Genomic DNA, 202,357 nt, shown 5'->3' with positions numbered 1-202,357 from the left:
AACGCTGCAGAAGCTACGGACTGAAATATCGGTCATATGCTGTTTAGATTATGGAAATAAACTTCAAAATATAGCACAAATATTGTAGTTTGTAGTGTTTCTCAACAGAAACCATGACTATGCCATGCAAAAATACAACCCCGTCTATATCTCAGGGGTTGTGACCCACGGTTAAGAACAAAAGCTTTAAGCATTCAGCATTGCAGGTATCATGTGCAAGAAAGTGGATGTGAATGAGGACTGGAGTAGAGTCCTGGAAGATTTACTGAAATATATGTGAGCCTATGTGACCTCAGTATGCAGGCATGCATTAATGTAAGAGAAAAAGCATACTATACACCCACTGGCCACTTCATTAGAAACACTTCATGCAGTTATCCAATCGGATAATCACATGGCAGTGACACGATGCACAAAAACGCACAGATACAGGTCAAGAGCTTCAGTTATTGTTCACATCGACCATCAGTATGGGAAAAATGTGATCTCAGTGACTTTGAACATGGCATGATGGAGCCAGACAGGCTGGTTTGAGTATTTAAGAAACTGCTGATCTCCTGGGATTTTCACACAGAGCGGACTTGACAGTTTATATTGATTGTTCGGAAAAACAAATGAACAAAAAACATCCAATAAGCGCCCTTGATCAGAGCAGAACTGCCAGAATGGTTCAAGCTGACAGGAAGGTTACAGTAACTCACCACTGTTTACAAAGGTGGGACGCAGAAAAGCATCTCAGGACACACAACATTTGAGGTTGATGGACTACAATGGCAGAAGACCGCATCAGGTTTTGCTCCTGTCAGCCAGGAACAAGAATCTGAGGCTATGTCTGTGAAAGTTCTCAGTCATCCAGGTCATAGTAAACCGTAGGTGCTAAAGAAGGCAACTGGACTTGCTTGAAATTCTTGAAGATGTTTCATCTCTCATCTGAAAGGCTTCTTCAGTTCTGTCTGACTAGTGGGGAGTTCTAGGTATTTACCCTCTAGTGGACCAAAAGAAACCCAAAGGAGAGTTGTTGAGGTCACCTGGGTCATTGAGTCATTCTGTAGGTGTAGGTCACTGGGGGCCGGGTGTGAATGGTGTTAGCAGTCTAGAGAGTTGTTTGGGTGATCTGTGGGCTAGTAGTCTAGAGAGTCATTAGGGTGATTTGTGGCGATCTCCACAGATCACCCTAATGAGATTCTAGGCTGCTAACACCGTTCACATCCGGCCCCCAGTGGCCTACACCTACAGGATGACTCAGTGACCCATGTGACCTCAACGACTCTTCTTAGGGTAGTATCTCACTGGGCTGCGACAGCCTGCGACTAGTTGGAGACACAACAATTGCGATAAAATATGCGAATTAGCGACAATTTTCACTTGGAATCACACTGAATTGATATTCGCATATTTTATCCCAATTGTTGTGTCTCCAACTAGTCACAGGCTGTCGCAGCCCAGTGAGATACTACCCATACACTCGCACTCCCTGTCTCAAGGAAACTGACTTGAGAAGGGTTCGTGACGGCTTTGCGACGCATTTGTGGCTATTTTGAGGGAAATTTTGTCGCACTAATTTTTTGAACATGTTCAAAATTTCAGCGACGACAGAGCGACACTTTGCGACTCATGTGAGGAAATTGAGAAGCCCCGCGAATGTTTCAAAACACTTTTGAAACTCTCTCGCAAATGACGTTCGCAATTTGTCGCAAGCTGTCGCAGCCCAGTGAGATACTGGCTTTAGGGTTGCTTTTGGTCCACAAGAAGATAAATACATGGAACTCCTCACGAGTCAGACAGAACCGAAGAAGTCTTTCGGTTGAGAGGTGAAACGTCTTCAAGAATTTCAAGCAAGTCCAGTTGCCTTTTTTAGCACCTATGGTGTACAATCTGAGGCTACAGCAGGCACAGACTCACCAAATCATTGCTGATATTTTTTTATTTTTCCAATATTGGACAATTGGATGAATAAGAAGCTGTGCAGGTATTCCTAATAAAGTGGCCAGTGAATGTATTTCATCTGCTAGCTGCTACCTGAGCAGGCTGAGAGTGATGAGTGAGCCTTGACTGCAACACAGGCCTGGAATCATACCCCTTTTCCACCAAATCAGTTCCAGGGCTGGTTCGGGGCCAGTGCTGGTTCACAACTCGTTCAACTTGCGAGCCAGCTGAGAACCAGTTTGCTTTTCCATAGCTCAGGGTGCTAAGGGGAGCCACGTCAGTTACGTCGCTGTGTATGTCAGTTACGTCGCTGTATACGTCAGTTACGTCGCTGCATTTGCATAAACTTTGGCGCGAACATCGAAGCAACAACACGGAGAAGAAGAAGCAGCAGCAACAACAACAATAATAATGGATGACTTCACGTTTGTACAGCTGCTGCTTCTCGTCGCTTAAAAATGGCGACCTTTCGCGGTCTTGCGATTGTTGTTGGTCTTAACAACTCCGCCCCCGCTGACGTAAGTGGTTCTTTCCTCTGGCCCAGCAGAGAGTTGGTGCTAGCCTGGAACCGGTTTTTCTGGCCCCAGAGCCAGTTCTTTGTCAGTGGAAACAGAAAACCCGGTTCCAAACTAAGCACTGGCCCCGAACCAGCCCTGGAACTGCTTTGGTGGAAAAGGGGCATCAGTGAAGCTTCTTTTCAACACTCAGCTGAAGCTAAGAAGGAATCGCTCTTAATTGAAATCCCATCTGAGATGCCACACATCACACAGTGGAAGTCTGGTCATGAGGAATGATATACAGCAGCTATGCTGAATTTTTCAAAGAGACTGATTAAACTTTTTGTAAATGTGCAATGAATTATTGCTGTTTTTAACCTCATTCATTCAGCAGATTCTGTATAAATCTCTATACATCTCTTCTTCCTACAAGACTTTCTTTTTCCCCCCTGATATTTAATGGGCAGGAAAAAGCCACAAATCGAACTCAATGGAAATGTTATGCTGTAAAATTAGGACCTTGCTCTTCAAAACGATGTGGGTTTTTATTTGGTATAATTTCTGAGAGGGTCCTTTCTTACCATTGCTGGAAAGTTACAAGGTTAATAAAGTATGCAGAGACGTCTCACTGGTCCCACTCGGCACAGCTGGATGTGAATAAGGGATGAATAGAAAATTCATTAGGGACCACCTCACCAAAATCCCTTCTGTGCCATTTTGTGGATTAGGTTAGACGAAATATGAATTAACTCCAAGAAAAATTGGAAGGGCACTGGTTGATTGACTGCAAATTTGCACATTGGTTACAGTTGAGGGCAAAAAATTGGCCAAAAGCAAGCAGACAAACTGTCATTTGTTCCATTTATGTTATAGTAAGAACCAAAATAATATCAGTCCAAACGTTTGTGTAGCTTTTCTCAAAATACTGTGGCCTGATGCAAAGTGGAGTACTGATACCATTCCAAAGTTTATTATTTACGTATAAGAGCACATTTTGAAGTGTTTTATTCCTTTTATATGACATCAATAATGTTTACATGTTTATTCATTAAAGAACATGGCAGACTTTTATCAGTTTATAGTATTCTTGTGGAACGTCCACATTATCGGCTACATTATCAGAGCTATAAACAGCTATTCCCTCACCAGCAGCTCTTTTTTTCCTTTCTCTTGATGGTTATAAGACAAAAAAAAAGGCAAATTGTTACTGAGAATCTGTAAAGCACAACATCCTCCATCCTAAAGACGTTCCAGCAGTTTGGGCTTGGGCACAGGTCTGGATATGAGAGGTTTTCTGTCTTGACTTGGACTTTTTGGAGTTTGTCATTTATACTTGGACTTGGCCTTGTCTTGGAAGTTGGTCTGATTTAAATGTGGTCTTGGTCTTGACTGAGAGTTTGTAGAAAGAATGTTGATATTCTCTTTTCACATGCACAAAGTTTAACATGAAGTCATTTCATGTTCTAGAAAGCACTCTAATCATTGGCACAATGCACAAACTAGTTGAAGTAAAGCCTTGGCCTTGAAAATGATTTGAATTTGGACTTATCTGGGACTCCACAATGGTGGTCTTGGCTACAGCGCAAGTCTCCAGTGGAAAACGTCAAGTTACAGTTTTACCTCAGACTGACAAAAAACACTGACACTGGAGACTCCTTCCAAAAATGATAAATAAAAATGTCACCTTACAGAAAACTTCACCATCCAGCCATTAGCTATGTAGTTTAAACTGGAGCTAATCCCACTTCAGGCAAGAGGTGAGGTTCACCCTGGGCAGGTCACCAATCTGTCGCAGGGGTAACACAGAGACAAACAACCATTCACACTCACATTCACACTTGTGGGCAGTTTAGAGTAGCCAGCTGAACTAATCTGCATGTATTTGGACTGTGGGAGGAAACTGGAGCACCTGGAGGAAACCCACACAGACATGAGGCGAACATGCAAACTCCAGACAGAAAGGCCCCAGTCAGCTGTGAGGTTCGAACCCAGAACTGTCTTGCTGTGAGGCGACAGTGCCAACTGTACCTGATTTACCTTGCACCTGAACTACTGTCAATTTATAGATAAAATGGTACATAAAATCTTTTTTTTTCTATTCAAAACCTGTGAGGTGTCAATTTATAGATAAAGTTTTGCACTTAAGTGTAGAAATGCATCTCTCTTTTACATATGCATCCAGTGAGCACTGAGTGTGTCCTTGATGGTGCAGTGTTGAAAGAAATCTGAGAAGCGTTTTGTTTTTCCGTGGCATACACATGAAGATCTATATTTAGTTGTGGTTTTTCCTTTTATGGGTTCTTTGTGTGATAAATTATAGAAGACATGCTTTCCAATCTACTGCTTTTATCAGACTACTCAAAGTAAGAATGTTGATGTAGGATCAGGGTTTGCCTTTCATCTTTAAAAATACTATTACATATGTGCTGGGAGCAGATCCTGTATCAGCACTCTTCATGTGCTCCTTATGGACTCAGAAGAGCCCTGCTGTTCCCTGCTGTTTTCTGTTGTTCTCTGCTGTTCCCTGCCTTTTCCTGATGTTCCCTGCTGCTCTCTAATGTTCCCTGATGTTGTCTGCTGTTCCTTGATGTTCTCCATTGTTCTCTGTTGTTCCCTGCTTTTCTTTGATGTTCCCTGCTGTTCCCTGTTGTTCTCCGCTGTTCCCTGCTGTTCCTTGCTGTTCTCTGCTGTTCCCTGCCTTTTCCTGATGTTCCCTGCTGCTCTCTGCTGTTCTCCATTGTTCTCTGCTGTTCCCTGCTGTTTTCTGTTGTTCTCTGCTGTTCCCTGCCTTTCCCTACTGCTCTCTGCTATTATCTGCTGTTCTCTGCTGTTCCCTGCTGTTCTCTGCTGTTCCCTGCCTTTCCCTACTGCTCTCTGCTATTATCTGCTGTTCTCTGCTGTTCCCTGCTGTTCTCTGCTGTTCCCTGCCTTTCCCTACTGCTCTCTGCTATTATCTGATGTTCTCTGCTGTTCCCTGCTGTTCCCTGCCTTTCCCTACTGCTCTCTGCTATTATCTGCTGTTCTCTGCTGTTCCCTGCTGTTCTCTGTCCCCTGCTGGTCCATGCTGTTCTCTGTTGTTCCCTGCCTTTTCCTGCTGTTCCCTGGTGTTCTCCCCTGTTCCCTGCTGTCATGTTCTGTGAGATTTAATAAATATTATATGAATGATGTGTTACTGTGTTGTTCTACATACATTATGCATGTCTTGTTGTGTTGAATTCATTGTTGAAGCACAGATTGTGGGATTAGTGCAGTGGCAGAACTTTGACACAACGGGCTCCTGTTCAGGTATTGCTAGGTCCATTGAAAGTACCAAATTATTCGCCTTTGCTAAGCTAATTATGATAGTTTACCATGTACCAGCCAGAGTTCATTGTTAAAGTGAGATGCAAAGTATGTGATAGATCTGAAGAACCTGATGTAAAGAACTGTATCTATTTCATTCAACAACATGTCAGATTTTTAAAACCAGTTTATGGTTTTATATGGTTGTATGGTTTTATATATTTATATGTTGTGGAACGTCCATGAAACAAGTTCCTGTGATCGTCTAAATTCTAAGTGCTATAAACGGACGTTCTCTCACCAGCAGCACTTTTTTTCTCTCTCTTGAAGATAAGACAAAAACAACAACAACAACAAGGATTGTTTCCAGTAGGGTTGTGGGACTCAAGTCTGATCTTGGACACAGGCCTGCTGGATATGAGATGTTTTATGTACTGACTTGGACTTATCTCAGACTAATTACCATTTGTACTTGGACTTGTCCTTGTCTTGGATGTTGGTCTGATTAAATATGGTCTCGGTCTCGACTGAGAGTTTGTAAAAAGACTGTTCATATCGTCTTTTCTTTTTGCATACGCAAAGTTTAACATGACGTCATTTCTCCATGTTCAACTTCCTCTAGAAAACATCCTGATCATTGGTGCAATGCATGGACTACCTGACATAAAGTCCTGGCCTTGAAAATGATTTGATTTCAGACTTCTCTTGGACTTCACAATAGTAGTCTTGGCTACAGTCCAACTGTCCAGTACTATCTAATAATGATAGTGTACCATGAGCCAGAGTTAATTCTGAAGGAGGGATAACAAGTACCTGATAGACCTGAAGGGCATGATGTAAAGAACTGTATCTGTATTTGACCTTTACCCTGTCCAATTCTTTTCTTTTCCTCTCTCTTCACTTTGGCATGCTGCTGAGCCGTTAGAAAGGAGCGACTTCAAATAAAGTAAAACAATGTAAATGGACAAAACATGAATGACTTTTAAGTCACCTGATGATATTAGACGTGATGTAAGTTTTTCACAATAGTAGAACAAAATGATATAATATTTAATCAGGAATAGTTGAATGTAAAGTCGAAGGTCAAGTTTTAATGTACTAGGTGTAATAAAAAAAAGTTAATTATAACTGTGATGCAGATTTATTTGGCTTTCACTGTCTACTTCTGAAAGGTATATTGAACAAGCTAGAGAGGTTCAGTTGAGTAATTTTACTGTTGGACAGTACAGTTATCAATGCTTACAGCAGGGGTGGGCAATTATTTTTTCCATGGGGCCACATGAGAAACAGAACATTTTGTGGCGGGCCGGACCAAAAGGCTGAACTAAATTCTGCGTAATATCAGGGCTTAATTTGAGCCGGAACATGACGAAACAAGATCCGTAACCTCCGTCGTCGGATCCAGCAGCTATTTTCATTTCATTCGGTGTTCCGGCAGCTATTTAAATGGATCAGATCACCTCCATAACCATCACAAAGGGGAAAAAAAAATCAAACAATAAATTAAATAAATAAGTAAATAAAAATTTGTTTAGTGTTCGGTTTTTATTTTGATATCTGTTGTTGATTTCTCTCCTATGACATCCACAAAATCCATGCGAAAGGGGAAGGGGGGGGGACATGGGGTGTATACTTCAGCTCAATAGAACACCGGTTTTTTTGTAGCCGTTAGCTTGCGCTGTGGAAAAAATGGCAAAAAACCAAGAAAGCTTACTAAAATTTTTCAAAGTCCCAGGACAGCCGGATCCCAAACGACCTAAAATGGACGACGTTGGACACAGTGACACTGCACCAGCACCTGCTGCAAGTGTACCAGTCCGCGGGAACGATCAAAAAGAAGATGAGAAGAATGATGATGGCGGTGAAGCTAGAAGTGTTAGCGCACCAACCGCAAAGCAAAGCCTTTTGACAAAGAACATGGCGAAAAGGGAAAAAAGGTGACTGGTAGGCTACTGTACATTTCAACAGGAATGGACAGAGGAATTCACCTTTGTGGGGTGAGAGGGTTCTGCTTTGTGTCCAATAGGCCTATACAATGACAAGATTGCATCGATGAAACAATGAAATAAAGCGGCACTTCGAAACACGCCAAGCTACGTTTGCGTCAAAATATTCAGCGGGGGACAGGAGGAAGACGGCATGCCAAGAGCCTCTTCATTATGAAAAAGAATATATTACACTCAAATTGTTGGTCATACGTAAAAATGCATTTTAGTTGTATTCAGCGTCACTTTTTATATATGGCTCTCACGAAAATGTATTTGAAAATATGTGGCTTTCATGGCTCTCTCAGCCAAAAAGGTTCCCGACCCCTGCCTTAACGTATGTGTGGAGAGCGAGGGTGAACTTGAGTGCCTGTTTGGAGAACATTCTGAGCGTTGTCCATTGTTGTCCAGGATTTGATAACTGGTGCTGTTGCAATACGTCATGTAATAGGCGTGTGTGCGTAAAGTTATAGTAAACCGCCCCCCGCCTTTTTTTTTTTGAGTCGCCGGACCCACCCACCTCCTGCGTTCTGGGACCTCCCACTTCACAAATTAAGCACTGCATAATATTAATTGTATTTCTTTATATAAAGCAATAAATATCATTGTTTTTACAAGCTGCTAAGACTGGTAAGAGTATGGAAAAAACGAGGTTGCCTTACAAAAAATGTCATTTATTCAATCAAATTTCCCAAAACAATGGTTAACAAAATATGAACGTTTGTACCATTTTTTTTTCAGTCACATTCACCCCAAAATACAATAAAGACATCACAATATTGTCTTTCTACTCCAAATATCAAGCAAGATACATTATATTATAATATTGATGCCCACATTTGTAGTCTAATCACCTCATTTGGTGTTTTTCAGTTTTTCAGATCTGCTCTCCGCAAACTAAACACACGGCTTTATCTCTGACTTCAGTAAATAAATACAGTACTTAGCAGTCCATGTTTTGTTGAAAGCCCTGCATTCGGCATCTACCTTTCTTCTTTTTGCGGACATTTTGGGGGCTAAAGTCTTCTTGTGACCTGCTCACAACAACGTCGATTCGGCATAGGTATCAGATCTACAGATCGGCTCGGGCTCTGGCGCCTGCTGGTGACGTCACACTATGTGATTGGCTGGACCGTTTGAAGGATGACATACAAGTTTGTGGTTGGGCCGGACAAATTACGGAAGTAGTTATCGCGGGATTAGGTTTCGTGGGATTTCATGTCATGTTCATGTCGCGTGCATTGCGTTTTTGTTGAACACAACTTCAAAATAAAAGCAATGCACATTCAGTCCATGCATGAGGTAAAATTAGAAAATACGTTTATTTTGTAATTTCTAATTAACCTTACGTGGACCAGTCAGAATGAACCAAAGGGCCGGATGCAGCCCGCGGGCCGTAAAATGCCCAGGTCTGGCTTACAGGATATCAATGTAACCATTGGTGGAAGCCATGACTTAATGGTTAGAGAAGCAGCTTTGGGGCCAAAAAGTCACTGGTTCGATTCCCTGGACCAACAGAAATGACTGAAGTGCTCTTGAGCAAGGCACCTAACCCCAACTGCCCCCCCAGGCTGTTCTGAGTATGCTGTACGTCGCTCTGGATAAAAGCATCTGTTAAATGCCTGTAATATAATGTAAACAGTTAGCCACACAGTGGTATTAGCTCCTGGGCCCTCTTACTGGTAGCTCAACCTCTGTGTCGGTGCACCCTCACAGCCTGTAATTATAACTATACTACAAGTTAAATATGTCCCCCTAACCCCTAGTCAACTTGAATATGTTTCCTTTATGCTAATGTACACTCATCTCATTCATCTCATTATCTCTAGCCGCTTTATCCTGTTCTACAGGGTCGCAGGCAAGCTGAAGCCTATCCCAGCTGACTACGGGTGAAAGGCGGGGTACAACCTGGACAAGTCGCCAGGTCATCACAGGGCTGACACATAGGCCCTGTCCACACGGCAACAGATTTAGGTGAATCTGATAAAATTGTTTATCGTTTCGGCCTGGCATCCACACGGCACCGGCGTTTTGGGTGCCCCAAAACGAAATCTTTTGAGAACGGGTTCCAGAGTGGAAAAATCTGGCAACGGCGCCGTTGCGAAGTCGTCTGGATGAGTAGAATGGATTTATGATGAAGTCACAACCACATGACAATCCCGCCAGCAAAAATAGGGGAAAAAAAGGAGCGATCTCACCTCTTCAGATGTTGGTTTAAGTCCGACAATACATTCCTCAAAAAGGGCGTAGAAGAACAAAGTAATCCATCAACGTGTAGCATTCAATTTATTCCAGACCATTAAAGAATTCTGGAGGATCTCAGAATGTTGGCGTACCGGCTTCCATCTACCCCCGTTCATTCCTCTTTCCGCGTCTCCATTCAAAAAACGAGCACGTGATTTAAAGGGACTGTAGCCATAGGACAGGGAGTGAGAAGGTGTGCGCGTGTGACAGTGACAGGGAAGAACCTCGGCTCATGCTCGCCCTGAATTTCTCTTAAAGTGAAGGCAGAAGAACGTTCAGCGCCTGGCCAGGCTTTCTATGTATTAATTTACATAGATGTTTTAATATGAAATATAAATAAGTGTCTTAGACAATAGATACTATTTTACGCTACTGACTAATAATCAAAACTTTATGTGGCTAATGCTACAGAAGAAGGGGTTTATGCGCATGTGTCTACTTCTTCTATTGTTCTGGTGTCTCCAGTGGGACCGTCTTACAGCGCACGTAGAGGTGTGGCATGTGTATTGCATTGTTTTCAGCAAGCGTTGCGTTGCCATATGAACCTGATATTTTACTGATCCGTTGCCCATGTGGACGCGATATTTAAAAAAAAATCTCATTGCCGTGTGGATGTAACCATAGACACAGACAACCATTCACACTCACATTCACACCTACGGTCAATTTAGAGTCACCAGTTAACCTAACCTGCATGTCTTTGGACTGTGGGGGAAACCGGCGCACCCGGAGGAAACCCACGTGGACACGGGGAGAACATGCAAACTCCACAAAGAAAGGGCTTCGTCGGTCACGGGGCTCGAGCCCGGACCTTCTTGCTGTGAGGCGACAGCGCTAACCACTACACCACCGTGCCGCCTGCTAATGTACACCATTGGAGTAAAATCCTCAAGGGTTCTTCAGGTCATCCCTCTGACAACTGTATATAGAACCCTATAATTCAGCTTTTCCATATTGGAGAGGGTTCCAAGCAGAACTGCTTTAGCAATCTAACAACCCGTAACTATCCAAAGTGAAGAACTCTATGGTTTAATATTGTTGCTGATGACTGCTTGTTGGTTGCATTTTTCACAGAGGAAGTGGAACAACATTTGAATCCTTTCACCCAAAAAGTGGACTTACTGAAGCTCCTGTCCGGTCTCGTGCCACAGAGTAACAATGTGTCTCTGTTTGAGGATAACGAGGGATGCTCAGTACTGAACACCGGACTCTACTCAACCCTGACTCTGCCGACGAGACAAGCTTTTGGTTCGAGGTCTGTCCTTAAATCCTGCACCCTACTGCACTGCTGATTAATGGTTAAAAGTAGACGGCCTTTCGATTTCATAAAACCGGTGAAATTTAGTTCCCTCTGAAATTTGGTCATTGTGATATATGTTTATTTCTGTAATAACTAAAAACGAGAACAAAAAAACAGGCCATTCTGTGGCTGGGAAGTTATTTAATTTGAGGGGATTCCTGAGCAAATAATGTGCATAAAATCACTTGCTTCAAGCAGACAGAGGAAGTCCAGTGTGCGCATGTGCAAGTTTACTTTTCGGCATTGCCTTCTTCTTTTTCTTCTTCTTCTCTTGGGTTTTACAGCAGCTGGCATTCAGTATTGTATTACTGCCATCTACAGGTTTACTTTGACCGTGCACTGACAGTTCCATCATTCTGCCGCTAAACGAACAGCTGATCACACCTAGATGCTCGCTGACCGCCAATATTTATTAGTTTGGCCCTGCGTTTCCTTTCCTTCGCAACATAACATCTTTTCTTCTCGCTTTCCGTTACTGTGGTCAGTCTTTCACGTTTCATTCACGCCCTCCGTTTTCCTTTCCTGTTTCAAATTTGTATCCCATAATGCCTTGTGCAAATGGGGAAAGCCCACCACGTGATGCATGATGTAGTATCTTGGATTGCGTCACGGTGAAGGAAGAAATAATAGCAGAAAATTAGGGCCACGTGGCCCTAAATTCATTAATTGTTCTATTTACTATTTGTTCTATTTAGTGGTTAGAGCGCTTAGCCGCTAAGCGAACGGTCCCCGGTTCGAGCCTCGTCTCGGACGGTGATCTGGGGCTCGCCTCCTGTCCACCCAGCAGTGAATGGGGACCTGGTGGAAACACTGGGGAAGTTAAGGCGGCAAGGAAAGGAACTGGCCACCCTACCTCACCATGCCGGTGGCCCAGGACAAGTGTGCTCTCTAACAGGCACTCCCCGACATATGTACGAAAACGTATATGGGACTCTTTGACTTTTTGAAAAAAATTGGAAGTCTGTGATTCGAATTCGGTAGCTTTCGATCCACTAAAGAAAAATAATCAAGTGTCGGGGAAAATTATTTTTATGACCTAAACCTGAAAAATCTGAAAGTCAGTCTACCTTTAATATGTTGATTCCTGGTTTTGTCAAATAATAGAAATAGTCGATTTATAATATTAATGGGCTTAGTTTATCTTAAATCCCTGTTTTCGAACCTAACAAAATGATCGACACCACCATGAAGATGGAGCAGATGGCGTGATTTCAGTACTGAATAGAATAAATCATATCTACGTATAATTTAACGCATCATCCTTCAGCTCTGATGTTCTGATGTGTACGTGTGTGTACACAGCTTTACAGATGAGTTCAGTGTACTCCTTCAGCTGCGCAGCTCTCAGGATGTGGACCGCAGCGTCCTCACCATTTTGGACTTCTACAATCAGGTGACACTTCAGATTCGCCTCAGTCCCTCAGGTTTCACCTTCATCACTGCCCATCAGCACGGCTACGAGTGAGTCTGAGAGTCAAACATTTTGTTTACACTCGGCATTATGAATGAATTATTGGCAGTCAAATTAAACCAAAGTCATTATTTTCTATGGGTTTGCGATTGTAAAACCATGCAACCTAATACGATATAACCTGCAAAAACATACAAGCCGAATTATTACCAGGGTCTACATCACAAATGCACAATTACTACCATTTACAAACCGAATGCACTTTAAATCTAAGGGGCGTTTCATTCTATGTAATCATTTGACAACTATCAGTGATAGACTTGGTGAATCTACAGACTGGGCTAGAAAGAAATCGGCCGTAGGCTCTACTTCATACCATCCTGTTTATTTTTTACTGATGACTATTGGTAATGCTGTGGCCCTCTGTTCCACAAAAGACAAAAATAACCATTTTAAGCCATTTGCTCACAGTATACAAGATGATATGGATGCTGAAAATTGAACTTTATTTTCTTTTAAGGTTTACTTAAAAAAGAAGGAGAGCTTATCACTGTTCGTTTGCCCAGTGTGTGTTTTTGTTTCCGCAGGTTTTTAGTGTCAGGCCTGTCTGATTCTCGGTGGCACTGGGTCTCAGTGGGTGCCTCGTTGGAACATCTGGCTGTTTATGTGAACTGTGTGCTGGTGGAGAAAGTCAGATGGACCTTCCCATACTTGGGCATCCCTACAGACGGTCTGTTGATGGTCGGGGGCATCGTACAGGGCTTCGAGACGCCGTTTGAGGTAGATTTACTTTGTTTTTTTGTCTTCAACCTCTGAACCCTGTGGCCATGTAATGTTTATGTCATGCATTGGCCATTTATATAGACGTATAGTAAGAGGAAAAGCTGTTCCAACATGTGAAAGTCTTCAGGACGCGGTTTTTCAGTAACATGACCAAGCTGCTCTTTTGTCTGAGTAACTAAGGGAAAGGCTGTTTATAGTACAACACTGTAAAAAAAGAATAGTCGAGAATACTTGAAATTTCAAGGCAACAGTCTGCATTAAGAATTTTATGTTTTGCCAACGATGTATGCCCATGATAATCCAAACTATGATAACACTGTTATCTTTATTAAGAATTCTTAATTAAGTCAATTTTCAATTCCTCATTCTGCCAACATAGATTTCTCTTTTTGCTGAACAGTGGCATTCACAGTAGTACAAAAAGGCAATTGAGGTTATCACAATTTTGGGGGGGGCTTTTTTTTTACCTTTATTTGGATAGGACAGTGTAGAGACAGGAAATGAGCGGGAGAGAGAGAGACAGGGAGGGATCGGGAAATGACCTCAGGTCGGAATCGAACCCAGGTCCCTGGATTTATGGTATGGCGCCTTATCCACCTGAGCCACGACAACATGATCTTCAACTGGAGAGAGAACCACATTGCCCAGCCCTTGCATTTGGGAGAGGAAACCCCGTGTCTTGGTCATTAAGAGCATGCGCTGAATAAACACCTGTGGCAATTATGTATTTTCAATTCAGATTATTCACTATTGCATATTTACACATCATTGAGGTGCACCCTATCAGTTTGATGTGGATTTTTCTGTTCGTTAATAATTATTCATATTTTCTTGTCCATTCAATTGTGAATATGGAATTACTTGAACAAAGCGTAATTCTATTTTTTAGAATTATCCACATCAAGAAAAATCCACATCAAACTGATAGGGTGCACCTCAATGATGTGCAAATATACAATAGTGAATAATCTGAATTGAAAATACATAATTGCCACAGGTGTTTATTCAGCGCATGCTCTGAATGACCAAGACACGTGGTTTCCTCTCCCAAATGCAAGGGCTGGGCAATGTGGTTCTCTCTCCGGTTGAAGTTCATGTTGTCGTGGCTCAGGTGGATAAGGCGCCATACCATAAATCCGGGGGCCTGGGTTTGATTCCGACCTGAGGTCATTTCCTGATCTCTCTCCTGCTCATTTCCTGTCTCTACACTGTCCTATCCAAATAAAGGTGAAAAAAGCCCCCCCAAAAAATTGTGATAACCTCAATTGCCTTTTTGTACTACTGTGAATGCCACTGTTCAGCAAAAAGAGAAATCTATGTTGGCAGAATGAGGAATTGAAAATTGACTTAATTAAGAATTCTTAATAAAGATAACAGTGTTATCATAGTTTGGATTATCATGGGCACATCGTTGGCAAAACATAAAATTCTTAATGCAGACTGTTGCCTTGAAATTTCAAGTATTCTCAACTATTCTTTTTTACAGTGAAGAGAAACTCATTAAAATGGAATAATGATGATTAAAAGTCGATTATGATATGCCAAATTCGAATTACATTTAAAAAAATAATAATAAAAGTGGTAAAAGTAAAGCAAAATAGTTTCCTGCTGTCTATTAAATTCAGCACCAGATCATCTGGCTCTTTTATTAAAACCTGAAAGCTTTGAGATGCTGCACTTTAATCGCTGTATTAGTGGCGATGGGTCAAGCAGCTGGCTGAGCATGTGTGTGCTAAACCATGCATATATTCCTGCTAGTTTTAAGGCTGTTCCTCATATTATAGCATCACATTACATGAGAAACCTAATGACAGTGTGTTTGCAGTCCAAACAGATACACAGACGAGAGCTGTGGTTGGTGCTTCTACTTGTTTCTCGTGGAGAGTAGTGATGGATGGCTACAACTTTCCCGAATGGTGCTGATTTTGTGTTTATAGGGAGGTATCAGGCAGATGATGTTCATCATGGGTGATGGCAGAGCTGCTAAAAATCATTGTCGACTCCATCAGCCGGTGTGTGGAGCCTCGATGGACTCATGGTCCTCCAAAACATCTCGCAACATACAGGTACAAAAGAATTGCGCCACATTCGACTCTCATGTCTTATGACTCCGTTAGCATAATGAATCAGATGCCACCATTTATGACATGGTTATGTCAGTTCTATGGAACACTATATTTCCTGTAATTGAACTAAAAAATAAATAAATAAATAAAACTTTTCCTTAATACTCCTCCAGACTTTATCGCTGTCCTCAACCAGCCTGATGGAAGACCCAGTAATTTCTGCAGAGTCTTTCAGTGGCAGAATAGATCCTTTTATTACAACCACACTTCAAAATCCCAAGTTGCAAACGGAGGAAGCAGACATGCTGGTAAGTCAGTTTCTGAATCACAGCACATCCAGATACATTAACCACGCTTGCTCGAGCATTTCATAGGCTTGTTCTACTGGTACAAATGAATGCAGCCCTTATGCATGATGTGTGAATGAGCTTCACGGTGGACAACTGGAAGTCTGGAAACGTTAGAGTGATGACCCTGACTTCAAATTTGTCCCCATTAAACTGTCACTGTGCTCGCCTGGTGGAAGGGGATGAGATTAATGATGGTCATGGGAGCACTAGCGATAAATGCTCCATCTGGGAGGACAAGAAGGCGTTCTCTTTGAGCCGCTGTGCAGGAACTACTCCAGAGTTAGTAAATGGCCTGGAAAGCTTCCTCTGGGTTTTTGTAGTTTGAGCCAAAGAAATGCAATTTAAAGCAACATGTTTGTGTTAGTAGTCAATCAGAATAGGGACATTTTATTTATATTGTATATTATCATCTTTTATACCACAATGCAATTTAATTCTCAATTCTGATTGGTCAGAAGGTGTTGATTAATTTTCTATAACAGCAGCTCTAACAATAATGCTGCCTGCACATAATCCAAGATGAATGTAAGATAATAATAATAATAATAATAATAATAATAATAATAACTTGCACGCTTATGGGGAGTGGTTATGGGAACTCTCGGTCTGGTCAAGAAAGCGATGGAGAAATACACCAACAAAATCCCTGATAAAATCAAGATACAAGAAGTGCAGAAGATCATCCTCCTCAGAACTGCTCACATACTCAGAAGGACTTTATCCATCAAATAAATCCATCACACCGTCATGGTAGCCCCAAGTCCAAGGGGTGGATTCAGCTTCAAGAGAGGTTAGAGCAGGAAACTTAATAATAATAATAATAATAATAATCCATTATCTGTAGCCACTTATCCTGTGCAGGGTCGTGGGCAAGCTGGAGCCTATCCCAGCTGACTACGGGCGAAAGGCGGGGTACACCCTGGACAAGTCGCCAGGTCATCACAGGGCTGACACATAGACACAGACAACCATTCACACTCACATTCACACCTACGCTCAATTTAGAGTCACCAGTTAACCTAACCTGCATGTCTTTGGACTGTGGGGGAAACCGGAGCACCCGGAGGAAACCCACGCGGACACGGGGAGAACATGCAAACTCCACACAGAAAGGCCCTCGCCGGCCACGGGACTCGAACCCGGACCTTCTTGCTGTGAGGTGACAGCGCTAACCACTACACCACCGTGCCGCCCCAGATTGGTAAAATGGGTTAGAAAAAAATCCACTCCAAAAACAAATCCCTCTTCATGAAATAATTGTTTTCAACAAAAACACGTGCTATAAAATTTATATCTGAATAATTAACCAGGGTGTTTAAAGGGTTAAGCATGAGTCACTTCCTAACTTGGGTGCCATAGCATGTAAAGGTTTCCCTTTGGAGAAAAGCCATAAAACCTGAAAAGGAGATCAAATTAATTCAATTGCATTGTAAATTGCCTCCTTAAGCAGAGAATCCTTCAGTGTGTCATTCTTGTGACTGAAGTCTTTTGGTATAAACTTTTTGACGTTTATTTAACACATTTCATGTTTCTCTAAGCTGAAAAAAGTATTGTGTTGAGTTGACAGCCATTTTATTGGAGTCATTATGTGTAAGTGAAAGCTGTGTGCGTGGGGGGGTATTTTGGGGGGGTGTAGTTGAACTTTGGGGTGAAGGCTTGTGAAGTTTTACAGTTATGACTTTATAGTTTTCCACAAAAAGCCCTCATTACGTGGCGTGCCGTTGCTGTCTGTATGGAGTGGAGTTATAGATGTTTGCTTTTCTAACCTCTTTATAGTCCACATATGTGTTTATTGAATGGTCTAAAACAGTGTTGTAGCAAGTGGAGCAAGTTTGCGTCAGCTTCAATGGAATCGTATGCTCAACGACTGGTCATAAAGTTTTTGGGGGGGTTTCAAATTGTTATACACCTGTTCCCAGTTTAAACAGCAACATCAGATTGGAAACAGTCCTTCTGAACATCTGGGAATTCCAACTAATTTTGGAGAGCACTGTTGACATCATGACACAAACACCTATACAGTAAAGTGTTTGAAACCAGTCCAAATCTGCAAGTCCTGGTTATACACCAGGGGGTTATAATTATATTGTGCCCACAGTCATACACTTTATAATGAAAATATGGTGAGTGGTGCTTAATAGGTCATGTACAGAAATAATTAAGGATCGAGCAGAGAATGGCTGAAAAGCTCTGTGTGTTACAGTGGGTTTATACCATAGTGTTGTTGTATTCTCGATTCTGATTGGTCAGAGTGTGTTGATTATACAACTCTTACAGTAGTTCTGGCTCCAGTGATTTATATTAATGTGCTCATCTAGAATGTGTAAACTATTGATTCTGTATTATACAACAGTTAGTTCAGATCCTCTAATCTGATATTTAGTATAACTGCAGTGGGTAGCGTATACGTTACTATTAGAGCTGGGACTTGAGCTCAGCCCAAACGTAGCCAGACAAACCAAAAAAGTAACAGGGCAAAGGATTTTGCAAGGGATTAGCGGCAGGCTGCCAGGTCACTCCGTTGTCAATGTTGATTTTAAAAGTAACTAAGTAAATTACATCGAGAAACAAATACTTAAGTCTGAGTGAAAAATACTGCAGCGAGCGTGCGTGGAAGAAGAGTCTGGAGAAAGAAATCTTAGGTGGTGTTTACATTAGACCGTATCAGCGGATCATCAGATTAACGTTTTTAAAATGATTCGCGTGCACACAGCAACACCAATACATGATTAGCATGCACACAGCAATGCCAATACACGGATACGCTCGGCTCCGCAGGCATCCTGCGCTCCAAATCACTCCGCCCTGAACAGCGAGTGCCCTCTGGAGGGTGCGCACTCCGGCCCTGCGCAGCTCACAGAGCGCGCGAGTGAAGCGCATGAGCAGTGATTCGGGACAAATAGCAGGAAGTGAAAGTCCGCGCCGTTTTTCAGCAGTCGCGTCACATGACCAACGTGGCATGACCAACGCCAGCGAATCAGGAAGGTGGATGTCACAGTGACGTTGTCCAATGACGACGTCAGCTAGAGCTCAGCACAGCGTATCATCGTTCCTCAATATTTACACAGCACCGGATCAGATACGTAATGGATTGAATACGTGGGCCCTGGCGGATTCAAGTTGTTCCGCCTGTGGAGTCGTTTCCCGGCGTTTTAATGTGAACGGACAGTGCATCCGCGACGAAAACGAGACGGATACGGTCTAATGTAAGCACTACCTCAGGTGGGGTTTACATTAGACGGTATCAGCGGATCATCAGATTAACGTTTTTAAAACGATTAGCGTGCACACAGCAACGCCAATACACGATTCGCGTGCACACAGCAACGCCAATACATGGATACGCTCGGCTCCGCAGGCATCCTGCGCTCCAAATCACTCCGCCCTGAACAGCGAGTGCCCTCTGGAGGGTGGGCACTCCGGCCCTGTGCAGCTCACAGAGCGCGCGAGTGAAGTGCACGAGCAGTGATTCGGGACTGAGCCGCTGTGTGTGTGATCTCAGTGCATATCGGGCATGCGCGTCACTTACCACTTGCAAGTGGAAGGATGGCAAGCCTAAAGACAATCATAACTACACAATGGGCAGTATTTGCATCAGTATTTGCAGTATTTTCATACTTTTATACTCTTTAATGAAAGGTGATACAAGGCGGAAGTCCGCGCCATTTTTCAGCAGTCGCGTCACATGACCAACGCCAGCGAATCAGGAAGGTGGATGTCACAGTGACATTGTCCAATGACGACGCCAGCTAGAGCTCAGCACAGCGTATCCGCGTATTCTCAATGTTTACACAGCACCGGACCAGACACGATCTGGATTGAATACATGGACCCTGGCGGATTCCCGTTTCCCGGCGTTTTAATGTAAACGGACAGTGCATCCGTGAAGAAAACGAGACAGATACGGTGTAATGTAAACTTGGCCTTAGTTTCTCTGTCATTAGCCTGTGCTACTTGCTCTCGATAGCACTGGCTTGACTGCTTTATTAGCATAACGAGGTTAACAAATCCAGCATAAGCCCAGGCAGATAACTTGTCCGTTGAAAAAAACAGGCAACTCCAGCAATACAGCCTGTAAGTTTTTTTTTTTTTACAGCCAGTCATCCATGGGTAATGTTAATAACTGTTGACTTTCAAATGCCCTTCAACAGTTTTCCCCTTTTCTGTTAGGTCCAATCTTGGAGTTGGTCTTCCCTTTTGTATTATAAATTGTTTCTCCACAAAAGCCTGCTTTGAAAAAGGCAAAGCTATTACGCTAGCCATGTCGATCTCCTCTGCCATAGCTGCAGACATAATAATCTTATTCACTGCTGCACTGATGGCACCGACTCACAGTTAAGCTAGTGTTGGCCTTCGAGAAGGTCTAGGGTGATAAGTTTTTGGTCCTGCCCACTATAAATCAAAATCTGAATGGTTAATTTATCGGTCACTTCTTACATAAACATACACTGCCATGGCCTTCTGTCCCGGCAATGAAGTCCTAACCAGTGAGTGAGCCACACTTACCCCTTTTCCACCAAATCAGTTCCAGGGCTGGTTCGGGGCCAGTGCTGGTGCTGGTTCACAACTCGTTCAACTTGCGAGCCAGCTGAGTACCAGTTTGCTTTTCCATAGCTTGTGGTGCTAAGGGGAGCCACGTCAGTTACGTCGCTGTATACGTCAGTTACGTTGCTGTATACGTCAGTTACGTCGTTGCGTTTGCATAAACCTTGGCACGAATATCGAAGCAACAACAACAATAACAATAATGGATGACTTCGCGTTTGTACAGCTACTGCTTCTCGTCGCTTAAAAATGGTGATCTTTCGTGGTCTTGCAATTGTTGTTGGTCTTAGCAACTCCACCCCTGCTGACATAAGCGGTTCTTTCCTCTGGCCCAGCAAAGAGTTTGTGCTAGCCTGGAACCGGTTTTTCTGGCCCCAGAGCCAGTTCTTTGTCAGTGGAAACAGAAAACCCAGTTCCAAACTAAGCACTGGCCCTGAACCAGCCCTGGAACTGCTTTGGTGGAAAAGGGGCAACTGAGCTCTTTATAAAATCTGGAGAGCTCAGAGCCTATTCCCCACTGTAGAGATGAGTGACGCCATCTGGCCGCCATCTTACCACTCCCATTGTGTGTATTTGGCTTGTGTGTTAAACCATGGTATTCGATCAAATTTTTCTCACCAACTACATAAATAACTTGTCCAATTTTGTGTAGCTTCCAGTAATCTAAATGACGGTTCTGCTCTGCAATATGAGCTCTCCAGATTTTATATAGGCTCAGTGGTGAGCCAGCTCTAAACTCTTCTCAGCCTAGAGACAACAGACAAAAAAATCTCATTGGATAACTCGATTTTCATGTTTTCAGGTGAGTAACCCTTTCATTCCTGAAGCAAATTTGATAGAAAACGAGGCCGAATTAGAAGAGAATAATTATAATGAAATTATGAAAGAATGAAATAAATTAAATATAACATTTGAAATGCTTCTCTGAAGGCCTAGAAGACCCTCATGGTTCTCCTCTGAGTGTTACACATTTTACTGTTTGTCTCACTCTGCTTGTTTGTGTTCACAACATAAAATTCCAGTTCTAGCTATAATGCATGACATTGAAACCAAAGATCTTGGAATATACCGTACCAAGATAGAGCAACATAGATCATCTCTATGGGAGCATAAGTGGAACAGTTCCAGTCGCTTTATATCACACAGGAAATTTTGCTGAGAAGGTTGAGAAGCCATATACTGTAGCTGCATGTTCTGACACAAAGGCAGTTTTCCTGAAACAGTTTCCTGCAGAAATACCATTGTGGTCTCACAGTGAACATAAGTACCTGGGAATATGTTGTAAATTCCTCCAAATACCCTTTAACTCTCCCTAAGAGAGAGAACTAATGGCCAATGTTTTGGTGAAATGTTTTCCATGGACCTCCTCACTGACCAGAATGGAGCACTGGGTCGTTCTGGTCTGTATAGAGATCTTGCAGTCACGTGACCGGAAAGTACACAACCGCCATCTTGTCGGTCAAAAACACCGCTGAACACTGCTGCACTCGTGTACAGAATGGATCAATTTCAACCGACGGACTACACGGCTCATTTTTCTAATGAACAGATAACTAGATATATGTCTAAAATAAACGATCTACAGATTTGTGACCCTTATGGCTTACCGGATGGAGTTTTCACGACCGGATTTTGAACTGTCAGCGGAATACCCGGACGTGTATAATTACCTCATTAACTTTCCCTCGCTGTTCAGTGGTGAAGCACTGCATGCCTATAAATCTCTGGACAGTTATCTCTACAGAAATTCAGGATTTGTCAGCGACTCAGATGTGGCATCTTGTAAACAAGAATCCTCATTGGATGAGTAAGTCACTTAAGTATTGAGTATAGCACTGACCAGCCGATTATAGAATAGAATAAGGTATTTCCAAATCGTCCATCTTGTTTACATGGATCTGGCGTTGGAGAGGTAGAGGCTTGGCAGTGGAGATTTGAGTAGCTGTTTTCTGAGCTTAGTCAACAGGCCGGCTCTGTCTGCAGCCTCGCTTTTGCTTCCGCTCCCGGCACCGCCTCCTTCGCTTTGCTTCCGATAGCAATCCATGGAGATCCCGCTGGTCTCGCTATCTCGTCCGGAATGTTTTTTTTTTTTCTCATCCGGAATGTTGTGCATGCGATGGAAATCGCTACAAACCATCATTTTCTGCTGGAAACCAATGTCCAGTAAGTCCATACGGTTGTAGTGGATATTGAAGTTCGGTACAGACGAACAACATGCAAAAATACACACAAAAAACATAAAAAACGTGCACAGGTAGGGAGAGCTTGTAGCTGCAGCCGTTGTAGTAAAATTGTATATAGTAGGGTTTTCCAGAAGAAAAGGTAGAAGTAAAAGCAGAAGTAGAAGGCGGAATATGGCGTTTGACCGACAAGATGGTGTCTGTCACAATCTGGATCGGCTGTGACGTCACATGCAAGTGCTCCATAAAGGAGCATCAGTCCCCCTTCTCCTTCCAAAAGTCGAACAAGGAAGCGGTTATACATCTGTGGCTCTCACTCCACCTCAATCTTCTCTGTAGAAACCGTTACAACACTTACTATGGGCTGTCAGTCAGTCTGTGCATTGGCATTGCAACACAATGCTCAATTTAGCTGTGGCTTCTTTGGTAACTACTTTTTCTTTTTTTTTTGATGGAGCAAAAATAAACACAATATTTATAATATGATGTGTCTGAAATTTCAGCTACTCAATATGAATTTCTTGTTTATAGAAGTTATATAAAAGCAATATCACTCTCGCAATCATGCGGTTATACTGAACATCAGGATGAATATTCAGCATAACAGCACCCTTTCTTGTGCAATATTGCTTAATTAATTAATTACTTACACTGGGACTTGTACACTGGGACTTGTACAGCAGACTGTCCACACAGATGGATGAAGAAAATGTGTATAAATCCTTGATATGGTGAAGGTGTTTATTTAGCATGTTGGGCACGTGTCTCCAGTGTCAGTGCTTTGTTAGAGATAAAAAAGATAAAACTTTGTGTTTTAATGACATTCCAAAATATTACATATCACGAAAATGGATACAAATATTCCATGATGTTTCTTTTTTTTTTTCTTCGTTGCGGTCAGGCACCACCTGAACATCATCAGCTTTTTTTTGGCTAGTCAGACACAAGGTATGCCACCACTCTTGCCAGAGCAGTTGGTTAGGTGCCTTGCAGAAGGAAACTTCAGCCAGTCCAGCTGGTCGAGGGAATCAAACCAGCAACCTTCTGGCCCAAAGCTGCTCCTCTAACCATTAGGCCATGGCTTCCCCCTTGATATAAGAAGAATAAAACAGAATCTGCTGTTATTTTAAAAAAAAAAACCTACAGGGAGGCTACAGTAATTCTGCTTCGTGCCAGGTCACATCACCCCCCATTGTTGATTATTTTCCGATAAGAACCCATCCCCATATGTTTTTTTTTTGTATTAATGTAATAACATGGAGCACAACCTGCTTAAAACTCTTTCTAAAATTATTTAACCTATGATGTACATAATCCATCCATCTATTATCTGTAGCTGCTTATCCTGTACAGCAGGGGTGTCCAAACTGATCCATAAAGGGCCGTGTGGCTGCAGGTTTTCATTCCAGCCATGCAGCAGCACACCTGACTTGGCTTATTCAATCAACTGAACTGTCTTCACACAGTCAAATACTTGCAGCCACACCCACCCTTGATTAAAGGGTGGGTGTGTCAGTTGATTGAATAAGCCAAATGAGGTGTGCTGCTGCATGGCTGGAATGAAAACCTGCAGCCACACAGCCCTTTATGGATCAGTTTGGACACCCCTGCTGTACAGGGTCGCGGGCAAACTGGAGCCTATCCCAGCTGACTATGGGCAAGAGGCGGGGTACACCCTGGGCAAGTCGCCAGGTCATCGCAGGGCTGACACATAGAGACAAACAACCATTCACACTCACATTCACACCTACGGTCAATTTAGAGTCACCAGCTAACCTAACCTGCATGTCTTTGGACTGTGGAGGAAACCGGAGGAAACCCATGCAGACACGGGGAGAACATGCAAACTCCACACAGAAAGGCCCTTGCCAGCTGCTGGGCTCAAACCCAGAACCTTCTTGCTGTGAGATGACAGTGCTAACCACTACACCACCTTGCCGCCAATGTACATAGTCAGTGGTCGAAATACTTTTTTCCCCCCAGTGTTCTGCAATATTGCAGAATGTCAAAATTTTGTTCTGCAATTTGGAAATATTTTCTGCAAATACACAAGCCTCCATACTGCACCCTTCTCAACCTAATAATGCCTATATTTACATCATATCTAGCTTTACAACTCATAGCATTACTGTAATTCCTTATTCTCTCACTCCATTTTTAATTTCAGTCTTCACAGATCCTTCTCTGCAGCAAAGTTATCATTCCATGATCCCTCCACAGGTCTTTCATCTCCCTCGCCCTGACACTACGGGCTACTACAACTTGAAGTATACCAACTAATTCATAAATGTACTAGTTATCACACCCACACATTATCCTTCCACACAACATACTAATAAAGGTATCACCACAATAAAAAATAGAACACAACTGTTCTTCAAGAAACAAAACATTCATTTTCATGTTACACGGCATGTTACATTTTGTCAAGATTAAGTTTCTAGCTTGAACAATAGATTGTTACCCAAAATGTACTTCATTCACAGTGTTCGCATCTGCAACCTGTAGTTTTAAATTGAAAGCAAGGTTTCAATTCTACACTCTGTTACATCTTACGATGATGCAAAGAATTGATGCCATTAAGGAATAAAACCCAACTGGCAAATGGAAAGACGTTTGGGTTCATTGTGTTCGCCTGGCTTCTGAAGTGCAAGGTCATGAACTGAACTGAGAACTACTGCAGGGGCTTCACTGCTCTAAACTAACAGAGAACTGGGTACAAACTAATCATGGCAGAACTGAGAGCGACAGAACTACTGAGAGCTACAGAACTGAACCTATGAGCTTTGTCTTACAGGGCAACTGTTTTACTTTGTGCTAGTCTGCACCACAGGCAAGACAGCACTAGTAAAAACAATAGAACATGTACACAAAACATGTATTAGTGTAGCTTGGTATCAGAAAACAAAATATTCAAAAGTATCTATGAATAAAGGTAAAATACTGTTGCTGTCTTCAAAACGGATATAATATCAGTATAATTTTGCATGATTCAACAATACAATATATACAAACCTATACAATTTACCAATGTATGCAAGATAAGAACTAGTCAGCAGCGACCGTATTCATTTTTGTCCCCCTCGCGGACGCGCGATCTGTCGCTGTTGTTGTTGGAGTCACGCTGGCTGCCAGTTTTGCCGAGATACGACAAAATCGTCCTTGTTTTCTTGGCGTTTTTGTCGGACTCTTGCCCCGAAGAAACAATCCTCTTCTTGGGAGCCATGTTTGTTGTGCCGCATTGAATTCTGGGAGATGCATGGCGGAAACTGCCGAACACTGCCGAGGTAGTTGTCGGGTCCTCCCGGCGGGTATTAAAAGTGACGAAATCTTACATCGGAAAATGGCAACTGCCCTTATTTGGTTGTCGTCGCCTTTCATCGGTATTACGTAAACATTGCTCAACTTTGACCTGGAAAACGCCGTCAGGTTTGCGCGGCGCAGGTTTCAGTTTATTTACAGCGCCACTAGTTTGCTAAATTGAGAACCATTGAATCCCGAGCCTGATTTTTTCATTCTGCAAAATTGCAGGTTGTTTAATTTTTCTTCTACAATCTTGAAAATCATTCTGCAAAATGCAGACTGCAGACGGGTATTTCGAACACTGATAGTGAACTAATTTATTAAAGACATTTTGTATGCAGGCGGTGCGATGGTGTAGTAGTGATTAGCACTGTCACCTCACAGCAAGAAGGTCCGGGTTCGAGCCCCGTGGCCGGCGAGGGCCTTTCTGTATGGAGTTTGCATGTTCTCCCCGTGTCCGCGTGGGTTTCCTCCGGGTGCTCCGGTTTCCCCCACAGTCCAAAGACATGCGGTTAGGTTAACTGGTGGCTCTAAATTGACCGCAGGTGTGAATGTGAGTGTGAATGGTTGTGTGTCTCTATGTGTCAGCCATGCAATGACCTGGTGACTTGTCCAGGGTGTACCCCGCCTCTCACCTATAGTCAGCTGGGATTGCCTGCGACCCTGCACAAGATAAGCGGTTACAGATAATGGATGGATGGATTTTGTCTGTATAAGAGCATTTTCCTGTCAATTTGTAGTTGCATAAATCTCAGTTTAATCCATATCTATTCATACAAACCTTGTGTTAAGACCCCTGGTTACTTTGGTCAATTTCTTGAAAATATGTCTTAAGTTCCTGAAAAGATTTCTGCAGTAGAATGATGTTTTCTGTTTGGGCATGAGTCATTTTTTGTTCATGTACAGGAAGTGCTTTACTCTCGTCAGGGTCACGGTTGATCCAAAAAACAGTGGGTGTGAGAATACACTCTGGATTGGGTGCTAGTCCATCACAGGGTAAAATGCACACACAATCACACACTCATTCACACCTAGGGTCAATTCATTGTCACTGATTTTCCTACCAGCATATTTTTGGGAGGAAACTGGAGGAAAACCACACAGACAAGCTGGAGAGACCATGCAAAACTCCATTCGAGCTCAGAATTGAACTGGAGACCCTGGAGCTATGATTGGTAACATGGCATACTGTATAAAAATGGGTGTCCGGTGATGGACAGGGTAAAGGACTGTATAAGAGGGACACTGGATCGGGTATACAGCAAGCTACACAGGCTGTCCGGTTAGAACAGGAATTAATGGATGTCCACTCACGAGAAACCGTGTAAACCGTGGTTTTACTAGAAAACAGAATAAAATACAAATACAACAAGACATGAGCAATAATATACACACAAGCAATAATGTAAATAATGACAATGATATAAATACAAATACACATCGCATTAAATATATATTAACGCAAATGAATAATAACTATATACAATGTAATACAAATGTAAAACACACAAATGAATACTATATAAGTAAAACAATGTAAAGCCCAATGAATGCTATTTACACCCCATAATAAATAACACAACACACTAGATACTGATTATATACACGATATGTACACAATATGTACAATGTGTACAACGTACATGGCGGATGAGGATAGCTGCCTACAGCAGCTATCATTACCAAGGTGCGTGGTGCAACTGCTTACAGCGAGTCACACCCGCATGAAGACACAGAGTGTGTCGGCTGAATGAAGGGGAGCGTGGCTCCTTTAAGCGCTGCCCCGCGCTGTATTGCGCATAGAAGGTTAGAATATGTGGCGCGGTTATGAACTGTACATACCACCACTACACTCCCAACACGGCAATGGCTAATAATGAAATGTGCTCCCGTAACAAACCGTGGTCGAGAAAACAAGCGCTATCATTACATGGCTACTGAACAGAACAGAACAAACACGTAAGAAAATAGACAGACACAGGATGAGAGAAAAGGAGAAGAAATACTCGCTAGCCTTACCGCCACATGTAACAGTTACAGATAACGAGTACACACACAACACAGTAGCTACGCAACAATAAACAACTTACATTCAAGGACGCATGGAATGCTCACACGGCACAAATGATGGACGTTGGATCCTGACACGTCCGCGATAGAAAGACAGAAAGCAAGAAAGAAATGAAACCGAGAAAGAAAGAGAGAAACGGATCCAAATATTCACTGATGAGAAGCAGGTGTTGCATGGAGTCCCCGTCTGATGTGTGCTGTGTTTTCTTCGATGTTTGTGCGCATCTTATATAGTCCACGCAGCACAGTGTGATGGACAGTGGCGCCAGGGTGTCTGAAGTTGGCGTGTGATGGACAGTGGCGCCAGGGTGTCTGAAGTTGGCATGTTGTAACATGCCCTGACAACTAACGAGTTGGGAGCCACTATGTCTGACAAGGGTGCCTGTTTACTACTTTTAAAGGTCAAAATAATTAAGACCTGGCACCGCAATTCTGAACAGCCGCCCCCAACTTTGTAGAACAAAGTTGTGTCCATGATGTCAGGCAGAGGTGTCCTGAGGGAGTGAAGGGAGTCTCACCAGGCGTGAGACTGGGCGTGTGTAGGTCCGGTCCTTGACCTGCACCTGTGCAGTACGTACCCTGCCATCTGCTCCAGGGATGACAGCAGTGACCTTGCCCACAGGCCACAGGGCACGTGGGAGTTGAGGGTCGACAATCATCACGATGCTGTCAACGATGAGGTCCTCCCGGTCTCGTTGCCACTTGGAGCGGGTTTGAAGAGAGGGCAGGTAGTTCCTGATGAACTTAGCCCAGAATTGGTCCTCAAGGGCCTGGCACTGTCTCCACCTGCACCTGCTCAGGATGTCGGAGTCGGTGTAGACCACTTGTGGTATGGAGGGGTCGTGCCGCCCCATCAGCAGCATGTTTGGAGTGATGGGATCTGGATCTGCGATGTCTGACGAGGTGTAACCCAAGGGCTTGGAGTTGATGATGCTTTCCACCTCGATCAGCACTGTCCTCAACACCTCCTCAGTGACTGTCTGTGCATCGAGTGTAGTGTGTAGGGCAGCTTTGATGGAACGGATCTCCCGTTCCCAGGAACCACCGAAGTGCGGGGCATGTGGAGGATTGAACTTGAAGTCAATCTGTTGACTGGCTAAGTGGGACTGTAGCTCTGGGCTGAGGGCTTTGAACGTCTCCTGCAGTTCAGACTGACCCCCTCTGAAATTGGTGCCTTGGTCGGAGAGCAGCTCATGTGGCTTCCCTCGGCGTGCGATGAAGCGCCGCAGGGCCATCAAGAAAGCATCAGTGTCCATGCTGGTGAGGAGGTCTAGATGCACTGCATGGATTGTCAGGCACTTGAAAACGATGCCCCACCGTTTCTCAGTGCGTCGGCCGATTTTGATGAGGTACGGCCCGAAACAATCCATTCCAGTGGAATAGAAGGCTGGCTTGTGCAAGCGCAGACTTGATGGTGGCAAGTCAGCCATTCTGGGGATCACTGGTGTGCCTCGCCACTTCTGACACTCTGGACAGCTGTGCTGATGTTTCTTGACAGCCGCTCTCCCACACACGATCCAGTACCGCCGGCGCAGCTCAGCAAACACTCGCTCTGGTCCTGAGTGCGCCAGGTGGCTGTCGAAGTCTCGGATGATGAGCTGTGTGATGGGGTGCTGAGGGTCAAGCAGGATGGGGTGTAGAGTCTCCTCCTCAACCGTGTCACACCTGCGCAGACGACCTCCGACCCGGATCAGCTGTGTCTCAGCGTCGTACTCCGGGGACAATGTGAGGATCCTGCTGTCAGTGGAGACTGGCTTCCCCGCTGAGAGCAGGGTGAGGTCTTCGGGGAAGGAGTCACTCTGTGCCTTCCTGAGGAGTGCCATCTCCGCTTGCCTGTAGTCCTCAGCTGTGATGGCGGGTGTGGCCGCCCCGTGACGCGCTCTGACTGTGGCCTCCAGCAGCTCTGGATATTGACTGAAGTTCCCTGCATCAGGCAACGCAGGGTCAGAGGTCACGGTGATGTGGCCGCAGAACTGGGACTTCTGCAGCTCGGTGGCATCCTGCAGCAGCTCCACTGATGGTGACGGTGCACTGATGAACAGGCACGCTGGGGTGGAAGACCGACGCTTGACAGCCTTGGCGGGGCCTTGAAGTGTCCACCCAAGGCGTGTCTTCAGGGCAATGGGTCCACCTAGTGGGCCTATGTGCACAGGCTCGATGGGGATGAGAAGGTCTGGGTAGTCAGACCCAATGAGGAGCAGCGGACGGGCCTGAGTAACGGAGTGAAGAGGCAGCCCTCTGAGGTGGCGGTAGGTCTTTTGGAGAGCCTCAACTGGGTGTGAATGAGGGGACAGTCCCAGTTCGGGTGATGTGAAGGCCCGCTGTATCTTGTACCGCTGCTGCGGTTGACTGAGGGATGACACAGAGAAGGACACTGACCTCCCCGGCACCGTTCTGATGTCATGACGGATGGTGCGGAGGGCCAGATTCTCACTCTGTCCTTTGAGGCCAAGCTGCTGCGCTGCTTGGGGGAGGAGCATGGTGCGCTCTGACCCGTCATCGAGGATGGCGTAGGTCTCCATCTTCTTGCCCCCGTGATGAAGGAGGACCTTCACCATCTTCAGCAGCACACAACTACCTCTCCGTGCTGGGTCGAGGTAGTAGGTGGATGGCTGGCTGGGTGAAGACAGTGTCGCAGTCTCCGGCCTGCTTTGTGCATTCACCTCATGCAGTACCTCGAGGTGCCGGTGATTGCACTTCGGGCACCGTGCCTTGAGGTAGCACTGAGCTGCTTGATGGTCGCGTCCACACCTCCAGCACTTCTTCCCGGTCTTGATCCACTGGAGCCTTGGTTCCAGTGACATACTCTTGAACGCAGTGCACTGGTTGAAGTAGTGCTCCGTGCTGTTGCAGAAGGGGCAGTACTTCTTTGGAGGCTCCACCTTGGCGGGTGTACATGGAGCTGACTTTGATGGCTGCTGAGCTGACTTGGCTGGGGGGTCTACCAGCAGGACCGTGGTGGAGCGTGTGGCTGCCGGCTGCTTGCCTCTGGTGCGCCGCTGCCGCTCTGCCTGGCTCGCTGTTGCCTTTGGCGGGTCGTTGGTCTCGTCCAGCTGCACACCAACCTCGTGCTGTAACCATGCGGCGAAGTCCAGGAGTGTGGGGACAGGCACACGGTCTGGGTCGATGTACCGCCTGAAGGCAGTACGCAGCTCGTGAGGCAGCTTGGGCAGCAACCGAGACACATGCGAACCGCACCGTAGCTCAAGCTGTTCCTGGGTCTCCATCTTATCCAGCATCCCCACCAAGGACTGCACCTTCAGGGCGAAGTTCCTGAAGCCTCTCTGGTCACCGCTCCTGACAGGGGGCTCAGCCAGGACCTGGTTGATCTGCCTGAGTGCCAGTTTGCGGGGCTGCCCAAAGAGCTTCGTGAGGGCTGCCATCGTATCACTGTAGGGATAGCTGCTGTGGCAGTAAGCATCCGCTACCAGGACAGCATCCTCTAGCTTCAGGTGGTCCAGCAGGATCTGATATTTGAAGCGCTCTGTCGCGTCGGGTGGTAGGACGTTGTCGAGCGCCAGCTGCATCCTGTTGAACTGCCGTGGGTCGTCCTCGGTGAACGCTGGGATTCTCATCTTGGGCCCGCGGTAGGTCAGCTCCTGAGGGGGAAGAGATGTCAGTCGCTGTGGGACAGGTGACAGCCTGTGATGATTTGGTGCCACTGCCCTCTGACCGGCCGACACCGGTGATGACGTCCGCTGTCTCTGAGCAGACGAAGGGCGCCGTGGGCTGAATGGCGCTGAGTACTGTGGGGTGGCAGGAAAGGGTGAGGATGACGTGAATGAGTGACCCTGTGGCAGATTCATGCTCCTCAGGTGCTCTGTCAGCTCTGCCGTCTGTGGTGTTGGCAGATGGGGAGCTCCTCCGTGTGGCGGTGTGGACGTCGCTGCCTCAGCTCCTGCGATGTGTGGCCGAGGTAGAGGTGATGACTGCTCTGCCACCGGGGCGCGGCGATGTCCACTGGTTGAGTCAGCAGGGCTGTATGTTCTGTCATGCTGCAGTGGTGATGATAGGACTGCTGGGGGGGTTCCAGGCGTGACGGCTGGAACCTGGATGTCCCTCGCTGGAGTGCGTGGAGGTGATGCATAGTGTTGTTGTTGCAACAGGTACTGCACATCCCGCTGCAGCTGCCGATTGTCCTCCCGTATCTGCTGAAGGGCGAGGAGGATAGCTGCTGACGTGTCCAGGGGAGTCTGCCCAGCAGGGGGAGTGTGTGATGGCTCCCGGGGCCTGCTGTCTCCCACATGGGAAGAATCATCCTGGGTGTGTGCGCCGTCCTGTGGCAGCCGTCGCTGAGCCTGGGTCACCACGTAGTCATCCAGGTGCCTGGGGTGGTGGTGCTCACGGCGAGGACGGGCACTGCCATCATGAGTGGACATCCTGACTGTGTAGAATGCTGTATCCGGCTCGAAGGACCATATAAAAATGGGTGTCCGGTGATGGACAGGGTAAAGGACTGTATAAGAGGGACACTGGATCGGGTATACAGCAAGCTACACAGGCTGTCCGGTTAGAACAGGAATTAATGGATGTCCACTCACGAGAAACCGTGTAAACCGTGGTTTTACTAGAAAACAGAATAAAATACAAATACAACAAGACATGAGCAATAATATACACACAAGCAATAATGTAAATAATGACAATGATATAAATACAAATACACATCGCATTAAATATATATTAACGCAAATGAATAATAACTATATACAATGTAATACAAATGTAAAACACACAAATGAATACTATATAAGTAAAACAATGTAAAGCCCAATGAATGCTATTTACACCCCATAATAAATAACACAACACACTAGATACTGATTATATACACGATATGTACACAATATGTACAATGTGTACAACGTACATGGCGGATGAGGATAGCTGCCTACAGCAGCTATCATTACCAAGGTGCGTGGTGCAACTGCTTACAGCGAGTCACACCCGCATGAAGACACAGAGTGTGTCGGCTGAATGAAGGGGAGCGTGGCTCCTTTAAGCGCTGCCCCGCGCTGTATTGCGCATAGAAGGTTAGAATATGTGGCGCGGTTATGAACTGTACATACCACCACTACACTCCCAACACGGCAATGGCTAATAATGAAATGTGCTCCCGTAACAAACCGTGGTCGAGAAAACAAGCGCTATCATTACATGGCTACTGAACAGAACAGAACAAACACGTAAGAAAATAGACAGACACAGGATGAGAGAAAAGGAGAAGAAATACTCGCTAGCCTTACCGCCACATGTAACAGTTACAGATAACGAGTACACACACAACACAGTAGCTACGCAACAATAAACAACTTACATTCAAGGACGCACGGAATGCTCACACGGCACAAATGATGGACGTTGGATCCTGACACGTCCGCGATAGAAAGACAGAAAGCAAGAAAGAAATGAAACCGAGAAAGAAAGAGAGAAACGGATCCAAATATTCACTGATGAGAAGCAGGTGTTGCATGGAGTCCCCGTCTGATGTGTGCTGTGTTTTCTTCGATGTTTGTGCGCATCTTATATAGTCCACACAGCACAGTGTGATGGACAGTGGCGCCAGGGTGTCTGAAGTTGGCGTGTGATGGACAGTGGCGCCAGGGTGTCTGAAGTTGGCATGTTGTAACATGCCCTGACAACTAACGAGTTGGGAGCCACTATGTCTGACAAGGGTGCCTGTTTACTACTTTTAAAGGTCAAAATAATTAAGACCTGGCACCGCAATTCTGAACATACTGGTTCCCAGATTCAGATTTTGTAAAATTGAAATGTAATCCATATAAACCTTTTATAAAAACTTTTATAACATAAGGGTACTTGGTAGAGTGCATACCTTCACCAAGCCACATGTTATCAGCATCAGAATCAAATCACTTGAACCTAGGATAATATTAAAGCTGGACACCAAATTTCGTCAAAATCCATTCACTACTTTTTGAGTTAAGGCCCAGTCCCACAATACCAATAACTATAACTATAATGATAACTAAATACATTGGTCCCCTGCAGTTTATGTGGTCGATGCTCACACCAGACCGATAATGATACTTATAGTCCAGGCCTGGGTTTATCCGTATTGGTGAGATTGCTTCTGGAATAATTTTTCCAGGCCTGGACCTGATCCGATAAAACATCTGACCAATCAGGTAATCATTTACAAGTGACGTTGTCTGAGCACGTGCTATTTTTCCCCGGGCATCTTTATACATCCTTGTTGCATCATGAAGTCACGGAATACAGATTCACAGAGAATTTAAAAAAAAAAAACAACAACGCACGGATCTTTTATTCACGGATATGTGATTTTCCAGGAAATATCAATGGTACATTAATAAAGTAAATGTATAAATGCAGGCAAGATATTTTAATTATGAACTTTGGCAGTCCAAACATTTAATTGTTTTAGACTTCTTAACTTTTAATCCATAATATAGCATCCGTATGAAATCAGTAACCAATCTGTAATATACTGAAATGTCCATGACCCATCCGTATTAAAATCTGTAATCACTCCGTATTTTGTATCCTTTTTTTTTGTGATATTTCCATAGTGTGTGACTTATGCATATTTTGTCAACCACTGGAATGTGTGTATGGGTTGTTTTGAAGTCCAAGCTGTACAGTATGACCCAGAATAATGTGCTACTACTTGTAAAAAACTTCCATGACTATTCCTAAGTTGCATGCATTTATTTCCCTGAGTGTCAGGACCTAGCGATATTATAGTCGGGATTATAGTTGTAGTGTGACTGCTCCAGACTGGAACTAAATTCAGCCAGAGGTATTGTCATGTTGTACTTATAGGTATAGTTATAGTTATGGGTGTTGTGGGATCGAGCACGTTGGGAATTGGGAACAGACAAAAAATTGCTAGATCTGCATACATATCTAGATTTACATCAAACTCTAATCAGTTATTCCTTGGCCCACGGTCCACCTTTCCTCCAAATTTCATCAAAATCCGTTCACGAGTTTTTGAGTTATGTTGGGAACAAACAAACGGAAGCAAAAACATAACCTTCTCCAACAATGTTGGCGGAGGTAATAAAGAACCCTGTTTCAAGGAGAGTAGTTCCACGTTTGGGCATCGTGTTATGTATAATCTCATGGAAATTATCATAAGCTTAACAATGCTGTAAGGGCAGTCTGAGGGCTCTATACCTCAGGTTCAGCTCTTTCTTATTCTCTTGTTCCCTTTTTTTTTTGCATTTCCACCTTTAAAGCTAGACAGCCTTTCAATTTCATAAAATCGGTGAAATTTTGGCTACATCCACACGACAACGGCAACGAGATTTTATTAAAAAAAAATATCGCGTCCACATGGGCAACGGATCAGTAAAATATCAGGTACATATGGCAACGCAACGCTTGCTGAAAACGATGCAATACACATGCCACACCTCTACGTGCGCTGTAAGACGGTCCCATCGGAGACACCAGAACAATAGAAGTAGGATGCATGCGCATAAACCCCTTCTTCTACCCGGCGTGAAGCACTCTCAGGAACAAACACACAACAACAACAACAAGAAGATGGCTGCGACTGCGCGAGGAAATCGTGCCTTCTGTGTGTACAAATTAGTTTTATTAGTGTGCATAGTTTTATATAACTTAATTTTCTTATTGTGTGTGAACATTTTGAAAAGCATTTTTATATAATTTATATAACTTTTTATATTGTGTGTGAGCATTTTGAAAAGCAGTCTTATCCAATAAAAAAAAATAAATTCAAGAAATGGTTCAGTTACTTGTTTATTTAAAAGAAAAGCTGTATACAAAAGTGAATGCAATGCAGTGGTTCATATAAAACAGCGAGAGTGCTGCTTGTTCTAGTCATGTGGTTGTGACATCATCGTAAACAAATCCGTTCTACTCATCCAGACGACTTCGCAACGGCGCCGTTGCCAGATTTTTCCACTCTGGAACCCGTTCTCAAAAAAAATCGTTTTGGGGCACCCAAAACGCCGGTGCCATGTGGACGCCAGGCCGAAACGATAAACAATTTTATCAGATTCACCTGAATCCGTTGCCGTGTGGACAGCCTCTTAGTTCCCTCTGAAATCTGGTCATTGTGAGATATGTTTCTTTCTGTAATAGCTCAAAAAAAATAGACCATTCTGTGGCTGGGAAGTTATTTAATTTGAGGGGATTAAAGCAATAATGTGCATGAAATCGCTCGCTTCATGCAGTCAAGCAGACAGAGGAAGTCCATGTGTGCATGCGCAGGTTTACCTTCTTCTTCTTTTGGGTTTTACGGCAACTGGCATCCACAGTGTTGCATTACTGCCATCTACAGGTTTACCTTTGAGCGTGCACTGACAGTTCCATCATCTCATCTCATCTCATCTCATTATCTCTAGCCGCTTTATCCTTCTACAGGGTCGCAGGCAAGCTGGAGCCTATCCCAGCTGACTATGGGCGAAAGGCGGGGTACACCCTGGACAAGTCGCCAGGTCATCACAGGGCTGACACATAGACACAGACAACCATTCACACTCACATTCACGGTCAATTTAGAGTCACCAGTTAACCTAACCTGCATGTCTTTGGACTGTGGGGGAAACCGGAGCACCCGGAGGAAACCCACGCGGACACGGGGAGAACATGCAAACTCCGCACAGAAAGGCCCTCGCCGGCCCCGGGGCTCGAACCCAGGACCTTCTTGCTGTGAGGCGACAGCGCTAACCACTACACCACCGTGCCGCCCCAGTTCCATCATTCTGTCGCTAAATGAACAGCTGATCACACCGAGGTGCTCGCTGAGTGCCGATATTTATTAGTTTGGTCCTGCGTTTCCTTTCCTTCGTATATAACATAACGTCTTTTCTTCTCGCTTTCCGTTACTGTAGTCAGTCTTTCACATTTCATTCGCACACTCACGTCCTCCATTTTTCTCTCCTGTTTCAAATTTTTATCCCACAATGCCTTGCATGAATGGGGAAAGTCCACCACATGATGCATGACGTAGTATCTTGTATTGGGTCATGGTGAAGCAGGAAAAAATAGTGGAGAATTTAGGGCCACGTGGCTTTAAATTCATTAATTGTTCTATTTAAAAAAAAAACACTAATAAAATTGGAAGTCTGTGATTTGAATTCAGTAGCTTTCGGTCCACTAAACAAAAATAATTGGGTGTCGGGGAAAATTCTTTTTACGACCTACACTTGAAAAATCTGAAAGGCAGTCTAGCTTTAAGAAAGATGAAGTGTGACTCCGAGTTTTCTCAGGCAGTGTAAGTATAGCAGAGTGAAGGGAACTGTGGGATTTTTGCCCTGCTCCAGTTTCATATCAGACTTCTCCAAGTCAGTGTGCCTTGGCAGTGCTTGTCTATCATCAGTGTACTCTGCTTTAACAGACTGGAGTCCTGTAATTATGATCTCTCAGCTGTAATTTAATGCTCGAAAATAAACCAGGTAACATAAATGTGGAATCGAAAGAAAAAAAAAGTGTCAGGTTTTATGGAAACCAGTCTTTTCGACCAACACACACATTCACATACATGCCTGGTTAAGTTCTCAGTCACTGCTGTAATGGATCCAAAGGCAGCTCTGAAGCATTGTAGCTTCCTAGTGAAGAGAAGTGTGTGTGTGTGTGTATGGAAAGTGGAACTCTTAATAAAGATGGAAGTGTTTCATTATTATTATTATTATTATTATTTTTTTTTTTTTGCCCTTCCTGCACACCATAAAGAGCCATGAAACCTCAGAGCCAGAACTCCACAGAGCTCTCAGGCAACAAAACCTCTCTCTGTAATGCATCTCCCAGAGTTGGCTCTGTTACTGAGTCAGACCTCACTGTTAATCGTTCCTGTTTGAACAAACTCATGGTCAGGATGTGCCACAGATTTTTGCTTCTCAATTTTGGAGAATTTGTGAGGAAATGAATAAAACCACTTATTTGTGAATCATTGCTCTGATGATTTCTGATGTGCTAACATTTTTCTACGTGCCTGTGCCAGTCAGTCAATCAAGTCTTCCAAATATCTTCAAAAATTTTTATTTTTCTCCATCTTCTTCCCAATTTGGCTTCCCACTTACCAGCCGCCTCTTCCTTTTTGAACAGCTGCTCATTTTGCATCATACAGGAGCCTAAAACACTTGGAGGTCAACACTATCTGCCCTCTTCCACATACTTGAGCTCACAGACGCCCATGATTTGCTAGTGTTGTTATAACTGACGGGGAGACAGCACACATTCCATCCCAAGCAAATAGTACGGCAGTTTTGTTCCCAGCCACATACTTCTTCTTCTTCATGGGTCAGGTCTGGAGCAGACATCAATGATCATGGCCCTCCAGTCCTCTCTGTTATCAGCTAGGCTTATGAACTCTGTGTTCTTGAGGTGGTTGTTTATGTATTTTCTCAAACTGGTGGTGAATATTATTCGCTGTCTTCCTTGGCTTTTCTTACCCTCAATCTTGCCCCACGGTATCAATTTTTCTAAGCCGTCTTTCCTAATGACATGGCCGAAGAATTTCAATTGTCGCTCCCTAACTGTCTTGATACAGTAAGTGTTCTTTGGATTTGTGCCATGCTTGATACATCCACATTCGATTTATTTTCTGTCCATGATATTTGCTGAATTCTTCTCAGGAACCACATCTCAACAGCTTCTAATTTCTGAAGACTTGTGAACCATGATTTTCTTTGCAAAAATACTTATAGTAGGTTGCAATTACTTTCTATAAGCCACATACTGTACAGCTGTGGCAATGTCAGGATTCAAATTCAGGGGTTACAATGGTATGGTGAACACTTTTGATGTTGATATATCACTGGGGTTCATTTTGTTTGTAATTTATTGACCACCAGATGCTATGGTGAGACACTGGATTAACCAGTCAAGATCGCACATTTTCCCCATTTCTATTTGAAAGCTTCTAGCCACCTAGCTTCACTCTGAACTCAGAGATATCGAGGTGACAGCTCATGAAGTGCAAAAGGAGAAAAGGAACTGTAGATATGGTTTTATACAATCATTCGCTTGTTATTTTAGTCATGTTTAGTGTAATGAGTATTATCAAGGTACTTGATTTCATACTCCGCTTCAAGACCAACGTTCAGCATTTACCAGCTCATACTGACCCGGTACAGTATGTGCACTGACAACCATACACAGTGGTGATTTACCGTACTTCCCAGCATCTCTCTGATCTTTCCTTCATGGCTCGTCTCCTAGCCGTGTGTGACCCACCTGTATGGGGGTGCTGTGAGTTAAGCCTTGATTTCCTGAAGCCTGGCTGTCTGGGTGTGTTGGGTTTGGGCCGAGTCTTGGTGTGGGTGTATATGGGAGGTTCCAGCCCTGAGAGAGAGTACGAGAGCAGGAGAGAGCACTGCACTCCTTTATGAACTGATGAAGCGTGTGTTCACTGTCACCATGTGTTTCCATGTTTGGGTTGGATTCTGCCTTATTCTGGGAATATTTCAAAAGGGACAGCATGTCAATGGACAATGGAAAGCTGCGGTAGGCCTTTTAAAAATGTTCAATCCTTTCAAAGCTGTAAGCATGTATGATTGGTGATTTGGTGGATGCTTTGCTTTAATTTTTGGCCCTCTGAATCTGGATGAGTTCTGTATGACTTACCTGTTTTGTGTTAATCAGTTTGAGAGTTTGTTGTTTTTGAGCACAGTCCATGATTTCTAGTGCTTGAAACCACAAGTTCATATTTGTGTACCCTACTACTTAATGTATATTAAATGGCTACACAAGTATACTCTAGGCCCCTGGAACGTGTGGTCCATAGCCTACAGGGCTCTTCTTCTATGCACTTAATCAACGGCAGAAAGACAGTCACAAAATGTGTCTCTATTTCAAACATTGGTTGTGTTTTATATCACTTTTTCATCTCTTGATGAATGACCAAACTTATAATTAGTCTTGGGACTGAATAACAAATGTATGATTTGGTTAAAAAGATAAGTTTGAAAGCTATGGGCTTGTTGATAATAATTAAAAAAAAACAACACAGATATTCGATTGTGAAAAAAAAGTACTACCACAGCAGTCTACCTCATGAATTTTCACATGGGCCTGGGCAAAACGTTTATTTTTGCAGGGTGGCTGGGGAAATCTCATTAATATTCATGAGCAAATTGCTACCTGATTGCCTGGTGAATGAGGAAAGTGCTACCTGATTGGTTAGGGTTATTGCATCACATCACATCACAGCTTGTTCAGAGCATTGAATGTCTGTTCTATATACCATAACTTAATTATTTTATTTGTTTAATTTGTAATCTGTAGGTATGTAGCACTTTTAAAATATGTGTTTATGTTGAAATAAATTTACCTATTCATGTATTTATGTCTCTCGCTGTATTGGTTTACCATCTTATGGACACAATGCGCAAAAATAGATATTCGATTGGTTCGAACCTTTTTTTTTTTAACAAAGAATTGTCAAATGTCATTTTTGGCTAATTTTTTTCACAGTGCAAGCCTGTTGTTTATTTTAACTATAACTTCTGCCTTTAAACTTGAACCAGGCATAAATAAAACTGCAAAATGATTGCAGAGCACTGCTTTGTGCACCAATTAAAATAGCAACAAAAAAAAAACTACACGTTTTTACAGTTTGCAATTACTTTCCCATTAAAATACAGCTCTCAGTGACCATATGCAATTCAGAGTAGTTCTCCAAATGATAAATTATTATGCGATATATAAGACATGATCTTTCATAGCGTCGGCATGATGGTAAATCTGTAATCCAAATCATAAGCCTGCAAACTGGTATTGTAACCTAAGGTATTAGGTTATTCTTATAATCCAGCTACGAACCTCATTTAATGTATTTATAACTTTTTTTCTTACAGTTTTGTCACGCTTGCTATCTGGTATTTATGCTTAGAACCTACCAGGATCGAAACAAATTTGTCCAGGTGCCTTCTTAAACACATGACTATTGAAGATTTACATACCTATGTCTTGGTGAGAATTAATCAAGTGGATCCGTCCTCGCTGTCAGGTCAGCCATGCAGAATGCAAATAATATCCGGCCCTGGGATATGAGCACTGGGCTTCTCGGATGGTCATCTATCATTGGTCAGTTCCATTACGCCATGGCTGGGATGTACTAACATCCTTGAGTAAGGGAGGACCATATGACCTGGTCATTCAGGTGATCTTCTCCTGGAACAATGTATTTCCTTTGTATTGGCATTTTTCTCTTACAATACGTCTTTTGATCCAGAACAGATCAGATACCTGAGAACCCTGACCCTGTCATCCAATCCCAGTCTATTGTGTGCTTGAGAAAATACTATTATTGTTTAATCCACAAAGGCATCATCTTCTCACTAAATTCTTGTTCGTATCCAAATGTCCCACTAAGATCTGATCAGCTGAATTTTATTAAAAGGTGCTAGTCTTGCTGCACTTCTGTATGAGCCAACTACAATTCCAACTTTCTTGTATCAGCAGCCAGAAATCTGACTCATAGCTCAAATGAGGTGAGGCAGTAAATTGGACTAACCATGTCACTTCTGAGAAAAGTGTTTCATCTAAAGATGTTGCTTTGTAGAGTGATGTGCTTGATTGCTTACTCCATAGTCTGAGGCCTGTTGTTTAATGGAGGACAGATACCTGAGTTAATGGAGCTTGGAGTCATGCATATACCACCAACCAGAGTGTTGGAGATCGGCATCACTACGGAACCAAAAGTCAAGGGTGGTTGAGCCGGACCACATGCAACTCCTCCTTTAAGACCGAGTCTAACCCTAACCCATAATCACTGAGCCAGGCATGGAGCAATGCAATATGCAGCAACTAACACACTAATTCAGAAACACTAGAGTTGGCTCCACCTCCTAAACTTTTGGTTCTGCAGCAAAGGGCACTTGGAGTGTAGATCTTTTTATTTACTTATTAAATTATTGACTTATGTACTGATTTTTTTTTTTAGATCTTTTTAGCTCATCTGGCTGTAGGCCAGGCCGGATGAGCTTATGTGATCATGCGTCGTCCATCCATCATCGTCCGTCCACAATTTACAAAAGTTGTTACTCTTCCTACAGGATTGCTTGAATTTCGCTCAAACTCATGTACAACGTTCCCCAGGTGGGTGTGCATAAAAGTTGTCAATACGGTGGCACCACCTGTCATATTTACAATTTTATGGGGGTCTAAAATTTTTAGGTGACTCGTCACATTAAACGCTACTCTTCGTAAACTGCTAGGACGTTTTCACCGAAACTCATCCAGAAGACTCTAAAGACATTATCCCAACAAGAATTGTTCACCAGGTGGCGCCACCTACCATGGATGAAGTTACAGAGGGGTCACGTGCAATTTCACAAAATCGCTACTCCTCCTACGGGAGTGATCAGATTTTGATCAAACTCATATGGAATGTTCCCCAGGTTGGTTTGTATAAAAGTTGTCAAGATGGTAGCACCACCTGTCATATTTAACATTTTATGGTCATTTGAAAATTTTGGGTGACTCGTCACACCAAACACTACTGTCCGTAAACTGCTTGGATGTTTTCACTGAAACTCACCCAGAAGACTCTAAAGGCACATTCCTACAAGAATTGTTCACCAGGTGACGCTACCTGCCATGGATGTGGCTACACAGGGGTCATATTCTCATCTCATCTCATTATCTCTAGCCGCTTTATCCTGTTCTACAGGGTCGCAGGCAAGCTGGAGCCTATCCCAGCTGACTACGGGCAAAAGGCGGAGTACACTCTGGACAAGTCGCCAGGTCATCACAGGGCTAGGGGTCATATTCAATTTCACAAAAATTGCTACTCCACCCACAGGATTGAGCAGATTTCAAACTCTCACACAACAGCAGTGGCCGGTATGAGCTACAGCCTCATTGAGGCTATTTTTTTTCTTAACATCCACCAAAAAGTTGTCATGTCCTGGGTTGGTAATTAATACGTGAAAACGTACACTGCCAGTCAAATGCTTGAACGACCTATATTAACATTTTTAACTTCAACACTAAGAATCAAATGTGGTTTAAATACTCTAGAATTTGAAAATCCAAGTAAGAAATAGTTATCAATAAACTGAGGAATGTTTGTGACTTTATTGTATTGGGAAAAAAACTGATCTCAATCAGACCAGTTAGGCCATTGCCTTACAGTTGATACTATATCAAATATCAACTGTACGACAAATCTAGAAATATAGCAACTTACAATCTTACAGTAAGATCTTCACAAAACAAGTGCATTCATCTTCAATAAAGCATCATTTAGAGTCTTCGTAGCATCTGAGAGTGGAAAACAAAGTCCTTAAATATAAAGTTTGAGGGATTTGATCCAACATTTGCTTAATTTTTCCATATTGAATTGCCAATAGTGGGTGAACATCCATCCATTTCCATGCATTTTCTATACCGCTTATCTACAGAAGGTTGCGGGGGAGCTGGAGCTAATCCCAGCTAACACTGGGCGAGAAGCAGGGTACACCCTAGACAGTCTATCACAGGGCTAACACAGACAGCCATTCACGCTCACATTCACACCGATTGGCAGTAGCCAGTTGACTTAAACGAAAAACCATATGTCTTTCTAATTTAAAATTGTTGTAATGGTACACAAGCTCAACAGTGCCACTTCATCTATTAAAAGTAAAGTTTGGGTGGATAACAGTAAGTGCTAATGCTAAGTCTCATCTCATTATCTCTAGCCGCTTTATCCTTCTACAGGGTCGCAGGCAAGCTGGAGCCTATCCCAGCTGACTACGGGCGAAAGGCGGGGTACACCCTGGACAAGTCGCCAGGTCATCACAGGGCTGACACATAGACACAGACAACCATTCACACTCTCATTCACACCTACAGTCAATTTAGAGTCACCAGTTAACCTAACCTGCATGTCTTTGGACTGTGGGGGAAACCGGAGCACCCGGAGGAAACCCACGCAGACACGGGGAGAACATGCAAACTCCGCAAAGAAAGGCCCTCGCTGGCCACGGGGCTCGAACCCGGACCTTCTTATTGTGAGGCAACAGCGCTAACCACTACACCACCGTGCCGCCGCTAATGCTAAGTATCCTTCAAAAAAAACACACTCGAATGAAGGGAAAATCAATTATAACTTCTGGTTTGGTTACAAAAATATGACTGCACCACAACCCTAACCTGCTAGCAAGAGATTAAGATGCATCATTCCACCTTGTAGCTAGGATCCAGCTCACTAACTATCAAAGAGTTATTATGGCTAATAAAAGGGACACTACTGGGGTGGGTTTCCCAAAAGTTTCTTAACGCTAAGAGCATCTTAACTAGGAGAGAGAGAGAGAGAGAGAGAGAGAGAGAGAGAGCATTCATTGTGCTGCTTGCTCTACCATTTAACAATGATCTTTGTGCTACGATGCTTTTGGGAAACTCAGGCCAGATCATTTGAAAGCTAAACATTTTTAGTTGATAAACAATAATTTTATAGCATTTGTTTAAATGGTTACCATGCATTATACTTTCCATTTTTTTGTGATACAATACTACAAAAGTAGTTTTATACAAGTCACTTGATTTCCTATGCAACCATTAGACTACATTTAAAAACTTTTTACAAACTATAGACCAATAAAATTGTCATGACTTTTACTGAGTAGATTTGCCTGCATCTCATAGCATCGCTAATATACTGTAGGTTTTTCTTTACGTTTACAGTGATGATATTTTAATCGATGCGCTTATCCAGAAGGACTTACAGAAGTGCTTTGTAGTCTCCATTAAAATATCCTCATTCTAGGACAAATAGACCAGTGTCTAAGAATGTCAACAATCTCCAAACTATGTTGGAGAGGATTCAGTGACTGAGCTGTTCTGGTAGCTGTACGCATTGGAATGAACTTCCTCTGCAGTATCAGAAATAAAGATATCAAGTGCATTTCCTTGTTGTTGGAATAGTACCATAAAGGACATCCATTTCCAAGATTGCATTTTCTTTAATTACATCACAGGTAGTTAGAGTTAGATGTCTTGCTCAAGGGTACTTCAGCCACTCCTTCTGGTCCAGGGAATCAAACCGGCAACCTTTTGAGCTTAAAGCTGCTTCTCTAACCATTAGGTCATGGCTTCCCCAATGGGTCCCTGATGTAACTTTAAGGTTCTACTCTATCAGCGAATTAATGGTACACCACATATACCTACCCAAGTAATAGATACATATTCAAGATACAAAAGATGTACAGTGCCAACCTTTAAATGTACCAACTCAGTGACAGTACGGTATCTTTATTTCTGAGAGTGAAGTTCATTTCACCACCTGGGTACCAGTACAGAGAAGATTCTTCCGAGTACCTTGATGGATGGTGGGTCAAGTCAAGCCATGCTCGAGGCTTGAGAGGAACATGGTGCAGAGTGGGATTTGATAACCTTTTGTGTTTATTTACAGGATCCTCTTAATTTCAGTCCTACTGATGAGCTGTATCCTACTTCCCAAAGGGGTGACTTCAAGCCAGCCAATGGTTTCCAAGTGCTGGAGGAATCCAAAAGGCAGAAATCCCCTCATGTCACATCATACACTGAGAACCAGGCTCAGTCCACCACTGCTAAATCCACAATGGAAGATTCACACTCGCAAAAACGACAAACAGATCGGGTGGATGTAGCTCCTTCAAACCACTCAGAGGACATTGTCGACCTGGATTCCTCGATTGATACTAGACACGTAAATAAGAACCATGTACATCCACAGTTCCTTGACCTAAACCTGGCAGAAGAGGACCTGTTACCTTCAGGGACATACATCACTTCTGGATCTGTCACTCAGGGCCAAGGCTCCACAGACTTCAACAGCCAGAAAGGCCAGGAAAAACTTAAGACCCATCATGAGAGATTGACACACCAAAGCATGACAAGGCGTTCACCTAAACATGGGGACCTGATCACAGGATCTGATGGCAAGAAGTATCGATTGTTGAGAGGACCTTCAGGACCTGCTGGGCATCCAGGGAAAAGAGTGAGTCATACTATAGCATCAAACTTGCACAGAGTTGATGATAAATGGAAAGAACCATACTGTTATTGCTCATGTTTTGTGGTACTTTTGTTATAAAGCTCAAGGGGGACTCCTCTGCTAGCTATAGGTAAAAGATTGAGTTAAAAATATTACTGTGTAGAGTTACAGCTTTAGCTGTTCTGTACAGTACAGCCAGGTTAAAACAATTATCTCTATGTGGAATATATATTCAGCTAATATCCTTAAATAATATTGGCTGGTGTTGAGTGGCATATCAGATATTTTCCATTCAGCTAGCGTGATATTGAATGAGCCAAAGACGAGTTCAGTATCAGGCTAGCTGATTGGAATATACTATATCTGATAGACCACAAAAAAAGACAGCCAATATTATTATTATACATACATACATACATACATACATACATACATACATACACCATTCCTTTAGGGTGTTCAACGCGTTTTTCTCTTTCAAAATTCTCTCAAAATCTTCAATATTTCATGAAGTAAACCTTTCTGCCATGTTTGTTTACAAATTGTCATAGTTGGTCGCTAGTGCAGAAGTTTTACGTCTCCGACGTGTCTCTTTTCCAGTTTTTCGATGTCCGTTGGTATGTTTTTCTCTTGTAAATATGCATGAAGAATATCTAATGAAGTTTTGGTAGCCTTTTGGGTGTTCAGTGCATCTTTCTCTTTCCCGGGGAACAAAGAAATGTTTCTGCGCATGCGCAGCAGAAAACTCTCTCATTGGATATTCACATCAGCTCCGACGTGTGACGTCATGTTGTCTTGACAACTATGCAATATCATTAACCATATTCAACGCTCATTCTCCATTGGGCACAGTGACGTAATACACGTAGGATAAGCAATATGATAATACTGCATGCTATCGAACCAAATGAATGGAACCCGCTAGAAGGGAATGGAATACATATTTTTATTCCATCGAAAAAGTGTCCTGTACGTATAATAATTCCCGATATTGCCTGTCTGTCAGTGAACCACACAATCATTCAAATCAGGTAGAAAATGAACTAAATAGAACGTCCTTCATTTGTCATCATATTTCATACAGAAGGTAATTATGGTCATGTTTAATCCCTATTCTCTTACGGATTTTTCAAGAATCTGTTGGCTAGCTAAGGCGTCCTAGCATGCTAAAGACTTTCTACTTGCAACCCTCTCTGATAAGAAAAAAAAAAACTTTCTCTTGTCAGTTCCACATAGGTTTTCCCAAAAGGAAAGCGTGTAGCCTGGCATGTTTTGACTTGATTCAACATGCTTTGACTCGTTCAAGCCCTTTTTTTTATCTTCATTATTATTTTAGACTCCAGTGGGTGTTTTTTCAACCTTAGTTGTTTTTTTCTTAATATTTTAAATGGGGAAAGACATTCAGCGCCAGTGCTGGGGCACTAGCCAAAAAATACAACCATAGGTGATTACATTTGCCATTTAGCAAATTACAGACCTTAGAGTATTCCTTAAATATGTGACTCATCTTATCTTGCCTCTAGTCCAAAAATAGAGAAACTTTTTTTGAAAGGTTTATAGCTCTAAAAACATTACTAATGCTCATTTCTGAGATTGTGTAATAAGAATAGTGATTTTCTGGTGTTTTATATGTGACTTTTGGTGAATTTACCTTATTTAGCTTTGGTTTTCATTTGAGTTCATAGACTTTTAGAACAAAAGGTTCAATCTTGCTGTGACGGCGTGCCCGTCACTACAGCGGAGTATGTGCTCTGACTGTCATACTAATGAGCCTGGCTCTTTGGTGTTGTGGTCAGGGTGCAGGTTTGGTACCCTGTAGACCTGGGTTCAAGGCAGGATAAGGTGACCGATCTCTTGCTTTGCTACAGATGGTGTCAGAAGTGGGATGGCTTGCCAGGAAGCCATCAGAGGTGTGAGCTGCATGAGGGACCCCCAGGATAGGTGGCCCCTGTGTGAGGGACCCCAGAGATGGGTGACGCATGAGTGTATGGGACACCCTGGTATGGGAGAAGTATGGCTGGGGGGGGGATAATAAGAATTATGTGTGTGAAATGCATGGGTGCACCTCCCAAAGGGGAGGGCAGTGTGATGGAGTGCCCATCACTACAGTTGAGTATGTGCTTTTGGGACTGCCATCCCAGCGAGCCTGGCTCTTTGGTGTTGTGGTCAGGATGCAGGTTTGGCACCCTGTAGACCTGGGTCCAAGGCAGGATAAGGTGACTGATCTCTTGCTTTGCTACACTTGCACCAATAAAGGTTGTTGTTTGTCCCTTTGGAAAACCCATAAAGTGTTTATGTGGAATCCTATAACACAGGTTTCCCTTTCAGAAAAGTATCCCGTGAGAAAGCTAGAACTTTTAACCATCAGGGGGAAAAAAACTCTCTTGTAGAACTGTGTAGCAGGTTAATGCACATCATTTATGTCTTTGTTTTAGGGTTGTGCCGGGACCAGGGGATACATTGGATTTAAGGGGGACAAGGTGAGAAGGAACGTCTATGAGGTGAAATTGTATACATGAAACAAAGCGTGACTCTAAAATCTCGATGTATAATTGTACATTACTGACACATTACTGTGAATCTAAAATCTCGACGTATAATTGTACATTACTGACACGTTACTGTGAATCTTAGATCATTGTATTTCCACCACAGTGATGTTAAAGTCTCAATCTGATTGTTCAGGTGTTGATTCATTCTCTATAATAACCGCTCTGACAATAGTGCATCTGCCAATCACAGGCTTATATTAATGCATTTGTGCAGTTCATTAAGTTTAACCTTTTTAACTAACATTTACGACAGGAGTCTCAAGTGTCAACACTTAAGTTTTCAGACAAGGAAGAGGACTTTTCACATTCTGTATTGAAGTGGAAACAAAGAGGGAATGTTTATACACATTCCACAATAATAAATGTAGCTATAAATGGATAAAAAGTGTGATACTTTAATTAATAAATCATTAATCAGTATAAATTGCTGTGGTATACGGGTCATTCTAGAATTCGGGGTACATTTCGCATCTTCGAGATAAACCTTTTGTTATTTTCCACAAAAGAAATCTTTATTGAATCAGTTTTGAGCAATAATGCAAATTATGACACACTTTCACCAATAGCAATGCTTGATGTATATTTTAGACCCAATTTATCCATAAAACATTCACTAAATGACTCCCACCCCTCCCCCCACATTATTGGCTGTCTTTGACTACTGATTTATACATTCAACTTGAATAAATATGAAGTGATTCAGTCTAAAATCTGTTTTTTTTGGGGGGGGGGGGGGTTATTCTATTAACTGTTATGAAATCAATTGCATAAAAAGTCTATTTTCTCTATTATGTGAAATTTCAGTCATAAAAAAATTAATTTTTTTATCCGTCCCAATGTTCTTGTCAACTCTGTTATAAAACCATATAAAATCCACAAAGACTTTTAATAATACGCATGACACCTGCACCGAGTGACATCACTTCCTCTGGCGGGAAACTTCAGAAAGGCAGTGACGTATGTTATGTTCCTTCTCTCATTAATTTTAACAAAATGTTGACGATACACCAACAGTAGATTAATTATTCGTCGAATCTGTTATTGTGATATTGAAGCGAATGTCAGTCATTTAAAAAAAAAAACCCAAAAACAATAATATGATCAAAATCCATAAAATTCTGTTTTTATAAATGCCGTGTGGTAGCTAGTTTAAGGTTAGCACGTGGAGTTAAGACACAAAATGGTGGAAAATGTCAACTCTGTTATCACCAGTTCTGTTAATGGGTTGCCCAGTTTGATGATAACAGAGTTGACGATGGCTGACAGAGTCAACACTTGAAATGTACCTGCAATTATAGAATGGGCCATAAGAGGAATACAATGCTTCAGGACAATAAAAATAAACTTCAGGGTAGAAACACCACTGTCACATTCATTATTTTCCTGTAGTAGCATGCCACCAAGTGTTTTATTGTTTGTGTTGGGTCTAAATTCACCTCTTTACATCCAAGTCTGAAAATTCTGTATTTAAAATAAGCAGTAGAAAACATGCCTGTTGAAATTCAGCAGCATGAAACTGTTGACCTCGGAGACTGAGTCCAATTACATACAGTCTTGTTTGCTCTCTCTGAGAATCCCACATGTTTGTCTTGGAATTACACACCCTGAATTTCTCCAGCATGAATTTTCACATAATCAAGCACTGAATTGTCTACTGTGTGAATTCTTTGAAGAATTTAGTGAATTCAGACCCAATATATATACACAGATTTTTAATAAATCATTTTGAAAGCATTGAATTGTTTGTTATTGTTAACATTTAATACATATTAATGATGAATAAATGCAGTGATTTATGGATCGCCACTGTTACATTTCCAAAGGGATCTCGAGGACAAAGAGGGAAAGATGGTCCAAGGGGTAACCCAGGTCCTCCAGGACCGGCGGGATTACCTACGCTCTACTTATGGCGCAATACTCGGGAGGAATGGGCTGCATTCATGGTATGCCACCATTCTTTCATTCTCTCATTGTCTCTCCGTAACCTGTGAAACGTTATAGCGTTGGAGAACGATGGCTGCAAGCCAAATCCAGTGTAAGACAGTGACACCAACTCCAAAAAGTCCCAGTCCCACTTTAGCTATAAAGACACTGCCCTGTGCACACTATGACAGAGTGACCGAGTCATGGCTGGATCCCTGCTAGGCTCTATTTCTGACTGTAAAATTCGAACTTTTGCCCAGACCACAAGTCTGACTTCCAGATAGATGCCTGTAATTGGAAACGGTTGTGCAGCTTTGGGATTGTGTTTATCTTGTGTCAGATCTGGTTGGTTCTTGGTGGAGCAGGAGCTCAGTGGGAAAGGACTAACAAAAGAATTTCACCAATCATCCATTAATCAGCTTATGATGGTGGTTGATTCCATGATTGTGGTGTCTTGTAACTCTTAAAAATGCTATAGAAGAAAACTTTTTTTTTTCCTTTTCTCATTTTCAGTGTTGATGTTACAGGTCAGAATTGTAGGTCAGGTGGAATTTTTCAATCTAGGTTAGAATTTTTAACCCAGTTCATAATATGCTACTTGTATTAGGGAGACTTACTATATCTAGGGTTGGGTTTAGGGTTTGGGAAAACTTTGTATTTTAAACTACAACCCCAATTCCAAAAAAGTTGGGACACTGTAAAACATCAGTAAAATCAGAATGCAATAATTTGCAAACTTATGAAAACCTTATATTGCATTGAAAATAGTACAAAGACAACATATCAAATGTTGAAACTGAAAGATTTTATTGTTTTTTGAAAAATATATGCTCATTTTGAATTTGATGTCAGCAACACGTTTCAGAAAACTTGGGACAGGGACAACAAAAGACTAAAAAAGTTGTGTAATGCTAAAAAAAAAGTAATTTGGTTAATTGGCAACAGGTCAGTAAAATGATTGGGTATAAAAAGAGCATCCCAGAGAGGCGGAGTCTCTCAGAAGTAAAGATGGGGAGGGGTTCACCGCTCTGTAAAAGACTGCTTGGGCAAACAGTACAACAATTTAAGAATAACGTTCCTCAATGTAAAATTGCAAAGAATTTGGGGATCACATCATCTATGGTACATAATATCATTAAAAGATTCAGAGAATCTGGAGAAATCTCTGTATGCAAGAGACAAGGCTGAAAACTGACAATGAATGCCTGTGATCTTCAGGCCCTCAGGCGACACTGCATTAAAAGCAGACACGTGTCTGTAGTGGAAATCACTGGATGGGCTCAGGAACACTTCAGAAAACCATCGTCTGTGAAAACAGTTAATTTCTGCATCCACAAATGCAAGTTAAAACTAGATATAAACAATATCCAGAAACACAGCTACCTTCTCTGGGCCCGAGCTCTTTTACGATGGACTGAGGTGAAGTGGAAAATTGTCCCAAGGTCTGACGAATCGAAATCTGAAATTCTTTTTAGAAATCTTGGACATCACGTCCTCCAGGCCAAAAAGGAGAGGGACCATCCGGCTTATCAGTGCACAGTTCAAAAGCGAGCGTCTGTGATGGTATGAGGGTGCATTAATGTACGTGACATTGGGTAGCTTGCACATCTTGGAAGGCATCATGAATGCTGAATGATACATGTTTCAGAGCAACATGCTGCCATCCAGACAAAATATTTTTCAGGGAAGGCCTTCCTTCTTTCAGCAAGACAATGCCAAACTGCTTTCTGCACATATTAAAACTGCATGGTTCTGTAGTAAAAGAGTCCGGGTGCTAAACTGGCCTGCCTGCAATCCAGCCCTGTCTCCCATTTAAAACATTTGGTGCATTATGAAGCTCAAAATATAACAAAGGAGACCCGAACTGTCGAGCAACTGAAATTGTGCATCGTGCAAAAATGGGACAACATTTCTCTTTCAAAACTACAACAGTTGCTCTCCTCAGTCCCCAAACGTTTACAGAGTGTTGTTAAAAGTAGAGGTGATGCAACACAGTGGTAGACATACCCTTGTTCCAACTTTTTTGAAACGTGTTGCTGACATCAAATTCAAAATGAGCACATATTTTTCAAAAAACAATAAAATTTCTCAGTTTCAACATGTGATCTGCTGTCTTTGTACTATTTTCAAAGAAATATAGGGTTTCCCTGATTTGCAAATTATCACATTTTTGTTTTTATTTACAGTTTACACAGTGTCCCAACTTTTTTTGGAATTGGGGTTGTACTTGATGATGGAATAGCGGCATGGTGGTGTACTGGTTAGCACTGTTGCCTCACAGCAAGAAGGTTCTGGGTTTGAGCCTAGAGGCTGATGGGGGCGTTTCTGTGTGGAGTTTGCATGTTGTCTGCATGGGGTTTCTCCCACAGTCCAAAGACATGCAGGTTAGGCTAATTGGTGGCTCTAAAATTGTCCATAGGTGTGAGTGTAAATGGTTGAGAGGAGAAAACCTCTGTAATAATCCAGTAGAAGTCAATGGGAAACCACTAGTGTAATGTTCCCTCCACACTTTGATGGCTGAGGTCAGAGTGGCCACATTACTGTAGTGATATGCCAAAATGGATGGATGATGGAATAAGACTGGACTCATTAATAAATTAAAAATATAGATCATTCTTTCCATTGTTGTGGTCTAGTGGTTAAAGTGTTGGGTTAAAAATCAAAAGGTTTTGAGTTTGAATCCTGGTTAAGTATGAAAAAAGATATGTTGTTAAAACGCTGATTAGGTAGACAGACAGACACAAGTGGAAATACTAGGTAGGGGTAGATAGAGAGGAAGCAGCTGGAAGAAAGAGAGACAAAAGAAGTGATGGAAAATCCCTTCTAAGAATCTTAGATAAGCCAAAACTTTACCTCGGTTGGAAATTATGAACTAGGTTAAATTTTTTAACCCAGGTCAAGAAAAAAAAATCGCCTAAGTTTTTGATGTAACATTGACTAAGAACTCATGCATTTAGTCATTCAAAAAATGTTAAAACATCTTCGGCAAAAATCTCTCAAATATTATAAGGTCCCTGATCACAATGGCTGCATTTTGCTGTTAAATAAATAAGATTTAAGGACATCAAGGACATTCAAAGATTTGCATAAAGAAGATTAATTTCACTTTTTAAAGTTAATTGATTCACTTAAGGGCGGCACGGTGGTGTAGTGGTTAGCGCTGTCGCCTCACAGCAAGAAGGTCCTGGGTTCGAGCCCCGGGGCCGGCGAGGGCCTTTCTGTGTGGAGTTTGCATGTTCTCCCCGTGTCCGCGTGGGTTTCCTCCGGGTGCTCCGGTTTCCCCCACAGTCCAAAGACATGCAGGTTAGGTTAACTGGTGACTCTAAATTGACCGTAGGTGTGAATGTGAGTGTGAATGGTTGTCTGTGTCTATGTGTCAGCCCTGTGATGACCTGGCGACTTGTCCAGGGTGTACCCCGCCTTTCGCCCGTAGTCAGCTGGGATAGGCTCCAGCTTGCCTGCGACCCTGTAGAAGGATAAAGCGGCTAGAGATAATGAGATGAGATGAGATGATCTTCAGGAATTTTGGATGATGCAACTTCCTGTCAAGCATGTGACTTGTGAGAAATATTCCACATATTTCATTATCTCAGAGGGGTGAATATATTTAGGTAACCTTGCTGAGTGAAGTTAAAATGTATATTTTCCATAACCTTTAATGGATGACTCTTTTAAAAAGGTGTTTCATGCATTAGATAATAACTGTATTTACACTTTCATGCAAAAAATAATCTGAATTTTGAAATACACTAGTTGGCCAAAAGCATGTGAACACCTGATCATTGGACATCCCAAAACAAAACGATGCATTAAGAATATTAATATACTGTTATAATACCCTCTGCTCTTCTGGAAAAGTAGATTTTTCCACTACATTTTGGAGTGTGGTTGTGGGGATTTGTGTTCATTCAGCCACAAGAGCATTCGTGAGGTCAGGTATTGATGTTGGGTGAGGAGGTCTGGGGTGCAGTCAGTGTTCCAGTTCATCCCAAAGGTGTTCAGTGGGGTTGAGGTCAGGGTTCCATGCAGGACACTTGAGTTTTTCCATTCCACCTTTGGCAAAGCATGTCTTCATAGACCTCACTTTGTGCACAGAGACATTATAATGCCTAGAACAGGTTTGGTCTCTGAGTTTCACTGAAAGAAAATCTATAGCATACAAAGGCATTCTAGCCAATTGTGTGTGTCCATCTTTGTGGCAAAAGTTTTGGGAAGACCCGAATATCATTTTGATAGGCTGGTGTCCACAAAGTTTTGGTCATATATTATATTATATTATATTTTAAGGATTAGATTTCATGCCGGGCGGCACAGTGGTGTAGTGGTTAGCGCTGCTGCCTCACAGCAAGAAGGTCCGGGTTCGAGCCCCGTGGCCGGCGAGGGCCTTTCTGTGCGGAGTTTGCATGTTCTCCCCGTGTCCGCGTGGGTTTCCTCCAGGTGCTCCGGTTTCCCCCACAGTCCAAAGACATGCAGGTTAGGTTAACTGGTGGCTCTAAATTGACCGTGAGTGTGAATGGTTGTCTGTGTCTATGTGTCAGCCCTGTGATGACCTGGCGACTTGTCCAGGGTGTATCCCGCCTTTCGCCCGTAGTCATCTGGGATAGGCTCCAGCTTGCCTGCGACCCTGTAGAACAGGATAAAGCGGCTAGAGATGATGAGATGAGATGAGATGAGATGAGATATCATGCCCTGTGTCCGAAGTCACTCCCTACTCACTATATAGGGCACTATATAGTGAGGACGCCATTTTGTAGTGCTGTCTGAATGTATAGTGAGCATTATCACACCCTATATAGTACACTCAAAGTATCCCACAATGCATCACGAAAAGCAGTGTACAACCGATGGCCACTAACCAAGCAGTATATCCCATCATGCATTGTGGTCGCACTGAAAGAAATCAAAAGTCTCAAATTTGATTTAATAAAAGACAGCAGGAAAGAAGAAAGTATTCAGCCTTGATTTAAAAGAACTGAAAGATGCAGCAGATAAAAAGTACTTTGTATTTATTAATGTGGGAAATACGCTCAGTATAATATGTACAGGGTGTCCTAAAAATGTACTCACTCTTTAATTTACAATAAATGCATTGAGTGGGTAAATTTTTTGGGGACACCCTGCCTGTATTTATCACAAAAATACATGCATGTATTTATTATTTTAAAACCCACCAGCCGACTGATCCGGCACATTTTAATTGTGTGACAGTAATGACGTAAATACCAGCACGACGGAGTAGTCTCATCTCATCTCATTATCTGTAGCCGCTTTATCCTGTTCTACAGGGTCACAGGCAAGCTGGAGCCTATCCCAGCTGACTACGGGCGAAAGGCGGGGTACACCCTGGACAAGTCGCCAGGTCATCACAGGGCTGACACATAGACACAGGCAACCATTCACACTCACATTCACACCTACGGTCAATTTAGAGTCACCAGTTAACCTAACCTGCATGTCTTTGGACTGTGGGGGAAACCAGAGCACTCAGAGGAAACCCACACGGACACGGGGAGAACATGCAAACTCCACACAGAAAGGCCCTCGGTGGCTGCTGGGCTCGAACCCGGACCTTCTTGCTGTGAGGTGACAGTGCTAACCACTACACCACCGTGCCGCCCCAACCATTAAGCAGTTATGTGGAAAAAAGGTTTATAGTGATGAACAGGATTTGTGCTCGCATGAATAGCACGTGACATTTTTGTTTTTCTCTACACTCACTTTTGTATCTTTCTTTTCCCACTGGTCGAATTTGATTTGATTATTTATATGAAGAGTTGATTACTTAAGAATTTTAAAGGCTTCAGTATGCAGCATTGGGGCAAATTTGAAGTACTGTATATTCGTGCAGTTATATAGAAAATATCAAAAGTCAGGATTGTTATGGTAATGAGACGTCCGCTTGTTGTTTTCAAACATGCTTTTGGCAAAGATGATGTGTGTAAATGCCTGTGTATTGCTTCTTTCCTGCATGAAGGCATCTTCATATCATGCAGCCTTCAAAAAATGCATTATAAAAAGCCTGTGCAGTTTAGATTCAGGGCGGCATGGTGGTGTAGTGGTTAGCGCTGTCGCCTCACAGCAAGAAGGTCCTGGGTTCGAGCCCCGTGGCCGGCGAGGGCCTTTCTGTGTGGAGTTTGCATGTTCTCCCCATGTCCGCGTGGGTTTCCTCCGGGTGCTCCGGTTTCCCCCACAGTCCAAAGACATGCAGGTTAGGTTAACTGGTGACTCTAAATTGACCGTAGGTGTGAGTGTAAATGGTTGTCTGGTGTCTATGTGTCAGCCCTGTGATGACCTGGCGACTTGTCCAGGGTGTACCCCGCCTTTCGCCCATAGTCAGCTGGGATAGGCTCCAGCTTGCCTGCGACCCTGTAGAAGGATAAAGCGGCTAGAGATAATGAGATGAGATGAGTTTAGATTCAGATTTGTGAGGGATTACTGTACATCCACAGTTGTTTTATTGTCTGGGATCTGTTTCTGGCATCTCATGTCCTTTTGTGCACGTGTGTAGCCTTAACACGGCCATAGTCCACTGCTATTGCGGCAGATCTGTGCACTGAATGCTCTGCTATTAGCAGTTAAAGCTGATTTGTCATTGGAGCGTAGTCCACCCACAAGCCTGGAGTCCAGAGTGTGGAGTTTACCCAGATTTCTCTTTCTGAAAGGCCACAGTGTTGCAACGCAGAAAGATTTTGACAGACATGTAGATCATCTCTCAGCCCCTCTGAGTGAGCTAACAGCAGGGTTCAGCCCTCCTGGCAGGTCTGAAGCTCACCTTCACCAGGTCGAGCTTAACCCGAGCCAAAACAAACGTTGTAGAGAGCAGAGGCAGCCTGGGTGGTTTAACATGTTTAATGTGTCTCTGTGTGGACTGTGTGTGTCTCAGTGGATGTGCCCTCACTGTCTTCTGTCTGATATTTAGTCTGGTGTGGGGTTCTTGTACACTTGAGATTTAATCACAGATGGTGGTACGGCTGAGATACCTTAGTGTGACAAGAACATCCGGTGCGCACCATGTGAATTTAACAAGATCTTAAAACCATACTTTACTCCAAAACACTTTGTTACATGGGTTTTGTCTGTTTTGCAGAGAACTTCATATTACCATTTGCTGATGTCAAGATGGCCTGTAAGTAACCATAAGCACTGAGTCCTTCATTTATTTCTCTTTTGGGAAGTCAGTCATTGTGTGCTTTTTTTAAAATGTAAATAATCATCCTCTGTAGAGAGAGATCGGGCCTCCTGGACCAGTGGGGGAAATGGGAAGTCCAGGACCACCTGTGAGTGCGCACACACCATGAACCACACCATTAATAAAGTGTGTTGATCGTGCAAATAACCTGCACTGAGACAACTGCATTCGAAGGCTGTTTGTAACATGGTTTAACCCAGTGTTTCTCAACCACTAATGGGCCGCGAAGCACCCTCTAGTGGGCCGCAATTTTTTTTTTTCCAAGTTGAAACTAATTTTCCTCAGAGGCTACATCCACATGACAACGGCAACGAGATTTTTTTTTTTTTAAACATCGCGTCCACATGGGCAATGGATCAATAAAATATCAGGTCCATATGGCAACGCAATGCTTGCTGAAAATGATGCAATACACATGCCACACCTCTAAGGGCGCTGTAAGACGGTCCCATCGGAGACACCAGAACAATAGAAGTAGACGCATGCGCATAAACCCCTTCTTCTGTAGCATCAGCCACATAAAGTTTTGATTATTAATCAGTAGCGTAAAACGAAAGACGCGGAAAGAGGAATGAATGGGGGTAGATGGAAGCCGGTACGCTAACATTCTGATATCCTCCAGAATTCTTTAATGGTCCGGAATAAATTGAATGCTACACGTTGATGGATTACTTTGTTCTTCTACGCCCTTTTTGAGGAATGTATTGTCGGACTTAAACCAACATCTGAAGAGGTGAGATCGCTCCTTTTTTTCCCCCTATTTTTGCTGGCGGGATTGTTTTTGTTTTTGGAAAGTAGTGAAAATATTTTGTAAGCGCGTTTCATGAACCAAGTTATAGGATTTGTTGACAACTCGCATCGAGTTCGTTACACTTCTACCCGGCGTGAAGCACTGACAGTCATGTGGTTGTGACGTCATCGTAAACAAATCCGTTCTACTCATCCAGATGACTTCGCAACGGCGCCGTTGCCAGATTTTTCCACTCTGGAACCCGTTCTCAAAAGATTTCGTTTTGGAGCACCCAAAACGCCGGTGCCGTGTGGACGCCAGGCCGAAACGATAAACAATTTTATCAGATTCACCTGAATCCGTTGCCGTGTGGACAGGGCCATAGTAGGATATAATTGCTGGGTTGCATCCGACGTCACATCCACCTCATTAACTTACGGTCACACTCCAGCTCCTGATGCTTTGCAATGACTTATCGATGAAAATGAGGCATTTTGGCACCGATGCTTGGTGAGCTAAAAGTTGTGGTCACACAGCACGCAAACACTTGACTGTCACGCTTTCGCTGACTTGAGTCTAGCGCAGCTCAAGTGGCTGCGCTTGCTCACAGAGCATGTTGTGCGCGCTTGGGACCCGGTCGTTATGGGAAACACTTGATACTGATTTGAGCGCAACTAGCATGCGCAGATACAGATGCCCAGCCACATATAAAAAGTTGCATGCCTCCATGCTCTTCCAGGTTTTCATCTGTATGTCTGTGTAGAATGACGTCTGCAGCACCAGGTAGTTTGAGTCGTCGGGGAACTCAACGGATGGATAATTTTCCAACTCATGAGAAAAATCCTTCTTTGTTAATGTGTAAGGATCTATCCCATTGAGTGGTTTCTATATCCACTTCTTTTGAGTGTACTTCTTGGTTTTAATAACTTGTTTGTTTGTGGGACACAAACATAGGAATAAGTTCTTGTGTTAATGGACCAGACTCCACCTTTGGATCATTAATCCCTTAATTCCTGGGCTCCTGTCTGTAACAGGGAGTGATGTTGCATCCCATTAATACACTTTACAATACATTATTAGATTATAATAGAATAGATGAGCCAAAATAATTGGGGATCCTTTTTAATGGACCTCGACTTGTTACAAGTGTGAATACGCGGGCTTCAAAGTAGAAAAGGTTGAGAACCCCTGGTTTAACCCACTTCCTCTCACTACATCCTCTGTGTTGCCATCTTAACACCTGAAGCACAACTTCACACTAGAGGTTCACATTTTAACCTGGTGTCACCCAGAAGAGGATGGGTTCCCTTTTGAGTCTGATTTCTCTCTCATGTTGTATCCAAGAGTTTCTCCTTGCAACTGTCTATTCTGGCTTGTTCATTAGGGATCCAAGTATACATCCAGATTTCTCTAACACTCCTTTATGGGAATGTTCTATTAGTAAAAGCACTGTACAAATAAAATTGAATTGAATTAATTGTTCTGCATCTGCATCAACCTGTCTTGAAGGGGATGCCAGGAGAGCCAGGAGAGAGGGGACCTCCGGGTCGACAAGGGGATATGGTAACCAATCGCATTCTCTCACCTCCATATTCATCCATCACCTGATTTGTATCGATCACAATTTTTTAAAAGGGTTAATCCAGCTTGTATTTATGCATAATAATGGCGATATTCTATTTCCGTGTCTTTTTTTTTTTGCTCCGCCTCTTTCTGACAGGGCGACTTGGGGCCAAAGGGTGTGCGTGGCCGGGCAGGGACTTCAGGAAGAGATGGAGAGAGTGGGCGGGATGGAGAACCAGGTCTTCCAGGAATATGTGGTCTGCAGGTGAGGGGAATCAAACTCATACCATTCCTATAAAAGCACATAGACCAGAATATAACTACCTGTAGTGTAGTTTCATATTAAACTGCTAAACCCAATCTGAATACTGAATCATTCCAGTTACATGTTTCCTGTCTGATTCTGATATAAGGGGCTTCGGGGGTATAAAGGAGAATCAGCGCCCCTTGGAGATAAAGGAGAGATGGTACATGTTCACATATACTACTGTATTATATTGCATGTTGTGTTCTCTTGCCAAATTTCGTTTGTGACATGCCTTCTTTTGTGTGAACTTTAGGGCTTCCCAGGAGCTCCAGGGCCCAGGGGGGACAGAGGAGAGACGGGATTAAAGGTGAGACAATGGCACACTACTGTAGGCATTTATAAAACAACAGAATGCAAGTTTAATTTTATAAAATACAAAATATTTTTAATGCAAATGACAGTTATATCAGATCTGAGATTCCCTTCTGATTAAATCTGACAGGATCATAGACGTTGATGGAATTTTGGCATTTTACTGATAAAAACAAGAGAACTGGCAGTCATTATAGGCCACTGGTGTAATCTATGCTCAAACAATATGCTAGTGTGTAGCTACAAACTGCATTCTATACATAAATTCCCAGTCAGGGAAAAGACTTGGCAGTGGTGGCTCAATGGTTACTGATCTGAAGGTCAGGGGTTCTAGCCCCAGTACCGCCAAGTTGCCACTGTTGGGCCCTTGAGCAAGGCCTTTAGAGGAGTAAAAGAAGCCATCTTTGTCAACCTGGAATGACCATTGCTGAACAGAGGAGGTGGTCTGAGACACCACCGTTACCCCTTTTCCACCAAATCAGTTCGAGGGCTGGTTCGGGGCCGGTGCTGGTTCACAACTCATTCAACTTGCGAGCCAGCTGAGAACCAGTTTGCTTTTCCATAGCTCGCGGTGCTAAGGGAAGACACATCATTACGTCGCTGTATACGTCAGTTACGTCGTTGTATACGTCATTACGTCGCTGTATACGTCAGTTACGTCGCTACGTTTGCATAAACCTTGGCGCAAATATCGACGCAAAAACAACACGGAAGAAGCAGCAGCAGCAGCAACAACAATAATAATAATGGATGACTTCGCATTTGGACAGCTGCTGCTTCTCGTCGCTTAAAAATGGCGATCTTTCGCGGTCTTGTTATTGTTGTTGATCTTAACAACTCCGCCCCCCCCACTGACGTAAGCGGTTCTTTCCTCTGGCCCAGCAGAGAGTTGGTGCTAGCCTGGAACCGTTTTTTCTGGCCCCAGAGCTAGTTCTTTGTCAGTGGAAACAGAAAACCCGGTTCCAAACTAAGCACTGGCCCCGAATCAGCCCTGGAACTGCTTTGGTGGAAAAGAGGCATAAATCAACCACCTACAGTGCAATCCTTGGCACACTTCCCAGAAAACTGAATACACATCCACACCAAGACTCAGGCTACGTTTACATTAGACCGTATCTGTCTCGTTTTCTTCGCGGATGCACTGTCCGTTTACATTAAACCACCTGGAAACGCCGGGAAACGGGAATCCGCCAGCGTCCACGTATTCAATTCAGATCGTGTCAGCTCCGGTGCTGTGTAAACATTCGGAATACGCGGATACGCTGTGCTGAGCTCTAGCTGGCGCCGTCATTGGACAACGTCACTGTGACATCCACCTTCCTGATTCGCTGGCGTTGGTTATGTGACGCGACTGCTGAAAAACGGCGCGGACTTCCGCCTTGTATCACCTTTCATTAAAGAGTATAAAAGTATGAAAATACTGCAAATACTGATGCAAATACTGCCCATTGTGTAGTTATGATTGTCTTTAGGCTTGCCATCCTTCCACTTGCAAGTGGTAAGTGATATGCGCTGGGATCACACACACAGCGGCTCAGTCCCGAATCACAGCTTGTTCACTTCACTCGCGTGCTCTGTGAGCTGCGCAAGGCCGGAGTGCGCACCCTCCAGAGGGCACTCGCTGTTCAGGGCGGAGTGATTTGGAGCACAGGATGCCTGCGGAGCCGAGTGTATCCGTGTATTGGTATTGCTGTGTGCACGCAAATCGTGTATTGGTGTTACTGTGTGCACACTAATCGTTTTAAAAACGTTAATCTGATGATCCGCTGATATGGTCTAATGTAAACATGGGCTCAGCTGACTTCAATGACTCACATGATGGCAGAGAGAGCCAATAATCCACAGATCACCCTAATGACCCTCTAGGCTGCTAACACCGTTAAGTTCCTCCAGTGACCCTAACAACCTACAGGATGTCTGAGAGCGTCAATGACCCATGTGACCTCAACGACTCTCCTTAGGGTTGCTTTTGGTCCACTAGAGGATAAATACCTAGAACTCCCCACTAGTCAGACAGAACTGAAGAAGCCTTTCAGATGAGAGGTAAAACATTTTCAAGGATTTCAAGCAAGTCTACTTGTCTTCTTTAGCACCAGCAGGCTCTTAACCCTCGCTGCTCCAACTATCTAACAAGCTGGGATTTTCACTGTGCTGTAATGTATACGTGACAAATAAAGGCTTCTTCTAAATTAAGACAATTTTAATTAATGTGCATTGTTTCTGCTATCCTATTGATTAATTTTGTAGCATTATAGAAGATAATTGTTGGCGTATTACGCCGAGTATGTAGAGCATATTCACACCCAGTGTACCTGAGATAAGTTTGGCTTCAACACGTTGCCCCATACCCATGCATAGTCCTCTTTGGAGTGGAACATCCAAAATGTTGGACATCATTAACTAAAATAATACTTATTGAGCCATGTTTGACAAGTTAATTTTAAAGAATGCAGTTAGTTAAATCTGGCTAACTACACTACAAGGTACATGGCAAAATTGAGATCAAATGGTGTGAAAAACAAAACACATCCAATGAGCGGCGGTTTTGCAGATGAGAAACGGCTTGTTGGTGAGATAAAAGAATTTTAAAGGCTGGATGAAAGAATAGAAGAATGGGCAGACTGGTTTGATCTGACAAGAAGGCTACAGAAACTCAAATAACCACTCTATACAACCATGGTGAGCAGAAAAGCATCTCAGAACACACAACACATTGAAACCTGAGCGAAATGGGCTACAACAGCAGAAGACCACATCTGGTTCCACTCTCGTCCATGAAGAACAGGAATCTGAGGATACAGTAGGCACAGATTCATCAAAAGTGGACAGTTGAACATTGAACAAAGACCAGGTGATGTTTGTCCAATCTTCAACGTTTGTTTTATTTCCAATCATCTGACAAGAAGCAGCTACACAACTGGTTCAATTAAAGTATGTTGAGTACATGTTAAGAATTCAGTGTTTATCATTGTTACTCAATTTTAAAATTAGCAGCACTAGCATGTTGCTTGTTGGAGTAGCTAGCTAGTGATTTTACTAGCAACACCACTGACTCTTAATGTTCAGGTGAAACTCGGGTAAACACTGAGACAAAATATTTCCTTTACAGAATGTTACATGTGAGAAGTAATGTTTAAAAACAAATGCATCATCATTGTTCCTGAAACTTGTGCCACTAGACATCCAAGAAGTTCCTTAGATCATCGTAGACATTATTCCAAAACTGTGGAACTAACCCCAACTCCACCCCCTTCTAGAAAAACATATTTTCCTCAGCAGGAATAATAAAACACTTCCGCAGTGCTCCCCAGCCAGCAGCTCCAATCCTGGATCCAGCTTAATGAAGTCATCAGGAGGAACCATGGCAGCCAGTTTCGGCCCCTACTCCTCAACTGCCTTCTGCCATGGCGGGGCCCCTCCCTAAAGAGGCTTCAGAACAGCATTTGTATTTATTTTCCAGAATTTGGTTTCTGTGTTGTTTGTGAGTAAAGCTAATCAAGAATAGCCTTCAATCTAAAGTTGGGCAAAGTAATGTAGCAAGAGACGGTAGGTTAGAAAGATGAAGACCACCAAATGGAATCAGCTTCCTGGAAGGTGTTGGGGTTTGGGCTAGAAGAAGTGAGGATGCTTTCCCCTTAGCCTCATTCATTACAAGTGGAAATTCTAACAATTTCACCAAACATTTTGTATGGTTCCTAAGATGTTTTTATGTAGAACCTAAGCTAGCATTTTTCCAAATACACCTTCGTTTCAGATTTTTGCAACCAGCTGAGAGAACTTATGTAACATACCATGTGATGGGGGTGGTATGATGGATGCAGGACTCATTCTATGTAGATTGGATGAGTAGTAATTTTTTCACTTTTAGTTTTTCTGACGTCCTTGGTGGAGCTTCTTGCAGCTCTTCTCTTGAGTTTATTAATATTTTGCTGTGTATACTGCCACCTAGTGTACAGGTGTCCAGAGTTTCAACAGTGCTGATCAGTCAGTCAGGCAGTTAGTCTTCTAGGCAAAAATCAGTACCTACTGCCACCTTGTGCCAGCTCTGCACATTCCCTATAGAGCTCTAGAGAACAGAGATTACGGATCAAAGTGCAGATCATTACAGCCTTTAACTTTTTAAGAGGAGACTACTGATACTTTTATAAATGTATGTTATATCTGCATGATTTAACATGGCTTTGTGTTTGTGATTCATGTTCTCTCTCAGGGTTCAAAAGGAGAAGTTGGGTCGAGAGGCTTGGTTGGTCCTCCAGTAAGTAAACTTAAGATTATTGTACAATAATTGTTTTATTTCATCAGGTAATATAGGCAGTTTTACAAATGGAAAATATTTGTGTATTTATGAATAATTACTTAAAATGAATTTAAATACTGGACTGATATCAGAGGAACCCCAGTCAGATGGTTGTTGGTTCTCCCAATGAGTTTATTTTTCCAAATGTCATCCATCAATTTCTCCATCCATCCATCTACCAAGCATTCATCCATCCAATTATCCATGTGTGCATCTATTCATCCTTTCATCTCTTCATCCATTTTTTATTCATGCATCCATCCTTCCTTCTATCCATTCAACCATCCATCCTGCCATCCATTTTCATTTATACAGTACAGTCATCTCTTCCTCCCCTATCCATCCATCCATCCATCCATCCATCGAGCCATGCAACCATTAATTCATCTATTATCCGTTCATCCATAAGGCCTTTGCTCTACCCCTCCATGCTTCCATTTATTCATCCATCCAGCCAGCCAGCCATTCATTCATCCAACCCAACCCAACAGCCATCCATCCTCATATGAAATATACATTTTTGTCCAAATGTATGTGGACACCTGCCCAAATACTTTCTTGTTGAACATCCCATTTTAAATTTAGTCCCACTCTGCTGTTATAATAACCTCCACTCTTCTAGGAAGGCTTTCCACTAGATTTTGGTGTGTGGCTGTAGTGATTTGTGCCCATTCAGCAGCAAATGCATTAGTGAGATCAGGCGCTGATGTTAGGCGAGAAGGCCTGACACAGAGTCAGCATTCAATTTCATCCCAAAGGTATTCAATGGGATTGAGGTCAGGCCTCTATGTAGGCCATTCGAGTTCTTCCACTCCAACCGTGGCAAACCATATCTTACTTAATGTACAGGTGCATTGTCATGCTGGAACAGGTTTAAGACACTTAATTCCATTAAAGGGGAAGTTGTAATGCAAACAGCATGCAAAAACATTGCGGTCAATTGTGTGCTTCAAAGTTTAGGGAAGGCCCATGTATGGGTGTGATGGTCAGGTGTCCACATACTTTTGGCTATATGCTGTATGATACTGATGAGTTACTGTGTCTGTCTCTGCTTTCTCTCATTAGGGCCTGATCGGTATCAGAGGAGTTGAGGGGCTTCCTGGACCACCCGGGCCAGAGGTGTGCTATACATTTAAACTGCTGTAGAAAGAATATTCTCTTTTATTTAACATTGTTATGATGAGCAAGAATGTGATTTGTTCCACAGGGGGATCCTGGGCATGATGGGAAACGTGGTCCTCCAGGGGCAATTGTGAGTTAGTTTAAAAAAGTAATATTAATCACACCAATCCACCTGCTTTATAGGATACAAATTCCAGATGATCTTGTGTGTGTGTGTGTGTGTGTGTGTGTGTGTGTGTGTGTGTGTGTGTGTGTGTGTGTGGTCACAGGGAGCTCCAGGGGCTACAGGGATGGTTGGGCCACAGGGAGTTAAAGGTGCTGAAGTGAGTATTTAAAGAGATATACAAGTTAAAATAAGTTTTATTTCTATATTTACAGTCAGTGTATGATATATATGGACTGGATTTTATTGCTGTTGGTTCTTATAGGGAGATTTTGGACCTGCAGGCCCAGTGGGTCGAAAAGGCCCTCAGGTATGTATTGGTCATTTCTGTTGATGCCAGTTCTTGCTGAAATACTGTCTCATCTGTCTGTCTGTCTGTCCACCTGCCTGCCTGTCTGTCTGTCTGCTTCCTCCAGGGTCCTGCTGGGAGAGAAGGAATCCGAGGCCTCCCTGGTCTGCCAGGCCCCCAGGTAAACAGCAGTGAACAAGGTGTGGCCTCTGTGCCTGTCAGTCTCAGTAAAGGGCTGTGGCCTCTGTGCCTGTCAGTCTCAGTGAAGGGGAGTGGCCTCCGTACCTGTCAGTCTTAGTGAAGGGGTGTGGCCTCTGTACCTGTCGGTCTCAGAGAAGGAGGCGTGGCTTCTGTACCTCAGTGCGAATTAAGGAGACATGGAATTTGTGCATTAAGCAAAGTGAATGAGACATGGCCCTTGTGCATGTCTGGCACAGTCCAGATGAGATATGAGTGTTGCACGCATATTTTTCCCCTTATATTTCATCTCATTATCCCTAGCCGCTTTATCCTGTTCTACAGGGTCGCAGGCAAGCTGGAGCCTATCCCAGCTGACTACGGGCGAAAGGCGGGGTACACCCTGGACAAGTCGCCAGGTCATCACAGGGCTGACACATAGACACACAACCATTCACACTCACATTCACACCTACGGTCAATTTAGAGTCACCAGTTAACCTAGCCTGCATGTCTTTGGACTGTGGGGGAAACCGGAGCACCCGGAGGAAACCCACGCGGACACGGGGAGAACATGCAAACTCCGCACAGAAAGGCCCTCGCCGGCCAGGGGGCTCGAACCCGGACCTTCTTGCTGTGAGGCAACAGCGCTAACCACTACACCACCGCGCCGCCCCCCCCTTATATTTGAATATTAAAATTGTTTTGTACACAATCCCATATATAAAACCCACATTATACATGGTATATGAGTACAATACTATAAGTAATAATTAGTGTTCTCACCTGTATTTTCTACCAGGGACCACCAGGAAATGATGGACCTCGTGGGTTTAAAGGTCACGTTGTAAGTTTAGATACCATTTCTAATGTGCCTCCTATTAATAAAATGAAAATAAAGATTGTCTAAAATATCTCATTGGAAATATGTGCATCATAATCTAAATATACAGAACATGTCCAGTTTTTTGTCTGTGATCTGTCTGTTTAGGGACAGGAAGGTCCAGTGGGAAACAGAGGACTGCATGGTGTTGAAGGGCCAATGGTGAGTTGTTGGGTTTTATCACGAACAAGTACAAAAGTAATTTTGCAAGTGAAGCTTCAAGGTTTGTATCACAAGATCAGAAATGGCCACCTTGCTGCGATGACCAACAGATTTCCAATAATCTGTGAATTATTTCATGTATTCACCATCAACTGAAAGAAAAGCTCATTGTGTCGTGGTGGTCAAAAAAAAATGTCCCCATTTGGAAACCAGCACGTGGAAACAGAAGTGTAGATAGCCAATCAGATTGCACCATTTAGGATTCTGAAGTTTCAGAAAACTGTAGAAAAGATATCAGATGCTCTGTGGTCCAGTGGATGAATTCACTACTCAATTTTCTTCTTGAACAGGGCACAATTGGAGATCCAGGTCCAAAAGGCTTTCGAGGCAACACAGTAAGACACGTATGACACAGTATGATGGGAATTTCCTATTTTTGCTGTCTTTTTTAATCAGTGTGACTTATCTAGGGCAGCAGAGGTCCAGATGGAGAGAAAGGTGATCCTGGACCAGAAGGAGAAAGAGTAACGATCCTCTATTCAATAGTCTCAAATATCACAACTGATGCACTTGTCTCTGAATCAGTGGATTTAATTTGATCTTTCTGTTTTGTTGTAATCAGGGTGCACCTGGAGTACCAGGCATTATGGGTCATCAGGGGGAGAGAGGTCAATCTGGTCTTATTGGCTTACCTGGGGTCAAAGGTCAGCCAGGGTCTCCAGGTATCCAGGTATGATGATAGTAAACTTAGCCTGTTGCAGGAATCATGATTATCCTGCCACAGATTTTACATGTTGAAGAGGCAGATCAGTCATGGTTAAGGTTTTTTAAACTTTAGCCTTCGTCAACACTATTTGCAGGATTTTTTTTCCATCCCATCACAAACCGTTTAATCAAACTGCTCATCAGTAAGGCAAATATTATCAGAATCATAAGGATTTAATCCTTTTCTGGTAGTGGCATTAATGTTTAATGCAAAATGAATGTATTATTAGTGCATTTTAATGTATTGGCTCAAGGCTTTCTATTTTATAATATGTTGTGATTATAATGATAACAAAACCATCCAGCCATTATTCCATCCATTATCTGTAGCCGCTTACCCTGTACAGGGTCGCAGGCAAACCAGAGCCTATCCCAGCTGACTATGGGCGAGAGGCGGGGTACACCCTGGACAAGTCGCCAGGTCATCGCAGGGCTGACACATAGACACAGACAACCATTCACACTCACATTCACACCTACGGTCAATTTAGAGCCACCAGTTAGCCTAACCTGCATGTCTCTGGGGGAAACCGGAGCACCCGGAGGAAACCCACACTGACACGGGAGAACATGCAAACTCCAGACAGAAAGGCCCCCGTCGACCACTGGGCTTGAACCCAGGACCTTCTTGCTGTGAGGCGACAGTGCTAACCACTACACCACCATGCTGCTATAACAAAACCAGAGACCAATAAAATTAAAGATGCCGGGGGCGTCGTGGCTTGGGTGGATGGGGCGCCGTGCCGTGGATCCGGGGACCCGGGTTCGATTCCGGCCCGAGGTTATTTCCCGGTCCCTCCCCGTCTCTCTCTCCCGCTCGTTTCCTGTCTCTGCACTGTCCTGTCCAATAGAGGTGAAAAAAGCCCAAGAAAAAAAAAATTAAAGATGCCAAAATATTACATTTTAATTCACTATATATATAATTTTGTGTCTAGAATAGTGGATGCTTTTCATATACAGTACTGTGCAAAAGTCTTTGGCACGCGTAAAGAAATGCTGTCGACCAAAAATGGCTTAAAAATAATGAAATTAAATGTTTCAACATTTAAAAAATTACTATAAGCATCAGTAAGCCATAATAAATGAAACAAAGTCAATATTTGGTGTGAGACAACCCTTTGCTCAAAAAAAAAATAGTAGTCTTGGGTATAGTTAGTCTAGTTTTATGAGAGAGAGAGAGAGAGAGAGAGAGAGACAAGAAGCCTTTACTTATCACACATACACTTAAGCACAGTGAAATTCCTCCTTTGCATTAAACCCATCTGAAGCAGTGAACACACACATGCACAAACAAGTGAGCAATGAACACACACACATACCCAGAGCAGTGGGCAGCTATGCTACAGCACCCGGGGAGCAGTTGTGGGTTCAGTGCCTTGCTCAAGAGCACTTCAGCCCAACCTTCAGGCCATGGCTGCCCCATGTTAACCTAACCGCATGTCTTTGGACTGTGGGGGAAACCGGAGCACCAGACACGGGGAGAACATGCAAACTTCACACAGAAAGACCCCCGGTGGCCGCTGGGCTTGAACTCAGAATCATCTGTCTGTGAGGCGACAGTGCTAACCACTACACCACCGTTATAAGGAAATAAGCTGTAGGCTTTACTGAGCATCTTGCAGAACCAGCCACAGTTCTTCTGGACACTTTGACTGTCCCATTCGCTTCTTCATTTTGCACCAAAACCCAGCAGCCTTCATTATGTTTTCTTTTTTAACCTGGAAAATGCTCTCTTATGTAACATGCTGCTCAGATACAAGCATTTTTTTCTGTAACATTTAATTTTGTGCTGGACCTCTTTCAGTGTTTCCTAATTAGGACTTTAATTAAGCATTAGTTCAGTTAAGAAGTCAAGTCAAGTTTATTTGTATAGCGCTTTTAACAATAAACATTGTCGCAAAGCAGTTTTACAGAATTTGAACGACTTAAAACATGAGCTAATTTATCCCTAATCTATCCCCAATGAGCACGCCTGTGGCGACGGTGGCAAGGAAAAACTCCCTCAGACGACATGAGGAAGAAACCTTGAGAGGAACCAGACTCAAAAGGGAACCCATCCTCATTTGGGCAACAACAGACAGCCTGACTATAATATTAACAGTTTTAACATGAGGACAGTTTCGTTGATGTTATAAACTCTTCATTGATGGAAACTTGAGTGCAAAACTGTTCATGATAACTGCAGTCCTAAAGTTAGCAAGTTAACTGTAGTCCTCAGCCATAAAAGCATTACTGTAAGAGTCCAGAACGTCCTCCAGGTGTAACCCTCAACTGTCCTCATGGGGCCGTACTTCACAGGAGCGGTGCGTTAAAACTCCGACCAGACACAGGGCACCAGGATGGATCAAGCAGGTCCGAGGGGCAGAAGAGGCCAGCATCTCAATCCCAGGACCAACATGTAACTCAGAGGGACAGATTGGGGGGGAGAAGAGAGAGAGAAAGAAAACACATGTTGTTAGGTATGCCCTAAAAATGACAAGTATTAAATCTGTGTGGTAGGCTCGCAGAGACGAGAGTCTTTACATCAGGCATAACACACAACAATGGCATGTTAATATGGTAAAAAATATATCATGACCTGCTCTGGCTGGATGCTTGATTGGGTGATGGGAGCACACTCCTCAGCAATGATGGGATGCAGATGGGACCCTTAGGGCTGGCCAAGACAATTCAGTTACATTTCACCGGGTCTGGGACATGCGACAGAAAGTCTGACGGCCGATTCCCTGCAGGCTACGATAGCCAGTCGAGGTCTCCACCCTCTCCACCAAAAGATTTCCTGTTGACTCCATGTAACTCAGAGGGACAGATTTGGGGTAGGGGAGGGGAGGGAAAGAAAACACAGGAAGAAGTTAGTTATATAGGATAGTTAGATAATATCTGGGCGGCACGGTCGTGTACTGGTTAGCACTGTCAGCTCACAGCAAGAAGGTCCGGGTTCGAGCCCCGTGGCTGATGAGGGCCTTTCTGTGCGGAGTTTGCATGTTCTCCCCGTGTCCGCGTGGGTTTCCTCCGGGTGCTCCGGTTTCCCCCACAGTCCAAAGACATGCAGGTTAGGTTAACTGGTGACTCTAAATTGACCGTAGGTGTGAATGTGAGTGTGAATGGTTGTCTGTGTCTATGTGTCAGCCCTGTGATGACCTGGCGACTTGTCCAGGGTGTACCCCGCCTTTCGCCCGTAGTCAGCTGGGATAGGCTCCAGCTTGTCTGTGACCCTGTATAGGATAAGCTGCTACAGATAATGGATGGCTGGATAGATAATATCTTTTTTTCTTTCTCATGCACCTCCCTTCTCCTTGCATCTTGTCGTTTCTTTGCCAGGGTGAAGATGGTGAAGTGGGTCTTCAGGGAATGAATGGAAAGGAAGGCCCAAAGGTCAGAGCAGTTTATAGACGTTTAAGACGTTCAGGTGGAGCAATAAGAGAAAAATATCATCTGGAAAAGAGCTTAGCATTTGACACTGATCCCACATTTACTCACTCAGAGCGTCTCTTCTAAAAACAAAAAAAATTTTAACAAGATCCGTTTATGTAGAACGTCCTCTGATTTCACTGTGATCTCCATCCATCTGGTCTGTACATTATAAGCAATTTGCTGTCAGATCTCTTCTCGTCACTATTTCTGTTTATGGTTTTGCACTTGATTATGGACATAGGGGAGTAGGGGTGAATCTGGACGCAATGGAAAAACAGGGACCAAAGGACAACGGGTAAGATGCACTTTCAATTCAATGTGAAAACAAATAGAAATAAAAGGCATTAAAAACTTTTCTTTTTCCAGGGACGAGCAGGACAACATGGGCCACCTGGTGGGTCTGGACTTCCGGTAGGTCCATGGCCAAATTTTTATAATGGATCAGCATATGTATAGTGCCTTCCACAATTATTGGCACCCCTTGTAAAGATTAGTAAAAAGGATTAGAACAAATCCACCTTTTGGTGAAGTCACTTCATCTCACACTGAAAAACTGAGAAAAATCCAATCTTTAATTGAAGTAAATTTATTCGGAGAAAAATAAATCCATCATCAAGAAATAATTACTTTCAACAAAAACTACATGTGCCACTATTATTGGCACCCCTGCATTTAATACTTTGTACCTCCCTTTGCCAGTAAAACAGCACTGAGTTTCTCTTATAACATTTTCTCAAGTTGGAGATACAGAGCAGGGCATCTGAGACCATTCCACTTTACGCAATCTCTCCAGATCATCCAGGGTCCTCGGCCCGCTCTTGTGCTCTCTCCTCTTCAGCTCACCCCGCTGGTTTTCACTGGGGTTCAGGTCAGGGGATTGAGATGGCCAGGGCAGAAGGTTGATTCTGTGCTCAGAGAACTATTTGTGTGTTGATTTGGACATACACTTCAGATCATTGTCGTGCTGGAAGATCCAATGACGTCCCAGTTTTAGTTTCCTGCCGGAGGCAGCCAGATTCTAATATAAAATGTCTTGGTATTTCATGGAGTCCATGATGCCATGGACCCTAACAAGGTTTCCAGGGCTTTTGGAGGAAAAACAGCCCCCAAACATCACAGAACTTACACCATATTTTACAACTGGGATCGGGTTTTTTCATTACAGCCATCCTTCTTTTTACTTCAAACCCACCTTGTGTGCATTACAGTCATGGCCGAAAGTGTTGGCACCCCAGATTTTTTTTTTCCAGAAAATGAAGCATACCTCCCAGAAAATTATTGCATTTACACGTTTTGTTATATACATGTTTATTTCCTTTGTGTGCATTGGATTAAAACAAAAAGAAAAAGAAAAAAGAAAAATTGATATAATTTCATGCAAAACTCAAAAAATGGGTCAGACAAAATTGTTGGCACCCTCAACTAAATATTTGGTTGCACACCCTTTGGAAAAAACAACTGAAACCAATCGCTTCCTATAATCAACAAGCTTCTTACACCTCTCAACTGGAATTTTGGACCACTCTTCTTTTGCAAATTGCTCCAGTTCTCTCATATTTGAAGGGTGCCTTATCCCAACAGCAATTTTAAGATCTCTCCACAGGTGTTCAATGGGATTCAGATCAGGACTCATTGCTGGCCACTTTAGAACCCTCCAGTGCTTTCTTTCCATCCGTTTTTGGGTGCTTTTTGAGGTATGTTTGGGGTCATTGTCCTGCTGGAAGACCCAGGACCTAGGATGCAAACCCAGCTTTCTGACACTGGGCCCTATGTTGCGACCCAAAATCCCCTGATAATCTTCAGATTTCATGATACCTTGCACACAGTCAAGGCATCCAGTGCCAGAGGCAGCAAAACAACCCCAAAACATCTTTGAACCTCCACCATATTTGACTGTAGGTACTGTGTTCTTTTCTTTGTAGGCCTCATTCCATTTTCGGTAAACAGTAGAATGATGTGTTTTGCCAAAAAGCTCTATCTTGGTCTCATCTGTCCACAAGACATTTTCCCAGAAGGATTTTGGCTTATTCATGTACACTTTGGCAAACCGCAGTCTAGCTTTTTTATGTCTCTGTGTCAGCAGTGGGGTCCTCCTTGGTCTTCTGCCATAGCGTTTCATTTCATTCGAATGTCGACGGATAGTTCGCGCTGACACTGATGTACCCTGAGTCTGCAGGAGAACTTGAATACATTTGGAACTTGATTGCGGCTGCTTATCCACCATTCAGGCAATCCTGCGTTGCAACCTTGCATCAATTTTTCTCTTTCGTCCTCGTCCAGGGAGATTAGCTACAGTGCCATGGGCTTCTTGATGATGTTGCGCACCGTGGACAAAGGAACACAAAGATCTCTTGAGATGGCCTTGTAACCTTGAGACTGTTGATATTTCTCCACAATTCTGGTTCTCAAGTCCTCAGACAGCTCTCTTCTCCTCTTTCTGTCCTCCATGTTTACTGTGGCACACACAGACACACAATGCAAAGATTGAATCAACTTCTCTCCTTTTTATCTGGTTTCAGGTGTGATTCTTATCTTGCCCACACCTGTTACTTGCCACAGGTGAGTTTAAATGAGCCTCACAGGCTTGAAACTAAATAATTTACCCACAATTTTGAAAAAGTGCCAATAATTTTGTCCGGCTCATTTTTGGAGTTTTGTGTGAAATTATGCAAATTATTATTTTTTTTCTGTTTTTTTTTTTTGTATTGTTTCAATACACACAAAGGAAATAAACATGTGTTTAAAAAAACATGAATAATTGCAATCATTTTCTGGGAGAAATACTCCATTTTTTGGAAAAAAAAATCTGGGGTGCCAACACTTTCGGCCATGACTGTATATTCTCATCTCATCTCTATCTCTAGCTGCTTTATCCTGTTCTACAGGGTCGCAGGCGAGCTGGAGCCTATCCCAGCTGACTACGGGCGAACAGCGGGGTACACCCTGGACAAGTCGCCAGGTCATCACAGGGCTTGTATTATATTTATATCAGATAATCTATTTGCATGATCAAGTTTCCAAAAAGCTCTATTTTTGTTTCATCAGACCATAGAACACAGTTCCAGTCAAAGTTGTAGTAGTGTTTCACAAACTTCAGGCACTTATGTTTGTGGTTAACTGACAGAAAAAGGCTTTTTTTTTCTGGCAAACCTTTCAAATAATCTGTTGGCATGGAGGTGGAGTCTGGTGGTGGTTTTGGAGACTTGGAAACCACAAGAATTTACTTTTTCTTGTAATTCACCAGCAGTGATCCTTGGGAATTTTTTTTTTTTGCCTCTCTTACCATCCTCCTCACTGTACATGGGGGCAAAATAAACTTGGGTCCTCTTCTAGACAAGTTTGTAACAGTTCCAGTTGGTGTCCTTTTATTATTATTATTATTATTATTATTATTATTATTGCCCTAACAGTAGAAATGGACATTTTCAGGCGAGTAACTATTTTTTATAACCATTCCCTGATTTACGAAGGTCGACACACTTCTCCCTCATTTGGTTTGTGTATTCTCTTTTCTTTCCCATGATGATGGATGACTAAAGGAATTTGGCCTCTGTGTCACCTCATATTTGTTCCCCAGTTAATCAGGAAGTCATGGATTACAGCTTGAAAGTTCGTACACACTCCAGCCAACTCAAAAATACTGTACAATTTAAATGGGAAACATGCTTCAGTTATATTATGTTCACTATCATTTCCAGGGGTGCCAATAACCGTGACACACATTTTTGTTGAAAATATGTTTCTTAATGAGGGATTTGTTTTTCTCTGAATAAATTTATTTCAATTAAAGGTTGGATTTTTCTCATTTTTTCAGTGAGAGATGAAGCGACTTTACCAAAAGGTGGATTTTTTCGAACCCTTTTTACTAACCTTTACAAGGAGGGCCAATAAACATGGAAGGCACTGTATAGACAGTTAGGTCCATAAATATTTGGACAGAGACACCATTTTTCTAATTTTGGTTCTGTACATTACCACAATGAATTTTGAACAAAACAATTCAGATGCAGTTGAAGTTCAGACTTTCAGCTTTAATTCAGTGGGTTGAACAAAATGATTGCATAAAAATGTGAGGAACTAAAGCATTTTTTAAACACAATCCCTTCATTTCAGGGGCTCAAAAGTAATTGGACAAATTAAATAATTGTAAATAAAATGTTCATTTCTAATACTTGGTTGAAAACCCTTTGTTGGCAATGACTGCCTGAAGTCTTGAACTCATGGACATCACCAGACGCTGTGTTTCTTCCTTTTTAATGCTCTGCCAGGCCTTTACTGCACCGGTTTTCAGTTGCTGTTTGTTTGTGGGCCTTTCTGTCTGAAGTTTAGTCTTTAACAAGTGAAATGCATGCTCAAGTGGGTTGAGATCAGGTGACTGACTTGGCCATTCAAGAATATTCCACTTCTTTGCTTTAATAAACTCCTGGGTTGCTTTGGCTTTATGTTTTGGGTCATTGTCCATCTGTATTACAAAACGCCAACCAATCAGTTTGGCTGCATTTGGCTGGATTTGAGCACACAGTACATCTCTGAATACCTCAGAATTCATCCGGCTGCTTCTGTCCTGTGTCACATCATCAATAAATACTAGTGACCCAGTGCCACTGGCAGCCATGCATGCCCAAGCCATCACACTGCCTCCGCTGTGTTTTACAGATGATGTGGTATGCTTTGGATCATGAGCTGTACCATGCCTTCGCCATACTTTTTTCTTTCCATCATTCTGGTAGAGGTTGATCTTGGTTTCATCTGTCCAAAGAATGTTCTTCCAGAACTGTGCTGGCTTTTTTAGATGTTTTTTTTTTAGCAAAGTCCAATCTAACCTTTTTATTCTTGAGGCTTATGAGTGGCTTGCACCGTGCAGTGAACCCTCTGTATTTACTTTCATGCAGTCTTCTCTTTATGGTAGATTTGGATATTGATACGCCTACCTCCTGGAGAGTGTTGTTCACTTGGTTGGCTGTTGTGAAGGGGTTTCTCTTCACCATGGAAATTATTCTGCGATCATCCACCACTGTTGTCTTCTGTGAGTGTCCAGGTCTTTTTGCATTGATGAGTTCACCAGCGCTTTCTTTCTTTCTCAGGATGTACCAAACTGTAGATTTTGCCACTCCTAATATTGTAGCAATTTCTCGGATGGGTTTTTTTTCTGTTTTCGCAGCTTAAGGATGGCTTGTTTCACCTGCATGGAGAGCTCCTTTGACCGCATGTTTTCTTCACAGCAAAATCTTCCAAATGCAAGCACCACACCTCAAATCAACTCCAGACCTTTTATCTGCTTAATTGAGAATGACATAACGAAAGAATTGCCCACACCTGCCCATGAAATAGCCTTTGAGTCAATTGTCCAATTACTTTTGGTCCCTTTAAAAACAGGGTGGCACATGTTAAGGAGCTGAAACTCCTAAACCCTTCATCCAATTTTAATGTGGATACCCTCAAATGAAAGCTGAAAGTATGGACTTTGTCCATGTCCATTATATAACTATAACTTGAATATGTTTCAGTAAACAGGTAAAAAAAACAACAAAATTTGTGTCAGTGTCCAAATATATATGGACCTAACTGTACGTTTGTAGTGTTTGCTGTTATGCAGTTTGTATGTGTTCTCTGTTGGCAGGGTCTCAAAGGCCCACCAGGGACTGAGGGAGCAGAAGGAAAGCCTGGTACACAGGTTCCCATTTTATAACTTATCAACTTAACACATGACAGTTTGCTTTATATTCATGTCAGATAATCTATTTGCATGATCAAGTTTCCAAAAAGCAAAACTAAAGTACGTTGATGTAGATCAACGTTCCAAAGGAGACCTTGGAAGGTGTAAATGCAAAGCAGTAGAAAGTATAAATTTTCTGGTACACTCAGCGAAAATGGTATGATTACTAAATGAATTATAGCAACACATTTGCTGAACTACTCTCCACCTTTGAAGAAAAAAAAAACATGTATATGATGTTATTGTGACCTGATGGAGATGTGAGAATGTAACAAACAACAAGGAGGCAAAGAAATGGAAAAAAAATAAATAAAAGAAATTAGGGTTAGGGTTCGACTTGAACTTAAGGTGTACAGTATGTCATACTAAAATTCATGATTTGGGCTCTAATTATACCAAGAAAAACTATGGAATGCCATTTAAAGCCTATATTAAATTCATTAATATGATGCTCTTAATTTATTACCAAACACAGAGACAATAATGAGAAAAATCAACTTTAGCCAAGTCTGAATACTTGGAACCTTCACTACATACACTACCGTTCAAAAGTTTGGGGTCACCCAGATAATTTTGTGTTTTCCATGAAAAGTCACACTTTTATTTCCCACCATAAGTTGTAAAATGAATAGAAAATATCGTCAAGACATTTTTCTGGCCATTTTGAGCATTTAATTGACCCCACAAATGTGATGCTCCAGAAACTCAATCTGCTCAAAGGAAGGTCAGTTTTATAGCTTCTCTAAAGAGCTCAACTGTTTTCAGCTGTGCTAACATGATTGTACAAGGGTTTTCTAATCATCCATTAGCCTTCTGAGGCAATGAGCAAACACATTGTACCATTAGAACACTGGAGTGAGAGTTGCTGGAAATGGGCCTCTATACACCTATGGAGATATTGCACCAAAAACCAGACATTTGCAGCTAGAATAGTCATTTACCACATTAGCAATGTATAGAGTGGATTTCTGATTAGTTCAAAGTGATCTTCATTGAAAAGAACAGTGCTTTTCTTTCAAAAATAAGGACATTTCAAAGTGACCCCAAACTTTTGAACAGTAGTGTAAATATTAACGAAACCTTTGAACTTATGTTGCTGAATTTGAATACAATTTATTAAATAAAACAAACAGAACATCCACTGAATAAAAAGAAATATGTTAGAAAAATGTCATGGGTCATAGAAAATATGATTAAAAGTATGCTACATTATATTAAAAAGTCAGTATAAAGGAGTAAATACATGTACACCTTACTACTCACCTTGGAGTACAGACCCCTTGCACTGACATCACACTTACATTAGCAACCGTTGCTACCCTTGTCCTGGGGGACAAGCAAACTTTGTTGACATACTGTTCACAGACTGAAAACAAGTGATATTGAAGATGTCAGACGTCTGTAGTTCGAAGAAAGCTACAGCCAGAAAAGCTTTACTACTGGATTACTTGGATAATCTAAGTCAGAAAGAAGCGAAGGATAGATCTCATCTCATCTCATTATCTGTAGCCGCTTTATCTTGTTCTACAGGGTCGCAGGCAAGCTGGAGCCTATCCCAGCTGACTACGGGCGAAAGGCGGGGTACACCCTGGACAAGTCGCCAGGTCATCACAGGGCTGACACAGACACAGACAACCATTCACACTCACATTCACACCTACGGTCAATTTAGAGTCACCAGTTAACCTAACCTGCATGTCTTTGGACTGTGGGGGAAACCGGAGCACCCGGAGGAAACCCACGCGGACACGGGGAGAACATGCAAACTCCACACAGAAAGGCCCTCGCCGGCCACGGGGCTTGAACCCGGACCTTCTTGCTGTGAGGCGACAGCGCTAACCACTACACCACCGTGCCGCCCGCGAAGGATAGATATACATGGAAATTAGAGTTTATTAATGGTTATGATCCATACAAAATTCTTTGAAACGATGTAGATTTGTGGTCTAGCGGTACCTACATAGATATTGGGATGTACTTTCTCACTTCACTTTCTCTGTTTTAATTAAAAAAAAAACGTATCGTTTGCTGGAAGAGAAGAGCAAGGAGGATTAAGGATTGAGCGGATGTAATTTGTTTACACCCAATATTAATTCTTGTAGTGTCCTAGCAACCGTTGCAAAGACGTGTACAAAAAGCCCCAAAATGCCAACTTACCCTGGCAAAAACGATACAGGATTTATCTTGTAGTGTTCTGATCCCCAGCTCTATAAAAGGTTTTACGCCTCCATGCCCTTCCAAGTTTTCATCTGTTTGTCTGTGTAGAACGATGGGAACTCAACGGATAGATCATTTTCCAACTCGTTGATGTAGAAAAATCCTTCTTTGTTAACATGTAAGGATCAATCCTGTCACAAAGAGCAACTTTCTGAAGGTATCTTGACCGTGCATTGGCCTCTAAACTGCGAAAATAGTCGGAGACGGTTTCACAAGCTCTTTGCATTAATGGCAGCCAATTTGGTTTGTCTGACCACTACTTCATTCACTGGAAGTAAACTTGCAAGCAAAAGTCACATGACTAAATACAACCTGTATTCTATTCCAGGTTAATCACTCACAAAGAATGAGAAAAAAAACTTTAATTCCGTGGATTGTCAGCGAAAAAAAAATGGCAAGATCATGGCGGCACACTGCGACTGTATGCCAGGCCTTGGAGAGAGCTTTTCTCACATACGGTAGCATCGATGTTGTGGGCTCGAAGCTGAAGTGAAACAAAGGGATTCACTGACAGTTGCAGATAAAAATGCATACTGGGTTGTTCCTACTCCTGTGAAAAAAATTCTCCTACTCCCGGATCAGAGATATTTCCTTTCTAAAAGAAATGCCCGAGTCAAGTTCTTCGGCCACAATCAGAAGTTCAAAACAAAGTTCCAGTGAGACAGTAATACTTTTATCTTTTTTTCTATTTGAATAACCAAAAACAGTGCAAAAATGAACCCTATTTAAAGGGCTGATGACACGAACATGACTCTATGCAATTTCTTAAATAAACTATACAACATGGCAAACATGTTAGATTTCTGTTATAATTATGTGAAAAGAAGCTGTTGTTATGCGAATATCCAACTTTTAATTGCACAGCGCAAGAAAACTGGGTCCGTGGCTCGCGGCCATGTTGTGACGTCAGCGGGAGAACACGCTGCGGTTCACTGGCTGTTCTACTCTGGTTCTACTCAATGGAAATGGCGCATGAAAACGCCGGTGAACTCTCTAGTGCTAGCTCTTCCTCTTCTGGGAGTCTAGAATTGTGTTGATCTCTTCCGAATAGAATCTATGATAGCCTACCCTCTTTACCCTTTGCCTCTCGTTGCTAGGCGGCAGTTACATGAAAGCCGCAAGCTTTCACAAGCAAATACATGACTGATATCACGCTGACTTTATGATTACATTTATGATTATCATGTAGAATCTATAGCTCTACGTACCTTTATCTTATGTTGTTTCACAACACATGTTCTGACAGGAGGACTGTCTTTGGATCCGGCATAGCTACTAGTAGACCCCCTCCGGAATACTGGCAGTGTTGCCAGATTGGGAGGTTTCCCGCCCAGTTGGGCGGTTTCGAGTGCATTTTGGTGGGTTTTGAACATATTTTGGGCTGGAAAACTTCAGCAGTATCTGGCAACAGATACTGCTGACGTTTTCCAGCCCAAAATATGTTCAAAACCCACCAAAATGCACTTGAAACCGCCCAACTGGGCGGGAAACCTCTCAATCTGGCAACACTGTGTAGGCACTGCTGATGGTAGTAACACACGTTTGTGCTGAACTGCACACCCAAGAGATTCTTTTAAGCTGGGAAGGGTGTCAAAACAATCCAAATCAAAGTGTTCAGAGCACAGGATGGATGTTGGTGAGGGCTCCCACGTGTCACGAGTGCGCCTGACTTGCTTCACCCACTTCGCATGCAGCTCGGGATCTCTGGGAAACTTGAATAAACTTACCCCATCCTTGTGGGTTTTGGAGCAAAAGCCGGCAACACAACACGAAGGCATAATAACTATATATATATATATATATATATATATATATATATATATAAAATGTCTAATAAAAATACTAATAATGATAAACTGAACACCTGTCGCATCAACAACAAACTGGTAAGTTAGGAGGAAGGTTCTTTCGCTGATGTCATATAGCTCCTCCTCCTCCTTCGTCTCCTGGGTGCTGCAGCCCCGTCAAATTTGCCCAAATAGCCGCGTTTTTTATCATAACTTGTAAAATAGGCGCCTTCGTGAATTAATATATGGATCATCGGGAATTACTTTTTATGTTATAAAACATCGCCAAAGATGTCAAAAACGTGTCATCAGCACTTTAAGATAAATTAAGCCTTGCTTTCAGAAAAGACGGTGTCTGGTTGTCCCCCAGGAAAAATTATCACATGATGTGTGATGTCATGCTCAAAGGGTCGATACTCATATTTAAGGATGAGATGTCGCATCTCAAGGGGTTATCCTCAAAATAAATAAATAATAAAAAAAATTTTACTTTATGTCTTCTGCTGCTCTATAACAATGAAATTCTAAAAGAAGGTGTAATATTTTGTCTGTTTAACTTACAGGGTGTTCCTGGTTCAGTTGGAAACCCGGGAGATAAAGGGCTAAATGTGAGTACTGTTTTAATTATCATGAGTACTGTATTTTAATAAAATGTTCAACTGCGGAAGATTTGGACAAAACTCTCACACAGTACAGTGTCACAGTTAGACTGTGCTTCTACAGGAGGACGAATAACACGTTAGACAAGCACATACATGTTACATGGGTCTGAGAGGGATGACAAGATGACATGTAGTTAAGTTTAACAGGACTTTAAACATCCCGTGGGTTTTGAAAACTCTCTCAGTGACCAAGGTTACAGGTTTGACAAGAAAATAAGGATGCATCAATATGTTTCCAAGTTAGATTCTATTGTGTTCTGATGTGATTGGCTGATCTGTGAACATGTGACATTGAAAATGTGAAATATGAATCTGTACAGTGTTAAATATAATGTGTAATTTCTTTCAAATCTAGGGTTTCCGTGGATTAGTAGGAGAACCTGGAAAAATCGGACCCACTGGTTCACCGGTAAAGATTCACAGTCACAATGTTTCCGTTTAGTCCACTGGGAATAGGATCAATCTGGTATCATTTCTGGTCCAGAAAAATGTAACCAGAAGCTTAAAACAAAGAAAATTAAAATTTTTCTTTTTTTAAAATTCACATTTTCTCAGATGTTTGTGAATTATATAATCATTAGAGGTTGAGAATATTTTTTTTGAAATTACATACAGCACCTTTAATTATAAGTCTCCCAAAATATTGAGACTGAACGTACAGTAAAATGCATCAAAGTTTCTTCTTCAAACTTCAGATCCATACATCAATACTTAAGTACAATTTTAAAATGAAGTAATTATCTCATCTCATCTCATTATCTCTAGCCGCTTTATCCTGTTCTACAGGGTTGCAGGCAAGCTGGAGCCTATCCTAGCTGACTACGGGCGAAAGGCGGGGTACACCCTGGACAAGTCGCCAGGTCATCACAGGGCTGACACATAGACACAGACAACCATTCACACTCACATTCACACCTACGGTCAATTTAGAGTCACCAGTTAACCTAACCTGCATGTCTTTGGACTGTGGGGGAAACCGGAGCACCCGGAGGAAACCCACGCGGACACGGGGAGAACATGCAAACTCCAAACAGAAAGGCCCTCGCCGGCCCCGGGGCTCGAACCCGGACCTTCTTGCTGTGAGGCGACAGCGCTAACCACTACACCACCGTGCCGCCTGAAGTAATTATTTTTTATACATACTGTACTGGGGCGGCACGGTGGTGTAGTGGTTAGCGCTGTCGCCTCACAGCAAGAAGGTCCTGGGTTCGAGCCCCGGGGCCGGCGAGGGCCTTTCTGTGTGGAGTTTGCATGTTCTCCCCGTGTCCGCGTGGGTTTCCTCCGGGTGCTCCGGTTTCCCCCACAGTCCAAAGACATGCAGGTTAGGTTAACTGGTGACTCTAAATTGACCATAGGTGTGAATGTGAGTGTGAATGGTTGTCTGTGTCTATGTGTCAGCCCTGTGATGACCTGGCGACTTGTCCAGGGTGTACCCCGCCTTTCGACCGTAGTCAGCTGGGATAGGCTCCAGCTTGCCTGCGACCCTGTAGAAGGATAAAGCGGCTAGAGATAATGAGATGAGATGAGACATACTGTACTGCCTTTGGATGTTCTTAACTCAGGAAAAATTGTACTAAGACATGCAGGTGGGGTTTATTAAGATTTATTGAGAACAACACAATCATTCAGGTCTATACATGGGAGAAGCCATGGCTGAATGGTTAGAGAAACAGCTTTGGGACCAAAAGGTGGCTGGTTTGATTTCCTGGGCCAGCAGGAATGGCTGAAGTACCCTTGAGTAAGGTACCTAACCCCCAACTGCTCCCCAGGCTGCTCTGGGTATGTTGTGCATCGCTCTGGATAAGCGCGTCTGCTAAATGCTAGTAATGTAATATACAGTATCATAAAGTTATAAGGACTTCTGTTTTGTCTTTGTGAGAACATGCAGGTCTATATGATTAACAGGGAGGACAAACTGAGTTGTCAGTGCTGTATTTATCAGAAGCACTGACACTGATAAAGGTTTCAGAGAAAATCCACTTCTGCTGGTTTAAAAAAAAAAAATCAAAATTGGTTCGGTATTAATTCATTAAAATGTTTCAATCTAGGGCTCACCTGGTCGGCCTGGTCAAGATGGCAGCCCAGGAGCCCCAGGAGCGAAGGTGAGTTTCTCCTACAGCATTCTGTAACACGGGTGAGAACCTGACAACTTTTATGTAGCACTTTTTAACAGAGGCGTTCTCTAAACAGAGCTCATTTAGAAAACTAAAACCATTAATCATCCATAGAGCCAGTGAGAAACACATTTCTGAAAGTGTCACACTAATTACGTTATTCTCCATGCAGCAAACTAAATGCTCCTTTAATTTGTGTCTCTGGAAGAAGCTCATTTCTTTCTTTGGGAAAAGTACTAAATAAAACCCATTTAGAATGCAAGAACCATTCAAAATCTTTCAAGGAACCCTTTTTATGCCTGTGCGCACATACAGTGGTGCTTGAAAGTTTGTGAACCCTTTAGAATTTTCTATATTTCTGCATAAATATGACCTAAAACATCAACAGATTTTCACACAAGTCCTAAAAGTAGATAAAGAGAACCCAGTTAAACAAATGAGACAAAAGTATTATACTTGGTCATTTATTTATTGAGGAAAATGATCCAATGTTACATATCTGTGAGTGGCAAAAGTATGTGAACCTTTGCTTTCAGTATCTGGTGTGACCCCCTTGTGCAGCAATAACTGCAACTAAACGTTTCCGGTAACTGTTGATCAGTCCTGCACACCAGCTTGGAGGAATTTTAGCCCGTACCTCCGTACAGAACAGCTTCAACTCTGGGATGTTGGTGGGTTTCCTCACATGAACTGCTCGCTTCAGGTCCTTCCACAACATTTTGACTGGATTAAGGTCCGGAGTTTGACTTGGCCATTCCAAAACATTAACTTTATTCTTCTTTAACCATTCTTTGGTAGAACGACTTGTGTGCTTAGGGTTGTTGTCTTGCTGCCTGACCCACCTTCTCTTGAGATTCAGTTCATGGACAGATGTCCTGATATTTTCCTTTAGAATTCGCTGGTATAATTTAGAATTCATTGTTCCATCAATGATGGCAAGCCGTCCTGACCCAGATGCAGCAAAACAGGCCCAAACCATGATACTACCACCATCATGTTTCACAGATGGGATGAGGTTCTTATGCTAGAATGCAGTGTTTTCCTTTCTCCAAACATAACGCTTCTCATTTCAACCAAAAACTTCTATTTTGGTCTCATTCATCCACAAAACATTTTTCCAATAGCCTTCTGGCTTGTCCATGTGGTCTTTAGCAAACTGCAGACGAGCAGCAATGTTCTTTTTGGAGAACAGTGTCTTTCTCCTTGCAACCCTGCCATGCACACCATTTGTTGTTCAGTGTTCTTCTGATGGTGGACTCGTGAACATTAACATTAGCCAATGTGAGAGAGGCCTTCAGTTGCTTAGAAGTTACCCTGGGGTCCTTTGTGACCTCGCTGACTATTACACACCTTGCTCTTGGAGTGATCGTTGTTGGTCGACCACTCCTGGGGAGGGTAACAATGGTCTTGAATTTCCTCCATTTGTACACAATCTGTCTAACTGTGGATTGGTGGAGTCCAAACTTTTTAGAGATGGATTTATAACCTTTTCCAGCCTGATGAGCACCAACAATGGTTTTTAGGAGGTCCTCAGAAATCTCCTTTGTTCGTGCCATGATACACTTCCACAAACATGTGTTGTGAAGATCAGACTTTGATAGATCCCTGTTCTTTAAATAAAACAGGGTGCCCACTCACACCTGATTGTCATCCCATTGATTGAAAACACCTGACTCTAATTTCACCTTCAAATTAACTGCTAATCCTAGAGGTTCACATACTTCTGCCACTCACAGATATGTAATATTGGATCATTTTCCTCAATAAATAAATGACCAAGTATAATATTTTTGTCTCATTTGTTTAACTGGGTTCTCTTTATCTACTTTTAGGACTTGTGTGAAAATCTGATGATGTTTTAGGTCATATTTATGCAGAAATATGGAAAATTCTAAAGGGTTCACAAACTTTCAAGCACCACTGTAATTTGCTGGTTAAGGGCGGCGATATAGTTGCTTTTAACTACGCATTTGTGCGTACACGATAGCTGCCTCGCATATCTTGTGTTTGTTTGGGGCATCAGTTGTGTACATGTTCTCAGAAATTTAATACTGTGAGTCTGCAATATGCAATATGCACATGAGTGGTAGGGTTGTGTAGGGGCAGCATGGGGATGTGACGTGACAAGGTCATTTTACATCATGTAAATCCATTCTATATAACAATTATTCCATGAAATCGAGTCGTACATGAGCTGATAGCCGACGAGGCGCGTAGCACCGAGTTGGCTAAAAGCCATGTCTGACAAGATTGAGAGGAATAACTGTTTTATTCTATCCACATTCACTGGATTTTGAGAAACAGAGCATTTTTATTTTTTGCAAAGTCAATAAATAGAAATTTTATACAAAATGTCCGACGCAATCATTTCCACTTAGAATGTGAACAAACTGGTGAAATGACAGTAGCAATTTGTGAAAAATGCAATAATAATAATTCCTGAAAAATAAAAAAAGATATGTTCTTACTATCAAATATTTTTATTTTATTTCATATTTTGTTGTTTTGGGGGGTGTTTTGTTTTGGTTTTTTGTACATTTGGGGGGTTTGTTTTCAAGTAGAATTTTTATTTCATCCTCGGTTGGTTCAGCAACACACGCCGCCATTTTGTTTTTGTCTACTCAAGCCCTGTGTCTGAAATCGCTCCCTACTCACTATATAGGGCACTATATAGTGAGTTCGCCATTTTGTAGTGCTGTCCGAAACGACAGTGAGGATTATTACACCCTGTATAGTGCACTCAAAGTATCCCACAATGCATCACGAAAAGTAGTGTACAACCGATGGTCACTAACCAAGCAATATATCCCATCATGCATTGCAATTGCGCTGAAAGAAATCAAATTAAAAGTCTCAAATTTGATTTAATAAAAGGCAGCGGCAAAGAAGAAAGTATTCAGCCTTGATTTTAAAAGAACTGAAAGATGCAGGTACTTCGTATTGATTAATGTGGGAAATACGCTCTGTATAGACCCTTCCCACGTGACGTCACGACAAACGTGGCTGCCATTTTGGACATGAACTACCAGTAGTCTACCACAGCCAACAACGAGGAACGACGGCGAAGCATCGAAAGGAATATAGCCATCAAAGAAAGTTTTTACTTTCAGCAAGACTTCCATCATGCCATTATATTGTTGTGCACCTGGATGTAGTAACCATCAACACACAAGGCAAGATTTATCATTTTATCGGATCCCGACAGATGCTGACCGACGGAGAAGATGGATGGTCTCTAAAATATTGGCAAAATGATGCTTATTGACATAGCAATCGTGTGTAACGGGAAGCATTTGCATATCCAAAGTGTTGTGTTTACATCAAAGATAAAATAAACCGATATGACAACGACTGCTGCTGCCAGGTTGGGGACACAAACTAGTAGAAAGGAAGTGTGCCAACAGTGCCAACACACTTCCTTTGTGGTTGATTCTGCTTTAAGGTAAGATGCATTTAATTATTCGTCTGCTGTGGGTTTGGAATCGGTAGCCTGACCGATTCGTTCATGTTTGTGGTGCCATTTGTTTGTTGACGCGTGTTGAAATGGAAGATTGGTTGTTGACATGATTTCCAGTGATGCTTTGGTGCTGCTGTGGATCAGATGTGTTGAGTAGCCTGACTGCTTTTTTTTTCTTGCGTGTGGTATCATTGTTGACACGAGGTTGTTTTTTGAACATGCCAATGCGGACACGATTTCCCCTGATGAGTTATGACTTCAGACGCGATGCGTGTGTGGAGGTGTGGAGTCCGCGTGATATGTGCGTAAGATAGGCTTCTCATGTGTTTGGAGATCCGCGCTCTGAGACAAGCGCAAGCACCCCCCCAAGGGGAAAAAAGGGACCCCCCGAAAATATCGGCATAGTTCGAACACTGGGTTGGAGAAAGTAATGGCAAATAGTGAGTGCACAAACCATAGAAGGTAAACTGTACACAGCGCCAGGGCAGTGTGATGGTATGTCTACTTTTAGATTGTGTTAGCTTATCAATGAACACACTCGTCACTCGACGAGTTTCACGTCTTTACGACGGATACTTAAATGTGTGTTAGGTATTATTGTTGCAGTCTAAGCAGTCATTGTAGCAGCTAGATGAGCGAGAACCGAAAGGGTCTGTGCCATAAACCGTTATTTCTTCATGTCCAAAATGGCGGTCGCGTTTACGAAGGTCACGTGAGTGAAAAGGGTCTATACTATGGATTTATCACAAAAACACATGCATGTATTGATTATTCTGAAAACCCACCAGCCGACTGATCTGGCACGTTTTAATTGTGCGACAGTCATGACGTAAATACCAGCGCGACGGACTAGTGTCCAAAAGCGTTTTTTTCATTTTACCAATGAGCTCACTATATAGTCCTCTATATAGTAATTCCCTATATAGAGAGTAGGGAGCAGTGAACAAGTGAGCAATTTCCGACACAGGGATGGTATATGGGCTGATAGCCTAGTAATAGAGTAGCCAATCAGAGTGCACGATTGCTCATATCCAGTGAATGTGGATAGAATAATAAGTTATATATGGTCTGAGTTCTCTACTGTGCCCTCTAGTGTAATCCTCCTGTAACATATATATAAGCAAGTATGTGAACAATTACGTTCACGACACGGCCAGTTGTCTCCATGAACGCGTGTTTAAATATCAACTATATCTCCGCCCTAACTGTGGCATGTTGCTGTTTTGGTCAATCCCAAGCCATGTTCTTTGTATGCTGTTGGAGCTAAGATCTTGGGCACAAAGCTTTAACTAGAGACAACAGTTCCCCTGGGGGAAACTGTGAGAGTGATGCAGTGCGCTTAGCCAGGTTTTGTGAAGACACGCCAAAGGGCGGGCGAACGGTTCAAAAGCTACAAGCAGAAATGTATCTGCGAGTTTGAGCTGTTGGTGGCGCTAGGGAGTTTTAGGCAGTGAGCTGAAACTTGCTGAGAAGAACCTTGAGTGTGTCAAGAAACAGTGTGCCAAGTTTCAGATGAATGTGTGCAGTTTTTCAAAAAACTCCATAGAAATGAATGGGAAATTATTTGCTTGGACATCACAGCAGGACAGTATCTTGTCCTCCTGCACCTTTTCATGATGTATACATATCCTAACCCCACTTCTTTTGCTCCGTGCCACATCACCACCCGTGCTGTTAGTCATGAAAATACCAAAAATCTATACAGTTTATAACACTGCATTTTAGAGTATCACTTGTAGTTATATTACGTATGTGTTAGAATAATGCTCCTTTAAATGAGTGTTTTCTGGGGCGTCGTGGCTCGGGTGGATGGGGCACCGTGCTATGGGTCCGGGGACCCGGGTTCGATTCCGGCCCGAGGTCGTTTCCCGGTCCCTCTCCCGCTCGTTTCCTGTCTCTACACTGTCCTGTCCAATGGAGGTGAAGAAGCCCAAGGAAATATCTTGGAAAAAAAAAAGTGTTTTCTGTACAAACTTGTTGAATACACTTCTTCTTCATCAGGGTTTATCAGGGAAGCTGGGAGCTGATGGTCCGCAGGGGCCTGTGGGAATGTATGTAAGTGAAATCTCATCTTTCCAGTTTAAACATTGTTGCCTCGACACTTTCACTGAACGTGCTAAATCACGAGTGCTTCTGTAATCCCTTGGTGCAATCGGTCAATAATGTGTTAATTACCTGTTTCTGATTTTGAGACTATTAAAGTGCCAGTGTCATGTTTTGCACACTTCTATTTGAAGCCTCACATTCAGCCTTTTAAAGGAGCAGTTTGCATTTTTCAGAGAAAATGAAAGTGCAGTAAAAATGTACGTAGATCTTCGTTTTTCCTCTAACTGCCCCATTACATCTGATGAAATTGTGTTTTTTTTTTTTTTGGGTTGATTAAGCAGATCTGTTATAGCTGAGAGTGGAGCTCATTTCAGGGCCAGAAAAATTAAAGGAGAACTGAAGTCATTTTTAAACTTGCTTTATTTCTTAGTTAGCATGTTATTCAATTACGTTTTCAGTTTTAGTAACCTTATATCGTGGCTCATACTGGCAACTAATTGCAATTAAATATTATACTTATCGGCCTATTCGGTTTTTAGCCGTGTTGAATTTAGTTCGCTTGGTCCACGGCAGGCGTCGCTTATCCACGTGATCTTCATGAGACTTGTGCGAGACTTCGAAACGTCAAGTGTCAGCCAGGTGTCAGTGCTGTCATTTTGAAAACTGTTTTCCAAACGAAATATTGCACAAAAAACGAGTTTAAATGACGATTACTGCCTAATTTTTTCAAACTTTCCTGATTGCTATCAAAACAAACAAAACTTCCGGCTTGATTACGTCAGCATTCGAAAGAGGGCGCGCGCGTCTTTTGACAACGTTTTCAGATGTCGGTCACTTTGATTTCCGCTGTACGTTTTACTTCCGTCCTACGATGTCTCGCACAGGTCTCAACGAATCTCGTTTACGGCCATTGCTTTGACATACGGACTGATATATTACATAGCGTATTTCAAACACTCATAACTTGCTATAGCAGCGACAAAATAGCGATCAAAAATGCATTCCTATATTTAATAAAATGAGATAAATAGAATTTTGATAATAAAAAATTTGCCTTCAGTTCTCCTTTAACTAGAGGCTTGAAATGTTTTTTTTTTTTTTAAATTAGCGTCATATTCTGAATTATTATACATACAGGACACTTTTTCGATGGAATTAAAACATGTATTCTATTCCCTTCTAGCAGGTTTCATTCATTTGGTTTGATAGCATGCAATATTGTTAGCATATCGCTTATCCTACGTGTATTACATCACTCTACCCAATGGAGAATAAGCATTGAATATGGTTTACGATATTGCATGGTTGACAAGACAACATGACGTCACACGTCAGAGCTGGTGCGAATATTCAAGGAAAGAGTTTTCTGCTGCACATGCACAGAAGCATTTCTTTTTGTTCGCCGGCGGAGCCCACAGTAAACTGTCGCATTGAATTGAAAATGCCATTATTACACATGAAACTTCGGCGCTAGCGAGCGACTGTGACAATTTGTAAACAAATCTACAATTGTTTCATCAAATGTGTATGTATAATAATAATGGGCGGCACGGTGGTGTAGTGGTTAGCGCTGTCGCCTCACAGCAAGAAGGTCCGGGTTTGAGCCCTGTGGCCGGCGAGGGCCTTTCTGTGCGGAGTTTGCATGTTCTCCCCGTGTCCGCGTGGGTTTCCTCCGGGTGCTCCGGTTTCCCCCACAGTCCAAGGACATGCAGGTTAGGTTAACTGGTGACTCTAAATTGAGCGTAGGTGTGAATGTGAGTGTGAATGGTTGTCTGTGTCTATGTGTCAGCCCTGTGATGACCTGGCGACTTGTCCAGGGTGTACCCCGCCTTTCGCCCGTAGTCAGCTGAGATAGGCTCCAGCTTGCCTGCGACCCTGTAGAACAGGATAAAGCAGCTAGAGATAATGAGATGAGATGAGATAATAATAATAATAATAATAATAATAATGGCTTTTTTCATGGTATATCAGATATATTTCATTCAGCTAGCATGATACTGAAGTCGTCTTTGACTCATTTAATATCATGCTAGCTGAATGGAATATATCTGATATACCATGAAAAAAAGCCAGCCATCTCATCTCATTATCTGTAGCCGCTTTATCCTGTTCTACAGGGTCGCAGGCAAGCTGGAGCCTATCCCAGCTGACTACGGGCGAAAGGCGGGGTACACCCTGGACAAGTCGCCAGGTCATCACAGGGCTGACACATAGACACAGACAACCATTCACACTCACATTCACACCTACGGTCAATTTAGAGTCACCAGTTAACCTAACCTGCATGTCTTTGGACTGTGGGGGAAACCGGAGCACCCGGAGGAAACCCACGTGGACACGGGGAGAACATGCAAACTCCGCACAGAAAGGCCCTCACCGGCCACGGGGCTCGAACCCAGGACCTTCTTGCTGTGAGGCGACAGCGCTAACCACTACACCACTGTGCCGCAAAAGCCAGCCAATTTATTTAAATATCTTCGAAATTGTTTTTGATCATGATATCTAGAAACATATTTTGTCAATACACACTCCACCTTTACACTAAAACTTAATTAAATAACTCTGTATCTGGTATGTAGTGTATTAGTATGCCTGAGTGTCTGTAATTAAATGTTATTTATGATGCTCTCCCAGGGTTATCCAGGTTCAAGAGGCCAACAGGGAAGGCCTGGCCGTATGGGAGAACGGGTGAGAGATGGCTTTATGCTGTTTAAATTAAAACCATGTATCAATAAACTATATTCAGTATTATTTTAATGATTTGATATATTGCTGCAAATGTTCTCATGGTTAATTATTGTCTTTAGGGTGAGCCTGGTGTAAGAGGAACTGTTGGGAAACCTGGACAGAAAGGACCATGTGTAAGCTGCACTACTGCTTTTTATTATACTATATCACGTTTAAAGGAGCAGTTTGTAATGTTAGGAACTCTCTGGTGTCTGTGAGATGAATTGCAATTGAAGTTCAAATTATAACAAGCTATTTATCATGCCACAACAAAACTCCCTGTCCTTCTGGTATGGCTCATGAGTTGCTCCTTAAGAGGAAAGGGCAGAGTTGTGTAGCTGGTTCATCTGGGGATGGGGCTGATTTCTGGGCCAGAAAAAAAAAAAGCTTGAAATGAAGAAAGCCAATGGCAGAATAGTGAATCACAGTTATGTTCGGTATCTTTGAAATTGTATGACACTTTTTCAGGTGTAGTAAGACTTTCAAACATTACATATTGCTTCTTTAATGTTGGTTCCTTATAGAACTTTGAAGTTTGAGCCATACTTGTTTTTTGTTTTGATTTCCTAGGGTCCTCCTGGTATATCTGGAGAGAGGGGCCCACCTGGACCTCAGGTGTCGTGTTGATCTTGTGCTTAAAAAAAAAAAAGATAGTAAGGACAAGAAAGTGTTCTTAAATATTATCTTGTATTTTGTAGGGCCGCCAAGGTGAAATAGGACCAACTGGTATAGAAGGACTACCTGTGAGTATCTCCTATTGTTAATATTTTCTTGTACACGGTACTGTCCAATTCTCAATTCTGACTTGTCTGTAGGTGTTGATTAATTGTCTATAAAGCAGATCTGGCTGTAGTTTTGGCTGTAAGTCAAATCACAGGTTTTTATTAATGAGCTCAATCTAATACATTATTGTTTCTATGGTAACAACTTGCACAAGGACTTGTATGGTGAACACGCCACATTCAACAGATTTAAAAACATCCAATTGTTGAGATGTTTTTCTGTGATCAGACTTTTATTTTGGATTTTGCGAAGGAGTCTCCAGTGTCAGTGTGTTGTAGTCTTATACTGCCTTTCAATTTCATAAAATCAGTGAAATTTAGTTCCCTCTGAAATTTGGTCATTCTGATATGTTTATTTCTGTAATATCTCAAAAAACAAACAAACAAACAAAAAAACCCAGCCCATTCTGTGGCCATGGGCGCAGATGGGGGGGGGACGGGGGGGATTCGTCCCACCCAGATTTAAATTCACCTCGTTTGGTCCCCCCCACTTATAGGGAGGAAAAAACGTCTATGCTGTCTTTCTTTGCATAAGGCAAACCTCACGGCAAAATCAAAAGACTAATTACCATTCGGTTTATTGAGGTGCACAGCAGTACATACATAGTTGCAACTGCACAGACTGCACAGGTTGCGAGCTCGAGCTTGGTTGCTATGGTTACCCACAACAAGTTTGACAGGCATATCGGGGACAGCTCCTCCTAGTTCAGGACCCCAACACAGCATGATGAAGGGTGCCAAAAGGCAGAAAACGATTGCATCGTTTTTTCAAAAAAAAAAAAAAACGACTGTAAGTAAACTGTGCCTTACTTTATCATATCACCTTGCAATTTTTTGATAGTCTGTTCAAAGTAATGTCGTAGTGAAAGTAAAATCGTACGGAGTAGAGATGCCTTTCTGGTAGCCTCCTTCTTTCGGTGGTAGCCTGTAGATACAGTGCTCAGAAGGCAGTTTTAATGTTTAATCTGGCGTTCCCTGCCATAATTTCAGCGAGCATATTGTTTCATAAGGAAACTGCGAAGAGTTGTTGACTGACTGCCGCTCACGCAACACACAGGCATAGTTAGAAAGTCAGGATGCACTGGTTTACACTTTACACACACACATGTAGCCCAGCCTCTCGCTATGTTTAACAGTTGGAACTTAGCGGTTTTAAAACTAGTTTTGCAGTTTTGCAATTTCTGTGCGTGATGATAATGTGTAAACTTTGGATTTCCATAGGCTATGTTAAAATGTTATCATTGTCCTGGCCTGCAGGTAGTTCCTGGTGATAGCAGTGAGGGAGGTGAAATAACATGTATACACACTACCGTTCAAAAGTTTGGGGTCACCCAGACAATTTTGTGTTTTCCATGAAAAGTCACACTTTTATTTACCACCGTAAGTTGTAAAATGAATAGAAAATATAGTCAAGACATTTTTCTGGCCATTTTGAGCATTTAATCGACCCCACAAATGTGATGCTCCAGAAACTCAATCTGCTCAAAGGAAGGTCAGTTTTATAGCTTCTCTAAAGAGCTCAACTGTTTTCAGCTGTGCTAACATGATTGTACAAGGGTTTTCTAATCATCCATTAGCCTTCTGAGGCAATGAGCAAACACATTGTACCATTAGAACACTGGAGTGAGAGTTGCTGGAAATGGGCCTCTATACACCTATGGAGATATTGCACCAAAAACCAGACATTTGCAGCTAGAATAGTCATTTACCACATTAGCAATGTATAGAGTGGATTTCTGATTAGTTTAAAGTGATCTTCATTGAAAAGAACAGTGCTTTTCTTTCAAAAATAAGGACATTTCAAAGTGACCCAAAACTTTTGAACGGTAGTGTGTGTGTGTGTGTGTGTATGTATGTATGTGTGTGTGTATGTGTATATATATATATATATATATATATATATATATACACACACACACACATACACACACAAAATGGAATCATTTGCTGACAGCTCAGTCCCCCCCAGTTCAAAAATCCTATCTGCGCCCCTATCTGTGGCTGGGAAGTTATTTAATTTGACGGGATTCCCGAGCAAATAATGTGCATGAAATCGCTCACTTTGCGCAGTCAAGCAGACAGAGGAAGTCCGGTGTGCACATGTGCAGGTTTACCTTCTTCTTCTTTTGGGTTTTACAGCAGCTGGACTCCACAGTGTTGCATTACTGCCATCTACAGATTTACCTTGACCTGCACTGACAATTATATCATTCTGTCACTAAACGAACAGCTGATCACACCGAGGTGCTCGCTGACCGCCGATATTTATTAGTTTGGTCCTGCGTTTCCTTTCCTTCGTATATAACATAACGTCTTTTCTTCTCGCTTTCCATTACTGTAGTCGGTCTTTCACGTTTCATTCGCACACTGACGTCCTCCATTTTTCTCTCCTGTTTCAAATTTGTTTTCCACAATGCCTTGCGCGAATGGGGAAAGCCCACCACATGATGCATGATGTAGTATCTTGAATTGGGTCATAGTGAAGCAGGAAAAATAGCGGAGAATTTAGGGCCATGTGGCCTTAAATTCATTAATTGTTCTGTTTAAAAAAACTAATAAAATTGGAAGTCTGTGATTCGAATTCAGTAGCTTTCCGTCCACTAAACAAAAATAATTGGGTGTCGGGGAAAATTCTTTTTATGACCTACACTTAAAACCTGAAAGGCAGTCTAGCTTTAAAGCTGTGATTTTTCAGTTTCTCAGGACCATGAGAAGCTGTGTTTTTTGGATTGTTAATAGCAAAACAGAGGAAAAAAAATCAGTGGCTGGTGAGAGATTGATTGTTTGTAGCTGTTATATATGAGTGCGAACAGGAACTCACTTGTTTTGTGGACTTTCCACAACAAATGTGGCTAATACGTGGCTAATATCTGGCAAAAAAGTCACCATTTGGATTTAAATAACCAAATAGTTAAGAGCATTTGACTGAATATTTACTACAGTGATTATGTTTCAGCTGGCTACAATTCTTTTAACCCTAACTGATGCAGTGAGTAGCTTCTCATTTCTTGAACAAACATGTCAGAAGATGTATCCCATGGTCATGGAAAAGATGCTACTGTCTCAATGGTAGGCGCTCCAGATACTCAAATGTATGTGCAGAAGCACTAAAAGAGTGAGATTTTCATCATATCTCATTCTCATCTCATTATCTCTAGCCGCTTTATCCTTCTACAGGGTCGCAGGCAAGCTGGAGCCTATCCCAGCTGACTACGGGCGAAAGGCGGGGTACACCCTGGACAAGTCGCCAGGTCATCACAGGGCTGACACATAGACACAGACAACCATTCACACTCACATTCACACCTACGCTCAATTTAGAGTCACCAGTTAACCTAACCTGCATGTCTTTGGACTGTGGGGGAAACCGGAGCACCCGGAGGAAACCCACACGGACACGGGGAGAACATGCAAACTCCACACAGAAAGGCCCTCGCCGGCCACGGGGCTCAAACCCAGGACCTTCTTGCTGTGAGGCGACAGCGCTAACCACTACACCACCGTGCCGCCATTTTCATCATATATCCTATTTAATAAATAAAACAAAATGCTCGCATTGTCAGATGGCTGTGGTATATGAGGAATAAAATACTTCAGGGCATGTTGTTTTTGGAAAATAATCAACTTTGGAATGGGAACAGTAACTCCGCTTTGTATTACGCTGCCAGGCACCAACCTGTTGTTGATTTGTTTTCCTATCACAGTTTTCCTCTTACTTATCATTCTGAATACATAATAATGAATCCTCCATTTGCTTTTGCTTGAAAATTGTCCAGAAACACAACAATACTCCCAATGAAATAGTACCTGAACATACTAAGCAATAAACTTTATGTCCACAAGGTGGTACTAGTCTTGACGCTCGTGGTTCCCTAACACTCATCACTCATGCATGTTTTCAGGGTCCAGCAGGCCTGCCAGGCACTGTGGGCTCACCAGGGAAACCTGGTCCTCCTGGAAGTCTGGGAACTCAAGGGCCAAGTGGAAAAACGGGGCCTGTTGGATTGCCAGTGAGTGGGTACTCCTCATTTTACTCATTGTACCACTGCAAACGAATATGAAATGAACTGCACCGTACATGTTTAGTGACACTGATTATTCATCTTTTCCTGACTGTCAGGGAGCACCAGGAGCTACCGGGAGAGTCGGACTATCAGGAGAGAAAGGACCGCAGGTAAAATTATATATATATTTTTTTTTCTTTTTTAAAGTGAGAACGTATTGGTTAGTGACTATACGTATGTCCTCTTGAATTCTTGAATCTGATTGGTCAGAAGGTCTTAATGTTTTATAGCATCATAACTCAGGTAGTGTAAAGGAAGAGAGGCAGTTTATTCAGCACTTTTGAAAGGAGTCTCCAGTGTTAGAGCTGTGTAACAGTCAGAGGTGAAGACTTTAATAAATAAAAAATGTAATTGGTCAATTGCTGTCGTCATTGTCATTGCTGCACCCGATCCAGGCTTGAGGCAAATCATGTTTTGGTTGACACGGGGAGAACATGCAAGCTCCACACAGAAAGGCCCCTGTCAGCCACTGGGCTTGAACCCAGACCCTTCTTGCTGTGAGGCAAGAAGGGGCATGGCGTTAGAGGAAAATAATCAACTTTGGAGTGGTAACAGTGAATAATCAAGGGCTGATTTATTGTTATTTTCCTATAACAGCACACCAAGTGGTTTATTCCTTATTTATTCTGTCAGAGACCTAACTTTATGAAATATCATTATCATTAACCTCCTAGGGACAATGTAACTGTACACAGTTGAATCAATCAATTATTCCAGATTACTATTTAACAGTTATTCCATGAAATTGAGTCGTACATGAGCTGATAGCCGACGAGGCACGTAGCACCGAGTTGGCTATAAGCCACGTATGACGAGATTGAGTGGAATAACCATTTTATTCTATCCACATTCACTGGATTTTGAGAACCAGAGCATTTTTATTTTTTGCAAAGTCGGTAAATAAAAACTTTATACAAAACATTTGAGGAAATCATTTCCGCTTAGAATGTAAACAAACCGGCGAAATGACAGGATCAGTTTGTGAAAAATGCAATAATAATAATTCTTGAAAAATAAAAAAAGATACGTTTTTACCATCAAATACTTTTATTCCATATTTTGTTGCTTTTTTAAAATATTTTTTGGGGTTTTGCTTTCGAGTAGAGTTTTTATTTCGTCTTCGGTTGGTTCAGCAACACGCTCCGCCATTTTGTTATTCTCTACTCACGGTATATGAGCTGATATCCTAGTAGTAGAGTAGCCAATCAGAGCGCGTGATTACTCATATTCAGTGAATGTGGATAGAATAAAAGCAGATATTCAAAAATATGCATGGAGAACAGAAATCATTTATGCCACCTTTAATAATATACAAAACATCTGACAAAATAATTTCCGCTTAGAATGGAAACAAACCGGCGAAATGACAGGAGCAATTTGTGAAAAATGCGATAATAATAATTATTGAAAACAAAAAAAAGATACGTTCTTATAATCAAATACTTTTATTCCATATTTTGTTGCTTTTTTGTATTTTATGGGATTTTCTTCTTTTTCCCTCTTCTTCTTCTTCTTTAGGGTTTTTTTTTTGGCGATTGGCAAACCAACTTAAAGGTGCATTAGTGCCACCGACTGGGCTGGAGAGTGGAACAAGAGCTATTGGGGAAGAAAAAACCAATTTTCTTTTACCTATTGCTGTTTAGGCGGCACGGTGGTGTAGTGGTTAGCGCTGTCGCCTCACAGCAAGAAGGTCCTGGGTTCGAGCCCCGGGGCCGGCGAGGGCCTTTCTGTGCGGAGTTTGCATGTTCTCCCCGTGTCCGCGTGGGTTTCCTCTGGGTGCTCCGGTTTCCCCCACAGTCCAAAGACATGCAGGTTAGGTTAACTGGTGACTCTAAATTGACCGTAGGTGTGAATGTGAGTATGAATGGTTGTCTGTGTCTATGTGTCAGCCCTGTGATGACCTGGCGACTTGTCCAGGGTGTACCCCGCCTTTCGCCCGTAGTCAGCTGGGATAGGCTCCAGCTTGCCTGCGACCCTGTAGAACAGGATAAAGCGGCTAGAGATAATGAATGAATGAATGAATGAATATTGCTGTTTATTTTAAATACTTGATCATTTTTGGCGTTTTGTTTTCAAGTTGAGGTTTTTATTTCGTCCTCGGTTGGGTCAGCAACACACGCCATCATTTTGTTTTTCTCTGCTCACTGTATATGAGCTGATAACCTAGTAGTATGGAATCAATTTTGTGCCAAAATGTTCATACAATACTTTTGAAATATCAAACAAAAACGACAAATCAAAATACAAAAAAAGAAAAAAAGTCAATTTTTTTAGACTGGCAAACAAATTATTCATGTAATCGTGCAAAATATCAGTCTATTACTCTTCAGAAACCTTTTATTTTTGTTCCGCGTCTTTCTCAGTTTTGTTTGACGTAATTTATTTTGGTTGCGATTCCAGCTTTCTCGTTTGCGCTCCCTGACTTTTTGCTTGCAGTTTTGGCACAAACTTCACGTGTGGGTGGGCTGTCCAGGAATGCATTCCCATTGGCTAACTTGCGTTTGACTGACAGCTACACTCAGCCATTCCCCGGAGGCTGTTGCGGCCATTTCCTACTCGGATTCTGGCGGACTGTTTGACGAGTGACCGAGCCATTGACGGTAAACAAGGATCGAGTGGACTTCAGTGGCGACTATGATATTGAATTTACACTTTGTTGAATTAATTCAATATCATAGTCGCCGGCGGCACGGTGGTGTAGTGGTTAGCGCTGTCGCCTCACAGCAAGAAGGTCCTGGGTTCGAGCCCCGGGGCCGGCGAGGGCCTTTCTGTGCGGAGTTTGCATGTTCTCCCCGTGTCCGCGTGGGTTTCCTCCGGGTGCTCCGGTTTCCCCCACAGTCCAAAGACATGCAGGTTAGGTTAACTGGTGACTCTAAATTGACCGTAGGTGTGAATGTGAGTGTGAATGGTTGTCTGTGTCGATGTGTCAGCCCTGTGATGACCTGGCGACTTGTCCAGGGTGTACCCCGCCTTTCGCCCGTAGTCAGCTGGGATAGGCTCCAGCTTGCCTGCGACCCTGTAGAAGGATAAAGCGGCTAGAGATAATGAGATGAGATCATAGTCGCCACTGAAGTCCACTCGATCCTTGTTTACCGTCAATGGATCGGTCACTCGTCAAACAGTCCGCCAGAATCCGAGTAGGGAATGGCTGAGCGTAGCTGTCAGTCAAACACAAGTTAGCCAATGCATTCCTGGACAGCCCACCCACACGTGAAGTTTGTGCCAAAACTGCAAGCAAAAAGTCAGGGAGCGCAAACAAGAAAGCTGGAATCGCAACCAAAATAAATTACGTCAAACAAAACTGAGAAAGACGCGGAACAAAAATAAAAGGTTTCTGAAGAGTAATAGACTGATATTTTGCACGATTACACAAATAATTTGTTTGCCAGTCTAAAAAAAATTGACCTTTTTTCTTTTTTTTGTATTTTGATTTGTCATTTTTGTTTGATATTTCAAAAGTATTGTATGAACATTTTGGCACAAAATTGATTCCATATAGTAGTAGAGTAGCCAATCAGAGCGCGCGATTGCTCATATCCACTGAATGTGGACAGAATAAAAATGTATATGCATAGAAATTTAAAAAAGAAGGGCCACTAGGCAAAACTAATAATAAATATGAATGGATTTTGAATGTGATGTTGCATGTAAGGGGACATTAATTTAATTTTATTTCTAAAGGGAGCTCCAGGACCTGCAGGTGACCGTGGATCTACTGGTCTGGCTGGACTGCAGGTTAGTTTAGTTCATTCCTTTCAACAGATTAGAGCTTGTGGTATAAGAGACTTTCTTGTGTTGGAGTTTTACCGAATAATATCAGTACATTTTGTAGAATGGTGTACATCTGTCTTTCATCTCTATCTTACTGGCATCCATTTTTCTATTATTACAAGGAGACGGTAGATGTTAATCTCTAATAAAGTGTGTGTTTGTGTCGCTGCAGGGATTTCCTGGGCCTCGGGGATTAGAAGGGGCATCGGGGAGAAAGGGGGAACATGTGAGTGAGTCTGAGAAAATAACATTAACACACGTGCTTATACTGCTGCTTCATAAATCAGTTGCACTTTATAATAGGATATATATGAAATTTTACTTTATTATTTACTTTTTTTTTCACTATGGCATTATGGTTTGGGTGGGTTTTTTTTTTACACTCTCTCTTTTTTTTTATATTTGGCTACATGAATTTGTATTTATAGGGCTCAGCTGGGCCTGTTGGGAAACCTGGACCACTGGGCATTCCAGGAGAACCGGGTCAACAAGGCCCTCAAGGGACACAGGGAGAGAGAGGACCAAGCGGCAAAGAGGTCCAGTTCCTCTATTACTTACCATTTCTTCATAATTATCTTAAAAAGTGTTCATTAGGGTCACTTATTTTGGATAAGAAGAATCATTTTAAACTATTTTTATTATAGGGGGCTGCAGGGCTTGTGGGCAGTCCTGGAAATCCAGGCCCTAAAGGACAGAAGGTACACTGAGTTCTGAGAAGTATATAATAATTACCAAAGTTTATGCAATCTACAGTATAGATTTTTTGTGCTATTTTCAGGGTGACCCTGGGTTGAGGGGGGTCCCAGGGGACGCCGGGCCTCCAGGATTCGTTGGGGTACAAGGAAAAAGAGGGCGAAAGGGTGATAAAGGCTACGCTGGATTTCTTGTGAGTGCTCACCTTAGCGTGGCCTTGTGATTTTTTTTTTTTTTTGCTTGTTTGTTTGTTTGGTTGGTTTGGATCTTCTGATTTTAATGTCCTCTGTGATGATGTTTGCCAGGGACAGAGTGGACTGATGGGGAAAACTGGACCGGCAGGACTGTTGGGATTAGAGGTACACTTAGGCAGAAGTGGAGTTTTAATCCACCTGTTCTGCTTTCAATGCACTTTTTATTTTATTTTTTAAAGTTTTTAATTTATTTATGGGGGGGCTGGGGGTTTGGGCGGAGTTTTCTTGAAAGAGACCACTCCCATCAGGATAGAAATGGTGCAATCCAGGATGAAGTTTAAGTAGAACTGTATTGGATCACAGTGATGCTCACCTCTACATGGACAAGTGGACCCAAATCATGCCAGGAGAAATAAATGCGTATCTTTTCTTTCAATAATAATAATAATAATAATTATTATTATTATTCACATCACATCATATTATCTGTAGCCGCTTTATCCTTCTACAGGGTCGCAGGCAAGCTGGAGCCTATCCCAGCTGACTACGGGCGAAAGGCGGGGTACACCCTGGACAAGTCGCCAGGTCATCACAGGGCTGACACATAGACACAGACAACCATTCACACTCACATTCACACCTACGGTCAATTTAGAGTCACCAGTTAACCTAACCTGCATGTCTTTGGACTGTGGGGGAAACCGGAGCACCCGGAGGAAACCCACGCGGACACGGGGAGAACATGCAAACTCCGCACAGAAAGGCCCTCGCCGGCCACGGGGCTCGAACCCAGGACCTTCTTGCTGTGAGGCGACAGCGCTAACCACTACACCACCGTGCCGCCCGGAATTATTATTATTATTATTATTATTATTATTATTATTGTAGCATTTTTCACAAATTGCTACTGTCATTTCACAAGTTTGTTAAGCAGAAATGATTTTGTTGGGTGTAAAGTTTTTATTTATGGAATTTGCAAAAAAATAAAAATCAAAATGCTCTGTTTCTCAAAATCCAGTGAATGTGGATAGAATAAAACAGTTATTCCACTCAATCTTGTCGTACATGGCTTATAGCCAACGAGGCGCTACACGCCTATCAGCTCATGTATGACTTGATTTCGTGGAATAACTGTTAAATAGTTGTAGATCATTTGGATGGAAATATGATATCATGATTTGTGTTGTGTGTATAGATAGATAGATAGATAGATAGATAGATAGATAGATAGATAGATAGATAGATAGATAGATAGATATGTGTGTATGTATGTAATTTACCAGCTGTGAGGTCTGTATCGTGAAATACCGTGACCGAGGTCTTGAAAGTACTGAGCGAGGCCCTCTGGGCCGAGGTCAGTATTCAAGGCTGAGGTCACGGTATTTTACCATACGGATCGACCTTAAGCTGGCAAATAAATATATTATTTTTTTCTTTACCAAATTCTAACAGAAAACGAGAGCGCCCGAAAGAGAAAACCGAGCCGAGCCGCCATTTTGAATCCTCATTCACGGCTGTAATGCAAATTGCTCCCTCCTCGGTATACAAGTGCACTTCCATGGCAGGAAAAAAAACTACATTTTGCCGCCTATGTAGTCCCCTATTTATACAAAATTGAGTCATTCAGGATTCAGCCATGTTTTTGCTCGGCGTTAGCAACAGTTACAGGTTTTTAGCTTTCTCCTGAAATGTTTTCTTTTATTTCGTCTTCCTCAGGGTAGTAAAACTCGCTTTCGCTGTGAAGACTGTCGTTATCGCTATCCATGCTGTAAAATGAATGCTATTCTCCTGAGAAATGCGAAAATAAACGTTGACAAAAATGGCTACTATGTTTGTTGCTGCTGTGAACGAGTGAGTCGCCAGAGGTCCGTATCCGGGGTCCGTAACCGGGGTCCGTATCGTAGGATACGGACCCGCTCGCCAGCCAATCAGAGCGCAGGATTTGATGGAAACCGGACCCCGAAAAAAATAAAATGCAATTATTTAATGTTATTTATTTGGGTCTTTAATCACAGGGTCTGATAGGATTCAGAGGATCGCCAGGTCCAGATGGACCACCAGGGCCAAAGGTATCTCTTATTACTGCTTGGATCCATTTTCTGTCTTTCTTATCTGTCAGCAAGATAAACATAGATCTTAAACATAACAAGTTGAATATATTTTCCCACATATTACTTTTTATCTTAAAGGGGGATCGGGGCATTGGTGGGGTGACGGGAGCTCTGGGAGAACCTGGAAAGCAGGTAACCTCCATGTGTTACCTTTTTAAAAGTAACTCGGGTCTTGCTTAGGGTTTGTTCATGCATATGTTATTTTGAAATACATACTGTATGTTTTATTTGGTGAAGGGATTTACTCTGTAATGCATCAATGAATGGGAATAGAAATGTCTTTGACTTCCATTTTAAAATAATCTGTCTTAGGGGGTAATTGGACAAAGAGGACGAAAGGGAGAGATGGGAAAACCTGGACCACAGGTTGGTGCATTGCTATGTATTCTCTCTCTCTCTCTCTCTCTCTCTCTCTCTCTGTATATACCATATTTATGTATGTATAACCCCGTAAAGTGATCTCATACTGAAGCCCCTGATAATGCCCCTGGTTCAGGGAGCTCCTGGTCTGAGAGGCTCTGAAGGCTTGGCAGGTCCTAAAGGGTTACCAGGAAGTGAAGGTTCAAAAGGTGACCCAGGCAGGCCAGGACCTCCAGGAGAGGCGGTGAGTCTCAAAGTAGTGCTGTTAATCTGCTCTCATTTACACTAATCATACCTAAAGCGATTGTTTTGTTTGTTTAGGGGTCAGATGGCTTTCCAGGTATTAGAGGGCCTCCAGGGCTTCCAGGATTAGAGGTACAGTCTGATAGTTTTTTTTTGTTGTTGTTTTTGTTTTTTAATATGCCATGAATGAGCCAGGCTTTTCAATCTCACACCCTGTACCAAGTATTTCTTGCAATGGATTTGCTCCTGTGTGTAGGGATTTCAAGGGAAGATGGGAGCTCAGGGGTCTCTTGGGCCTCCAGGACCTCAGGTTAGTGTTTCAGTCCCTCATATGTACTAGTAGTTATTATAGCTGATATCATAGCGGATAAGTCCTGAAGCCCTATGATTTTATCAAGCCACCCTTAAGGTGGGACCATTTCATTTACTGTATTCTGAAAAATACAATATCAGGTTGAAGTATGAGCGTTTGTCTAAAAATTCCTGTTTCTGTGGAAAATTTGCATACTCTGCTTTCTGCTTTTACTACAAAGAAAAAAAAAGTCAAAGTCCTTCCTGCACCATCCATGGCGCGTTTGGCAGCGCCGATCTCCGTTGCGTAGCCCTCGGCCTCTCGCCGATATTACATAGCTAGGGTTACAGTGGGAGGCTAGTCCTCTGGTAGCCACGAGAGTTAGACTCCCCACTCCCATCTGTATTGCAGCGTGCCTTGCCAGATGGCAGTAGGCACCATTTTTATGATGGTCTTTGGTATGACCCAACCGTGAGTAGAACTTGCAGTCTCCTAATCAAGAGGAGGACATGCTAACCACTAGGCCACTTGCTAGCTTTTACGAGAGCTACAATAATTACTTGATGTAATTTATAATGTGTAAAAGTGTTTCTAAACCCTTAATAAGTGTTTCATTTCAAAGACATCTTCGAAAAACTGAGATTCACAATATTGCCCTGCAAGAGATCTGGCTAGTTTCTTCATTTCAGTTTTTTTTCTGGCCCAGAAATTAGCTCTGCCCCCTAGTCAAAGCAAATATTTTTTGCTTTGCTTTTTCCTTTGATTTTGGTTTGAGGGATAGTTTATCACTGTTTTTATTTCCACTGCAGTTCACTTCATTGACAGTAGATGGCGCTAAAAATTGCATTATGCTACTTTAATGTTCAGTCAGTGCTTGATTTCAAATTCAAAAATTACCTGATGTTCAGTTACTTATGAATTACACCACATTATAACCTGTATGTTTTCCTTACTATATTTTTTTCAGGGTCCAAAGGGCAGACCTGGCATTGATGGAAGAGATGGACAGAAAGGTCAGAAGGTCAGGGCACTTTTTATTGTCCAATAGAATGATTTATGTTCTCTTTCTTATTGCTTTATAACATATCTACTGATGAATCGAAACCAATTCTGTATACTGACTACAAGCTCGTGTCTGTTTCAGGGGAAGGATGGCCGAGATGGACAACCTGGAAGTACTGGGAGACGTGGACGGCCGGTAAGGAAATCAGGACGATTCTACATACTGTTATTATGTTTATATCAAAGGATGAGAATCAGCTAAACTAATCTACTGATTTGCTCTTAGGGAAAAAGAGGGAAAGCTGGACAGAAGGGGCCGAGAGGGATCAGAGGAGAGAAGGTGAACATGACTACCTTGAAATAATAACTATTTTTGGTAATCTGATCTAATTTGCCTGTCATTTCTGATTATTTTTTTAAAACTTGATAAAACAGGAATATTCACTGTATTTTCTTCTTGATTTGTAACTGATGTGGTGTTTTTATTTTTTTATTTATTTATTTTTTTCAGGGACAGCCAGGGACTGTAGGGTGGACTGGACCACCAGGAAGACCGGGTCCATATGTGAGTGATATAACCTCCTTTGTTTGTCCAAAATGGAATCCTAAGTCCTGTAGTATTCCTTCAAATCTGCACTTTGGTTTTGTAGTCATGTAGTGATGGTGCGAGGGTGTAAAAGCAAACATTTGGGACAATTGTCAAGTCTTAATAGACCATCCAGAACGTTGCATCGTTGGTTTTTCATACTGTTGCATCCAACTTGCTCATCACAGCAGCTTGATCTGTTATCCTAGCTAATACAACCCCAAGTCCAAAAAAGTTGGGACAAAGTACAAATTGTAAATAAAAACATAATGCAATAATTTACAAATCTCAAAACCTGATATTGTATTCACAATAGAACATAGACAACATATCAGATGTCGAAAGTGAGACATTTTGAAATTTCATGCCAAATATTGGCTCATTTGAAATTTCATGACAGCAATACATCTCAAAAAAGTTGGGACAGGGGCAATAAGAGGCTGGAAAAGTTAAAGGTACAAAAAAGGAACAGCTGGAGGACCAAATTGCAACTCATTAGGTCAATTGGCAATAGGTCATTAACATGACTGGGTATAAAAAGAGCATCTTGGAGTGGCAGCGGCTCTCAGAAGTAAAGATGGGAAGAGGATCACCAATCCCCCTAATTCTGCGCCGACAAATAGTGGAGCAATATCAGAAAGGAGTTCGACAGTGTAAAATTGCAAAGAGTTTGAACATATCATCATCTACAGCGCATAATATCATCAAAAGATTCAGAGAATCTGGAAGAATCTCTGTGCGTAAGGGTCAAGGCCGGAAAACCATACTGGGTGCCTGTGACCTTTGGGCCCTTAGACGGCACTGCATCACATACAGGCATGCTTCTGTATTGGAAATCACAAAATGGGCTCAGGAATATTTCCAGAGAACATTATCTGTGAACACAATTCACCGTGCCATCCGCCGTTGCCAACTAAAACTCTATAGTTCAAAGAAGAAGCCGTATCTAAACATGATCCAGAAGCGCAGACGTCTTCTCTGGGCCAAGGCTCATTTAAAATGGACTGTGGCAAAGTGGAAAACTGTTCTGTGGTCAGACGAATCAAAATTTGAAGTTCTTTATGGAAATCACGGACGCCGTGTCATTCGGACTAAAGAGGAGAAGGACGACCCAAGTTGTTATCAGCGCTCAGTTCAGAAGCCTGCATCTCTGATGGTATGGGGTTGCATTAGTGCGTGTGGCATGGGCAGCTTACACATCTGGAAAGACACCATCAATGCTGAAAGGTATATCCAGGTTCTAGGGCAACATATGCTCCCATCCAGATGACGTCTCTTTCAGGGAAGACCTTGCATTTTCCAACATGACAATGCCAAACCACATACTGCATCAATTACAGCATCATGGCTGCGTAGAAGAAGGGTCCGGGTACTGAACTGGCCAGCCTGCAGTCCAGATCTTTCACCCGTAGAAAACATTTGGTGCATCATAAAACGGAAGATACGACAAAAAAGACCTAAGACAGTTGAGCAACTAGAATCCTACATTAGACAAGAATGGGTTAACATTCCTATCCCTAAACTTGAGCAACTTGTCTCCTCAGTCCCCAGATGTTTACAGACTGTTGTAAAGAGAAAAGGGGATGTCTCACAGTGGTAAACATGGCCTTGTCCCAACTTTTTTGAGATGTGTTGTCATGAAATTTAAAATCACCTAATGTTTCTCTTTAAATGATACATTTTCTCAGTTTAAACATTTGATATGTCATCTATGTTCTATTCTGAATAAAATATGGAATTTTGAAACTTCCACATCATTGCATTCCGTTTTTATTTACAATTTGTACTTTGTCCCAACTTTTTTGGAATCGGGGTTGTAAAAACATGGCTTCTTGGTAAAAAGCTGTTTCAGATGATGCAATAAGGGTGCATATAGGATGTTCTTTTGGATGTCAGATAGAGAATTGGGACACTTTACAGCTCTTTTTTTATTTTTAAAGATTTTTTGGGGGCTTTTTTCACCTTTATTGGATAGGACAGTGTAGAGACAGGAAATGAGTGGGAGAGAGAGAGATGGGGAGGGATCGGGAAATGACCTCGGGTCGGAATCGAACCCGGGTCCTCGGATTTATGGTATGGCGCCTTATCCACCTGAGCCATGACGCCCCCACTTTACAGCTTTTTGAACTTCAAGGGCAGGAGCAAATGAAAACGGAAAGACCAGAAGTGGCCCATTTGGGATAGGACTATACATTATTAGCTCATCCAGCCGACAGGTGATGAGCTTATGCCATCGTGTATTGTCTGTCGTCTGTCTGGCATCATCCACATTTCACGAAAATCACTTCTTCTGTTTCAATTCTTCATTGATTTTTATTATTTTTGGCAGGAAAGTAGGTCTGCCAGGGGTGCATATAGCTTCTACCTAAATTTGCCTAATTGCGATTAATAATGAAGATATGGAGTAATTAAGCCCTAATGAGCAGTTTCTACACAAATCGCTTCTTCTCTCTCAATTCTTCACCGATTTTGATTCTTTCTGGCATGAAGGTAGGGGTACTTAGGGTGCATATAACTTCTACCCAGATTTGCTTAATTATAATTATTAATGAAGTTATGGACTGATTAAGCCTTAATGAGCAGTTCAACAAAAATCGCTTCTTCTCAGTCAGTTCCTCGCCATTTTGGATTCTTTCTGGCAAATAGGTCGGTATTCCTAGGGTGGATATAGCTTCTATATAGTGTATATAGCTTGCAACATTTATTGCGCAAGGTGGTCCACTTTAGATCATTCCTTCTGGACTAGACGGGGCCGGAGTGAGCTATGTTTCTCACTCTTGCATTGTTGGTTTGAGCAAATAATTTATTTCTATTGATTTTAGATTTTGGATAAACTGTACAAAATCACTCATGTGTCTTCTGCATCTACATCCTTCTCCGTGCTGCAGGGTTTACCTGGCGTAAATGGAGAAAAAGGAAAAAAGGGTGAACTAGGACGACAGGTACGATGCAATTACCATCTCAAAGTTAAAGGTCCTGTGTTGTATTTCCTGATAATTTTGTTTTAGATTTGAGTGTTTATGAAACACCACTCAAGTGATTTTTACTAGGGTGAAAATATACTTACTGTACAGTATAGACCTTTTCATTGAGACCTCTCACATGTTAGTAATATTCATAAAACAGACCGCAGGTGTTCATTAATGGCCCTTTTCCACTACCCTTTTTCAGCTCACTTCATCCCGACACGGCTCGCGTTTCGACTACCAAAAACCAGCACGACTCGGCTCACTTCAGCCCTGCTTAGCCCCTCAAACTCGCACCGTTTTGGAGTGGGGCTGAAGCGAGCCAAAGCGAGCCGAGTGAGGTTGGGGGCGTGAGCAGACACTCCCCTGTGCACTGATTGGTGAGGAGGAGTGTCCTCACATGCCCACACACGCCCCGCGAGCACGCTGGGATCTGTAAACACCGTAAACCCGGAAGAAGAATAATTACGAATTACGAGAATTTCTGAAGCTTTATGCGCCTCGCCTCATCTATACGCTCTTGCCAGTATCTGTTGGCGTTGTCGGTGACAACAAGCCACAGCACCAAGACCAGCAACACTAACGACTCCATGTCCTCCGTGTTTATTGTTTACTCTCCGGGTTGTGAGACTACCGCTTAAAAGATCACTGATGTCACTGTTTGCGCTGCTTAACGACATCACGTGACGTCCACCCACTTTCGCTAACTCCACCCAATGTGTCCACCCACTTCCAGCCAGCACGGTTCAGTGCGGTTGTAGTCGAAATGCAACTCCAACAGCCCCGCTCAGCCCGACTCAGCACGGCACGGCTCAGCCCGACTCAGCCGCGTTTGTAGTGGAAAAGCGGCAAAATATTCAAGTAATATTCTAATATTCATAGAAGATAGTAATTATGACTCTTTTCAGTGAGTCAGATCATTTGGCTCAACTCACCAATAAGAGTTGACTCTTCAGCTCCTCAATGGTTCCTTGATATTTCTTTTCTCTAAATGGATAAAATATGCAATATTTTGCCCAGTGAGTGTTCTTTGTTGACTAAATTTGGCTGAAATTATTCAATGAAATCCTACTCTACCTTCTTATTAGCAGTCAGCTGAGCAGTTGGAGGATCAATGACAACAAATATTTACCACTGGTTATGGGGTTCTCTTTGGAAAACTAATTAGAAATGTATTTGTCGCTCTTTTCTGTACAAATGATATATTTTTCCAGGATATCTTAACTCTTCGTGTTCACTTAGAGTTCACTAGTTAGTAGTGATGTATCATTAGCAAATGAGCGAACTCTTAGAACCTAAATTCCCTTTGCGTTTACTCAATAAGAAGTTGCAAATATGTCCCAAATTGCATACTAGTGTACTAAATGCATCAGTTCTTACTTCATAGTAGTGTTGCTTATATATATATATATATATATATATATATATATATATATATATATAGTGGTGCTTGAAAGTTTGTGAACCCTTTAGAATTTTCTATATTTCTGCATAAATATGACCTAAAACATCATCATATTTTCACACAAGTCCTAAAAGTAGATCAAGAGAACCCAGTTAAACAAATGAGACAAAAATATTATACTTGGTCATTTATTTATTGAGGAAAATGATCCAATATTACATATCTGTGAGTGGCAAAAGTATGTGAACCTCTAGGATTAGCAGTTAATTTGAAGGTGAAATTAGAGTCAGGTGTTTTCAATCAATGGGATGATAATCAGGTGTGAGTGGGCACCCTGTTTTATTTAAAGAACAGGGATCTATCAAAGTCTGATCTTCACAACACATGTTTGTGGAAGTGTATCATGGTATGAACAAAGGAGATTTCTGAGGACCTCAGAAAAAGCGTTGTTGATGCTCATCAGGCTGGAAAAGGTTACAAAACCATCTCTAAAGAGTTTGGACTCCACCAATCCACAGTCAGACAGATTGTGCACAAATGGAGGAAATTCAAGACCATTGTTACCCTCCCCAGGAGTGGTCGACCAACAAAGATCACTCCAAGAGCAAGGCGTGTAATAGTCGGCGAGGTCAAAAAGGACCCCAGGGTAACTTCTAAGCAACTGAAGGCCTCTCTCACATTGGCTAATGTTAATGTTCATGAGTCCACCATCAGGAGAACACTGAACAACAATGGTGTGCATGGCAGGGTTGCAAGGAGAAAGCCACTGCTCTCCAAAAAGAACATTGCTGCTCGTCTGCAGTTTGCTAAAGATCACATGGACAAGCCAGAAGGCTATTGGAAAAATGTTTTGTGGACGGATGAGACCAAAATAGAACTTTTTGGTTGAAATGAGAAGCGTTATGTTTGGAGAAAGGAAAACACTGCATTCCAGCATAAGAACCTTATCCCATCTGTGAAACATGGTGGTGGTAGTATCATGGTTTGGGCCTGTTTTGCTGCATCTGGGCCAGGACGGCTTGCCATCATTGATGGAACAATGAATTCTGAATTATACCAGCGAATTCTAAAGGAAAATGTCAGGACATCTATCCATGAACTGAATCTCAAGAGAAGGTGGGTCATGCAGCAAGACAACGACCCTAAGCACACAAGTCGTTCTACCAAAGAATGGTTAAAGAAGAATAAAGTTAATGTTTTGGAATGGCCAAGTCAAAGTCCTGACCTTAATCCAATCGAAATGTTGTGGAAGGACCTGAAGCGAGCAGTTCATGTGAGGAAACCCACCAACATCCCAGAGTTGAAGCTGTTCTGTACGGAGGAATGGGCTAAAATTCCTCCAAGCCAGTGTGCAGGACTGATCAACAGTTACTGGAAACGTTTAGTTGCAGTTATTGCTGCACAAGGGGGTCACACCAGATACTGAAAGCAAAAGTTCACATACTTTTGCCACTCACAGATATGTAATATTGGATCATTTTCCTCAATAAATAAATGAACAAGTATAATATCTTTGTCTCATTTGTTTAACTGGGTTCTCTTGATCTACTTTTAGGACTTGTGTGAAAATCTGATGATGTTTTTGGTCATATTTATGCAGAAATATAGAAAATTCTAAAGAGTTCACAAACTTTCAAGCACACACACACATATATATATATATATATATATATATATATATATATATATATATATATATATATATATATATATATGGACAATATATGTGGTTTGGGACGCAGCAAGAGGCCAATCATAATAAATTATTCACATGCATCTTTCTCATGTAGGTAAAGTTATTTTGAAAAACCACACTAGATACAATTTTCAGGGCTGTGCCATGGTGGGTCTTAGGTTGTTCCTGACCATCCAGACCAGTTTCCTTTCAGCTGAGGGTGACAGTTTGGGTTTTCTTGAAGCAAAGTGGCTTGGCAAAGTGACTATACCTCACAATAACTTGGATTCAATTGTTTGAACTGATCTTGGAATTTGCAGTTGTTTAGAAATGGCTCCAAGAGACATTCCAGAGTTGTGTATATCTGTGATCCTCTTTCTCAGATCTGCACTGAGTTCCTTGGACTTTCCCATTGTACTGTGTGTTGGTCAATCCAATGAGTGCTGTCAAACAAGCCCTTTTTATGTTGGCACAGAGAAGCTAGAAGTAGTATCATATTCACTAACAGGAAGTTAAGAGAGCTTGGCCTTGGCAAGTGTTAATTTCAGAAAATCCAAAATAAATTAAAACCTCTGCAACCAAATTCTTTTTTTTTTTAATATATATTAAAGTTGTATGTTGTACAAGCATTATGCTACAGAAAAAGAAGGCCCAATATTGCCATAACATTCATGTCTGTGAATGTAAACTTCTCACTGCAACTGTATAATGTGTTTTCCACCATATATTGCTGCTCCGCTTTCTGTATGAAGGGAGATAAAGGGGAAATGGGACCACTTGGACCACCAGGGGACGATGGAGCGAAGGTATTGTTCAACTATTTACAGCGCAACTGTAACCTAATTAATATTATATGGTTCATGTGGTAAAAATCTTAACATATATTTCAGGGACAGATGGGGATTGTTGGAGAAATGGGCAAAGACGGTCCAAAAGGAGAGCAGGTGGCATGCTTAATAACATCTAAATAATACACCAATATAGTTTAGTAATATATAATACTAATCTAATACACCATATACAACATTTAAAAGGAGTAGCAAGATTAGACCTAGCATGCTTTGTTTTTAGGGTGATATTGGCCCACCAGGGCGAAGAGGAGACCCAGGTCTACCAGGCATGCCTGTAAGCTACCTCTTATTAATATCTCATTAAATACAGTACCAATCAGAATTTCATAGTAATGCAACCAAGTCCTTTGGAGCCCTCCAGAAGAGACTCTGGTCTCGTCATGAGATAAGCCAATCCACAAAAGTGAAGGTGTACAATACTGCAGTACAGGACTGCTTTGGGGAGTCGGTAGTCAGGCATTCGCCATACATGATCAGCCCAGCGCAGTTGAGAGACAGTAATAAGGGCTTCAACACTGACAGTCTCAGCTCTCTTGAGCACTTCCACATCAGGAATCTTGTCCCGCCATTTGATGCCAAGAATCTGGCACAGGTGTCTCAGTACCAATCAGAATTTCATAGTAATACCAATTCTGACTGGTACTGTATTTAATGGGATATTAATGCCTTCGGCCGTCCATCATTTCGATGATGGACGGCCGAAGGCATTAATATCCCATTAAATACAGTACCAATCAGAATTTCATAGTAATGAAAATTAAGGGGGCGGCACGGTGGTGTAGTGGTTAGCGCTGTCGCCTCACAATAAGAAGGTTCTGGGTTCGAGCCCCGTGGCCGGCGAGGGCCTTTCTGTGTGGAGTTTGCATGTTCTCCCCGTGTCCGCGTGGGTTTCCTCCGGGTGCTCCGGTTTCCCCCACAGTCCAAAGACATGCAGGTTAGGTTAACTGGTGACTCTAAATTGACCGTAGGTGTGAATGTGAGTGTGAATGATTGTCTGTGTCTATGTGTCGGCCCTGTGATGACCTGGCGACTTGTCCAGGGTGTACCCCGCCTTTCGCCCGTAGTCAGCTGGGATAGGCTCCAGCTTGCCTGCGACCCTGTAGAACAGGATAAAGCGGCTAGAGATAATGAGATGAGATGAGATGAGATGGGAAATTTAAGTGTGTCCAAACTTTTGACTTGTACTGTATTGAGCATACAGTTGCATTAGTCAGAGCTGTATTAAAGTTCACACAGAGCTCTCTCAGGATCGTTAATGGTGTGCTAATGAAGTCTTCTAAGCACTTAGAGAAGAAAATGATCCTCCTTGAGCATAAAATGACTGTTAATTCTGATCACTTCTGTCTCCCACAGGGCCTGTTTGGAGAAAAGGTAGGAAACAGGGTTTGAATTGAGAGAGAATTGATTGTGTAATGTGATGTGTGCAGCTGAAACTCAAAGCCTGTTTTGTTTGCAGGGATTAAAGGGGTTTCCTGGTTTTCCTGGACGTGCAGGACTAATAGGGCTACCTGTGAGTGGACTACTCCTATTCCTGTTTCAATATTATGGGCTAATCCAGACATTTTCTGAGCCTTGTTGTAATTACTGACACTCTCGGATGCTTCCTGCAGGGCCCACCTGGTCCTCCAGGACCCCCAGGATTGTCTCTGAACCTCACAATGGCTCAGCTAAAGGCAAGTATCTCAAACAGGATCATATACAGTAAGAGGAAGAAAATCCCTGTCTGTGTGTTAATAACGTGTGTGTGTTTTCTCTCTCACTCAAATCAGGACGTTATGTATCAGTCAGACAGGCCTAACTACCCCCTCATCAGAACTCTGCTGAACTCTTTACAGCAAGACCTGTGGCTCTTCATAGATCCACCTGATGGCACTAAAGAGCATCCAGCAACCACCTGCTTGGAGTTGATGATCTGTCATCCAAACTATACCGATGGTACAACTCATAGTTGTTACAGCTAGCATTATTTCCCAAATGGGCTTTGTTTCAAATCACATACCAGTGACTACTATATATTCCCAGACCACGTGCTATATATTTGACTATTACCTCAGTTCTTTGCAGATCTGTAGATCTCTCTGTCTCAAATTGAACTTGGATCATATGGCCCAAAGTACTGTATGTGGTCACCTGATTATCACGCCTACTGTATATTTTGTCCTTCCCCGAAATGCTGTCACAAAGTCGGATGCACACAGTTGTCCAGAATGTGACAATGCCCCTGTGCACCAAGTGAGGTCCATGAAGACATGGTGTAAAAGATTCAAATGGCAAAGAGCCCTCAACAACTTTGGGATAAACTGGAATGCCAGGCCATCTCGCTCAACATCAGTACCTGGTCTCACTCATGCTTTTGTAGCCGAATTGGCACTAATCCCAAAATGTAGTAGCCTTCCCAGAAAACTGGAGGCTGTTATAGCAGCAAAGGGGGGGACCAACTCAAATTATATTAATGCCATATTAATGGTTTTAAAACAGGATGTTCAACATGGTCATATAAGGTATGAATGTTTGGGTGTTCGTATACTTTTGGCCACATTGTCTAGAAAATACACCCTTTTCACTAGATAATACTAGACAGTAGATGCGAATCTGCCTTGTATCCAGTTTGAAAGCAATATCCAGTGTTTTGATGAAATTCAAGACACACGTTGCTGTTATTTGTCATTAAGTTGCGACCCAAAAACAAACCCTTAGCCCTGAAAAGCCTTTCAAGCACATATGATGAAGAGCTTGAGCACGCTTTCTGATCGTATAGAAACAGCAATTGCATGGCAATATTTTTAGCTTCAACAACCACCACAGAGCTGCTGAATTCTTTGACAGAAGGTGTTGATTAATTTTATAACAGCAGGTCTGACAGAAGTACAGGCTGTAATTGACATCACAGGTTTATACATATTAATGCACTCATTCGAATACGTTATACAGTAGTTTCTATAGTAACAGCTAGCACACAGGGACTTGTATGATGGACATGCCACATAATTTAAAAAATAATAATCATAAAACAATAGATTAAACCATGCCAGTTGTTTTTTTAGGAAATGGAGAATTTTATGTTTTCTCCATATCAAGAAGAAATAATTTTATTTAACATTTCTGTAAGACGTCTCCAGAATAAACTGGCAACATGAAGGTCTCCCAGACACAGCTTTTTGCTGTTTCTGTATATAGATTCATTTTGCTTGCTTGGAACAACATTAAATATAACTATAAATGGATAAAAGGCGGCACGGTGGTGTAGTGGTTAGCACTGTCGCCTCACAGCAAGAAGGTCCGGGTTCGAGCCCCGTGGCCGGCGAGGGCCTTTTTGTGTGGAGTTTGCATGTTCTCCCCGTGTCCGCGTGGGTTTCCTCCGGGTGCTCCGGTTTCCCCCACAGTCCAAAGACATGCAGGTTAGGTTAACTGGTGACTCTAAATTGAGCGTAGGTGTGAATGTGAGTGTGAATGGTTGTCTGTATCTATGTGTCAGCCCTGTGATGACCTGGCGACTTGTCCAGGGTGTACCCCGCCTTTCGCCCGTAGGCAGCTGGGATAGGCTCCAGCTTGCCTGCGACCCTGTAGAACAGGATAAAGCGGCTACAGATAATGAGATGAGATGAGATGGATAAAAATATATGACATTCTTGGAAAAAAAATAAACGTAACAATTGGGAAATTGCTGTGGTGTGAGGAATAAAACATTTTGAACTGTGCTATTATTGGAGTAATGTATTATTATTATTATAACTTTTTTTTCTCTCTTTTTACTTTTTAAGCTCAAATTAGGATAGGTTTTGATTTTTTTTTAATTTTTTTTAATTCTGATTTCTTTTTTTTTCTTAACACAATTTTGTATTTCTATATAGATTTATTGTATATATATCCAGCCAAATTTTAGATTATTAATGAGGTATAAGAGATTAATAAAATTATTATTATTATTACAACATTTTTTTCTTTCTTTTTACTTTTTAAGCTCAAATTAGGATAGGTTTTGATTTTTTAATTTTTTTTTATATTTACATATTCAGATTTCTTTTTTTCTTAACACAATTTTGTATTTCTATATAGATTTATTGTATATATATATATATATATATATATATATATATATATATATATATATATATATCCAGCCAAATTTTAGATTATTAATGTACCTATGTATGAGATTATTATTATTATTTTTTTTTTATTTGTTTTTTTTTTTTTGGAATAGCGGTAAAGCAACAGCTCCACCTTGTTGATAATTTTCCTATAATAGATTGTATTGAATTTCATTTTGCTGCAGTTTTAATGACTTGTACCTTTATAAGATTTGATGTCACAAAGTAATGGGCATTATTCTACGATTCTGAGATTATAAATGAATGAATTTTCAATGTCTGATAAACACTATATAATGGTTTGTTTATACCAGGGATGTATTATGTCGATCCAAACCAAGGCAATCCTGCTGATGCTTTTCTAGTCTACTGCAGCTTCAGTTTAGGAGGTCAGACATGTCTTTCTCCAATCCGGTCACAGGTAAAGCATAGCTTGAGACTTCTCTCGGGTCTTATTTCTGATCCTGAAAGGTTGTTGTGACATTTTGTACCTTGGGTATTGAGGAAACGAATACGTATTTGTGTGCTACAGGTCCCTGTGAAAGCCTGGCTAAAAGACTCACAGGAGGATTCGTTCTCTTGGTTGAGTAGGACAGAGCAAGGCTTTCAGGTATGTTATACACAAAGCTCAGGGGATCTATTACCTTTTACAGCTTTTTTTTTTTACTTCTTTGATTCTCTGTTCTGAAGTTTGAGTATACAGAAACCAGCGTGGTTCAGATGAGGTTCCTGCTGCTAAACAGTAAGCAGGTCACACAGAATATTACTTTCTCCTGCGGGCAAGGGAGCAGGCAGGGTTCGAGGGAGCGAGCAATCCGATTTCTTGCTGATTCTCGGAGACAGAGTTTCTTGGGGACGTTACGAGATTGCGTGGTATGTTTCTTTTCACATTATTTCAGTCAGTATACCTGACTTGTTTCCTGGATATCGCTCGTTCATCAAAGATTTTTCTTTGCAGTCAATGGAGGACCTGGATACAAGACCTCAAGAGTCGGTGTTCCAGTTTGAAACTGAAAACCTGGAGCTTTTGCCGATCAGAGACTTGGCGTTGTTTGGCCACAGTGACCTTGCAGAGGACTTTGGATTTACTATAGGACCTGTGTGTTTCAGCTAGAAACCTCCAGAAGACACACACACACACTCCCTACAGACTGCTGACTGCTGAGATGGTGTTAATTGGCCCCTCATTAAACACAGCAGACAAAAGAAGAGAAGCAATTCTTCAAGCTCTAGCCATATTGGACGTTGTTGTTGTTTGTTCAACAAAAAAAAAGAAGAAGAAAGAGCTGACACTTTCCACTTTCTTTTACCTTCTCGTTTACTAAGGATGCCAAGTGGCAATGATACTTTGCTGCACACGTTTCTGAAACGAACTATTTTGTTTTTGTTGTATTGTGTTTACAGTGCTCTTTGTTTTAAATCAGTGCTTCTTATTTATGTCAAGGTCATGTTCTAGTACATGTCATTATCCAGGTTTCTTGTAAAGCTGTTGATGCTGTACGATCACCTGGTTTGCTCGAAGATGCACTCTCATTTCAGGTTGTCACAACTTATGACCAAATGCACTGTGATCTTTGCTGGAGTTTAAGACATAGGATGGAAGGCTGGCATCCAAATGAATCAAATATATGACAATAATCGTGTTAATTCTGTTGCATTTGAATATTGTGTCATAGCAAACGAATAAAAGGGGTGAAAATGTCCGGTTGATGAATAACTAATATTGCAGAGGTGAGCATAAGAAGCATTCATTCATTCATTTTCTATACCGCTTATCCGTTGCCGGTCGCAGATGAGCTGGAGCCAATCCCAGTTGGCTTGCGGTACGTCCTGAACAGGTCATCGGTCTATCACAGGGCTAACACAGAGAAACAAAGTCATTCGCACTCACATTCACACCTATGGGCAATTTTAGAGTAGCTATTTGACCTAACCTGCTTTCTTTGGAGTGTGGGAGGAAACCCATGCAGGCACGCAGAAAACATGCAAACTCCACATTAGGGTGCATCAGTTGCCCTCGCTTTCATAAAATCTGATGCATTTTTGTTCGGGTGTTCCTTTTCACCAATAAAGACATCCTGTAAAATGTTTTGAGCATATTCAAAAGTCTAATGGTGGCACCATGAGGTTCTTTTTTTTTTTTGCCAAAAAAATGCTTATTTTATGTTTTCGCGTAAGGTTTGAATCACAATGTCGGACTCCATTTATTGATTTCTTGTGACCCAGAGATCATGTTAAGAACCTTTGCAAGGGATTGAGAAGCATTAATGTGATTCATAATACATTTGTATTGTTTAAAAGTAGTTGAACAATGATTCGATGAACAGCTAAAACTCAAACTGTGCTTGAGAATATATTTAGAATATGTACTAAAAATGTGTACACTACCGCTCAAAAGTTTGGGGTCACCCAGACAATTTTGTGTTTTCCATGAAAAGTCACACTTTTATTTCCCACCGTAAGTTGTAAAATGAATAGAAAATATAGTCGAGACATTTTTCTGGCCATTTTGAGCATTTAATCGACCCCACAAATGTGATGCTCCAGAAACTCAATCTGCTCAAAGGAAGGTCAGTTTTATAGCTTCTCTAAAGAGCTCAACTGTTTTCAGCTGTGCTAACATGATTGTACAAGGGTTTTCTAATCATCCATTAGCCTTCTGAGGCAATGAGCAAACACATTGTACCATTAGAACACTGGAGTGAGAGTTGCTGGAAATGGGCCTCTATATGTACACCTATGTAGATATTGCACCAAAAACCAGACATTTGCAGCTAGAATAGTCATTTACCACATTAGCAATGTATAGAGTGGATTTCTGATTAGTTTAAAGTGATCTTCATTGAAAAGAACAGTGCTTTTCTTTCAAAAATAAGGACATTTCAAAGTGACCCCAAACTTTTGAATGATAGTGTATCTAAGATATTTGGTATACTCGATAAGGTGCCATAATGTTTCATGAAAAGTGATTGAAATTTTGTCATAAAATAGCAGCTTTTTCCATAACTTTGAGCTCCTGGTGCCACCATTAAACTTTTGAATTTTGTCAAAATATTTCACCCAGTGTGTTTTCTTACCAAAAGGAACGTAAAAACAAAAATGCATCATGATCGGAGGAACTTTTCATTTTTAGGGGGCAACTCATGCACCCTACTCCACACAGAAAGTTGATCATGTCAGATCATGTACGGTAAAATTGATTTTGGGTGCTGCTTTTGTTCAGGTCATTTTTTTATTATTATTATTATTATTTTTAGATGTCCAAAGATGTTTTGGGGTTCATAATGTTCAAGATATGTTAATTTATATGCTGGTCATTGAATTAATAACATTATGACAAGATATTTACATATTAGTCTATATGCAATGGAATAAACAGTTCTTTCTGTGTCTGATCTGGGATCTTCTTTATTTAAACCTGACAAAAGAAATGCAGCCATTGTGGTGCTCTTTTGTACTCTACACATCATTGTTATGGAAATATTCTAAGGCTCGGTCCTAAATCTGGTTCCACTCGGTAAGTGAGTGCACTACAGAGCTTGTAAACAAATAGACTTGTAGTGCACGACAGTACGGAGCACGTTTCTGATTGGGCGTGGGCTTGACTCCGCCTCCTTGGGAATTTGTAACCAAGGCGCTGGTGGTTATGAAGGTTTATGAGATGAGGAAACGGACGGGAAGCTACAAGTGGATGTGGACGCCGAGTTAAAGCCACGTCAGCCAAGGAAGAGTCCCAGAGTGGTTGGAAATGGTTTAATGGGTGTGTTATTTGTATTTTAAAAAAATGTAGCTACAGGTTTTTGAAATTGGTACACGTTTTGCTCTGGTTGTAAATCTCCCTGCTGGATATGAGAAATGGTCGCAGCGAGTAGGCCTTTGTCATGCCTCGGACTCACGTAAGAACGTAAGCGGATCGAGAGCGCTCTGGTCCGGGGAGACTCGGTGTCGTGGACGCGCTTACTTAAGAAGGTAATATAAGCTCATGTTTGATTGTTTTTCTGCCGAAAACAAAACCGAAAGCTAATTTTACGCCTATTTATGCTATAAATATATACATTTTATACTTACTTCTTAGCTAAAAAGTTGTTTTTAGGACCTAGTTGTCAAAAACCGTTATATTAGAACTTTTTTTTTTTTCTTTCCCCATATAGTTACACTACCGTTCAAAAGTTTGGGGTCACCCAGGCAATTTTGTGTTTTCCATGAAAAGTCACACTTTTATTTCCCACCATAAGTTGTAAAATGAACAGAAAATGTAGTCGAGACATTTTTCTGGCCATTTTGAGCATTTAATCGACCCCACAAATGTGATGCTCCAGAAACTCAATCTGCTCAAAGGAAGGTCAGTTTTATAGCTTCTCTAAAGAGCTCAACTGTTTTCAGCTGTGCTAACATGATTGTACAAGGGTTTTCTAATCATCCATTAGCCTTCTGAGGCAATGAGCAAACACATTGTACCATTAGAACACTGGAGTGAGAGTTGCTGGAAATGGGCCTCTATACACCTATGGAGATATTGCACCAAAAACCAGACATTTGCAGCTAGAATAGTCATTTACCACATTAGCAATGTATAGAGTGGATTTCTGATTAGTTTAAAGTGATCTTCATTGAAAAGAACAGTGCTTTTCTTTTAAAAATAAGGACATTTCAAAGTGACCCCAAACTTTTGAACGGTAGTGTAAGTGATATTTAGACAGTCAAACCTGGTACATCATGACACTTAAGTAAAAACGTAAATAATCGAGATATGCGGGGCGGCACGGTGGTGTAGTGGTTAGCGCTGTCGCCTCACAGCAAGAAGGTCCTGGGTTCGAGCCCCGGGGCCGGCGAGGGCCTTTCTGTGTGGAGTTTGCATGTTCTCCCCGTGTCCGCGTGGGTTTCCTCCGGGTGCTCCGGTTTCCCCCACAGTCCAAAGACATGCAGGTTAGGTTAACTGGTGACTCTAAATTGACCGTAGGTGTGAATGTGAGTGTGAATGGTTGTCTGTGTCTATGTGTCAGCCCTGTGATGACCTGGCGACTTGTCCAGGGTGTACCCCGCCTTTCGCCCGTAGTTAGCTGGGATAGGCTCCAGCTTGCCTGCGACCCTGTAGAAGGATAAAGCGGCTAGAGATAATGAGATGAGATGAATCGAGATATGCGTATAAATAATTTTTCGATCTTGTCGGTAAAAAACACAGCTGAAAAAAACACTGCTGCACTCGTGTACAGAATGGATCAATTTCAACCGACGGACTACACGGCTCATTTTTCTAATGAACAGATAACTAGATATATGTCTAAAATAAACGATCTACAGATTAGTGACCCTTATGGCTTACCGGACGTAGTTTTCACGACAGTGTCAGTGGATGTTGAACTGCCAGAGGTGGAATACCCAGACGTGTATAATTACCTCATCAACTTTCCCTCACTGTTCAGTGGTGAAGCACTGCGTGCTTATAAATCTCTTGACAGTTATCTTTACAGAAATTCAGGATTTATCAGCCGCCCTCAGATGTGGCATCTTGTAAACAAGAAAATAACAATCCTCATTGGACGGGTAAGTCACTTAAGTATTGAGTACAGCACTGACCAGCGGATTATAGAATAGAATAAGGTAATTCCAAATCGTCCGTCTTGTTTACCACGGATCTGGCGTTGGAGAGGTAGAGGCTTAGCAGTGGAGATTTGAGTGGCTGTTTTCTGAGCCTAGTCATCAGGCCGGCTCTGCCTGCAGCCTCGCTTTTGCTTCCGCTCCCGGCGCCGCCTCCTTCGCTTTGCTTCCGATAACAATCCACGGAGACCCCGCTGGTCTCGCTATCTCGTCTGGAATGTTGTGCATGCGATGGAAATCGCTACAAACGGTTATTTTCTGCTGGAAACCAATGTCCAGTAAGTCCATACGGTTGTAGTGGATATTGAAGTCCGGTACAGACGAACAACACGCAAAAATACACATAAAAAACGTGCACAGGTAGGGAAGCTTGTAGCCGCAGCCATTGTAGTAGAACTGTATATAGTAGGTTTTCCAGAAGAAAAGGTAGAAGTAGAAGGCGGAAATATGGCGTTTGACCAACAAGATGGCGTCTGTCACAATCTGGATCGGCTGTGATGTCACATGCAAGTGCTCCATACACCTATGTAGATATTGCACCAAAAACCAGACATTTGCAGCTAGAATAGTCATTTACCACATTAGCAATGTATAGAGTGGATTTCTGATTAGTTTAAAGTGATCTTCATTGAAAAGAACAGTGCTTTTCTTTCAAAAATAAGGACATTTCAAAGTGACCCCAAACTTTTGAACGGTAGTGTATATGAAATGATAATCTTGTTCAGCTTCTTGGCAAAGTCACGTGATCATAACACAACTGGTTTATTTTGTGATTTAATATATTTTCTACTGTTCATTAAATGCATTTGAGACAGATCAGTGTGCAGGATTTGGCCCCTGGGGCTCTCTAACATCTGCTCGTCTTGTCTATTGATTTTAAATCGATCTGTCTGTGTAATAACTAACTGTGTATCTGTACTTGTAATAGCTCCTATCCACTCATTCACTGCCAACAGCCTCTCCAGGAGCTCTCCGAGTTGTGTTTTTTTTTTAATACCAGGGTTGTCCTCATTTTGCTGTTTTTCTTACACCCTTTCTGATCTGTGCTCTTTCTTCAGGGACTTGGAGACATGATTGCACCAGCCAGAAAGGATTTTGTGGCTGTGCCTGTAGCAGTAGATGAACGTGGAGCTTATACAAATGGTAAACGGCGCAAGCAGTCGTACTGGAGGGTGAGATTACGTTTGAATTAGATATTAAAATATTAATCCTTCCTACTTATTCACTTGCGTTGTCTGTCTGTCTTGCTTTCGTTTTCTGGGGTTTGTGGGACAGAAAAAAAAATGCGTTGCAGGTTTTGCATCTTGCTCTGTTTTCATCCTGTTTTACATGTACGTGCAGAAATGGAAGCAGCTGTCCAGCCTGCAGCGCAGTCTTATTCTGTTTGTTCTGGTTCTGCTCCTGATCAGTGGGATCATCGCTTACCCTGGGGGTCCCTTGACACACTGGAGAGGTACGCATGGCTTTATTAAACTTCGCCATAAGTAGGCAAATAGATCTGATTTGAGACACTTTTGATGCACACTTTTTTTTTTTTCTTCCCCCCCCAGCAAAGTCAGACACAGTGGAAAGAGGGAACGATGATGGGCTGCAGGCACATATTGAGATGAAGAGTGGCGGCAAAGCTGTTCTGCCTGAGCCCCCTTCAGAGGTTGGTGTGACCTGATTACAAAGCAACGCGTGCATGCTTTATTGTCCATTGTTTGATCAGAATCATGTTTATTGGCTAAGTGTGTTGACCCACACAAGGAATTTGGTTCTAGTGGTGTGGTATAGAAAAGGGGGGGGGGGGGGAGTACATGTATTATAAGAAAAAAAATTGCATATGTAATGTACACCATGGACGTTACACAATATAATTATTATACATACAGGCAACTTTTTCCATGGAATAAAAGCATGTATTATATTCCCTTCTAGCGGGTTTATTGATGGCATGCAATATTATCGCTTATCCTCCACGTATTACACCACTCTACCCAATGGAGAATGAGTGTGCAATATTGTTATAATATTACACGTTGTCAAGACATGACGTCACACATCAGAAACGTAAAACTTGCGTGTTAGTGAGTGACCATTTGTAAACAAATGTGGTCGCCAGGTTTGCTTCATTAAAAACGGAAGATTTTAAATAATAATAATAATAGGTTCAACTTGTATTGCGCCTTTCAAGAAACCCAAGGACGCTTTACAATTATAAACAAAGAAAAAAATAATAACAATAAAAAATAATAAATAAATGAATGAATAATAAATAAAAAGTCCACCAAGTAGGGGTCAGGATGTAATTCCAGTGGTGTAGCAGCCACAGTCCCACCAAAAGGCGCATGAAAACGAGTCCCACATCTCCAGCACAGCCGCCGTGACGCCGTCAGCCACATCGCTCAACACCACGCTGTGGATCCACAAAGTGAGCACAGAAGCGCCGCCACGCAGAGCGCTGGTGTGTCCCAAACCGCCTGCACAGCCGCCGCGATGCCACCGAGCAACATCGCTCAGGACATCACGCCAAGCATTAAAGCGCAGAGCGCTGGACAACCACGAATGTAAAATGAGCAGCGAGCTCACTGCAGTCCACAGCTGGGAGCGCAGGCATCACCCACAGCGAACCAAGGCCTAGAGGGAACCAACACCCAAAACTGGGTCCGGAGCTACACCACAACCGGCGGACAAAACACTCAAACATCAAACTACACAAACACACAGAAAAAAATAAATAAAATGAAAATTGAAAAAGAAAATAAAAATTAAATAAAAAAAAAAAAGCTCTGGTGAGAAGCGGCAGCCAGAATGCGCACGACGTACTCTCAACTGGAAACGGAACCAAAAAAAATTTTGAGAGAAATTTGGCTGCCAGGTAGCTCTGTGTGTAGTTGTTGATTTTAAAAGTGACTGACTAAATTACACAGGAATAATAGTAGTAATAATATTTGACTTGACTGCATGAGCATTGGTCTTTGCTAACACTACACCGGCTGGAAGGCAACTGGACTGCCGTGCTAACAGCACCAGGTAGCGGCTAAGCTAGCGTTGGCTTTCGCATCTTCCATAACCCAGAATGGGACAGAACAGTACCGTCACGTATTTTCTTATATTTGCCTTTCAAGTTTTTATATGCTGTTCCGTCCCATGTATAACAAGTGTTCCGTCCCGCAATACCGTTTTTTGTGATGTTTATTTACATAATGTATAATCTTACCTTTTTTGTTCCAGTTTCACAGAGACATCAGTCACGTCCACCATTTTATTAATTGGTACTTACGTTAGTCATCCCGCCTTTATAGATGAATCTGTCCCATCACATACATATGATAAAGTTAGAAGAAAAACAAAATATATTTAGTTGTTTTGTCAAAACATATAACTTGGCTATTTATTCATCTATTTTACAATTTCTTGCCTGTTCTCCTACCTCTACCTTTTTGTTTCTTCAGCTGAAATTGTATACATCTCAAGTTCTTATCTTTTTTTTTTTTTTTTGATCTGTGCTTCTGTTTTATGACCCACGTTTTCAGTCAGTGTGAAAGCACATTTTACGTTCATTGCATATAACATACAAACCTGAATCTTCTGGTAACTTACAAGTACAGTAAAGCCTTTCTACATGAATGGTCCTTTGTGATGTTACGCCGAGGTATATTCCGTAATTGGAGTTCCAGGCTTTTAGATCAATTTCGATTGAAAATATCGTGAATATAACGTTAATACAATGTGACAGGATATAATGATACTGGATAATCACAGAATACATGACAGTGATACGTGTGAGTACAAGATGTTAAAGGAACAGTCCACCGTACTTCCGTAATGAAATATGCTCTTATCTGAATTGAGACGAGCTGCTCCGTACCTCTCCGAGCTTTGCGCGACCTCCCAGTCAGTCAGACGCAGTCAGACGCGCTGTCACTCCTGTTAGCAATGTAGCTAGGCTCAGCATGGCCAATGGTATTTTTTGGGGCTGTAGTTAGATGCGACCAAACTCTTCCGCGTTTTTCCTGTTTACATAGGTTTATATGACCAGTGATATGAAACAAGTTCAGTTACACAAATTGAAACGTAGCGATTTTCTATGCTATGGAAAGTCCGCACTATGACAGGCGTACTAACACCTTCTGCGCGCTTCGGCAGCACATTGATACGGAGCTCAGATATCAGTGCGCTGCAGAAGGTGTTAGTACGCCTGTCATTATAGTGCGGACTTTCCATAGCATAGAAAATCGCTACGTTTCAATTTGTGTAACTGAACTTGTTTCATATCACTGGTCATATAAACCTATGTAAACAGGAAAAACGCGGAAGAGTTTGGTCGCATCTAACTACAGCCCCAAAAAATACCATTGGCCATGCTGAGCCTAGCTACATTGCTAACAGGAGTGACAGCGTGTCTGACTGCGTCTGACTGACTGGGAGGTCGCGCAAAGCTCGGAGAGGTACGGAGCAGCTCGTCTCAGTTCAGATAAGAGCGTATTTCATTATGGAAGTACGGTGGACTGTTCCTTTAAGTATGAAACCCCTGAATATTTAGAAAACGTAACGTTATTGTAATGTCCCGTTCCGGTTCATACTTTCTGTACCGGGTTATAGGAGACACCTTGGCCTTCGAGAATGCTGATATGAAGTGTGTGTGTGTTGGCTGGCTTTTTCTGTGATCTATCAGATAAATTCCATTCAGCTCGTGTTATCTTGAACAGGTCGAAGATAAGTTCAGTATCATGCGAGCTGAATGGAATATATCTGATAGACCATGAAAAAGCCAGCCAATAAATATTGCAAATTGCATATCTATTATACTATGTATTATAAAAATGTGCTGTTAAGAATTCTAAATGGTACAACATGCTTAAAAAAATACACACGACACAGGCAATGTACAGAGGGTGTAGTGTGGTAGTGTAAACAGGATTAACTTTGTAGCTTTAGAGAAATGGAGTGCAAAAGTTTGCACATTCTTAATTCAGGATAATGCAGCTAACAAAAATGATTAATTCCAGGTTTTTAGCACAGGGTTTTAAAAACATTCTGGTTATTTCTCTTCTCTTTTGGGAAGGGTGGTGTGTGTGTGTGTGTGGTTTTTGGGTGTGAGTGAGATATATATTGGTAATGGTCATTTTACGTTTAAGTTGACGGCTCATAGCAAGCTGCTGTAGACTTTGAGCACGTTTTTTTACGCATGAAGGCAAATTCAAATCCTTCAACGAGAGCATGTCTGTCACAGACCGTGGGGATGCAAACTTTTGAACTTGGTAATAAAGAATGATAACCATTGACTTATTCAGTCAGGGTAATATTTAATCTGTTTGTTTGGTTGTATATTATATACAAATTCATCAATGTTCAGCAGTTGTTACAGTGATGAATTGCAAAACAGGGACGCATGTTTTCTTTTCCTGCTGAAAAAGCAAAAGGGTGTAAACCTGTGTACTCGCCTGAATGTCTGTTTCTCTTCTTTATCAGAGAAAGGGCTCTCGTAAGCGAGGACCACCTGCCCTGCAGAACCGCTCGCAGAATAAAAGAAATGGCTCTGAACCCCATGGAGAAGAGATGAAGAAGGTGGTGGACAGGGATGGGAACAAGTCAAGAACGAGGTCAGAACGATTATAGCTGGAATTGTTAGATATAACTTCATAAATGGTTAATTTTTTTTTTTTTACGTTTTGCGGAATTGAGGAACTGATACATTTTCTGAAGCTCGGCAATAGTGGAGGTTTAGCAGAAGGTGTGGAATTGGATCAATAAATGTTTAAAAATGTGTGATTTATATCGCAGAGATGAACAAATTTGCTCAGTTTTATTCAGCTTTCCAAACCTGGAGTAATTCCTTAAAGATAATTCTATAGGTTTTTGTCATATCCATGTCATAAATTCATTAGCAGCAGTGTTGCTTGCCTGTAAGGTAACTTGAACAGATTTTATTAAAAAAATAAAATTAATTTTAAACACTGGTGGCCGTGTCTACTACAAGTGCAAACTAATAGCCTGGATATGAAATGTTAAATATCTTTCTTTAAAAATCATTTTAGGGCCTGTTTACACGAGGACGCTGTCGGGTAAAAATGACTAAATATTTTATCGGAAGTGCCTTTCGTCTACACGGGGACGGCGTTTCCGAGGCTGAAAAACGGAAAAAATTGAAAACGCCTTCCAGAGTGGATAAGTTAAAAACAGCCCCCGTTGCATATCCGTCTAAACTACCCAGTACGTGAAACTCTGCTCGGATCTGCTCACGTCGGGTACGCGTTTACGTCATACATATGTCATATACTGTACATGCCAGCCCGGGAAGTAAAAAAGTAAGAGCATGTCTGATTACATCGATCCAACGGACCTTCAAGCTGCTCTGGCAGCTTTAATAAACGTCCAGGAGTCCTTCGAACATCTCTACCGAATCTGCACATATACCGTTAATGAACAGAGGTGGGTATAGCATGCTCTTACTTTTTTACTTACTTTCTTACTTACCATAGCCAGAGTAGTCAAAGTTTTCGCGGCGCAGATGTGCAGATCAGACAAGACGGAAGACGTCGCGCATGCGTGCAGACATAGCGGAGGTCTTTCACAGCACCACCTAGCCGCCTGGCATGCACATCCAATTGAATTCCACACATTTATGCGTCACCGTATAGACGCAGATTTCCTCCTTGAAAACGGTCGTGTAGACGCGGAAAAAAGTGAGAACGAAAACGGACTTTTGCGTTTTAGTTTCAGACCGTCCCCGTGTAAAGTGGGCCTTAGATGTGTTTTTGGACGGTGTGTCATCTTGTTTTTGTTTGTTTGTTTGTTTGTTTTGTTGACCATAGTTGGCATGGTTCTGTGATCAAGAAGAATGAAGTCACGAATGCTAAAAAGAAAGAGACGCAGCCTGAGTCTGAGGACTCGTCAGTAGGTCTGTGTCTGTGCTTTTTTGATTCCTGTACTGTAAATTATTTTTAAACCCGCAGGTACAAAGACGGTGTCCTGTTTATTCAGCATGTAACAGTTCGCTCAGCTCACAGTTCGGTTCTGTTTGAGTCACGCTATTTGTGGAAGAAAATTAAATGAAGAAAATTAACTGGAAAAAGCTTTTTTTTTTTTTCATTTCTTTAACAACTTAAATATTCCTTTTGTTAAATAAATAAAAAAAATATTAATAATGAACAAGAATTCTTTACCCACATTTGTCAAGATTGGAGTAAAATAGCCTGTTAACTAAAAATACAAGTTTTATTAAATTAAAAATGCTAAAGACGTATGCCTTTTCTTAATGTACTTCTATGAACATTTGTACTCCCTCTATTTGCTTCTCTTTAGCTTTCAGCAGTCTGGAGAGAAAGACAGCGAGTGAGCGCTCTGAATTCTTGTTAAATCTATTTGTACAGACAATCTCAGAACAGCTTTTTCCCATTTTAGATCTTTTTTTTTTTTTTTCATGGCATTAGAGCTGTGTGTTACTTCCACCTACTGTGATCACACTCACTTTCTACTGTGCTCTTTTTGCACATCGTCTAAACAGAATTATAGCTAAGAAAAGTTAAGAGATCACGCAGCCTGATAATTGCAATTTATTTGTTTCATCAGTTTGAATAGTCATTCAGGTTTATCAACACATCTTGTTACATCCCTTTTGTTTACAGTGTGACATTTTGCAATTTATATTTTTCTCCTTTTTTGGGCTTTCCAGTGGAGAGCAGGCTGGAAGCTGTGAGGGAGGCTTTCCGACATGCCTGGAAAGGCTACAAAGAGTTTGCCTGGGGTCATGATGAGCTCAAACCCATTTCAAAATCTTATACTGAATGGTTTGGGCTGGGGCTAACTCTTATTGATGCACTGGACACGATGTGGATCTTGGGCTTGAAAAAAGGTGAGTTTGTTTTCATGCAAAATCAGAATGTCCTAGTAATGAACAGTTTTTCCAGGTGGCATGATGATAAATTCTGGCATGATAATACACAGACAATTGAGCGCCAAAGGCACAAAGTAAAACTAGGGGGTCTGGGGACATGGCCCCCCTGGAAAATTTTGTGAAAATGGATGCTCTCGGGTGCATTTTCACGGTCTGAGAGGTTTTAGATCCATGATTATAAGATGGATATTACCAGTGTTTCAATGATTTCTGACCTAAATAGTATTAATGTATACACATTTGAAATTTCACCTTAAAGTTTAACATGCAACTTAAACTGTTGTTATAGATTGAAAATCTACGAGGATCCCTTAATTATCTATGATCAAGTAGTGTTGTAACAAAAATGTGCATGAAAATATGAACAGTGGTTTGCTCCATCTTATGCAATCCAATGAAGAGACTCGATCATCATGACCTCCTGTTGATCACAAAGGGATCTGAACCTAAGAACCGCCACCTTAAAATAAGTTGCTGTATTACTGTAATGATTTAGAATGTTTCCGATGCAATTACCGTAATATATGTAGAACTAAGATACACTGAAAAGAAAAGTAAGGCAACTGCATATTATAAAGTTTAAATTTTGGCACTTTATTAAATGGGCTAGATTAAGATTAAAATTTATTTAAAGGAAACTTAATTCATACATTTAAGTTTGCAGAAAGATTATGTACTTATAAACACATTCATGAAGAGAATTGAAGTGTCAAATTTGGCATAATTGCGAATAATAATGATAAGCATATTTGGCAGTGTGAGGTCACTGTAAGCCTTTAACAAAAGAATAATCCAGAGCCGCCTTTTGTTAAACGGATCCCAGTGACATCACACTGCCAAAAATGCTTATGATTATGCTAGATTTGACACATTTGGACAACTTCACTTCGTGAGAGTGTTTTATAAGTAGATAATCTTTCTGCAAACCCAAACTAATGAATTAAGTTTTCTGCTCCTTTAAAGCAGATTAATTCTCCTTGGCTTTTGCTTGGCCCAATGTTGGCCAACCCTCTCATAGTCCGTCTCGTGGGGGGCGTCGTGGCTCGGGTGGATAGGGCGCCATGCCGTAAATCCGGGGACCCGGGTTCTATTCCGACCTGAGGTCATTTCCTGATCCCTCCCCGTCTCTCTCTCTCATTTCCTGTCTCTGCACTGTCCTATCCAATAAAGGTGAAAAAAGCCCCCCCCCCAAAATAGTCCGTCTCGCGGTCATCCGTGCTGATGTGTATCAAATTGTCCAGCGAGTGCTTTTTGAGCCAGTTGCCGTGATCAAAATTGACGACGTTTTCGTTGTCGTGACGGTTGTCTGGTTTTGTGCGCCGTCACTCACATGGGTTTCTTGACGTTTAGTCAACCAGTCTTTGATCGAAGCCATAATGATAATAGACCAGGTCAAACTTTTGTGATTAAAATCAGTCGGCTTTGTCCGTCTGGTGGGGGACAACATCGGCAGCCAGTAAGATCGCTTATAATGAATCGGAAAATTCCGGGATGTCTGACGTTTTCTTTCGATGTTTGTTTTTGTTGGACGGTTTGAACACATGATCTTGACCTAGCCAGCAGATTAGTTTTTTTTACATCATACGACACGGACATATTACTTTGACAGGATCAACACAAACATTGGGGGGGAAAAAAGACCGCTTGTTTAACACAAATATATCAATCAGTATGTAAATGGATCTGTTATTTGCTCTCCTATGTATCTAATTACTTGTGGGTAGGAAATTTAATGTATCGGCAGGCAGAGCAAGAGTATCGGGCCCGATACGCAAAAACGCTTTGGGGAAAACCATGCTGTCACTTAAACATGCTTCCTTTTGATTCTTTTTTTTTTTTTTTTAATTATACTTCGGTATTTGAAAAATCCTCAGGGAAGTGTAAAGTTAAACAGCAGTTGGTTAAGTGCTGAATGTTGCTTAGAAATGCGGAAACTTCAGACACCCTGTGCCACAGGATAGGTTTCAGGAAGTTATTTGAATTTGTTTGTTTTCCACGAATCTGAATAGAATGAGGAACATGTGGTGAGGCACCAACATGAAAATTTGAACATAAGTGAAACAAACAACAAAAAAAGACAAACGTGTTTTTATTAGCTGATCTGACCTTAAGGCTGATGAGCTGTTGCCATGGTGTGTCGTCCGTCCGTCATCCACAATTCAGTTGAATCACATCTCCTCCGTCAGTTCTCCACGGTTTTCTGTTCCAATTGTTTTGTTTGAAAGAACTTATCACGCCGCACAAAACTTGTTTGTTGTTTTCAGTTTTTGTTTGTTTTTTGCTAACGAGTTACTAATTGGGCCAAATTAACGTTATTTTCAAGGCCTCTCACTAGAATTTTCTCATCCGATTTCAGTTCTGATTGATGTATTGGGTAGATCTTCCCTTGAGGAACAAAAACTTGGTCGTTTGTTTGTTTGTAAAAGACTTTTTTCAGTTAAATCGTATCTCCTCCCTCAGCTCTCAATGGAGTTCAGTTCTGATTGTTTTATTTGAAAGAACTCGACTTTCTGCACAACACTTGGTCATTGTACTGTGAATTTTTGGCTAACAAATTAGTTAGGTCAACTTGACATTTTCTTCTGACTGGAATTGTAGCTCCTCTGTCATCATGCAAATTCAGTTGCGATCGATCGATCGAGGTTCTGGGTAGATCTTCCTTTGAGGAACAGAACTTAGTCCTTTTGTTGATTTTCCTGTTGTAAACAGTTTGTTGTGGAGGTTGGTCTTCGGTCGTGTTTGTTGTTTTGATGGCAGGCCAGATGAGTTACTACGTCCTTGATGTCCTGGTTTAGATAATCGGACATAACTGACGTTTATCTTCTACTCGTACACTAACATTGACTTCACATGGCCAAGTTTTTACATGCTGTATCCAGCAAAGTGTTTGTATAAAGGACTCAACCTGGGCTTACTCAGTAGTGAAACATTATTACCTTGTCACTGAGAATACAGGAACTTGCATTAGAAACAAATCGAAAAGGTTGCTTGCTCAAGCGCATAAACAAGATGTAGCAGTGTCGTCACGTCAGCGAAATCCTCTCCTGCTCACAGAGTTTGAGGAAGCCAGGCAGTGGGTGGCCACACATCTGTCCTTTGGGAAAAGCATTGAAGTGAACCTGTTTGAGAGCACCATCCGCATAATGGGCGGCCTGCTCAGCACTTACCATCTGACCGGTGACTCACTGTTCCTGGAGAAAGCTGTGAGTATGCACGTGTGTGTGTGTGTGTCGCATTATCGAGTGCCTCCTCCACTCCTTCTGTTAGCACATGTTTTAATTTTGATTCCTCCTCTTAGCAGTGTCAGCTTGTTGGAATTTAAAAAAAAAAAGGCTTTTAATCATTTTAAAGCCTCTGATCTCAGTCCGCTGTTGATGGTTTTTGATTCTGTGCAGAAAGACATCGGCTCCAGGTTGATGCCTGCCTTCAGCACGCCGTCAAAGATCCCGTACTCGGACGTGAACATCGGTACTGGTGTGGCTCATCCACCACACTGGACCTCCGATAGCACTGTCGCCGAGGTGACCACCATCCAGCTGGAGTTCCGCGAGCTGAGCCGACTCACCGGAGACCCCAAATACCAGGTGGAACCACTGTGTGTGTGTGTATAGGGGGCCACACTTCCTGATCTCCTCATGATATTCGATTAACATCATCCAAAACTTGATTTTTGTTTAAGACTAATAAGATGTGGTCCGAGAAATATCATTAGAGTTGCGTCTACACTGTATGTATGATAAACCAGTATTATTATAAAATCTCCTCCTTCTTGAAACCTAATTGGCTTTGACATTTTATGTGATAAAACCTTCCGGTCAGATGTTCAATATTACCAGCGAGTTCTTTGAACTCGAGATTTTTAGATGAGATGAGATTTGAACTCGAGATGAGATTTTTAGTTCCAGATCTGCCAACGTATACACATTTTGCGTATGAAGTCTGCGTTTTAACTTGGACGTACGCTACTATAAAGAGTGCTCTTGTTTTGTCCCCAGTAAAATGGTGGATGAGCCGTCAAACGCGTTAATCTGGAGTGACTAACAGTTGCGTGTTTTGAAAACTCTGATATGAACTACGCTCCCCCACCTCACTTGTGCTACATTAGATGTGGTGTTTTTTTGTTTTTATTCTCATCTCAACTTGATTTTCCTGTTTGAAAGGAACCCTGGCGTGACGCTATTTGGAGAAATAAAACCAAACCTGTTTGTGTGTTTTGGGCTCTGATAATCTTAGATGAGTGCAGTATTTTTACTTCCTTGTTATTATGAAAGAAGTAGTGTCAAGTTTTGACTGGTACTGAATATAAGGAATGAGCTAGGCCAAAAAAAATTTCGTTTCGGGTTTCCCGACCGACCTGTTGAAGTGGAGCCGACTGTGCATGTCTAAATGCCAAAATATCTCCTCTCATTATCTGTAGCCGCTTTATCCTGTTCTACAGGGTCGCAGGCAAGCTGGAGCCTATCCCAGCTGACTACGGGCGAAAGGCGGGGTACACCCTGGACAAGTCACCAGGTCATCACAGGGCTGACACATAGACACAGACACCCATTCACACTCACATTCACACCTACGGTCAATTTAGAGTCACCAGTTAACCTAACCTGCATGTCTTTGGACTGTGGGGGAAACCGGAGCACCCGGAGGAAACCCACGGGGAGAACATGCAAACTCCACACAGAAAGGCCCTCGCCGGTTTGCTCGAACCCGGACCTTCTTGCTGTGAGGCGACAGCGCTAACCGCTACACCACCGTGCCGCCCACGTGCAAGTATTTTGTGTTTAATCTTGTGTGGAACATTCCATTGCCCTGTGTTATCTTAAGAACAGGCTGTACATCAGAGCATTCTGTTTATTATTGATAAGAAATGGCCTTTGATATCTGTCAGAACATTTCTGCTTATATGAAATGTGTAAGAATATTCTATTACTGATGTCCCCACTCAGGGCCAAGGTTTCACTCACACATACAGAAGGTTCTGAAATATCAGTTAAGTGACCGTAGCAATATGATCACTACAGCCTCTCTCTCCAGCATGCATTCTTTTCTCAGTCAACGTTGAGCAGAACTGCTGATAAGTGCTCACAGACTGACCCAGTTACAGATATCAACAATACACACACGTGCGCGCACACCCCCTCGCTCACTCTCACATATACACACAGACATATAAAAGCTCTCTGTATTTTTTCATCTTCAGGGACTTGTAAATAAAGACTGTGAAACTATCTCCCTGTCTTTCTTTGCGATTCGCCCCAGAGCGGCTCTGGGTAACACGAAGGGACTGATCTGCGAGAGGGTAATCGCTCCGGTTGGGGGCAAGAGGAAGAGACGGTGAATCTCTGACCTAACAGGTTTCCCGACCGACCCTGAAATTAGCTGGCAAATCTAACTATTTTATCAGATTTTCTAAAACATATACACGTTGACAAATAAAAACTAAATGCTTATCAAACATTTCACCAAAGTTAGACTGGAATATCGCCGGCGCCATATAGAGGCCGTTCCAGCGCACCAACCAATCAGCGTCCACGTTACATACGGGGCGGGAAGTTGCTGTTGCTAGCGCGAGAAGATGGACGCCGTGATGGATGTCGAGAATGTTGTTGTCAATATTTTACAAGATTCTTGCAAACACGGAGGAGGATTGAACATATTTCATGTTTTGGATACCCGTAAAACATTTGAAGATATTGAATCTGACTCTACATGTTTGTCAACAACAAATCTGGAGATATCGATGTCAAAATCAGCTAAAGGGCCATGGACAACTTTGGAGAACACTGACCAAATTTTTCTTGTCACAAGATTTTCTTGGTGTTTTTAATAAATGAAAGTTTTCATTACATGTTTAATAAATATTGGAAGTTTTATGAAAGTGTCGTCTTTACACCATTACAATGTTGCAGCTAAGACTTTGAAATGCATGCAATTTGCTCCCCCTTATTCAGAATATGATGAATTGGCTGCCGGGAAATCTCGATGGGTAAAAAAAAAATTTCTAAAACCCGACCCTATTTTATCATCTCTCAAAAAAAAAGAAAAAAAATCCCTACCTACCGAGCCAAACTCTAAACAAAGTATTAATTTTTTTTGGCCTTAATTCCACTGCCCAGCCAAAAAAAAAAAAAAAAGCCTTAAGACCACCTTAGCTTTGATTATGGTGCGCTTTCACCTTGGCATTGTTTTCAATAACCGTATGCCACGTTTCCAGATCTCTTTCCTTCCATGGTTGTTGATTTTTCGCCAAGATCCCATCTTGATGACCGACTTGAAACCGTTTTCTCCAATGCATCCCATTGGGGTTGAGGTCAGGACTCTGTGGTGCCAGTTCATGTGTGAAAAGGATCCCTCATGCTTCCTGAACCACCCCCTCCTTTTTTTTTTTTTTTTTACAACTTGAGCTCTAATTTTATGCCTGTGCCATCAGGGAAGGGGGGGAAAAAAATCATTTGATGTGAACCTGGTCATTCAGGTCATCAGCTGATTTGTCATAACATTGCTGAGCCCCGACCTGACCAACTGAAGCAACCCCAGATCATAACACTTGCCTCCGCAGGCTTGTACAGTGGCCACTATGCTTGATGGGTATATTGTTTCATGCACTTTCCTTCTTATCCTGACACGCCTATCGCACCGGAGTAGGGTAAATCCACACTCCTCGGACTGCATGACCTTTTTCTATTGCTCCAGAGTCCAGTCTTTACGCTCCAGAGGAAATTCCTTTTTAGCTCGTCTGGCCATAAGGCCAAGGAGCAAGTGGCGTGGCGTCTGTACGTTATCCACAATTCAGTTAAATCGTATCTTCTCCATCAATTCTCCATGGATTTCCGTTCTGATTTTTTGTTTGAACAAACTTCACACACAACTTGGTCGTTTTGTCAGGGTTTTTTGCTAACGAGTTAGTAATTAGGTCACCTTAATGAGTTTTCAGACTTTTCTCTAGAATTTAATCTCTTCTCTCGTTTCTCATCCGATTTCAGTTCTGATCGATGTTTTGGGTCGATTGTCCCTCGGGGAACAAAACGTAGTCGTTTGTTTTTTCCTGTTGTGAACAACTTCTTTACAACTTTTATTTATTTTCAGTTAAATTGTATCTCCTCCCTCGACTCTCAATGGATTTCAGTTCTGATTTGTTTTATTTGAAAGAACTAGACCTTCTGCATGAAACTTGGTCGTTGTATTGTCTTTTTTTTTTTTTTTTTTTTGCTAACAAATTAGTAAGTAGGTCAACTTAAATTTCCTTCTGACTGGAATTGTATCTCCTCTCTCATTTATCATGTGAATTCCGGTCCGATCGATGTTTTGAGTACCCTCAGGGAACAAATTTTAGTCCTTTGTTGATTTTCCTGTTGTAAACTGTTTGTCGTGGAGGATGGTCTTCTCTCTCACATTTTCAGTTCTGTTTTGGTCGTCATGGTTGTTTTGATGCCAGGCCAGATGAGCAACTACATCCTTGAGGTTCTGGTCTTCTGATTAGCTTCACCAACATGTGGTTTTCTTATAGCCACACAGCTGTTTAATCTCAATCCTGTGAGTTCCTGTTTTACACACATGATGTAAATGAGGTTGCTTTCATTATTGAACATTTAATCTTGAGTTTTACTGTCAAGTGTGGTGTTTTTTTTTTTTTTTTTTAAAGAAACGACTGGACTTTGCCAAGTTTTTAAGTGCTCTCTGACCACAGTTGGTCACATTTATTTATCCCCGGTTCTGTGAAGTTGCTGGTTCACCACTATCCTTCCATGTTTTAGTAAACTGTATTGGACAGTCCATAACCCAATTCCAGTCTTTTCAGGATTCTCTTCCTTATTGTTTGCTTGATGCAGGCCAAGAAGTTGAACCTTCTGAAACACGGTAGCATCTTGTCTATGACCACGGGCTATATCTTCTGACATGGTGGTTTAAGAAATGAGAAGCTACTCACTGCATCAATTAAGGTTAAAGGAATTTTTGCCAGCTGAAACCTGATCACAGCAGTAATTATCCAGTCAAAGGCTCTTGGGTGTTTTGCTAACTTGAATCCAAATGGTGACGCTTTTTGGCCAGGCAGTGTACTAACTCGTATCATTCTTTACAACCATGGACTGGACAGGCGAAGACTGCAAAAAGACCAGATTTTTTTATTTATTTTTTCTTCCCCCTCCCTAATTGTCAATGGTCCAGTTTGGGTGAGTCTGTGCCCATGACGGCCTCAGATTCTTGTTCTTGGCTGACAGGACTGGAACCTGATGTGGTCGTCTGCTTTTGTAGCCCATCCACATCAAGGTTTGATATGTTGTGTGTTCTGAGATGCTTTCCTGCTCACCCGTGGTTGTAAAGGGTGAATTTTTTTTTTTTTTGCTTATTTATTACTGTAAACTCAACAACGAGGTGTTTCAAGGGTTTTTTTTTTTTTTAAATCTCAGTTAACATTGAAGATTAATTGTATGCAGGAGTTTTTATTTATATATAATTTTTTTTTTTCCTTTATCTAGGATGCAGTAATGCAGGTAATGAAGCAGGTGCACAAATTGGAAGGGAAGCACGATGGCCTGGTGCCCATGTTCATCAACACCAACAGCGGGCAATTCACCCACCTGGGCGTGTACACATTGGGTGCCAGAGCTGACAGCTACTATGAATACCTGCTCAAGCAGTGGATCCAGGGAGGCAAAACGGAGACTGAGTGAGTCAGCTCGGTGTGGGTGTCTGGGGGTGGGTGGAGAGGAGGAGGAATGTGGGTATGTGTTCCCAGCAGGTACCATAAATCTGGATTACGCAATTAACAGCTCTCATTCTCTCTTGCTGTTGGATGCACTCGGCACACATCTAACTCTTGACATTTCGGAGCGTGATTAAACTGCATGGTGCCTCTTTACCCTGCTGCATCAAGCACTGTTGGGTAACACTTTCCCTGAGGAGCTGTGTGTGTAAGAGAAGTTTTTTTTTTTTTTTTTTAAATATATTCATAGCCAGGTGAGTGAGAGTGGTTTAATCTTCTGAAGCAGATGTGGTTAAAAGTAAGGGCATTTCATTTTTCATTCGCTGTCACTGGGCACCATCTGCACAACAGTATCACCCTATTCTGATCTTCCCAGTGACGTGGCTTGCAGGGTTCCCGCGGGGTCTTAAAGCCTTAAAAGCATTGAATTTAAGAATTTGGAAATAATACCTTAAAAAGCCTTGAATTTTAATGTGTAGGTCTTAAAATCTGTGCACAGTATGTAACTTCTCCGTATAGAATTTCTCATTTTTTTTAATATCTTAACCACCATTATTTTGGTAAATAATGTACCGGCGGCCTAAGTAAGGCCACTCATTTTTTATTTTTAGGTTCACGGATTTTTTCAACACATTTTAGAGTATGTCGGTCGAAATAAAAATAAGTGTCAATGTCTGTTTTTTTTTTTTTTTTTTTTTTCCTTTTTTTTTCAAATGGCAAATTTTCAATGTCGGGATTAGAAAATAAAATAAAGACAGAGACACACACACACACACACACACACAAAAATATATATATACACAGTCACTACAGTTATACTTAACACAAATATCAAAAATATGAAAAACCAATTTCAACTTTTAATTTTTAATTCTTAAAAGTTCAGACAGAAAGCTTTATGACCAGGTTTCATTGGAAACAAGTTGTATCAACAGAAGGTAGAATTCAGAAAATGCAAAAAGATTTAAATGTTTCATTAAAGTTCAAGAAAACATTATGAACAGTCACTAATTACTGATGAGCAGGTTCGACACGTATAAATAGGCTATTGGACCCAACATCTGCAAGTCAGTTCATGTCCAGTCACTAATTACTGATGAGCAGGTTCGACACATAATAGTCTATTGGTCCCAACATCTGCAAAAGTCAGTTAGTTTTTTTTTTTCTTTTTTATCAGACATCTAATTTATTGGGTTTGTTTACCTGACATGTTTCGACGTACAACTTCCGTCTTCCTCAGAGTGTCACCGGATGTTAATTGGTGACGCATCTTTTATCAGCTGCTGTTTCTGAAGGCGTGGCCTTCCTGTCTGGTTTGACAGGTCGGTCACGCCTTCTACTGTCTGTTTGTCCCCTGCAAGATGGCACTCCAGGTGTGGGAGAGCATGTATGCTCCCTCATCCCGGTTGATGGTCCTCGGGCTTCGCTTACGGATCTCCATGGCCTCCCTGATCCAGCGCTGATGTTTGTTATCTTCTGTGCGGATGACTCTGGCATTCCCCCAGTCCATAATGTGATTTTCCCTTTTACAGTGATCTGTTATAGCTGACTTATAATTTTCCTGTTGTGCCTTTTCTTTTATTGTTCGGGTTTGTCTTGTAGCTGTCTCCTTTTCGCACTCTTTCTTATGTTCATGTTTTCTTGTGTTGAAACTCCTTCCTGTCTCCCCAATATAAGTTTTATTGCATAATTTACATGGAATCTCATATATGGTGTTGCATCTGTTGTCCGGATGTATTCTGTCTTTGGGATGCACCAGGATCTGACGGAGTGTTGTGTGTGGTTTGACAGGTGTGTTAACATTGTGTTTCCTCATTACTCTTTGAATGCGTTCAGTTATTCCCCTGATGTATGGTAATGTAACTACTCCCCTGTGTTCTTGTTTGTTAGTTTGTTTTTTCTCTTTCTTTTGTGTTTTGTTGTTTTTAACCTGTTCCGCCCCTTTGGATATTGCCCATTGTGGATATTGACATGCTTTCAGTGCGTGTTGTATATGTTGTTCCTCCTGTTCTTTGTCCTGTGGATCTGTAATTATTGCTGTGCGTTCATGTAATGTTCTAACTACGGATATTTTGTGCATTATGGGGTGTTCGGAAGTCCAGTTTAAATATTGGTCGGTGTGTGTGGGTTTTCTGTGTACTTTTATTTTGATATCCCCATCTTCTGTGTGTTGTATTTTTAAATCCAAAAATGCTATTGACTGCTCCGTTTCTTCTTCATGTGTGAATTTTATATTGCCGGTATTGTCTATGGTGTTAAGATGGTCGGTGAGTTGTTGAGTGTGTCCCCTCTTTACTTTTTCCAATATGTCGTCCACATACCGTTTCCAGAGTGTTGGTCTGTATTCCGCTGGTATTGTGGTGAGTGCTTTTTGCTCCAGATCCTCCATGAAAAAACCGCACATGATGGCTGATAGTGGGTCTCCCATGGCAAAACCTTCCTTCTGTCTGTAGATTGTATTCCTGAACTGAAAGTATGTGGATGTGGCGATGAATTGAAGAAGCTGAGTGATGTCTTGTACGGTGAGGTTTGTACGTTTCTTGAGCGTCCTGTCTGTTTTTAATTTGTCTTGTACTATCTGTATGGTGGCTTCCGTGGGTGTTCTGGTGAAAAGAGATATGACATCATGTGAAATGAAAACTTCATCTTGCTGCATTTTGATGTTTTTTAGTTCTTCTGCCAGATGTTTTGAGTTTTTGCAGTGTTGGTCTGTGAGTCCTAGTAATGGTTTAATTATTTCGGTGAGTGCTTTTGATAAGTTGTATGTGACTGAACCAATGCTATCTACTATGGGGCGTAATGGTGTTCCTGGTTTATGTATTTTTGGTGTGCCGTAAATCCTGGGGATGACATTGGCTGTGGGTACTAAGTGATTGTAATCCTGCTTATCTATTTTATTTTCATTGAGTAGTGGTTTTAGTAGTGCTTTAAGTTTCTTTTTCTTGTCTTCTGTTGGGTCTTTTTTTAATATTTCAAATGCGTTGTCGCTGAGTAATTCATTCATTTTTCGTTCATATTCATCAGTGTCCATAATAACTGTTGTTCTGCCTTTATCTGCTGGGAGGATTGTGATGTCTTTATTTTTTGCTAACGTTCTCATGGCTTTGGCTTCCTGTTTTGTGATGTTACTGGGTGGTGGTTTGGCCGTTTTCAATATACCAGCTATTGCGTTTCTTAGTGCTGCTTTTTGTCCCTGATCCTGTATTTTCTCACATGCTAATTCAGTTGCCAGAATGAATTCGTCGTGTGGTATGTTGTTCGGTGTGACAGCGTAGTTGAGTCCTTTTGCTAATATACTGCGTTCTGCTTGTGAGAGTTTGTACCTTGATATGTTGTAAATCCATTTGTCGTTGATGTGTGCGTGCTCCGGTTCTGCCTTCTTTTTCTGTGCGATGAGTTTGTCCAGTTTTCGTATTTGTCGGGTTTTTGTCTCTGTGAATTCCTGTTCGTGTACGTCTGCCAAGTGTCCGTGTATTGCCATTTCCATTTCCTTGTTTTGGGGAAACCGGCGTTTGAAAGTTTCCGTCTCTCTGTGTAGTTCGCTGTTGATATTATTTAGTTTATCCGTTGTGCACCGTATCCGTTCTTTTACCAGAGTCATCCGCACTTTCCTGATCATCTTTTCCGCGTTTCTGGTTGGAATCGGGTTCTTGATGTTCAGGCTGGCCGGTACGACTTCCTCATCCCGGCAGCGCAGATTGAATCTCAGGTGATTCCTGTAGCGTGCCCGTTTCCGTGTCAATCGCTCTAGGCGGCGAAACTCCTTGATGCTTTCGTCTCCGTAACTAATTCTTAATCTTTCGATTACGTTCATTATGTCTTATATTAAATATAGTTAGTTTTTTTTTTCTTTTTTATCAGACATCTAATTTATTGGGTTTGTTTACCTGACATGTTTCGACGTACAACTTCCGTCTTCCTCAGAGTGTCACCGGATGTTAATTGGTGACGCATCTTTTATCAGCTGCTGTTTCTGAAGGCGTGGCCTTCCTGTCTGGTTTGACAGGTCGGTCACGCCTTCTACTGTCTTGCTGTAGACAGTAGAAGGCGTGACCGACCTGTCAAACCAGACAGGAAGGCCACGCCTTCAGAAACAGCAGCTGATAAAAGATGCGTCACCAATTAACATCCGGTGACACTCTGAGGAAGACGGAAGTTGTACGTCGAAACATGTCAGGTAAACAAACCCAATAAATTAGATGTCTGATAAAAAAGAAAAAAAAAAAAAAACTAACTATATTTAATATAAGACATAATGAACGTAATCGAAAGATCTGCAAAAGTCAGTTCATGTCCAAAACTGGACTCTCATCCTTTTCTTTCTGACTACTTTAACAGCATTCCTGCAGACAATTTCCTTTCCTGCCACAAGGCAGTTTATGCAGATAGGCCTCACTATGCCGTATTCTTCCTTTTTTTGTTGCACTGCTGCTGTTGAAGCAATTTCAGGGTCAGCACAGTGGAAACGCACATCAGGAAAAGAAGCCGTTTTTCCCCGCGTAGTAAGTTGTTTCCACTGGAGAAGCACACGTAATGCCCTCTCTAACCACAATCTGGTCACTGAGGGGACCAGATTCAAATAATGGACTGCCACAAACGTAGACCCTCCCTTCATTCTACTGACATCCTTTTCGTCACTTGCGGAGAGTTTCTTTCTCGAGTAAATCACTCTTGGTTTTCGGCATTCTGCACAGACAACTACTTGACGGACTTTATCTGCTACAAGGATGCCTTTTCTTTCTTTGTCGGTTGTGGTTTGGACTGCAAACTGGGTCGTGAATCATCATTTGTATCTTTGCCATCCACCTCATTAAAAGGTAGGTATGTGTCGCCATCCTTTCCAAGGACTGGATCAGGTAGGTAGTGGAGCTTCTCAAAGATTTCATCTGACAGTCTTGGCGGATTTAGTGTGCAATAAGCACATTCTTGTCTGGTACATTTCTTGATTTGAAATGAATAGTGTCGACATCTGCAATGGTGATCCATGAAATCCTTCAGTTGAGGAAACTTGCTCAAATCGTTTGGTAATGCATCTGCTTGGATATTCTCATCAAGTAGTTTGAGCATTTCCTTCATTGACTGTATGGACTCTTCATCTGCAGGCTGATGTACCTCCACTACTTCTTCCTGCCACACTAACTTTCTGAATCTTTCATTCAGGATTGTTATAACAGGGCTAACTGATTCAAGGTATGCATCTTTTTATCTTAGGGTCGCGTTCAGCAGCATTCCGCAACTGTTAGGCTGGTAAGAGACTTCAGACGTAACTCAATATCAGTGAGTTCTCTGCAGAGGGAGACATTCTGCAGGGCGAAATTCAGACAGCTCATGCATCTTTCAGCAGGGTTGGCGTAGCTTTGCATAGGTGCAGTCCTCACTGCAATGTACATGTCAAGGTTAAGGGATATGAACATTGCTATGCCAGCTAGTTGGACAGACTTGAAGTTGGTGCGATGATCTGGCCCGCCATCTGAATACAGAAGGAGTATTGGTGAATCAAGATCAAGACCATCATCTGTACTTATTTCTCTCAATATTTTTGAATTTTCTGCTGCATGCCTCATAGGACTCGACGGCTGGAAAACCTTGTCCTTTACAGTTACATGTATTTTACCCCGATGAAAACTATCCCGTGGATCTGAAGGTATGTTGACATGAAAGAGAACCGATGGTATTGCACCTGCAACATGGAAATCATGATCCGTTGCTGCTAAAACTGTGTTTAGAGGCACTAAGCTCTTATGAGGCCGCACTCCAGTCGATATAGGTGTGGTTGGTTCCCCTATGGGCACAACTGCTTTATCATCTACACATACCATCATCGAATGCTCTTTCCACTCAACGGCCATCTCCATCAGTTTGAACTGATAGCCTGTATAATGGGCATCTACATGCTGTGCTCTAGCAAGTCGCTGTTGTATGGCAAATTTTACTCTGAATCTTCCAGTGTATGCCATTGCGGAGTATGTGTAGGGATTGCGAGGCCAAAAATTGAACCATAACCATGATGCTGATGGTATAGGTGTATCATCTGGTAATCTGCTAGTGATCTCTCTGCGTAAGGCAGCTGGGCCATAGAAGGTTCACGCTGCATGCTGCACGCTACACGTTCACGTGAAGAACCGGACCCTGGGCCATTAAACTTCATGCTTGGATGTTCACGTATTGCGCCTGTTCTACTTTGACCGAGTAACCAACAATATGGACTCTTCGGATGACGACGATTGCCTCATTCTGCTTTTACTGAGACAGAGGAAGAGAAAAAGGAACAGAATTTGGAGCCGAGAACACTTCCTTCTGAGAGAAACCCGTGGTGAATTTCACCGAACATTCTATAATCTGCTTGACAATCCCGATGAAGAACTATTTTTCAATTATACCATTCAATTATATTTTTTCTGAAGTTTTCCCCTGAAAGCATAGAGTTATCTCCCTAGACCCGTTCTGATTGGCTGGCGCGGCGGTGACCGCATGCATTGACTGGAATTTCCATCTTCACGCCTAGAAAAAAAGTGTGCATGTTCATTTCACGCTTCACGCGTGAAGTGTGCAACGTGAACGCCGTTCTATGGCCCAGAGCAAGTCATGCTACGTTTGTCCACTTTTCTTTACACGCGTGCAGCGTGCAGCATGCAGCGTGCAGCGTGAACCTTCTATGGCCCAGCAGCCTAAGGAATCAACAGACACAGCAAATGGTAAGTATAGATGATCTGCTTGTCGGCGCTCATGTACTGCAGCCTTTTCGTCTAGGTATCGCTGGAGTTCTTCCCAGAATGGGTCATATCTAGTGTCACACACTCTGTTCCATTATTTCGGCGCAAATCATACACAAGATCTGGATCATCAGCAGCAAGCAGACACTCCTCTAATCGATAATCATCACTGGCTGTTGCTGCGTTTACTGGGGCTGATGCGTCTTCTCTCAAAAAGTTGTACATTGACCTTAGAAGTGCTGGTTTAACAGAGGGGTACCGGTTTGTGAACTCTCTCTCTCCTCATTGCACGTGTCGAGTAGATGGGTATTGTTTCTTTTAGTGAAGTTACAGCTTTGATAGTATCTTCATCATCTTTCTCTCCAGATCGCTGCCATAGGAAGTTTGTTTCCTAGAGAATTGCCATGGTGGTAGGAGTACAACGTGGCTGGAAAGGGAAGTGATAGCTTTTCTAACCACTGTCGCCGTTCATATCTGTCTTCAGGTTCCAGGTCCAGTAGTGATGCTGGACAATATGTATGAAGATTCTGGACTACATCCACAACTTTGGTGTAACTGTTTGGACCCAGAGAGGCAGGAAGATGACGCAGAGTCCAGGTGTCTTTCATGGCTCTGATTGGTTCAAGAGATGCGTGGTTGGATGCTGTTCTTTCTTTTTGACAAAAGATAGTCGTGATATGACTTCATTCCTTGAACAAGCTTGGACATTTCACTTTGGAAATCCTGGAAATTTTTGTTTGAAAACCACGGATGGTTCAAGAGTTCACACAAACGATCAGTGTTCTGCTTCAGTTCATCCGCATGCAACACTTTTTTTTTTTTTTTTTTTTGCGTTTTGTAGTCGTTGTACCCTGTAAATTCTTCGAAGGGTAAAACAATAGCCCTTTCCTTGATGGTTTCGCGATGGGTATCTAGGAGCCATAGCACACTTGAGTGTGCTTACAACATTTCGGCCAATGCCCTCCACCTGAGTTGAAAGGAAGCCGACGCCCATACTCCATCTTCTCCAGTAATGTGTTGAACACAACATCCTTTTGGGTAGCCACTTTCCTACAACAAAAATGTTTTTTATATATATATATATATATATATATATATATATATATATATATATATATATATATATATAAAGTGCATGTTCCCAGTGCATGTTGGACTCCGGCAGGGCTGCCCTTTGTCACCGGTTCTGTTCATAATTTTTATGGACAGAATTTCTAGGCGCAGCCAGGGGCCAGAAGGAATCCTGTTTGGGAACCACAGGATTTCATCTCTGCTTTTTGCGGATGATGTTGTCCTGTTGGCTTCTTCAAACCAGGACCTTCAGCATGCACTGGGGCGGTTTGCAGTCGAGTGTGAAGCGGCTGGGATGAGAATCAGCACCTCCAAGTCCGAGGCCATGGTTCTCGACCGGAAAAGGGTGGCTTGCCCTCTCCAGGTTGGTGGAGAAGTTCTGCCTCAAGTGGAGGAGTTTAAGTATCTCGGGATCTTGTTCACGAGTGAGGGAAGGATGGAGCGTGAGATCGACAGGCGGATCGGTGCAGCCTCCGCAGTGATGCGGTCGCTTTACCGGTCCATTGTGGTGAAGAAGGAGCTGAGCCAAAAGGCGAAGCTCTCAATTTACCGGTCGATCTACGTTCCGACTCTCACCTATGGTCATGAGCTTTGGGTAATGACCGAAAGGACAAGATCGCGGATACAAGCGGCCGAAATGAGTTTCCTTCGCAGGGTGGCTGGGCGCTCCCTTAGAGATAGGGTGAGAAGCACAGTCACTCGGGAGGAGCTCGGAGTAGAGCCGCTGCTGCTCCACATCGAGAGGAATCAGCTGAGGTGGCTCGGGCATCTTTTTCGGATGCCTCCTGGACGCCTCCCTGGGGAGGTGTTCCAGGCATGTCCCCCCGGGAGGAGGCCCCGGGGAAGACCCAGGACACGCTGGAGGGACTATGTCTCTCGGCTGGCCTGGGAACGCCTCGGTGTTCTTCCCGAGGAGCTGGCCGAGGTGTCTGGGGAAAGGGAAGTTTGGGCTTCCCTGCTTAGACTGCTGCCTCCGCGACCCGGTCCCGGATAAAGCGGAAGAAGACGAGATATATATATATATATATATACTGCTCACAAAAATTAAAGGAGCACTTTAAAGAAACACATTAGATACATCAGATCTCAATATGAAGTTGGATATCTATACAAATATCGACAGGGCAATGTCTTAGGAACAAAAGGATGCAAAGTCTTTTAATGGAAATAAAAGTTTTCAGCCTACAGAGGGCTCAATTGTGTAGACACCCTAAAATCAGAGTGAAATGAAGATGTGGCAGGCTAGTCCATTTTTTCAAAAACTTAATTTCTGCAACTCAAAATGCTTTTCAGTATCTTGTGTGGCCCCCACGAGCTTGTATGCATGCTTGACAACGTCGCGGCATGCTCCTAATGAGACGACGGATGGTGTCTTGTGGCATTTCCTCCCAGATCTGTGTGAGGGCATCCCTGAGCTGTTCTACAGTCTGAGGAGCAACTTGGCGGCGCCTAATGGACCGAAACATAATGTCCCACACATGTTCTATTGGGTTTAAGTCAGGGGATCGTGAAGGCCATTCAATTGTTTTCAATTCCTTCATCCTCCAGGTACTGCCTGCATACTCTTGCCACATGAGGCCGTGCATTGTCGTGCATTAGGAGGAAACCAGGACCTACTGCACCAGCGTAGGGTCTGACAATGGGTTGAAGGATTTCATCTCGATACCTTATGGCAGTCAGAGAACCATTTCCTAGGCAGTAGAGGTCTGTGCGTCCCTCCATGGATATGCCCCCCCAGACTATCACTGACCCACCACCAAACCTGTCATGTTGAACGACGTTGCAGGCAGCATAACGTTCTCCTTGTCTTCTCCAGACTCTTTCACGTCTATCACAGGTGCCCAGGGTGAACCTGCTCTCGTCTGTGAAAAGTACAGGGCGCCAGTGGCGGACTTGCCAATTCTGGTGTTCTTCTTCAGCAAATGCCAGTCGAGCTCCACGGTGCTGGGCAGTGAGCACAGGGCCCACTACAGGACGTCGGGCCCTCAGGCCACCTTCATGAAGTCTGTTCCTGATTGTTTGGGTAGAGACATTCACACCAGTGGCCCTCTGGAGGTCATTCTGTAGGGCTCGAGCAGTGCTCAGCCTGTTCCGCCTTGCACAAAGGAGCAGGTATCGGTCTTGCTGATGGCTTGAGGACCTTCTATGGCCCTGTCCAGCTCTCCGAGAATAACCACCAGTCTCCTGAAATCTCCTCCATGTTCTGGAGATTGTGCTGGGAGACACATTAAACCTTCTTGCTGCAGCACGTGTGGATGTGCCATCCTGGAGAAGTTGGACAACCTGTGCAACTTCTGTAGGGTTAAGGAATCGCCTCATACTGCCAGTAGAGATAATTACTCAAGCCAAAACCAGCACGAGTGAAAAATCAGCCAAAAAAGATCAAGAGGGAGAAACTTGAAATGACCTCCACATGTAAAACCAGTCCTGTTTTGAGGGTTTTCTGATTGTTGCCACTGTGGTGCACCTGTTGTTAATTCCATGAACACCAATACAGCTGAAAGTGATTAACGATGCCCTCAGCTGCTTAACTAACCAGAAAATTATCAGACAGGTTTAACTGATTTCATGCCAGGCCCAATAAAAAAAGTGTTCCTTTAATTTTTGTGAGCAGTGTGTGTGTGTATGTGTATGTATATATATATATATATATATATATATATATATATATATATATATATATATATATATATATTTAAAAAAAAATCATTCTAAATCACATATCAAAGTTACATACACATTCACAATATCCGATTCCTTGCAATCACTATTCAATAGACAACTATGTTCTGATATATCTATAGTACTGATAGGCCTATATATTCAACATAGCATTTAAGTTTCTAAATAGTACATAATTTTTAAATCCAATTGCCATGAGTCATCGATTCTGTTATATTTGTATGATAAATATAAAATAATAAAAAATGAAATTATATACCGTATTTTCCGGACTATACGTCGCTCCGGAGTTTAAGTTGCATCAGCCAAAAAATGCATTATGAAGACGAAAAAAACATGTATACGTCGCACCGGACTATAAGTCGCACATTTTTGAAGGGTTATTCTATCCATAGAATCTGTGATTGTATCTGATAAGCGGCGCGTGGTTACTGCGCGACTGCATTGTTTATTTAATAAACGAACAGCTGAGCAGTGATAACGCGCCCTTTGCCCTGTAAGTAGCCTAGTCTGATTATTTTAAATATCTACTACTATCTTTAATACTATCACTATCGTTATTACTAATAGCCTATATTATTATTATTATTATTATTATTATAACTAATATTAGTAGCCTATTACTGATGCATTAATCAGTTTGCTTTTAGAATATTACCGGTAGGGCTTATTATCTCCCCATGGCTCTTTCATCTGTGTTATTAAAGCTGTAGTCATCATCGAGGAGTGTCATTCTTCATTTTTGTCGAATTTTATTTCATCAAATCAGAGGTCAAGTAGGCTATAGGTATATCATCTCCAAAGACAGGTACGGTAGTAAAAACAACCGTCTAGTGAAAAAAAAAAAAAAAAAAACCGCTTTTAAATCCCCTACTTAAATCCTTAAAATGAGTCATTTAACTCATGTCTTGTGTGATCTGATCTCCAATGGTGAAATAAACCGGTTGTGATGAGTACAGTCTGTTATTTTAGAAGATAAATGTAATATATAATTTTAATATATAGACTAATAAAAATTAATATCTTATAATACGACATATTACTGTCTGTCACTAAAGCGTTTTCTAAGATCATAATGTCTTATTATTATTATTATTATTTTACACACACAATAAGCGCATGTGCGTAAAGTTATAGTAAACCATCCCCCGCCTTTTTTTTTTTGAGTCGCCGGACCCACCCACCTCCTGCGTTCTGGGACCTCCCACTTCACAAATTAAGCACTGCCTAAAATCACTACATAACTTATTTAAATAACTATAGGCCTATCATTAATAATAAAACACAGGTCAATCAAGTTTATCAAGCTGATGATTTCACTCCAAATCAGCAAATCCATTGAATTCCTCATCCTCGGTGTCGCTTCTGAACAACTCTGCCTCCAGCGGCAGATGAAGCACCGTTTCCTCTTCTGCGTGGCTGTCGTCAGACTCAGCATCAGCTCCAGTTATTCCGCGGTGAAAAAAACAAAACAAAACATGTATACGTCGCACCGGAGTATAAATTGCATGGCCAGCCGAACCATGAAAAAAAGTGCGACTTATAGTCCGAAAAATACGGTGTGTGTGTGTGTATATATGTATATATATATATATATATATATATATATATATATATATATATATATATATATATATATATATATAAAAAAAATATGAAAAATTCAGAGTGCAGTAAACTACACCATTAAGCTAAATGGATTATAATTGTAAAATGTTAAACTGATATTTTACAAATATTTAAAGAGTAATGAATATTATCAACATTTACAGTGATATTCAATAGCAGTGTACATGAGCTATCAATATTTGATATGTAAATACATGTATTTCATAGAATCAGTGTGTGTATAATGTATTTTTATATATATATATATATATATATATATATATATATATATATATATATATATATATATATAGAGAGAGAGAGAGAGAGAGACACATTCAGTCATTCCATCTACAGACTAGTACTACATGCAAGCTTGTGTTTAAAACCAGCACTAGATAGGATTGCTACCAATACAAGAAAAAAAACCTACCATACCTGTATATTTACCTTATATTATCCAAATTATGTTTTCCTAAATATCAATATTTCATATTAAAATCATGAATAATATATAAAAAATATCTTACTGGAGTTATATTGAAGATTTAATGTGTTTATTTTAAATATAAAACTGATTTAGCAGTATGGACTCAAGGCATTTTTAATTAGGAGATGAAATCACCTGCAGATTTGGGAGAAACCGGATGGGGGTATTTCTAAATTCTATTCAGAAAATAAAAAGTTGGGCATAATGTCCCCTTACGACGGCCTATCCTGGCCGGTCTGGGGCATTTGCCCTGCTATAATATATTAAACATTACAATATTTACTGAGCGATAATACGTTGAATTATTGCCACGCTTTCATATTTAGACCATCTAGCTCTAATTTGTATTAGAAAAATATAATGCTTGTACTAAGTTATAGATATATAGTGAATGGTTTTGATCACTGATTAGTACTCCCAGGCAGTACTTACTTCTGTGAAGGCAAGTGGTCGTATGAGCGTGATGCTGCCATGAGCACATCAAGTGCTGACGGATGTCTGACGTCCAGTTCACATTCGATAGCACCTGTGCTGTCTCCGTCGTCTTCAAGCTCAACAGTAATATAGGAGCAGTCAAAGTCCCTGACTAAGGTTACCACTGGCATGTCGAGCACTGCTCTAGTACCGGTATCGGATCTACCCTCCTTCGTGGAAGCGTACACACATTTTATCATTTCTTTGCTTACATTTAATTCTTGCAATATGTATTCACCGACGTTCTGTCCACTTAACAAATCCACTCGATGAAACGATTTGCGATCTCCGCATGAAATGCTGACATAACGACCAGAACTGACTGAAGCCATTTTGCCATCATGCTGGTGAATTCGATAAGCAACTTCCCAATGGTAATTGCCAGTATCCCAGTCGGAAATTTACAACGAACAGTGTTTACAACATGTTATTCCCCAGTGTTAACTGGGAAAGGCTTTTTTTTCCGATACCGACCTTGACCCTTTGCAAGTCATCTGCGGTTAGATTATTACACACCGTGACCATGGTAGGATATGTACCGAACGCAAATGTATACTCGTATTACCAGTGGGAATTTTCCCGCCAAATGCAGTAGATCTATTAGTACTGGGTATATAATGCTGTTACAAGGAAGCTATTACGTTGTCAAAAAAAAATGAATCTACTAATTGTAAGTTTCGGCGGTTCAAATAAAAAAAAAAAAAAAAGTGCACATAGACTTTTTTTTTCAGCAGTAGTTTTTATCTCGCGTCGGTGGATCCGTGAACCTAAAAATAAAAAATGAGTGGCCTAAGTAAATAAGTGGCGGAACTGGAGCCGTGGGCGGAACCATGCTATTGCACGCACACCCCGAGGGCAAAATTCTTTGAACACACATCCCTAAACTTGTTTGGCGCGTGGTAAAAGGAAAGTCTGGAGAATTAAGTCTAAAAGTATAAACGAAAAGTCTATAGCCTACATATAGGCCTATCTATGGAAAAATGGGCAAATGTAAGTTTAACGAGGCATGGAGGCATCATATTTCATTTCGTGAGTGGGTAAAACCTGTCGATGGCAATGTATTCGAGGCGTTTTGCTGTGTGTGTAAAAGGGCGTTTAAACTCAGCACAATGGGCGTGAAGGTGCTAGAATCGCACGCGAAATCATCAAAACGCATAGCATGTATGAAAGAGAAACAGCGAACGCCTTCCATCGCCAGTGTTTTTCGGCCAGCCGAAGTGGCAGTCAACGTTAGTCAACTACCTAGCATGGCTAATGCCAGCCAGCCCGTTGCTAGTGTACAGTGGGGCAAAAAAGTATTTAGTCAGCCACCACCGTGCAAGTTCTCCCACTTAAAAAGATGAGAGAGGCCTGTAATTTTCATCATAGGTACACTTCAACTATGAGAGACAGAATGGGGGGAAAGAATCCAGGAAATCACATTGTAGGATTTTTAATGAATTAATTGGTAAATTCCTCGGTAATATAAGTATTTGGTCACCTACAAACAAGCAAGATTTCTGGCTCTCACAGACCTGTAACTTCTTCTTTAAGAGGCTCCTCTGTCCTCCACTCGTTACCTGTATTAATGGCATCTGTTTGAACTCGTTATCAGTATAAAAGACACCTGTCCACAACCTCAAACAGTCACACTCCAAACTCCACTATGGCCAAGACCAAAGAGCTGTCAAAGGACACCAGAAACAAAATTGTAGACCTGCACCAGGCTGGGAAGACTGAATCTGCAATAGGTAAGCAGCTTGGTGTGAAGAAATCAACTGTGGGAGCAATTATTAGAAAATGGAAGACATACAAGACCACTGATGATCTCCCTCGATCTGGGGCTCCACGCAAGATCTCACCCCGTGGGGTCAAAATGATCACAAGAACGGTGAGCAAAAATCCCAGAACCACACGGGGGGACCTAGTAAATGACCTGCAGAGAGCTGGGACCAAAGTAACAAAGGCTACCATCAGTAACACACTACGCTGCCAGGGACTCAAATCCTGCAGTGCCAGACGTGTCCCCCTGCTTAAGCCAGTACATGTCCAGGCCCGTCTGAAGTTTGCTAGAGAGCATTTGGATGATCCAGAAGAGGATTGGGAGAATGTCATATGGTCAGATGAAACTAAAATAGAACTTTTTGGTAAAAACTCAACTTGTGTTTGGAGGAGAAAGAATGCTGAGTTGCATCCAAAGAACACCATACCTACTGTGGAGCATGGGGGTGGAAACATCATGCTTTGGGGCTGTTTTTCTGCAAAGGGACCAGGACGACTGATCCGTGTAAAGGAAAGAATGAATGGGGCCATGTATCGTGAGATTTTGAGTGAAAACCTCCTTCCATCAGCAAGGGCATTGAAGATGAAACGTGGCTGGGTCTTTCAGCATGACAATGATCCCAAACACACCGCCCGGGCAACGAAGGAGTGGCTTCGTAAGAAGCATTTCAAGGTCCTGGAGTGGCCTAGCCAGTCTCCAGATCTCAACCCCATAGAAAATCTTTGGAGGGAGTTGAAAGTCTGTGTTGCCCAGCGACAGCCCCAAAACATCACTGCTCTAGAGGAGATCTGCATGGAGGAATGGGCCAAAATACCAGCAACAGTGTGTGAAAACCTTGTGAAGACTTACAGAAAATGTTTGACCTCTGTCATTGCCAACAAAGGGTATATAACAAAGTATTGAGATGAACTTTTGTTATTGACCAAATACTTATTTTCCACCATAATTTGCAAATAAATTCTTTAAAAATCAGACAATGTGATTTTCTGGATTTTTTTTTTCCCCTCATTTTGTCTCTCGTAGTTGAAGTGTACCTATGATGAAAATTACAGGCCTCTCATCTTTTTAAGTGGGAGAACTTGCACAATTGGTGACTGACTAAATACTTTTTTGCCCCACTGTAGTCCCTCATGTAACGACTGCAAGAGTAGATCTGCACACAACATTTGGGTCTACACAAACAACGAAAGCGGAGGTGTTGTGGACTCTACACACAATTGCGCAACATCAGTCCTATAATTCGAACGAGGGTATCTTGGAGTTGTTAAGGTGTATGTTCCCGGACTCCGATATCGCTCAGAGCTTCAGATGCGGTGCCGACAAGACAGCCTACATCGCAAAGTTTGGTCTCGCGGAGAGTGAAGTAATGCTTATGAAATGTGTCATTAATAAAACGTGGCCTGCTGAACGTTACGTGATTTTTGTATTGTGGTGGTGTACGGTGAGTACTCAGTACTGTGATGCAATAAGGTTACACTATTCATCCTCCTTTGCACATTTTCACATTTGTTTGAGAAACAAGTAAACACAACTTTGAGATGTTTCTTTGCCGGTGAAATCAGCTGCAAAATTAGGTCTTGAATTTGTGTATAAATGGTCTTAAAAAGCCTTGAATTTCACTTGAAGAAACCTGTAGGAACCCTGGGCTTATGAAACAACATGGCAGTGTATAATAAATATCGGCGCGAGAGAGGTGGAAACTGTGCAGATGCGTTCAGTCCAAGTCATTATAACTGTGGCTGCAGCAGTAATGCACAATGCTCAGTGGCTCCTGGAAAGTTTTTGCTGAAGATGAATTGTTTCACAACTGAATATTTCTGCTTTTGAATTTGCGCCTACTTGAATCACATTTATTTAATTGAGCAATGAATAAAGACTGGGCGGCACGGTGGTGTAGTGGTTAGCGCTGTCGCCTCACAGCAAGGAGGTCCTGGGTTCGAGCCCCGGGGCCGGCGAGGGCCTTTCTGTGTGGAGTTTGCATGTTCTCCCCGTGTCCGCGTGGGTTTCCTCCGGGTGCTCCGGTTTCCCCCACAGTCCAAAGACATGCAGGTTAGGTTAACTGGTGACTCTAAATTGACCGTAGGTGTGAATGTGAGTGTGAATGGTTGTCTGTGTCTATGTGTCAGCCCTGTGATGACCTGGCGACTTGTCCAGGGTGTACCCCGCCTTTCGCCCGTAGTCAGCTGGGATAGGCTCCAGCTTGCCTGCGACCCTGTAGAAGGATAAAGCGGCTAGAGATGAATGAATGAATGAAGACTGAGGCAACATGTAGCAGACGTTAATGTGGAATGGCGCTTTTATTTATTTCATGCCTATTAACTCTTACCCCTCCACTGCCGCCACCACAATTTTACCTCAAGTGCAATCGTAATACATGAATTGCGTTACAGGAATTTAGCAGACGCTCACATCCCGAGCGATGCACAATGTACCCAGAGCAGTTGGGGTTAGGTGCCTTGCTCAAGGGCACTTCAGCCATTCCTGCTGGTCCAGGGAATCGAACCGGCGATCTTTTGGTCCCAAAGCTGCTTCTCTAACTATTGGGCCGTAATTAACTGCATACGGGTGTTTTTTTTTTTTTTTTTTTTTTTTTTAAATATTTTATAGTCTGTTTTTATATTTTTATAGTTATTACTCATTCAGCTGACATTCTTTTAAAGTGCATATCACGGGTAAATCCAGGCGCAAGATGAATGTAATTCTCCTATTTTATATTAAACTTTGGTCAAATATGTCACATTCTGCATTCTCTGCAATTTTTTTTTACCTTGCGCAATACCAGAAAAAATTCATTTGAAATCAAGCCATTTGGGGCGAATTGGTCCGCCTCTGAAAAAACTTTGCATTTGAATTTCCTGGGAAACATTGATTTTCGTGACGTCGCGTGCGGGACGCCTCTTTCTGAATCCTACGTCAGCGCTGGTTTGTTTGAGGAAACGACCTGGTGGTTTTCTGCAAATTTTTCAATGTTATCGCGTAATTATTAAAATGGTTAACAGATGTATTGTAGGAGGGTGTAGCAACACCAATCATGATGGGATTAGTACTCATCGCTTCCCAAAAGACCGGACAATGAGAGAGAAATGGGAGCGCTTGGTCTCCACAGGCTGTGCACTGAAACCGTGCAAAGCTCGCGCAGCCTGCTGGCGCTTCCGCAGGTAACGTCACGAATCTGGCTCCAGACTCCGTTGGGATTTTTCCAGGCGCTTTTTATTTTATTTTTTTTCTGCTGTAGACAGATGGCCTTGTGCAAAATTACCCTTGTGGATGAGTGTGTAAAGGGACGTACTTTCATATAAAAAAAAAAGAAATTGGTCCAGAATATGCACTTTAATGTGAGTGAATGGGGTACGGGTTGTGAGTGGGTCCCCCCCGCTTTGTTTTAAGCGAGACAGCAAATTTTATTGTATGTTAATAGGCAATGACAATAAAATCATCATCATCATTACTGCCTTGCCACATATTACAGCCAGGCTGTCAGGAGGATGTCTTGAGTGTTATTTTAGTCTGTGTTTTTCAGTACCTTTTCAGAATCTGGCATCTTGTTCTCCCCCATGCAGCACATTCCTAAAAATAACTATGAAAACTGTCAGAACACTGCTGATATGTTTACGTTGTTGATGTCTCCAGGTTGTTGGAGGACTACATGCAGGCAGTGGAGGGGATTAAAAAGAACCTGCTGAAGAAGTCGTCTCCTCTTGGCCTTACGTTTGTAGGAGAGCTGTCTCACGGACGTTTCAGCCCCAAGATGGTAACTGGGACTCTCTCTCTCTCTCTCTAAAGGGAGCTTGACACACAAATGAAGTTTCTAATTATGCTTCTAATTTTAGAAGTTGCCTGTAAGTCGAACTTTTGTATTAGTTTCTAATGTCTTTATGTTCACAGCCCATTTCAGTTGTGTTTAGTGGGGGGGCAGATAAACGAGATTAGAGGCCTTCCATAGAAGCTGCTCTCCATAAATAGAGCGTTTATTGTATCTCGCTCTCTCTTTTTCTTTCCCACAGGATCATTTAGTGTGCTTCCTGCCTGGCACGCTGGCCCTGGGGGTGCACAACGGCCTGCCCGTCGAGCACATGGAGCTGGCACAGCAGCTGATGGAGACCTGCTACCAGATGTACGCACAGATGGAGACAGGCCTGAGTCCTGAGATTGTGCACTTCAACATGCAGGCGGGCAGCGTGCAGGATGTGGATGTGAAAGTGAGCTTGATTTTAGAGCTTTAAAAAAATAATTAATTTACAGCCCACACTTGTAAAATTGCAGCACTTTCGATGCCCAGGTTAAAGTATAAAGTGAACACTAACATCACTTGCAATGATGTGTGTATTTAATTCAGTGCTCAGAGCCATCATGAGTCAAATAATTTTCAGCTCTCGCACTGTGCCGGAGTTTCTGTAAGCGATAATGTACAACGATCTGGGCTTCATCACGAAATAAACCCTGGCAGGATGATGCAGGACAATGATGGACTTGAATCATCATGAAGGGGTTTATTTCACAATAACGACTAAATCGCTGTACATTTATCCTGTTTATTACGTAGCTACTTACTAAAGAAATCAATAATTTGAGAGACAATATCGATTTCAAAATTTTGTTGGATTTTAAAAATGATTTTATTGCTCTGCAATAGTCTGTGATATGGAAATAACAGATCAGAGAATGCTGCAATTGACCAATCAGAATCAAGTATTCATTAAAGCCATGCAATAATAACTACTTCAGGGATTTCCCCAGAAAAAAAATTTATCATAGCGGCGCTACTGATGCGGAGCCCAACCTGTAAGGGCCAGCTACGAGGGGGGGTGCGGGGGCATGCTGCCCTGGAAATTTTTGAAATCGGAGACTTCAAATGGTGCATTCTGGGGGCATCGAGGGCTGATTTCAGCACAATTCGACATTTATTAAATTTGCTGTTTCTTTACCTTGTCAGATATGCAAGTGGCAAAATTGGATATGAAATGAAAACATTGGAAACAGTCAATTCAGAGAAATATTTAATTTTATTGCACAACAAAACATGCATAATATTGAACAATATAGGGAATCGTGCTCAAATCACAATATCGCCATCTAGTGACCAGTGCCAAGAATGTGGTTTATGAATGGTTGCGAATGAGTCAGTTCACACAGTGAAGCCCTTTATTTTCACTTCTGGGTTGAGTACCAGCCTATATATATTACAATATCTTCCCATTTCCATAGACCCCTTCGCATGTTTGTAAACAAACCGACCGTTGCCAGGATGCGCGCGCAGCCTGGACCCAGAAACAATGGCGCTGCCCATAGACCGGCATTATGAGCTGTCAGATTATGCCAAACAATTGTCGTTACAAGATCGAGAATGCTACATAAATAAGTTAACTCTAACAAGTGGACATCGCCTACCGGATCCGTATTTAATTAAAGAGTGGACGGACGGTGTTAGTAAGTTCCCTGGTATACAATGGCCAGATATATACTCGTACCTTATTGACAAGACTTCAGTGTACACCCACGAAAAACTTCGTGCCTACAAGTCTTTAGACGCATATGATTGTGCGGGCATGTACAATAGAGCCCTGCACTCCCGCGGGAGTCCCGCAGGACTCGCGGGACCCGCCGCAAAGCAGTGCGGCGCGGGACAAATTTTGAAAGCTCATTGCGGGCGCGGGCGGGACCGGAAGTGCACACATGCGCGCGCGGGCGGGAGCAGGAGTGCACATATGTGGCGCAGGCGGGAACGGTGAGAAGCTGCAGTCCTGCTAACTAAAAATGTGTTTGAAATAAAATGCATAAGTTACTAATTTATGTCTATCATATATAATTTGTGCTGGATATTTTATTTGGCATTAATAAAAACATTTTAAGATGCCTAAATTTGCAGAGAGAGTCAGATTGCCAGTGGAATGGCATCTTAAATTTGCCATTGATCCCCCTAACGGGAAATCCTTTGATCACTCTACTAACTCGCAGTTCACACCCAGCTAGCAAGAGAACCGTGAGTAAAGTGATTTACGGCTTGCGTTAGTCTACAACTTTAATCAGAGAGACAGGTTACACAGTGACGGTAGGCTTGACTCAATGCTATCCCAGAAATCCTTCCTGTAATATGCAAATTTGGCTGTCCAATCAGAGGCGGCCAAATTTGCATATTACAGGAAGGATTTCTGGGATAGCATTGAGTCAAGCCTACCGTCACTGTGTAACCTGTCTCTCTGACTAAAGTTGTAGACTAACTCAAGCAGTAAATCAATTCACTTCTCTTACTAGCTCTGCTTTGCAATAAAAAAAAAAACGCCATTGCTACAAAGCAAGCGCATTCACTTTATGCTGATCAGAGAATTGCAATGGTTTCTCATATGATAAAAGTGTGAGTCGCGATTAAATATTTTAATTGTTTGACAGCACTAATTATTGTTATTAGAGAGAGTACATGCTGAATTCCAAAACAAGGTAAATAATAACATGAGCTGTAGATATTTATGCCGAAATCTACTCAAAGTAGGGGGCGGGGCACCATCACGCTGTGTCAAGACAAGAACTTTCCTGAGAAATAATGCGAACGTCTGCATCATGCGGGATTTGCGGGCGGGAGCGGGACTGAAAATCATAATTTTTTTGTGGGCGCGAGCGGGAGCGGGACTGAAAATCATAATTCTTTGCGGGCGGGAGCGGGACTGAAAAATCCGACCCGCGCAGACCTCTAATGTACAACTTGATTAACAATGGGACATTCATATTCATTTTGTTTTAATCAAATTATACCAGTGATGTGATGGCAATGTGGCTTTAGCTACAACAGCAAATACCAACACTAAACAGCAATTTGCAGGAGGTAATGGCATGAAAGGAATGATAGTGTAAAGAGTGCAGCTAAGAGAAATCAGAGCTGCGTAAAAAGCGAGAGGCAGAGAGCAGAAATGAAACTGAACGGGGCGGGAGCTCGGTTAGAGCAGTCAACGTAAGTTGGCATTTAGAGTGAGGGCACACAATTTTACCTTTCCATCCTCGCTTTAAAATTGTGATTTTCGGCATACACAAATAATGATGGCACAAAATCTGGACTGCTTGAGTCAAGCGAGACCTCTCCTACAAACAAAATTGCATGCAAAGCTAAGTTAACGTGCTAACAATATTCATTACATTGTGTAACTATGACCCAGCTAATCAGACAAACGTTACCAAAGTATTTTGCTACGTCAATAAACGAAGACTAGAAAGAATAAAAAAGAAAGATTTAATAAATAGCCTGATCTTACCTGTGATGAAGTGGGTGCTGCAAACCCACGCATTTTTGATGGTGCTTTCATCCCAGTCTACACGTTTGATGGCTTGTAGCCATAGACGTCGGCGGGTTTTTTTTTTTTTTTTTGGAATGGGTGAGATCCTGCTGGAATTCTGTACATTTTAACCCCATCACTGCTACGATTCTGACACCCGAAAACACAACAACTAGGCATTTCTGAGTCTTTTTTGGGTCCAGGCTGCGCGCACAATTTCCGCTTACATATGAATGACGTTTACTGTGAAGGGGTCTATAGTTATTACTCATTTTCAGAGGGGAATAGGTGATGTTTAGGTGCGGAAAGTACTATGCATTGTTCAGTTGGGGGGGGGGGTGGAGTGTTTGTGCAGATAACAGCGTGGTGCCCACGTCCGGTATCCGCCCTTTGAGGAAAGCCCTGTACTCATTAACTGAGCATGTATAGAATTTTCTATATTTCTGCATAAATGTGGCCTAAAACATATTTTCACACAAGTCCTAAAAGTAGATAAAGAGAACCCAGTTAAACAAATGAGACAAAAAATATTATACTTGGTCATTTATTTATTGAGGAAAATGATCCAATATTACATATCTGTGAGTGGCAAAAGTATGTGAACCTCTAGGATTAGCAGTTAATTTGAAGGTGAAATTAGAGTCAGGTGTTTTCAATCAATGGGATGACAATCAGGTGTGAGTGGGCACCCTGTTTTATTTAAAGAACAGGGATCTATCAAAGTCTGATCTTCACAACACATGTTTGTGGAAGTGTATCATGGCACGAACAAAGGAGATTTCTGAGGAGCTCAGAAAAAGCATTGTTGATGCTCATCAGGCTGGAAAAGGTTACAAAACCATCTCTAAAGAGTTTGGACTCCACCAATCCACAGTCAGACAGATTGTGTACAACTGGAGGAAATTCAAGACTATTGTTACCCTCCCCAGGAGTGGTCGACCGACAAAGATCACTCCAAGAGCAAGGTGTGTAATAGTCGGCGAGGTCACAAAGGACCCCAGGGTAACTTCTAAGCAACTGAAGGCCTCTCTCACATTGGCTAATGTTCATGAGTCCACCATCAGGAGAACACTGAACAACAATAGTGTGCATAGCAGGGTTGCAAAGAGTGAGTCACTGCTCTCCAAAAAGAACATTGCTGCTCGTTTGTAGTTTGCTAAAGGTCACGTGGACAAGCCAGAAGGCTATTGGAAAAATTCCAGCATAAGAACCTTGTCCCATCTGTGAAACATGGTGGTGGTAGTATCATGGTTTGGGCTTGTTTTGCTACATCTGGGCCAGGACGGCTTGCCATCATTGATGGAACAATGAATTCTGAATTATACCAGCGAATTCTAAAGGAAAATGTCAGGACATCTGTCCATGAACTGAATCTCAAGAGAAGGTGGGTCATGCAGCAAGACAATGATCCTAAGCTCACAAGTCGTTCTACCAGAGAACGGTTAAAGAAGAATAAAGTTAATGTTTTGTAATGGCCAAGTCAAAGTCCTGACCTTAATCCAATTGAAATGTTGTGGAAGGACCTGAAGCGAGCAGTTCATGTGAGGAAACCCACCAACATCCCAGAGTTGAAGCTGTTCTGTACGGAGGAATGGGCTAAAATTCCTCCAAGCCGGTCTGCAGGACTGATCAACAGTTACTGGAGACATTAGTTGCAGTTATTGCTGCACAAGGGGGTCACACCAGATACTGAAAGCAAAGGTTCACATACTTTCGCCACTCACAGATATGTAATATTGGATCATTTTCCTCAATAAATAAATGACCAAGTATAATATTTTTGTCTCATTTGTTTAACTGAATTCTCGTTTGTGAAAATCTGATGTTTTAGGTCATTTATGCAGAAATGTATAGAAAATTCTAAAGGGTTCAAAGTTTCAAGCACCACTGTAGAATCTGAGGATTAAATGAAAGTGCCCTTCTGCTAGGTATTGAGTTGTAAATGTAAAGCGAAATGTTTTGTCTGTGGGTGTTGGGGCTGCTAATTTTTATTTATTTATTTTTTTTAAATTGTTCACAGCCTGCAGACCGACACAACCTGTTACGGCCAGAAACCGTGGAAAGCCTCTTCTACCTGTACCGGTTCACTAAGGACAAGAAGTACCAGACCTGGGGTTGGGAGATCTTTCAGAACTTCAACAAATACACTAGGGTAGGACGGGAAATAACAGCAGAGTGTATTTTAAAATGTGTGGGTTTTTTTTTTTTAAATACTACAAAGTAGAATGTTCACACTTGTATTGGCTGGCAGCCAGAGTGTGGAGCTGTGTGAGGGCCTGTCTCCAGTCTCTCTGGCACAGATCTACTCAGTGTTTCACATGCTTCGATTCAGCACTTTACTCCTTTGGCATAAACACTGAGCTGATCTTTTACAGCCCACTGCTTGCTTTTTTTTTAAAATTAATTTATTTATTTTATGGCGGCGTAGTGGTTAGCGCTGTCACCTCGCAGCAAGAAGGTCCTGGGTTCGGGCCCCGTGGCCGGCGAGGGCCTTTCTGTGTGGAGTTTGCATGTTCTCCCCGTGTCCGCGTGGGTTTCCTCCAGGTGCTCCGGTTTCCCCCACAGTCCAAAGACATGCAGGTTAGGTTAACTGGTGACTCTAAATTGAGCGTAGGTGTGAATGTGAGTGTGAATGGTTGTCTGTGTCTATGTGTCAGCCCTGTGATGACCTGGCGACTTGTCCAGGGTGTACCCCGCCTTTCGCCCGTAGTCAGCTGGGATAGCCTCCAGCTTGCCTGCGACCCTGTAGAACAGGATAAAGCGGCTAGAGATAATGAGATGAGATGAGAATTTATTTTTTATAATTTTAGTTCATTTTGAATACACTAAGGTCTTGGTTCTCAAAGTAGGGTCTGTGAAGCACAACCACAGGGTCCATGATTTTTTTGTTTTTTAAGTAGTTATGCGTGTATATGATGATAACAGGAATGTAAGAGCAATTTTAATAAGAGGGGGTTCTATGGATGTAAAATTCATAATTTTTTTTAAACTGTTTTCTCCAGAAATATGGGTGTTGCAAATATATTACACATTTAATAGGCATTATTTACAGTACAGGGTGTCGTGTTAGTCCAGAGTCATTGTATGTGGGGGGGTTGGCAAAACAAAAGCTTTTTATTTACAGAACTTGCTCAATATGTGCACCATTTGTCTCGATACACGAAATCTTTTGATTGTAGAATGATTTGGATTCCTCCTTCTTTGCTCAGGTATATCATGGTTTGAAAATGAAATAAATAAGAGTAACCCTATGATGCTGGACATCCTGTATGTTAAATTATTATACTGTGAATATCATAATTCTTTTAAGTGGTGTGCGTGTGTGTGTAAAAAGTGAGATCCCCTGCTTTTAAAGTGCATATCCTGGACCAATTTCAGTTTTTTTTTATTTTTTATTTTTTTTTTTTTATATGAAAGTATGTCCCTTTACACACTCATCCAGAAGGGTAATTTTGCACAAGGCCATCTGTCCACAGCAGAAAAAAATATAAAATAACAAAATGCGTCTGGAAAAATCCCAAGGGAGTCTGGAGCCAGATTCGTGACGTCACCTGCGGAAGCGCCAGCAGGCTGCGAGAGCTTTGCACGGTTTCAGTGCACAGCCTGTGTAGACCAAGCGCTCCCATTTCTCTCTCATTGTCTCATCTTTTGGAAAACGATGAGTACTAATCCCATCATGATTGGTGTTGCTACACCCTCCTACGATACATCTGTTAACCATTTTAATAATTACATGATAACGTTGAAGTTTGCAGAAAACCACCAGGTCGTTTTCTCATAAGCAAACCAGCGCTGATGTAGGATTCAGAGGGAGGCGTCCCGCACGCGACGTCACGAAAATCAATGTTTGCTGGGAAATCCGAATATCAAGTTTTTTCAGAGGCGGACCAATTCGCCTCAAATGGCTTGATTTCAACTGAATTTTTCTGGTATTGCGCAAGGTAAAAAAAAAAAATTGTGCAAAATGTGACAGATATTTGACCAACGTTTAATATAAAATAGGAGAATTACTTTGATCTTGCTCCTGAATTTACCCGTGATATGCACTTTAATGTTCTTCTATACACATGTACAGTTCTATAGTTCTGACTCAAGCTTGTGTTCTTAGGTCGATACTGGTGGTTACACCTCCATCAATAACGTACGAGACCCGAAGTCTCCCAGTCCACGAGACAAGATGGAGAGCTTCTTCCTGGGCGAGACACTCAAATACTTCTACCTGCTGTTTTCAGACAACTTGGACCTTATTAGCCTGGACACGTACCTCTTCAACACGGAGGCCCATCCTTTGCCCATCTGGCCGAAGGCTCAGTGATGGACTGTGTGTGCGTGTGTGTTTCTCTCATGTCTGTCCGGCCTTTACAGAAAGACTTTGTCAGTTCCTCTGATATCGAAACTGCCTTCTTTCTTTTTCCTGTTTTTTGGGAACAAGAATCTTTTTGTAATTGGACTTTTTATTTAATTGGTGACAATTTCTAAAAGCGTTTACTAAAGTCACAAGATACACGTACAAACCGATGAAGCAGCCTGTGAGAGGTGGATGGGTGGGGTGTTGTTAAAACGGAGTACATTTTTCATTTGCGCTGTACACGATTTCATTAGTGCCGAGTGAGAACAAATCCGATTCTCTAAGCTTGGATTATCAGTCCTATCCACCATAACTGTGCTGAACTCCTCATCCCGCATCGTCAGAGAAGGAGGCCTCAGAGTCCGCTCCAATACGGTTATCACTTAAGCCGCGGCACTGTAGAGCACAATGAGAGCAGGACGAAGTGAGGCAGGCACAAATTACACTGTCGTTCACCTCCGTGTTCTTGAGTCGTTTCAGTCTGTGCACTCTTATTCAGTCCAAGAGTTCAATTCACTTTCAAACTGTGAACCTTTTTTTGTAGACTGTGAGCACTTTATGGCGTCCCCCGTCCCCTTTGCGATCAAACCTGTCCTGTGTCACCGTCTTACTTTTCCAGTTTGTAGTGTTCGTCACTTTATAGATATATGCTACCTATTTATCTGTGCTGACTCGAACACAGATCACTGCCATTCCGATATATAGGGAAAGTAATACGTTTGTGTTGTAAAAAATTTCCCCATACATTTTTCATTTTGTAATATTACCCGATGCTAGTTGCACAAGAGTCGAGGTGGTCGTCTACACCTAAAACATGGACCAGCAATTCAACAACAAACTTGGAACAGAAGGTTTGAGTAACTTCCATATTTTGTTGTTGCGGTTTTTTTTTTGGGGGGGGGGGTTTAAATCCTACTACGATTGGCTGGTGATGGTTGTTCTTTCAAAGCCATATGACTACATGCTCAAGGAGCCAGATTGTGGAAAAAGGAGCCAGAGCTTCACTAGAATAGTAATAAAGTTGGTCTGTCCATTTCATTCAGTCTTAGTTTTCCTTGTACCACAACACTTGAATTCTCAAATCTGATTGGTTAGGAGGTGTCGCTGCTTAATTTCTAGAACAGTAGTTTGCAGTAGACTTCAAAGCAAGTCACTGGTTTATATTAAAGTGCCATTCCACCATTGGATGTATTCTTTGGCATAAAATACAATATATTTTGACATGTATAAACGGTATCACTAGATAGAGAAATCTTTTAGCTTCAAAATGATGTATCAAACATAATTTTTTGACAAGTATATTAATTTTGCGACCAAAGTCACCTACCCTTTTAATTTCCGCACGTGATGTCGTCATCGGCAGGTTCCCCTTGTGTACCACGTGACGTGGCACGTATTATCAGCAATGGCGGATAGAACGCGATAAAAATAATACCAATAAATCTAGCTAATACCAATAAATCTAGCTAACTGAAAGATTAACTCAATTTTTCGCAATTTTTTTTTGGCCCCCATATACGAGGAGAAATGACTCTCTCACTTTGGGGGTTTCCTGGTCTAAAAATAGACCGACACGTGGTACACAAGAAGGGGAACCTGCCGATGACATCATGTTTCACTACCGCGCGGAAATTAAAAGGGTAGGTGACTTTGGTCGCAAAATTAATATACTTGTCGTTGTCAAATTATGTTTGATATATCATTTTGAAGGGCAGCACGGTGGTGTAGTGGTTAGCGCTGTCGCCTCACAGCAAGAAGGTCCTGGGCTCGAGCCCCGTGGCCGGCGAGGGCCTTTCTGTGTGGAGTTTGCATGTTCTCCCCGTGTCCGCGTGGGTTTCCTCCGGGTGCTCCGGTTTCCCCCACAGTCCAAAGACATGCAGCTTAGGTTAACTGGTGACTCTAAATTGACCGTAGGTGTGAATGTGAGTGTGAATGGTTGTCTGTGTCTATGTGTCAGCCCTGTGATGACCTGGCGACTTGTCCAGGGTGTACCCCGCCTTTCGCCCGTAGTCAGCTGGGATAGGCTCCAGCTTGCCTGCGACCCTGTAGAAGGATAAAGCGGCTAGAGATAATGAGATGAGATGAGATTTCTCTGTCTAGTCATGTTGTCATAAAATATATTGTATTTTATGCCAAAGAATACATCCAATGGTGGAATGGCACTTTAACGCACATTATTGCTATAGTAACATTGTGGGAGCAGCTGCCGTACGTGTCTAAGACTGATATGCAGATTCAAATGTAATGTATTCAGTTATTATTGCATTTCTGGAAGGAGTCTCCAGTGTCGGTGCTTTCTAACAGTCAGTAGTTTGTTGTGGTTTTTTTTTTTTTTAAGTCCATTTTTAGACACAGGATAGACTTTGGTGTTCTGGTAACTTAGCATAAGCTGCGCATCATGACGAGACTAGCTTGTTTCATGGTCGTCCATTAACGTAAATGTAACTATAAATGGATAAGTATTCTTAGTTAAAGTTGCTGTGGTGGAGGATGAGGAATAAAAGATGCAAGACGAATAGTTGGTGCATCACACCACTCTATGGTTCCTGTAACAGTTCCTTATATTTCTTATCAGGCGTTATTAGCGTTGTGTAACTAAAGTAACATCTGTAATGGCACATCACCTCATTCACATGATTGCTTGTTTTGTTTATTAGACCACAGTGGCTTTAGTAGCTATATCTCCTTCGTTACAGCCGTTGCTTTCGTCTGACCCAGAGCTCGAAGCCAAGAAGGGCTGAAAAGACTGAATTTATGACTCTCGTTATTCTGCTTGTGCCTTTTGAATCTTTACTGAGCAATGATGGTCTATTTTGATTCCTGAGACTCGTGTTTTGTATCGAAGTGTCACATATCCCATGAATATGGCTCTCGTTTTAGTGTTTACAGATTTGTTGTAATACTAAAATCTCTTGTGCTTATTTATGATAGAATCTATGACCTTTAGTTAAATCACTGAAACCAGCTCACAGGCATTTTGTAGTAATGCGTTTTTAAAATATACAAATGTTCATATTTTACATATACAGTTAAGGGCTTTGTATGTATTTTTTTCCCTGCCAGTGATTGTGTAAGTTTCTTAAATTATTATTGTCCTAGAGATTGACCAAAGACAGTGCTGTTTGAAAAAAGACCTGAATTAAATATTTTTTAAGGGGGGACGGAAAGAAGTGAATAATTGAAATTTCTATACAATGCTAATGAAGAAAAATTAAGATGTAAATCAGTTGAATCTGTCATGGTTGATTGCTTTAAGAGTGTGTAATGTGAGCTTGTGCAAAAGAAAAGCTTTTGTCAATAAACATTTTGGAACTCTCTCGTAGAAAGAGAGACAGGAGTTTGTCTTTTATTTGAATCTCTTCTCTTCACTCTGGCAGCCTCAGTCTTTTATTTCAATTACATATAAACATATCTCATTATCTCTAGCCGCTTTATCCTTCTACAGGGTTGCAGGCAAGCTGGAGCCTATCCCAGCTGACTACGGGCGAAAGGCGGGGTACACCCTGGACAAGTCGCCAGGTCATCACAGGGCTGACACATAGACACAGACAACCATTCACATTCACACCTACGGTCAATTTAGAGTCACCAGTTAACCTAACCTGCATGTCTTTGGACTGTGGGGGAAACCGGAGCACCCGGAGGAAACCCACGCGGGGAGAACATGCAAACTCCGCACAGAAAGGCCCTCGCCGGCCCCGGGGCTCGAACCCAGGACCTTCTTGCTGTGAGGCGACAGCGCTAACCACTACACCACCGTGCCGCCCTACATATAAACATAGACTACACAAGTCTGCAAATAGCGCACTGCTAATCAAGGCAGACTCGTTTACAAAATTTTATATGAATTAATAATACTTAAGTATGTTTTCTTTTCATACATTGACAAATTAACTATTTGGTAAGAAAAAGAGGAGACAATACTTGTTATTCAATACAAAAGGTACAGTAATATTCAATAACATTGAGAAAAAAAGTTTTTTTTTAATCTTGCATCATTAAAAAAAAAAAATCCTTGCAATTAAGCTTTTCAATTTCATTGCACTGACTCATTTGTCATCCCTTTTCCTGAATCATTTTTCACCTGCTCTCTGCAAATTACATATGCCTCAGAATAGCCTTGTCTATTAAAAAAAAAAAATCCCATCTCTGATGGAGCAGTTGTTTTTCCCCCTCCCTCTCCCCTTTTCTTCCCCCAGGCCCTGAAATAGACTATGTTCAGACTGCACCCTGAAATGACCCATATCCAATTTTTTTTGCCCATATGCGACCTGTATCTGATTTGTTACTGACAATCTGAACGACACAGATCCAATTTTTTTCACATGCGACCCAGGCCGCTTGGATATGTGGTCCTAATTCTGATGCATATCCGATATTTTCACATGCAACCTACACGTCATCAACAAGAGACAAACGTCACTATTCTGCGTTGGCTAATCCCGCCTCTTTGGTGGAAAACATTTGTACAGTTTTCAGAATTTAAATAGACTTTTATAGAATTGATCAAGCTAATGGTGGGTTTGGTAGGGACCTGGATGTTGATCTGTTAGCCTGATTAAATAAAACAGTTTCTATAACTGATTTATAACTTAAACCATCCTGTATTACAAGATTGTTCTGGAAATTTTCTAGTAATTTGACACCTTCGGTCTCATTAGTCTGCTGCCCACATTAATCAGATTATTGTGTGAGTTCCGCCGCCGCCGCCACAAATCCCACATCGCCAGGTCTCGCCTCATCTCCATGCTTTACTTGCAAACTTGAAGAGTGCGCTTTTTTTTTGTTTACATATTACGTAGATGTGCTTATATTACGTGTCAATTTGCGCATGCGGGACACTTTTGGGTCGTTTTCTGTTCATATTAGAGATCGCATACAAGTCTCATATAATTGGTAATGTGAACGGCCTAACAAAAAAATCGCATTTCACAACAAATCGGATATGGGTCGTTTCAGGTTGCAGTCTGAACGTAGTGTTAGATTCTTGAAGGGAAGACATGAGTCTGACTTATTGCACTGCAAATCTCCATATTTCCTGTAAGGTATCACTGAAATTATTCCATTACGATATACACTTACTGGCCACTTTATTAGGAACATCCATCCACCTGCTGTTTTCTGCAGTTCTCTAATCCGCCAGTCCCTTGCCAGCAGCACAATGCATCAAATCACGCAGATACAAATCAAGAGCTTCAGTTAATGTTCACTTCAAACATCAGAATGGGAAACCTTGTGATTTCAAAGTGTGACTTTCATTGTGGCATGGGTGTCGGTTCGAGCCAGGTGGACTGGTTTGAGTATTTCTGAAACTGTTGATCTCCTGGGGGTTTCGCACACAACAGTCTGTAGAGTTTACACAGAACGGAGCGACAGCTCTATGGGTGGAAACATCTTGCTGATGAGAGGTCAGAGGAAAATGGCCAGTGGTGGGTTTCCCAAAAGCCTCTTAAAGGAACAGTCCACCGTACTTCCATAATGAAATATGCTCTTATCTGAATTGAGACGAGCTGCTCCGTACCTGTCCGAGCTTTGCGCGACCTCCCAGTCAGTTGCGCTGTCACTCCTGTTAGCAATGTAGCTAGGCTCAGCATGGCCAATGGTATTTTTTGGGGCTGTAGTTAGATGCGACCAAACTCTTCCGCGTTTTTCCTGTTTACATAGGTTTATATGACCAGTGATATGAAACAAGTTCAGTTACACAAATTGAAACGTAGCGATTTTCTATGCTATGGAAAGTCCGCACTATAATGACAGGCGTACTAACACCTTCTGCGCGCTTCGACAGCGCATTGATATCTGAGCTCCGTATCAATGCGCTGCCGAAGCGCGCAGAAGGTGTTAGTACGCCTGTCATTATAGTGCGGACTTTCCATAGCATAGAAAATCGCTACGTTTCAATTTGTGTAACTGAACTTGTTTCATATCACTGGTCATATAAACCTATGTAAACAGGAAAAACGCAGAAGAGTTTGGTCGCATCTAACTACAGCCCCAAAAAATACCATTGGCCATGCTGAGCCTAGCTACATTGCTAACAGGAGTGACAGCGCGTCTGACTGCGTCTGACTGACTGGGAGGTCGCGCAAAGCTCGGATAGGTACGGAGCAGCTCGTCTCAATTCAGATAAGAGCATATTTCATTCTGGAAGTACGGTGGACTGTTCCTTTAATGCTAAGAGCATCTCGACTAGGAAAGTGAGTGTTCATTGTGCTGGTCGCTCTACCATTTAATGATCTTTGTGCTACGCTGCTTTTGGGAAACTCGGCACAGATTGGTTCAAGCTGCCAAGGAGGATATAGCAACTCTTTACAACTGTGGCGAGCGGAAAAGCATCTCCGCATCCAACAGAAGACCATATTACGTTCCACTCCTGCAGCCAAGAACAGGAATCTCAGAATCAAGAACAAGTTCCTATTAAAGTGGCCGGTGAGTGTATATGGAGCTTTAAAAAGATTTTCAGAACATCCTTTCTCTTGCAGCTTTCACCCACTGAGCGATGATGGTGGCTTCCTGCTGCCGTGCCTTTACCACTGACGGAGGATCGTATTCTGTCGAAGCCCTGCCAAGCAACACACGACGGTCATGTGATACCATCACTACAGGTGAGTGCTGTTAAAACTATACATAGTTTTCACATGATGTCACAGAGTCGGGGATTCCCTACTGGCGGCCATCTTGGGGGTCCAGCTTACCGTACGGGTGACTGAGCACACATTGTAATGCGCGAGTACAAAGTCTTCAAAAGAACCCAAGCAGGCTATTTAAAGCTAGCAATGGTGCACACCTGTTGTATTCACGGCTGTCGTAATAGGTCAGATGATGATGTCAAGCGGAGCTTTTATGGAATTCCCACTGTACGGGAGCACGAAGGCGAGCAAACAAAGAAACTCAGCATACAAAGGAGAAATCTATGGCTTGCGAGAATCAACCGCAAGGATTATCAGCCTTCCAAACACAGCAAAGTCTGCTCCGATCATTTTATAAGTGGTAAGTTGTTTAAATAAACAATCAATTGTGTTTAAGTTTGTTTTTGGAAACCAAAACATCGTGTAAACAATCTCTGGAGGATGCCTAACTGGAACTGCTGAGTGTACGTTTACATTGTAATGTACACTTAATATCGCTCGTTTGTCACGTTTCTATTTGACACTTGTCACTTCACTCACGCAAGGGTCATTTTTGAAAAACATTTTAGGTTTATTCTGTATGATTTGATTTGTGTTTAATCAGCTTGTCTGTGAAGATTCTCAATCATCCAGGTCATAGTAAACTGTGGGTGGTAGAAATGGGCAACTGGACTTGCTTGAAGATTCTTGAAAACGTTTCACCTCTCGTCCAAAAGGCTTCCTCAGTTCTGTCTGACTAATAGGGAGTATCAGATATTTATCCTCTCCTGGATCAGAATCAGAATTCTGATGACCAGCTCATCTAAGGTGTCATTGAGGCATCATGTTGGTGTGGGTCACTGGAGGCTGGGTGTGAACGGCGAGTCATTAGGGTGATCAAAGGATTGCCCGTTAGGGTGATCAATGGCAATCTGACTCTCTCTGTCCTCCTGTGAGTCACCGAAAACAGCTGGGTCCTGGTGTACACCCAGCCGTCTGGGAAGAGTGTCCAAGACCGCCTTGTAGATGGTTGACAAATGATGTCTATGGCCAAGTTTACATTAGACCGTATCTGTCTCGTTTTCTTCGCGGATGCACTGTCCGTTTACATTAAAACGCCTGGAAACGGGAATCCGCCAGGGTCCATGTATTCAATCCAAATCGTGTCAGCTCCGGTGCTGTGTAAACATTGAGAATACGCGGATACGCTGTGCTGAGCTCTAGCTGGCGTCGTCATTGGACAACGTCACTGTGACATCCACCTTCCTGATTCGCTGGCATTGGTCATGTGACGCGACTGCTGAAAAACGGCGCGGACTTCTGCCTTGTATCACCTTTCATTAAAGAGTATAAAAGTATGAAAATACTGCAAATACTGATGCAAATACTGCCCATTGTGTAGTTATGATGGTCTTTATGCTTGCCATCCTTCCACTTGCAAGCGGTAAGTGATATGCACTGGGATCACACACACAGCGGCTCAGTCCCGAATCACTGCTCGTGCGCTTCACTCGCGCGCTCTGCCGGAGTGCGCACCCTCCAGAGGGCACTCGCTGTTCAGGGCGGAGTGATTTGGAGCGCAGGATGCCTGCGGAGCCGAGCGTATCCGTGTATTGGTGTTGCTGTGTGCACGCGAATCGTGTATTGGTGTTGCTGTGTGCACACGAATCGTTTTAAAAACGTTAATCTGATGATCCGCTGATACGGTCTAATGTAAACCCCACCTTAGACCCCCACCTCTGTTCAGTGATGGCCGTTCCAGGTTGACAAAAATGGCTTCTTTAACTCCTCGCTCATACCAACAATCCTCTCTGGATCTAATAATCAACTTATTACGGTTGCATAACATTCAACAGTCTATTTAATGCTAGAATATATAAAGTTGTATATATCAGACAGCCTTTAAAGTTTGATGAAGTCAGTTTCAGGCTTTGGAGCAGGCTTTGGCAGCCCTGCATAGTCACTTGAAAATGCATCTTTGTCCACTTCATAGGGTCAATTCCCCCAATCAAGGCCAGTTTGGCTGCATACCGTTGTTGTGAGATGTCGTCTAATGTATCTATATACTTCTGTTTGCTTGATTTTGCCAATGTTGATCTTTATTTTAGAAAACTGACTAAATAACTTCATAAATTCATCCAAGATAACGTAGCCGGTAGTGGCGATGGTCCGTTTTGTTTGACCCACAAGATGGCGGCTGGAGGGCGTTCCCCGGAACGCCGTGACGTCAGTGAAAACTATGTATTCCCATGTAAAAGCAGACACGATTTAATGTAGATCAGTTACAAAACACTTATTACTCAAGTCACATCAAACGACTAAAGTAGAGATTCCTTTTAAAATTTCACCTTAAGTCCAGATGATGTGCCCCATCTGCGATGCTGATTGCAATTAAAGACTCACTAAGTGACTTTCTGATCTGGAAGAGATCATGACCTCAGTTGAACATGACGGAGTGTAATGAATCAGTAATTACACATTGGAAAAAGGATTTGAGAGAGAGAGAGAGAGAGAGAGAGAGAGAGAGAGTGGTCTTGGATCTTACCCCTCCGTTAGCCCACGGGTCCAGATCACCGTTAGAGAAGATGATATTGCTGGATGTTAAAAGAGCTGGAAAAAAAAAAAAAAAGAGATCAATATTGTGATAAATGGTTCAACCAGAGCGTCGGCGACGCGGTAGCTCACACGGCCGTACCGTGAGAACTAACCGGATTCGTTTATAATTAACCAGGTTGTTCTTCATGAGAACAATTAGATCTTCAAAAAAAAAAAAAATCAGAATCAAAAACTACTGAAAATTCAGGGAGGAGTAGAAATTACACTGCAAAAAATAAAAATCTTAGGAAGTTTATTTGTCTATTTTCAAGTCAAAACATCTAGCCACCCTTATTATAAGACATAATTGCCCAACAAGCAAAACCTCATTTAGCTAGAAAGGCTAGTTTTTAGACAGTCCATCTTGAAAATCTTGTAGAGACAAAATGTCTTGAAAAAGTCTTATTTGGAGCAGCTTTGAAAATAAAACAAATAAGTACATTTTGGACATTTGTCAAATGCGGTTCATCTTGTTTCAAGAAAACAAAACAAAACAAAGTATGCTTGTTTTGGGAATAAATGAACTTTACTGAAATCTTTGAATCTTTCATTACAATTCAACTCCACCTTACAGATCCTAAGTTTACTGCGACTGGTTTCTCAGTCATTCAGAGTGAGCTCCTTCTAGATGCTGTACAGACTCTAGACCAGACAAGTGCCGTCAAAAAGGCTATGAGTGAGTGGAGGGCGTTTTAGTGAGGTCTTTTTGGAATGCTGCGAGTTAAGTTCAGTGGGTTTTTTTTTTTTTGTGCCTGATCTTGTAAACCCCTCGTACACATGAATAGTCAGTGCCCCCAAAATGCACTGTTGCTTTGGCGTTGTGTAAGCACTGTAAGTCAAAATGCGTAGACTTTTTTTTTTTTTTTGGCGCCTGAGGTCCTGGGGAAGTGGAATCTTAAGACATGTTTTAATGTTTGAATGTTGAAATGGGAAAAAAAATAAACTTGTTGCAATGCTACACATGTCGTCAACTTGATTCAAGATAGTCTCTGGTCTCATATCTAGAGTATTTTACTAATTACAGGTCACAAAAGGAGAATCTTTTAAGCTAGCAATGCTTAGTTGTAGAATTTAACAATCCTAATATTAGTATATTTATCTTCAATTCAGTTTTTACTGCTAAGACTTTGTCATGAATTTAAGTGAAATACCCTTAAAATGAAATAAATAAAAATGACTTGAATGGCTAAATGTAAGAAGTACGATCTTGTTATAAGAACTATTTTGATTATTTTGAGTTAATCAGATCTCGCATAATAAGTTCCCCAATCTTAGTTTGGAATTATTTCATCTAAAAACAGGTTAGATTTTTCATCTTACTTTAAGAAATCTTACCAAGTCAAATTTGACTACCATAGTTCCATTGGCAGATTTTTTTCACCTGATTCAAGCAAATATGCTTTGTTTTAATCTTTTATTTCTTATTTTTGAAAGGCCATTTTTTGCAGTGTATGGAGGATGGATGGACGCTGCATGATGGTGATAACATCCCACTATGGCTGGTGAGCGCGAAAAAAAAAAAAGTACAAAAGGCGTACCCTTGATGGTACAACCCAAGCCATAATGAAAAGCTACAGTTTAGTACATTTCCCCCCCCTTTTTTTTTTTTCCCGTTTCCGTTTCCGGTTGAGAGTACGTCGTGCGCATTTTGGCTGCCGCTTCTCACCAGAGCTGCTTTTTTTATTTTTCTTTCTTTTTCTATTTTCATTTTATTTATTTATTTATTTTTGTGTGTGTTTGTGTAGTTTGATGTTTGTTTGAGTGTTTTGTCCGCCGGTTGTGGTGTAGCTCCGGACCCAGTTTTGGGCGTCGGTTCCCTCCAGGCCTTGGTTCGCCGTGGGTGATGCCTGCGCTCCCAGCTGTGGACTGCAGTGAGTTCATTGCTCATTTAACTTCCTGGCTGTCCAGCGCTCTGCGCTTTAACGCTCAGCGTGATGTTCCGAGCGATGTTGCTCGGTGGCGTCGTGGCGGCTGTGCAGGCAGTTTGGGACACACCAGCGCTCTGCGTGGCGGAGCTTCTCTGCTCGCTGTGTGGATCCACGGCGTGGTGTTCGAGCGATGTTGCTGGCGGCGTCACGGCAGCGGTGCTGGAGATGTGGGACTTGTTTTCATGCGCCTTTTGGTGGGACTGTGGTTGCTACACCACGGGAATTACATCCTGACCCCTACTTGGTCGACTTTTTTTATTTTTTATTTTAATTATTATTATTTTTCTTTTCTTTTTTTTTCTTCCTTGTCTATAATTGTAAAGCGTCCTTGGGTTTTTTGAAAGGCGCTATATAAATCTAACTTATTATTATTGTGTGATGATATAGATTTAAACACGTGTGTTTGACGCTCACCATCACCCCAGTACTGGGTTTTGAGCCAGCCTGGCCGTGGCAGCACCGCCCACTGCTTGGTGCAGTACTCCTTTCTCATGCTCTGTGTAAAGGGCATGGGGGGAAACATGTCCGTCACATTGTTGCTCTCGAAGCACATCTCGATCTCCGTGCACGCCTGATCAACATAAACAACATGGTTGATAGCACAGTTCCTCTTTCTTACACCAAACTGGAATAAATGAGATGTGTTAAAGGGACTGGGGCAAAAATAAACAAAATCAATCAATTTGTACAGCCAAACCTTCTCTTTAGCAAACAAGCCTATATTAAAAAGTTAAGCACCTGATAGTCCCATGCGTAGCTGTTGAAGCCGAGGCCACAGCCTGTCGGATCTGCACACTCCACATAGAGCGAGTAAAGGTCAAAGCACGTCAGCTCCCCTGTAGAGTTATACACAATGCCTGCAGAGGAGGCGCAGAGGCATCGGGTTAATCACACATCTAAACGCAACCTCTCTAATCCTCACAGCTGGTTAGGGGAATCCTAACAGGCAGCTTCCTCACCGACAGCGTCTCTAAGCGCAGACAGCACTTCTGTTCCATTCAGCATCACCTCACACGCCACCTACAGCACACAAACAAACTGCTAATTCATGTCCAAATCAGTCATCCTGACTGCAGAGTAACTGAATCGCTACGTACATTCGAATCCCATCTGGATTATAAAAGTAGTGCCGGTCTGGAGAACATGTTCACGAATTATAGTAATTAAAAGCTTCCTGTCTTTATCAAGGTCACGGATTACCACTTAGGAACGTTCTACCGGCTTCACATTTATAAAAGTGAGCGTGTAAAACCTTAAGCTTCCACACGATACGATTTAACCATTATACCAGTGCACACACCGTACGATCACTGATTTTTTTTCTCATCTCATTATCTCTAGCCGCTTTATCCTGTTCTGCAGGCAAGCTGGAGCCTATCCCAGCTGACTACGGGCGAAAGGCGGGGTACACCCTGGACAAGTCGCCAGGTCATCACAGGGCTGACACATAGGCCAGGGATGCAAACACAACCATGGTCAAAAAAGAGTGAGGTAGCGCGGCGACGTGGACCCCCCCCCCCACCACACACACACAAAATATCAGTCAGATTTCATTACAGTCCATCCCGACACAAACGAATTTCGCTTCGCTCTCATTGACTTTGAAAGGAGGCGAAATTCGCCAATGTTTTTGCTTAATTTAGACAGCCTAAGTGACTGTAATGTAGTGGCTACCACGGATGGATGGATGCACCACGAACTCATAACACACATATGGGTTACACATTACCATTTGCAGGGGCTTCAAAGTTTGGGAGAATAGCAGGGTACAAATAATTTACAGCAGGGTGCAAAATGGTAAAATGTCTGCCAGTGGCAGACATAATGCACGCAAAGCGTGCAGGGAGATATATATATATATATATATATATATATATATATATATATATATATATATATTAGAGAGAGAGAGAGATATGCAAGTACGAATTTTTCATGGGGCGGGATGGTTTGGAACAGGTCATCTAAAATTGGGATAACATTTACCCAGGACGGGTATTTGAGGCGGGTCGTCTAACTTAAGCTTGATTAGCGTTGTTACGCACGTCAGTGTTTCCCACAGAAATTTTGGAGACTATGGGGGCAGCCCATGGGGGGGTTGTTTAAAATTGAGTGATATGTTAAATATTAAGTTATTACTGAAAAACTATTGATTAAAAAAACAAAGACACTGAGAAATGGTCCTATAAACAACTTTACCAATATACAAGATTACCAGGACTACAAAAATGCAGAAAAATAGGCTTTACTTATCCAAATGCACCTGTTGGTTCAAAAGTTAAAGTGCAGAGAACCTCACAGCACAACATGAAGTTACCTTAAAATATAATATAAATGCCTCAGCTTTCATGTAAGAAAAAAAACTATTAATACTAGTACTGTGTGCAGGCAGTCTCTCCTGAAGACTAAATTAAACAATAATTATAAACTAATAAAATAAATGGCTCAGGCTTCATAGAAGAAAAAAACAATTTGAACAGAATCTCACAGTATGATGCTGAAGCTGCCTAAACAATGGAAAATAAAATACCATTTTGGCAAAAACGTTGGCATCCATTAATTTCTTGTATTAAGTAAAAGAATATGTTGCCAGATACTGCTGACGTTTTACAGCCCAAAATATGTTCAAAACCCGCCAAAATGCACTTAAAACCGCCCAATTGGGCGGGAAACCGTCCAATCTGGCAATACAGGCGGCAGTAATGGCTGCACTCATGTCGAGGATGTAAACAAAGTTGACGCGGCAACGGACATACATGACATAGTGGATGTAATTTACGTTCACAACTTTTTTTGCCGTCAGAAATATTTAATATTAAATTTTGTGACTCGACTGACAATAGCCGGCGCCATAACAAGCCACAGACGGCGATTTGCCGCCGGTGACCGGATACTTTTGAGGCCGCTGCATTTGATCACTCGATGTTCTAAAATAGCAGCTAGTCGGGTGCTAACGGTTAGCATTTTAACTAAGCCAGACAGCCACAAGCTTTAATAAGACCAATTCTTGCATGTATAGAACGGTACTACGGCACTTAAATATTATCTAGGAACAAAAATCAATAGTCATTAACCCATGTAGACACTACGTTGAGAACATATACAGTCATCATGCAACTCCTCAAATAACATTACGTTTTTCAGGCGTTTTTTTACCCCAAGGATAGGTCATGGCTAATATGGTTAGATGAAGGAGGCTAGGGTACGAGAGACAAAGTTATTATATATGCACAATTATTTTAACACTTATGCTTTGATTGTAGACGAGTAAATGACTTCCACTTCAACGCTGATCGTTTACTCCCAGTCACCGAGGCTCCAAAGAAATACACACTAGTAGATGAAATTCAGCAAGTTGATAAATGAACACACCTATCTGAGGAAAAGCCCGGGAGTCACGTTCCTTAGCAACCAGATTGCCCAGCCATCGGTTCCATCCACTGACAGTGTAGCAGCTAGCAGTTTGTAACGGAACGCTGTTGAATATTATAATAGCAGCCAGCAGCTACACTGTCAATCTTACTATCTCTGCTGTCAATGGTTCCATATATCCACCAGGGGGAACCAAATGTTGTATGGTCTGCACAGTACTCGGGTCTATCATTACTACCAGAGTGGATTACCGGAGAGCAACCCCCCCAAAAAAAACAACTCTTCGGATCTGCACGAATTACACAAGTCGCCCAAAATGCCGGGGAAAAAGCGGAATGCGCCGAAAAACGCGCCATTTGCACGCTTGATAGACACAGACAACCATTCACACTCACACACACACCTACGGTCAATTTAGAGTCACCAGTTAACCTAACCTGCATGTCTTTGGACTGTGGGGGAAACCGGAGCACCCGGAGGAAACCCACGCGGACACAGGGAGAACATGCAAACTCCGCACAGAAAGGCCCTCGGCGGCCACGGGGCTCGAACCCAGGACCTTCTTGCTGTGAGGCGACAGCGCTAACCACTACACCACCGTGCCGCCACTGATTTTTTTTTTTTAAATCCTCCCCGGCATATAACATAGGGGGATATACTGTAGCGCACCGCTCTGTCTGTCTGTAAACATTTTAGTTGCTGGAGCATAACTCAACAAGAGTGCTCCGAGAGCACATTATCCCCTGCTGACAACTAGGCCATAACTCCGGTAAAATGCGACTGAATTAAACAAAATTGCAACGTGTGTATTACCAACATATAACAAAGAATCCTGCCAAGTTTCATGAAATTCCTCCAAAAATTGTTAGAGGAGTTGATTTCAGAAGGTGAGTACCCTTCCCAGGACAGACAGACATCGCCACAATATAATCCCTCTTCGGGAAGTTGATTTCAGAAAGCAAGCAGACCTTGATGAAACTGCCAAAGTACAAATTTGTTAATGATCAAGGGCATAACTCTGGCAAAATTTGCCCAAATTAAACAAAATTTCAGTATGTTTATAACTGTCATATAACAAAGCTTTTTGACAAGTTTGGTGAAATTCCTCCATAAATTGTGAAAGGAGTTGATTTCAGAAGAATGTACACCCTCATGAAATTGTCAAAGTACAAGTTATTTAATCAAGGGTCAAAACTCTGGGAAAATTTTCACAAACAAAATTAAAATTGCAATCTGCGTATTACCGTCATATAACAAGGCCTTCTGCCAAGCTTCAAGAAATTCGTCCAAAAATTGTGAGAGGAGTTGATTTCAGAAGGAAAACACACCTTCATGAAACTGTCAAAGTGCAAGGTTGTTAATCAAGCGCCACAACTCTGGTAAAATGCGACCGAATTGAACAAAATTACAATATGCGTACTACTGACATAAGGCCTTTTACCAAGTTTGGTGAAATTCATCCAAAAATTGTGAGAGGAGTTGATTTCAGAAGGAAAACACACTCATGAAATTGTCAAAGTATAATTTTGTTAATCGAGGGCTGTAACTCTGGTAAAATGTGACCCAATTTAACGAAATTACAATATGCGCATTACCGACATATAACAAAGAATCCTGCCAAGTTTTGTGAAATTCCTCCAAAAATTGATTTCAGAACATGAGCACCCTTCCCGGGACAGACGGACATCGCTACGACATGATCCCCCTTCGGGCCTTTCAGCCAGCGGGGGATAAAAACCATTAGGAATTTTTTTTCATGAAACCTGACAGTTATGTTAAGTGACTAGAGAACTAATGCCTTTTAACATTTTGTGATTTTTAAAAAATTTTTTTCCATATTTCCATGGCAACCAATTCAACGTAGGAAAATTTGGAGTGGGGTTTCATGGGGGAGGGAGACGAGCGATCAGGTCATCTCCTGATGACTCCTGTCTTCTAACAGCATGTCATCATTCCTTACATGGCACATTATAAACTTGACTTCAGATACAAAGCTGCGAACAATTAATTAAAAACTCCAAATAAATAAATGTGTGTATTTTATGTCTAGGTTTCTTTGTGTAGTTATCTTGAGTTTATGTGAAAAAACATCAATGTGGGCGGCACGGTGGTGTAGTGGTTAGCGCTGTCACCTCACAGCAAGAAGGTCCGGGTTCGAGCCCCGGGGCCGGCGAGGGCCTTTCTGTGTGGAGTTTGCATGTTCTCCCCGTGTGTTTGCATGTTCTCCCCGTGCGCGCACGTGTGTGTATTGTTGATATCTGTAACTGGGTCAGTCTGTGAGCACTTATCAGCAGTTCTGCTCAACGTTGACTGAGAAAAGAATGCATGCTGGAGAGAGAGGCTGTAGTGATCATATTGCTACGGTCACTTAACTGATATTTCAGAACCTTCTGTATGTGTGAGTGAAACCTTGGCCCTGAGTGGGGACATCAGTAATAGAATGTTCTTACACATTTCATTTCATATAAGCAGAATGTTCTGACTGACAGGTATCAAAGGCCATTTATCATCAATAATAAACAGAATGTTCTGATGTACAGCCTGTTCTTAAGATAACACAGGACAATGGAATGTTCCACACAAGATTAAACAAAATATTTGCATGTGGGCGGCACGGTGGTGTAGTGGTTAGCGCTGTCGCCTCACAGCAAGGTCCGGGTTCGAGCCCCGTGGCCGGCGAGGGCCTTTCTGTGCGGAGTTTGCATGTTCTCCCCGTGTCCGCGTGGGTTTCCTCCGGGTGCTCCGGTTTCCCCCACAGTCCAAAGACATGCAGGTTAGGTTAACTGGTGACTCTAAATTGACCGTAGGTGTGAATGTGAGTGTGAATGGTTGTCTGTGTCTATGTGTCAGCCCTGTGATGACCTGGCGACTTGTCCAGGGTGTACCCCGCCTTTCGCCCGTAGTCAGCTGGGATAGGCTCCAGCTTGCCTGCGACCCTGTAGAAGGATAAAGTGGCTAGAGATAATGAGATGAGAATGAACATCGATGTGCATTAAGATATTGAGGAGAGGGATATGTGAGGAAAATATGAAAGAAATGGTTAGGGACCTTAACAGGGAAAGCAGGCATTTTGGACATGAAGCTGGTGTTGTAAGGGTAGTCCATCATGGCCAGTAAAGTAAAAGCATTCCGTAGGAATCCGTTCAGCTGGTGGATATCCTTATTGGAGGATGGAGTCTGACACAGTGAGAAGGCTGACTGGATACGGGAGTAGTCTAGAGAGAGAGAGAGAGAGAGAGAGAAGGAGCATTTTACTAACCGAGTGTTTCTTTGTCTAAAATCTTGACCATTTGCAGATCAGAAGAAGCCATTATTTAGTCACGTGCACACACGCACAAAAATTCATCTCATCTCATTATCTCTAGCCGCTTTATCCTGTTCTACAGGGTCGCAGGCAAGCTGGAGCCTATCCCAGCTGACTACGGGCGAAAGGCGGGGTACACCATGGACAAGTCGCCAGGTCATCACAGGGCTGACACATAGACACAGACAACCATTCACACTCACATTCACACCTACGCTCAATTTAGAGTCACCAGTTAACCTAACCTGCATGTCTTTGGACTGTGGGGGAAACCAGAGCACCCGGAGGAAACCCACGCGGACACAGAAAGGCCCTCGCTGGCCACGGGGCCCGAACCCGGACCTTCTTGCTGTGAGGCGACAGCGCTAACCACTACACCACCGTGCTGCCGCACAAAAATTCCTCCTCTGTATTTACACTACCGTTCAAAAGTTTGGGATCACTTTGAAATGTCCTTATTTTTGAAAGAAAAGCACTGTTCTTTTCAATGAAGATCACTTTAAACTAATCAGAAATCCACTCTATACATTGCTAATGTGCTAAATGACTATTCTAGCTGCAAATGTCTGGTTTTTGGTGCAATATCTCCATAGGTGTATAGAGGCCCATTTCCAGCAACTCTCACTCCAGTGTTCTAATGGTACAATGTGTTTGCTCATTGCCTCAGAAGGCTAATGGATGATTAGAAAACCCTTGTACAATCATGTTAGCACAGCTGAAAACAGTTGAGCTCTTTAGAGAAGCTATAAAACTGAGCTTCCTTTGAGCAGATTGAGTTTCTGGAGCATCACATTTGTGGGGTCGATTAAATGCTCAAAATGGCCAGAAAAATGTCTTGACTATATTTTCTATTCATTTTACAACTTATGGTGGGAAATAAAAGTGTGACTTTTCATGGAAAACACAAAATTGTCTGGGTGACCCCAAACTTTTGAACGGTAGTGTAACCCATCTGCAGCAGTGAACAAATGCATGCACATGCAAGTGAGCAATGAGCACATACCCAGAGCAGTGGGCAGCTATGCTACAGTGCCCAGGGAGCAGTTGTGGGTTGCTTAAGGGCACTTCAGTCATCATACAGAGGAAGGGGAAAGTGCTGTTCATTCACTCAACACCCCTCACATTTTTCCTGCTGGTCCCAAGAATTGAACTGGCAACCCTTTGGGCCCCAGGCTGCTTCCAGGCTTGTAGTACTCAAGTCCGACTCGTGCTCTAATTTTAAGGATTCATGACTTGACTTGGACTTGAGCACTGAGGACTTGTGCATTAACTGCATTCGGACTCGTAAATTGGAGACAAGGACTCGGATTTTTTCTTTTTTTTTGTAACGTGCCAAAATAATTTGGCATATTTATAACTACATTAATTTTTTATACTAATGCCGTGCAAAAGAATGCACATTCACCTGTTCATACGTCATGTTCAGGCGCTAAAACGCCTGGAGAGAATGCGTCTAGGATTGTCCGCTTTGCTTATACAGACTTCTCATGGGGTGGGGGGGAAAAGCGCTGCTATGTGTACCATATGCAAAAGAACTATTGAGGAGACGACGGGGACGACCTCGAACTTCAATCGTCATTTGGCAAGACTCCACCCAGAGAAGGAAGTGACATGCCATGCTCATTGCTCTGTTGATAGTGGGCGGGGCTTGTGTCAAACTTGACTCAGATCAGTAGTGGACTTGACTCGAAATTTTCTTTAATGACTCGGGGTTTAGTGACTCGACTACAACACTGACTGCTTCTCTAACCTACAGACCATGGCTGCCCCCACGATCTTAATAATAAAGATTAATAATGACCTTTTTGTTGTACCAAAGTCTGAAGCTCCTGGAAAGCTGCTTTCACGGCATCCTTACAGGCTGGCTTATAATTCTCAAAATCCTGCATGTAGTTTGAGAGAGAGAGAGAGAGGGGGGGGGGGGGGAAGCAGCATACTTACTGGAAGTAAAACACTAAGTAAACATTTGTGCAACACGTTAATAAATAAATGTTTTACAATGAGCATAACGGTTTAACTTACAGCTGTAACATCTCGGAAGAACTGCCCAGAGTCGCCCAGTCCTGCTGTAGATAAGATCGGAGCACTGGCCGCCAAAGCCCCAGCTACAAGATTGGGGTACCTTATTCTCATATACACACTCAACATGCCACCATAACTATGGAGAGGGAAACAAATGAATATTAGAATAGTGGTTAGTGTCAGGGCTTTGAACCGGAATTTTTTTCCTATTGGTTCGTTCCGAACAGAAACGGAATTTTAACGTTTCCGGTTTTGGGTTCCACCATTAAATAGACGTTCCCGAACCGGTTAGAACAAAAAAAATTTCGTTCCCGGAACGGTTAATTACGTTCCCTGTCAGCTGTTTAACAAATGGCTATAAAATTATGTCTCTGTCTCATCCAGCTTAAGCCAAATGTAGGCTAATTCTATTACAACCTTCATTAAATAAGACAAGAAATAATTCAAAACAATTATTATTTCAAATGTTGGCGATTTGGATTCTCAGTATGTCTTCCCATCTACACAAACAGAAAAAGTGCCAAAAATGAAAGAGAATTCGTTTAGTGTGTTACCAAAGGCTAGTCAGGCCCTATAGAGGGCTACCGCATGACGTCACCGCGCCGCGAGATTTTGTTAGGCGCCATATTGGAAGACCAAGTACACATCTATGCAAGTACATACATACATAAAACAAACTACACCTGAAATGTAGCCAGGGCCGGTTCTGCCCTAATCTGGACCTGGGCGCAACATCGCGCAACCCCCCCCCCCCAAAAAAAAAACAAACACCAGTCTAAATCAGGACAACCATCACATAACTATAACTATAAACATTTTATATCAACTATTTTAACTAAATGGGCTATAATCAATAAGCCTGCAGGCAGCCACGGTGGGCTGCCTCAGAAAAGTAACCATTTGTCCTACCTTAAAACTCGTTTTGCATTTTCTGCCTCCTTTTTTGTATTTTCGACCCTCCGTTTATTTTCTTTCCTTTTCTGAAAACCCGATTTGTGTCCAGACATTTTGTTCTGCTACCAACGAACTAACTCGTCAGGTCTCGTCTCTCAAGCCCGCGATGATTCCCGTGGGAAGGGCAACAACTGATACATTTTTACAAACAGCCAATAGGGAGGTTGCATCGTTCAGGCTCTTCTTTGCTCAGACACTCAGTAATGCAATTACTCACTAGCAGTCCACCTTCCCGCTCTCTCCATTCAATCAGCGAACATCACACAGGAAGTGAACCCCAGCGGGTCATAGAAACTTGCGCAGGAGAAGAATGACTATTTGTAGGCTACAGAAACTTTGAGGAACGAAATAAAAACCGGTATTAACCGGTTACCATTATTTTTAATAAGCGTTTCTGTTCCGGAACATAAAAAATAATAAAGTTTCTGGTTTCGTTTCTGTTCCATGTGAAATAGAAAAAGTTCCCGGTTTTCGTTTTCGTTCCTTGAACCGGTTCAAAGCCCTGGTTAGTGTTGGTGAGAATCCGCATGCCAGAATGGACCTGGTGGACGTCGTACAAAATATGTCAGCCTCACCATGGAAAAAAAAGTAATGCGCAAAGATGAAACACCGAGACCTAAGAATTATACAGACCGATTCTTGGATTGTTTTGTACCCTATTCATGGGTGCACAAAGTTTTGCACTCAACTCTAAATTAATATCATACTTCTGCAAATTGGTCTGGATTCCCCATAAATGATAACATGAGCAAGCACCTGACTTGTGCACAGCTTGTACAGACAACATGAGGTTTGAGATCACATCCATTACTTCTTCAAGGTCAAAACCTGGCTGCAAATTAACTTTAAAAAAAAAAAAAATTCTCTGCTTACGTTTTTGCAAAGAACTCAACAGCTCTAGCTGTGTGAAGATCCAAACATGTCTTACCTCCCACCAAAAACAACGACAGGGCATTTCTGAGCTCCGAGTTCCTCTTTTAGCCCCGTGATCATGACTGCGTAGTCAGCCAAAGCTTGCTCCACCGTCAGGAGCCCGACGTTTTTAATATTGAAGGAATCTTGGCCAAAGGGTAGAGATTTTCCGTAATACCTCTGGAATTGAAATGATATATATAAAGCAGACTTAAAAGGCAATATATACACTACACAAGCACAATCAGTAGTGTAGCATTCATGTACAGTCAGGAGCTAACTGAACAGGTCAATTTCTTATCCCGACCTGCCGTGTAACTACGCTTACTGGACATTTTACCAGCAAAAAACACAGTGACTACGTTTACATGCACATCCAAATCGAGCTGCTGTCGGTAATCGAGCTGAAGGTCCCAGCAGGGTGCCAGAGAAATCCAATCCTACATGCACACAATGAAATCGGGCTATTGTGTGAGGTGCATTGTGCACCCGAGCCACAGGTGGCGCTACACGCCCCATCGTGTTGGTACACTTCCGGTTGTCGTCATGAAGAAGAGCTATTCAAGAGTGTAAACAAAGTTATCAGTTACGTGTTCTCCATTGCGCGTTTTTCTCCCGTCCATGAATTTTAATATATTCAGCTCCTTAAGCTGAATGAGCATGAACTCTGTCTCCTCATTGCTCCAGAAGTGCACGTTTCTGCTTGCCTGTGGCAGTGGGGGCGTGGTCAAGCGCCGGCCTGTGACAGGAGGGCGGAGCCAGGGAAGGTGAGTGGCAGAATCACTTCACCTGACGGTAATTAACCTGTGTTTGTGTGTCTTCCCAGTAACCGCGCCCTATTTAAGGAGGCAGAGGGAGAGCAGAGGGGACAGCTCATCCCGGGACTAGAACACAGTGCGCGCGCGCGTGTGTTTTTCTCTCAAGAATAAAAGTAGGCTGTTATGCCATGTACACACATAGCCGGGTATTTTTAAAACCGAACATTTCCCCCCTCCCCCGTTTATAAAAATGTTTTATCCACACCACCTCGTCTTCGAAAAAAATCCCTTCCACACATAACCGAACATCTGCGTTTTCAATCACATTCATAAGCATTCCAAACCTGTAGATGGCATTATTTCCCCAAATCCTACCCCCTAATCACATCGCCTGTGCTCTTGGAGCAGTAGTTGGGCTTCTAAAATTAAACATGTAAATAGCACCTGCACAATAATTAACGCTTTCAAGGCACTACTCCGATCCATTACTCTTTAGCTAGCCGCACACTACGCCAATTTTCAGCGTACCGAGCCAACTGAAGTCGCGAGTCAGGCGTAGACTAGTTTTCGATGGTACCGACTCATCTCACAGCCGATTCGAAAAACTAATCGGGAGCCAGACCGATCGGCGAGAGTCGCTAGCAATAGCCAATCATATCTTTCGCATATAACACGTGACATCATTAAACACAATTTCTAGCGCGAGAAATACGTGTTGGTAGCAGCTAATGCAGGTATATACTGTAATTCCATAGACTGAAGCTTTATCCATAGACACAGTGGGCTGGAAAGCCACTCTGCTCAAGTTGTGTGGCTGAATTCCAAATCGCTTTAACTCCCCTATATAAGTGCACTATTTAAGGTTGGAAATAATAGCTCATGCAGCCTAGATAGTGCGCTACATATTCCATGTTGTGTCATTTGTAATTCAGCCTGTAGCATCTTCAAGTGTTGGATTTAACAGTAACTATATCCAATAGCCAATCACAAAGCTATTAAGTTGTCACGTGTCGCTTCAATCGCGACTGCACTCGTCAACAGTCGGGGGATATGTGCGTGCCCTGTCGGGAGTCGGCTCTGAAATGGGTCGGTTCGGTACCGCGTGGATCGCCGTGGTGTGCGGCTAGCTTAAGTCCATGCTTAATCTGGCTTCTGCAGTAAACAAAGGTTGCACGTTTGACGTCAGGGCAGATTTGTTGTCATTTTTTTGGCGCAGATTGTGACGTTCTAAAACGCAAAACTCCGGTTATCTCTGTCTACACGAAAAGGCATACACGGAGTTTTCAAAAATCTTCACTTTGCCCGGAGTTTTTTTAAATATTCGTTTTTGATGTGTTTTCATGTGGATGACAGGCCAAAACGTAGAAAAACATCTTCGATTTAGCAGATACCCGGCTACGTGTGGACGGGGTCTGAAACTGAAAAGTCTGACAATAAAAAGCCTATTAGTACCAGAAGCTTTGTCCTGCCGTCCTCTGTGCTCCACCCACACTTCAGAGAGCTCTACATCGCCATTTTCTCTTCTTCGTTTGTTCCTCCTGACCTCTTCTGCTGCTCGCTACTACTGTTGTCATGCCGACCGAGGCTGTTGTGTTTCCCGCTTGTGGTCTCGTCACTCCTGGAAGTAGCTCGACAACTAGCTCGATAGGGTATACATGCACAAAGTAGCTCGGCAGAAATCGCATAAACTAGGTCGTGTAGCTCGATTCCGAGAAATCAAGTTCGGTTCAATTTCAGCCGAATTAAGGTGTATACATGGCATTTTGAACTTCGATTTCAGTCGAGCAACGGCAGAAATTCGATTCTCTCTATGTGCATGTAAACGTAGTGACTGTGTGCAGCATAGTCCATCTGCTGCTTAGCATAATATTTCATTCTCCCATATGGATATGGATCACCAAAGGACCTGATGAGTGCATCAGTGTGAGGTTTAGCGGAATTAGTGAGCTTTCTGAACATGGTCCACTACCCAAACGATGTGGTCATCCATGGCCTAAAGGTTAGAGAAGCAGCCTTGTGCCCAAATGGTTGCTGGTTCAATTCCCTGGACCGGCACGAAAACTCCATGGCTGAAGTGCCCTTGAGCAAGGCACCCACCTGCTCACCAGGCGCTGGGTGTGTGTGTGTGCTCGTTGTACATCAGTCTGGATAAGAGCATCGGCTAAATGCCTATAGTAATGGTCGTTGGTGGTCCTGTCCATTAATGGAGGCGATAAAGAGCTGCTAAGCAAAAGATGTGAGAAAGCAACACTTCCTGATAGGATCACATGATTCTGTCTTACATGCTCAGCAAATATGACCAGCGCCTCCTGTTCAGCTGCAAGCTCGACTATAAATCCAGAGTTCAGGGCAAAGTCCCACACGTCCCCCTCATTCCCAGTGTAGAAGAAGACAGGACCATGGCCTTTCCTCCAATACTGATCTAAGGACACAAGAAATCTCTGAATAGAAAGAAATCTCTACACAGTCTGGATTGTAATGTAATATAGTGTAAGTGTTTCAGAAAGGAGGAAAAAGGATACACACCTGTGACCAGGTAACGCTGTGAGAATGTCCCATTGCCCCAGCTGTTGTAATTGAAGTGGTCCAGAATCTGAGTGAAGAACTTCTCCTTAAACTGAGGTTCAGCCCCTGATCTCTGACTTCCTCTGCTTTGCTTCCATCTCTAAACACAGACACATGGACCAAAAACAAACAAATCAATCAACACTCATTTAAAATCCACTGAAATGAAAACCTAAGGCTGCGTCCAAAATCGCACACTACCCTACCCTACCTTACGGGTTGTTTTACAATCAGGGTACAAAGTCAAATTGATTCAAACTGGTTCTTGTACCAGTTTTTAAGTGAAGGACACGTTAAAGAACAGATTTCAGGTAATTTTTTGACGTGTGTATGGTAGTTTTGTGTAATCTGCTATAAGATGGGAGAAACAAATGAAGTGATTCTCGGAGAGGACATTTTTTTTTTTTGACAACTCAGAATCCACTACTTCCATAGTGCTTTTAAATATAAGGCTGTAAGCTTTGTGTTAGTTGTCTCTAATATTTATGTCCCAATATCTTGACCACAATTTAGGAGGAAAATAATCATTTCAGATATGTTATTTTATATTGAAAAATTAGCTGTCTCGGAGAGGACTTTTTTTGACACAATTACATACTAATTTGATCAAGATAGTCTGAAAACTTACTGGCATTCAACATTAAAACTTAACTATGTTTCCAATGATATGGAACCAAATATGTGTTTTATGGTATAAAGAATGATTTAAGTGCATCCCTTTTGGAGCTACCTGTGGTCAAAAAAGCACTTTTTCTAAATGACACGAGTAATTTTGCTAAATATGACATATATTGCCATACATTCACCAAAAATAACGTCATCACCAATTTTTTTTTGTATGGTAAATAGAGCTATCACAGGGCTACAATAAACAACCAAGTTTATTTAGTCAAGCTTTTTGATATTGAAGATAATAAGTGTTAAATGTGATTTTTAGCTTGCGTACCATGATTGTAAAACAACCCTTACCCTACTTTACCCTACCTTACATTAGCCTACCTTACCCTACCTTAGCCTACTTTACCTTACCCTACCTTACCCTACTTTACCTTACCCTACCTTACCCTACTTTATCCCACTTTACCCTACTTTACCCTACCCTACTTTACCCTACCCTACCCTACTTTACCCTACCCTACCCTACTTTACCCTACCTTACCCTAGTTTACCATACCCTAACTTACCCTACCCTACCTTACCCTACTTTACCCTACCTTACCATACCCTACCTTACCCTACTTTACCCTACCCTACCTTACCCTACTTTACCCTACCCTACTTTACCCTACCCTACATTACCTTACCCTACCCTACCTTACCCTACTTTACCCTACCTTACCCTACCCTACCTTACTTTACCCTACCCTACCTTACCCTAACCTACCCTACTTTACCTTACCCTACCTTACCCTACTTTATCCCACTTTACCCTACCCTAACCTACCCTACTTTACCCTACCTTACCCCAGTTTACCCTACCCTACTTTGCCCTACCCTACCTTACCCTACCCCACTTTACCCTACCCTACCTTACCCTAACCTACCCTACTTTACCCTACCTTACCCTACCCTACTTTACCCTACCTTACCCTACCCTACTTTACCCCACCTTACCTTACCCTACTTTACCATACCCTACCTTACTCTACCCTACCTTACCCTACCCTACTTTACCCTACCTTACCCTACTTTACCCTACCCTACTTTACCCCACTTTACCCTACCCTACCCTACTTTACCCTACCCTACTTTACCCCACTTTACCCTACTTTACCCCACTTTACCCTACCTTACCTTACTTTACCCTACCCTACCTTACCCTACCCTACTTTACCCTACCTAGGGTCACTCGATTAGTACAGTAGTGTGACATTTTGGCAGTGAAAGAAGTTGAAACTTTACCGTAGAAAAGGCAAAAACATGGTGCACACACAGACCAGTGAGGATAATCCTGCAGAATATCCACCGGGCCGCCATGGGGAGAAAAGAAACACAGCCGAGTTAACTTTCAGTACAGAAGCGCAGCCCTCATGTGATGTGATGAGATTTACTGCCACGTGATTTGGTGTCACGTGACTTGCCCCTTGGTCTGAACCAATGGCGGTTGTTCAGTCACGTGACTCAGCACCTACTGGGACGTAAAAACGTCAACAAAATGGCGGCGCGTGCGGTGACGCTCCGGTTGGTTTTGCTTCGGTTTTCACAGCTTCAGTGGGGAAGCGGAGGAGAAATGCAGGTTTAGATATGCACAACAGTCGGCTTTTGGATTATAGACCCGGTTTTTAACCCCAGCAGCGACGATAACTGCTGTTTTAGACAGAAGTAGTTGATGGAGAAAGCATACTTTACATCTAGAGTGTTTGCACTGTTTATATTGTTTGAGTGTTTAGTCTGTGTCTAGTTCTTATCTAGAGTGTTTATACTGTTTATATTGTTTGTTTTTTCAATTATTCTATTTTGATTTATTGCATTGCCTGTTTGCACCGTGGGTCAGAGAGGACTGATATTTCATCTGTACTGTATGTCGAGCATGTAGAGCATATTTGATAATAAAGCTGACTTGACTTGATACTTAACAACTTTTTCAAAATTCTCCTGGGGAGAAAAGTGTGTGAAAGACATTTTCAGCTGGCCGAGGGGCTGATGTGCGGTTGAAATGATGACAGTGGATCCAGATTAATTGCAAACCATTTGAAAATTTATACAATTAAAGAGTTTTTTAATTGTTGATTTTGTTCTGTCAATTACTCTAGGTTCTGGGATTCAGGCATGAGAGAGCTCAGAGTGAAAAATCTGAAATAATACTCTTGAATTTGAATCTAATGAAAAGGAAGTCTTAAATCAGATTTGGAGCTGAAAAATCTCCTGCCTGAATATTGTATACATCCAAGTGATGCTTTAGAAGAATGTTTATAATTTCACTTGTAAACTTTCAAACATAAATTCAAAATGCCACTAAGAATAAAATTTCTGCGACACAACTGCAAAAAGAAATTCTCAAGGGTTAAAAACATTTCAATATGATAAATATATTTTGTTCATACAGAGGTGCAGATCCTACTGTATATGCAATTATACTTCTTACTACAAAAAAATGCAAAGCATAATATAAATCTTAAGAAGGAGAAAACTTTGTCACATGCACACTTCAATTCATTCTCTGCATTTAACCTATCTGAAGCAGTGAACACACACGTGCGCGCGCACACAGAGCAGTGGGCAGCCACACCAGAGCGCCCGGGGAGCAGTCAGGGGTTCGGGACCTTGCTCAAGGGCACCTCAGCCCAAGGCCGCCCCAGGTTAACCTAACCGCATGTCTTTGGACTGTAGGGGAAACCGGAGCACCCTGGGGAAACCCACACAGACAAAATGCAAACTCCACACAGAAGGGCCCTCGCCGGCCGCTAGGTTCGAACCCGGAACCCTCTTGCTGTGAGGCGACCGTGCTAACCACTACACCACCATGCGTAAACTTAAGTTAGTTTCAATGTTTCATAAGTACTTGTTACATACACACGTACAAATTATCAACTATTTTTAATTTAAAAAAATAAGAGAACATTAGGCCCCGGGGAAGACCCAGGACACGCTCTCGGCTGGCCTGGGAATGCCTCGGTGTTCTTCCCGAGGAGCTGACCGAGGTGTCTGGGGAGAGGGAAGTTTGGGCTTCCATGCTTAGACTGCTGCCTCTGCGACCCGGTCCCGGAGAAAACGAGACGAGACGAGAAGATAACATTAAGAATTTACATAAATGTAAATTTACATTGGCAGCACGGTGGTGTAGTGGTTAGCACTGTTGCCTCACAGCAAGAAGGTCCGGGTTCGAGCCCCGTGGGCCTTTCTGTACGGAGTTTGCATGTTCTCCACGTGGGTTTCCTCCGGGTGCTCCGGTTTCCCCCATAATCCAAAGACATGCAGGTTAGGTTAACTGGTGACTCTAAATTGACCGTAGGTGTGAATGTGAGTGTGAATGGTTGTCTGTGTCTATGTGTCAGCCCTGTGATGACCTGGTGACTTGTCCAGGGTGTACCCCGCCTTTCGCCCGTAGTCAGCTGGGATAGGCTCCAGCTTGCCTGTGACCCTGCACAACAGGATAAAGCAGCTAGAGATAATGAGATGAGAATGAGGCTTTGGTGGTACGATGGTGTAGTGGTTAGCACTGTTGCCTCACAGCAAGAAGGTTCTGGGTTTGAACCTAGCGGCTGGTGTGGGCCTTTCTGTGTCTGCGTGGGTTTCCTCTGGGTGCTCTGGTTTCCCCCACAGTTCAAAGACATGCAGTTAGGTTAATATGGGATGACCTTGGGCTAAGGTGCCCTTGAGCGAGGCACCTAACTCCCGATTGCTCCTCGGGTGCTGTTAGCATGGCTGCCTACTGCTCTGGGTATGTGTGTGTGCTCATGTGTGTGTTCACTGCTGCCTTTTTTCCACCAAAGCAGTTCCAGGGCTGGTTCGGGGCCAGTGCTTAGTTTGGAACCGGGTTTTCTGTTTCCACTGACAAAGAACTGGCTCTGGGGCCAGAAAAACCGGTTCCAGGCTAGCACCAACTCTTTGCTGGGCCAGAGAAAAGAACCGCTTACGTCAGCAGGGCGGAGTTGTTAAGACCAACAACAATAGCAAGACCGTGAAAGGTTGCCATTTTTAAATAAGCGACGAGATATCATGGATGCAGTAAAGCAGCAGTCATCCATTATTGTTGTTGTTGTTGCTGCTTCTTCCCTTCTCCGTGTTGTTGTTGCTTCAATGTTCGCGCCAAGGTTTATGCAAACGCAGCGACGTAACTGACATATTGAGGTATTTCACCTGACGTCACAGGGTCACGTGACGCCCCGGTGTCCGCCATTTTGGACGGCAAGCTAGCTAATGTCAACATCATAGTACCTAGTATGTTGCTGTAGCAACGTTTACGTTCAGTCATTTGGATGACTGTTAAAACCTTTCAGTCTCAAGTTTTTCCTTTACTGTATTTACTAGTTTACTGAGCCAGCCAGCCCCGGAGCGCTAGCTAGCCCCGGCCAGCCCCGGAGCATGCTCAGTAAACTAGTAAATACAGTAAAGGAAAAACTTATAACGGGCCATGTCTCAACAGACTAAGAAGTTATTTCAATGACATTTAATAACATTTTGTTTATCCTGAGGACCGAAAGTAAATGAAAATGTGAACAAATCTTAGCTGTCAGTGAACAATCCTGGTGGAAGCAGGTAAACGTCGTTCTCTAAGCCTGCTAACCTCAATTTTTGCAAATACCTCTCCCTCTGCTCGCCCTGTAAATGCCCTACGTCGCTGGATAGTGAAGGTGTTTTCTGCATCTCGCTCCTTTTTCTTTTATGTTTTTTGTTTGTCGCCTTCCTCGCATTCAAACTGATTCAAGCCATGCCGTCCAAAATGGCAGCATCACATGACTTGGTCACGTGAGTGAAATACCTCAATACGGTGACGTAATGACGTGGCTCCCCTTACCACCCCAAGCTATGGAAAAGCAAACTAGTTCTCAGCTGGCTCGCAAGTTGAACGAGTTGTGAACCAGCACTGGCCCCGAACCAGCCCTGGAACTGATTTGGTGGAAAAGGGGTATGTTTCAGATGGGTTAAATGCAGAGAGGAAATTTCACAAGTGTGTGATGAATAAAGCTGTGCTTTCTTTCTTAAAGGGTGTGAATGACCTATTGTAGTTTTGAAGAATATGTAATTTACCTGCTTTTACCCCACCATAAGATTGGGATAAATGAATCGCTTTGTAGTCTTACCTTGCAAAATGCGTTGGTCTGGCTGGTCAAACATTTGCTTATCCATGGAAATTCATTCTCCCATGCAACCTGGTATTTGCATTTGTATTTTTGCTGTTTGGTATTGGGTTTAGTGGCTATGATGAATGAATGCTTGTAAAAAACGTCAGACAGCCTGGGTGAATCCTACATTATGGAAGTGACTGTTGTTCTGTTCGTTGATTGGTTAAAATCAGTTGACGTCAGCAGTGTTTCTCATACGATTCTGATTGGACATAATCGGGAGTATTTTTAACTTGGCGGTAGGGATTTCCCAAAACCGGGAGATTATCCAGTTTTTAACGAATACGATCGGGAGGCGGAGGGTCAAATCGGGAGCCTCCCGCCGAAATCGGGAGGGTTGGCAAGTATGAGAAAGTAAACAGAAGAACTGAAGTGAAGATATTCAGCACTCAGAAATAAACTTCATATCTTCACACAGCCGTGTCCAAATCCCTGTGTGTCTGTGTGTGTGTGTGTGTGTGTGTGTGAGAGAGAGAGAGAGAGATTTAATTTACAGTACAAAGCTCATGAGAAAGTGAAAGAGAGAAATGAAACCCCATCAGGACAGAATATCTGTGATATGACACCGACTGTAGACATTATTTAACTTTATAGCAAAAAAAAAAAAAACAAAAAAAAAAGTGTTCCTACTTTTCCCATACAGTGGCATGCAAAAGTTTGGGCACCCTTACTGAAAATGTCTGTTACTGTGAATAGTTAAGTGAGCAGACGATGAACTGATCACCAAAAAGCATAAAGGTAAAGATGACGCATTTCTTTTTAGCATTTTCTGCAAGATTTGTGTATTATTTTTGTTTTGTACAATTGGAGAGTGAAAAAAGAAAAGGAACACCATGCGAAAGTTTGGGCACCCCAATACATTTGAGTTCTCAGGTAACTTTTACCAAGGTTCCAGACCTTAATTAGCTTATTGAGCTGTGGCTTGTTCAAATTCTTCGTTAGGAAAGGTCAGATGATGCAGATTTCAAAGCTGTATAAATTCTCTGACTCCTCAAACTTGTCCCTAAAATCAACAGCCATGGGCTCCTCTAAGCAACTCCCTCGCATTCTGAATAATAAAATAATTGATGCTCACAAAGCAGGAGAAGGCTACAAGAACGTAGCAAAGTGTTTTCAGGTAGTTGTTTCCTCAGATTGTAATGTTATTAAGAAATGGCAGTTAACAGAAACAGTGGAGATCAAGGTGAGGTCTGGAAGATAAAGAAAACTTTCTGAAAGAACTGCTCGTTGGATTGCTAGAAAGGCAAATAAAAACCCCTGTTTGACTGCAAAAGACCTTCAGAAAGATTTAGCAGACCCTGGAGTGGTGGTGCACTGTTCTACTATGCAGCGACACCTGAACAAATATGACCTTCATGGGAGAGTCATCAGAAGAAAACCGTTCCTGCATCCGAGCCACAAAATTCAGCGTCTGAAGTTTGCAAATGAACATCTAAATAAGCCTGATGCATTTTGGAAACAAGTCCTGTGAACTGCTGAAATCAAAATAGAACTTTTTGGCCACAATGTGCAAAGGTATGTTTGGAGAAAAAAGGGTGCCAAATTCCAGGAAAAGAACACCTCTCCAACTCTGAAGCATGGGTGTGGATCGATCATGCTTTGGGGTTGTGTTGCAGCCAGCGGCACAGGGCACATCTCATTGGTCGAGGGAAGCATGGATTTGAATAAATACCAGCAAACTCTGGAAGCAAACATCACACCATCTGTAAAAAAGTTGAAGTTAAAAAGAGGATGGGTCCTACAATAAGACGATGATCCAAAACACACCTCAAAATCTACAATGGAATACCTCAAGAGGCCCAAGCTGAAGGTTTTGCCCGGGCCCTCACAGTCCCCTGACCTAAACATCATTGAAAATCTGTGGATAGATCTCAAAAGAGCAGCGCATGCAAGACAGCCCAAGAAACTTGTAGAACTGGAAGCCTTTTGCAAGGACGAATGCGCAAAAATCCCCCAGGTAAGAACTGAAAGATTATTAGCTGGCTACAAAAAGTGTTTACAAGCTGTGATACTTGCCAAAGGGGGTGTTACTAAGTACTGACCATGTCAGGTGCCCAAACTTTTGCTTCAGGTCCTTTTCATTTTTTGGTATTTTACGCCTGTAAATGATGGAAATAAAAATGTAATCTTGTGGAAAATATTAAAGAAATGTCTCGTCTTTACCTTTATGCCTTTTGGTGATCAGTTCATCTTCTGCTCACTTAACTATTCACAGTAGGACATTTTCAGCAAGGGTGCCCAAACTTTTGCATGCCAGTGTGTGTGTATATATATATATATATATATATATATATATAGGCGGCACGGTGGTGTAGTGGTTAGTGCTGTCGCCTCACAGCAAGAAGGTCCGGGTTCGAGCCCCGTGGCCGGCGAGGGCCTTTCTGTGCGGAGTTTGCATGTTCTCCCCGTGTCCGCATGGGTTTCCTCCGGGTGCTCCGGTTTCCCCCACAGTCCAAAGACATGCAGGTTAGGTTAACTGACTTGGCGACTTGTCCAGGGTGTACCCCGCCTTTCGCCCGTAGTCAGCTGGGATAGGCTCCAGCTTGCCTGCGACCCTGTAGAACAGGATAAAGCGGCTAGAGATAATGAGATGATATATATATATATATATATATATGTTTTTTTTTTTAAAGTGAGTTCATAGAAAATGTCCATGTGTAACACCACCCCCATCTGGTGGACACCTGGTGCTCTGGCACTGATACAAAATTACAGCAATATTCTTCTCTTCTTTTCTCCTCTCCTCTCCTCTCCTCTCCTCTCCTCTCCTCTCCTCTCCTCTCCTCTCCTCTCAACCCTCACCCGAGGATATACAATACAGTGGGGTATTCAGGAAATTATAGGTAAAAACCACCAAAAAACCCCCCTCAGAATTTCCGAGATTACAGTTGTACATTTATAATAATAAAAGAAAACCTCTGCTGTTTTCTGAGATGATATAAACAGGCCTTATGGGATCATACAAATTTCAGGGAAAAAAAAGTCACTGCATGAGCAATAAACACTAAATATTAGTCAGAGGAAAGAAGTTCAGGTGAAGTTATAGGGCCAATATGGAATACGATTTAAAACAGAATTATGATAAATTATATTTATGTCTGCATTTAATACTTTGCTCACTGTAATTTCCAGGGGTGCCAATAATAATGGCACATGTGATTTTGTTGAAAGTAATTAATTATTTCTTGATAAGGGATTTTTTTTCTCTGAATAAATTCATTTCAATTAAAGGTTGGATTTTTCTCATTTTTTTCAGTGTGAGATGAAGAGACTCCACCAAAAGGTGGATTTTTCCCCCCAAACCCTTTTTACTAATCTTTACAAGGGGGTGCCAATGAATGAATGCATAAATAAAACCAGTCAATAGAGCCGCTCAAACAATTAATTAAGTCGTCCTCAGATGAGCTTGACAGTGGAGTCTCCAGTCGTCTCGATCCTCAATGCATCCGGCCAATTCCCCAGAACTCTCTACTCCTGCATCTCTCCTCAGCACGTCCAGATATGTTGGGGTGGGACGTCCTCGTGCCCGCCGCCCATGTGTTGGCTCCCATAGCACCAGTCTACTGGCTGGGAGCTCTCGATGTCTATGGCAGTGGCCAGCAAGCTTCATCCTCCTTGACGCCACTTTCTCGCTGAGCTTTGGTAGCCCTCCATACAGCTGCTTGTTGGTGATATGCTGGTTCTGGTCGATGTTTAGCACAGCATGCAGCATCCTGGATGGGTGTTACACCAGAGACTTCTGCATGGAGGGCTTCAGAGTCCAGCTCTCACAGCCGTACAGGAGGACAGATCAACAGTGGCCTGGAAGAAGCTCAGCTTGATGTGTCGGGGGAGTTTGGAGTTCCACACACTGTTCATGCCATTCAGGGCCCTCCACGCCAGTGCCTTTCTCACCGTAAGGTCCTGTTCAGAGGAATTAACCCAGGAGCCCAGGTACTTGAAGTCACCAACTTCTGCCAGTGCACTACCCCCCGCTGTCTCGAGAGGCAGGTGGTCCAGGGGGATGTTGTAGGTGATAACCTCCATCTTTTTGGCATTCAGCCTGAGGGCCACCCTGGCACACTCCGCCTCCACTCTACTCAGGAGCTCCTGTGCCTGCTCCATGCGGTCAGACATCCGACAGATATCATCGGCATAATCCAGGTCTGTCGGGACAACAGCAGGGTTTCTTCTAGACTTCTTAGGTGTAATTGTGAAACCAAGCTCCTGCTCAAACAAATCTTGAAAAATTATGTGAAACGCTCAACTTGGTGAAGAGAAACCACATCCATCAGTACTTTAAGACATGAAGTGTCTTTTTCTTTATTTTTATTAATTAAAACATTGAATGAGTAGGTGTGTCCAAACTTTTGATTGGTACTGAATAATAATAATATACTTATGTAGGGCGGCACAGTGGTGTAGTGGTTAGCGCTGTCGCCTCACAGCAAGAAGGTCCGGGTTCAAGCCCCGTGGCCAGCGAGGGCCTTTCTGTGCGGAGTTTGCATGTTCTCCCCGTGTCTGCGTGGGTTTCCTCCGGGTGCTCCGGTTTCCCCCACAGTCCAAAGACATGCAGGTTAGGTTAACTGGTGACTCTAAATTGACCGTAGGTGTGAATGTGAGTGTGAATGGTTGTCTGTGTCTATGTGTCGGCCCTGTGATGACCTGGCGACTTTCACCCGTAGTCAGCTGGGATAGGCTCCAGCTTACCTGCGACCCTGTAGAACAGGATAAACGGCTACAGATAATGGATGGATGGATATATAATGTATGTATGTCAAGGTAGAGATTGCAATCTGGTAGAGTTGGAGATTCTACCAGTAGAGACTCCGATTGCAATCTCTACTTGTAGAATCTCCAGTCTTAACAGTAGAGGTTGCAATTGGAGTCTAATCCAAAAGATTAGTAGAGTATGTGATTCGAGATCTTAATGGTAAGATTTTCTATCCTCATCTCATTATCTGTAGCCGCTTTATCCTGTTCTACAGGGTCGCAGGCAAGCTGGAGCCTATCCCAGCTGACTATAGGCAAAAGGCGGGGTACACCCTGGACAAGTCGCCAGGTCATCACAGGGCTGACACATAGACACAGACAACCATTCACACTCACATTCACACCTACGCTCAATTTAGAGTCACCAGTTAACCTAACCTGCATGTCTTTGGACTGTGGGGGAAACCGGAGCACCCGGAGGAAACCCACGCGGACACGGGGAGAACATGCAAACTCCACACAGAAAGGCCCTCGCTGGCCACTGGGCTCGAACCCGGACCTTCTTGCTGTGAGGCGACAGCGCTAACCACTACACCACCGTGCCGCCCACTATATATATATATATATATATATATATATATATATATATATATATATATATATATATATATATATATATATATAAAACAATACCAGTCAAATTAAAAAAAAAAAGTTTTGTCAGCTGTCTTTACTTAGTTGTTCA

General features: G+C 42.3%; 3 protein-coding genes across 4 annotated transcripts; 2 read left to right on the top strand and 1 right to left on the bottom strand.

Annotated features, from left to right (window-relative positions):
- Positions 1-211: 211 nt before the first annotated feature.
- Positions 212-118,639, top strand: si:dkey-61l1.4 (collagen alpha-1(I) chain). Its single transcript, XM_060907139.1, has 67 exons — positions 212-245; positions 11,009-11,189; positions 12,537-12,695; positions 13,233-13,425; positions 15,366-15,494; positions 45,302-45,868; positions 48,301-48,345; positions 50,241-50,360; positions 57,428-57,466; positions 57,564-57,617; positions 59,769-59,822; positions 59,980-60,087; positions 60,236-60,289; positions 60,383-60,436; positions 64,652-64,696; positions 65,804-65,857; positions 65,946-65,990; positions 66,130-66,183; positions 66,289-66,333; positions 66,440-66,493; positions 67,292-67,336; positions 67,481-67,534; positions 67,885-67,929; positions 68,005-68,058; positions 68,157-68,264; positions 71,621-71,674; positions 71,955-72,008; positions 72,080-72,124; positions 77,334-77,387; positions 81,997-82,041; positions 82,451-82,504; positions 84,144-84,197; positions 89,668-89,721; positions 92,347-92,400; positions 92,520-92,573; positions 93,010-93,054; positions 93,138-93,182; positions 97,124-97,231; positions 97,342-97,395; positions 100,967-101,020; positions 101,229-101,282; positions 101,485-101,592; positions 101,701-101,754; positions 101,835-101,942; positions 102,055-102,108; positions 103,959-104,012; positions 104,133-104,186; positions 104,367-104,420; positions 104,551-104,658; positions 104,736-104,789; positions 104,914-104,967; positions 105,917-105,970; positions 106,094-106,147; positions 106,238-106,291; positions 106,463-106,516; positions 109,426-109,479; positions 113,336-113,389; positions 113,474-113,527; positions 113,655-113,708; positions 114,788-114,805; positions 114,891-114,944; positions 115,045-115,107; positions 115,204-115,369; positions 117,840-117,946; positions 118,058-118,135; positions 118,216-118,398; positions 118,484-118,639. Exons 1-67 carry the CDS (start codon positions 212-214, stop codon positions 118,637-118,639), a joined length of 5,235 nt encoding a protein of 1,744 aa, XP_060763122.1.
- A 2,516-nt stretch (positions 118,640-121,155) lies between these two features.
- man1b1b (mannosidase, alpha, class 1B, member 1b) lies at positions 121,156-167,154 on the top strand. 2 transcript variants are annotated; one of them, XM_060907391.1, is made up of 14 exons: positions 121,156-121,285; positions 124,182-124,295; positions 124,465-124,576; positions 124,674-124,774; positions 128,581-128,711; positions 129,924-130,009; positions 130,784-130,963; positions 134,060-134,208; positions 134,401-134,589; positions 139,480-139,670; positions 158,137-158,257; positions 158,511-158,705; positions 163,789-163,920; positions 165,877-167,154. In XM_060907391.1, exons 2-14 carry the CDS (start codon positions 124,194-124,196, stop codon positions 166,081-166,083), a joined length of 1,896 nt encoding a protein of 631 aa, XP_060763374.1. In that variant the 5' UTR covers positions 121,156-121,285; positions 124,182-124,193; the 3' UTR covers positions 166,084-167,154. The 2 variants fall into 2 exon arrangements, with proteins under 2 accessions (XP_060763374.1, XP_060763373.1); XM_060907390.1 differs by having other exon boundaries at positions 121,156-121,494.
- Positions 167,155-172,252: 5,098 nt separating this feature from the next.
- Positions 172,253-193,179, bottom strand: dpp7 (dipeptidyl-peptidase 7). The gene is made up of 13 exons (XM_060907389.1): positions 193,037-193,179; positions 191,096-191,234; positions 190,852-190,991; positions 187,828-187,991; positions 185,946-186,081; positions 185,725-185,806; positions 183,668-183,834; positions 178,207-178,267; positions 177,986-178,104; positions 177,662-177,818; positions 175,270-175,334; positions 175,073-175,143; positions 172,253-172,678 (listed from the first exon to the last, which is right to left on the bottom strand). Exons 1-13 carry the CDS (start codon positions 193,109-193,111, stop codon positions 172,576-172,578), a joined length of 1,479 nt encoding a protein of 492 aa, XP_060763372.1. The 5' UTR covers positions 193,112-193,179; the 3' UTR covers positions 172,253-172,575.
- Positions 193,180-202,357: the final 9,178 nt, after the last annotated feature.

Source organism: Neoarius graeffei, chromosome 24 (genome assembly GCF_027579695.1).
Source record: "Neoarius graeffei isolate fNeoGra1 chromosome 24, fNeoGra1.pri, whole genome shotgun sequence".
NCBI classification, from domain to species: domain Eukaryota; kingdom Metazoa; phylum Chordata; class Actinopteri; order Siluriformes; family Ariidae; genus Neoarius; species Neoarius graeffei.
This window is presented reverse-complemented; position numbering and strand designations above follow the sequence as displayed.

Bases quoted from the DNA above. Each gene is read 5' to 3' on its own strand.
- si:dkey-61l1.4 (XM_060907139.1), top strand. From the start codon at position 212: ATGTGCAAGAAAGTGGATGTGAATGAGGACTGGA. The intron at 12,696-13,232 runs GTGAGTCTGAGA...TTGTTTCCGCAG, and splicing joins GCCCATCAGCACGGCTACGA to GTTTTTAGTGTCAGGCCTGT. The intron at 102,109-103,958 runs GTACACTTAGGC...CTTTAATCACAG, and splicing joins CAGGACTGTTGGGATTAGAG to GGTCTGATAGGATTCAGAGG.
- man1b1b (XM_060907391.1), top strand. From the start codon at position 124,194: ATGATTGCACCAGCCAGAAAGGATTTTGTGGCTGTGCCTGTAGCAGTA. The intron at 134,209-134,400 runs GTGAGTATGCAC...GATTCTGTGCAG, and splicing joins CACTGTTCCTGGAGAAAGCT to AAAGACATCGGCTCCAGGTT. The intron at 139,671-158,136 runs GTGAGTCAGCTC...TGATGTCTCCAG, and splicing joins GGAGGCAAAACGGAGACTGA to GTTGTTGGAGGACTACATGC.
- dpp7 (XM_060907389.1), bottom strand. From the start codon at position 193,111: ATGGCGGCCCGGTGGATATTCTGCAGGATTATCCTCACTGGTCTGTGT. The intron at 178,268-183,667 runs GTCCCTAACCAT...TGTGTGCTGTAG, and splicing joins TGCCTGCTTTCCCTGTTAAG to GTGGCGTGTGAGGTGATGCT. The intron at 175,335-177,661 runs GTGAGCGTCAAA...TTTTTTTTCCAG, and splicing joins AACCCAGTACTGGGGTGATG to CTCTTTTAACATCCAGCAAT.